This window comes from Xiphophorus maculatus, chromosome 20, assembly GCF_002775205.1.
Source record: "Xiphophorus maculatus strain JP 163 A chromosome 20, X_maculatus-5.0-male, whole genome shotgun sequence".
In the NCBI taxonomy this organism is placed as follows: Eukaryota; Metazoa; Chordata; class Actinopteri; order Cyprinodontiformes; family Poeciliidae; genus Xiphophorus; species Xiphophorus maculatus.
In genome coordinates, this window is record NC_036462.1 from 14,618,193 (window position 1) to 14,904,605 (window position 286,413).

Below are 286,413 nucleotides of genomic sequence, written 5' to 3' on the forward strand. Positions count from 1 at the left end.
GCTGAGCTTCCACAAACTGGTAGCTTCACTCCCTTCAATGGACCACAGCGCCATCCTTTACTTTCAGCTTCCCAGCAGTTCTACTCCGTCTGATTTGAACTTTTAGAGTAACTTGCATTCAAGCATATATCACTAAGCTGTTTAAGTTCTTCTATGTATGACCAGGGTTATCTACTTCCTGCTTCAGGCCTTGTTCTGCTTTGGGGAAATGAACAACAGCATGTCAAGTCGTAAAACGGCTTGTTCCCATTTATCTCTGACGAAACTCTTATCAGGACCCAGAAAAGCTCCCCTTGTCCTCTGTCTCCACTCAGTCCTTCCCCTCATGTCAGCCTGTCTCCCTGTCCTGTTTGTTTATTTGGGATCTTTGCCAGGTATTTCCCCACTCAGAGAGCCTGAACTCACATTTTGCTCCCTCCCATTAAAGTAGGCCACACCTCCCCCCAGCAGAGTCACTCGCATTCCCCCCTCTTCTCTTTTCTCCCTCCCACGAAGGTTGCTAAGCAATCACCCACCATGAGAGCTGGTGCGTTTGGTAGCCATTTAAATCCTTTAATATATTTTCAAACGCTGCTGTGAAAGCAAGGGCGTTTCCTTTATCTTTCTTGGATCAGTCCATCTCTGGATTAAAGGATTCACACTGCCACACACTTTACATTCAGACTTCAGAGACAAAAGGCGGTTCTGGTAATTTATAGTCCGGGTCCATCTTTAGGTAGTTCCACTTTGGACCACAGGGTGGCAGCACTGGCCGTTTCTCTGCCACACAGCCTGCAAGACATTTTCACTGCTGTTGCTAAGCAATCCTTACTATCATGCATTACCTGTGAAACAGTTTTCTGTATTTTTACAGATGTCCCTGACACCATCTTGTTTTTGTCATCACCATTTTGAAAATGCCCCAGTTTCCATTAGGAAAGCTAAACAGAATTATGTAGAATCAGCTATTTATGCAAAAATAAAAAAGCCTCTTCGGGTCCATTGCGAATGATTGTGAGTGAGTCCTGCATGTTTCTGTTGGGTGGATGACTGAAATGCGGTCTGTGGTGGTTAAATATTAGCCATGTGCTGTTTCAGTTGGCTCCATCTCATCATGCAGGAGGCAGGAAATGTGCTCTTGAGTGATTAGGCCTGCAGCCTCTCGGCTTCCACTTTACAAGCAGTTAGAGGGATCTGTGTGCTCTTTGATTTGATACGCCGCTCAGCGTCTTGTTCCGAGATGTTACACTGACCACTTTCCTGTTTTAGGCTTCATCCCTGCTGATCTCTTGCTATTTATTTTAATCACCCAACTGTTTCGTCCTTTTCACTTTCCAAATCCCTGCCCCCCTCCTCAGGTCCCCGCGTGTGTGAGTCCCTCATCTGAGCTTTGGTTGCTGTGCAGATGGCTCTTTGTTGGTTCTTTACAATAGGTCTAAGGTCAGAGTGCCTCCTACCATCCACTCACTTGGACTTCTTCACTCCAGCTGACTCGTGGCTGTATTGTAAAGCTCATTTAAGCAGATATACTGTAGACTGTCATCGCCGCTCGTGTGAAAAACGGTTGAGTTTCTGCACTGAATTAGGAGGAAGTTGTAAAACCGCAGATGTAGTGAAAAGATAGCCCGGTCATCTCAAGCTGTGGACCTGTTTCAGTTTCTAGTTTTACAAGTGTGAGCTACTTTTCAAGTCCTTGTTTTTTGTTTGTTTTTTTTTTAAAAAGAAGCTTGTTTTAATGTGGCAGTGGCAGCGCAGCTTTTTTACAGCGTCTCTGAAAGCGAACAGACTCAGGAAAATCAGCCAGATCAACCGGAGAAATAGAAATGCAAATCTGCCATCTGCTCTGCGATCCCAAACCACCCCTTCTTCATCATTCCGCATCTAATGTAACATTTACACTTTTGCTCAACCTCTGAGATTTATTCAAAGGGCAGCGTGTGGCTTGGTTGTTTAAAATGACAGGCAGGGATCCAGTGTGGCAGATTCAAATGAAAAGCATACATTTTGTCATTCAAATCAAGAAAGCAAAAGTCAAGAAAGCAAAAAGGTAGAACCTTTGAAAGCTTCTACAATATGCATAGTAATGTTCGCAGAAGCATGTAGCCTTAGCGCCAGCCTGCATTTAGTCTTTGAGAGATTAAGAGTTTTCACATGTGCTAAGTAAAAACTTCTGGGCACCAAGAGGCTGAGACTCTTGGAGGCAACTTGCAGCAGGAGAGAGCAGGTAGAGTGAAGGAAAGGCGGGAAACCAGAAGGAGGAGGAGCACTTCTTGCAAAGCTGTAGGAATTACTGGAAATTTCCACTTTCCTCTGGCAAGACAGTTACATGGGTGGAGCTAAGAGGTGAAATAAATAAGGTAGCAGAGCTCAAGTATAGCTCAAGTCGTGTGCTCTCGAAGGAAACCAACCTAGTTACTGCTCACACCCTCAGCCTCTAATGCATCGGTGGATTCATTAAATATTCCTATCCTTATGCTTGTTCTCATAAAATAATATATCCAATCTATTGCTTTTTTTATTGAGGTTCAATTTGGGCAGGTTTTTTGGGAGATGCTCAGAGTCTTAGGCAGAACCTTTGTAATAAATGTAAGCGCTAACCTCATGTGCTTGTTGTTAGAAGTCTTGTTGTTGCTTCATACCTGAATACCTCAAGCAACCCTTTTCCCATCGGCTTCTTCTGGCAACTCCACACCCCTCAGCTAGCTGGGAAATGTAGTCCCTAAGGCACAAACTACAGCTTCTCTTTGTTCAATCAGATGTTCACACTACAACCTCAGAGGGAGCTAATGCCCAGCCTGGTGTTTTCAGTAGCAACGCTGTTTATAATAAAGCTCAAGAAGCAACATTTCACCTTGTGTACTCGCATCCTGTCCACTCTGAAAGAAAAAAGGAGACAGTTGTTTAGTACCTATAAAATGAGTGACTTTGAATTGAACTGATACCAAATAGCCCTCCATAAGAGAGAGTACAGAGATCAAGAGGCAGCTATAGTCTGATGTTTCCTCAGACCAGAGTAAAGAACCCTGAGGGGAAATGTCAAAACCAAAGAGGATAAAGAGACAAAATGTCAGAATCTTTCAGCAATAATATAAACAAACTGCACTGACAGGTAATTTGAATCTGCTATTTTTATCCAAAATGTGTGAAATCGCTGCACAAATATCATGTTATATTTTATCTTTCAAATAGCCAAAACCAAAACATGGTAAAAATATTTATTGTACTGAGTAAAATGTTAGATCACTGTGATATTTATTTGAAAGTGCATCATTCCATTAACAACAGAAATTAAAGTCAATTTTGGGAATTATATGTAAATATGCAATTTAACCGCTATCTAATTGGTTGGAATTTTAAAAAGCTATGAAATTTGCTAATTGTTGTATGCAGTGACAAGGCTTGATGCTGTTAACATAGCAAGGTAATAATATCTCTCTAAACTCGTGTTTAAGACAAAATGATGTGCAGTAATAAGTCTTTTTATCCACTAAAGACAAACCAGTGCAATATATTTTTGCTGCATTTTTCCTACTTTCCATACTACTAATTTAATTTAAAAATATAGAAAGTCTGCGGTACAACTAATTATATGTTAGTGCTACTATTGCTATGTGCCAAATGTGCAGCAGTCATATTTGAATTTGAAGTTGATACTGTTTACCTTAAAGCCAAAACCTGATGTAAGAATAACGTCACACCCAATGCATTTGTGTTCCAGTTTAAAGTAGGAAAATGATTGGGATTAGCTAACTGTAGTGCTTAGCAACTGGGATCATTACTCTTAACAACTTAAGTGGCTTAACAACATACTTCTCTGCATTGTATTCATTCAGACACTGCAGCAACATGTTCACTAAAATATTCTTAAAGTATGCAACGAATCTGATATATATGGAAGCCCATAGATATAGAAACAAACAGAAATGCAAACAAACAATTACTTCTGATGTTTTCACCAAGTATTTCCTTTCATTGTCATGCTGGATTTTGAGGCCAGATATGAGCTAAGATTTATGTTCAGTTGCAAGTAACCAAAGAAAACTGATAGGACATGCTAGTTGTTGTATTCCTTGACCAGAGTACTATTGTTACCAATATGCAGTAACTATGAATTTTTATGTGTTGTAAGTTTAAAGCCCTAGGAACAAGTTTACATACAGATGTTATATTGCACTTTGTATTTGTCTACTTTATTAATGAGAAACAATCAGTTGTGTGCAACAATCGCTAAAAATTAGCTCTAGAAGAATTGTTTTGACTTTTGGCAGCTAATTGAAGTTTTAAAATAAAATAATAATGTGTCTACTCTAAGCAATATCAATTTCATGTATCTAGTGTGAAAGGTCACATGACCAGACCTCTTTACTTCCCGCCTGTAACGCTGGAGGTAAATGTCTGTTACAAACCTGTACAAGAGGAAGTCAGTAAAATATTTAAATAAACAAATATAAATGAAATATTTTGAACATTTTTTCTTTCAAGTGTCTTCTACTGACATGTAAAGGAAATTGTATCCCTTCATTCATCTTTTGATCATAAGAAGAGTGAATGTAAGCATGGCAACAATTGTTGCCGCTAGCATAATACATAGACAGCACTATGCTATGTGCCCATAGCTTTGCTGTTTATTCTGTATGCCTTTCTGTTCCCACACAGCTTAAAACCATCAGATATTTTAGATCTTCTAGACCTGAAGGAACCTCAAAATGATGTCTTCTACATCCCACAGTTGAAACCCTCCCCAATTTTACCCCCCCAAAAGGCGATCCTTTCCACAGAGTGTGGCCTATGCACTGAGTGACTGCTACAAGATGACGCTACGCCTGAAACTAGTTTAGGACCGGACCAAGGTGTAGCGCTTGGTCTGGTGGAATTGGGAGAGTTTCCTCCCCGATGCAGATTTGTTCATACTAACATTTTCACCTGACTTTGCCTCATTGATGAAATGACCAAACGAGGTCAAAGGTCACTCGGCACATTGAGACTTTGACATTGGCTGGATGTGGCATTGAATCTTTATGTATCTAAAACATTTCTGAACACTCTAGTAACCATTCTTTGTTATAACAGGTTATGCATGTCATGGTTTTTCTTATTTTTTATATATATAAATAGGCCATATTTGTGTAATTTAGACTACCCAGTTTCCCACCGGCAACAATTGTTGCAGAGTATAAAACCTACATTTTCACTAACATAACCAACATAAAATGTAGTAATTCATAAATATCATGTGTTAGGGACGTCCAAGGATTGAAATGCATGAACTTATTTTGCAGGAAATAATTTGGGATTAAACGGGTTAAATGCAGATGTGCTTTGTTTTGTTTTTAGGATTGTCGCACCAAGCCAAATTGTTCCAGCAGTGAGTTGGAAAACCAGTGGGATTCTTAAAAGTGTTGCACTTAGTGGCTTAGCTAACCATTGTTAACGATACTATCTAATAATTACCTATTTCTCAGCAGGTTGTGTATTCAAAAGCCAAGATTTTTACCTGCAGGAGTCACATAAAATTTTGAAAATGGAGGTGATAATTAGTCTTTCTCACTCTGAACTCTTATTTCAGAAGGTGTTTTCAGGTTTTCCTTTGTTAAAGTTAAACATTTTGATGTCTGAGTACAATTGCTTTGCACCATACAGCCTGACTTTCAGACTGGAATATTCATCTTAAGGAGGCATTGTAGTTTACTTTTCTGACTTGGAACTTGGAAAATGTGACGTCCAGGAACACATAAGATCATAGGAGGAGTAACATCTCTGCAGGTTCTATTGGTCGATACGGCACACGTAAAGGTCTCTGCTTGCAGTATGTTTCCTTCATCAGTGAAGGGCTCTCTTAATTGTGCTCATTGCAGACGAGCACCGTCACAAACTTTCCTCTTTACTGTATGCATGACTTAAAGTGCCCCATTGTGAAGTTAATATTATGTTGCATGAGCCAGTGAAAGGCAACCAGACCTCTCAGGACACTGCTGTTCAAAACAAAAGAGCTCAGTGTGCCCCTACTAGTTCCTCCAATTATCGGGACCCCTCCCCCGCTTAGTTCTGACCTTTGCTCTTTGTTGGGCCCCATTTTGCTCTTCCCCAGAACACTGAAATTCCACGAGTGAGGTCAGGTCTTTGTGCCCAAGAAAATTAAGGTGAAATTAACCTGCTTGTACTTCACATCTTTTCTCCTAAAGTCCCTGAACCCAGCAGGTAAGGAGCCCTGTGCACTAAAAAGGTTTTTTCTTAGTTGGCTTCAAGTGACTGCTGCTGCACAATATTCCATATTTTTTTTAAAACAGAAGTCACTGGGAACACAAAGGGGCTTTTCTTTAGATGACTATTACTTTCTGTGCTCTTACAGCTTTCAGTAGCTTAAATAAAGTTTTTTTTTTTTATTCCTGGGAGTGGAAAGTGTGGTAAATAGAGTGGCTGGCAGAAATAGAGGGAGGGAGTTAAACTTACCACATCACATCTCTTTTCCACCTTCTTTACCCTGACATTTGCTGCGTCTCCTACCTGCCGAATGGACAAGGTGCTCACACGTTTGTGTTTGTTTTCCTGCAGGTCACTTGAATTTTAGTCAAATGAAGCATAAAAAAATAGACAGGAAATGATCTCACAAACAACCTTCTTCTCTTTGATTGCTCCTATTTTCCATTTGCAGAGAAAGTGAGTAATGCTCTCTGCTAAGCCTGCTGCACTGTTCTGCCAACGGGTTTCCAGCAGGGACTGCTGTTCTTGTGATTTTAACATTGAGGATTTCTGTGGTGTTTTGACTTTCTGGAGCAGTGTTACTTGTGCATGTTGCTGCTCATGAAAATTTTTGTCATTTCAGGTGGACAGTTTTTTGAGGAAGATCATTCATCTCTGTCTTTTTCTGTATTTAATGTGACATTTAGCTTTTACAGGTCAAGCAAAAGCCAAACAAATTTCTCCAGGGAAAAAATATAACAATTTTAAAAATAGATAACATTTGTTCAGCCTACCTTGAAAAGATTTTCCAAATATATCCGTTTGTGAATGTCTGTGGTCCGCATTCCTTTTCAGGTGACCTCAGAGATTTACTTACAGACTTCAACTCTCTGTTTCCAAAATGTTACTTTTCTTTCTTTCTACCAAAGCCATTCCTTTGTGGCTCACTTTGAAGTTGAAAAACAAAATCTCAAATATCTGAAGGTCTGTTAATGATTTCCTCTTTCTTGACAATTTCCATCTGATGAAATTATCCCCAGAGCATGATGCTGCTACCTCCATGTTTCAATGTGAGCGTAGTGTTCATTCTGAAAGTGTAAAGTTCTGTTTCTCTGTCATCTATGGCCCAAAATGTCCAGTTGGATCTATTCAGAACATAAACCATTCTCTTTTAAGGTACTGGGAGGTCTTAGGATGTTTTCTTTCAAAGAAAACGCTTCTTTCTTCCCTCCTTTCTACATCCAGAAACATGGAGAATGCCGCAGATTACTGCCACACACAACCACCACTAGTAAAAACAATATGCTACAGCTTCTTCAGTGCTACTTTCCATCTTGTATGTTCACTAACTTTAGGAAAACACCCGGTGTTGTAGCTGTGCTCTCGTGTTTTTCCCAAGTAGTTTTCAGTTTTCATTGGTGTGTGTCGATATGCGATTGTCTAAAATTATTTTTAGTCTTCCCCCGCCTGATACTTTTGTACAATGAGATTATTTTTGCACTTCACACCACCAACCATGGCTTCTGCTAAATGATGGAAATGTCAGCAAGATCCTGTTAATACAGCTGAACTTCAGGTTCTTTAGATTCTCTATAATTGATGGCAACCTAAGGATAGTAAAACCTTAAATATGTGCACATTTTTACAACCAGATCATTTTTATTTCTTACTTTACCCTATGATAAGTTTGTTTTTCAGTTGAATTATAAATGGATGTTAGTCATGTTAGATGGAAAGATTCTGGAAAATATTTGTCATGCTTTGATTTTTAAAGAGGTGTGGTTACACCTAGAGAGCAACAATATATTTGAATTAAAATCATTAATTGTGTCACCATGGTTCAACAACCAGAGGAACATATTCAACATATGAAATGCCAACATAAAGAAGAAGATAAACAGTCAAAAAAACCAGCTTTTACCCTGAACCCAACCCTTTGATCTCTATGGCTAATTACACTCCTCGTAATTATATTCCAGCTAAATGTGGGGTGAATGACAACACAAGGCCTGGAGGCTTCTTCGGAGTCTGTAACATTTCCAACACAACGAGATTAAAGCTGAAACAGAGAGCATTTGATTTCTCAAAGCTTTAAAAGTGGAGAGCCAAAAAATGGAAAATAGTGTCAACGTAGCCAGCTTGAATGTGCTCAGGCAAGTCCAGGACATTTTTAGGATCTTTTAAAACAAAAAGTTAAACTGTGTCATAGGTGGAGTGCGCTAAATGTTTTAGACGAAGAACCAGAATGGGTGGAGAATAAATTGTTGCAATGATGACTGAGTGGTAAAAGTTACTTAGTCGAAAATGACAGGCGGTTAAGTGGAACAGTAACAGGAATGGCAAATGTTCAAGGTGAAATAATTTTGCTGAAGATGACAAAGGCAACTGAAAAACACTGTCTAGTGCATCAACATCATCAAATGCAGCTCTCCTTTTCTCAAGTTACAACCACAAACTTCAGTTTATTTTCATTAAATAACAAACTAACACAAAGTAGAGCATTACTGTTAAGTGAGAGAAAGATGATCTTTGGATTTCACCAACTTTTTTTTTACTAAGAAATTCTGTACAGTGTAGCGTGCATGTATCTTCGGCTCAATCTGAATTAAAATTTTATGGAAACACTCATAGGTGGACGTGTTGTAAGGTAGATATTTAGTATCTTGGCTCATTGAAATATTTGCCAATTCTTCTTTGTAAAATAGTTTGAGCTCAGTCAGATTGGATCATGATCTACAGACTGTGGCTGGATATTTAGGGTTGTTATTTGCCAAAAATAAATAAATAAAGACACTTCAATCTCAAGTATTTTAAAGCCTCCCAGAGTTTTTTATACCATTTTATTTATGACCACTAGCTTTATTACCTTATTAGAGAAAAGCATTCCCACAACATGATGCTGCCAACTCCATGTTTTAAAGTGGAGATTGTGTGTTTACAAAGCCAGTGTTTGTTTTCAAACAAAGGATTTTTGTGTGAAAGCCTAAAGGTTCACTTGTTCTGACAACAACATATTCTTCCACATCTTTGCCAAGTTCTTTAAACAGAGCTTATTGTGACTTCTTTCAACAATGGCTCTCTTGTTTTATGGCGTGGACAGCCAATAGGTGTCATGTCAACAGATTTCCCTACCTGAGCAGTAAACCTTCGAAGCTTCAAAGGTCTGTCATTTAAAATTGATCCTCATTTCTTGGTAGTTTTGCAGTCGTGTGATACTCTTGGTACATCAAACCTTCATGTTTGTGTTGATTTACCACATGAAATTCTTAGAGCGTGTTTAAATTTGTGGCTGAATTACTATGCAATAGTCCTTAGTGTAAAATCTTCTTGCCAAATAAAGATACTTGCTTTCTGCCTGCTTGCAAATCAGTGGAAAAGTACACAACGTTGAAAGATGAAGTAAAGACTGTCCATAGTAAACTCAAAAATAGGATTGTTCATTAATTATTTCAGCTTGTATTTTATTTTTTAAAAAATCTTACTGATATTTATTGTTATCCAAGTGACATTTATGCAGCAACATGCTTTAGCAGTTTGTAAATACAGATAACAGCAATTTATTGTGCAAGTTAATGGACTAAGGGGATGCTAAATAATGTAACACGTTTTTTTTTTTTAGAAACGGATGTTTATCCCCCAGGTTGTGCAGAAATTGTGTTGCCCATTAATTTGCAGCGTAATAAATTAAAGATGTAGAAATTTTGCTAATTGTTTTGGCAGGAGCAATAATCAGGTCTTGCAAAGAGTATAAGCACACTTAATCTGGTGCACATTTGAAGAGTTAAATATGGAAAGGAGGAGTGGCTGCCTGCTATTTCGTGTGTAATTTGACACCTTATTTCTGCAGAACAGACCGCTTAGACAAAAGATGTTGCCTCTGGCCATGTGGTAGGGATACTTGTAACAATGTATTCACTTAAAACAAACATGTAAAAGATCATTTGAGTATTATAACTTTAATAACTGTTGACTCCAGCCTATTGGTCGCATTTAAACTGGAAAACACTAATCATTTTTATATATTTAGTTAAAGAATATACAACAGCGCTTTAAAAAGAATTGACCAATCAGCGACGTGATAATCGGAAGGCGGACCTCATAGTTGTGATCGACATGAGACTCAGCCAATCGCTGACCGCAGTGGCCGACTTCAACCAATCAGGTGGCAGATCGAGCTGTGGCGTCCAACGAGAGTGGATTTTCAACGAGCCCGAGAGAAGAGCGGAGAAGGGAAGACATCATTTCTCTCTCAGTGTCTTTGGGGCTAAGCACTCGACGGCAACGAGACCGAGGAAAAAAAATATTTCTCAACAGGATTATATTTATATAACATAAATAACAAAAACTAGCCATGGCCGATACAGCTGTTGATACAACCGCCACCACAGAGGTTACAGCCAAGGTGCGTCTTATTCAGTTTCCATCTCTTCTTCGAAGTGTCGTGTATAAAAAAAAAAAAAAAGATTTAGCCAACTTTTTTTTAAGCTCGTAACAGTTTTACTGAATCAGACTGGACAGGTTGTATAAAGCGTGAGTGTTAAAATGACTTGATTTAACTCGAGGAACTACTTAACGAAAGGTGTATTTCATAAATTACTGCCTTAAAATAAATTTTTTTCGACGTCCGTGTTCGATGGAGATCATTTCTTGTCGATGTTCTGTTATGAAAACCTGTTGAGTGTTTAAGATTTAAACAAAAAATGCGCAAATGTGGACCGCTTCGAGGAGACAAAGCGGCTGAAACGGTGCAGCTGGTGAAGCGGAGCTGCTGTGGGCGGGAAGCCGAAGCGCGTTCACATTGCGCGGCATGGGGACCGAAGCGCTTTCTTTTATAAACAGTTATCCACCGTGCGCCGTTTGTGTCCTTCAGACTGTGATTCTCTTTTATTTTCTTCTGGTGGTTGTCGAAAGAAGATTGTGTTTGAACGAGTGGACTTTACGTGAGTGAAGCGCTGACTCGGTGCTCTTATTTTGTAGGAGCTGAAAGAGAAGAAAGAAGCAGAAGCAGCGGAGGAGGAGGAGGAGGAGAAGTCGACCGAGAGCGGGGACGCACCTGCCAATGGCACCGTGAGTCTGAGACACAAACCCCGCCGCATGGCCTTTTGTCTTAGCGCCCCTCGTCGTGCAGGTGTCGCTGCTCGCCCGGCTCCCCCTCCTGCTCAGCTGCTCCCTCCGCTCCAGGCTTTGTTTGGGTTGTGAAATGGCACAGATGTTGCAGCTAGCAACCCCTTTTTTTAGACGTCTCCGTTGGCCTCTCTAGCCTGTGGTTTCTCACTGCTTGGTAGTTGGTCCTCTGGGGAGGTAACAAGACCTCCACTCACTTCCCCTTGTTTTTTTAAGTGACCCCCAAAGGAGATTACATTTACTAGGTTGGGATCTGTTTAATTCCATTTTAAACAAGTTAAAATTGTTTTGTTTTATTTCTTTGCAGAATGGTGCTGAGCACAGTGACAAAAAGGAAGAAATTACAGAGGAGGAGCAGAAGAATGGAGCTGGTATGTTGCGCTTCTTTTTTTTTTTAAAAAAAAAGTAAATGAATCCGATTTGAAATGCTGACATGTTTCCTCTGATCTCTTTTTGCCCCTGATGCATGAATTCCGATTAGGTGTTCACCCCAAGCAAGTGCTTACCTGGATATAGGTCGTAAAGGGTGTAATTTATGATGTGACACCCCTGTCTTTGCAGAAGATGTGGAGGCGGCGCCCCCTGCTGAGGAAACCGATGCACAGCCAGTGAAGCGTGCAGCTGAAGAGGAGGAGGTGAGTTGTCATGAGGCTGAGTTGTAATTGCTTTGAGTAATATGGTGATTCGTGCAGCTTTGCTTATCTCCTAAATCTGTTTTTCTCCTTTCAGGACAAGGCCGAGACAAAAAAGCAGAAGACAGAGGAGAATGGCGACTCAAAAGAAGCAGACGTGGAGGCTTAAGTCTTTACCCTGCTACTTGTTTGCGGCACTGTCCTACCAGTCTGGTCAACATTGCTTCGTAGAGCTTGTGCTTTCTATGTTTTTGATAGATTTTCCTTTTGGTTGCTCCCATATTCTCACATTGCACTGGAGTCTTTGAGATGTAGTGGCCCTGCATACTTCTTTTTTATGAAATGTTATTTATTGGTCTTGAAAATGAGCTTTTTTTTCTACTTGTTCAAGTCGGGCCACGCCATAAGATCAGTTTTTTCATTTCCTGACGTTTCACATCAGTCTTTTAGAAGCACAATCTCTATGCAAGTGTTGACCAGGTGATTCATACATACAGGCAGCTGCTCACCCTCAAGGCTCATGTTGACCTCTCAGATACACTTAAAAGGACCAAAGATAAGTTTTAAGCAGGGGATAATAGACAGTTGTTGGCATTATTAGTCGAGGTGTCAATTTTTGTGTTAAGCTGCTACTTAATTCCTGCCTGCCCTGTTAACATAACAGATGGTGCAAATGAGTAAAGGGGCTGTCTCTTACACCTCCACTGATTGTGTAACCATTTTCTTTCCTGTGGAGGCAGGAGTTTGCAATGTTAATTAACCCCTCTTAAATCTTAAGGCTTTGGTCATTTGTTCTGTATGCATTCCACGCAAGTTTGTACCATTTATACTTTTTTTTTCTTGCATTTTCAACGAGTTTTATGTTATGGTTGAGTAGCCCACTTCTGTGTAGACCGCCTTTTTCATAACCAGAATGGCATTTGGTTACTTCAGCCACTGCTTTGTATATTCTGATTAAGAAATAAATTTGTCTTTTTACTTGCGTGTCTGTCCAATTAGTGTATGCTAGCAGATCAGTTTTCTGAAATTGATTTTTTTTTTTGTAACTGGTGATGTCATTTGACCCACATTTTTTTCTTTTAACATGGAAAATGGCTGTCTTAGAGACAGGAAGCGGCAGGGATAATTTCCCTCTTAGTAATGGAACTAAAAGCAAGCAATCAATAGCTTCCCGTTAAGCTATGCCTCCCCCTGGTGGTGGACTTTAGAACTTCAGCTTCCAGTCAGAACACGCATCCACGATCCTCATCGATTTATCCCTGCTTCAACACATCTGAATCCTTTTACCGACGTTAAGCTCGACAGAAGCCCATAAACGAGCCACTTACTGGATTCAGGTGTGTTGGAGAAGGGACACTTAAGTTTTCTTGGGTACTTTTGAATTGTACCATCATTAACCAGTCAAATAATAGGAAAAAAGGTCCTATTTTGGCCTCATAAAAAGCTGTTTTATGGAAAATTTAAATCAGTTCAATAAAGTAATTTTAAATTCAGAAATTTGGGACTTTTGAAAAGTGAGATGTTTGTCCTTGAATTGGACCAAAATTCTTTGTCATGGTAATCCTTATAGAAATCCAGAAGGAGATTATTTTAAATATCCGAGTTGTTTTTGATCCCATCTTTCTAAAACATCGCATAACTGACAAAGAGCAAACAAGCTAATTTGTTTTAAATCTGTGACGTAAAACTTGTACAAACAAGTGTTGTAGGTTTTAGATCAAAAGCCATTTAAGTTTGAGCTTTAGTTGTTTCTTCTTTTATGTCAAGTTTGTCCTAGAGGTGATTAGTCAAATGATTTAAAAATCTCAGATTTTGAATAGTTTTCCACCAGTAATCAAACAGTTAACTCATTTAGAGCCATTACACCTTAAGTGAAAGAATATCTCAAACAAACTAATACTGCATGTGAACATGGAAACATGTCCACTGCTCTGGACATTTTCTTCATTGAAGTCTTATTTTACTGTTTTAATAAACTAAAGTCTTATTCTATTGTTTAAATATGTTTCTTTGATTAGTTTTAAACGTACTTCTAATAAGCTTCACCAGGAACCAGGGCTTCAAATTTGCCTGTGACTAGAGGGCCTAAGCAAAGAACAAAGGTTTATTTGAAATGTAACATTGTTTTATGTCCCGTCCTGATTAAATAAATTTGAGATAAACATGTTTATATCCTCACAATATAGACTCCAGGCCTTGTGAAATTTCCTGAAAACTGTGGGGTTTTTTTTACAAGACTTCCCTCCCCTAAACTTCCCACTAATGCACTCTGATGTAGCAGTCTGAGCCGTCAGCTTCTGCAGCGATGACCTTTTCTCACATACCCTCCCAATGACTGTGCTGGACAACTGTCAAGTCAGCAGTCCTCCCTGTACTGTGTAGGTCATGACCTAATTCTGGATTAAAGTCTCTTATATTGGTATTATGTAATATTCTGGTATTTTATTCTGGGGTTTCATTAGTAATAATCCTTAATCATAACTTAGCCACTTGAAATATTACTGTAGTGTTTTGTTTTGGAAATGAAGTTTTGGATAATGCTATAGTTTACAATGGCAGGTAGAAAAAGAGGAGTGAATTTAACACAAAAAACTCAGTTTTTGATTAATTTCAGAAATATTTTAGAAGAAAATGTGAAAATTTCTGAGCTTGAAAAGTCAAAAATTTGCAAGAAAAAACTGAAATTTGGAGATTAATCTCAGAAATTTTCTAGAAATTGCCTACCGATCTGCATATTGGTGTGTAAATGTGTGTGTGTTTGTGAGTGCGACTGAGTGAATGTGACTCTAGTGTAAAGCGCTTTGAGTGGTCAAAATGACTGGAAAAGCGCTATATAAGTTCAGTCCATTTACCATTTAGAAAAAACTTGGGAACTCCTGAGGTTGAAATGTCAAAAATTTGCAAGAAAAATGTTCGAAATTTCTAGCAAAATTAATCTGAGAAATTCTGTAGAAAAAAAATCAATCTTCGGAACTCAGGAATTTTCTTGTTTTTTCAAGAAAAGAGATTAATCTCATGGAAATTTTAAACCTTTTTTTCAATCTACGACGGCACTAATATGCCCTCATAATTAGATGCAACTCTAATCATCTATTAAAATTTCACTCAGAGAAAAATAACCAACACAGGAGTCAAAAGTGGCAAAAATGATAATTTTAGTTTGAACTGAGCCCTGAATAAAAGTAGCTTTTACATTGATGCTGACATTGAGCAGTAAGGAGGTACCATATAACACAAAGTGTGTTGTATTTCTTCCTCAAGCAAGCTGCAACAGCGAGATCCAGACAGTTACTGTTTCCTAAGAAACGTCAGCGTGGCGGGGATCAGCTCAGTCCAGGAGGCTTCAATAGTAGGCAATTACTGACATTCTGCAGAGGCGCCTGAAGGTTGAGGTTCTCAGTGGAGCCGTCAAAATAAAAGGCTCTACATTACCATAGTTTCTGCCTTATGGAAAGTTGGCATGGCACAGCAGATGCAACAACAACTTAAATGTGTTTGCTGATGGAGATGAGTTATTCTGGATCTAAAGGGGATGAAGAACTTCCAATGAAGACCTCTGCAGACAACCGAGGGATTGTTTTTATACAGAAATGATGGGCTGAGCCCGGTGGAGCAGAAGCCTACTATTTTAAGCATGCACCCTAACGATGACAAGGAAGGACTCGCTGCTGGCTCTGCAAATCCCCATGGTTGCTTAATTTTTTTTTTAACGCCGTCCGTCCCACAGTCCACATGAGTCTTCTCTCTGTTTGACGTTCCTCTGTTTTGCTTGGTTTCACACCCCAGTTTCAACTTCTCCTCTTCCTGACAATGACAAGAATCACTGTCATTATTACAATGGAATGGCCGGGAGTACGTTGACGGCTCAGAGAGCTGTAACGTGGCTTAGTGAGGACCCACAACACTGTTCTCTGGGTCTGTTAAAGTACTGCGAGTCATCTGATGACTCCATTCTTAGCTGGAATTGACTCAAAATTCAGTGTGAAAGCCTTAATTGTAGACCAGACTAATAGAAATATATGTATTGCTGCTAAAATGCACAGTGCAAAGCCCTCCTAAACTATGGGAAAATACAACCAAGTATTAGGGCCATACGAAGGAAAAATAAAATAACTAGAACAAAGTCATAAAATTATGAGAAATAAGTTGTAATATATCATGAATAAACTTGTACAAGAAAAAGAGTCAATATTTTGAGATAAAGTCATAATATTACAAGAATAAAGCCATAATAGTATGACTTTGTAAAGTCGTAATACTACGGCTTTCTTCTCGTCTTACTTCAACTTTATTCTTGTAGTATTATGACTTTATCTTAAGCTATTATGACTTTATCCTTGTATGAGTCTATTCTTGTAATTTTATGGCTTTATTCTCATAACAGTGTATTCTATTATGACTTTATTTGCAATTTAATTTTTCATATTTTCCTACTGTGGCCCTAATACTCCATCATAGAAACATGTAAAGTTGTGGCCAAAAGTTTTAAGACTGACTCAACCTTTACTGCCTCAGTGTTCGTGGTGGTAATCTGCACGGAGTCTAGGATGTTACCAGGAGCCCTAAATATTTACTTTCCTGAAGAAATTGTTATTAAAGTCATCACTTTGTGATTCTATCTGAATCAGAACAGCAAGATTGTTGTTTTAAAAGAAAATTATTGTTTCACATAAAATCTTTTGTTAATCTTTAAGGAAATATTAAGTGCTTTGGATATAAAGAATTACTTGCAAAAGATATTGCTGCTAGACAAGCCAAACCGACCATTTGTGAAAACACCAATTCACAGCAAATGTGGTCTCAAGGCACTTAAAAAATCGCAACCCCAATCTCAAAATTTAAAGCTGCAGTATGTAACTTTTATATAAAAAAAGTTTAGTTTTTTTTAATATATTTGTTAAAACTGTCGCTATGTCGTAACAGTATGGTTTGAACCAGATATGTGAAAAAAAAAAATCAAGCTCCTCTGCCTTCTCCCTGCTGCCATCTGCACAGCTACACTGTTCCATTAGAAACAACCAATCAGAGCCAGGGGAGGGTCTTAGCGCTGTCAATCATCTTCGACATCCTTCACATCCTCCCCTTTTCTTTCTGCTACGCATGCAGCTAGCCACCAATGTTCAGGCTAGTTAGCATGACTACTGATAATGGTGGATAAACAGTTTTTCTGTAAGTTGTTTCTCCACCATTAGCACATTGAGCAGCGCGTACATGATTGACAGCGCTCTGATTGGTTTTTGCAGAGGTCAATACTAGCACTAGGAGGAGGACCTTTCTCTTTACACAGACTATCTGTCTCATACTATACTGTCACGACATGATGACAGTTTGAACAAATATGTAAAACACATATTTTTGTAAAAGTTACATTCTGTAGCTTTAAGGGACGGGGGTTGCCAACAATGTATATTTTGCTCAGGAATGAATGACAAGCAGGCAAATTTGAGTTTCTCATCCAACTTTCAGTCTTTTGCCTTGCGGCAAGGAGAGTATTGTATTACCACCACTGGAGAGCTCAGTCAGGAATAGCTATGAAAAGGCTTGAGTGTTTTTTGAATGAGAAGTTATAGTATTGGACTCTTGCCGGGTTTCAGACGGACAGCACAGCAGTGACAACTGACATACAAATACAACAAGGACAGGCTGAGATTCTGCACAATATACCGTCTGGACTGCAGGGTTCTGGGCTAAAGTGAAATTCTCAGATAAAGACCCATAAAGATTATTAGGGGCATCTGGAAAAAACACAACTTTTCTAACGGGGAAAAGGTGAACAGTCACATTTTGGTTTAAAAACACTGCCATAAATCTAGCAGAATGGATAACAGTTTTAAGGCAAAAGCAATAAGAAACTGCTGTATGGATCAAAACTCGATGTAAAATATCATAACCCTTTGAAACTTCAGTAAACAACAGGAACATCTGACTAAAGGATCAAACAACATTGAATAAAGTTTGTAGAATAAAGAAACTTCAGTCACAAAACCTTTGGCCACCACTTCACTCAGTATTCTGGTGAATATTAAAAAATTGTTGTCCTGAAAAAGCTCTTAGATTTATGTGAATTTTAACAGTGTGAACAGCCACTGGCAGCACTTTCAGTGAAGAAAATCCTGCTGAAGTGTGTTATTAGTACTCTAACTCAGAGAAACAGGCAGGTAGACATTAGTTAGGCCTCGTGACCAAAAAACAAAAAAAGCTTTGAGAGACCACACTGCAGCAGCTCATGCAGATGTTAGGCAACTGATCAAAGGAAAGAAAAGAGGGAAAAAGCTGTGGTTAGCTTGATTCACACTGTGATCCTAAACACCAAAAAAAAAAAAAAAAAAGAACATGCAGCACCAAAACGATGCAGTACGGAATCAGACAAACAGAGCTCAGCTCAATCACACACACATTCACAGACGACGTCACATTCATTTGCAGAAAGTTCAGGAAAGAAAGCATGGGCACACACACTGTAGGAACACTGGTCATGTTTATGCTTGTTGGAGTTGTGGCCAATGTCTGTCTGTCTGTCTGGCTCTGAGTAGAGCAGTGCGGATTAGTGTAAAATCTGTGAAGCTGTGCTGAAACAGTGTGTGGCAGGATGTGCAGTGTGTCTGTCACTATCATCGCTACGGAGGTAGACGCACTCGCACACCGAGCGACGGTATGGGAGCGCGTGGCGTTCTGTGTGATTTTTTTGTTTTTTTTGTGAGGGTAAAGTGAATGAAGAGGCTTTGCTAAATGTGCGCCAGTAACGGCTGGGTCTCGCTTTCGGGGGGCTCACCCTCAGGGGGGGGCAGCTGGTACACCACGCAGAGGGAGGAGTACAGGCAACCCACGAATGACATCAGACTTGCAAAGTACATCACCCCCTGAGCCCCGCCCACCAGTGAGGTCAGAGGTCCCATCGCCACAGAGACGAGGATCTGTGCCAGGAAATACTGACAGCTGAGCAGAGAGATGTCCACCCCCATCCCGCGTCTGGTCCCCTCTTCGGACGAGCCGCAAAACTGCAAGACAGAATAAAATTTGAATTGAGTTAAATAAACAAAAATAGCGTTGTCTTGCCTGTACACACTATACCCAGCAGTTTTTGTCTTTTATTGTGCAATAAACTATAAATCTGACTAATTGTAGAGCATTTCAGACTTTAGTTTGCAGCCCACCAACAGGTAGGCCTTTATCATAAGACACGTATCCATTTTTACCCTGCAGCATTATGTGTGACTAAGAATGATTGTGATTCAGATCCGGAGTGCATTCATACCAGCCCCATTTAGTCTGTTTTAATCGAACTTTAATTTGTGTGCCAAGAAAGTCCCGTTTATTTGGGGAGATGTGAATTCTGATGCAGACTAAAAACAGCAAACTTTGGTCCACCTAAAAACTTAGGTCTCATTCGGTTGAAATGAATTCTGGTGCGTTTTCAAATGCATATGTGGATGCTAAACGCACCAGAGAATGCTCAAAAAGTAGGAAGCGCACTACAGTGCAGAGCATTCTGGGTAAATACAACCAAAACGAGAGTGTCTAACACCAGAGGGAGAAATAGATTGTGGTCTTTTGCCAAAGATAAAAGAGAAGTTCATCGAGCACGAAACTCTGATGCCACTCCATGTTTTTTTACATTTCATAAAGAAGAAAGTTGTGCATTGGAGAAGTTCTTTCTGTTCCTGTCAAAGGTTTACAAACACACCCCGGTAGCATCAATGTCAATTTAATTCTGTATTTTGGTGCATTCAAACTGTTCTTTTCTCAAGGTGGAATAATATTACAATACAAAACTTTACAATTTTCCAAACAACAGGTGTGGGCACAGGTTTGCCATAAATAATATTAACATGTAAGTGTATTGCACAATAAAAGTCATGGACCTGAACCGTATTACAAATATGTGGATTACATTTAAAAGTGTAAACTGTGCCAAGAAATAAAATAATTAAAATGAGCTCAATCAAATTTGTAGTATGTCAACAAATGTAAAAAGAGCCACAAGAAATAAAAATATGTGCACCAAATGTAATGTAACATTATGCAGACTGAGAGAAAAAAACAATGGTTTAAAAATAAATCTAATTTCTAACTAAACAGTTCTTGATGTTACAGCATTTAAAAACATTCTGCACAACAGAAGATGCTTACCTGAGGGCTCTGGTAGTATTCACACAGCAGAGAGTAAGGCAGCGTACACAGAGAGGAGAAGAGCACCCCATAGGTGACACAGAGCGAAAGCACCACATAGAGGTTGGTGGATAGCGTTGCAAGGCCTGTGCCCAAACCAAATGCCAAGTAGGCAAAAAAATAAAGAGTGCGTAGGGAGAAACGTTCCTCTAGTTTCTCCAATATGGCTGCAAGTTGTAAAAGAGACGTAGAAAAACAGCAAGAGTCAGACGTTACTTTGTATAAATCCCATCAAATTAAGATTTTACTGGCATGAAAAGTGAACTGTTCAGTTCACTGCTTGCCTGAGTAGAAAGCAGCGCTGAATGCATAGATGCACATGCCCCAGCAGCCCATGCTGACGCCAGCATTGTAACGCTGATAAGCTTCAGAGTCGTGCGGCGCTTTGGGGTCTCCCTCAAACACAACCTCGCCCATGAAGTCGGTGTAGAAGAGCAGCATACCTTCAAATGACAACCAGCCTGAAAATAAAAAGAAAAGAAAGAAAAAAACATTCATTTATTCAAGAAACTCAAAATAACAATATTTTTTTTAGTGATTAATGACTCTCACCTAAAAAATGATTAGTGCATAAGCTCCTCAGAGAGGGAGGCATTCTGTAGATGGCTATACACAGCAGCTTCATGGACATCTGGGATTCTCCTGTCTCCACATTTTCACTTAGATCGCTCTCGTATCGCACTCCGTTTAGCAAAATATTTGCCACCTGATCCAGAGAAAAGCAAGAACATGTAGTTTAGAATTAAAACACAATGGTAGCTGTCAGATAAACAGCCTGCGAAAGAGTTCCTGACCTGTTGGCTGAAAGTCACTGTTCTCCTCCGCCCGTTCTCCAGCCCAACAATCTGCGTCGCCATGGGCTCCTCCATCAGCGCCAGACTCTGAGGCCTCTTCAGGATCCCAGCAGAGGATCCCCGGTGCAGCCCGCCCCCTGACTGAGACCTGGCTGTGTCCGCAGGAGCGCCTTGAGTTTGTGCATCTCCCTTGGTCTGAGGCCCCTCTGCCTCCTGAGCCTCTTCACCTGGATGGGACCCCCCATCAGCCTCAGTCTGCCCTGCAGGGGGGTTACCCACCTTCTCAGAGGGAGGGGATTCTCCTGTAGGCAGGGGCATGGCAGTGGAGCCTGAAGGCAGGTTTGGAGGCGTCTGCTGGCCTGTGTAGCAGTCTATAAGCACGCTGTCTATGTAGGAGGTTCCTAACGAAGATGCAAACTCATTGATGCCAGTGAGTGAGCTGTCCCTGCTTATAAAGCTGCCATATTTTGGAGTGAGGGGACTCAGGGGCGATATGGGGCTGGTGAGGCCGGCACACAGGCGTGCACTGGCGCTGCAAGAGTGAGCCAAGGGGTCAGAATTACCTTGATGAGACTTGGGAAAGCTGTAGCTGTAAAGTCCATCCTCGTCCTCCTCGTCCAGCCCCGGACCGGCTCCGGGGGGGACGGGAGGAGACGGAGGCAGAGGGAGGCTGGGGCTTTTCAGATGGTTCTTACTGGAGTTTCTGTTTGGTTGGCTCTTTGGTAACGGCCTCTCGGGAATGCTCATCAGAGTCATGGCGGTGGCGAACACCAAAGTGATGCTGGTGAACAGGTATATGACCCTGAGCTGACCCCCCATGGACCTCCCAAACTGCGTCTGGTCCCAGTTGATGCCGCCTACGATGTAGCCAAATCCTCCTCCCAGTCCTGAGCGCGGGAATGGAGAGGGGAAAGTAAGAAACTCCAGTTAAAACAGTAATTATTGCTTTTAGGTGCTGTTGTTTGTGTCTTATATGTATTTAACAAACTAAACGAGGATCTGACATTTAGTTGCTTCACCAGTTTTGTTTTGTACTCAACTTTATGGGGTACAAATCGCAGCTATGTGAAATTTTTCACCTACCATGTCTAAATTTGCAACCACCTGGCAAACATCTTGAACTTTACACTTCCTATATCAACTGATAAATTTATATAATGGTATATAATTTAGATCATTTATATCTACTCATTGTCTGCTGTACAGAAATGTGGATTTATGTACTATACATGCACTAGCAGACGAAGATAAGTACAGTAGTAAAAAAAAAATTGTACTTAAAACTAGCCTTACTTTAGACTAATTTACTTCAGTAGAAGTAAAAAGCCTTATCATAGAAAGTATTGAGTAATAAAAATATTTTGTGAAAAAACTACTTATGAACTGAGTAACTTTGATCAGAATTTCTGATTTATTTATTCTATGTTTTGACAAAACAGCTAAAATTATGCACAAATTCTAGTAATTTTAAAAACTAAAATAAAAACAGTGCAAAAATAAATAATGTATTTACAAATCAATAAAGTAAGATAAAAAAAAACACTTTTCAGATTTCAATTGTTTTGTAAGATAAAGCTATTTAAATCGATACTCATTCAAAGTTATGCATACCTCTGGATAGATCTTAACAACATGTTTGAATTCACTTCAGCTTGGTTTATTTATACAACACCATTTCATAAAAAAATATTCTTCTGACTGAAACCAGTATTAATGATTTGGAGTGACCCGGTCAGATCCTTTAGAGAATCGAGCTAAAGATTATGGTGATGGAAAGGAGGCCTTTGAGTATCAAAGACTTTTTTCTTTTTTTCAGCTAACCTTTATGTAACCAGAATAAAAAACTTGTTGAGATTAAAAATGTTATTTACAAGAATGTAATGGGCCTGAGAGCAGTAGAAGAAAAATAGATAGATATACAAAGATCTGGCCAGTGTTTACTAGAAGCGTTTGATTGCCAACAAAAAGCTTTTCCACTAGATTATAAATAATAATTGATGCAAGTTTTTGTGAAACCTTAAGTAAAACCCAGAAAAGTTACTTCTCCTTTCACACCAGAAACAAACTTCTTGGAAGAGTAAGAACTACTTTAAATCAGAGTATAAATAATTGTGGCTTTAACTTTACTTTACAAAACATTACATTTAAGGTAGAAAGAGAGTTATTGTTCTGCTTGAGTCTAAAAAGTCAACATATACCACACCAGCAAAATATTTTTTCTTTATTACCTGCTAGTAATGCATGAATGTTGAGCCCCCTGTCCTGATCCTCCGGGCTGCACACGTCCATCATGTAGGCGTGGCTCGGGTTGTCGGCCGAGTCGGCGCTGAAATCCATCAGGACCACGCCGCACACCGTCAGGATGATTCCCCACTTGTGATTTGATGCCGTGTCGGCCAGGACTCCCCCGATGTCTCGTCCGTTCAGAACCAGGGTCAGACCCACTAAAGCCCCTGAATAGAAGGAAAGCAGAAAAAATACAACATTTCTTACATTTTTAGAAACTGGTGTATGTTATCTATACTTAGGTTGGTATGAGATAATATAAAATATATATATTTATTTTAAGACATTATATTTAATGTGTACTCCTCCTGTAGTTAAAATAATCTGGCATAATGAATATTAAAGCTACAGTAATAATTTGCATACAACCTTCTAGAGACATGTTGTCAGTAGTTAATAGAATAAAATAACAATGTTAATTTTACTCAAACATATACCTATAAAAAGTAAAATTAGAGAAACTGATCATTTTAAGTGGTCTCTTAATTTTTTTCCAGAGCTGTATATGTGACTCTTCCATGGCTGACCAGCAGTGTGCAGCAACAGGTGGTGTACTTTTACTCTAAACTCCATAAAGCTGGAAAAATATATAGACTGGCAATGACACAGAAAACTACTTTGTCTTTATAGAAATGTATGTGAGGTTTTTTTTTTGCATTTTCTGCAAAAAAAATTGCCTAAAAGTTTAGATGAATCTCTGGACTGTGGTAGATTTTTATAATTGTTTTTTTTTTCTGCTCTGTTTTTGACCAATATTCAATGTAAAGCAGGATCACTGTATTGTTCTTTGAGCATGTCTCACCTACAGCCAGAGCAAAAATAAAAGGTCTCCTTCTTCCAAACCGGGACGTGCAACGATCACTCCATGCTCCTATAAGAGGCTGAACAAGGAATCCTTCAAGACAAACACAGAAAGCAAGATTTTTAGTCTATTGTGAAAGTGAAAAACCTGTTAACCTGTTACATCCCTGTGATGCACTCACCAAGAATGGGACTAATGAACCACACCAGGCTGTAGAACTGATCCGGGAGGCCCATTTGTAGGAGAACAGGGGTCACGTAGGCCGTTTCCATGGCGTAGCTGAACTCAATTCCGAACAGGATGCAGCCATTGAAGAGCAGCTCCTGGAAGGTGCGTCTGGGGGGAAGCTCGCTGAGGTCCAGCTGGTCCAGGGGACAAGGCGTGTTGGGCGGGGGAGGCGGTGAGGGTCGTATCAGCTTCCTACGTTTCGGCTGTCTTTGGAAGTTGTTGGCTCTGTGACTGAGGTGCCGTGTGGTGGATGTCGGGAAGCTGGCCGTCTTGGGCAGCGTGGTCCTCCAGAGGCCTTCCTGAGCTGAGGATGACCTCCCTCCTGGACTGGCCAAGAGAGGGTCTGTGGGGGTCCCCATGCCTGGAGATGACATCTCTCTCAAGCTGGAGTACACTGCAGCATAAGGACAACATAACATGCAACAGCAAGATGAAACTGAGACGTGATTAACTTGTGTTTTGCTTTAAACCTTCATCTGAGGGGTCAGCCTTGGATCAGAGTGTGTTTTGGTGCTGCTGGTGATTCCAGCTACAGCTGCTGAGAGGACACTGCAGTGATCAGCGGGCGCACTGCATCCAGTGCGCATGTTGTGCGCAGAGCCCATGTGCTCTCCGCGGCTGATACAGCAGTGTACTCTGCGGCAGTGCTTTCATGACGCCTGTTTCCATTTTAATTTTTCATGCAGGAAGACAAAGTCGTACACAATGGAGCCAAAACAGAGACTGTTAGGGGGATAATGCATCACCATCGGTCGCGATTCAACGAATATCTAAAAATATGCGGATTGTTGGTATTCACGTAGCCTTAGGTCGGTTGTCTGCTCGCGACATCTTCGCAAATGATGCTTTGCATTTTCCTCGACTTGGCATTTAAAGGTCTTATAGGTGAACACTACCACACGACCGTGTGTAAGAGGATTTTAAAAAAAAGACGTGCAGAGATGAAAGACGATAATTACCTTCGAGGGGCGGGTCGTCATTTATTGCGGCACACTGTGTAGGTAAACAGTGGAGCCATTATGGTGTGCAAAGAGACGTAGTGTTAATTACAGGAGTCATGATTATTATCATTATCATTATTTTTTGCTTTGTTTTCCTTTGATGCGTCTTCCCCCCGCTCTCCCTCTCTCCTGTGTCCCTTCTCCTCCTTCCCCCTCTTCCTTTCTCCCCATTCGCCTCCTTTCCCGGTCTCTCCTGTGACGTCATGCCCCTCCCTGCAACATCAGCAGCACAAACGCATCTGGCCGTCCACGCAGCGTGCGTCCTTCTGCGTGATTACTACGCCTCAGCATCCGTTTATGACATCTAGAATAAATCTATCTATCTATCTATCTATCTATCTATCTATCTATCTATCTATCTATCTATCTATCTATCTATCTATCTATCTATCTATCTATCTATCTATCTATCTATCTATCTATCTATCTATCTATCTATCTATCTATCTATCTATCTATCTATCTATCTGCATATTTTGCCTATTTAGAGTGGAAAACCCATTTTATGAAATGTTTTATAAAATTATTGATGCAGGAATACTTTTAAAAATGTACATTTATGTGAAATAAATATAACAATGCATTTATTATTTTATAATTTTCTCTTTTCCCATTGATCAGAGGTTTTAGGGAATTCCAATTTAAAAATTATGACATTTTGTTGCCCGATTTCCTTTAGGAACTAGATGAAGACTCTTACTTATTTTGTCAGCATGCAAAGTGAGGAGGACGGTGTGGGCTAGGGGAAACACTCTTTAAACTCAATGTTAGAGGAGCCAATAAGTTTCCATGCAGCGACACCAGACGTCAGAAACTTTTTACATTTTGTCCCTAGCCAGTCATAATATACAAAATGTCAGAGCCACAAAACCTATAGAGCTCTTAAAAAAATCCCAGAGTATCAGTTTTCAATTGATTAACTGAATAATAATTATTATTATTAATTTGGTTTGTGGTGAAAATAAACAATTTCTTTCTTTGAAAGAAATGACAAAAAAAAAATCTTCTATTCAATATTCTATATTTACAGAAAATACAGAAATAATAATTAACTATTTCCAGCCAAAGGACAAAAAAAAGTTCAGCTATAAAGTCAATATACCAATGTATGATCAATCCTTATCTATATTGATCAATTCTTTGCAGATATTAAGTGAAAATGTATTATTACATTTATTTGTTGGAACTGTTCTAGAACAGAACTGCTCAGTTTTACATTATTATTATTATTATTATTATTATTATTATTATTGGCCAGGAATATTAGGAACCACTATGGCTATGCCAGTAATAAAAACATATTTTCTGTCCTACCATCACAAAAACAAGCATGTGAAGTTTGAGCAACAAAACTGATCAATGTCTTTAACTTGAATTTTGTTCTATGCTCACATACATTTGTCACCACTTTGAAAGATTATTTAAAAAGCTGCTTCTTTAGCAGAAAATCTTACAGGATAAACAGAAATAACTCAAATTTCTGAATGTTTTTGTGGCACAAACACAAAACTGAAATTCACAGTACACTATTTTCTTCAGCATGTTCCTCCTCACATTGACTTAAAACGTATGGCTGCAAGGTCTTGTGTGATTAATTGTGACTTTTTGTCAGAGAAAGCAGCAGGAAGTTTTGGTGAACATAGATAAAGCAGTACATATTCTCATTGTGGTTTTGTTCTCATTGTTTTTAGCTCATGATTTATTTGAGGGTCTGTCCTCAATCAGAAACTTTGGACACAAAAAAATCTATTCCTGGGTTCCTTCTGTCATGCTACTGCAGATTGTTCCGCTTGAAAATGTTTGTTTTACATTATTACATGTATATTTTCACATCAAAAAATAGCAACAATAACAGAAACATGTTTAACTATTCCAGAACAAATGTCAAATGAATGCTGAGAGGGTATTTTAAGCTGAAATGGCTGCTTTTTATTCACAGTCTCTGCAGGAACATTGAAGTGGCTTCAGGGCCACTTCTTATAGCCAACTCATTATGTCTAATTGAGTTTTAGTGTAATTATCTAAGCAAGAGGTCGACCACCTCCATGTCGAAGAAGTGGAAACAACCAATAAGGTGGACCAGACGTGTTAATTGATTATTCTTTTAATAAAATCTAAGCTTTTTACTGTAAAGCTTTAATTCACAAACAAAACACTGTATAAGTGTGAAATGCAATAATGAAGCATCACCTGAATTTGAAATGAACCAGATGTTTTATTGTTTTGAAGCGGTTTTAGATGTTAGATTGCTTAGTAAAATTATGTATTATTGGCAATTAGTAATATGTAAAATCTTTTTAACATTTGATTATGAAACTGTGAATATGAACCAGAATTTTGCCTTTTTATCTACACTAAAAAGTTATTGACGTTTAAGTTAAACGATTTATAACATAAAAAGATAGTCCACTCTCTGAACTTCTTTCATAATAATAATAATAATAATAGTAATTAATATTATTGTTGTTGTTTTTGGTTTGAAGTAAATAACATGTATCACAGGTGTTATCTTTATTCTGTTTGAAGAGATTTAAGAAAAGAAAAAGTGCAAACCAAAGTGGCAGCAATATTTAAAGGTGATCTTTTTCCTCCATCTTTGATGATCAAACATGTTTGGCTACCAAAAAATCTCAAGTAGGACAAACATGTCAAGAGGTAATAAAATGTGCATCTTATTTAACTAGAGCATGTAACAAAGGCCAGGCAGTAAAAAACCTATCACCTTTGAGCCCACCTATAGTAAAACCTTATGCAATCTGCGTTATGAAAAGGCAATTTTAAAAAAACAAAAACAATTTGCTCAAGAGTTAAAGTCTAAACTATAATCTATAATCTGCAGTTATGAATAACATCTGTACCGATGAGTATCTTGAGCAAAACGAAAACAACCCCGTAAGGACAGAAACCCCAGCAAAACACGCACATTTAATTGTAAAGAAATCATGTAACGAAATCTGTCGTCACCAAGCCCCGCCTTCGGGTAGTTCGAAACGCTTTCTGATTGGTTGAACGTTCAGAATCAGTTGAGATTCATTGGATGCTAAGATTTAGTAGGCGTTTCAGGAAGAAGGTGTTTTACAACTGCTGTGAGAGTGTAGTGGGCGTAAGACGTGTTTACTACACACTGGTGTCCACTTCTCGTGGATTTTCTCATAAACCGGTTTCGTTGTAAAGTCTGTGCGGGTAAACACATGGAAAAATGGCTAAAATCGACCTAGCTAAAGTTGGGAAGAACTTACTGAAGAGCACTGACAGTGGAGAGGTGAGCTGACGCAGTGGGCTCTGTTTCAAGGTTTTTTCTCTATTATATCTGTCTTCTTAGATGGGATTTTTAAATCAATTCTGTAACTTTTGTTGTTGTTAACTGTTTCCTTGAATTTAACATTTAAAGGAGACGAAACAGTTGTAGATCTATTTTTGCTTTACATAAGGGGAATTTGCTGTGACATAATGATGATTTGATGCAAATGACAATGTTTAAGCCACTGGTTTAACTGAGAACTGAATTCATCAATCAGTTTACCAAATACTCTCACCTGCTTCCCATTCCTTTCATTTTGGGGTTTAATTTTTCCTCCCTGTGTTTCAGAAAGTGGAGCTCCAGTCTCTGTGGCAGAACCAGCCTGTGGTTGTGTTCTTTCTGCGCAGGTTCGGCTGCCAGGTGTGCCGATGGATGGCGTCGGAGATCAGCAAGCTGGAGCCTGACCTCAGGGCCAACGGGGTCTCCCTGGCGGGAGTCGGACCAGAGGAGCTTGGGCTCCAGGAGTTCAAGGAAGGAGGGTTTTTTAAAGGCTGTAAGCACCACGTATTCACATCATGCAAATATGGCCCCAAATGATCAAATTAAATCTGCATGCGAGACCAAATGTGGCCCCATTTAAGCTGAGGTTAGAGTTACTCACATCATTTCCAGGCTGAAGCCATCATTGTAACCTTACTGCACTCTTTTGTAACACAGAAATCCCCATGGGCGCGTCACGGGGGCATACAGGCATTTTTATTGGCTCCATTGTTTTCTACAGCCAGTCCTGTTGTATAAATAGTATAAAACATGATCTGTCACCTTCTATTTCAGCCATTTATGTGGATGAAGAAAAGAAGTGTTACAAGGATTTGGGATTCAAACGGTGAGCACATAAAGTCCATGTTTAGATAAATGAAAATACTGTTTCTATTTCTAAACCTGTGACACTAACTGCAGTATAATCTGGTTGAACTTCTTAGTCTCTTTATCTTAAACTATATAGTTCTATAGCAAATGATTTAATCACATTACAACTTCAAACTTCAACATATTCTGTTTAGGTTTTATGTGTACATTTTCAAAACAACCTGACATAGCAGCTAACACATAATGATAATTGATTTTTGGGGTTTTTTTCACAAGTAAAACATTCTGGAAGATTTTATTTGTATTTGTTTTTATCTGTATCAAGTTAACACTTTATTAAACCACTCGAAGCTGCGATTAAAGTGCAGGCGTTCTGAACTACAATTAGATTCTGCAATTTGCTGATCAACTCTAGTAAAGAGTTTGTACCTGTTTACTCTTCCAGGTACACAGCTTTAAGCGTGCTTCCTGCTGCTTTAGGGAAGAAAGTGAGAGATATATCTTCAAAGGTAGGTCTATTCATATTTATTTTACTGCTACAGAAAAAAAGGAAAATAAAAATTTAGTTATCCGCTATTCTTTGGAGCTCATGTTATTCATATTAGTCATTAGATATAAGATAGTATGCAGTTATATTGACTTTTTCTGACCATGTTTTGCTTCCTCCAGGCCAGCGCTGTAGGAATCCAGGGAAACTTTTCAGGAGATCTGCTGCAGAGTGGTGGCTTGATCATTGTGACAAAAGGTATAATCTTCATGTGTATGTGAAAATAAAGCACAGATTTCACTCAAAAGACCTGATGATCATCTTACAGGTTGACACTGATACAGGAGAAATGTACCTAGTGATTTAAAGTCGGTTTGGTAAAACTTTGGAAATGCACTTTTGCTGTCTGTCCTCTAGAGGGCAGTAGTGTATCATACTTTTTAACCAGTATAACCACTATTCTCTACCCATTAGTGCTCAGTAGGAAGTCTGCCTTCATTTCTTGTTTCTAAATCATTGTTACATCTTGTTCAGTTTTGAAGGAACTCATTTATGATTCCACACAAAGTGCTGATGTTTGTTTGTTAAAATCGCAGGTACAAATAAATAACATCACCTACTTATAAAACTGGTGAACAAAAGCCCTTATAAACAAGAGAAACATATAATTTTGCTGTTTATTCAGATCATTTTCATGGTCAGGATAAACACTAGGGGCCAAAACTAGGTGACTGCTGCACCGCTCCTCTCGGTTAATTTACTGATAAATTTTACGGAGCTGCAGGGCGGCTTGCCCTGACGGAAAGGAGTTTAAATCGCAGGTCATTCTGTCCTGTGCAGCTGCACAATTTTGTCTTTGTTCCACCAAAGCTCCTTTATGGAAACAGTCCAGCTCCTCACCAAATGATGGATCCTACTAGTATATGGTGATATGTTATTACAGAACATAAAAACATACAGAAATAAAGCAGTAGATGTGTCATAAAATATAACAAATGCATTAAGCATGGACCATTTTACATTTGTTGAGAGACAGAACAGCACTAGAGTTACTAAAAGCATCACAAATCATGACTGCAAAATATCATTTTGCAGGAAAACCTTTGGACTTGCCTTCTATTACAGGTTTGGCACCATTACCATCTCATTTTAAGACCATAATTGAAATTAAAATGTTAATTTCAAGGCTTAAGGACTAGCTAATGATGAACCAGAACAATATTTTTTTTTAAATGTTGTAATTGTAGTTTTAAATACATTGGGTTTTTAAAAAATAATTTTATTGTGTTGATGTTAACTTTTCATTTAAATCAACAATTAAATATCCTTTTATAACTGTCCCATAGCAGTGGCTATAAAAACTGTGGTGCAGGCATTAGATGGTCTTGATCTATGGGTCTAGTATCTTTTCCTATCAAACAAGCAATAAAATGAATAGACATGAATAAATTCTAAAATATTAATTTGTTGGGTCATTCATTTCTTAGAAAAGAAAAATCGAAGTTTCTTTTTCTGCTAGCTTTATGCATCTTGGATGGTGATGTCTTTGTGTTTGTTGCTGTGACTACAGTATGTGCTCATATTATTTCTCCCAAATACTCAACATGAAGTCTGTGCTTCTTAATATTTTAATAACCTAAAAACTGCACAATCTTTTCTAATAAAGCAAGGAAGCTATTTAATGGACATTGACTTCTGTTGTTTTTTATGCTGTTAAGGTGGAGAGAAGGTATTGCTCCACTTCATCCAGGATTCACCGGGAGACTTTGTACCTCTGGACGACATCTCCACGGCTCTCGGTATCTCAGCCACAGTGAAAGCCGGGCAGAAGCCAGTGGTAAGGCCTTTTCATCTGTTAAACTAACATAGTATGACTTAACGGTTAAAAAGAAAAGAGGGGAAAGTGTGTGACTCACTTACGTCACCAGATACTGATGCAGCTGAGATGTCTCTTCAATTTCACACCTATTAGTTCATCTTAGTGGTCTGTCAGTATCTGGAAAGCTTTAACACCGAAGTGATGAACTCTGTTCTTAAAAACACAAGAGAAGGTCTCACCAGACCAGCAGAATAACCTAAAAACAGCCACAAAGAGCAAAACAAAACTCATAAAATAAATGTTTTTGTTTAAAGACTCTTTTTGTGGCATCAGCAGCTATATTATAGTGCTAAACAATAACTGGTTTAGTTGATTATATTTATGGTGAACAACTGGAATATTCTGTGAAACTGGAGCCGTGCTTCAGCTACTTTCTGTTATTGTTTGTGCCGCAGTGTGACTTTCTTACATTAAATATGTGTGTGTGGCATAGCAACATGCTGGTGGTCACAGTTGGGTAGTAACTAGTTACATTTACTCAGTTGCATTAACTTGAGTAACTTATTTTTTTAAATTGCTTTTCAGAGTATTTTTACTACGCTGTACTTTTTACTTTTACTTGGTTAATTTTATTATGAAGTATTTCTACTCTTACTTGAGTAAGATTTTTGGATTTTCTACCCACTAAACGAGAAACAAACATGTTTTAACCAAATATTTACCAGATACAGACACACACCTGCAGTTTTTATTAAAGTTTCATAAGTTTTTTTAATGATAGAAACTGATTTTTATTATTTATGACAATTCATCACTGATATGAATTATTGTCATTTTCTCCTTAAAATACCAAAATTTCTACTTACCTTTATATTTTTGTTTCATCTGGTTGTGTAATTTCTAAATATTAAATTATTCATAATTTGATCAGTTTCTCAGTACTTGAGTAGACTTTTTACCAAATACTGTTTTACTTTTACTTGAGTAATTTTATGGACGGTTAACTTTTTACTTTTACTTGTGTAAAAATACGTAGAAGTAGTGCTACTCTTACTTGAGTACAATTTATACTCACCTCTGATGGTGATATTGCAGAAGCATCTGAATTCATATTTACTCTATCAGAAATGCAGACTTGACCGTCCTCTGTTGAGTCATGTACCTGTGAATTGAACTTGTATATCATAGAAGTTATTATAAATTTGCACATTTTGTCTTGGGAGAATTTGGACTTTATTTTTTAAATATATTACTTTAAAACAACATCCGATCACTTTATTTGCTAATAAAATATTTGATTTTGGGAGTTCTTAGTTACTGGTCAGCAAATTTAGGACTCTTCAATAATGCTTTTATGATTAACTTTAATTGTATATCTTGTTATCTTTATAAAAGAAATATAATTATAATGTTCACGTCTGAATGGCTCAAAAAGGAACTAAAGGAAGGTTTTGGAGTGGCCTAATCAAAGTTTGGACTTGAATCTTGTCGAGATGCTGCATCATGGACGTCACTTGTTGAAAAAAGTCTGCAAAGAGGAATTGGTTTTGGATCCTCCGAAGTTATCACACAACTCCAATGGAAGTTTCAGTTTACATTTTACGCTTACATTGCTTTTTTCCTCAACACATGAAATCACACAAAAAAAAACCCATCCAAACGCTTGATGAATGTTTTTCAGTGCATCTTTGTGTTAAATTTCACTTGATGAGTAGAAATGTGACAGAAAAAGCAGAAACAGAAATCTTGGCTCTGCTGCCTGTTTCCAACAAAAGCCCCCATGTCGGCGCTGTTGCAGCGTACCCTCATGACCTGTCTGACGACTAACAGATGTCACTGGGAACAGAATGGACCTTGTTTCCTCTCAGGGGTCATAATCTGTCTGGAACCAGAGCAAGTCACAAGCTACCACTGTTTTGAGTTTTGAAGGAGATTCAGACAGAGCTGAAGATGCTGCCTTTGCTCAGGATGTACCTTCCTCTCACCTTTACAAACACTAAAATAAGTTGTTTAATTTCTTCCTTTAGAAAATAACATTTTATAATATTGAAAAGCTAGGTTATACTCACTCAGTTTTCTTATTTCTAATTAGTTTATAAACATATACTACATATTTGTAACCATCAAAGTCTGTCTACCCAATATTGTACAGTCCAGATCACCACCATTATATTTATATATGTAATAAACTTTATTCTGCAGAATAAAGACAGAAACAAGCTGATGTGGAGTAAACTATGTTTGTCTTTAGCCAAGCAGTTCATCTCATGAAATTACATCCAGATTTGTCCTGAAAGGCACAAAGCTAACTGGTGAAGAAAGCAAGATCCATTACTCATTACATATATTTAAAACTAGTTATTTGAGCAATTAGAGTAAAAGTAAGAAACACAGAATGATTAGATAGCAAGTCCCAAATGTAAATTGTTTAGGCTTATGTAAGTACATCTCTGGCTAAGTTTAGCTTCACAAAGAAACATATTTTCACACATTTTTCAATGAATTTTTAGAAATGTTCAAATATGTAAGTCTCTATTTTTTTTAAAACATATATTTGAATGACACAAAACAAACTAGTAGGTCTTGACTGCTGACAAAACATCAACATTTGTGTGTAAAATTTGTTGCTTTTTAATTTATTTTGGCAAAGAAAAAGGTAAAGGTTGTAAATGCAAAGCTCATTGTTTGTTTGCTTTTTTGTGCCCTCTCTTGTAGTGCAATGATGATGTTTGTACACGATGAAGCAGCAGCAGCAGGGAGCTTCGCCTGAAAGCCTCGAGTCTCCAACATAAAGGAAGAGGAACGATAACACTGACAATATTGCAGTAACTCCAACGCCTTTGTTGTCTTTCCCTTTTGTAAAATCTCAATGTACTTGCAGCTAAAGCTTTACCTGCATCTTCATAGAAACCCTTTTTGATTCTGAATGTGACTAATAATATGTTAATCATGATTTATATTTTAATGCAACTTTGTACACCTTAAACTTTTTATGAAGGACGTCTTATTTTGTATGTCTGGTAATGATTCCACTTGGAAGTCTCTCTCTGACTTCAGTTTTTTTTATGTTGGATCACAAGGCATCTGCTTTCTTACATTTGTTTTAACTGTAAAGAATAATTTTTGCAGTCAATAATAAAATCTTTTGGCGATAAATCATTACATAGAAAGTCTTACATTTTTATGATGTTTGTCTTTCCCTTAAATAATTGAACATAATTCTTGGAGGTTTCATTTGTTCGGCTCTATTCAGTTTGCTTATTCTCCACCAATTCACAACGAATGTCTCTCCTATGCAGTCCTGCCTGATTCTCATCTCCCTTCAGTGCTCAGTCTGGATTTCTCCCATTGAACTCGATTTCTTTGTTTTTGAAATGTCGTTTGACAGTGAACAAAGCCATTCAGTCGGTGTTGGTCATACTTCCAGATATTGAGCAATTCAAGTCAGTTTAAGATATTTTATTTTTCGGTGAAGATGTAATGTCTCCAGAGATTAGGTGCCACGACATTTTAAAAATTATTACCCAGATATTTTGTTTTATCAAAAGCCAATACCTTCTTCAACAAGGTTGTTGGAGATTTTTGAGATAAGGTATTTTTTCTGACATATAGAAAATAAAATCCTTATTCCTGACATATAGAGAGTAAAGGACGTTGTCTCATGTAGAACACAATTAGTATTTGCTAGCTGCCTGCTGCTTCCTCATTGTTGTTGTCAGGCTCTGGTTTGAAAACATCCAGTTTCTTTAAAGTCACTGTTATCCCACATTTTCTTCAGTTATTGATGAGTGCCTTGACTATTTTGTGGATTATGCAGCTGAATTGTGGTTGTTCTCTTCTCCTAAAAAGATAATTTTAATAATTTTTTTATTAACACTGTTTAAACTACGACTTTGGACACAAATGGGCAAATGTCAGAAACATTCTTCTAAAAAAGATGAATTGTTGAATTACACAGGATGTTTCTCATATCAAATGTGAAGGAAGTTTTTAAATTGCAGGTAATTATTGCTAATTACAGTGTTTGGAAGAAGTGGATCCAGAGCCACCAATGAATCAAGCACAAAAAAAATTGAAACCTATTTTGTCTTTTTTTTTTTTTTTTTAATTCTGGTAAGTACTTGTTCAATAAAATGAATGTATAAAGATCAGACGTATAAAGCAGACTCGTGATATTGCACCAGTGGAGACAGTCACTTTAATAGCAATAATTACAGATCTGAGTCACAAAAATAGCCGTCTAGATAATTACATAGCAGCAGGAACATTCATAGAAACATCTTTTACATCTGAAGTCTTGCAAAGCAACAATTTTACTTGATAAATATTTCTTTAGATAAATATTCATCTTTGAAGGGTGTACCGATGAAACAGATTAATACAGTATATAGAAAATAAATGCATTTGTACTTGATTTCAAAGCAACATTTTCACTATTTAAGTAAATGTGAGACAAAAACTTAAAACTATTTTACCTGATTTGGCTCAGGTATTATTCACAATCAACAATATCACATTTTCTTTACTCTGCGTTCAGTTAAGAACATTTGCACTGTTTTTATGGGAAAATATACAAGAATCAAACTCGTTGATCCTCTGCCAGCAATCCAAAGCTGCATCACAACTTCAAATTTAGCCTCCAGCTCCGATTCCTCCGCCCATAACAAGCTTCTCCTTTTAAAGAAACTGCTTGACAGTTTGGGAAATATTTGTAAGAGAAGTTTATCAGAAGGATGCTTGAAGCTGGTGCTAGTTGATGGCTAGCTTAGCTTAGCCTAGCACAAAAAGCTAGCCTTTCTAAAGATTAATGTGTTCAGTTACAAACTATATAAACTCCAGACACAAAGGACTTTCTTTACTTATGGATCACAAAAATAAAGGTTCTCCAACCTGGAGAGTGCAATAAAATATCTTCTTTAATTGAAATTAACAATTGACAATAGCCTAAAAAGTCACAGAATACACCGGAAATATACTTTTTATACTCGTATCAAGGGAATTTGCTTCCCTGGGGTTTAAATATATTGAAGTATATTTCTTTAGCTGCTGGTTTGTAGGCGTTTTAGGTTGCAGGTTTATCTTGATTTTACACCAAATGAGGAGGATAAGAGAAAAATAAAATCTCTGAAGCGATCCATCACAAATTAACATTATAGCAGTTGTATGGATATCATGCCACAAAAATATGTTTTCTGTCCTACTATCACAAACGTAACCATATGGAGTTTGCTAAACACTATGGGTACTTCAATTAAAAATAGGGTCTTTACTAAGATGCTGATGTCCAAAGTAAAGTATGGTGGAGGATCTGTGATGCTGTGGGCCTATTTTTCTTCTGAAGTCCCTACAGAGTAGATGGTATCATAAACTGTTTGACAAATCAGGTCATCCTGAATAATGTCTCATGCACTCTGCAAGTAGGTTTCCACTTTCAACAGGATAATGATTTTTAAAAAATGACCAAAACTAAACAAACTTTTTTTATATATTTCACAACATACAACTTTTCACCAGCTAATTAAATGTAGTTAGATTAAGATTAAAGTGTTTTTTCTCTTTCTTAGTGGAAGGTTATGCAACCAGAAAAACAACTTAAATTCATTGGAAGGATTTTTACATGATGTGGACAATAACTGTGGAAGTTGCTGTATTTTTGGCATTTTGAAAATTTAACAAACAAATGGTAAACAAAAAACATCTGGGTTATTTCCCTTTACACAGTATCATCAGTAAATCCACTGAAGTTATGGTGGTAAGATTTGGGAAAAACAAAACAACTTTCTTTGAAGAGCAACACATTTCTCTCTAGTTGCACCAACCAGCATTAGATAATATATTAATGTTTACATCATACATACATCATACATTATATGAATGTAAACATCCATCCATTTTTAATATTCATTTAAAATTTAATTATATTTTAAGTGGATAATATTTCCCAAATGTCAAATATTAACTTGACAGGTGCATTTCAGCACATTAGAATATCACTGAAAAGTTAATTTTAGCAATTAAATTCAAACTTTGGACAAACTTACACTATTTTATAAGATCAATAACAAAATATTTAACACAATAATTTTATGTTGCGGCCTAAAAAATAATGGAGAAGACACAGACCGCCTTCACATCCAAGGCTTTCACATCCACGCATAGTAGTGGAAAGTTTAGTGGAAGTAAAATTGAGGATTAAAAAAAAGATGCAAAGTAACATGGATAAGAACAATCTTTAAGGTTTGCAATTTCTTTTCTTTATTAACATTTTCAGGCATAAATTATCCTGGATGAGTTCTCTCTGGGTATTTTAGATGCTAAGTGGTCTGAATGGTTTCTGTAATTTACCTTCAGGACAGAGAGTGTGCCTGCGTGCCTCTGTCTCTGCTAAGTGGCTACAGACGATGGGTTAATTGTAATAAACATCAAATTTAACACAAACTCCTGAAATATGTCGTTCTCTGTGCAATTAAAATTTATTAAGGTTCCACTTTATGAACTTAATTACTAAAATAAAGTACCTTTATGATGATAAAACGATTTACTGAGATGCATCTGATATTTAGCTGTACACATCAGCTTTTATGAGGACATCCGTCTGTCATCTGTGTTTCCCTACCCGCTCACGCGTGTCACAACAGTATTTGCCAGGAGGTGAAGACAAAGAGACGGACTATAAATTATCAGCGTTCACATTCAATAATGCAGCCTCTGTCGAGACCTAACAGTCATGTTCAGTTTACCAAGGCATCCTAAATTTAACACCAAGAGCAAATATTCTAACCAGCTGTCTGTTGTCTGCGTTTCAAAGTTCTGCTCAGCCAGCATCTGAAGTATGATGTTGGTTCGGGTTTGATTCTCCTGTCATTACCTATTAATAAGGGTAGAAAATAACAGTCCTGGTCCTGGCCAGTCTCCTTAATGGCAACAATCCTCAGTGATGCTGCCTGTGGCGGCGGCGGCGGACCCTCATTTAGGCACACTTCACTTTTCTTTTCATCTTACAGAGCTGATCAGTGCGAGATCAGAAGGCGAAAGACTTCAACGTCAGGAGTTTCCGTTTCCTTTCATGTAAGCGGCCGAACACCGAGGCTAAAACTCCTGCAATCCTGTTTCCTCTCAGGAGAGAAGCTTCTCAACAAATCAACTGGGATTCTGTAGCCGATATTATACAAGTTAGATGATCTGGCAGCTGAACAGAAGTTTTAATTGTTCAGCCAAGTGTGAGTGAATAAAGCACTGTAAGTGGGAGGTGTCCACCCTCAAGCATCTGGACTTACTTTGATTTAAAGTCCAAACTGGCAGAACCGCTCACTTATAATCTACGACCTTTAGGGGTATTGAACAAGCTTTAAAGCTGCAGGCTGCAAGCATCTTCCAAAAAAGGTGAACTGTGGTTTATTGCTGATTTTTGCAATAAATTTGGGCTAACAATCGTCTGCAGAAACAGAGAAACAGTTAGTGTAAAAAATATGGGAAGCTGCAGCTCTGTATTAATGCTAATTTAAAACTTCAAGCTGCAAAGATTTAACAGTCTTAAAGTCTTTAGATGATTTGTTTTCACGTTACAGTGACCAAAACCCTCTGAGTGTGTTTAATTCACTGTAGCTTTACTTTAGCAAAGCTTCCTTCATTTATTTCATAGCCTTTCAAAAATAAATTTGTTCTATCGGTTTTTTTTTATTCTAAATGTCCTAAGAATCAATATATTAGACCTAACAAAGCCAACTTTGTGCTGAGATGTTTCCAGATAAATCAGAAAGATGTTTATAAAATATACATGTTAATGGTTTGTTCATCAAAAGCTTTAGGCTTTAACCCTCTCAGAAGGGTTTATGTTTTTAAATGTAGACTTTTTATTCATCTACCCACTTGGTTTCATTAGTATTGCACAAGAAAAAGAACAAGTGACCTCGGCTAGCAAGAGACAACTCTTCCTGCTTGAGAGGAGAAACAAGGGTGTAGTCCAGGATATCATACAGGTTTTTTACATCTACACGTCGGAATCTAAGTTTGCGTCATCGCTCTGCATCAGATAAATTCTGAATCATTTGTGTCTTAAAAAGCAAAACTTGTTCTTTTGATTTAAGTTGCCGAAGGTAAAGAGTTTTGGGATTTCTACCAGACGCGGCATTTCTGCTCAGGGTTCATAGGGCTGCCTATCGGGCACTGGAAGGCTTCTGAGAAGGCCTCGAAGTTCTGGAGAGACCCGAGCACTCTGAGGACGAGAGGAACAAACACACAAAGAACGAAAAGAAACGTTAGATGGGTACAAAAAAAAGATTTTTCATCATACAAATTAGCTTGTAAATAAAACAATTTGCGATGTAAATTAGCCAATGATTGAGCACTTTGAGCTTTACCAAAGTATTCAGACTCTTGCAACCTCTGCTCAGTTTGTTACGTCACAACATCAACATATTTAATTTAGATTTTATGTGCATAAAGTGGAAGAAAAAAACACTTTTAAAATGTTTTGTAATGAAAAAATCTGAAATGTGTGGTGTGCATTTTTTTTCATCCTATTGAATCAACAGATTCAGATCAAAAGACTGAAATGCTTGCATTTCTGAAAATTTTCAACTAGATATAAATCTAGACTTTGACTAGGCCATTTTAACACATTAATATGTTTTCATCCAAACCTTTCCACTGGCTGGATGGCACACCTCCTCCCCAGTCTCAAGTCTTTTACAGACTCTAAAATTTTCCCATCCACTCTGACCAGTTTAACTTACCCTGCTAACCCACAGCTTAATGCTGCCATCACCATGTTTTACTGAGGAGATTGTGTTTTCAGATTGCAGCAATTGTGACTTCTTATGAATCTCTTTAAATAATCATTTTCTGTTTCTTCTCATTTGTAATCTGTATTAATTTTTACTTGCTGGATTTGTAATGTTGCAAATTACAACATTCTCAGCTATTTCTAATCTCGCCTAATCTAATCTAATAACATTTTGAAGAATTTTGGTGACTTTTTGGTGAGCCCAAAATGTAGGTGTTGTTTCAGTCTTCTACCCCATACTGTTTTCCACATTGTGGTAATTTAATTTTTGACTTTTTAATTATCACTCCTTTAGATGATGGACTGAAAAGATTTCTGTTAGATATTCAAAGCTAGAAGAATTATAACCTAAATCTGTTTTATACTTCTCTGAACTCTTCGCCCTGATTCTGTTTGATCGCTCAGTTTCTCTAACAAACCTCTGATTACTTCACAGAACGAGCTAGTTGCACTGTATGTTGATTATTTTGAAGTTTGAAAGTAAAATACAATTAATTAAAGTGTGTTTTTGTAACATGGCAACGCATAAAAAAGTACAAGCTGTATAAATAAATACCCAGTGTTTATGTTACCTGTATTCTAGCGGACTGTGTGAGTCCGTCTTAATGGACTGGCTGGCGTACTCAGGCCGATAGGCACCGCACCACACCTGGAAAAATAAAGCTGTATTAGCACAGTTTATTATGCAGACATGTACAGTTCCTATTTCTTAAATAATTTTGAATATGTTTTGAATTAATTACCTATATTTTATCATTTTGATTGAAATAATTTTCAAACTTTACTCAAACTAGACTTGTGTGTCCTATTATCCCAGACAGATCCGTTTCTGCTAGGGCTGGACAATATGGCTGAAAAACCTTTCACCATGGAAACATTTCATATCAGCCCATATTGATGATTATTGATTTGTTTTTTGTTTTAAAATATCTGAAATACTATCAAGCTGGTGGCATGACCTCCAGGTTGTTGTTTTATTATTTTTAAGCAGTTATGAGGCACGATAGTGGAACCTTAAACTGCTGCTGCGGCAGTTACTCAACATTTTGTTGCTACGTAACCAAAGAGTGAGCGAGTTGCTAGGTAACCAAAGAGTGAGTTAGTTGATTCCACCAACCTTGCTCAACCTTGCTGTTAGAGGTTGAGAAGCTAAAGACTTTCCTTTGTCTAAATCTCCCAGAATGCTGTGCGGTTCTGGATCAGGGTTTAGTGAATGTAATATATTGATACCAATGACTTGTCTGTCGCAATATATATTATTGATTTATTGTCCAGCCCTAATTTCTGTCATATTCCTTGTTTTATCTCATGTTTCCTCTGCACTTACTTGAGCGAAGTTTAGAAAAAAAAGTTGTTTATGATCCATGTCTAGACCAGGCAGTCGAGGTTCTTCGCCTTCTGTTTCCACCCACTTTAGATAAGCCTGTAAACACACACCTTCACTTAGAAAACCCATTGCAGGTCAGCAGGCGGCTAATTATGAGATATGTGGGGCTACTTGTTGATGTTCAAGCAGACACATGTGCTTTTTTAGGTGGCTGACATCTACCTTATAGGCTTGACGAACCCCTCCGTTGTCTGCAATGTTCTCCCCCAAAGTACTGATTCCACTAACCTGCAATCAGCCAGACAAACATAAACACCCTCTGGTGGTTACATAATGCGTGATATTACTGTCAAAACAGAAACACTCTGCCAAAAACAGGAGGCTTACATTTTGTCCACCTGCCAGGTTCCAGATGAAGTTGCCATATTGTTGCACCATGCACTGTGACTGCTCCTTAAAGTGGTCAGCAGAGTAATTGCTCCACCAGTTCAGCATATTGCCATCTTTGTCAAAATTACGCCCTGAAAAGAAGACGTCAGTCATAGGTAAGCAAACGTGATGCATGTAAACATGAGAGGCAGCATTTAAATAAATTTGGAGCAACATTTTTAATTATCATTTTATCAGAGGTAAATCATTAGTACTAATCTCACCGTTGTCATCAAATCCATGAGTGATCTCATGTCCGATAACCATTCCTATTCCCCCAAAGTTAAGAGCTTGATGCTGATGTTTACTAAAGAAAGGCGGCTGCAGGATTCCTGCTGGAAACACTGGACACACAGAAAAAAGCAAAGGATGAATGCTCAGTGAAAACTGACTGAGGGGTTTGGAAACCTCTTAAGCTTTTCCACGTTTGGTTTTGTTGCAAAGACAATCTTCAAGTATTTTTATGGTGCAACCTTTTCAGAACTACGTGGAAATAAAGCTGTAGGTGTTTTTAGGATGGGTCGTTCTTCTTTTCAAAATACTGCATGATAAAATTGGATTGAGAGAATCCATTTTAAGGTTTTGTCAAAGATTCTCCATTGGATATACAGCTCTGGAAGAAATTAAGAGACCACTTAAAATGATCAGTTTCTCTGATTTTACTTTTTATAGGTTTATGTTTGAGTAAAATTAACATTGTACTTTTATTCTATGACAACATGTCTCTGACATTCTAAGCAAAAATTTAGTATTTATTTGCAGAAAATGAGAAATGGTCAATTAATGTATTTGAAACATAATCAATTACAAATTTATTGATGGAACCTGACTTAATGTCATGTTTTGATTGTTGATTCTATGTTGCTTTGTGTTTCTGTGTTTGATATGATGTAAAGCACTTTGAAATGCCTTGCAGCTGAAATGTGCTATACAAATAAAATTTGATTTGATTTGAATGGAAAAGATGCTTTCAGACCTTAAATAATGCAAAGAAAACAAGTTTATATTAATTTAGAAACAACAATAATAATGTTTTAACTCAGGAAGAGTTCAGAAATCAATACTTGGTGGAATAACCAGGAGGTTTCCAATGAGGTTCAGTGCAGTGAGCTCTTTATTTTCTCCAGAGCTGAATATCTGGACTTTGACTAGACCCTTCTAGCTCATGAATGTGCTTTGATTGAAGCAGTTTTGGTGTAACTCTGAGGGTTTGATAAGTTGTAAAGCTGGAAGGCACACCTCCACCCAGCTTCTCATGTTTCCATGTCTCAGCTGAGGAATAGCATCCTCACAGCGTAATGCTGCCACTGACGTTCCAAACAGATGATGTGCTTATGGTGATGTTCAGTGTACAGAGCTCTGTGAGAAGCTCAAACCTTTTGATAATATTGTTTTGTAACTTAACAGTGCTTTAAAATGCCCAACAAATGTTGTCCTGTCACTGTGTTTCTTGCTCTGTTGCTTTTTACTTGCCAATGTTCATCAACAAACTTTGGAGGTGTTCCTAGAACAGTGTCCATAATGGATGAGGGTAGTTTGGTGCTCTGGGTTTTATTTAGGGGTAACAGAGGGTTTGAATGCAAATGCACGCTTGTGAAACTGAAACCATCCATGTTTTTCTTCCCTCTTCACAGTCCTGCATCACTTTGTGTTGGTTTGTCACATAAAATTTCCCCAAAATACTTCAAACTTTGCAGGTGAAATGCTGCAAAATGTGGAAAAGTTCACGGTGTATGAATGTTGCTTCAAAGCGCAGTGGAAGCCTTGTATCTCCACTGAAGTAGCCCCTGTTATCGCAGTGAACCTCTCACCTATCTGGTTTCTGTTTGGTGAGTAAAATGCATTCACCACAGCAGCACCGATGATCCACCTGAGGAGAGATGTGAAGAGGATTATTTTTAAAAATGCATTTTGTACATTTTCTCTTGACAATAAAGATATTATTCTGTGAAACCATTAAAGGAAGCTGACCAAAACGACTCCTTTTAATGCTCAGCTCAGTGACACCGACTATAAAAGCATCAGCAGCATATTCTTTCAACTAAGTGCATCCTTTTTTATTATACATGCAACAGAGAGGCCAAGGTTTGCATTATCTGTATGCTTAAGATGTTCTCCAGCTAAAAGCACTAAAGCATCGCAGTGACCATCAGCCCCCACATTTTTGGGTTTTTGAGGAATCTGCCACTTACAGATCAGGATCCACTGGCTCTCTGAGCTTCTTCAGACTCTTCTGTGCTTCAGATTTAAGGTTCTCCAAGATGTTCTCAAAGTAGTGTTCCTCACTGTAGTTTAGCTAAAAAAAGAAATCAGGGATAAGTAAATATTTCAAACAGAATAGACTGGAAATCAACCTCAGGTTCTACTTACATGAGCGTACTCCTCATCTAACTTCTGGTTGCTTTCCTGCAGAATATGGTCTGGATAGCCAATATGCTCCTTTATAGCCATTGCCTGCACAGATTCAAAGCAGCTAGTGTGATTTTCTGAAGCAATTTTTAAAAATTCACCCCATCTCTCTCCTCATTTTGTACCTTTTCTCTTGCTTTTTCTTTGGATGGTGCGTCCATCCAGCTCAGCTCCTCCAGGGTTTCTACATAAGCCGTCTGGATCTTACTGATGAGGTCACTGACCTGTGAAAACAAGAAATAAAAATATAAAACAGATTGCATTCCTTGTTGCACATAGGAATACTAAATTCATTTAAACGCATAGATTAGTGTTTCCATAATCAGCTTAGTATAAATGGTTCATGCCTTGGTTTGATGAATACAATTTTAACGCCACACTTATCCAGCAAACACTTGATTTTGACATATTTAAAACTCTATTATGTTTTAATTTATTTATTTATTGGTTTATTAGTGGGATTTAATTTGTGAGAGTTCAGTATACTATATTTAATACAGAGCAGATGGGCTGAATAATCAGGGAGAATTATCAAGTGCAAGCAGAGCAAAACTCAAAACTTCTCATAGAATATTTTGATCTTTATTTGTTTCAACTTCTTATTTTATTACTAAAACAAGTGATAAAGACAGTGAGACTTTCCAGAAAAAGCAAAGAGATGTCCAATTAAACTTTATTTAATTGGACATCATTTATAATGCACTGTACATGTAAATCTCAACATGATAAAAGCATTCACCAATGTAAAAGCAATAAAAACTCAAGAGCCAGATTAAGCAGAGAGAGAGGCACATTCATCTTCCAAACATTCTCACATTTTGGTAGCAGGCAGGCAGAGAATTTAAACAGATTCTGTTCAGTTCACAAAATATAAAAAATTAAACAAAAAATTTAATTTGTGTGAAATTTGATTTGTTTTGGAGGAAAATCTGCCTATAAATGTTGAACACTGACTGCTGCAGGTTAGATACTCCATACAACCCTTCTTCACTAAACACAAACTATTAGTCACAAATATATCATTTAAATTCATTTTCATAAAACCAGAAGACGGGAAACAAATCAAGTCAGTTGGATGAATTAAACAGAATTTAATTTAACACTTTTAAATAAACTGGAAATGCAGGGGATGTAGATGAAGTGTAAGCATTTTAAATCCTCTATTTTGTACATTTACTGAATCTCAAAGTCCAAAGTAAACATATTATACACCCAGTCCATTAAAAGGATTGAAGACCTGCCCTTTTCACATTTCAGCATCTATGCCCATGCATTTATTTTGTGGATCTGGGCTCATCGTTCACAAGGAGTGGACATAAAAATGGCCTCAATTCATCATTTGCACATAAAAAACAGACTGCACCCAAAGTTATGATCATAGCATCAATAAATACTAAAAAGAAGAAACCCAATTTCACTTTGGTGCCTTCCTTCATGATTTAGGACACAGATAATGAGACAATTAAAAAGGCTGTTTGTAATGCTGAGGACTCAGTGGTCAGATTATGAATGCAGCTCCAAGGGTCCTTTCTCACACACATTCTTATTACAGTTGTGTTGATACAGTTGTGTTGTCCTTGTGACAATGACAATAAAGATTTATCTTTATCTTATCTTATCTTAAATGTGTGAATCTGGCTGTGGTGAATTGTCTTTAGTACATTTTTACTTTTAATTTAAACTTTTTATAAAATGATACAAAGGGAAAATTTGTGCATGGTTTGTGTTTTCTTCCAAAAAGTGTGGAGTCAAAACATTGAGCTTTAAGGAACCCTAAAAACAAGTCAAATACCTCACAAAGTTTTTAGTAATTATTTGACATAATTAACTCTTCTGCAATGAAATAACTCATTTGAAACTTATTAACATGTTCCTGAAAAGTAAATGGATTGCAGCAAGTTGAAGTAAGACACTCAGCCTCTCTCATGTCTCAGGAGTTTGGTTATCCTGAGCCATTTTACCTCTGTAGTTATGCTGCTATCAGTTTAGATATGCATGTTAATTCTCTGGGCTCCAGCTGCCTTTAGATATGGTTTTGTGTGTGCATGGTTGTTTAACAGAAACTTAAAAAGCTCCTGCTTATCAAAGATTAGACAACATCCTTCTATGGTTTTGCTTCCTATGTCTTTGTTACATTTTGTTCCACAGATGGCAACGTTTATTGGTGATTTCTCCAAGAATATTATTGAAATGTACTTAACTCAGATTGAATATGTCGCACTCCTACAATCACTGCATTGTAAATTATTTAAAATCAAGCCGACTGAATGATTGCAGGCTTATTTTTTTTACCTTTTGGGTTTATTTCGGGGCTTTAGCATTGACACCAACTAATGCAGCTGCAGACGGAAGCCTGACAGACTCACCATTCGCTTACTTTCTCCTGCAAACGTTTCACGCACGTACAGCGCTCCGACCGCGTTCTCCATGCTGCTCTGGACATAACGGACGCATTCTCTCCAGGAAGCATCCTCCACAGTGGTCCCGTATAAAGCCTGACCAAACATGCACACAGTTAGCTGACGTTGGAGCAGGCTCGCGTTATCTGGCGGAGTTGACGGTCGGCTGTTTGGACCTTTCTGTAGCGGGCCCTGGCGTCTTTGAAGCGGCGGCTCAAGCTATTAACTCTGTCTGTGATGAGCTGCCATGTGAGGTAGTTCTGCATAGTCCTGCAACAGGAACAAAAGATTTATCTGTGGTTGATTTGATGCAATGTTTCTTGATTATTTCCCCTTCAAGGTTTTTCTGTGGACTAACTGGATGCTGTATCTGGAGAGGACGTCGTTCATCTTTTCCAGGTAGGGAGAGCTGTACACCACAACCTCTTCATCCAACTGGATATCAATGGAAACAGTCGACAGGACGCCTTTTATGAACCGTGTCCAGTTAAAACCCTGAAAAGAAAAAATGATCACATGTTTACAATATTTTTACTCTTATTCAACAAAGAAGTGATTCTAGATTTCTCTAGTGTTAATATTACAGCAAAACATTTTCTACCCTCATAGATAACCACCAGATATCCAGTTAATATTCCAGTCAAGAACTTCCTGTATGAAGTGAGAACAAATTTTAGAAGTAGAGAGAAAATAAGAACATATTCTTTTGAACTGCTTGGTGCGTAATGCAAAGTACTTGAGAGGTACACCAGTTCTTCCTGTTGGAAAACACCCCCAAACATGATGCTGCCGCCGCCATACTTCCTAGTTGGGATCATGTTCTCAGGAATGCAAGCTTCCCCCCTTTTTCAACAAAACATAACGAGAGTCATTGTGTCCCAACACTTCAACTTTGCCTTCACCAGCGTACAGAGCATGTCTCTAAATCTTAAGGTATTCATCCCTGAGGACATTTTCAAGCTCTATGTCGGCTTTTTATGCTGCTTTTGGAATTCATGTCAGTACAGGACATGTTTTGCTGCAAGAAAAGCTTCAACCAGCATTTTCACAGGGTGTCTTACTTTTGTTCGAAGGATGGCCCAGTCTCTTGGAGGTGCAAATTACTTTTCCTAATATTATGGATGATTTCCCCATAATGCAAAAGCAGTGTTTGGAGATATTACCTTGAAATGCATTTTGATTTTTCTAAATTATTTAAAGAGAGTATTTTCAATGTATGAAAACACCTGACTCCAAACTACTACAGCACTACTCTGCCAATAGAAACTATTTTAGCAGTCCTCATTGACCTAAAACTTAAAAAAATGGTGTTTTTTTTTTTATGGCGTATGAAAAATGTTTGGCTTAGATTTATGAATGACATCAGACAGGCGCACCAAGCAGCAGACCAAAGAGAACGGCGACTCACGTTAAAGCTATACGTGCTCTGCAGCTCCGCCAGCGTCATTTTGTTGTACAGAACTGTGACATCCTGGCGTTCCTCTGCTGGTGATGTTGCCTGTCCAGAAACAGGAGGGAAACTGTAAAAAATCTCTTTGTGTTTACATTTTGATTCATTTTCACCTTACTTTAGTTTGTTGGAGTTTCTTATTTCAAAAAAGAATCACATCGAACTAGTTAAAGATTGCAATTTTAAACATGGTGGACCTGAAGTGAGAAAAGCATAATTAACAGCACTGGATCAGCTCCTACACTACTTCAATTTTCAACTGAACAGAAAATTAATGTAGCTTTACAAACATTTCTTTTGTTTTACAGTACAATACATACTTCAGCTTCCATAGAGATTTTTGAAATATTGTCCTCTGCTTTGGGTTTTTCCATTTGGAGTCTCATAATGTGGTTGGACTGCTTAACTTTCTGGCTTAACCTTACATCAGACTACCATTGTTTATGGTTGTATCTGCAAAACTTTCACTAAAGCATACTGAGGTAGTGTCACATGTACCACAGCCTGAAAAACTCTGTTTCCAAACAAAATAATAGTTGGAAGTTTCTTTTTTCAGAGACTCGATGTTAGTTTTCTTCTTCGCCATGTTACTTTCGTGAGTCGACATCTTCACTCACATTAGCGATGTCCGTCTCCAGCTTCAGGACCTGCATCATTTCCTCCAAGACTCTTTCGTCATCCTGAGTCAAGTTTTTGTCGTCTCGGGTTATTTTCGCAATAGACACCATGAAATGTAGGTAGGCCTCTCGAACCTGTGACACAAACCTAGAAGTTATTGGTTTGTATTTGCGCTTCAGTATGAACTGCATGTTCTTCACAAAAACCCAAACTTTTGTTTATTTTAAGTGTTGTTGGAAGATTTCAGCAAAATGTCACCTTTTTGTAGTTCCCGTCATTAAAATAGTAGTCTCTAGAAGGCATTCCAAGTCCTGGCTGATCGATCTAAAGAAAAACACAAGAACAAATAATATCTATTAACGAATAGGACTAGAAGCTATGAGAATATTTTTTTCAGTTTTCACAGTTAAAATTTTAAAGCTGCTGCTAAAGGAAAGGAGATGAAAGTTTTACATTTTTAATGTATAAACCTTCCATATGAAGAGCAAATTCAATGCATTAAAATAGTACCAAACACATGTTTTTGGTTTTGGAAACATTCCTTGCATCCACCAGAAGCCAAACAATTATCCAGAATGAATAAAAGTGTTAATTTGCTTTATCAAATAACAATGATTAAATTCAATAACTCCATACCCTTCGACTTTAACGTTTCTGTGAGCCAGCTGTTGTTTTCTAGAAAGAAGCCACAGTTTGAGTTGTTTACTATTTCATTCAAATGTATTTAAACCCTCCATCTTTTCTTCTTTCTTCATTTTGTCTGGATTTATCTCATGCTGCTGTTTTACTGCAAATACTGTAACACGTGTGATTGTGTAGTTTGTGTTACTCTTCTGCCTTTTGACACCTCTCTCTATAAATATTCACTTTTTAAATTGTGACACAGTTCTGTTTTTGAAAATTAAGTTTTTTCACTTGTCCAACCTATTGTTTAAGATTTTTTTTGTAAACAAATATCTATAATATAGAACAAATTTAGAGAAAAGAAAGAATTTGTGGATTTTGTTACATCATTTTGTGCATATTTTACTTAAATCCTAGGAGTAGATGGTTCAACAAAACAAAATCTTCTTATAACGTGCTTTGTTGTTCCTTTTGGTTTACATTTACAATTCCAAGAGGAAAAAAACCCAGCCTTAATACTTGCTGTTAGTTGTTAATGCTGTCGCAAGCTGTTGTCTTACATAAATGATGTGGCGCTGAGAGTCCCGGTCGTCCGTCCACACATACAGGTCCAGCACCACCTTCTTGTGGAAACGAGCCGTAAGCATCGCCAGCGTGTCCTCCAGGCTCCAGGCTTCCCCTGAAGTAAAAACCAGAATAAAAAGTTTTGAACCACGTGGGCAGCTGTGAGGAAATGATTATATTAAGGGGGCAGAAACCTAGCTGTCTCCGCTGTAAATTGACGAGGCTTTCTGAGTAAATCCTTGTGCGCAGATGCAGCTATGCATGCCTAATTCTGTTTGAGCCACCATCCATGATTACATTTAATTAAAGTGGCAAGAGCCTGGAGCACGAGGATGAGCAGCACAGCCTATTTAAAGCCTGCTTCAGAGTCCTGATTGAGGACTTGCTTCTCTGCCGACGCACCACCCTCCAGAAACCCACACCTGACTGCTCGTCGGAAAAAAAACTATCCTCGGCGGGCCTCTTGATCCCACCAACAAAGCATGTACTCAGCAGTCCGCTGGGCGCAAATATAGCAAGCTGAGCTCTGACTGAATGCGTGTATTTGAGGAGGAATGATGTGTGGATGTGCTGCACAGATGCCAGCTGGTGTAGGAGACATCAGTCGGAGTGTTTAGGAGAGACATTTCTACCTGTTGTGGTGTTCCAGTCCTCTGATGCCACAGGCCAGTCTCCAATGCTGTCGATGAGCTTCAGGAGGGGCTGAGCGTCCCGCTGCTCTATGAGGCCTGCACAGGGCAGCAGTCAAATGTTCAAGATCTGACAGGAAAACGCTGAAAAAAAAAACCTCAAGAGAAACATTTCATTCTGTGAAATGTCATTATGTGCAGGCGCCAGCTTGGTCCCGTCAGCAGCACCAGACACGTTCACTAATGACAGGCAGAGTTCAGTGTTTACCTTTTGTTTTACTTTAAGTAGAGATGTCCCAATCAGGACGTTTTTTTGCATGTGATTGGATTTATGAAAAAATAGGCATTTGCCGATGCAAAGTCCACTAAAATCAATGCAAAACTGCCCCTGACCTGTTCAGATTTCTTCTCTTTTTGCTGTTTTATGGTTTCAAACAAACTTTAACATCAGACATACAAAACAGCACTACGTATTTACATACATAGTGCTATTTTCAAATTATTTAATCTATTAAGAAAAAAAAGGTTCCCCAACCAACCTCATTTTATGTGAGAAATATCGCCTACGCTATAATAACTGCAATAGTTTACTTCTTTTCTTTTGGTTCATTTTCACCAGCCACCTAGAACCTGTCTGACAACATGAAGTAGGCAGAAAAAACTTTTTAAAAAACCCATCAACACATTATGCCACAATTTTTAACAGAAACAAATGAGAAACAGAGTCACTGATACGTCAGTGAAATCTGCTCTCAAACAGAAAATCTTGAATGAGAACGTCTGGCCATCAGTTTGTCTCTAAACTCATGGAATATTTGTCTCAAAGTAGCTCCAGAAATTTAGAAATGCTGTATTTGAAAGGAATACTCTGATTAAAAATGTAAAACGATCTGTGATTGGCTGTTGGCTGTTAGTGTGGTTCTCTTACGTAACACAGACGTAGGTTAGAGAAGGACAGCATACATCACAAATTGTTGTATGTGCAAAAACAGTCTTTTGAGCTCATGTTGCTGGCATAAATATAACGGCATAACGCCATGTCAAAGTGTGGTCTTGCATCCCATTATTTTCTCTGGAGGAACCTTAAACAGGTTACTAATGCTCCAAAATCCATCGGTACTGAGTGAGTCTTTGCAGTTAAAACAATTCTGCAAAGAAAAGTTGGTCATAGTGATGTAAAGTCTCATTCCCAGTCATTTCAAACGCTTGTTGCCACAGGATGGAGGAACCAGTTGTCAATTTTAAGGAACAATTACATTTTCACATGTGGCCCAGTTAGGTTGGATTGGTTGATTTTCTTTTAAACCCCCATTTTGTGTTCACTCAGGTTATCTTTACTTGATAATAAAATGTGTTTGATGACCTGAAACACTTAAATGTGACGAAAAAGCAAAAGCAGAAGAAATATGTAAACGAGCAAAAGCTTTACAACCAAAATTATACTCAAGTAAGAGTAGCACTTCTTCAACTTATTTTTACTCAAGTAAAAGTTAAAGTATGTGAGAGTAAAAAAGTATACTCAAGTAACTGATGAAAAATTATTAATCATTTGATATTTAAAAATTACATCACTAGATGGACCAAAAAGAAGAATTTTAAGAAAGAAAATTACAACAATTTATATAAATAACAAAAAAATAGCAAAATCAGGCAAAAGGTCATATTTTCAAATCAGTTTCTTTCAATAAAAAAACTTATGAAACTTAAAAACTGCAGGTGTGTCTGTGTCTGGTGATTTGTCTTGTTAAAACATGTTTGTTCTTCATTCAGTGGGTAGAAAATGCAGAAATTTTACTCAAGTAAGAATAGAAATACGTCATAATAAAATTACTCAAGTAAAAGTAAAAAGTACAGCAAATTTCTAAAAGTCTTTTTTTATATAAAAAGTAAAGTAAATGTAACTAGTTTCATCGAATAAGAACATTTTGAATTATAATTCTCCAATCAAAGCTGAATTTAACCTGCAGAATATTGCTGATCTAAATAGCACCAAAGTTTCCTCTTAAGTCCTTTTAAAGAAAATCTTACTGTCATTCATGCAGGAGCTGTAAAGGATTTTAGCCTTCTTGATGGCGTCTCTGTCCTGCTCACTCTCTGTCTCAAGAACACCTGCAACAACAAAACAAACACTTCCTGCGTTATCAAAGTTTTCCAAATGCTGCGGCCCACTCTGCACCAAAGGTTAAGCCCCGCAGACCTTTGAGGACAATCTCCAGCTTGTCCCTCAGAATGTCAAAGACGCTGTGGCGGGAACTCGTCTCCGGTATGACATGCCGTTCCAGCCAGCCCCCACAGGCGTACTGGTAGAAATTATCACAAGGCTTCACAGAGTTATCGATGTTCTGCAAGAGCCGAGCAGCTGCACAGAGAGAGAAGCAAGAGTGATAAAAAGAGACAGAAGTAAGGATTCACACGTGTCTTTGCATGTGGTTTTCACAGGGGATAAGAGATTACTTTATTTTCAAAATAAAATAGCGGTCAGGGTGAAGAGGGCGCTCATCTCACCTGCAGTGACACAGTCTGGAGTCGTGCACACATTGTTGAGGTTGGAGCAAAACATCTGGCCTGGGAAACAAACAGTGTCAGCAATTATGAAAGAGTGGAGCGGACTCTTTGTTACAGCCCAGCTGAGACAGAGAAGATGCTGTTGTGTAACTGCTGATGCTTGGAAGGCTAGCTCTGCAGCCAAGAAAGCTCTCCCAGGCAGTGGCGTGCACAGACATTTTTAGGGACAGGTGCTCAAGCGCAAAAAGGCACCTTGTCTTGATCTCACTGCCAATTTGCACACATGCACAAGAACATCTGTCATTTTAAAAAACAGATTGTCCAAATAAAACAGATGAGAACAATTTGACTAATCGTTATTTTGACCATTTCTCATTTTCCGCAAAAAAATACAAAATTTTTTTCTTGAAATTTCAGAGACATGTTGTCAGTAGTTCATAGAATAAAAGAACAATGTTCGTTTTACTCAAACATTTACCTATAAAAAATAAAATCTGAGAAATTTATCATTTTAAGTGTTCTCTTATTTTTTTCCAGAGCTGTCTCTACACCTATTTAAAAAACAACTACAAAGGGGTTCAGGAACATGAAAAAAAAAATCAACTCAAAACCAGAAGGCATTTTAAGTGCATTTTATAAAATACTTATTAATAAATTGGCAAAATTACTACAGATTAATTGATTGATCAGGCAAAATTACAAAAATGTGGGGCACTGGTAACATAGATTTTTAAATCCGGAAATGTTAACTTGTGCCACACAAAATACACTGTAAAAATGTTGGGTTTTTTTATTTCAAAAGGGCATTTTTTTTCTTCAGAGGGAAAAAGTGCAGGTGCTTTAGCACCACCTAGTGTCCAGCGTTGTATGTGCCTGCTTTCAGGCAATATGAGAACATGTCTGTTCAAGGTTTAATTTCCAACATTAGACTCACCTTCACCTGTTGAACTCCTGGAAACATTCGGCCTGTTTGATTGTTCTGAGGAGGGATAAAAGCAACTTTATTCTCAGCATTGAATTGTTCAGATTTTCAACAGTTAAAGACAATATTTCTACATCAAACATCTACTGATGCCAGGACAACTATTATTGTTTTTTGGTTTAGAAACTAGTTTCAATCCGGTTTGTGATTTCATGAAAACAAGATGTAAACTAGTTGATTATTACTTCTTCATCTGGACATTTCCAGTGTGATTGTGACAGAGCTTTTACCTTTCATAGCTGATGTGTAGAGGACGACCAGCCCTGCCAAAGCACAGCTCACCAGCAGCAGCAGAACCGACAGACTTATTTCTGCAACAGTCCAGCGGCGCTTCGCAGCTTTACTTGATTTCTCCATGATATCCATTTGGCTTTCCGATTTGCCCATATTCCTCCAAACTGCCGGCTCTGGCGGGAGAGACACCGTGAAAGTGTGGGATGATCCACGCACAGAGCTACCGCTATGCATGTGTTTGCATCTGTGTGTGTGTGTGTGCATGTGTAGGCAGTGATCCATCGGTAAACCGTGCCAGCTGACCTGGAGCGAGTGAGCTTCAGCTGCACACAACTGAACACCTACAACAACTTCAAGAGTTCATCCTGTTGCACAAACACAGACTGATGCTCCTTTCTAGAGAGATCCAGATTATTTCTGCCTCACTCATCGCTGGTTTTGAGCCTGCTGAATGCACAATGAGTGGAGGCTGTAAAAGTTTCAGCTCTCCTCATTTCTGTCAAACTTTGTAAAAGCATCAGAGAGAATCAAAACATGCCCATCGAGTGTCTGTATCAAAATCCTACTTAGTAGGAGTAGCTGAAAATGTATGTAATATAACTATTTAAAAGAAAAAGTGACATAAGTTGCATTAAAATCCTGTTTAGCAAAACACATGGATGTGACACAACTCAAAAGCGAATAGATATGATTATGAAACTGAACCTCCACACGTACACACACTTATTATATTAAGTGTGTGTAATTGTTTTTGTAATAAATGCATTTTTTATGGTGTGGACCCAAGGAGGAGTAGCCATTTTTATAGAACTGGCTAATGGGGATCCAAATGACCAAACCTCTGAGGCATTTGGCTCAAAGCAACCATAATATAAAAGGTCACAATATGGACGCTGCATCAAGAAGTGAAATGAGCACTAAGATTATAAAAACATCCTGTCATTTGCATCCAGAAAGGTTTTTCTAGCATTTATTTGCATTTCCTCTCAAACCCCTGGTCTGTGTTTGGCTCATATCCATCAACTTCTCAATAATGAGGCTGAAGTTGGAATGTGGGATGACTTCAGAGCTCCTGGGTCAACATTTTGAAATGTTTAGTCTTTAGTGTTCTTAGTAATGGGCCTTACCAAGCTCCGCCCACAACCGACGCACGTGGCCGCAAGTCTCACAAACAAAGCCTCTGTTTCTATGTAAACATGACTCTATCAGTGCATCATTTCTACCGGATTTTCACAATATATCAGCTACTACAATGGACAGAGGAACTAACAAGTTCATGTCATCATCTGGGAGGAGGTTACTGGTTTCTCAGTCACAAGCTGGTTGCAAACCTGAGGCCAGCAGGTGTCAGTCAGTTATGGTAGATCTGAAATTTGGTTTGATGACCTCAATATGAGAAGCTACAGACTGATAGGAGGAACCAAAGAGCTCTGTAAAGGTAAAGGCAAATCTTCTGAAGTTGGGATATAATTAATTTAATTTCACATAATTACCTCGGTAGAAGCCATTTGTTTGTTAAAATTTTATTAAATATATTTGTTGTATTTGATGTTTGTTGTGAATGACGTAAACTCACAAACGAACGAGGTAATTAGTCCAACGTTTAGAAACTACAGCGGCTGTAACACGCCACAGCAAAGGTAAACAAAGGTAAAATAACCCGAACAGGTGATCAACTCAAAACCACTCCTACCTTTTTACTCTCTCTCTCTCTTTGTAGTTTAAGCACACCTGTTACCGTGGCAACCGCCTGCGCCCCGCAAGACGAGCAAAGATTACGTTAAAAACATAACATTCAGTCCGTTACGATATCAAGTTTCCAGGCTTGATATTTATTTCTCGATTATTAATCAGCGCTTCCCTGAACACAGATGGTTGATTGATTAGCTGTACTTGGTGCTAACGTGGCTAACACGAGTAACAGTTTAGTCCAAAGCTTTTTCTGCTAAAATAAAATGTTCAGTGTATGTCAGATACAGATACATTGCATATTGATCTGTTTAGCTAATGTAAGACTGTGTAGCAGACAGGCTTCATGGTGTAGAAGTTGTATCAGTTCTGCCATTATGCTGTACTTAGCTAACGGGAAGCTAAGTGTGTTTGTGAGACGGCCACGCACGTGACCACGTAGAATGGGCATCAGCCAATGAAAAGCGGCTCCTCGGGTAAGGTCCATTACTACAAGGGCAGCAGCTGATTTAGAAACTTCTGGTTTTGTCGCTCAGCATGTGCTTCTCTTTCTGAGAGAGCCGACTGATTGTCTTCTGAATGTGGCATTCATGCTGGAAACACCTTGGCACAAAGAAAATGTGAGCTTACTTTCTCTGACCATTTCTAAAGTATTTGGCCCCATTTTGGCCCTCAAACAGAAGCATAAACAGATAAAACCATAATTCTGCTTCAAGCAAGCTAATTTCTGTGCATAATAATTACATATGTGTGAGCACAATATTGCAAATGAGCGCTTGTGCAAAGGACAAAACAACAATCACCAGTCGCTGCAGTCGCTGAGTGTTTCTCTTTATCTATTCACTCAGCAGCACCTGTTTCCTCCATAACCATCAGTGTTGCCCTATCATTAGGTCTGCCAGTGGACAGGCGGTAAATCAGAGGTTCACACTGCTGCGCCCCATTAGTCCCTGCTGATGAATACTCATGGGCTCAGAAATGGCATTACACGGCGGCATCGAGTCTGTCGAGGATCCGCCGCCATCCGCAGACTGGAGCAGTCTGCATGAGGGCCTCAATCCTGCTGCACCCAAAACATTAAAGACAGGAAAACAACGTTTGTTGCAATGATGTATTTACATTTATAAACATACTAAGGACGCTTCTGAAACATCATCCAAACTTGATTGATTTGTCTTTATAAGCCAATAAATTTAAATATGATATTCAGAAAGTCAAAGCTAGTTATGGCACTCCATAATCCATCTAAAACAGAGGTCAAACATCTCCAAACTTTGCCAATGAGAGATCAAAACACTCATTAAAAAGACTCCAAACAGCTCAGTGCCATTACTGGTCTAAACAAAGTTAATCTGTTCATCCTGTAAATTCAGCATCCAAAACACAAACAGTAAGAAGCCTTAAAAAAAAGAATAGAATGACAACTTTTTGTGTTTGATTTTATATTTAAGCTGCTTACAGAGTGACCCTGAAGCTTAGGAAAGTCAGACAGATACACATATGAATCCATACTCAAACTTTTCTGAAAATTACAGCAAAAGTACACAAACTTGTACTTTTGTGAATTATAACTACACAAACTGTGCTAGACTTTATTTGAAAGTTTAACATAATCTACTATAGTATGGTAAAATGGATAGAAATTTAGATTTGGTTTCCTAAACATTTTATGAAGAAAAATATGAAATCACAACTGACTTTCAGTCACTTAATCAGAAACAGAATGGCACAACTAACAAACTGAATACACAAACCCCACTGTGAAACATGGTGGTGGCTGTGTCATGCTGTGTGGAGGTTTTTCTTGAGCAGGGACAGTGAAATTATTTGGAAGTTGTGGGGAGATAGATGGAGGTAAATGCTAGAGGAAAACCTGAAAAGGGCCGGAAGTTTACCTTACAACCCTAAAGTCTTAGAATGGCCCAGTCAAAGTCTAGACTTGGATTCAATTGAGATCAATGGCAAAAACTGACTCCTGACTGAGCTACTGTAAGCGGTGAGGAATATTAATCAAAACCTTCAGGCTCAACATACAGAAAGCTGGTAGAGACATAAAAAAAATGAAGATGAAATTAAACAAAACACAGGATAGATCTACAAAAAAAACCCCACAAAAACATAGGACTTTGTTTTTTAAATTTCAAATCAGTGAGTACTTTATCAATAACTTCTCAATTGTGAACCACCTAGTTTAGACGTTTACTGCTGTAAAGTAACGAAATGCTGAAAAGTCGATGGGGTGCGAATATAGTAAAACACAATGTGCCCAAAACTGTGAAAACAATCCAAACATTTTTCATTGCAAAATCCTAAGAATAAGTTTAAAATGCTTTAAGTGTTAGTTGTCAGACAACTGAATTCACAGTATAAAATATCGTTAGGATTTAATGTTTGAGCCGAATTAATTAAATCAGAAAATTATTCATTAACTTTGGACTCTTCACTTTCTGATTATGAGTCTGATTTGCTACTTGTTATGTTTTTCAGCGCCAAAATTTCCTGACTGTGTAAAATTATCACGACGACACACAATGTTGGCGCTCAGTTCAGATGTCTAAGCCCATTTAAGCTGAGTTGTAGGGGCTGACGGTGAGGATAATCCACCAAACGCCGTCAGGATTGTCAAATCATCAATGTTTTCGTGTTTCTGAGTCTGTCGGGGATTTTGGAGCGGAAGATAGTATTAGTCACAAAAGAGCTGACATTTTCATTCTGTCCATCTTTGTTTCACTAGATAAAAGACTTGTTGGGAGTATCCTACTCAGGAGAGAGAGGAGAGGGTGGAACAAAATGTTAAAACGCAAAAACTGCAACTGATACCACAGAGTAAAGAGTACTTCAGATGCTCAGTTGATTGAAAAAGATGCTTCTTAACTTTTAAATGTAATAAGGGTGAAACATTAAATAAAAAAATGTTAAACAAACCACATTTCATTGCACTCATGCCATCCTTCAGAACAACATTTTTCACATGCAGGAAGTGTTTTCAAAAACAAAACATATTAAGTATGAATGTGCATTTTCAGGAGTTAAAACGTTCAGATGTTGTCAAGTAATTCTGTGTAAAAAGAGCAGAAATGGACGACATGTCCAAGCAACAAGGTGTTGGGGTGCAAATCTAACAGGTTTGAGATTAACAGGGTCAGAAATGAGATCATTTCCCTGTTAGTTAGATTAATCTGTGCTTAACGTTTCACACAGGGATCAGTGGCTGGTACCGTTTCCCCATAAAACAAACAAAATGCAGGATTAACTCAGGTCAGGCTGTTCCAGCAATCTACAAACTCCTTATTCACCGACCACAAGCTGCTTGTAAACACGACATCTCTATCTTACACTTTGACACGAAAAAGAAAAGATGTGAGAACAGCTTAAAATAGAAATGCAATGAAAGTTTTTTTTAATCATTTCTTTTTGGACTGCTGCGATCCTGACATGAGTGTGATCCCTAAAGGCAGCAACTTTAACCTCTCTCACTTTGGGAGCCGACAGGTATTTTGGACCGACGATCTTACCTTTGTAGGTCGGTTGGAAGAGGTTCCTGAGCCGTTTCCCCCCACAGCGCGCTAATATCTCAACCACCCCTGCTGAGGATTCACTCAGAGCTGGTGTGTGGAGAAATGAGACTGTGCTGCCGGCTGAAGGAGACGTTATCCAGTTCAGCGTGCTGCTGCTGCTGCTGCTGCTCAGGGAAGAAGTGAGGCAGCATATAGGCAGGGAGGGAGGGAGAGAGGAAGATGGGAGGTGATAGGACTGGATTGGTTGTGATTACATGACTGTGATAAGGACAAACATAAAGGAGGTGCAAGTTAGGCGGTTATGATATGCGAGGGGTCAACAGGATGCTGTGAGCGTCAGTTCCTCTTCTTGCTGTGGAGTGTCTGCAGCTGCAGAGCAGAAAGAGAGCAGAAAAATCTTCCAGAGAGAAAAGACAAACATGCTCATAAACTGAACACAGAGGAGCGAGAGTGTTTTATTTTGGGTGGCGTTCTCATCCAGCTGTAACGCTGGTGTTCGAGGAGATCGGGTCTGAACTCTGGCCTTGACTTATTGATTCAAAAGCCCCATTTTAAGGCTGATTAACCAAACTAATTAGATGCTAACGTAGAAAAACTGACAGATGCTTTATACATGGTTGCTCTCTCAGGTGCTTTAAAGACCAGAGACTGGGAGAAATTGATCTTGATCAAACAGAGCATACAGCAGAGAGGAATCTCTCTGAGATGTTCGACGTGAAGAAGCTGCAGTCATTTAACAAAGCTGATGGACCGGAACCCACCGGGGAGTCAGGATTTGCCGCTGAGTTAATAATTTATTCATGGATTCCATGAAGCAGAGAGAATGCTTCCTGTCATGTATTTATTGTGTCTACAGTGGCGTTTAATTATTTCAACATTTCAACTTGAATTCGCAGAAAGGGCGACATACATTGAGGAGTTAATGTTTTCAGAAATAGGAATTGTATTAAACTATGAAGAAAATTACTTTTGCATAGTTCACAGAATGTACAGATGCGACCCTTAACCTCATTTAAGACGAGGTTAACCTCATTTAACCTCACATTACCTTTAATAAGCATTTTGAGCATCTGTTTTGTGCGATAAAATAGTTACTTTGTTTATAAGGCACTTTAAAACACCCACAGCTGAAACAAAGTGCTGCACAAAGCTTCAAGTTACAAATATAAAAACACAACACAAAATAACAACATTTATTTATTCTTGTTTGTTTTTATTATTAATATTATTACTTTATTTTTTATTCATTTACTTATTTTAATTTTTATTGTGCGCTATGCAGCGCTGGGACAAACAGCACAGCACAGATCCCCCAAAGGGCTCAATAAAGTATTTTCTTTTCTTTTCTTAAAATAGTAAACAATACAAAACCAAACGAACAAAACTAGGTCAAACTAAATCTCACTGGAGATAAAAGCCAAAGAATAATGCAGCTTCAGCCAGGAAGCGGCATTATATTTTTGGTCTCTAGTAAATAATGTGGTTGGACAAAATAATGGAATTAATTTATGTTATGTAATACATCTGTAGTGTTATCCCATGCCTTCTTCTGATTGGTTGACCAGCACCTCTTGATGACTCTTTTCCCTAAAATTTGCTGAGTTCTTCAAATCCAAAGTGAAGAACCAAACATTGATGTTCTGCCCAGATTTACTTATCTGAGAAACAGGACTGTGGGAGCTAATATGGGCAGAAGCCAGAGTTGGTTCCATAAACCAGCCAAAAAAACCAATCTGGACCTCAATAATTTTTTACTGAATCTGCTCAATAGATTTCCTCCCTTAGACAAATTTATTCTGCATTATATACAGTTTAATTTAGAACTGCAACTTTAAAGGCTAATTAGCGTTTCATCGTGTTCTATAGTGTATATAAAACAAGTTGGGTTCTTTACAAAGCAGCTATTTTACCTTAAAAACTGTGTTTTAACATGGTCTTCACCCAAGACGATTTTCATTTCACAAAGTATCACATTTCAACACTTACCAGCGTTGACTAAAATGCCAGAGTCACATCTTTATGTCATTTCCTGGAGTGAAGAGGTAAGAAATGACTCTACTTACAAAGATCACAAAAGGTCAAGACAAAAACATGTAATCAAGCATAAAAATTGGTTAAGTCATCTCTGTCTTCTCCCTCCTGAACTATGAAGTCATCCCACAGGCACTGAGGTAATGAAACACAGCATCTGCTTATTGTTGTATTACCTACCTAAATTGCTCTCAAATTAATTTTGGGGGGCTTTGAAACCATTATTTATTTAATATTTTATTTATTTTGTTTGTTTGTTTTTGAATATAAAGATTTAAAATGAAACTTTTTCCATATTTTCAGTTTTTTACAGCAATAAATGCACCGTTTTTTAATCCAGTCCTACTTATTAAAGCTTTAACTTTAATACAAATAAATTTAGTTTCTCTTGCTCCCTCTTCTCCTTTTTGCCATCTTGTTTTGTGCTTCCAGCTTCATAATGTTTCCGCTGCACCATTTTGTCCTGATCTTTTTCTAACTTCCAACATGTTGCTTTGCTGCCATCCAATCCTTCATGTGCTGCAGTTTCCCATCTAGATATTACTTGAGAGCAGCCAATATACTCCGTTTTAAGGGAGTCTAATTACCTTTAAGTAGAGAACCTCAACTTCAATTGTCAGAGATTTATTTGCTGTTGGGCCGTCTCTGTTCACACAGGCTATTAACGACTACGGGACTGTCTCGGTGATTAGTGGATTCGAAAAACAGGCTTGAAAGCTTTTTAATTAGGCTACTGTTGATGAATGCTACTGTATGTATTTGATGGAGAAGGCTGTGCAACTTTGCTAAAAGCAGGAGGCAGAAAACGTGAATGTCAGCTCAGAAAATGTCAGAGTAGAAAGAGAAAGGTCTGGAAGTTGTTAATGAAGGATCAAAGCTTATGAGTTTGCCCAGAAAGCAAGTCATAAAAATTATACCAAGACGTAAAATGAGGCTTAAAGGACCAAATTGTGACTGTGGTTATTTTCTTATATGAGAAATTTGCACTACCAAAGTATAACTACCTACACAATTATGTTAGATGTGTATGAAAGCTGTGCATAGTGTAGAGATAAAGACAGTATATTTACACCACAACCTTGTTTTTCAAAATTAATCAATTAAATTATTACTCTTATGGTGAAAATGCTAAATTATTTAATTTCACTGTTTTATTATAGCTGTTCCTTTAATTATGAACATCAGAACTGATTTAGCCTTTGTGTCACATTAAGACAAAGTTCAGATTTGTCTTAATTTAAAAAAAGATTATTTTTCAAAATTTCTCGGATTCTCTAATGAAATTGAAACATAAAGCTTAGATTGAAAAACAAAGCTTCTTTTTTAGTATTATTTGCTTTTTAACATTGAAGTAATGCTACAAAAACAAAAGAAAAACTATTTTAAAGTGCCACTTAGTGCCAACTATGTTAACTATGCACTATAACAACTAGTTATGTTATAACAACTAGTTATGTTATAACTAGTTGTTATAAAAATGCTGTAAATATCAAACATGACATTGAAATGTGATGCCTTGAAATTGGGCCTCTGTCTCTTTAAGAAGCTTCTACTCTTTCCAACACTCTGCCTTCAGCCCATCATCATAACAATTAGCCTCCCCCAAAATGGCTGCCATGGGAAATCCAGAGATTTTTCAAATATGAAAGAATCAAATGTTTTTGAGGATGGAATACATTATAACATAACGTAAACTCAAAAAAGTAGATTTTACATAATACCACCCCTTTAACAGAGGTGGGACGAGTATCTTAAAATTATACTCAAGTAAGAGTAGTGCTACTTCAACATATTTTTACTCACGTAAAAGTAAAACGTAACCATTCATGAAATTACGCAGGTAAGAGTAAAAAAGTATTTGAAAAAAAGTCAAATTATCAAGCATTTAATATTTTAAATTTATATCATCAGACCAAAATATAAAGTTAAGGGGAAGTTTTGGTATTTTAAAGACAAAAATGACAATAATTTATACAAACAACAAAAAATAATAAAATCAGACAAAAGAACATTTTTCCAAATCAGTTTATTTAACTTTTGAAATATAAACAAAACTGCAGGTGTGTGTCTGTGTCCGGTGAATTCTTTGGTTGAAACATGTTTGTTCTTCATTCAGTGGAGAATCCTGAAGTTTTACTCATGTAAGAGTGGAAATACTTCAAAATAAAATTACTCAAGTAAAAATAAAAAGTACAGTGTAGTAAAAATACTGAAGTAAATATAATTGAGTGAATGTATTACCCAACTCCTCCCTTTAATAAACAAAATCAGCCTTTACTCAGTGTGCTATTGACTTATATAAACTCTTCTTTGATGATCTGAAAGATTTAAATATGCCATGAAAAGGTTTTAGCAGCTCTGTGGAGCAGAAAAAGAGAGTTTGTAATATTCAGCAGAGCCTTGAGGTTTCTTCCATCTGATTTGGGTGAGAGGCGTTTTCCCCTGCATGTTGAGCAATATTGTTGTTTGTGTTAACCTGATTTCTTTTTTATTTATGGAGGGTATCTGAAGTTGAAGTCAGCAACAGCGGAAAAACACAACACTGCAGTGTCACAGGTGAACCTGGACACTGCAGACTGGAGACTGGGACGGTGAAATAAACTCCCATGTATACAGTGAGCGCGGTAATGGACTCACAGTTTACACATCCCTCTGGGGTCCAAGCGTATGGGTTTATGTGTTTAATGCTTAGGAACGATGAAGCTGCTTACAGAAGGGAAATCTCAACGGGTTCATGAAACTGAAACCAACCAGGAATTGAACTTTCTGCAGGAGCAAAGAGGCTTACTGTACCCTGGTGATGAAAAAAAGTTCAAAAACACAACTTTTCTTCTATTTAGGGGAAAGAATTATGTTGATTCTGTTTCATTTTGCTGTATGAGCCAATTTAGCATTATTAGTAACTAATAATCAGATTTTCAAAAGTTCTTCATAACCTATATGCTCCATTTGAACTGAATCTGCACCTCATATTGAGTGAATATTTACCTAATAATTTCTTATTTTACAAAAATAAGATGTATATTTTAATATAAAATAATATTATATAGTTTTTTGGTTCAAAAGAAGTTTTTTTAATACTGTGACCACTCACACCAAGTCAAACTGCGTTTATGAGGATTCAGTCTAACAATTTCATGCTGTTCCCTCATATGCAATCACATGCTCTTCTGCTTGCTGAGCTGCCAAAGACCTCAAAGCTGACCAAATAATGACTTTGCTCTTTTATTCACCCAGCCTAAATCCAACTAGGCACTTGTGGGCTCTTCTCAAACGTGGGATTTACAGTTTGGGAAGACAATGCACCTGTATGGGTCGTATTTAAGAGGCTGCGGCTGCTGCTTCAGCAAAACCTGACAGTGAGCCTGCGACAACCATTGAAAGGAAAAGTGACAATATTTGCCACAGTTGGTCCTCAAAACAATGTATTTTATTTATTTGAGTAGAACTAAATATCAAACAATTCAAATTCTGTTGCAGAAAAAAAAGAGAAAAATTAGAAAAACGACTTACATAAAAGCATGCACAGCGCTATTAAAATACAAAAACCTTTATCAGAAAACTGAAGTAAACAATATTGTTTTATGTCCAGATTTAAAGGAGGCAACAATCTCTGTAAATCTCAGGTTCTCAGGAAGTTGGTTCTAGAGCTGCATGAACGCAGGAGTTCGAGATGGTTTGCACCTGATAATTAATTTTGAGCCTGATCAAGTAAATAATCAATGAAAAATAGACCAATCAAACCAACTTTATAACAAAACACTTTTCATAAAATCAGGTGTAACAAAGGTTAAAAACAGACATTCAACGACTAGACACACTATTAAAAGATCCAAATGTAACCAATAAACATTACAGACTAACAAAAAGCAAAAAGGAGTATTGATATACAAAATTAATAGAGCAAATAACAGCAACAAAAATAAAATAAATAAACAAGGAGGCAAACATTAAAATGGATACATTCAAACCAAAGACAAAACATAATTAAATAGTGTCACAACAAAAACAATGAAATCAGAATATACATTTTTCTTTTAATCTTGCAGTTATTTTCTAATTTGAATTATTATTTTCCTATTCTCTAACATTGCTCAATTAACTTAGCGTCACTGATATTTTGGGCAAAGTGGGAGAGGGGAAGAAAGAATAAAAAGATAAATAAATAAATAAAAGCATATGCCAGAACAAAGAATAAAAAATAATAAAATAAATAAAGGATAACTAAAAAATAAATACAAATTAAAAATGATCAAATAAGGTAAACAGAAAGATAAAAAAATAGTCATTGGTAATAAAACAACTAATAACTAAAAATAATAACTTCTCTCTTCTCTAAATCAAGTTGTACATATTAAATAGCAATGGCTCGTGAGTAGAGCCTTGAGGAACCTCACATGAGATTTTTTTTCTATTCAGATCTATAATAAACACAAATTTGTCAAATAAAGTTTAAATCAATTTATCATAAACTCTTTTTTCCAGTCAACATAATGACCAGCTATCCCAGCACTGAACCACAGGTTGAACCACACAGTCCCAGAAGCCGATTGGTTTCGTTCTGTAATGTTCCTCCATAGCTTTATATCTTACTTAGTTCAGTTTTCTAATGACATCAAGAGGCTCAGCATTTGGAAGTAGCAGCAGTGATTCTGATTAAGCGCAGGTGGCTGCTGAGGCCGTCCATCTGTGTGACGTGACAGTGTTAGTTGTCCTTACACACTTTATGTCAGCTTGGTGGCGTTTAGTGAGATTCATTGTTCTCCCTCAGCCTGAAACAAAGGCACTGATTAATTGGTGTGTACCTTCTCAGCTGATTCACTGCTTGTGTGTAACAGGCCTCAGAGCAGGCACAAAGGCTATTAAGCACCCTGCCGGCATAAAAGCCCCCCAAAATGAGGTCCAAGCTAACATCGGCAAGCCTCATGCAAGGAATCCTTCCTGGTGTCCGTCTCCATGTTGGAATTCAGCTTGTGTTAGATAAATCTCGGCTGGAGCAACATGTTGAAATACAGCTGACCAGAGCGTGACCAGGACCTTCACTCTGCAGACATAACACAAGCATGGCAGTGCATGATTCCTGTGGGGATGAATTATTTGAAAAAGACATGTAAACAGCCAGTTTGAAAAGAAGGAATAAATCACTTCGGAGGCTGTGGGGATGCAAACCATTTAGAGTTTATTAGTATTTTTTTGTCTCAGTTTGCTTGGAGTGCGATGAAATAAATACTTAGCTTCACTTGATCTTTTATTTACAAAGCCTACTATTGATTTTAGCATCCAAGACACAATATTGGCAAATGTTTGTGTTGTTAAACAGAGAAAAGACCCTCCACTTGTAGAAGTCCTTAAAATAAATAAATACATCTTTTATTGCAGTGCCATAATTTCAAATCTAAAATCCAACTTTTCATTCAATTAAATTAATTTTTTGAGGTCTGGGTATTTTTACAATGTGGATGGGTGTCAACACAGATGCTTAAAAATGGAAATTATACACAAAAGCTTGATAATAATAATAATAATAATAATAATAATAATAATAATAATAATAATAATAATAATAATAGTAATAATAATAATAATAAAAAACAGGACAATAGTCATAAAACATTTATTCATAAAAACTTATGTTGTGACAAAAAGCGATACTGAAACTAAGATCAGACTTTTAGTAAACTAGCATTTTCGTTTCATTTCTGTCTGACTTGGTCCTATTTTGATTTGTGTACTAAATTAATTCATAAAATACATTCATGTACTTACTAATGGGTTTATTGTTGATTAAATGAGTGAAAATGCCAATAAGATCATTCAATTTCAAGTGAAACTTTAAAATTGTGATTTAAAAACACATCTTTATGATATATGAATCTGTTTTTCTTCCTGTACGTATAGCAGGTGTGCCAAACTCCAATCCTTTAGAGAAACCTTTAGATGCTTCCCTTCTCCAAGACAGAAAGTCCGAATATCAAGCTGATGAAGGGATTCAACCATTTGATTGTTGAATGTCTCTAAAAATTGCTTGATGGACTGATTAAGTGAAAGAATTTAGTCCTTCAAATTGATCCTGGAAAACATGAGGCAGATGAGAACATAATTAAACAGCCTCATCAATTCGTAAGAAGTTCAATCATCCCAAACTTTACAATGAATCAGTTTCTCATTGAAAGCTGGAATGATAGCACCCCCACTACACACTGGGGTCTTTTACTCTCCTCCTGTCCTTCAGGTGGTGGCAGCTATAGGACGCCACTGTGTCGGGTCTAATCCTCCTTATCTTAATGACTTCCAGCGCTATCGCCAAAGCTGCAGGAACAATCGACCTTCTCCCTCTTTTATCAGCAAAAAACACTTCCCTCTCCAGTCCTGTCATCCACCCCCTCAAGTCAGATCCCTTTCCTTTTCCCTTCGCCCTCTGATTATCTTCATGTACTCAGTCAAAATCTTGGTGTTATTTATGTAGAGTCTCCTGCTTCCAGGAAAGTCTGGAAACCTTGTGAGGATATGGTGCTGTTGGCAAGCTTTTAAAAAGAGAGAGACAACCACACACATACCAAATACATAACCTAAATATATGCTTTACTTTGTCTTCTCATTGATAACAGCCAGTCGGTAACGGGGGAGTTTGAGCAGAGATAGCCGGAAGAAAAGGACCAAAAGTTTATATGAAGTTTTCTTCTCTAAAGGCCGCACACGGAGAGAGTTGGACCAACAAACTCCCTGGACGGCTGTTCATGACACGAAAAGAGCAAAAGTTATGTTTTAACAAGCACACACTGAAGTCAAGTCAAACTGCTGAAACCCAGAGAGCTTTGAAGTGAAATACCACCATATTTAATAAAATAAACATCAAAACTTTATTTAGTTTGTGCTTTGTCTTAGTGTAACCTAGTAGAAGAATAATTTTAATATTTTTATTTTCCTACTTTAAAGTTGAATTGTGGTTTTGTGCTTTTCAGGAAACAGCAATTTCACACATTCAGCTTAATATTTCATCTATTTTGAATAAGGTATTTTTTAAGTGACTTCTACATCATATGTATTTATTATTATTTTCACACTTTATATAAACACATTGTCTCTAGAGCTGTGCATTGTAAATGCACATTGCTATATATTGAGCAATATACTGAACAATATGTGTTAGTTGTCATTTACTGAAGTATGTTTATTTATTTATTTAAAATTTTATTGTGTGCTTTGCTGGGACAAACAAATCCCCCACGCCCCAATTGGGGATCAATAAAGTATTATCAGCTATTATTATTATTTTTAAATGTTCTTTGCTTTATCTTTATGGGCATTTGGGAAAATGTTAATAGGATCAACACTTCACTTTTGCATTTCAGGAGCTCAGGATCGCTGTGATACATAAAGCAAACAGAAGAGTGAGCCGTCTGTGTTTTTTCTGAAAGATTTCTATCAACCAATACATCATATAAAATATTATTTGGTTTTTTTTGGCCTCATTTCATTGCTCAGAAGCTAACCTGAAGTGAGGTTTTGTTTCAGAATCACATCATGTCTTTGATTGTTGGACTTTAAGCGTTAAAGGTTGCTGCTACTGAAAGGTTTGAGTGAAACTGAGAATTTTATTTAACTGCTTTCATCTTCACAAGGTTGTCATGCAATAGGATTCACTGGAGCTTTCTAAGCTTGTTTTATTTCATCCTATTACATACAGGTTTTCTCATTAGTGCCTGTTTATTGACCATACTATTTCCAATCTAACACATACCTTGTCGATGCAGAGGCCATTTTTATGTATTGTAAGCTCATTTCTAGCAAATATCTTATGCAGACTTTGAATAACTGTTTGTCATATTTGTTTGTAATCGGGCTATGTTGGTTTTTGCTACGCTTTTCTAAAATATCCTCAATGATCATGGCTGTGCCTCTCTCATTTAATGTCCTTTGTTGTGTTTTCTTGCTTCTCTATTGCATTATTCTCCTGGTTTTACCCTCATCAGCTCAGAGTGATAATAAACTGGAACCAAAATCCTCCTCTGTATTCTTAGAGATTGTGAGCAGCTCCTCTCCATATGCTTCAGGTCTACAGCCTGTTTTTGCTAAATTGACCATCAGTCAACACCTCGCTCTGCCTGCCTTCCTGTCACTTCGACTCTCACTCTCCAGCAATCGTGATCTCCAGGACTTGACTACACGCCACTCCAGGTTTGCACATCATATGTCCTGTGAGGTCAGCCTGATTGACTATTGCAGCCATCTTCTGACCACTCATTGAGTATTTATTTTCTGTAATTTTTTTTTACTTTGCCATACACAAGTCAAAAAAATAAAAAATGAAAACAGAACAAGACCCACTGCACTGAACCCCATTGAAAACCTCCTGGTTATTCCACCGTTATTGATTTCTAAACTCTTTCTGGGTTAAAACATTAGTATTGTTGTTTCTAAATGAATATGAATTTGTTTTCTTTGCATTATTTGAGGTATGAAAGCACTGCATCTTTTTGGTTATTTTGACCATTTCCCATTTTCTGCAAAAATAAAATAAACTAAATTTTTTATTGTAATTTTGTAGACATGTTGTCAGTAGTTCATAGAATAAAAAAAACAATGTTAATTTTACTCAAACATACACCTAGAAAAAGTCAACCCCGAGTAGTGTATGTACTGGGGGTATGTATAATTTTGTATATAGACAAAATTATATAGCGATAATAAAATATATAGAGAAATAAAGTCTTATCTTACCTTATTCATATATAATTTTAAGAGTGAACAACACAGTTTTAACTCCTCACAACAATTATTCCTGACCTGATTACCTCTATCTGAAGTACAATTGTTTTCAATATTCATCCTGGCTCTATTAAATCATAAATATTTTTAAACTATAGAATATTTCATTAGTTGGATGAAAATAATCAGACGTAGTTATAATTTGGATAGCTTTCTTCTAGAGCATGGAGGCAGGTTTTGTGTTTGTTTCGTAGACTTATAACAGCTTAACATTTCTTATTAATCCTGGATGAATTCATGTAATCTTTTAGAAAGTCACTTCAACTAGGCCTTTTGTCCTCAAGTGATGGCAATCTGCTTCATAGTTATACAAAATAAGACTTAAACTGAACGGAAATGAGCAGTGGACCTGACAACAGGTCAGATAATCTTTTCCTTCTGGACATAAGGAATAATATAAGCATAAATAATGAGAGTAATTTTCCCATTTTACACCATTGCATAGTAAACTGGTATTTCTTGAGCACAAAATGAGTAACTCAATGTTTTTGTTGTTGATGTGTCTGTTATCTGTGCTTAATGAACAATGAAGCGACCTGGTGTAATTGCTTGGAGCCCAGCAGTGGGGGTGTAATTAGAGAGGCAGGGAGGAGAGTATGGCTTCACGGCTGGCACCGTTTAATGATAATGGGGAGCAACGCCACAGTACCGTGGTCAGCTAATCATAGCAGACCGGTCAGGACAGATCTGCGTGCGTCCGAGTCGTGACCAGAATGCAGAGCAGCAGCTCGATGTCTCTGTCCTACACCATTCACTCTGCGGGGGATCAGGCCTCAAATTATGGCTGCAACACAGCATCACCCACATCACTGTCATTAGAGCCGTCATGGATGGACGGGTTTTGTTGTAAATAAATAAAAGCCACCCACAAGATGGGATACTACTGTCAACAGTTCAACAAGCACTCCCTGTCCTGTAAGAGTGAGAAACATAAAGTGTTGATCCACCAACGCTGCAAATATTACAGAGTGGAAGAGCTTTACTGTCAGCATAGTACACTTTACCCACTTTATTTTCTCCAGCCACTCTCCATTAACTATAAGTTATGTTGTTTTCCGTCTTTTTCTGTCCTTTTCATTGAAAGTAGCTAGTATCCCTTTCCTAGATGAAAGTGCAACTCAGCGTTAAAAACACAAGGAAAAAATGAATAGATGTTGATTTAATTTCTTCTACAATGAGATTAAAAAGTATAAATAGATTTCATGTCTTATTCGACAATAAGAGTTGAAAAGTAATAAAGTTAAAAGCAAGTTAATAAATATGTTAATAAATACAGATAAAATCTTTAAAAACTGTGAAACATGCCTTTAGTGATTTCTTTTAGTGACGGGTTAAACAACCAATAGCTGGCACTGTCTGATTTCACATCAGCCAATAAGGTTGATTGTCCCGCCCCTTTAACTGTGGCGCTGAGATTTTGCTCAGATTGCGTTAGATACGCTTGAGAACTCAGAGCTGACGGTAGCTTCTGCTAATAGCCTGGAAGATCTTGTCAGATTCGATGAAGAATCTTGGAAATCGGTAAGAAAGACAATGTTAAAATAGTTTCGCAAAATATATAATTCAAAATAGTAAATCCGTTTTTTATTAAATCTCAGAAAGCTTCCCTTATGAGTATTCAGAAGCCCGGGAAAATCCCCCTGTAGCGTCGTGTGACATCGGAGCATCGGTGAGCGATCGCACGCGCTCGGCAGTTGGCTCAGTAAATTCGCTGAAAATTGGCTAAAATACCTAGTAACTGATCAAACTTAATAAAAATAAAATTGTATTGTAAGATTTTGTATTACTATTATTTTTTATGATGTATTTTTCTATGTAATTGCACTTATTTTTCTATTAGCACATGTTCTAATATTTCAACGGTGCTAATTCATGGTTCATGGTGCTGTAATGTTCTTTTCTGTTAGCATTACTCAGGAACTTTCTGTTCTGAGTGGGTCAGAGCTAATGTGAGCTTCTAATCCACATTCTGATGTTAAATATAGTGTTATAGATGTACTTCATTGGCACTTTTAGATTGAAATATATATATATATATATATATATATATATATATATATATATATATATATATATATATATATGTATGTGTATATATATATATTTATTTATTTATTTTACCACATATAAGCTAATTTCTTTAGTCTTACTGATGTGTTGGTAATATTGAACTCTGATAACTGGAATATGTGTATGTTGTACATCCATGTGTCCATGTTGTATGTTGTACATGGAAAAACTTGAGAAATGATGAAAGATTTCTTTGAATTGTAGCTTGAGCTTTATTGATATTAGTATCCTGTATTTTAAGATGCTTTACTTTTGCCTTGTTCCAGGTCAGGGTTTTTTTCTTTTGGTTATGGTGCACTTTTGGCTTGCAGTGCCCAGAGACCCCAAGATCAGAACTTGGTTGGCGAGCCCCAGCCCAGGGGACCAAGTGAACCGGTATATGGTGACCCTACTGGTCACTACCCGTGAGACATTGAATGAACATTTGATAGACACATTGAAAAGACTGGGTTATTTATTTTATTTTTTTAAATTGTACAATTTTGGTTTATTTGTTAATGTGGATCCACAATATTCTTTATATTAAGTTCTACTCTTTCTTACAGACATCGTGTGCTCTACTCTGTTGTTGCTTACACCTATGGCTCCCGTGAATTTAGAATCTTCTGATCAGGCCCAACTTTCTTTATCCTTGTGAAGTGTTGGTATTAGTCATTGAAGTAAATTAACTTACCTGCCATCTACTATCATTAAGGGTATTTGAAGTAACCTTTCTTGTGGGTTACAAAAGCACTGATGGTGCTACTTGTTGGGCATTCTCCTGTTTTTATTTTCAATAGAAACTAAAAGGTTCTCCAAACTTCCTTGTTAAGTTGTGGTTGTTTTCCCTAGCAAACCTTGATAGAGCTACTTCTGGCATGTGAATTACTTTTACTATTCCATGGGAAATGCACCTTGCTCTATTTAGCTGTTTTTCTTCCTGGTGTGGGACAGTTGACAGAAATATTGGAGCTATTGACTCTGTATACTCTCTCTTTATATTTCTGTCATAGGAAGTATAACTTGTTTGGTGCTTTGCTGTGTTTCTTTCCCAGAATAAAACATTACACTGTCTTTATATACTCTCTTTGTATTTCTTTCCTCTATAAAGTTCTCCCAGTTTAGTACATTTCTTTTAAATTGTGACTTCTTAGTAGAATGAATTACTTACAGAGCTTATTTTCCAAAGAAAGTGGTCCTGGCTCAGTGCTTTTGTGTTTAACAGTCTTTTCTACACAGAAGTATTGACAGAGGTATTGATGTGGTTGAATGTGGGGGCCTTCTTTATTTTCCTTTCTATAAAAACACATGTGGGTCAGTATTTTTGCGATAAGTTATTTCCTTTTCCCTTCTACTGCGGCCATTAACTTTCTGTACTCTCTTTGTTTTTTCTTTCCAACGTGAAATAACTCCTTGCGCAATACGTTTGTTTAACTGTGTCTCTTTCCCAGATGAAACCATTGATAGAGATTTTGCTTCCCTTTTTTTTTTACTACGAAAGCATAGTTTACTGGGTTTAGCAGTACCTCGTTCCTAAATTCCTGGAGCTATTACTGCTTTTCTTCATTTTATTTCTCATGAAATGTAATCTTGGACTGGTGCTGCTACTTTTCTGTCCTCTGAATCCCTGTATCATGTTGAGCTTTGCTTTACATTAAAAGGCAGTTGATGCTCTCCTCTGCTCTCGCATGCTTACTCCGGATGAGGAATTGCTGGAAATTGAACAACTTGGCCCAATTAGTTTGGCAATTGACAGATAACATATCAATTGGTTTCACATGATCACCTGGATCATAGTTTGGATTAAACTGGACTTTATGTATTTGGGTCTGAATCAGTTCATGCATTTGGTGTGAAATGTATAAAATGAAGTTATTGAACGCTCAATCATAGAGATTCTGTGTGATTTGAACTGAAATTTGATCTCCTTGCACTATAAACTGCCTTTAAATCACGTGTGGGATTAATTGGAGCTCTATTTATACAAAAATGTTATAATTTATCTCTTCTTTGCGCATTAGTTTTTACTTTATGTCCCACAACCTCACATTTTAGTTCCCTAAATTCAAGGACATCACTCTTGTCCAAGATGTTTTAGTTCTGAACTCAAACATCTTGTATTAACTGTAGGTCTGACTCACAGACAGACAGGCTTACATATATTTATGTATTCATGTGTGCACATGATAAGATGTTTCAGATTTATGTAAAACTATGACACACAGAAAATGAAAGTCCAAAGTAGTGGATACACAATGAAACTGAAAATGTCTCTGTTTGCATCAATGGAAACTAGATGAGTGTGTGAATGAACTCTTTCTCCTGACTTGTGACTTCCCTGTTGGGGGGGGAAAAAAGAGTATCAAACCCTGAAGTGGATTATTAGTGGTTTTCTAAGAATGTTATTGTGAAACTGTGTTTGCTGTCTGATGGGAGGCAGAGTCATAGCTGAATTTTGTTTTTCTATGTTGTAAATCTGCTTACAGTAAATCTCTAAAAATGAACAGCAGATAGATTTTTTTTTGTTTATCATGATCAACAAAAATTTTAACCATAACATGAGGGACAGAATGAACTCTAAATGTTCTTGCATGCAAGAAGAGTTGTTGATATTATTATTAAATAGACCGCTGGTCCTTCTGGTTTTATCATTGAACCCTCTCATCCCTATATTATGGTTTCCTTGGGAGTATTTTGAGGCTTCTTCCTTTGAAGGTCCTTTGACTATCTTTTCTCAGTTACTCTGAATTCTAGCATTTTTGTTACCTTATTTAGTTTTTTGTTGCCTATGATTTGTTTTGTTCTGTGAAACAAACTGATTCTAAAAAAACGAATTTAAGTTGGCAATAAATCACTTCCATTTTTCATTATTGAAAGGAGGCCTTCTGATTTGATGTTTTTTTAAGTACTTAAAATTTCTCACACACTGATTTTAAATTTAAAAATGAATGTGTGTAAGTATCTGGTTTCAGCTGTATATATAAATCTAGTTTTTGGTGAATGTTTACAGCTTTCAATAATACATTAAACAATGTGCACTGTTCTTAGATCTATTTGTATGAAATAGAAAACAGTTCTTTTAACTGACATTTGTAATTATTATTTAGGTTCTGACATAAATTAATAACCTTAATGTGTAAAATCAGAACAGTGTTTGAGGATTTATATCTAATGTCACTAGAAAGTTATTCAAATAAGCAAAATAAATTCCTGAAGAATAAGTATTTTGTAAACCTAACTCCAATCACTGATCATAGTTTGAATATGTTGCAGTGACTTTGCGGCGCCCTCTGTTGTTCACCAACTTCTAGTGCAGTTTCACCGAAATGTGCGCCTGTCGCTTTAAAAAAAAAAAAAAAAAAAGCTTTTTGGCGGTTACAAAGATGTTGTGTCTCAGCCAATCAAATTGCTGTTGTCAAAGCGTTGCTATGGACGTGGTGGAGTCTGCGCGTTCAAAACACAACAACGTTGTTCAGCCGTAGTTGGTTGTGTGCTTTACAAACAGCTAAAGGTGATTGTGATTTGCAGATTTTTTTTTTCTAGAAAATGTCAACAGATCTAACAGACGTTCTGCGAGAGCGTAACAAATATTTGTTGGAGCAGCTAAGGGAGCAAAGAGAGAAACTAGAGCGGGTGAGCGGCTGCAGTATGAGCCGCAAGAGGGGGAGAGAGGCCGAGGAAGAGGAGGAGGAGGAGGAGGAATGGAGGCAATCCGAAGTTATGGTAACTCTGACGGAGGGACATCGAGGTCCTGCAAGGGCAGCCCTGGCCAAACCTTCAGTCAGATTTACTGGTAAATATCCCGTTAATATGGCCCTATTGATGCTGACTATTAGCTAAAGTTGGAATTCAGAATTACAGCCATAATTTGTTTTCCTTATTCTAAATCATTTGTATTAGCTGAACACAGAATGACTTTTTATAGAAGATGGAAACAAACAAGCGTATGGAGACCGATTTTCTAAAGATCTGCATGCTTATGTAGCTGTTCTTGAGGTTTGAAGATTATAACGCGAAAGGCAAAATCACTAAGTTAATATAATTTAGTTAAACTCACACATTATATGGATTCATTACAAACAATTAAATATTAAACAAAACTTTGTGTTCACTTTATTATGGATAGTAAATGAAAATGCCAAATTCGGGTTGTCAAAAAATTACACGAGAGAAAGTTAAAGAAGGATATTTCAGTGCATAATGAAGAGGAAGACACCTGGACTGAAAGCTGCCCAGCAGATTTTCTCCAACACCTTTCACAAGGAAGGTAGCCTACAGCATTCTTGTTCCAAATCTGAAAGCTGCATGAAAAGTTTAGTGGAAGGAAAACAGTAGTTGGAGAAAAGGTGCAAAAGCAGGGGAGATAACTGCAGCGTTTAGATGATTGTGAAGCAGAGTTCATTGTGACGTACTGTTGAGTGATGTTCCAGTCAACTCTTTGAATTAGGATTCAGATATTAAAATAGTGTTGTCCTGTGACATTTGTGTAGCTAAAGTAGACAAATCAGCTGGTATGTTGATGACGATTAAATATTCCTGAAGTTTTACTTCATGTCTTTTTTTCAGATACTCAAAAGACACACAAAGACTCCCACTGGAAGTCCTCCAGTTCTTTTGGGACCCCCAAACACAGCGTACCTGCTGAACCTACAACACTGTCAGACAGCCACCAAAACCCTCAGGACTATTCCACACTGCCAGACCCCTGGTCACTGAGAATGCAGTTTTCCCAAATTAGGCCCAATAGAGTCAAGGTAAGCACATAAACAACAGTTCTTCCTAAATCCCAGTTGCTGCCTCACAATAGATAAATCGTTGCCACGTCCAACACGTCTCATTATTCTATGTGCTGAGTGATCTGATCATGTCTGGATATCGCTACATAAAGGTGTACAAGTACAATTTTTTAAATTTCCTGTTTAAAAGTTGTACTTGCTGGATTTTTTTCTCAGCAAAGAAAAGCAATAAAATATTGATCTGCTAATATCCACATTCTGTACATTTTATTGATTTTTTTTTCTCTGATATGTTGTTTATTATTAGTTGTGTTTTTTTAGCTGCTGTGGTCACTGGATTATAAAATGTCTCATACAAAGCACAAACACTGTTGTATCTATTTACTTTGATGCATCGATGTTCCTGTAGACTAAAAGCTGTGTGAGCAACCCATCACTTGTTTTTCAGCATTAATGCTTAGTCACACATTATTTTTATTTTCCTCTGTGCTACACAGTAAAACTCAGAGATACTTAAAAACATCATGAATGAAATGAAATGACAAACTATTACAAATAAAGAAACCCGTCGTCGTTTCACTGCTCTCCAAATAATTTATTATTAGTTTATTTAAGGTGGACAGTTGCATGTTTGTTTCTTAGTTAATTCAGCAACTAGCACAAAATATAAGAATTGAAGAGAAAACCTAAAAAATTGTGAAAGATGTATATTTTAATGCCAAAAATTAAACTTATTTTTGTTGCAGTCTTTCAGTTTCCTTAAATAGATTATTTACTGTTACTGTACAATTTACTGATCTGACTGTTCTGAATGGTATTTTAATGTTTTAGACTGTTGAGTAAACTGCTAGGAGATGACTTATGTTGCTACATATAAATAAAAAGTTTGAAATTTGACCACCATCCACCAGTTTGCAGTATACTAATGATTCTTACCTTGTATTTTTTCATTCAGAGAGTTTTGTATATATATTTTCTTTTTTTTCATTTTTGGTAAGTTACCTGTCATTTAAAATGTGGAAGTCATTGTTGATAAATCTCACTGGAGTTCCCAACTTGGGAATTTTACTTGTTGGATTTTTTTAAAAATTCAGATTTCAGTCATTCCTTGGAATTTCCAGTCTCATTGTGGTTATTGAAAATAGTTTCTATGAATTGACTGATACTTGCATTTGCCGCTGCAGTAAAAACCTTTTCATATTCATTCAAAAAAAGATCCTAAAAGTATTCATAAATATGTCATCTTACATGTTCATTGTATTGAAAAAATACAAATTCCTTTGTTTTGTTTAGCTGCTGAGTAAATACCCACCTACTAATGTACTGTACTTTACTGAAGAGGCAAATAAAATTTTGAATAATTGAATTGAAAGATGATGATGCCAAGCAATCAGCCATGTGTTTTCTTTTTACAGAAGGGGATACACAGTCGAGTCAGGTTTCAGTCAGAAGAATCTGAAAGCAAACCTGCGTCAGACAGACGTCATGTGCAGCCTTTGCTTGGATATGACTGGATAGCAGGTGTGGGCCTCATTTATTCAGTTGACATGAACACAGCACGATGTTGAAGTCTTTATTCTTCACTTGTTTATTTGCTATTTGCTTCCAAAGAGCCAGAGTCTTGGGTGATAGGTCTGCAATATTTCTGAATGTCTTTTAAATGTTGTTCTTTGTGTATTTTTCAATTAAACTGACTGCATTTATCTCAGAAGTTAAACTTGGATCTGGGAACGACCTCACATCTGAGTTCAATCTAGTCTGGTTTCTTCAGTTTCGCTGAACATGCTGCAACATGTTCACAAATAGAGGTTGTACGGTACCAAGTGTTCCTCTGGTTCAAAGAGATTCAGACTGTGACAAGTGAAGACAAACTCTTGCGACATTCCTTACGTTTTAGAAACACAGCAGCCATATTAAATCTTTATTCTCTGTTTTTCTCGGATAAAATTCAAACTTTTACATTTTAATTTTCCCAGATGAATCTTTGAAATTTTGGCTTCTGAGTACAAATACAGCACACCATAAGTCTGAAGTTTATATCTGACGCTCTGTCTGTTGAGCCACTTCTCTCTGATTTATTTATATGTCCAAAACCTCCTAAACTGAAACAGATTAACTAGTGTTTTGTCTATGACAAACCCACTATTTTGTCAAGAATTCATTTATTTAGATCTTCCGACCTGTTCAAAAACACCATTTCTTTTATTTCCTTTGGATTTCTTTTGAATTGAATGTGACGAAGCAGCCATGTGATTCCCAAGCTGCTTTCAGCTGAAGTCTTTGCTGAAATTAGAACTGAAAGATGATGCTTTTCTCAGGTCCTGTTTTAGGTCTTTGTAGGATTTTTTTCTCCTGTTTGTTAAAGAGATTGCTTCTAGATCCTTTCCTCCCTCTGTAGATAGTTTTATGCTTCATATTTCTGTAGTTTTTTCCTACTTGTTTAATATACCTAAATTGTAAAACGCATACAATACGCTGTCATGGTTTGGTAAAAATGCTGGACTGAAAATGAAACCGTGGCTCTTTGGAAATCAGATGAGAGAAAAATATTAAGGGTGATCAGACACGTTTGCCTTTCATTCCTGAGTAGACGACTGACGGCTGTCTTCTTTTTCTCACAAGGAGTTTTAGATACCGAGGACTCCTTCTTAGAACGCTCTGATGAGTACTTCAATAATCTCAGCATGTTTCGATCGGTCAATGAAGACGAGTGTGTTCACTCTGGACCAGCAAAGTGAGTCTCCTCACCGCGTTGCTCACGTTAGACTTTTCAAAGGATCTTTGTTGAACAGCAGCTTCTTCATTTGACACTTTCTTGGCTTATTTTAGGACTTTAGAGGGAAGCCATCTTTTCCGACCACTCCTGACAGGTGACGGCAAAGAAGCACACATAGATACTCATCAGTGTAAGATGGATTATTTATTAGATTGGCCTCATTGTTTTGATTATCTCAATTTGTCCAACACTTCCCCCTCTTTGTGTTTTCCTTTTCTTTAGGTACATTCTCCTACCGGATCAACAGCAGGCTGTTTCCTGTCCCAATTCACTCTCAGGAATGCTGCCCAGTGTGCAAAAGACACAAATTTTCCCACCCTCACACTGTGGCTGAACCGGCTCTGATCAGGTACTGAGGATGTGACCCTTGACCCTTTCATGCAGGAATGATAATAACATTCGCTTACTCCTTGTTCTTTTATTCTGCGAACTACAGACAGCATGTGTCTGAAATTCCAAGCAAAGATTTAGTATTTATTTGCAGGAAATGAGAAACGGTCAAAATAATGAAAAAGATGCAGTGCTTTCAGACCTCACATAATGCAAAGAAAACAAGTTCATATTCATCTAGAAACATTAATGTTAATGTTTTGACTCAGGAAGAGTTCAGGAATTAATATTTGGTGCAATAACCAGGAGGTTCATCTTTAGTTTTTTTTATCTAGAAAGTCTGGTTTGTTAGGAGAGCTGAGAATATGCAGTCGAACTCTGATTCTCCTACAAAGCTAGATCTAGGTTTGGTTGAAGTGAATTCCGTTGCGGTTCGAATCCATATGTAAATGTTAAGCAGACCGGAGACCTCTCAATAGCAGGAAGTGGACTAAAGCCCAGGGCATTCTGGGTAAATACAACCAAGGCAAACAATGACTCATAGTTTATTTTACCACCGAAAACAGAGAAATCCTACCACCACTAAAATCTGACACCACTCCATTTTTATTTACATTTTGTAAAGAAGGAAGTTGTGCTAATGTCTTCTTCAGAGGTTTTCATGTTGTTTCCTTCAGTGATTCTTGGTGCAGCGCCACCACAGGCGAGGAGGGGAACAGGTTTTCAAAGGGTTTGACACAGTGAAATGTGAAAATGAACAGCAGCAGCTGAAAATGTAACAAAGGTTGCAATTTTGGTCACAAATCAAACCGAGTCTACTGGGCTACGAGGTGTGAAAACACCATAGGTTTAAAACTTTTTAGCTCTCCATCCCAGTTCTCCCCCATTCTGTGCTTTGCTCTCATTCCTTCAGATCCTTCCTACTGTTCCCTACTGAACTGTAGGTTTTACCAACATTTCCACCACAAAAATATTATCGATGACTCTAAAAAGCTCAAGTGAAAGCCGACAGTGAACTCTGTGTTATACGTGCTTCATTCCAATAATTTGATAGTATAACTAACTGTTGAGCCTCTAGATAGTTGAGATTTTGCTTTCTTTTATCTTTGAGCTCTGTCAGGTGATAAATCCTTGACTTCTCCAGAGTCCTGAGCTACTTGATCATCCTAATCTCTGTCTATCCTGGACTTCCCTGATTTTCAGAGAGACTTTCATAGACACTGTCTATGAAAGTGTCACCGTACTTTGATATCACCGTACTCATCTGAACTTCAATATCAGCCTCTGTTCCCCACCTGAGCATCAGGTGTTCCTGTCATCTACTGCATGTCAGTCTTACAAAATATAAAGAAACAAACTCCAACACAAACAATTGAATTAATTTGTAAAATAAATATTGTCTTTATAAAAAATTGTAAGTCACAGTATAATAATAATGACGTCCGGTGAAGTGTTTTCAAAAGCAATTTAGTACCTGGAAAGGTAAAACGATTAATCAAATTGTCCTCTCAACGTAAAATAAGGTCTTACAAAATCAGAAAAATCTTTTTTTTTTTTAGTTTTTAATCAGTATTACTAGTAATACCTACAGTAGGTGTGTGTCAAGACTGTAGAAGGACATGTGAAATATTGTTCAGATCTTAAATGTTTGTGTCTGATTTTTTTGCACTGTGTGATCTAAGAAATTATTTGGAGATCTTACAATGGTTGATCAGCAGGTGGCAGCTTATGGGGGCGACAAACCGGAGTCCAATGAAATGTCTTATAAACACATACTGTACCAACACATACTGTACCAGTAGCACCCACCGAAAATGAAATTGTAGTTTTCTTTTGTGACAGCTATGCATACAAGGGTTGATTCTGAAACCGCCCACAGACTGCCAAACATTTGGTACTTGCTGGAAAACATTTTCAGATGTTTGAAATATTCGGCTGCCTGGAAAGAAAACCAGACTCAGTGTTATTTTTTCATTTTTCACTGCGCTTTTTTAGACCGTTCTGCTTCAAAAACCATGTTTTCATTTCCCTGAACTGTATATGTTGTTGTAAAATTTGCGGCTTTGGTAAAGTTGAAGTCTGTAATCTAAAACTGTACAATAAAAATTTTATTTTAGCTTAAATAGTCTTGCCTTACATTTAATTTTGCTTTCAAAGTACCGATGGTACAGATTGATTATAGTACAATTTTGTATTGTTTGAAATAGAACTGAAAATTCTGAATCCTTCTGAGTCAGTCCCATTTTTATTCTCAGCTGGTTTCCCACTTGGTCAATGTATTCTCCTGTATTTTCTGATAGTTTTTATTAAAAGTCGTTTATATTAAGAAGATTTGGCAGCAGTAGAACAGATTTATTTCAGGACTTTTTATGTTGGGGGAAATTTCTCTTAGTTTCATAATCATATGTCATTTGTTACTGCATTGCTCAACGTCATAAAGTGGACAGCATTATGGCCTGGAATCTAGATAAAAGTATTTTCAAGATCTGGATATGAATGCAAAATTTAGACAGGGCATGGAGGATTTTTAAAAAATATTTTCAGACTTTATTCCCATTCCTTATCTGTCCGTCTTTCTCCCTCTTGGTTTGTGGATTTAAATTGACCTCTGTTTAACACTTTGCAGTAAACTTATTTCAACCTTTTTTGTATTTACATGTTAAAAAGAAATTTAGAACACTTATAAGTTTTGGAAAAGTATTTTATTTTTACATGAAAACCGGAAAACATTTTTTTACATCTCTGTATTATCAGACTGGGTTTTTTTTCACCTAAAAATCTTGAGTTTCTACTATAATTGAAGCCATTTCATGCTGTTATTTTGGATCATATGTTTTTATGCTGTGTCAGTGTGTTTGTGTGCTTTTCAGTGTATGTATTTCTGTCGCCTGGAGATAAATCTTTACTTCCTTGTATTCTGTTTTTGTTTTTTTAAAGGGTCAGCCTTCCTCGCGCCAACATCCTGCCATCTTACAAGTACAAAGCTCATCGGCGAAGCAGCTTCGATCCTTCAGACAGTTTGGGACTCCCATCAGTGAGTTGGAAACAAATAATGCTGCTTCTGTCTGAGTCTGACCTTTTTGTTTTATTCTCAATGGATCCTTCATTTGTAGTTTTCTTCAGTTTCTACTCTGCATCTGTCTCAAAATTGTTGCTTTAACCATTCAAACTTTGAATTTTTTACATTCCTTCTTAGGGCTGGACAATAAGTCAATTTACATTTTATACAGCAATACACGTGATCAATATCAGTAGTTAATACATTCAGAATATTCACTGAACTCCAATCTATAACCGCACAGCATTCTAGGAGATGTAGGCAGAGGAAAGGCATTATCCTCTCAAACTCTCACGGCCAACTAAACTAGGGTTGGTGGCATTAACTCACTCACTCTTTGGTTACCTAGCAACAACAGCATGGAGTGAAAACGGCACCAGTTTAACAGCATTTCAAATATTTAAAACAAAAAACTAATCAGTAATTATTTTTTTATCTACTTCTCCTTCTTCTCAGGTTTGAACTGAGAACAGATTTATCTTCCAGTTTGAGATCATCTTAAATATTCACATTTTAAAACATTTTTAAAGTTGTTAATTAACATAAAAAAAACTCACGGAATCGGTTTATATTTGTGCCGATATTTAATTTGAAAATTTTTTTTCTTCTTTGTTTTTGTATTAAACAACCTGAACGTTCCTCATTGCCATCATTGTTCAATTTAGGCTGTTGTTCATGTTGTGCTGCAGTAAAACTTTATATCCATCAACTACAGAGAGTTGAGAGGTTTCTTGTTTGTCCTGTTGACTTCTGCAGGGTATATTTACAGTAGATATCAAGACTGTTTGTGTGAATTAATTGTAATATAAATGGCAAATTCAGATTTAATCATTGAAAATATGTAGCACACTTGTCATGTTGAAAAAAATTATTTTTGGTGGGTAGCGTGTTGCATAGTAGTAGAGGAGGCGACCGATATACAGAGGCTATATGTCAGAAAGTGTGTAGGTTTTCCTCTTTGCTAATTATTGTTAATAAACACCTCTAATGTCACATAAAATACTATTTTTAAAACTGTATAAAATGCTTTTGTGTTCCTGTAGTGATTAGCTGAATAGCTATCTTATTCCTTTCTTCAAGGATGACCAATTGCTTGCTGTTCTCAACATAAAAGATGTCTCATAAGCCTTTACATAACTCATCCAGCTTCTGCTGAGGATGCAAAATAAGAGATCACTTTAAGTAAAGTAAAGAGGCCATTTGAATGTGCCTCCTTGGTCCTGCTGCCATTAATCTACTTGTCCTTGTGCAGCACTGCCTCTCAGGATGGTCAAATGCAGGTCAGAACATCCTGCCTTCGGCCAGAAGCCTTGACCTGCGGAGCAGCATTAAGACGAAGAACGCTGATGGCCCCCTGAGCCAGCAACTGGAGGTAAGACTGAGAAAGCCTGCTATTGTATTCAGCCAACAGGAAAACACCAGATCATCAGTTTGATAGTGATTAACTTCTGTCAGACCACCAGTAACTGTAGAGTCTGAGCAACATTCGTCTGCAACCTTGCGAAAGACTGAGAAAAATAAACTCATCTTTTATTTCAGTAGCTTGACTGCACACTATAATCTGTCATTAGAGTACAACTATTCAGTGGGGAAGGAAATCTAATGTTGAGGAATAATTAACATAAATCACCAGTAGCAGAATTACATATGTTTGTCAACAACCTTTTCAAAGTGAATATATCAGAAGGATCTGTTTAATTTATTCTGTTTTTCTTGAACTTCTTGGAACTTTTAAACTAATAAATAATCTGTGGCTTCCTGTTTCACTGGGATATAAATACACTGTGACACAGAGGCCCATTTCTTTTGGCCACTGCCCACCAGGCTACACGAGGAGTCATATTTATCTTGGCATCTCACACAGTGAGCAGCATGTTAAGGGAGGTGAAAATCATGCTTCTAGAGAACTCAGCAAATAGTAGCTTCTTTGATCACCGAGTCACCTTAACAACCATCAGACACTTTGCTTTATAAAGTATGAAAACAGTTACTTCTCTCCTACCACCACAAATGTAAACATGTGGAGCTTGATTACCTGCAGTGCACTTTTATCAGATGAGGTTAATATTAGCTTTTCAGCAACTGGCACTGAGGCTGGTTTGACTTTAACAGTGGATGTCGTGTGTTGGGCATGGTGGAGGACCTGTAATGCTGTGGCTCTTGTTCTCTGAGCCCATTGCTACGTTGCAGGACATCTTGAACTCTGAAATACCAGGTGATTTTCAACAAAAACAGGAAAACTGATCCAAAACCTGTAACGTAGAAATTAGTGGTGCACCAATTTATCAGCCAGACGATTTCCTTAATTTTGGGAGACCGGTGATTGGCCGATACTTAAATGTGAAGCCGATCTTATCCCCTGATATTATCTACAGCAACAAATGTCTAAAAATCAACCACTGTCCTCTTTTGCTTCCTCCTGTGAGAGAGGTTTGACTGATAGACCGGCCCACCAGTTAACATTAGTCACCCCACTGTTACCAACTCAGCGTCTTTCTTGCTATATTTAGCAACATTTCAGACAAAAAATAAAATTGGTGTCAGCAAAAGTTGGAAAACAGCAGGTCAGGCTTTTTAAAGATTGATAATCAGCGATCAACCAGAAAACTGCAATTGGTGCACCTTTGATAGAAATCTTTCACCAGACAAAATCTAAACAAAATCTATGTAGACACTTCTGATTTGGCCCAAAGCAAAACATAAATTGCATATTCTTCCAGTTTTAGGTCATGCAATGTGAAAGGAACAAGATTTATTCTTAGACTTTTAATTCATATTCAGTCATTGGGGTGCAAATGTGTCTCACACTATGTTTTCCCTTTTTTCCAGAAACTATCTTCATCTAGAAGAAACCAAAACCTTGAGGAGACCCCTGATGTGTATCGCTTGGCTAATTTCAACTTTCAACATTTCTCTCCAAAAAGAAATCCAAGAGCCTCTTTTTTTCCTGGCTGAAGTATCATTTCTGGATTTTAAAGGGATCAAAATCTGAGAGGCAAAACTGGCTACATTTACATTTCTAGAGCAACATTGTCTGTCTCTGCCAGACGTCCTCCATGTACTTTTGTTTGTTTGTTGTTGTTTTCAAACAGGGAACTAAACATAAAGTGCATCAGGTGTTGTAAATGCACTGGAGTATGAGTTAGCTCCAAACTTTGAGAGATAAATCCTGTCTTGCCTCACAGTTCCCCTTTTCTTTGTTCATGTGAATTAAAGCTGGAGGACATGTGACCTCTGCTTTTGTGGAAGTGAAGCAAGAGTTGCAGCACTGTGGAGACGCGCAGTATTTAACACCAGTTTTAGAACAACATAAGGAACGTTTAGCATATGTTCACGCCGTGTTTTGCAAAACTAAGGAAATCACATTGACTCACTTCCAGCCTCTTAGTGTTTGTTGCCCTCTCCAGCTGTGTCATTTGGCTGCTATGTCTTTGCAAACTTCTGCTTTTAACTTCCTTACTGTGGGACTAGAAGCCCTGAAGCTCAGCGGGGTCTATATGTATAATACAGGAGCTGCCCTTCACAGGAAACCACAACCACCTATACTTGCTGACACTTGTGTGTTTTTGAGATCCCACCTCGCACGCTGTAGTTTTGTGTCTAAAAGGCCAAGGTTGTTGAACATGTTTGCGATGATGGATTGATTCACAGCGTATTTTTTGAGCGCTCTGTTTCTGATTTTAAGTGACGGAGTTTCGCTTTATAAGTCCTTGCAGCCGAACTGTAATCGTCCCATCACTGGGGGCTGAACTTCTGAGAAACAAAAGGGGAAAATTTTCAGAAAGACGCCAGAGAAATGAACTAGAATCTCATCAGTGCTAGTTGAGAGCTCCGCTGTGCTGCTGCTACTGCTGATGAAAAGGCATTTTACTCCTTTAGGAAATCTTCAGCTGCCTTCCACATGAGCAGGATCTGAACGTAGTTTCAGAATAATAAATCTTCTCTGCAATCATCTTCCCTCATTATGTATATGGAGTAATAGAAACACAGAATCACATTTTGGTATTTAAGGTTTTTACCGCTGCAGCCTAATAAGATGGCTGGAAAACAAAAGCTGCATTTTCATCCCTGAGTAACATGAGGTTTGAGTGTGTCATTTAAAAACTATCACACCCTAGTGTTAAGAATTACTCATGCATTGTAACTAAATCAGTGCACTAATATGTGAAGACCATATTAAGACAACGTTTTTGCTTCTTTGGGTCATATTTTGAATCTCGATGTTGGTAAAAGTGACTCAAAGTAAACAAAATAACTCTCACATTGGCAAACAAGGGCTGCTTCTGTGTTACTTCACAGCCAGAGTACATCTGAACATGTGGGAGGGGGAAGTTTATTCTGAAATGTCAGCATCACAGGAACAAGCCGCTAGTCACAGGGGCAAGAAGCTACTGGGCATGACATGTGCTCAAACCCACTCTGTGGCTGCACACATTTTAAACTGGAAAGTAGTGGTGATGTTAAGTTGAACCTTAAACCTTTTCACTTTTTGTCATCTCACAACCACAAAGTTTTATGTAATTTATTGGGACCTGAGGTCTGTGTTCACAATCAGTGAACACCCTGAAAATGACTTGATTCTTCTGGACTTTTTCACTGTTGCAGCTTTTACATGCAACCAAACTCATATCATTTTATCCCTCAGTGAATTGTTTTTATAAAATCTAATATTTCCGCTACATATTTAAAAAATAATAATATTGTACACACAGGACCGGTTTCAGAAGTTTTAATCGATATGCACCTACACAAATCCGTCCACTCCGCCCCATAGGGGGCAGTGTAGCGCAAACCTAAAACCTGTCAGCCAATCAGATTGTGTCAAAACGAAGACGACCTTCTAAGAATTAAACATGGTGGCATGAGATTAATTTGTTTGGACAGATTCAACCATTTTTGAGTAGCTTATCGGAATATAAAAATAGTAAAACACAAGAAGAGGTCCATTGATGTCAAAGCAATTATGTGGCTATATCGGCGCATCATGTGTAGCAGACTGAAAATGTCAGTGTTCACATGTAGACAGTGTTCACATGTAGACACACACATACGAAAGTTTCTCATCTCTTTGGTGGAGTTTGTTTTTCTTTATAATTAATCGTTTTACCGCAGCTTCTTTTGGCTGAAATGTCGCTAATTATAGCAAGAAAGTGGCTGAGTTGGCAACAGGGGTTGACTATTTTTAACTGTTTACGTCCAGTCATGACCTGGTGAACCAGTCTGTCAGTCAAACCTTTCTAAAGGCAGAGCAGAAGAGGACAGTCGTGGATTTTCAGAGTTTTGCCAAGGTAGTTAAGATTGGCTTCATATGTAAGTATCGGTCGATCACCGATCTCCCAAAATTAAGGAAATCAGCGCCGACAAATTGGTTTTTAGAGATTTAAGAGGCCAAAACGAATTAAAACCTATTTACTCTCCCAGATATCAAGCTAACTGTGAACAGACCTCAAACTTCACAAACTCAAACATAATCTGAATGTAGAACTATGATTTGCTACCATTTTCATCTATAGACTGATATTTTTTAACCTATTCTTCTCTACAAAAATAGCAAAAGCTCAGTCAGACTGTACATAGAAAATCTGTGAGCATCAGTTTTCAAGTTTTACCATAAATTCCTATTTAGGTCTGAGCTTTGACTGGGTCATCCTAACACATGAATATGGTTTATACTTTACCTCCCCATTGTGTGTGTCAAATATTTGTCATGCTGGAAAGTGAACCTCGGCATAGCATCTCTGCTTTTCATCCACTATTGATGTGTATTTAACTCCATCCTTATTCCCGAGTTTCTCTGTGGGGATGATGTATTTAGGGTCATGTATTTTCTGACACACATAGCATTTTTCATGCAGGCAAAAAAGTTCAAATCTGATCTCATGTCCTCAGAGCAACGTCCTGCACATGTTGTGTCCTTTACAGTGGACTCATCGTGGCTTTTCTCCTCGCATCATTCCATAAAGGCAACATTTGTAAAGTTCATGACGAAGACATATCATGTCAACAGATTTTCTCACCTCTGCTGTGAATCTCTGCGGCTCCTCTGGAGTTACCTTGAACTACAGACTGTTTCTGCGATTAGTTCTCTACTTATCCAGTCTGTAAGTTTAGGGTTTGGCTTTGCAGCTGTGATATAATCTTTCCATTTTATAGCCTAAGAGGTAACAGGGTTAAATCCAAATGCAAGCCACACTTTCCAATTTTTTATTTAAAAAACAATAAAATAAAATCCATTATTTCTGTCCTTATTCACAATTACGATCTGGTTCATGTTGATCATGTCTATTATCCAACAAAATATCCTGAGATTTCCAATTTTATAGTAACAAAGGCCCAACAGTGTTGTTTGAGAGCCATTGTATTATAAAAAATAATGTCTTCATGGAGATAATTTTCCAGGTGTTAATTTTCCAGGAGTGATATAAGTGTGTTTATATATTTTTTTTTATTTAATTAATTTTATACATTTATTTATTTGTTGGGTTTCACATTTATGTCTTGATTGCAGAAAATAACTCTGTATGTCTTAATGTGATCTGGTGACCTGAACATGATTCATGGGGGAGTGGCTGACATTTTTCAAGAGGGGTCGCTACTGGTTCCATGCTTAAAATGCATGCACTTTGATATTGAAATCCAAATAATTCATAATTTCTTCAGGCTGAGGAATCTAGTGATACACAGTGCAGTGTATGTTTTCCTCTTGCCAATACAAAAAGCGAGTATTAACTTGTCTCTGCTTGCGGAGACAAGTTAAATGACTTTAACTGATTTTATTCCCTGAAGCTGAACTTTGGACTTTTTTTGATGTCTTGACACAGTTGGCGAACACTTAGCTATTGAGGTATTTATCAATGCAGTCTGTTCTAGCCAAACATTTTTAAGAAACGTTTTTCTGATCAGAATCAAATTCAGAAGCTTTAATTTCCAGGAAAAGACTCGGATGCTGCAGTTTTCCTGTAACCAGCTGCAGATTGCTGAGAGCACAATTTACTTCAAGGTGCCACACGTTTTCACCAGACCAAAACTTAGAAAAGCACACACATACAGTTGCCACTGTACTCTCGCTAACCTCATTATAGTTATTCGCATCAGTTCAGTGAATGTGGGTTAGTCTGTCTGCTCGTTTCCTCCCTCCACATTCATCTTAGTGCAAGGAAATGCCTTGATGGTTTGAGCTCAGATGACCCGCCCTCGTGAGCAGCACACACACGCTGCCTGCTGCAAGCTCCGCTCCGCTCTGTAATTCACTCTGGAGAAGCGATGAAGGACATACTGGTACTGCTGCTTCTGCTGACTCTCCGAACTATCAAGGTAAGCCCCATCGAACTTTATAATGAGGGGATAAATGCAGGCTGTGCTGCCACAAGTTATTGAGCAAAAAAAGTTGGGTCAATGTCATTGGAAGTCCAGCGTCAAAATAAAAGCTCAGATGTTTATGTTACACGTGTTTCTATAATCTAACCTAATCAATTGTCATAAAGATTTTATTTTTTCTTATTCTAAGTGTGACAAATTATTGTGGGAATATGTAAGCAGTAACTCAAGTAACTATTTAGTTTCGGTTACTTGGAATGATGCTGTCTCAGACATCTAAAATGAAGCTGTTACTTTGTTTTAGTTTTTGTAGGCATGCAGCCATGAGGAAATAACTTTATTTTCTCTGATAAGCTATCAGTGTTTATTTATGCAGATGATGTTTCTCGTCAGTCCGTGGTCAAACAGTACAATTCCCTGTACTTACCAAAGAAAACCCGGGGCTTGTAGACTGACGCCTCTTGTTTCCTGTAATACCAGAAACTGCTGCTGCTGCTGCTGTCAGCATAATTCTGTCTTTTGCTTGTCATTGGCGCTGTGGTGAGACAGCTCTGTGTCAGGTGTGTGAAGAGTTACAGTGCCACGCTCCCTCTCACCTCGCCAAATAACGTTTTAGCTTATGCATCCGTGCAATTCCCGCAGAGCCTCCCCACAGAAAGGAATGCGCCTCAGAAATTGAGACAATGGCTCCTTTTTTCTTGAGTTTGCAGCTCAGGCTTTCACTAGGACAGAAAAAGGTGGGCGCAGGTGTGGGTGCTCTGGTGCATCACGCTTCTATATTTAAAATATCAGAGCTACTCGGGGGCCACTTGATCCATTCCCCTAATTAGCAAATGACTAAATTCAGGCTGTTTTGACCAAGCAGTTGGCCAGGTTTACGGTTTACTGTGTCCTGATGAAGAATACACAGCTTCTTAAAATATATTTTGGGGGTTTTTGTGATGCACTACACAAAGTAAGGCATAGATTTTTGTGGTATCTTGAATACCACACAAAGTAAGGCATTCAAGATAAATATCTTGAACGTGTAGGCGCTCAGCCCCCTTTATTTCGAACCCTATAAATAAAAAACAGTGCAGTCTATTGCATTCATAAGGCATATAATTAGCAAACAGGAAAGTCTCAATATAAATATAGCTCTTATTCAAGAACTATAGACTCTTGGTTTTTCTGGAGGAGTTGCAGAGATCCACAGCTCAAGTGCGAGAATCGGTTGGCAGGAAAACTATTAGATGTGTGATCTGGCCTTTATAAAAGTGGCAGAAAGTAATAATGGAAAAAATACATTACAGTTACTGTAGGAGAGACAGAATACGTTGGAAGAATACTCTGAACAGATAAAAACAGAGGCTTTTGGCCTGTATGCAGAATGCTCTGCACAGGGAAATGAACGTGGCACATCACCCAAAAAATTAAATCAGGGAAATATGGGAGGTTTATTTTTAGTTAGTTTTTTTTTCTTCTTTTTAGTAAAAAGGGATGGAGAAGCTGATCATTTTTTATAGATGGAGCTGGATGCAGGAAAAATCCCAAAAGTAAACAGAAGCTTCAAAAGACCCAAGGTTCATTTTACATCATTTCTTCAGCCAGAACTACCATGTAAGGGCTTAGTGGTGGTAGTATCATGCTGTGGGGACGCTCTTTTGTTCTGCAAGAACATGAAAACTGCTCAGAGCTGATGGGAAGAATAATATAGCGAAACATGGCAATCCTCGTAAAAGACGTCATGCTAAATGCTAACCATCAACACAACAGGCAGAGCTACAATCGGATGGTTTAAATCAAAGCATATTCTTATGTAAGAAAGGCCTAGTCAAAGTACAAAACTAAATCCAATTGAAAGTCTGTGGCAGACATTCTCATTTACTAACAATCTGAGTGAACCAAGAAGTGTTTTTCAAAGGACTTACACAGGATACAAATGCACCTCACGTTTGATTTTGTGAGATTTCTATTGAAAATAATTTTTTAAAAATATGTAATATTTTTCATCCACTTCACAAATATGTACTACTATGTGTCGGGCTATCAAAAAAGAACACTGGAGTCAGTGTTTTTAGCAGAAAAAATGTGATTTGAATTCTTCTAAGCATTGTAAGTCTGCTTCAAAGTGAACAAATGTTCTAAGATATAAAAAGAGTTTATTTGTTAAATAATAAGTTACACATTTTTATGTTTTCTTCCCACAGGTTTCCTCACTCCCATATCAGCCTGACTCCAATGGAAATTGTCGCAACCTGACAACAGAATACTTGCATGATGGTATTAACTTGTGCTGCAAGAAATGCCCCCCTGGTAAGTACTTTGCTTTTCACACAAAATAAAATACAGATGCAATCTGTGAAGTTCAGACAACTCACATAACTGTTAAAAAAAAAGTTACGGTGTAACAGGCTGCGTGATGATGCACCTCTTGAAACCCAGTGGTGAAGGTTTGGGCGTGGAGGTGTGAGAGAAAATTAAAAAAAAAAAAAAAATGCACCCACTGAATTTCAGAACAAGACCTACTAAGCAAAAGTGCTAAATTGAAGTTTTAAGCATATCTGGAAAAATTTTCAAATTTTGTATAAATTATATGGTATAACGTAAAAAGCACCTCATTATCTGCAGAAGTGACATTTTCAAAAATCAATCAGATAAAATAAAACTAAAAAAAATTTTCAGACAGAAATATTTATTCTTCCAGTTAACTTTAAGCAAATCATTTCTACAAGGTGCTTTCGCTTTCTAATGTTAAAATTCTATTTTTAGTGTTAAGTGCTATTAAAAATCCTGCATTGTGGTTTTATAGTAGCACAGCGGCTTTATGCATGATTGCTGATTGTTACCAGCAAACTGAAAGGTTTCATATCGTTATGAAAAACTATCGCTCAGATGGAAACGACTTCATCACTTAATTTATTATCTGTAAATCTGAATTAAAGTCCTGTTGAAAAAAGGAGTAATCTTTGTAATGCAGATTTGGGTGTTGTGAAATTTCTTCTCCTATAAAGTTGTTTTTTGAGTGAACTGTTTCTCTTGGTCATTTTTACAGCCAACCTGCAGATCCAAATTCTTTGAATGGGTTAATTGCAATTAATGATGAGTCACAGAACGAAGTGTTCGCTGTTTATTGTAGTTTTTTTTCTCTATTCTAAAGAAACTACCAGGCACAGTGATGATCTCACAGTTTCCACTTCTGTTGGTTTTGAGAGCATTCAGTTTCAGAGCTGGAAGCATGAAGACAAACAGTAGCTGTAAAATTATCATTGTTATTGGAAATGGGGAGCCGTTTCATCTAAATGCATCTTTATCTTGAGGAAATGCAGAAAACCGACGTTAATTTCCAGGGGATTTTTGATTTCTTTCTTTTTTACAAATTCTTTTGCAACCCAGAAATGAATGGCTTGTGAACAGCACTGCCTTTGATCTCTCTGGGAAAGGGCTTGTAGGTATGTAAATTTGATATTTAACAAAGATTGTTCACAATTGAGCTGCCTGTGAGATCACAGCCACACACTTCACTTCCTTCCACACTTTCGATGGGGATTCCACACACTGAAAGTTTTTTTTTTCCCTCTTTATATTTTTAATTTATTTGTTCTTTAGAGTATTCGCCTGAAGGAACAGCAGTAGAGTTTGTGTGAAGTTTATCTTTGCTAACGACAAAACGGCGGTGTTAGCAATGTTTTGGGTTGTGAGGAAGAAGAATCCAGTTTGACTTGGAGGCTTTTGCAACCACTGCGCCTGTTCAAGCTCTAACTCGATCCGTTGTTTCTTTTAATCTTATCTTTGCACCACAGAGTGAAGCTCACATCCTGATTCATTGTTCAGTGAGTTCGACTAACACGCAGCTTTTCCTGGACCGGTTTAGCTGATGTCTTATCATTTTGTTTTGGTAAATCAAGACTCTGCCCACATTTACATGACGAATGACTCACATTTTAAGCGTCTAATCATTGTGGTGATTTAAAACGTAGACTGTTTCATGTGTGAGTACAATATTGTGACAAGAATTTTTAATGTTGCAGCATTTATTTGCACGCAGCGTTGCTAAGATTCTGCCTTTATTACTGGCGAGTCAGGCCGTTACAAAGACTCTTCTCTGGCTCATGCCAATGGATTTCCGTGGAGTAAAGTCCAACTGAAGTAACTTTTAATCCATCTAATAAAACCAAGGTTGTAAAATAAAGGCAATTGATCCTTAGAGGATCAATAAAAGGTATTGATGCCATCAATGGCTGGGATCTTTTGATTTTGTTGAGAAGCAACAAAATCAAAATTCAAGAGCAGATGAGCAACATATTTATTGAAAGAGTCTAGAAAAGGTTACAAAGCCACTCTTAAGGCTTTGGGTCTCAAGCACAGCACAGTGAAAACTGTTAAGTCACAAATAGAGAAAACATGAAAAATTGTTGAAGCTTCTCGGAAGTGGGCGGCCGACCAAAATTACTCCAAGATCGCACCAACAACTCATCCAGAAGGTCAATAAAGAACCAAGAGCAACATGTAAAATACTGCAGGCTTGATTAAGGGATAGAGATTCAGCAGTAATGATTTATAGACCAAATCCACTGCTGACCAAAAGATCTTAAAGGACCGCCTCACATCGACAAAAGACACTATGGCTGAAAATGTTCTCTAGCTGCTTGCTAGTCTTCAATCTTCTTAAAGTTCCTTAATGTTAGGTTTTAGTAAGTGACTGAGGACTAAAATCTGCTAAGCATAGAACCGATGCAGTGCGGCAACAAAATGAAACAATGACCTTGTTAATTAAATGAACCTATCAGACCTCGTTTACAAGTACTAGGAAGAGATAATGAGCAGCATTTAAGACAAGCTTCAAGAGATATAATGAATCAAAATCATAGAAGAATTTAAAAAAGGAGGAAAGTCTGAGTTGAAGCAAACTTGGCTATGTATAAATGAGCTCAGCTACCTGTTCAGTTTAAAATGACAGATTTATCTTTTATTCAGGATCATAACTTTTAGTTTGCTGATTTAAGTACAGTAGTTCCCATCGTTCTTTTCTACAGGCATCTACACGATCATAAAAAAGTAGAACAGTTTTGTTTTAAGATAGATTGAAGGAGCAGAACGTCGAGTGCAGAAAGAACAAACCCCAGTACTGAACCCTGGGGAACTCCAGCAGTCGATGGCAGTGAAATTAAGGTGTCACTGAGGCTGACTCTAAATCCAGGCTACAAACGAGGTCACGGTTGTCTTTTGTTTAAAATAATACCCTATTACTCTGAAATTGCTCCATCAAACATCCAAATGTTTTTGCGTCTTAGCGATGCTAAGCTATAATTTTCTGTTTAAATCTGTTAGTAGTTATTTCTAAAGTTTATCCAACAGCTCTAGTAACTAAAGTTCTCTTTGCTTTTTGTGCTGTTAAGCCCATCTCTAACTCCTCTTTGATTATTGTTTTTCAAAGTCAGTCAGACTCATTCAATGTTTTTAATTATGTTTTTACTTTGAAGATGGTGCCACATAATTTCGAAGTGTTAAAATGAATACATTGGGAGGTATTAATCCCACTTTAGTGTGTTTGGTAATCTCATTTGTTGTTTTGTTTGCTTAATCCCTGCTGCCCTCCATAACGGAGTACATCTTTTCCACATCAGGTTTCTGACACCACTCTGTTTCTAGTTGCCATTATAAATCTATTTATAGGAGCCAAATTCAACCTGCTGACTTTGTTCATTCAAGCAAAATTTCTTTCCTATATATGTTGTTTAATTGTCTGTTCAGTAACTAAATGAATGTTTTCACAGGGCAACGACTGAGGCAAGAGTGCTCTAGAAACTCCGACTCTGAATGTGAACCATGTGGATCAGACCAGTACATCGAGACCTGGAACTACACCCCAAACTGCTTGTCCTGCACCAAGTGCAAAGAGAGTCAGTAGATGTGTTGTGAATCTATGTTGCAATAATACCTGATTCACTCATCCGTTCCATAGTTTTACTTTCTGCTAATGGTTTATGTTTACTCTCTTTCATGCTGAACCAGAAAAAGGTCTTGTGAATCACCAGGACTGCACCTCAACCAGAAACGCCAAGTGTGTTTGCAAATCTGGGATGTTCTGTGAGATGGGGTTTAATAATCCATTCTGCACAGACTGTAGGGAGTATAGAGTTTGCAGACCTGGATTAAGAGTTTCTGTGCCAGGTAAATTTAATCTCTTAAAAAACACTTAATAAACATCTATAGATTTAATAAATAATTACGCTGAAGTAGGTAATTATTTTTATTTTCTATGAGAGGCTCTGATCTTGTGAAATGTTTGTGTGTTCATGTCAGGCACGCTGAACTCTGATGTGAAGTGTGAGAAATGCCCCACCAATCCCTGTCCGCTTCGTACAACAGTACAAACGGTAACGACTACAGTTACAGTAAACGCCACAACGCCACGAGGCCCGCGGCAGATGACGCAGCCTGTCAGGTCTCACCTAACCCTGGAACCCAAAGGCCCTAAACCAGAACAACCCATCAGTGAAATGGGTACAAGTTTCATAAGCTCACTGTACTGCCTGATCAGTGTTTCAGTTTGCCTGTTTCTCATGTCTGATCTTAACTTGCATCTGTGTCCCACTTTCTGCTTAGTTGCGGTCATTGCTGGTGCCTCTGGATTCCTTTTGTTTCTTATCATCGTCTTCCTCCTGCTGATACTTTGCAAACGAAAGAAAACTAGAGGTAACATCACCCATACCAGTCTTGATGATAGACGGTAGACTTTAACCCAAATTACTGAATAAAAATAGTCACTATTATTTAATTCTTTAACTGAATCTGTTGTGGTCATAATCACACTTGAGTCCGTGCCTCATTGAATGTCTTTTCTTTCCTGTTTTTCCAGATTCTGGACACTTGTCACCTAAGGTAGATGCAAATGGAAACTGTGAGGCAGCAGAACAGGTGAGTTTTGTCTCTGTACATTCCCAGCATGCCTTTCTTTCGATATAAAGAAAGGCATGCTGGGAATGCACGCTGCAACCTGCGGATCTTTGGACCTTCAACAATGGCTCTTAATAACTTTGTCTGAAGATGATGAAAAAACAACTAATACTTTTAAATATGCAGCTTTTTCTTTGAATAATGTAATTGAATTTCCACAACAGAATGACACTAAAAGTATCAATTCTTATATCTAATGATCTTGTCATTAAGTTGAAAACATGTGCTTTTCTATTCCAGTATCAACATCCCGTGTAAAATTTACATTCCTCTCTTTAAAACCTCTGAATAAAAATAAAACAGTGGTTCTTTAAAAATAATAAATTTCCTATAGTACAGGGGTCTGCAACCTTTACCATTCCAGCTAAATAAAACTCATTTAGAGCCACAAATGTTACATTTTTAAATTTTTGGTATAAATCTTCTTTAGGAAATATATTATTTTAAAGAACCACAATTTTATTTTTATTTTTGTAGGTTTAAAAATACAGAAAAACAAAACCTGTAAAAAAAAAAAATAGCAAAAGAAAAACATTTTGTTTTCATGACAAGATAATTAAATATAAGAATGCTGTTGATACTTTTAGTGTCATTTTAGTGTAATTCAATTAAATTATATTAAAAAAAAAAACTAAAAGCTGCATTTATTGTTATATCTATATTTAAAAGGTTTTTTTTGGCTATGCGTGTGAGTGGTGACTAAACAGACTTAGTTCCTCCTTCACCCTTGTGGTCAGTGGCTTACATAAATGAGACTATGTGTCACATAAAATTTATAACATAAGACTCATTGTTTCTTAATTAAATGTTTTCTAGACAATCTGATGAACATAATGTTATCATTTCTTAAGAATTCAACATGTGATTGTTCTTTTTTCACCAATGAGTAAATGATTGGATTGGATAAATTATTCAAGTGTGAGGTTATATTACTGTAAAAGTAACACTTTTTAGACATATTTATCAGAAGGGAAAAGATTTGAAAGGAGAAGAATTGTTTTTTTTTTGTTCAAACTGTAGAAGATAGAAAAGCTAGACTTCATGTATGTTTTTAATCTAACTCAAAAATCAAATTAGCCTCAAGTGAGCTGCATGCGTCATGCTTGTGACGATATAAAAACACTGACTCTTGATTTGTTTCGTCACTAGAATGGTCACAGCAACTTCTCTCAGATGATTTCATACAAACTTACCTCACCGGAGCAAATGTGTCTGCTGGAGAAAGGGGAAGTCACCAGTGACCAAAGTGTGAGCAGCAGCGATACCGAAACTTCAACCAGGGCAGATGGTTCCAGCAGCCATGAGTCCCTCAGGCCTCTACAACCAACTTTAGGCCTTGACAATGCAGCGTCTCTCCTGTCGGAGCCCATGACCTTACAGTCCTTCACGGACCCCGCCGCTCCTCAACGCAGCATCAGCACACAGAGCTCCTCTCAGCCCACCAGCCCGCAGATTGTCAGCCCCGTAACGAACAGTCCCCACGTCAACGTCAACATCACTTTGCATATAGGAAATGGTTCCTGTGGGACGCCATCTTTTCAGCCGACAGACTTTAACCAAGTGGAGCATCAACTTCCCTTTGGACAGGAAGAGGAGTCCGTCAGCTCTCCTCAGCAAGAGGCAGGCAAACTGTCGTTTATGTCAGTCGAGGAGAGCCCCAGCTATTGCACATGAAAACTCCTGTCCCTTCTGAACATTTTTTTAATATTACTTTAAAAAGCTTTGACTGAAAGAATGTGCAGCAAAAACCCAGTGCTTTGTTTTGTCGTCAGCTGTTACTTTATGGGTATGTGTATATATTGTTTGTTGTTGTACATAAATGTTCTAAATATAGATTTATTAAACTTTTTTTTTTTTTTTTTTACATATATTTCTGATTTGTACAGTGGACATAAAATAAAAGGGCATTCAAGTGAGCTTTCAGAGTTCTTACGTATTTCTCGCCTAGCATATTTTTAGTTTATTTATTTATTTATGACCCGGCATAAAAGAATGAAGCCAGAAAGAAGAGTTTGTGATGAAACATGGTTGAAATCTTTCCAGCTCTTTATATTTTTCAGTATTTTAGGCTAGAAGATGCCAAACAGAAAACAGAGCAGAAGAAATAACGTTTATGCTGATTCTCACTTTATCCCTTGTAAAACTCAGCATTAAGATTGCCAAGTTAATGTTCAGATTTACAGTAATTTGAAAATCAATGCTCCATCCAATCTCACTGAGCTTCAACTTCAGTTATGCAAAGAAGTAGCGATACTTTCCAGTCTCTACATGTGCAAATGCTTGTAGAAACACACCTAAAAGCATCCAAAAAAACATACATATTTTTCTGCGTCTTGAGAGTTATGCACATTTGTGTTGGTTTTATCAGATTTAATCCCAATAAAATATATTGAAGTTTGTAGTTGTAACATGAAGCGATGTGAAAATTTGCAAATGGTATGAATAATTTTGCCAAGTGCAATACTTTGAATACATTTTCACACAAATAGCATAATATATGTAAAGAATGTTTGAATATCATCACACCTAAGTTGAGCAATTTTAGAACAATTATATTTCAAACAGTATAATTTTCAATAACATATTTTGTAAAAGATTTTTTAAATATTTGAACTTAATATGGTATTCTTCTTTCCTTAAACAGTGTTTCCCACTGTTATTAGGCACACTGGTCCTCAAGCCACACTGCGCTGCATGTTTTAGGTATTTCCTTGATCAGTCCAGCTGATTTCAATTGATGACTGATTAACAGGCGTTTGTTGAACCGCAATCAGTTGAATCAGGCACATTAAAGCAGAGAAACCTCTAAAATATCTCGGACAGTGTGCCTTGAGGACCAGGGTTGGGAAACACTGCCTTAAAACATAAATTATCTTCAACTATGTGTCTAAAAGCGCCCCATAATTAAAGGCATAATAAAAACTATTTGAAAATTAATAATTACAAATTGAAATCAATTAAGTAAATTAATGTAGCTGTAATTATTTGTTTAGGACTTAAAATAGCTCAAATAATATGACATATGTTTAGTTTCCACTTAAAGTGCTATGTGTATTAACCAATTAAGTGTTGCGATTTTGATGAAAATTAGTTCATGAAAGCAGTTTATAGTTAAATAGAAAATATTTATAAATAACATAAGTCTTTTTTTAAACTTAATTATTAATTTGGGTATTTATTTATAGAAATATTATTTTTTCAAAAATTGTTAAATGTATTTATGACAGTTTCCTATAAAAAATACTTAATATCGACTCTAATCTCTTCCAGCCATATTTAAAGCGTCTTAACTGAATTGACTGTGATTTCTACGGACACTGCCGACACCTGCTGGTGGAAGAGGAGCACTGCAGCCACTGACCAAGTATTCCTCATTCGATTCATGAAAACGCTTTTACGGAGCCGTGACAATCTCTTTAATTATGTCGACTAAAATGTAATTCAGACCATTTAATGAACTGTTTCGGTTTTTCTTTGTGTGTTTTGCTGTTTCTTCTCATAAAGGTAAACTGCTAACAGCGGGTGAACAGGAGAAAGGAATTGTGGGTCACTTCATTTTAGAAATCGGGGGTCAACGGTTAAATTTGAACCGCTCTATCAAACGGTCTAAATGATTTTGATTCCTTTAAAATGACGGTGGTCATCTGAATATTTCGGGTTGTTTTATTGTAGCTTGAATGGCGTTAACAGTGGAAACATAATAATGTTTAATCCCCTCTGAACACCCCTCTGTGTGTGGGGCAGTTGGTTTCGTCTGTTGCCGTTGTGTGTCGGTGTTCTTCCTGAAAAGACACTCGCATTGAAGCCGCTGCTGTCGCCGCAGAGAGGTCGGTAGGTTAAGGTTCGTTTCCTCCGCTTTTATTCATTTTTTGTTGTGGAAAATGTCACATTGAGATAAGTTCCCTCCGTTTATGTATAAGTGATATTATTTACTGTTAATAAGCAGGTTAAATTAATTAATGCTTCGCCTTTTATTGTGTCATTCATCCTCCTGTTGTGGCTTTTTTTTTTTTTTGTGCCTTGTCTGTTGTGTTTACAAATCCAGCTAGGTGTCGAGTCAAGCTAGTTAAATAAAGCATGTGCCACGACTTTACAGCATGTGTCAAACTCGGTGTAGTTTTTAAATGATTGTCAGAATGAAAGAGCCTGCTCCAGGCTGTTTAAAACTCTCCTGATTTGGGGGAAAATAAAATGAAAGCTCCTCAACACCGGGGAAGGAGGTCGACAGCAAACAGAGGACAGGGCTGCAGGTGTTTGCCTGTTGGTCGCCTGGGAGGCTGTTTGTTGAGGTTAGGGATAAAAGAGACGTGGGGAAATACCCGAATCTGGCAAGTGATTTAGCAAAATGAAAAGGCATTTCCTTGGAAGCTTCAACATTTCCAGGTGTTCACGCAGGTAAAGGGGGAAGCTGTCAAAGTGAAACCAACTGCGGTTTTATGTTATAAGCGCTGACTACATGGTATCCACCTGGATTATGTGCATTGTTGAGCCATAAATAATGCTGCAACATTTACAGTAACAGTTGTCAGTCAGAAAAGACCAATAGCTTCTTTAAACTATTGGTGTATTTGTATTCAGCTCCTTTTATTATGGCAGCCCTAAATAAAGTCAACCAGCTGCCTCCACTAATCAGCCAACTGGTGATTGGAGTCAACCTGTGTGCAAAATCATCTGTTTTCCAATCAAGCAAGTTCATTTGTGCAGCAAAAACATTAATTTAGATCATCTAGTGAATAGTTGTGAAAACCAATAACAGATATTATATTTTTGTCAAGAGCCATCGTCAACAAACGTCAAATATGTTGGTCAATGTGCCATTTATTTTGGTTCAAAAGCAACTCTGAAAAAGGAAAATAAAACATTACTGAACAAGCAGCAACACAAGTCGTTCTCTGGTCTGAGTTCATATGAAGGAAGCTTGATAAAATACTAAATAATCCTGGACAAAATCCTGTTGAAGGCTGCAAGAGACTTTAAAATAAGGTGGATGCTCACATGCCAACAGGACAGTGACTTAAAACATACATTCACTACTACAGTAACATCAATACTTTGATGACTTCAAAGTATATCCGTGTGTTAGACTGGTCTAGTTAAAGTTTGTGGCAAGGCTTGAAAATTGATGTTCACAGATGCTCTGCCAATAAATATGGCTGAGCTTGAGATATTTTGCAAAGAAAAAAATGACAAAATGTTTAACACGGGCTGATGGCTGTATATACTTTTAAAAATGTGAAATTGAATGTATTAATTTATTGACTCAGGAGAACAGAAACGCATGCTGCAGTTCTCTGTAAAATATTGCTAAAACCATGAATATTTTTACTTTCATAAATCATGTCAACACTACACATTGTCTGTGGTTGTGATATGAAAAAGTTCAAAGGTTAAGAATACTTATCAAAGCATCAAGAATGAAAACGAGGTATTGACTCTGAGAAGCTGGAAGATTTTTATTTTTTATTTTTACTTTTATAGTTAATGTTAGACTAATTGCTGTTGGTTCAACTGATACTTAATGTTTAATGAGTTCTTATCAAAGTCCATTTAGTTAATATGCTACTACTAAATATTACTTACTCTTTTTGAAAACAAGACCAATCTGGCCTCTGATTAAAGACTCGATGCATCATTTTCTCTTTTCCTCTCTCTGCTAGTGTCACAAACATCCATTTTGACAGCTCTGGTAGATCTTCTCAGTCTGCACTCGCATGGCCGTGAACCGTCCGCTCTCAGATTAAACCCAGTGTGCTTCGCTTCAGAACTTCGTCCTTTTAGATGCCGCTCAGCCTTTGCAAATGGCTTGCTGTCTGAAGGACGAGCTCCTCTGTTCCATCTGCCTCAGCATCTATCAGGACCCCGTCAGCTTCGGCTGCGAGCATTACTTCTGCAGGAAGTGCATCACCGAGCACTGGAGCAGGCAGGAGCCACACGGTGCGCGGGACTGCCCCGAGTGCCGCCGGACCTTCGCCGATCCGCTGCTGTCGCCGAGCCTCAAGCTGTCCAACATTGTGGAGCGCTACTCGGCCTTCCCGCTCGACGCGATCCTGAACGCGCAGAGGAGCTCCTACCCCTGCAAGGACCACGAGAAGGTCAAGCTCTTCTGCCTGACGGACAAAAGCCTGGTGTGCTTCTTCTGTGACGAGCCGGCGCTTCACGAGCAGCACCAGGTGACCACCATTGACGAGGCGTTCGAGGAGATTCAGGTCAGCGGGCGCAAACACACTTCAGCTGCTTATTTATAGTGATAACTTTGTTTTGTTTTCAAGTAGGGCTGAAATAATTAGATTATTTAAATAATTGCCAACTAATTTAGTAATCGATTGGAGTATAAGGTCTCAAAAAAAGACCTTATACTCTTATACTTCAGCTCTGACTAGCTGAAAGAACTAGTCCGAGGAGTAATTAAGCCAAACGTGGACCAAATTAATGTATAAATTCTGCATTTAAGATGTAAAAAGAACATTGTCTATAAGTATGTTTAATCCAAAACTCCTCAAGTGCCATAGTTTTAGCTTCACCTAGTTCAAATGAAAAAAATAATCAAGACTTTAGCCCCACACTTTATTGATAAGTGAGCAGATAGGGCTGAGCTTTTCACATGTTGATGATAAAAGTATTTTTTTAACTGCAGATGCATCCTTTGCTACAAGTTATTAACTAAAAGCAGTGCTATGTTCCTGAATTTTAGGCAATCAAATGTTTATTTTCTCATTCTTTTAGCAAAAGAATTGCATATTGTAATGTAGGTCTAGTATTGTATAAAAAGGTCTTAAATAAAAAATCAGCAGAATGTGCCATTTTTTATCTGATTAATCAGTACAGTAATCAAGAACTAAAATGTGAATTACATTTTTATATTTAACTACTACTATTTTACAAATTAGTTTATCTAATTTTGCTTTTATTTGCAAAGCCCTGGATGATTACACTGACCTTAGTTAGTGTTTTGAACTCATTGTTTCTACAGTAAAAATGCACCATAAATGAAGCTCATTCTGCAAGCTGTGGAAACCTTTTCCAGGAAGCAGGGTGGTTTTCTGGGGCCAAACTTCTCAACTGTTTCCACTGTGGCGATAAATCAGGGTACCAAGTCTGGAGTCTAGAAAACGGCTACGATAAGGGGGAAGCACTTCTGGTAATCCTCTTGAATCATGAGTATAGAGGATGCAGAATTTACTGTTTGAATATTTTCTGGTTTCAATTTCAGTCATCTCCCAGTTTAAACTCTATAAAGTTTTCACTTCCTGTTGGCTTCAAGTTATACAACAGGAGTTGGTGTTTTCTTTGCAAACAGATTTTAAATTCTGTTGGGGGAAAAAAAATCTATGTTGAAAATTTGTCTTTTGTTTTGCGTAGATTTGAAATAAAATCAGCTAACCTTAGTATAAATATTAATCATATTTAATGATTATATCAGATCACTTAAATGAATTCTGGACTTTGGCATTTAGCATCTGGGAAATTACAAAGCGAAACAATCTTATCTAAGTTAATTTTTAAGAGATTTAAGGTGGTAAAAACTGTGGGGAGAAGAAAAGAGGGGCTTTAATTTAAACAAACATTGAGTTGTAATCGTTTGCTTTGCCTTTTGCTCTAATAGCAAATATTAATAGCCTGGTATGAAATTCTCACTACATGCTAACTTTTAGAGAAACAATCCACAGAAATGCAACAATATTAAATTAATTTCTTTTATTCAAGACCTTTAGGCAATAACTATTACAGACTACTGCAGATGAAAAATATGGAGGGCTATAAATAGTGATTTTTATTTTATTTTAATACATTAGAAAAATTAAGAATAAACAAAATCTTGATACACTCTTAAAGTAAAGCTGCTTCATTCTTAGAATATTGTTTTTTTGTTTTGCTATTTAAAGAGCAATTCATGTAGAATAAGTTGATAATAGCTGGTTAATTAATCAGGCAATCTGCTTCTGAGTGACTAAGATTTTACCAAACTGGAAATATTTCTAATATATTACTTTTATTTCTTGATTAATTTCTTATAATCGAGGGGAAATTATGTTATTTTTCATTCAGTATTACTCATCACTGCATACAGATGCAAATAAAATCTTTTAAAAAGGACTTTAAAGTGAAACAATGCATTAAGAAACCAACATTTTAATTAACTGTACAAATACAAAAAAATTCTGCTGGAAATTTTTATCATAGAATATCTAAATAATACATAAATCTAATGAGGAAATGTACCAAGAATATACAATATCGTGGTCATTGTTGCACATCAGCGCTTTTCCTTTCCCGCCTTCATTTCCTGCCATGTCCGCGCACCAGGAGTGTTTAAAAATTAAAAGAAATTTGGTTTGTTTCAGTTCAGAGATCTTGACTCAACTCCATGTTAAACTTGAATGTGCTGGCGGATTTGAAGTGTTTGTGAAGTAAAAGGAGTGAAAAGCATTGGCTCCTCAATGATTCATTCTCTTCACATCCAGGATCATTGACAGTAGCTGGCAGCAGCTGTGACGATATGAAGCTCCTCTAAAAAGCTCAAATGTGTTGTATGTTTGCATGCTGGGTCGAGTTTCTTTCCACATATGCAAGAATGGTTCTGTTTTTGTTTGGTTTTTTTCTTTCCCCTCTGTATTTGAATAATTCCTGTCCTGCTGAGCCAAAATCCAATAACTGTGAAACAAAGCTCCTAATCCAGTTCCTATGGTGCTTTAGTTTGCATAGAAACACATTCCAGCTTCCCCCCTCACCTCAGTGCTTACAAATTTTCATGCTTCTCTTACCTATGGAGCAGAAGTTTACATACACTCTTCATGGGTGTGACTCTCGTATCAATTTTAGGGTTTGTCTTTTGTGTTTTTATTTATTTTTTTCTGGATGAAATGAAACAACAAACCGCTTCAGTGATTTTTAAAGAAGACTTTCTCCTATTCACATTGAGTCAAAAACGAGAACAGGCTCAAATGAGAACATCAGCCTTTCTAATGTTTGGTTGAACTTTCTGTAGCAAGTTGTACTAATGTTATTATTTATCAATGAATTCAAGGTTATGGTATAATTCAGTCCACTCCTCTAGTCAGAATCGGAAGAGTTGGACTTGATTAAATGTGTTCGTTTCTGGGGACGGACCCGGCTTTTCAGCATATTCCAGAAATTTTAAATAGGATTTAGTTCGGGGCTTTACTAAGACTATTCCAGGAGCCTGATATGTCCTGATTTATCCGTTCCAAAACCCATTTTGATTTGTTTCTTGTCATAGTTCTATTGGAACAACAAATTGTGTCCCATGTTCGACCATGTAACCAAACTGTAGGCTTTGAATTAAAGGAAACTGTTAAAACAGAGAAAAAGCTGGATTTATTCAGCCATGACACCCTGCAGTACATTTGGAGTTGTTGAGAAACCACAGAACACAATATCAAATGGGGATGAGCATTTATTGTGAAAGAATCATGAAAGATTTCTTATAAGAATTGACTATTGTGTCCAGAAGAGTTACAATATGTTCAGAAATATAATAAAATACAGACACACTGTGCAATAAAATCGCATTTCTTTACGTAACTGTTGTCCTGAAGTGCCCAGTTCTTTAAGAGCATTCTTTGTGAGGCTATGATTGTTGTGACATGCAGTCGAAGTCTCCAAAAATGTTGCAAGATTTCTTTCTATGTCAGTTTTATTATTCTACTAAATATCACAAATAATGTAGCGAAAAGATTTAAAGTCCGCATTGCCTACCCTTAATATGAATTGCAAAGCATGGTGCGCTGAGCACAAGGTGAAGGGAATAATTAACCAAGAGAAATGCCTCTAAATTATTTGATTTTCTTAAAATTGGGAAAACCTTTTTGAGTTTGGACACTTAAGTCTTCCAGCAGGACATTGATTTGAAAGATGCATCAAAACTGTTTCTTATGAAGGCACTAACATCAGTATTGGCCACTATTAACCCATTGTTGTCAGTCTAATAAATAAAACTGTGCAACCAATATTTAACATCCGATACTTGCTTCCGTCTTGTTTCCATTTGTTTCTGGAAGTCATTTGAGAGACTCATAATATCAGTCATTAGCAATAATAGCAATATGGCCGATTTTCATACCGGTGCATCCCTACTGGATATCATTTCAGACCATTCTGAAATTTGGGGATTATGACTAAAAGCCAAATCAGGGATAAGAGACCAACTAGTTTCAGTGAACTTTATAAATAGAATGATTCCATATCTGTCTTAATGGCTATAGCAAATATTGGCAAAACATGCCAGTATTTGGTTTAAATGATCAATATTCTGGATGTATATGCAAATTTCTCAGTCTTTATGTATATTTTGACTCTGTAGATTGTAGAAAACTCATTAAATTTAATTGGGCCAGGCGGACCCAACTCGTATGGTCAACATTGTTACTTCATCGGTGCTCAGACTGCATCTCTGAGATTACTGCAGCCTTTGACTATTCATGATGCAGACTCATCTAAAAATACTTCCTCGACATGGAGAGGCTCGTTCTGCTCTGGCGCTCCGAATCAGAGATCAGACTATGACTGAATTATGAACTCTGTCCGATGGGGGAACTGAATTGCTGAATAATAGTCGTCATGTCATTTAGAGGTCTACCAGGCTCAGCTGAGCGCAGAGCAGTGCTGACTAGGGGGGGGGATTACGTTTCCCAGCTGGCCTGGGATCACCCACGAGGAGCAGTGGAGGTTGATGGAGGTTGGAGGCCTGGTTGTCTCTGCGTGGTTCCTGGGAACCAGTGAATTAGAGCGTGGTGCATTCACTGATCCGAAAGGTTTTGGAAATAACCAATGAAGCTGAAAATCATCCGACTTCCATCATAAGCCAATTTATTTGTCTCTTGTAATTTCACTTTATGTATTTTACACAGATCCAATATCGTGAAGTGTTATCAGTTTGTCACCTTGCTAAAATAATGGCCCAAGTCATTTATTTGCCAAAAGGGATTTTTTAAAAATTACATAAATCATCTTTTGGCAAAAATAGAGGCCATAATTTTTAATGTTTTTTTCCAAGGTCATTGTTTTGGAAAGTGATGAGTTATTGAGGTCCTTTTAAGCTTTTTCAAAGTTATTTTTTGACTACCTTTATACCCATTAATGGAACAGATGACTAAAGTTGTAGAGGAAGGATTCTTAAATACAACTTACAGCATAGGAAACCTAAAAGTTACTTTCTTTAAATAGTACATAAATATCCACGTAAGACCTAAAGCAGCTCAAATTCTTCTTGAATCAATTACCCTAAAAAATTAAGATTTCCGGATTTTCCAACCCAAGTCATTTCATTTTCAGAAATTAAATAAAGAAAACATTACTTAAATTATAACCCACATTTTCCTTCAATACGAGATGCAATATTTTTGTTCAATGATCTATGTGGAAAACCAAAAGAATCTCTCTTATGTTAAGTTATGTTTAGCTAAGCTTTAGCTACAAAGTTAAATGTAGTTTGACAGTTAATCAGTAACTTTACATCTGTAGTCCTAAGTCTTAATTTAATTTGCTGAAACTTCCAGACATGTTTCTAGAAATTGTTGATAAAGATAAAGATAATTTAATAGTCTTGCCCCAATTCATGTTGGCTGGGGGGGAGCATTTGCTTGTAATTTAGAACTGGACAATAAATCAATAACAATATATATCGAGATGGACACATGATCAATAACACTTGATAATATGTCTATATTCTGGGGGATGTATGCAGGGAGGAAAGGCTTTAGCTGTACAGCTAAGTATAGTTGGTGGCATCAACTCACTCACTCTGTGGTTACCTAGCAACAACCTGTTGAGTAACTGGCGTAGCAGCAGCTTCAGGTTTTTCCATGGTGCCTCATAACTGCCTAAAAATAAAAATCAACGGAACAAAATGAAAACTGGATAAAAAAGGAGGTCATGCCATCAATTTGGAAGTATTTCAAATATTTAAAACGAAGAACTGATCAATAATTATCTATCGACTGATATGAAATACTTGTATCATAAGTTTTTAATCCAAACCGTCCAGCTCTACTTGTAGTATGATCTGTTTACACATTTTTTTGAGAGTTAACTAAAGGATTTATGCACACTAACAAGTAAACAAATTGGTAAGTAAGAAGCATAACCTCTCCTGGGGAAAATGGAGCTCCAGCTCTTCCTTAATGCATAACTATAACCAGGTTCTGTGAATATCATTGCAGTCATCTTCAGTTTTATATAAGCCTCTGTACGGTAGACTTGAGAAAGGTCAAAACTGTGAAATCGTTGAACAGAAGTAATTAGGCCCAACACAAGATGCTGCGCTCCTCTTGGACAGCAGCTTCTCCCTTGGCTTGGACTTGTTTTCAAGGCGGCTTTTTGGCATTTTGTATTCTGCCAAGAGCTCTGGATGCTTACCCAGCTCCACAATGCTGAAAGAGCATGAGCGCTCGGGCTCCGTCGGAAACAGCCCTGACCCTTGATAAGCTTGGCATCTTCTCGACTTCTTTTGGATGGTTTGTTATGTAACGTCTAATTCTTAATCGACAAACCAGCATGAGATAGAAGCAGCTCATAGTTGGCGTGTTTCTTCCGCATTTGATCCGCAATACGATGTGTGTGTATAGTGGCTGTGCCTACATAATTTTCTTTCTTTTCTGTTTCCAGTAAACAGACGAGAGCTTTGTGTCAAATAGAAACGAATGTGTGTGAGCTCTGCCTGCAGGCTCAAACTTCACTTAACATGAGGCTTAACAGAGCTTAGCTAAATGCCAAAACAATATGATGAGGATGTGCTAAAGAGCAGCAGCAATCAGGTCTCTTTGCAGCATTAATGTGGCCAGAGGGGCACATGCCAAACCAGCTTGGTGGCCTGTTATGAAATAAACCTTAAGAGCTTCTGTAGTGTGGGAAAGTTCACTGATGAGCAAAATAGGATTTGATAGGTAGAGAGCCAGAACTTTGCCCCTATTTGTTGAGCTGTTTTGTATTCAAGTCTAGTTCAGCTGTGTCTCCTTCTCCTCCCTATGCTTACTAAATTTCCCTTTGTTTGGGAGACAAAACTTGTCTTTGAAATGTTTTCAGTAAAAGAAATTACTTATTGGTAACTTAAATCATTTTAAGGGTAGTCTGAATAAACCAAAAAGAAAAGAGCACTCCCAGGTTTTCTGATATTGCACCAAAAAATTGCATAGTTCATCTTTCCAGCAGGATATCATTTACTGTTGTTCATCGTCTCACTTCATTACCCGTTTTGTGTTTTTTCTGCCGCCAGTTTATATGTTCCATTTTTCTGCAGAGGTGATTCATAGTCAATCAGGTTTTGCTGCTCCCTGCTGTTAGTGACAGCAGCCAGCAGTTGCATTGGGAGCACCACGCAGCTGCTCATGGAGGAATCAATTCAACAAATCTAATGTGCCTTCTTGTTTTGCATATAAGGAACTGGCTGGTAGATATAATAGATGGTTATATTGCTGGGGGGGAAGAACCATCAAACTTCTGCTACACTTCAGTTCATTAACTGAATACATGACTACAGCTGTCACAATAACACATTTTACTGGACAATAAATTGTCCAGGGAATTATTGCGATAAACAATAATGTTGTTTTTGGAGACTATTTTCAAGTAATTTATTGATAATGCCATTATAGTGCAAGTTCACCCTCTTAAAGATCAATAAACACTCTACACTGGAACTGGAAGACATTTTAAATATCCCAAATAAAACACGACGACCAAAAACAATAAATAAAAGGGAAATAAAACCCACTCAACCAAAACCAGAAGTAAAATGAATTATGTTTTTGTCAAGAAAATTGCCCTTAATTTTCATTTATCATGTGATTAATTGATTTCTTGCTTTTTAATTAATTAATCACATGATAATTCTTTTCTTGTCTAACTGATGAATGGCTACATTAATAAGGAAATATATAAAAGCCAGTTTTTATTATTTTGACGTTTCATTAAAGATGGGTGTGTGGTTTAAAATAAAATTTGGCAAAGATCATTTTTATGTCGTCTAAATGCCAAAAAAATCATATGCTGCCTTTTTTTTTTCTTTTTTACAAAAAATCACTTCAGAAATACTCTGTTAATCCCAGAAAAAAAATAAATGATAGAACTCAATTCTTAACAATTGTTATTGTTGTTGATGGCTGTAAGCAGGAAGGATCTCCTGTAGCAGTCTGTGTTGCTGTAACTCTGAATACGCTCTGTTGTATACTAGCTTCATGAAGAGGATGTTCAGGGTTGTCTGTAATTTTCTTGATTTTTATGAAGAATCTTTCTTTGCACAATAAAATCCAGAGGTTTTGTAGTTGTTCCAAAACAGAACCAGCCTTCTTTATCAAGTTGTTTAGCTTTTTTAAGTCCTTTACACTATCTGTTTATGAAACGACAACTATTTATTTGTCATAAAGTGAGGTATTATCCAGCCAATTTGAACAACTTTTAAGTATCTGAGACTTGAATTCACATTTTCTGCCCTGATTCCCTAAAACTGTGAAATAACACTTTAATGTGTGAGCAACGTGTACACCGGCATGATTAGCAGTGTCAAGACATTCCTCCTGGCTCTGATTGGTTGTTTCTGACTGAGTGGTGCATTTCTGCAGATGATCGTAGAACCACACAAGTGAAGCACATGAACTTCTTTTTTTTTTCACTATCTGTCTCAAATTCTACTGTTAGGGCTTACTGATAGCTTTAACAAATATATAAAAACATTTTTATAAAAGTTTCCCATTGAGCTTTAGAAATGGCCTTTTGTCGTTTTTGAAGAAACATTAAACTAGTCTGCATTATAAGATGTTAACAGTCCTTGTTGGACTGGTATCCTGTGCAAATATCATCATGTTAAATCAGCTGTGTAAAGGTATAAGTTATTATTTACTCAGCAGCTAACAGAGGGAAATATTGTCTTATTGTCAAAAGTGGAAAAACAAAGTATAATGAAACACTAGAAACGGATGTCTTTCTCAATGCACTCTCATTATAGACATGCAGAAGACTATAGATTTATTTGTTATTACTTCCAACACTGATCCAGGTTAGAGTTAAAGAGCAGAATGGTGCTGACATGCACTAACGTGCTCACATTCTTTTAACAGCTACAATTTAATTTCCACATCCGGAGTAGACAACGCTTTCAATATGCTGGCAAGATTAACAATCTGAATGAACTTCACTATTCTTGTTTCTGCAAAATTGGTTGCTCTCATGCCAAATAGTTCTGCATAAGAACCGTTTTATTATGAAACTCTTAAAATCCGACATGACGAGGCTTTCTAGTCCTTTAGTTATGTCACCCATCTGTTACGTCAGGCCGTCTCCGCCGTTTCTCTGTCTTGACGGGTTTTTGGCTGACCAGCAGCACGTGCTTTTGGTGTGTGTGTGGAGGATGTAATCTCCTAAGCCTGCCATGTCACTATGTTGACCTCAGGCCGTAAGCCTCGTCATGTTGAGAGCTTTACCTCCTGCCGATTTGCGGCCTTTTCCACCCGGTAAGTGCCTACGAGGCCGACGCTTTAAACCAACAAACTCACGCCACCACTGATTGTGACATGGTGATGTGTGCACACCTGGCCAGTCGGCACATAATTGCCTGCTTGCACATGAAGGATGTTGCAGACGGATCGAGGATGGATTTGTCTCCTGTTTGGATCATTGCACAGAGATTTCCCTTGCAGCTAATGTATTTTGATTGGGATCCAATTTAATCTGAAAATCATCTGGGATGGCACGGAATACTATTTGTATGTAGAGTACCAAAACAAAAAATGCACCTTCAACTAGAATTGGATCCAATTTTGCTGCTATTAAATCACTCTCAAATAATAAACTGATGGAACATATTACTAGAATTGTTTGTATTTTAATGTTTAATTTAATGGACTCTACTAGATGTTTAACCTTTATTTTGTAATGCTCAACATAATTTTGGCAATAAATTACTAAAAATATAGGTGAAAAAATCACTAAAGCAGGTTTTTTTTAAATGTTACATAATGATTTGCCACATGAAATATTGTTTAATGATTGTTAAAAATAAACTAAAGAGTACAGATTTGCCCTAAGAGGTAACACAACGTTGAGTTGTAGCTGGAATAGAAGGTGTTAGCTTTCCACCATAACGGTCATATTTTTAGCGCTCCATTCTAACCAGTAAGCTCTGCTTCTGCACTTTTTTCCATGGCGTGCTCTGCCAAACTTCTTTTTTTTTTCCTCTCATCTGAAGTTTTGGTTTTGGTTTTTGCATCTTTTTGATATCATTAAGTCTTCCTTAAATAATAATCTTTAATTAAAAAAAGAAAACTTGTAATGCTGTGTTTTTTCCCATGTGTAATTATGGGGTATTTTAATGTCGTTTGAGAAATTAAAACGTATAATATTGTCTATTATGTGTGTTTAATAGGACAGATGGATCACTGAAAAAAGCAAAATAAACACAGATAACCAGTAATATGTTGAGCAAAATTGTTTCTAACTTTAAATAATTGCCATGTCGTATATGAAGGTTTTTACTAAAAATACCCAGAAGGCTGGACACAAACCTTCGGGGGTGTTTTTTTGAGAGAGAAAGTCCTTGTCAGTATCCTCCTGTTTTATGCCCTGCCACTTTCCCACATTTTTATTACCTCCTTTTAATGAGACTTTGCTTTATGCGATGGTTAATATCTGTTTATTAAATTTTCTTCAATATAAAAACATTATTGGAATATTACACATCTTTTTACTGCTTGTAATTTTATGCCATTTCACACGTCCTCTACTAGATTTCTAACCTAACACCACATGTAGAAAAGAATAGCTTTTTAAGTAATCATATCGTGGAACAAAGTCGTTTTTTATTGATTAGATATGTGAGGATGAAGGTTTAATATGGCGTGCAAAAAGGGTTTTAGCCTTACGCGAATAGATCTGAGGGTTTATTTGCCCAATCAGACGTTTCTGAATTTAACACAATGCGGTTTCATGTTTGGATCAAAGAGGAAGAATTTTTTCTCATTTGTGGATCACTGTATCACAGCATGACACTCTGATGGTAGTTATTTTAAAATTCTTGACTTGTATCATGGAAACTGCCCAGACTGCTGTAATGGTAACTGGGTTTGGAAAAAACAAGGCTCTTTTCTTTTCTTTTTTTTTAACTAAACAGCTGTGGCCTAAAGTTGACAGTGAGATCCTGCAGAGGACATAATGGAAGCCACAGCATCCTCTGAGCTTTAATTGGGATGATGGGGACTGCCAGTGAGCTGTGTGCGTCCTCCGTGTTGCAGGGCTGGACAGTCTCTTCCCTGCCGTCGGCTCACCCTCGGGATACGTTTCCGCTCTACCTAGCAGCAGTAAAGGAGCAGATAATGGAGGAAATGGACTGCAGCCTGCTGTCATCCATGCATATTTGCGGATTCGACTTCTATACTGCACTATAGGTGCTTGGAGAATGGATTGACTGTGCAGTCATGCTGATTTTTAGTTTGGGTAAAGCCCAGACTGCAGCTGGCATGTCAGTCAATGTTTTTTTTTTCTTATCAGATAACGAATAGGGGGTTAATGTTAAAAACACTAAAGCAGTGCTTTTCATCTGCCTCTCTACGTGTTCATGATTTGAAAATGGAGGTTGAGCTTTGCAGCCTCTGAAGTCTTCACCTGGTGGAATAAAAAAAAAAGACACGCTGTCATTCACTCTCCGCCTGACCGTGAGCTCTCCCTGCGCCTGCCATCACCACACATGGCAGTGCTGCTGCTGCTGTAATGAGTCAGGCAATTTCAAGGGCACCCATGGCTGCCATTCCCCGTGGCAATCTGCTCCTCTTTCTTTCAGCTGATGCTTTTCTCTCTATAACTTCCTGTGAAAGGAAGCCTCTTTTTAAAAGTCTGTGGATAAATGTTATTTGTAAAGCAGCTAGACTTCAGCTCCCACCCAACCAATCCCAAAACAAATGAGTTTTTTCCAGCTTGGCAGAGTGTCAGCATGTCATGTCAGAGAGGCTTCTTTCATCCACAACGTGAAGCCATTGGGAAAGGCAGATCAGTCACGTTTCATTAGAAGACTCCTGGCAGAATATTCCCTTCCAGGAAGAAGCTGCGGCATGTACCGCACTTATTACTGATAACGCTGATGATGCTCGAGGCGGGAGAGAACCAGGCAGCTTGTTTACTTCAGCCCACACTGTTGATAGGATAACAGATAAACAGCTGCACCGATTGGAGGAAAGACGGAGCTGATGCCACATCCGTTGCATTGAGCACTTGGTCTTATTTGTATGATTACTCGGTTTGCACTTCACATAAGTGAGTCAGATGTCTGTGCATCTGTTGTGCATTACATTTATTTGTGTTCAATCTGTAAAGGGGAATAGATATCGCAATTCGTCTTGTTTCATGTCAAATGAACATTTAAATGCAGGACTGAAAAGATGACAGTAAAAGCTACTGAAAAAATATAAGTCCCTTTATTGGGTTGCACGATATTGGAAAATATTGCAATTATGCCATCAGGTGGGAAATACATGTATTTTTATTTCCTTTCTTTCTCATCTGTGCTTCCATCACTCTGTGACCTTTAGGATTTTGGACAATGCCATTTTTTTGACCCATGTGGTCATTTTCTGCTACGAGACTTTTTCCAACTGGCTAAATATTACGTTAGCATGAAAAATGCACATTTATAACACCTGGAATATATTAACCAACAATTATTGTGCTCCATATAGTCAGTTTCTATACGAATATTGCACACACTGATGTTACAGTGAGTTTGATGTTTGCAATATATTGTGCAATCTCACCCCTGAACTTTAATTGTGAAAATTATGTTTAACACATCTGCTATCATATGATCAATGACTTTGAATGGATGGATGATATGCTGCAAAATAGGTAAGAATAATTGGTCTTTTTAATCCTTCAATATATTAGTTTTAGTTCTCTAAAGACAAATGGAAAGTTGGACAGCTATGGCAAGACCCGGTTGGGTGGTCTCACTCAAAGAAAATGAGTCCCTGTTTTGTTTTTTGTTCGTTTTGGGAGCTGCAGGTTTTTTGACAGAGGTACAAACAGAAGATTTTGATTCCCATATAACTTTAAGGAATTACAAGGCTTATGGATGATTGTTACATTACTAAAGTGTTTAAATTGTATAAACCCATTGCAAATGTAGCAGCATACCAAGTAATGCATCTTTGCAGTCCTCTAAAAACTGTATTTTGCACACAGCGATACTGCAAGTCAACTTACTAGGATGTGGCTAAATTAACTTTATTCTTGTGTTTAAAAAAAAAAAAAGAGTACAAAAGACAAAAATATTAAATAAAGCAAACATGCAAGGTGAAATTAAATCTTGTCATTTGAAGTCTTGTGTCTTTCTTTCAACTCAATGGTTCAAAATAGTGAAAATTTTTCATGGTTGTAGCGATTTGCTAAGGACTCTTTGGTTTTGATGAAACTGCTGTCCAGATGAATCATTGTAGCTCAAGCTACTGTAGTGCTGTATAGGATTTAAATGGAACATGGCTTCCTGGATCACAATATTTGTTGGCACTAAATTTTCAGGCTTGAGAAATCTTCTGGCATGTTGGGATGTGAAAGATGTCCTGTCCATTATTAACTTAATGCAGACTCATGCTCCTTATCTGAGGCAAATGATGTTGAAGAGTGATATCTTTGTTTTTGTTTGTTTGTTTTGATGTTTGGGTGGATGTGAGCTGGTGCTCCCTCCCTCTGCAGCCAGGAGACTGTGAGCCCTGGATTGATTAGCTGGGGAATTAAGACAGATTACAGGCCATTGTTCTCAGGAGGTCTGGACTAGGCTGGACGGGCTGTAATCTCTTGTAATTCCCAGTGTTCGTGATTTGCTGTTGATTTAATTAGACTAGCTGCTGATAGTAGACCTCGTTTTAAGCTCCCCATCAGTCAGATGCATGTCTCTGACCTGCTGGTTCACTGGGAGAAAGTCTTGAATCCTGGAGATTTTCACCCGTCACAATGCAACCAGAGTTTGTTTACCAACAAACCTGAAGCTCTTGCAAAAGCCTAAAAATTACTGGGCATGGTTTTACAAAATATGTACTACTTTGTGTACTGTACTGTAAAGCAGTACATACTGATCATTCAAATCCCAATGGGAAAATGTACAGCTTTACTTTCAGAGCACATTTTAACTTAGTCTGTGTTAATATTTTATTTCTGGGTATACTTTTAATTTTTTTCTAGTTTTATTTGAGAAAAAGAGATTGTTGAAGGAATATAAGATTGAAATAAATTTTACTCAACGAAAATAGTTTTGACCTTGTATTCATTCAGTGATGTGTAGAAGGTCTATTGCTCCGTTTCTGTGTTCACACATGGGAAACTTTAATGCAGCTGATGAAAAATGTGGTATTATTCCCGCAGCACCAAGTTTCCGGTTAGACCCTTCCCACTTGGAAATCTTGTTTTGAGTTTTGTTTAGTGGAATTAGGTAAATTATGTAAAATTAAACAGTTATTTGTTAACATCAGATTACTAAGATTGTGAAAACAAAAGGCAGCTTTTGTTAATCTCTGCTGAACTGAAAACACTTGGTAACACTCCCACAACTCTGGTGCCATACAGAGTTTTCAGCTCCAGGTTGTAATGCAGATTTCTTTTTACTGCTTGTTCATTGAAAAACTATTTTTTCTATTCCAGCTGTGGTCAGCTGCATTTATTATACAATACTTTTTTTACATACAAAAAGTGACCTAAAGTTGACCGCTAGGAATTCACATGCTTTGCAAATAAAATAAAATAAAAACGCTTAGAACTGCATATTCAGTTTTGACATACAATAAAAAAAGAATACATAAGTAAAATATAATAAGGTAGCTAAAAACCATAAGAACTGTGACTAGATTATGTTTGTTGGTTATTTTTCATTGTTTGATCCATGAGAACATTAGCAAATATCAGTAGATGGGAAAATATTATTAAATGCAATCATTGGCAGCACTTTATGTAACAGGGACTGCAAAGTAACCTGTTTGATAATGAGGTTAGCTTTATTTTTAGAGCATTGTTTATCTGTCTGGGGCTCAGACTCTTTGTATTGGCCACAAAATGTGAAATAAATTATCTTTACTATCATATTTATCATTATTATTGTGATTAAAACTTTCTGTTCCATTTAGGTAGCCCTAATACAATATATGTATTTTTATGTTTTGTTGCATTTGATGGTCTTTTCACAGCTTGAGTAAAATTAGCTCTTAAAGGTAGAGATTCAACATACTTAGTTGAAGAGCTGTGCTGATTGAATCTTCTGATTTCTGTTTGTTGGGCCAACATCTAAAAAAAGAATAACACATATGCATTATTAGAAATCATCAGGGATCTACAAACTTGCCGAGCTGACTGGAAACCAGAATTAAAATGGATCCAGCAGGACTGGCTTGGTCTGTAATGTCACAGAGGGACGTGACAAAAGAGGCACAGGTTGTAAATATTTATGTGAAGTCAGAGTGGAAAAGAAACAGGCACGCGCTTTATTTGGCCGGATGGAGCTGGCGACGAGCTGCAGTCTGCAGCGAGCCGCACACCAGATACAACAACGGGCTCCAGCTGCTAAGATGAAATGAAGGCAAATAAACCAGTTATCTGTTCTGTTTGGGCTTTTGTTGGCCTGCAATAACATCATGTTTTTAACACGGGGATATTTTTCTCTTGGGCACACATTACGTGAATGTACATTGACGACATGAGGTCTTTGCTAATCCTGAAGCTTTTTCTGGAGGTTGATCTCAGTGAAGTTGGTTGCAATTAAAAGGAGTTAACCGTGAACATATCGAGGGTTACTAAATACTGTCGTCACATTGTGGTAGGAAAAAAGGATTTGTTGTTTGAGTTGTGATTGGGCCTTATCCAGGAAAAGGTAAGATTGGAAAAACACTGAGCCACACAGATTTCTGTGTTTATGGTTGTTATTGATTGATTGGGAATTCTTTAGAGCTGCCAGTTTATCTAGGTATGTCATCTCTTAACTGTTGAACTCAGAGTTTGAAATTATCCAGAGTTTCTCCAGTCTAAACAAATCATGCATATTTATAATCAATTTTGTTTGAGAACTTAAATAAAGGTTTTAAATATCTACCCAAGTTTTCTAAAGACTGACCTGATTTTTAACATTTCTTGGACGATATGGCTGAAAAACATACAAGTGATACAAGTGTTTCAGTTTATAATTTGATAATTGTTACTTTTTTGTTTTAAAAATCTGAAATACTACCAAACAGGTGGTGAGATCTTTCCTGTTTTACCCAGACTTTTTACACCACACTGTTTATTTTTAAGCAGTTATTAGGCAAGGTGGCGTAACCTGAAACTGCTGCTGTGCCAGTTACTCAGCAGGTTGTTGCTAGGTATCCATAAGTTACTCAGCAGGTTGTTGCTAGGTAACCAAAGAGAGAGTTACTTGATGCCACTAACCTTGCTTAGCTGGCCATGAGAGGTCGAGCAGCTAAAGTCTTTACTTTACCTACATCTCCCATAGTGCTTTGCAGTTCTGGTTTACTACCCAAGTTACATTTACATGTCTTAAGACGATTGAAGCAAATCCATTTTTTAAAATCTAGATTTCAGTCATAAATTTCTCCAACTTCAAAGTGTTTAACTTGCTGCATATTTGCAGAGACTCTGATACACTAAATAGTCTCAATCAGTCTAGTTTTCTTAACTTTTTCCTCAATAGTAACTGATTATTTAATGTAATTTTTCTATATCTTATTCATAATCTCAAACAGAATTACCGTGGTGAACCAAACCAAACAGTTGTAACTAAACACGGCAATACAACAGACATTCATCTGCACCTAAAACTTAATCATCTCATGCAGTTTTCTCAACTTGGAAAGAAAATAAGAAACTACAACCAATATTCTGCCTCTGTCTTACTGACAATCTGCAATTGAGGTGTTTTATCAACAAACTACAAAAAGGTCATACAAAGATGATTTTTATAATCACTAAAGAGATTTTGCCCTATAACACTTTTATTTTCTAATACGTTTTACTGGCAGTATTGCCTTTTCTTTCCATCTGAGCCTAATTAATATATATTTGAAGGGCAAGTTTGTTTACAGAGGCTTCATAATCCATTTTATTTGATTTGTTTGTTTATTTAGAATAATTAAAGGATAATTAAAATGTCTTCGAATGTGTTAAATGTTCTTTAAAATGAGTTTATTGATCTTTAAGAGAGTGTACTTGCATTATTATGCTTTTGTCATTATATCAGTGGAAAATGGTCTCAAAATGCCATTGATCAGTCATTTCTGGGACAATTTATCTACATTTGTTATCGAGACAGGGCTATTATTATATAGTATTTAACACTTTTTCCATTCTTTTTTTCATGCATAATATTGCTAAACATTCTTGGTGATATTTGATAATGAGTCCAGTTAAGGAGTTTCAGTAACTTTTGTGAATCTATCACCATAGTAATTTATGCTGGGAGCCTTACCTGCAGTGGGTTAGGTTTCCAGATAAGAAAACTTTGCCTCTCAACCAGTCAATCCCCTGAGAAAATGGAAGAAAAGTGAAGAAGTCTCCTCTGTCTCAGTTACGGTTGTTTGACTTTCACTTCATGAGAAAAATCGCTGCAGAATGATTCAAACATTGACCAGAACAGGGACGGCTTATTATAAAGTTTGATCCTGCCAAGAAATTGAGAGCCAAAGGCAATTTCTTTTCCTTGACCACAAAAGGTTTTTGCCCCCTTACTGATATTGCTTGTTTTTCCTCTCTTTGTCTCAGTTGGATGTTCCAGATTGTCAAGAAAACATTTTTATCCAAAGATAACCTGAGTAAATGCAAAAAGAAAGTTTGAATAATTTATTTAAAGGGAAGAAAAATCTGTGAAAAAGTAAAACTCTAACTCCCTCTTTAGATCAAACCAGTAATCACAAACACTAGGTGTTTCTGCCAATGGAAAAAACAACAACTTTTGCGTGGTTTAGTAAGTTATTACTTAAAACCAAACCAGACGTGATTGATCATAGTTAAATCAGGATTTAACTGTGAGAGTTACAGTTGTGTCGGTTTGGATATTCTGATATCGACATTTGTTTATCTGCAAAACATTTAACAGGGACATAAAAGCCAAAACAAAAATTTGTAAGGGGGTTAAATACTTCCTCACAGCTTTGTACATTTGAGCTGCTGAAGGTTCTCTCTTGATTTATCCATATCAAATGACAGTATATGGGCTCAGAGATGGTTTTAGTGGTTTGGCAAGAATGATGCACCAAGTGTTCATTTGTCAACCATAAGACATTAATCTCCCAGGCTGTAAAATATTTAATCAAACTCCTTAAATCTTTACTTTCACCTTGTTTCCTGGACTGTACCGTGCTAAGGTTAGAGGAAGAATAAAACAGTCCCCCTTTAAGCTTTAAGCTTCCTTTTATGCCTCATTGATCAGGAGCACATGCTGCTTATTAACGTAATGAAAGAGGTCTACACAATGAGAAATCCATTTGTGCTTTAATGGCATCGCATTAATATTGGGAAGCTTAAGCTTGTAATTGGCTGCTTGTTTTTGCCTGCTTACTTTTTTCAATTATAATTAATCCTCTGATTCCAGCTCCAACCAGTTTAGGTAAACATGTGGACATCCAGTCAGAAAACCTGGGTTCACCCACGGTGCTGATAGCCAAGTGTTTCATTACTTAGTGTAATTTTAAGGCAGATCTGCTTATCTTTGTGTGAATCGATGGGAGAATTTTATTATTATTATTATTATGTGGCAGTCTACGCACTTAATTACTTGTCATAACAACAATAAATCAGAAAACACCTACAGTGGTCCCCTGTATTCACCACCAACTAATATCTGACATCTGAGAAAACTTAGAAATGTTATTTTAATAGTTCAAACACCAAACATACCTTTACATTCACCAAGATATTGGAAATCTTCTTGGCACTATTGCCAGAATTAATATTCACCGCCTTCCTCATGTCTCCCCTTTGGTGAACAGCCAATCAGCTGTTGGGGAAGTGAATGGTGTCTCTTGATTGGCTGCTTTGCAAACACCAGCCAATAGCATGTCAAGTAGCATTTTGTCTATGTATTTCATCTTTCTGAGATGTATTTTCTTTCAAATACTTTGCATATACTCCACAAAAAATAGTTTGGAATCACTTTCCACAGAAAAATAATTAAATACTGATCCATGAATAGCCGCTGGATCTTGGTTTTACTGAATAAGATTGCCACATTGGTAAAGTTGATTATAATATCCTGATTGACAGATTAAAAGAAGTTTATAGTATTGTCTGGTTCAGATCTTCTTTCACAGACAGGAAATACTTTGTAAATTTGTAATTATAAATCCAAGCTAACAAGGCTTCGTTCTTAGGCTGTGTATATTCAGCATCTACATGGTTACATCTGTATCAGATTATATCAGATTATATCTCCCATTTTGCACTACATTCACGGAGTCAAAAATCAACATCTTATCCATAAAAGTTAGATGTTTCTATCAGTTCTTCATTTGCTTAAATATGTAAATAGTTTATTTTATAATATAGTGTATTGTTTTAGTATATTTTGTGTGTGCCCTATATTTTCAACATTTCATCTCTTTTTTTTTTTTTGTTTTCCTGTACATTATGATTAAACCTGTGTATAATTGATTCGATACAAATAAACCTGCCAATAGAGACTGAATAAAAACTTACTGAAATCTACCTTTTTATTTTAAATGACCAACAATTTACCAATGTTGTTGTATGATGATACAGTTTATAGGTTTGGATTATAAAGTTTAATCTAGCAGTAAAACTCTAATTAAGGGCTGCTGTTGGTTTAATTTGCTGCAGCTTAGTTTGTTTTAGGTATCAGTGTGTTCCAGTCCACACAGGAGGAGGCTTTTTAATGAGTTGCCTGTTGAGGTGATGTATAACCCTTTCTGAGATTAGCCCTTCACTCCTGACAGGGTTGACTGATGGCTTGTTAGAAACGAGCTGGAACTGGTTGCTGCACTCTGAATATTTCTGAAATTTTATAATAAGCTTGTAACAAATTGAAATGTCCACCTGTCAGTTGCTCTACTTCAGCCGTTAAAAATATATGCACATCTTGGGAACTTATTCTGGAATACCAATGTAGAAACGGCTCAGCAGGCAGCAGAGGCTGAGCTGTAAAAGCCTCCAGGCTGAAGGTGAAGCCCAGGGAGTGAGGGACGAGCAGCCGGCTCGCTCTTATCAGGAAACGCCTCAGATTTCCACTCCACAACCAACAACAGTCCCTCTGTTCCTCTTTAATGGCTCTTCATTCTCTGTGTTGATTATCCAACACAACACTCACTGCTCTGAGATCTGCTTGTCTTAAACCCGTCACACACCACCCTACTTTGCTGCACTGTGATGTCTGATACCTGACTCAACTTGTTGTCCCGACTCTGCAGACCTTGGTCAGCAGTTCAGATGTTATAAATCTAGTATAAATATAGCTCAACTGATTTGCAGTTTTTATTTTAGCTGCTCGCGGTTCGGATAAAACCGTTGCATACAGCGTGTCCTTTCTTCCTTCAGGAAGTGGAGCAGCAGCCTCTGAGCATTTATCATTTACATGACGTGCCCCATATTCAGGGGACGTGTGAAGGCCGCCAGCATTAGGCCTTCCACTCAACTTGCAGCTTTTTACAAATCTTCTTAATGGTGTTTTACCACTAAGTGAGTGTGTTGGCTTTATAATCTGTAAACTGAGCTCTTCACTGCAATATTTTAACTGTTTTCTGCTCTAACCTTTCTAACCTTGAAAGTTGACCTTCATGAATTTAATTAAATCAACTTTTTTTTAGCTTTATATAATATTATAATGTTATTCCCTCTTCAAAAACATTCCTGGAGTGTTGCTTTGAATCTTTTATGCATGTTTGAGAAAATCCTTGAATCTCCTGTAGCAACCATTCAGGTTGCCTAAACGCTTGTTCTGTATCTCCAGCTGAGCTTTCTCCTCACAAAATCCCCTTCCTCCCACTCAGCTCCTCCAGACTAGCAGCAGCAGCTATTAACAAACACCTGGTGGAACTGCGAGTCTGATGAGCTCTGTATCAACTACTTAGACGCGCCTAAGAACAGCTGTAAACGGCATAATTAGAAGTACTGTTGTGATGGCATGGAAAGAGCAATAGCTTCTTAAAGAGACAGGCCAATTTTAAGGCATCAAACTGTGAAGTCATATTTCTTGCAAGTTGAGCTGCCTTATGGCATTTTCATCGCAACGCAAATAACATAGGTACCTGAGTGTGCATAGAATGGCTCTATGTGGCTGGAAAATACACAATACAGTCCTTTAAATACCTTGTTTATTTGGTTTGTTGTTATTTTCATCCAACTATTTCATCTAACTATAGGTGAGTAGTCATCACTTTTAACTCCAGTGGAGTCTGATCATTCAGGTCATGGACAGAAAACATCTACGGTGTCTCCACAAAAACGATTTTGGCTGCAGATACTTTGGGTTCTGTTGGTTTTGATATAAACTCTTTAAAATTGCCATTTTTCCACATTCTTTTTACAATTTATTTATGTTTTAACTCAGGCTCATTATCAGCAGGGATACTTGCTCCAAATTTCAATAGTCAAACCATTATGCTGAATTATTTTTGCTATTTTTCTGCATTTCTAAACATCTATTTTTAAAAACTGTGGAAGTTTGGTGTGTTTATGTTTTTATTTTTTATATCTGCAGATTGTCAGCTCAACAAAACAATGTGTTCAGTTTTGAATGCCTTTCGTTTTTAAACACTTTCATCTAAACTGTGTCATAACAGTTGATGCTTGTTATTTGACATTTCTTGGACGTGTTGTGCTCCAGCGCCCAAAGACAGAACAACATCTTTAATAGTTTTCCAAAGAACATGAACGTTTTTGAATTGAACAGTTACCTGGGCCACCGATCAGAGCTGCTGGTGTGGACAGTTTAGAGAAAAAGGGACCCATTTTTGACTCCTGTCATTTGCTGCTGGTATGAGTTTCCCTTTTTATACAGAATCTGAAACTGTAATTACGCTGCACATGGATGGAGTACTGTGTGAACATCTTGTGTAACCTTTTGTGTTAATATTGAGCTTACGGGTAATTGTTGTTGCAAAGAAATTCTGCAGAAACGGAGAGAGATGTTCTGCAATGTAGCGAAACAGGAAACCTGACTTGGAGTATAGTTTTTCCTGGATTCAATGAACATCTGATTTCTCTTAGGCTCTTAGAAAATGGAAGTAACTTTCACAACTACCGCTTCAGGCTTTATGAAGGATATTTTTTTAGGTTAGTGTCTGATTTTGGTTCTTTTATACTTTGTTTTTGTTGTAATAGGATCCCAAACTAACTGGATTTTTAAAAATTGTTGTCGGACTCTTAAAATACTGTTTTATTGTTCAGCTGTTGCTCAGTATTGTTTTAGTTTTGCTTGAAAGGAATGCCCATAATTGAGGTGCGATCACAGGGATCCTAATCAAGGAGATTAAAATATTGTCATATTGTAAATGGGGCTGAAACAATTAATCGGGTAAATCCAGATGAATCGATTATTTAAATAATTGTCAACTAATTAAGTAATTTATCAATTAACTGAAGCATACAAACTCAAAAAAAGTTCATCTGCTGAAAGAACACACTCAGAGCAGTAATTATGCCAAAACTGTACAAAAAGATTTACATTTTGCATCTAAGATTAGAAAAAATTACTTTGTAAATATGTTCTACCCAGAACTGAACTTGCATATTCTTAGTTTCAATTGGGTCAGATTTTGTTTAAAAAATCTCCTAGTAAGCACCTTTTCTATCAGATTATTTATTGGAAAAATAGTTAACAGATTTGGCCCACACTATACTGAATCAGTCAGAAAAAGCTGATGTTCTCACATGTTGATGTTGGAAGTATATTTTAGCTGCAGATGCATCACTTGCTACAAATGATGCAGCTGTTATTGCAATTTGGGCAATAAAATGGTTTTTATTGAAAAATGAACTGAATTATTAGTTGTATTTTTTGCATATTTAATGTATTTCTAACATTGTACAAAAAAGGTTTTAATAGTTAAATGAAAAATCAGTTCCAATTACCTGATTAATCTTTGTGAGAATAATAGACTACTAAAATAATCGCTAGTTGGAGCCCTAATTTTAATTAATATTCTTTGCATTCAACTAGACCTGGCTGTTCAGAAATGTTGCCGTGGTTTCAAAATTGGTATGGAGTATTTTTTAATATCCAGTTGAGATTTAGATTGACTTCTACTTTAGGTTTTTTTTATATTCAGTTCCAAATATTTCCATCTTAACGTCATTTGTCTCGGGTGTAGCAGCCGTGTTCAATGTGCTCTGGTACCAGTCTGCCTGTGTTTTGTTGGGACAGATGTTAAAGGGGAACAGTGTAACTTTCCTCCAGACCTCTGAGCGCAGCCTGCTTAGTCAGCTCAGCTGTCACCGGCCGGCTGTGATGGCTGAGCTCAGGCTGAGCTCAGGCTGCGTGGACACAATGGTTCCCCCCCGGAGAGACTGCAGGCTCTGCTGATGCTAGAAGAAGTGACGCCCTGGAATGTAAAGCACAGCTTGAACCTATTCATATTCACCAGAAACACACGAGCTTAGAGTCTGACACTGCATTATTTTTGTTGCCCTGATTTTTTGTATTTTTCTAACTTTTTATTTTGGATGATACAGAGAAGTGTTGATGAAAAGGTTCAGTCTTGGTTTATTGTCTGTATACAAATAACCACTGCTTGCATGCTTACTGTAGCTAAAAAAAACTCGCAAATTTCTTTCCTTGGAATCAGCAGCTGAATTTAAAGATGTATGTCTTTTTTTTTTATGACCCGAACTGGAGAAGAGGGGATACTAAGGTTGCAGCATAAACTCTAGTAGTGAGTTCAAGGGTCAAAAAGCTGTGGAGAGTAGAAATTTTTGACTTAACTTTATTTGCACAGTCTGATCTGTTTGTTTTGCCAATAACATAAATCATGCTGCACTTGCATCCAACCAGTATCATACGTAAATTAAAACCCAAAACCAGGCTGCTGCTGGACCGTCCCTACGCTCTGACACGACTGCAGAACAGAGCAAACACAACTACACTGGCTACTCAAGGTGTAGTAGAATTATATTGTGCTACTTTGTGGTACTATTGTGATACTGATTAGAAATAAATTTTACTTCTATGATTAAAAAAAAACATTTTACTACTCTTTTGGGTAACTATATGGCGGTGGCTTAGTGGCACAGCATTCATATCGCCACAAGCACAAATATTCTTAAAAAACATTCCCATCTGAAATGGTATTTTTCGGTTCGCCACTTATTTAAAAAAGTGTGATTGATATCACTAAACTGCACAGTAACTGCATTTAATCATATTTTTAAATTTACCGACACTTATTGACACCCTAATGGAACAAACAGCAGAGAAAATATCAAAAATGACGTTTCACATCAAACTATAAGTTGTTTTTTATTTACCATCGGTAACTTAAATTTTCCATGATAAATCAATATTCTTAGATATTTTTCACCAGAACTGAAGCGATATAAATGCCCACCCCTACTAGGTAGGTGATACTTTTGAATGACATACCGGTAAGTCATGTCTTTGGATTCACACCTTAGTTTTACACATTGAGATAAACTGTTTAGCTAACCAATATCCCTGATTAAAATGACTCGAAAATAATAATCAGTGCTGAATTTTCAACTGTTATTGGTTAATCTTTAACCCTTCTTGCTAATAAAAGAAAGCCAAGCTTCAGGTAACAATGCACAGCTTATATATACGTGAAAGTTTGTTAGCGTTGCTATTTACCGATCGAGGTCTGTTGCTAGTTCTTTGACTACAGTCTGTCCTCAGGCTTCACTTAGTGCGGCGTTGAGCGATGTGAAAGGTCCGTGAACTGTGCAGACAGGAACACACGCGAGTTTGTCACTTTTCATCGGGTCATCGTCAAGACAGCCGGCCACTGAGATAAGCAAAATGGCTGCTTGTTTTTTAAACTGTTCAACATTTAGGACTTTGTTTCCCCCTCTTTTTACATCAGTTTTTTTCTGCTAATATTTTACTTTTGCCAAATTGTATTTTCCTGTTCTGATGTTTAATGAAGATTATTCATTTTAGTTTCAAGTCATGACAACGTTTGGGAGTTTATTCAATATCTTACTAATTTAGTATTCCGATTACTAAATAGTTTGCACCCACACATCAAGTAATCATGTCTTTATTTCTCTTGGCACTCTTTTTACAAGCAAACTGATTACTTATTGTGAAAACTAAAGACTTTTTCTCGCATTTCATTAAGTAATCCCTGGGCATGACCTCGTGTCCCTTCATTTTGGAAGATCGGTAATTGGCAAATACTTAAGTGAAGCCGATCTCCTCAGTCCCTAAAAATCAGTCACTGCCTTTATTGCTGTGCTGTGAGAGAGATTTGACTGACGGACCCAACCAACAGATCATGTCTGCATGTTCACCCCGCTGTTGCCAAATCAGCAACTTTCTTGCTGTATTTAGCAACATTTCAGACGAAATATTGGTATCGCCCAAAATTGAGATCGGTAGTCCATACTAAAAGATTGATCATTCAGAAAACTATAATTGGTGTGACCTTAAAAATTACAAGTATGATTTCTAACTAAACCTTTTGCTTTAACGCTTATTTGATGGTATTTTCTTCATGTAAAATATGTCCTAGAGATTACTTGTACCGCAATAATAAAGGTTTTCTTGCTGTTATTTGCAGATCTTCTATTTACCTTTGTATCTGCAACAGAATTGGATGTTGTCAAATTGATTTAATGATGCCCCATTAAATCGCTGTGATTTCTGCTGGTTATTTCTGTGGTTTCCTACCAATGAACAGACATGAAAGGTTCCCCAATCATTAGAGGATGGATTTGTTCTGTATTACTGGTCCAGTAAGTGGCTCTATAGTGAGGTTTCATTACTTCTGTTTGCTTTTAATGATGCAGGCTGTGGCACATGTAGTTTTATTTAGCTCTTAGCGGAGGCTGGCTGTGAGGCTGGTGGATGTAATAAAGCTCAGAGCTGCCTTGTGCAGTTTTATTAAGGAACCTGTGGGGGGGAAAAAACGCTGCTATTTTATTCATGTCTTCTATGTATATCTACCTAGGAGCAGCTGACATGACAGGAGGAAGGAAATGACAGAAGGATGAAATGAGTTTTAGATTTATAATCCTTCAGACGTGACCCCCATTTCCTGCAGCTTGACGTCCTGAGGGAATGTCATGTCAGACTCGTGTTGGTCAGATTGGATGGACAGGAGGGAGACGCACGCGCACACACCCACACACACACGCACACACACACACGCACACACACACACACACACAGAGACTCTGCTATGAGTGTTGCTTATTATTGTTACCTTACCTGTGTTTTTAGATTTTATGTTATTATATACACCAATTCTTTCCGTTTCATCACCTCTCCTAGCCATACAGCCCATCTCTCTGTATTTTCAAGATATTTTCTTGTGTATTCTGACTAAAAGTGTGCACTTTTTACTTTGCTAGAAATGTCATTCCAGTAAAATCTCCATGTGAAGGATGCGTTTTACTTCCAGGAAGATTACAGGATTATGTAATTGCGTGTTATACATGAGATTTAGGGCCATAGAGGGGATAATAGCACCACCAAGGTTGATTTTTACTCCTTATAAAAGCTTCCTTTGCCTTTTTAAATCCAGACACACGCTACCATTAAAAGTTTCTTTTTAAGTGCTATTTTTCATTAGCATAATGGAGAGAAATGTTCAAACTGTACTTATATAATATTTTGGAGGAGAGGGCTAAAATAGAGTTGAGCATTTGTCATGTTTATCGTTTACCATGATTTCTTAAATTCAAAGTAATGATTTAAAAAAAACAGTTTATATTATCGTAGGGCTGGACGATATGGCTGAAACTTATATGTAATGTAAGTATTTCATATCAGTTTATTGATAGCTATTGATTTCTGGTAGTTTTTTGTTTTAAATATATGAAACTGATGGATTGATCTTTCTTGTTTTATCTACAGTTTTCACTGCACAGTTTATTTTTTTAGCACTTTGAGGCAGCAGTGGTGACCTTAAACTGCTGCAAAAAGTTACTCTATAGGCTGTTGCTAGGTAACCAAAGAATGAGCGAGTTGCTAGGTAACCAAAGAGGAGTGAGTTAGTTGATTCCACCAACCTAGTTTAGATCGCTGTGAGAGGTTGATAAGCTAAAGCCTTTCCTACATCTCCCAGAATGCTGTGCGGTTCTGGATTGCAGTTCAGTGAATATTCTTTATTTTTAATACTGGATATTCTATTACAAGTATTAGCTATTGATATTAATTACATGTCTATTGCGATATATATTTTATTGGTTCATTGTCCAGCCCTATATTTTCTGTATTGTTAATTTTTAACTTTTGTTTTTCTCCACTGTTTTATCAATACATTTACAAATACAATTAAATATAGTTAATACATAATTTTGGTGATGCAAATAACCTTAAATAAGTGCATTATAAATGAAAATGTTTTTCAAGAGCAGTATTTACGTTTGTGGGGGTTATTGTTTCTGTCATGCAGTCACATTCATACATTTACCTAAAAAAAAGGTAGCAAATAGTTCTTATCGTCACCTTTATCGTTAACCACAAAATATTGTGATGAAATAGTAAATCCATATTTAATTTAAAAGCCGGTTCTTGTTGCTGCGTCTGTCTGACCTCAGTTGTGGTTAAAGTTGCCCTTCCCTGATCAGTCAGTCAGCCAGGAGTGGAGCAGCATGTTTTCTCTGCCAGTCTGTCGCTCCCGCTCTACCTCAGCAGCCGACGAACGGCTGCAGACAAATGTGCAGCGATGAGACGGAGAGCCCACTGAGCCTGCCGCACTCCTGTCATTAACATGGAGAGTCACGCTCCTTCCTCTCTGCACCAACAGACGGTTTCCTCGTTTCTGTTCTGAAAGAAACCTGGATTCATTTCCACAAATCTACAGTTGCACCTTTTTAAATTTTGTAGGGATTTAATCAAAAATCCTATTTTGATGCGTCTTCCAATAAAGATCTTTTCTTGCATTTATTCCAGTTTTTCACTTGGTTCTTCAACTGGATTGTTTTTGTTTTTATGCTTCTGTTCAGAAGTGTCTCTTAGGTCAAATCTCATTTCACTTTATGACCCTCACCTTAGAGTGGCAAGAATGGCATCCAAAGCAATCCTCGTCTTCTGCCTCCAACCATCCAGTTATACCAGCGCCCCAAACAGAACGAAACAAACTCAATTTACAAACTCATCAAAACGATACAGAAGAAAAAATATCTTCCATATCTGTGCTTTTCACACAGCAATGCGACCCAAATTCTATTTTAATTTATTTTTTGCTTATATGTGACCTACATCCAACTTTGTCACATTAAGTTTTGCCCACCTAAATCAAATTAAATGATCAACACAAATTAGTTTATAATGGATTTGTAAAAATTTAAATCAGATGTTGGAAGTTTTTCTATCTACTTCTGGTTTGTGGATTTTACTCATGTCTTATCTTCTGTCTTGAAGTTTTTGCTTCCTAAACACCAGCTTTGTTTCACTGAAAACCTTGAACTTCATTCATAAAAAATAAATGTGGTGAAAATTATTTTTAAAACCCTGCAGTTTCAAAAGCAGCCTGTTTTGATATTTCTTTGTACGGCTTTCTTCATATTTCTATCCAGGACTTAAACCATGTTTTCTTTATAATTCTGCAAAATATTTCATTATCAAGTAATTATGAATGCTTGACTTGTTCATAATTAAATTTCATGAATTTTTTTGCAAGTGATTTTTAGGTTGTGCTCTATAATCTCTTTTTGTAGCCGTTGTTTATTAGCGGCAGTGCATGCAGTTCGTAGACATTTTGTGGTCTAGTCTCTGTTAAACTCTTTAATCTCGGCACCTGTTTCTTGCCTCAGGCAGACTTGGAGGTGGAGTTCGCTGAAGCTTTTGCCTGCTGATTTGGGATGAGACCCAGTTTTCTCTGACGCAGCCTGAAATCTCCAGAGATTTCATATTCTCTTTCATATCTCACTCTCCATCTGGCTTATTTGTTTGGGAGTTGAGGATTAAATCTCTGCCGCCTCATATCCGATCAGACGGAGCTGTAACAAGTAATATAATTTTATCTTAACAGGATTTGGGAGGAAATGTATTCCCGCTGTTATTTCAGAGTAGCTATAATATTTCAGCTCAAAGTAAAAGTTGAGTGTTTTAAAATTGTCACAAAACATGTTTGGGATCTGCTGCTCTGACACATTTCTGTTCATGTATCGATGATTTGTTTGTGCTGCAGAGGGAGATGAAGGAGCAGCTGGCTTCGCTGCAGGACAGCGAGAAGGGACACTCCGAGGCCCTCCATCTCCTGCGGAGACAACTCACGGAGACCAAGGTACTGGGAGCATTTCCCTTTAAACACAAATGTCATTTCTCACACAGAGACTTCAGCTGTTGAGATCACTGCCACTTTCTCTGCAGTGTGTAAACTCAGCAGCTCCAAATTACTGACATCTGAAGGTCCAGAGAAGCTGCATAACCTATTTATTGTCAATATGGGGTTGTTATATTTTTGTGTTTTCATTAAAAAGGCCCTTGATTCTGGACTTTTAGGTGCGGCGGTTTATTTTCCTACTTGAAGGGCCAGATCTTATGTCATATTAAGATGCTCAGAAACGCTTGCTATGTTTAAAGTTAATGTTTTATGTAATTATTTAGACATTACTTGCCCACTATAGGTTTTGTTGGGTCAAGTGAGTCAAATCTGTTAATAACTTTATAATTAGAAGGCTTGAGATTTACTGGATCCAAACAAACAATTACCAGAATGCACCCTTTTAAAATAAGAGAGTCCAGGTCAGATTAAATCCTCCTCCTGCAGGTGAAACAGAAATATCCAGTTTTCAATCTGCTCATATGTAGGAAATGGATCGTTTATTAAGTAGGTGTGGTGTGTTTGGTTACTGACTCTCACTTCCACAATGCTTTGGGTTGCCAGGTGATTTCTAACATGACCTGAGTAGCTTTTTAATCTCGAGTCATTGTGTTAATAAGTTCATATTTGCTCACCACCTCACACATCTTTACACTCATATTCTCTCCTGTCACAACAAACCCTTCAGTTGGATTCACTGGAAGCTCATGTCTGATTTCCAAGAGGACCTTAGAGTTTTTATTTCCCCAAATATTTTTGTTAAAGCCTCTCCATGACGTTTCTGCATCACTCGCCTTCTTGCCCTGGTCTTTTCTGTTTTATCGACTTTCTCCGACTGCCTGATATAGGTCGTTTAGCTCACTGGAAATGAGCTGATCTCATTAGCTTTACATCCATTTGCAGAGAGTGCAGTTCCTGGAAGTGGGCCACACTGACAGCATTGATCTTTGATGCATTTAGGTAGCTGACAATGAAATGACTTTCGGCTTTTGCTCTTCATTTAGTTCAGAGTTGAAGGGACGAGTTCTCGCGCCAGAAGCAATTCAGACTTTACATCTGCCGTCCTCCTGCTCTTCTTTAGGTCTGTGAATTTAGCTGCAAATCGTTACCTTTACTTCACAACTCTTTTGCCGTTTTGTGCTGTAAATTGAGATTTTCTATAACCTCACCAGAGGTTTGCTGGATGAAAAATACTCAGCCTGACGTCTCTGAAGGCTGCAGCCACCCACTCAGTGCCATCACAACCTGCTGGGCCAAAACAACAAACATGTCGGTGTGACTGATAACTGCTCCGCTGCAGTCATCCTCCCCTTTCTCCACACGATCAGTTAAACTCTTAACTAGGTAGGAAATCTTTGACTCGCCGAGGAATCGTCATTCTAACGAGCTCACACAGGAAGTGAGAGATTACCTGTCTGCACTAGCCAGCAGGATCACGTCTGCTGCTTGAAAGGAGGAAATTGTGGGTGTGAGGAATTAAAAGTTCAGAGATACAGCTGCTGTTTTTAAAAAAGTTAGAGTAGAAGTTGTAAAATAAGAGTTGGGCTGTTCTATTGAGATGTGGTTGTGTGAAGGCAAGTCGATAAAAGGTCACATTGTTATTTTGAGACCATTTTCCACTGAAAATGCAAGTCTCAAAAATCAACAAACTAATTTCTGAAGAAGATTTAACACTGGAAATGGAAGTCATTTTGATAATCCAAAATAAATAAAATGGATTATGAAGTCTCTGTAAACAAACTTGGCCTTCAAAATACACAATAGAATATACTTTATTGATCCCCAAGGGGAAATTGATTAGTTGACAATCAACTAATCATCCAAGGTCTTAAATATTAATAAAACAAATATAACCACAAGATATAAAGTTTATAATATATATAAATGTATACCTAAGAGTAATGTAATAAATAATATATTAATCATACTGCCAGTTGGGACTTTTGTGGAGTAAAAAGTGTAAACTTATCATTTAAACTTACCCCTGTGTACTGGTATCAAATGTTTGCAGCATTTTTCTTTTTTTTTCACATCTCTTGTGTGATTAAGCGAACCGTCTTGCTGTGCACCATTTTGCGCCTTTTTGTAGTTTGTCGATTAAACGCCTCAGTGATTGTGAACGGTCAGTAAGACGGAGACAGCCCATTGGTTGTAGTTTTGTTTTCCAGTGTGGGAAAACTGTATTGGATGATTACATTTTAGATGCAGATGTATTTTTAGTTGCTTCCGTTTTACAACAAATGCCACATACCGTCTCTCACAGGTAAAGTGGTTCACTTCAGCTTTCTTGTAGCAACAAGCTCAAAATTTCACATGCTCACATTTTATTGGTCGCTTGATTGGAGGAGCGTAGGCGACTGTCGCCTCATTGGTCAGGTTCCATAGGAAACGAATGGACAGGGACAACGTCACCTCCTGTGTGTGTTGAGACCTGAAAAGAAAAGGTCTGAAATGAAGCTTTTCATCCTCCAATCTCTTTGGTTGAAAGAAATTTGATGGAAACAAACAAGCATGCAGCTCATTTTAATTTGTAATGGGATTATTTGATGTATTCCTTGTAGCGACAGGCCTACCTGCATGTATGCCGTTTTGTTTGTTTTTAATCAGGCCTTCTGTTCTATGCAAACACGCATTTCTTTAAATGCACATCTTATTTTTTTAAAATCGTTTCTCCTCTGGATTCTTCGTTGTTACTTGAACCTGCTGAGATTTTTAATGGATTTATCTCCTCTGTCTGCCCACCTGTCCTCCCACTCATTTTCTCTTTAGTGACTGTTCATGTTTGCCTTTTATTTTTTGTTTCTTTTCTTCTGCTTCTGTACAGGCGTCTGAAATGCTCCTTATTTTCAGGTTAGATAGCTGTGTACACATATTACTCCCGAGAGCTTCATAAAATCAATACATCTACATGCTGAATCAATGAATTACTGTTTATGTAATATTAACAGAGTTTAGAGTACTGTGCAAACCCTTGATTTATTGATTTTTGTGTAATTAAAGTTCAGCCATTGTGACCTCAACTCTACAAACAAGCTAACAGCGGTCAGGAAATCTGCACTGAAGCTCTTTGACCTGCATTTATCCATTCACCATCTTACATGGGTTCAGCTTTTATAACCAGGACACTTTTTTCTTCTTCTTTTTTTTCTTTTCAGTCTTCAGCCAAGAGTCTTCGTGCAACCATCGGCGACGCGTTCGAGCGGCTTCACCGCTTCCTCCGAGAGCGCCAGAAGAGCATGCTGGAGGAGCTGGAGATGGACACGGCCCGCAAGCTGGCCGACATCGAGCAGAAGATCCAGTGCTACAGCCAGCAGCTGCGCGACGTCAAGGAGGGCATCCAGATCCTGCAGGAGCGCCTCAGCGAGACGGGCCACCACGACTTCCTGGAGGGCGTGGCCATCACATCCGAGAGGTAGGTGTGATCTGCTCAGAGCCTCAAGTGTGAATGAATGTGCTCTAAAGCAGTGTTTCTCAAACTGTGGTCCCTGGACCACCGGTGGTCCACAGGCACCCCCTATTGGTCCGCGAGGTACTGCATGTAAACGACCATTTATTTGCTGTGATGTGAGCTCAAAGTGCAACGCTACAATTGGCTTAGTAAAGGTTTGTGTTAATAAAAGCTTAAGACATTAGTGGAAAGAAAACAACGCCAGGATGATATAATTGGAGGAAGCCAAGTCGTACCTGCTGAGAGTTTTGATGTAAAGTTCAGTAGCGATTTGATTCTTTTGAACGGTCTCCCGCAAAACGAGAACTGTTCTTTGTTTTTTACAACTTTACTTGCTTATAATGCTTTGCTCACACATCAACAAGTATTATTTTTATTTAATTAAAAATGATTAAATTAATTAAATACAATAAATACAACTGATAGAAACTGGTTGATCATTTTATCTTTAATGGTGCAAAAAAGGATTTTTGTTTGTCACAGCAACTAAAGTCCTTTTTTTTTTTTTTTATTTTGCTTCTAAATTACAAATGGCCCTAAAATGGTATTCAAGCACACAACATCTGGTAGTAAAAACAACTTCTTGTTTTCTATGTGTTTGACATCATTGGGAAGCTTCCAGACTTTCAGAATATGTAAGTAACTCAAAATGCCCCAAACAGATTGTTCATTTGGGGCAATTTTGAGTTAGGTGGTTTGTGAGTGTTTGTTAAATGGATTAAATAGTCCTCAGCCTGAAAAAGTTGCTCTAAAGTATTGGATATGTTAAAATAGTTCAAAATATGTTGAGTAGATTAGGATATTTGCAGTATAAAAACCAAAAGACGGATAAAAAGAAGCTGTGGAGGAGAGGAGAAGAATCAGTGAATGAAAGTCGCATACAACACAAGTTCATAAGAAGTAAACAAAATCACCAACCATTTGAAATTTAATTAATTTTAAACGTTTTCTAAAAGGATGAATGAATTAGTGGATTGAAGAGCTGGTGACAGGTTATTCCAAACTTAAGCGTATTTTGCTTACAAGCTGTTCTGCACAACAGTAAGTAAAAGTCACAGACAGAAGAAATGCGAATACTTGGTAAAAATCTTTGGAAAAGCTACTGGCAAATCACTAGCTTCACACTAAATATGGTCAAGATCTTGCAATTTATTTTATTTTTTTTTAAGAAGTTCATAAGAAGGCAGTCAGTTTGAAAAATTCATCATTTTTAAAACTAATGCTCATATAAATGTGTGGAATGTGTGGGCAGAGTTGTGCAAAGGCTGCTGACCGGTTGGAGAAAGTAGAGATTTGAGCAACGGCTCCAGCTGATCCCTGAACAGATGGAGCTTTTGGGCCGAATTAAACCAGCTGTAATGTCTAATCAGGAGGTGGATGATGAGGATTTATTGGAACAGTTTGATATCTTAAAGCATTAAATAGTGTAAGAGCAAAAAACGGCCGTTGAATGGCACATTTCTTCAAATAAAATAAATTGTCATTACAATTTAGTAATATCTGGCTAACATGATTTAAGATAATTCATTTAAACTAGTTTGGGGAATTTAAAAAGCTCCTTGTAGACAAGCGGGTATAATTTAGTAGTTTTAACTTTTCTGATATAGCTAAAATGGTCAACAATATTATCTTCTGTATTTACTCTAGAATTATAGTTATGATCCATATTATATTCTTAGCTTTAATTATAACTTTTTTACTTGCACAGAAGCACAGGAAAGTGACTAGACATGAAATGCAGTTTAAAGAAAGGAAGAAGTTGATTGTCTTAGTGCTTTATGCAAACAAAAGTTGGGTGATTATGTCTGAAAAACGTGTTGTGATATCTGAAAATACTGCCAAGCTGGTGATGTGACCGTTCCTGTTTTATCCACAAATTCCTCTCAACATGTTGTCCTCATTTTCTCCTTTCCAGTTTTTTTTAAAATTATTATTATTATTTGAATTTGTGACACATGGTGGCAAAATCTTAAACTGCTGCTGTGCAATTTAAGATTGCACAGCAGCAACAACTCATCAGGTTGTTGCTAGGTAACCACAAGTTACTCAGGAGGTTGTTGCTCGGTAACCAAAAAGCAAGTGAGTTAGTTAATGCCACCAACTTTTCTTAACTAGCTGTGAGAGGTTTAGCTGCTAGTCTTTTTTCTGCCTACATCTCCCAGAATGCTGTGCGGTTCTGCATCTGAATTCAGTGAAATTATTGAATATTCTATCAGACGTATTATCTACGTCTGATCGACTTGTGTCGATATTGATCATGTATATATCACGATGTATTTTGACTTATTGTGAAGCCATACTTCAATCACAGTGCATCTTCATGTCTTTGTCAGACATCTTGGAGGAAACCAATTAATGATAAGAAAAGGATAAATTGTAGTTTAATAGAAAACACAGAGCAAAGAAAAAAGCGAGTTAAGTCGAATTTCCATCTTGAGTTTGTGGTTTTTAAAAAATATATCCTAGAGAAGAACCTGGCAAATCAACTCTGATGTTGTAGGAGTGGCTTTTTTGTTTTGTTTTGTTTTGTTTTTTAGAAGTGTTCCCCAGTCTGTAAAAATACAGTAAAGTATGGATTATTTTAATTATATTATATTTCTATTCAGTTGTGTAAATATTGTCAGTCTGTTGTAATATTTGCCTGAAATTCTCAAACATTCGTATTTGTAACATAAAAATGCACCAAGTACTTCCCTGACGTTGAGTAAAGTTAAGAGTTTTAAGTCAAATTATTTCAGGATTCTAGGAGTCCTGAAATTACGATCAGAGTTAGGAAATCTCAAAATAAGCTCTTACTGCGCAGCGCCTCCATCTGTGTTTCTCATTTGCATTGCTGAGATAGAAAGTGATGACATGTTTGACTACAAATATGCTTCTTATGGTTCTGTCTGACGTCCAGCCGAGTGTCTCAGATAAAATTAAGTTCCCTGTGTGCCGGCGGAGAGCGTTAACGCCGTGTGGGGTTCATTCATTTCTCAGAAAAGTAAAATGGAGAGACGTCAGATATTCATTACCGACTGGGGAAAAATCTCGGCACATATGACGAATACGAAAGTACTACAAGAACCAGAACTGTTAACAGTAGATAACAGTTCTGGTAGAGTGTGATTTTGTTATGTTCCAGTTCTGGAAAAAACTGGATAAAATTTTTTTTATTGTGGTTTGGAAAAAAACTTGAATTTCCAGACATTTTCTTCTTACATTATCTAAAAGATAAAAAAACAGAATTTCTGGAAAACAAATATGCTTTTTATAATTCAGTTTCAGTTTAACACATTAGAATTTGATTTTCCTCGATCATTTATTTATTTTAGATTTTGACTAAAACGCTTCTAAAAGAACAAAGGGACTTTTTACTCTTTTTGTTTTTTAGATCATTTTAATTGTATGTTTGATACCAAATCCAAGGTTCTTAGTCTGCTTTGGCTACGTTTTCAGAGTTTAGATAAATTTATTACTGGTTTCAAAGTGTGATTTTCAAGGAACTGCGTTCAGCTCATGTTCAGCTTTTACAGTTTTTTTGTTGTTGTTTTTTTAGTGTTATTTGACCTTATTATAAGTTTATCCAGAAGACAAAATGCCTTTTGGGACCAGCTTAAACAATTTGTTTCATTATTTGCGGAAGAAAAAAACAACAAACCCAAATAAAGTGTAATGAAATACAGCTGAAAACGATCTCTGAAACTGAGTTTGGAAAAATGTTGAGCTTTTAAGTGGAAATATTGTAGGAACAATGCATCTGTTAAAATGTAAGCCTTAAAATTAACACGGGTATGTTTAGTTTAGTTATTGCATCATTGTGTGGACACAGCAGGACCGTTGACCTTTACTTGTGTTGTTTGCTTTCGCTGTTTAAACTGGTTTCAATTCTCCAGGTTATTCTAAGCAGTTTTGAGGTTTTGCTGCTTTTTGGCTCCATTTTCAGAGATTAGACTGTTTCTATTTCTGTCACTCTGCAAGACAACACCAGCTCCTGCAGGAGGATTAATGCAGAACAGGACGGCTGCAGGTTAAGATGCACATTTTGGTAAGGGAGAAGCCGGAGTAAGCGGCGTTATTAATTATTTACAGCCTGTGTCTTAGACTAGGATGTGTCCCAGGTGAACGGAAATGTGTCAGCATGTAGAGTAGCTTTCTCTCCTTCACATGAAGGTTCATATAAAAGGTTTTTTTGGGGGGTTTTTTTGCAAAGCGTGACCCCGTGCCCATTCTGCCAGCTTCATCCTTTCAGCTCGTGATTAATGATGCCGTTTACCAGCTAATGGAAGATTTCAAAAAGCATAAATAAAAAGAAATTCATCAAGCATTGAAAGTTGGAGCTGCACAACACGAGTCGATATTAAATTACAAATGACGACGTCAGCTCAGACTGTTGTTGATCTGTTTTTCAGGGTTAAAGGGAAGATACATGAGACCAATCTGACTTATGAGGACTTCCCAACGTCCAAGTACATGGGGCCCCTGCAGTACACAATCTGGAAATCACTCTTCCAAGACATTTCACCAGGTAAGGGAGCGCTACACAAACTATAGCCGTCAGGCTTAAAGGTTGTCTGACTGTGTTTGTTGCTTCGGAGACAAACAGATCAATATTATATCCTTCAATAAATATGTGGAAAATTGCTCTGATTTAAATGTTTAGCTGTTTGTTTTTAAAGCTAAAGCAGCTTTACTGGGGGTCGCGCACGTGTTGGCGATCCCATTTTGCTAGTTAAGCTTTGAGATTAAACAAACAAGATGCTGCTTGTTAATAAATTATGAGTTTCCTGTTGCATCTAATCATCCTTGAGCAACCAAGAGGGAAATTTCCATCTGTTACTGAGGAAAATTACCTTTTAGTTTTATGTTTTTGTTGTTAGCATTATAAAAAAAAATGTGATTTATTAAAATATGTTCTCAATATTTCTGTATTCTGTGCACAAAATATGAAAAATTAATATTCGTTGTAACTACAGAGGTGGCTGCACTCAGAATCGACCATTTTACTTCTACCAGCAATAAGGGGAAATTTTCTTGCTAGTGAAGCAGCAGCTGTGGTTTTTACCAGAACATTTTTACAAAGACTGATATAAAAGAAACTGAAGAAAACTGTACAGGAGGACAGCCAAGATTCTTGTGGTCGTATAAATAGCAATACAAAAAATGCTAAGTGGAAACATCTTTTCCCAGAATGTGATGCATTTTTATTTTTCTGCTCGTGTTTCTGGGCCACTGAGACTTTCAGCTAACAATTTAACTTTTAATTAAAGCTACTATTTCCAAAAATATATATCCAGTGTACAATAATGACTTAGAAACATTTGCAGTTGTCTGATGCAACCACGTTTTATTTTTCAGGTTATAATTCTGTAAACTATTTGGAGCAGAAAAACAACACTGCACAGATGTTGTGGTAATAAGATAATGGATGCCATGTTGCTTGGGGCTGCATTTTGAAGCTGCAGATGAAGACAGATTTTGCCTTTTGCCTTTCAGCTCAACAAGCCGCAGCGTACGTCCAAATGAAAAATTGAAGGGCCTCGGCGGCAGATCGGCGCTCTAAATGCCTCACCCTGAGCCCAGACCCGTTTCTAATTGAAAAGCTACAGGGAGAGCTGCAGCTGGAGAGGATTTAAATAAATTTGCAGAGTGAAATAAATTTGTGAAGTCAAAATCCGCTAGACTTCTATACATCCACTCAAAATAGAGCAGAGTGCTTTGATAAAAATCAAAACGTGTTTTGCACAGCCTCCGGCTCCTTCTCAGGTGAGAAATTGTGATGCCTTTCAGTGTTTGAAGGTCCTGAGTGGAGCAGGACTTCTTGCAGCCGTCTCTCATTCGCAACACATAACTCAACAAACACACTGAGGATTTTATAATGTTGTTTTGCTCTCTCAATCAGTTCTCAGCCCGCGGGGAGGCCAGACAGTTTCTTGGCCTCTCTTGACTGGCTGCTAAATGGAACAATTGGTTGCGATCCATCAGCAGCAGTTGCCAGAGCGTCAACAAAGACATTCCTCCCATCGGCCCCGAAATTCACTGTTCGGAAAGCAGGAGCAGGCCGGGAACTGGTTTTAAACCCCACTTATGTTTAGCAGGACAGTTCGAATCTCCTGTTTCTTCATCTGACCCAAGCAGGCGCTCAGGCTATGAATCTTTAATGAGGTGATTGCAACAAACACTTGAGTTGTCATTGACCAGTGAACAAGCTGTCCTGTCCGCTGGCAGTTCGCCACAAAATTCACCTCCATCTATCCTTTCCGACGTAATTGCAGAACAGTTTAAAAGAAATGCATCGCCACCCCTGAAGATGATTAATGTCCATCCATTGATTTTACTCTGAACTGAACTGTTCTATACATATGGAGTTTTTGGAAAAAAATTTGTGATTTGTGAAAGCTTTTGCTTTAACTGAAGAAGCTAATTTCATCTTGTGTCGCATCGTATGTTAAGCTGGATGTATTGTTACAGCCCTGGCGGAGCTCTGAGCTGATCTACATCTGGGAAGCCACGCTTGCCAGAAGCTCCACTGGGTGCAAACCCTCCTAAAACGCATAACTGCACAGAGAATTAGACATTCTACGGAGCTGTGAACTGAAACTGCTCCTCCTTTCCCTATAATTACTGTCTCTGTGTGTTGTTTACACTCCCAGCGTGGGTTGATGTATCTGAGACTGAGCTGTCCTGCAGGACACTTTTCTTTGAAGGCCAGTGGCTAAAGATAAAACAGATGTGTGGTGTTGGTCACATGGATGCAGCTGTTGTGAAACTCTGGTCTGTTTCTCATTCCTGATCATTTTAATCAGCAGGAATATTTTGGGCTGTTGCCACACCTGATTTGTAAAGTTTCTCAGCAGCTCTACCAGTCGGCTCTGAATTGGCATGACTTCAAATAACATTGGAGCCTTTATCTAAGTCATAAAGTTAATGCTAACACAACACGAGTTGTAAACTGACCACAGAGCAGCTGAGAATGCAGCCAGAGTGAAGGAGTTACATCTGGAACACCAAACTTGGGCGTAAGAAAATGGTCTTCATCTTTAAATTGTTTTTATTAAATTAAGTTTCCTTTTATCTATTGAAAAGGAGCTGAAACTGTGTGAGACCTAACAAACCGTCACCCTACACAGGCATTTTAAAAACTCTGAGCTTTGTCTGCCTGGAATTAATCACAGTAACAAACCACCAAGTCACCAAAATACTTCATGTTAGGAAACATTGCAGTGATTGTTCAAGCCTCACTTTCCTCCACATGTTTTAATCACAAGAGTTTAGCTGCACCAGTAGTTAAATGTTAAACCTTAGTTCAATTAAAACTTAAATGTTCTCTCCGTTTTCAGCTCAGAAAAGCAGAATAAGTTGGTCCTCTTTATTCGTACTCTAGTTTGTTTGCTTAGAAGGTCCGGTTCGATTGGGGAGGTGTGAATGCACAATCAAACTTCGATAAGGACCAAGAAAAGCGAACACTGGTTCGCCTAAAAACCTAGGTCTTGGTTTGGTTGAAGTGAACTCTGGTGTGGTTTGAATGCATATGTGGATGCAAACAGAACGGAGATTGCTCCAAAAGCGGACTATAGCGCAGGGCATTCTGGGTAAATTCAACCAAGAATGTAAAAGTCTTAATGCTCGTGGTGTTTTGCCAAAGACAAAAGAGAAAACCTGCAACCACTAAAATCTGATACTACTTCATTTTTGTTAAAAATTTGTGAGGAAAGAAGTTGTGTCTTCTTCAGAGGTTTTGTGTCATTTCCTTCAGTGGTTCTTGGTGCAGCGCCACCACAGGCAAGTGGGGGAACAGCTCTTTGAAAGGGTTTGATTCATTTGACAGTGCAATGTGAAAACATACCAAATGTCGCAATTTTGGTTGCCAATCGAACCAAATTTACTGAACTATCAGATGTAAAAACACCCCTAGAAAATTCCATTTTAAAATATTTAACCATGCTTTGAAAATCAATGGAAAGGCTGATCTTCATGTCTGTTGATCACTTTTTTTCTGTCTCTAAAATCTGATAGGTAACCTGTAATCTCTCTTACCAACAGTGCCAGGAGCCCTGACCCTTGACCCCATCACAGCCCACCAAAGACTGATCCTGTCAGACGATTCCACCATCGTGGCGTATGGGAATCTCCACCCGCAGCCTCTGCAGGACTCCCCGAGGCGCTTCGACGTGGAGGTCTCCGTCCTGGGCGCCGAGGGCTTCGTATCGGGCGTCCACTACTGGGAGGTGATGGTGTCGGAGAAGACGCAGTGGATGATCGGCGTGGCCAACGAGACGGTGAGCCGCAAGGGCAGCATCCAGATCCAGCCCAGCCGCGGCTTCTACTGCATCGTGATGCACGACGGCAACCAGTACAGCGCCTGCACCGAGCCCTGGACGCGCCTCAACGTCAAGAGCAAGCTGGAGAAGGTGGGGGTGTTCCTGGACTACCCGAAAGGCCTGCTCATCTTCTACAACGCAGACGACATGTCCTGGCTCTACACGTACCGGGAGAAATTCACCTCAAAGGTCTTCCCTTATTTCAGCCCCGGCCAGAGCCACGCCAACGGCAAGAACGTGCAGCCGCTGCGCATCAACACCGTGCGGCTTTAAGGGGAAACGATGACCAAACAGATGATTAAATCATAGGTGACAGAAATGTTTAAAAATGTATATTGGGGGTTGTTAAAGTTTTTTGTTTTTTTTCTTAGTTCTGTCAAGAATCATGCTTTCCGAAATGTTTATTTTTTAAGAACCTTAAAGTCGTCGTTTGCACTTGGACCTCATTGAGCATCCTGTTGGGAACAAAGATGACACTAAGTGGAGAAACTAAGTGGGCTTTGACAGACGGAGATGAAGAACAGGCCCAACTCACACTCCCAGGCGAATCGCTCTCACTATAAACTCTCGCCTGTCAGGCTCGATGTCGCCTGTCTGTTTCCAAACAAGTGCACCAGTGAAAAACAGCCTCTTGTCTTCTTCTATACTGCTGGTTTCCGGTGCTGGATGTGATTGACGGGACTCCTGTTTGTTTTCTCTGTTTTTCAGATTGTGACTCACTCGTGTCAAGTGTTCTGGTATCTTGGAGTTGTTGCTGTTTTGTTTTTTAATAAGTTAATTTGTGGATTTTGGCTTCAGAAGAGCCTTAAATAAGAGAGTATCATTTTTGTTTTGGACTATTATGTTTCTCTGTGTAATCCGTCATTGTGAAGAAAACCTGCGTGTGTGTGTGTGTTCTGTCTGTTTTATTTCTAAACACTTAAGAGCAGAAGAGCACTACTTGCAGTGTCTTGCAAAAGTATTCACACTTCTTGAATTTTTTCTCACATTACAACCATAAGTTCAATGTATTTTATGTGCCTGATCGAGACAAAGTGAGTTTGAGCTTGTTAAGTAAAGTCTCTGAAAAGTGTGGCATGCATTTGTAGTCGGCCCCTTTCCTTTGCAAAACAGGTCAAGCTCAGACTGGATAGAGAACTGGATGAAGTTTTAACATAGATTGTCCACTAGATTTAAGTCTGAACTTTGACTAGGCCATTTTAACACAGGCATCTATTTTAATCTAAACTGTTATTCTTCTTTGTTTTTGTTTTTTTGTATGTTGGTCAAAACGTTGCTTGGTTCTGGTTTTCTTCTTGCCAGTCTTCCATAAAAGCCACATTTGAGAAGAATTTAAGTGACAGATTCTTCCACCTGAGCTATGAATCTCCACAGACCCTCCAGAGTTGCCTTTTCATCATTTCTGAGGGTAAATAGTTGCACTGGTTTAATTTGTAAAGTGTTTAAGAGGGGTGAAAACAAATGCTTCCCCCACTTTTGTGTGTAAAAACCATAGAAACTCTTCATCATTCTACTTGTACATCATAATTATGCACTGCTCTCTCTTGCTTTCACATCATAACATAAAATGTTGGCTGTAACTTCATACAACATGGCTGCATCGGGGGTGTGAATACTTTTCTAATGCATTGTGCTCAGTAGGTAATTTTAAAAAGGCAGGACATTGCTTAGGCAAATGCTGCTATTGGTGAAGCAAGGACCTTCTAGTTTGTACATAAAGTAAAAAGGAGGAAGTCTCCAGTGGATTTGTTCATATTTAAGTTCCTGTCCTCTTCCTGAGACGTCCACATGTTTCTTCCCTCATCTTGTCTTAATATTAAATGGATATTAAATTAAGTAAATATTGATTCTTGTTGTCGAGGGAGGTGTGAGGAGAGTGCCACAGAGAACCAGTGTCCTCTTCTATTAATTCACCTCATTTGTTAGATGAAATTGAGCTGAATGTTTGGAGAAGAGGCAGTGGGCGGGTGAGTTATGTGCTGGTGTTGCATGATAATAAAAATCACAGATCATTCCTTTTGAGGCTCGGTCATGTTCATTTCTGTCCCATGTGCCTCACGTGCTCTTGTTTCATCGTCAGTCACCCACAAGTCCTGCTGTCTGGGGTCGCAAATCCAACTTTGGCTGTCGCTAATGAAGCTGAACGCCCAAGCAATGGAAAAAAAATAGTAATAATTGCACAATTCTTCAAGATCAAGTTGATCTCAACCAACAAATAATGAAACAAAAGCAGCAGCCTTCCTTTGCTACTGTATTTTTTTATTTTTGCATTTGTGCGCGTGTCGTCTTTGTTGGTTTATAAAGTAAAAATTGGGGCAGTGCCCTCACTTCGGTAGGAAATGATTCTGGTATGTGCCGTAGAATGTGAGTCGAGCTGCGAGTCGGTGGCTGTTTTAACATGCACAGATCTGCAGGAGTCTCTGATGATCCTTAAATTATGAGTCATTTTTGCAGAGCAACACCTGGATCTGCTTGTTACCCACAAAAAGCCTGCTGTTCGGTTTATTTTAAGGTTTTAGGCTGAAGTTCCAGACACTATGGAGAGCTTTCTGATGTTTTGGTCTAAAGTGGATCTTGACATGCAGGATTAAAGAGAATTTGACTCCAGATTGTTTTGCTGCATTCAGTGGAAATATTACAACTAATAGGAGTTGTGTTGGGTCAATGTTGAATCTATTGGTAAAATATATATATATTATGCTCATAACTATGACACTTTATATGGATATAATGATGACTGTGTCTTTTGATGATGGCCTATTCGCACCTGTTGTGTTTAAAAAAAAAACACTTCAGTGGGCTTTTGCTGCTGGAGGATTGTGGGAAATGTTTTAATGTACAATAAACCACTATAAAAACCTGACTGTGTCTTTTAGTTTGTCTTGAAATTAATATTCTTGCTGCAGGATAAAAACATATCTGTGGGTAAATCTCACCATCAGGTGATTAAAAACAGGTCTGTCAACTCATCACAGAAAATACATTTTGCATTTTTGTAGCGATTTTATTTCTTAAACATTAATTGTTGAGATTTTCACAAATATTTGGATTTGTGGTCATTCATAAAGAATAATTAATAGTAACTGAACCACCTGGTGTCAGTCTCGTGTGTAGAATGAACTTTTCCTGTTTTTAAGCTTTTCTTTCCTCAAAGTTATTTTTTTTTATTCCCAAAGGCACAAACACCGACTGCCGTGGCTACAAAACAAGCACAACCCTTCTTTTTAAATTTTAAAACATGGTCAAGATATTGATTATAGCACAAATAAAAAATGTATTGCAATAAATTATATATAATAGTTCCATAAACAAGTCAATATTAATGAATATTAAATGTTAATTGCAATTTTAATTGAGTCCTGCTTTTAAAATAGATAAAATAATTAAATTATTCATCAACTGAGGGTTTTTTTTTCTTTCTTAGCGGTGCAAAGACAGGGACACAAGCTGAAGAAGACGCACTAAAATTGCAATATCATCTAAATGCACTGCAGTCCTAAATTAAAAAGAACAGTGGGCAAAAACTTGAGTAGCAAAGCTTAACCAAACAAAACACATGGATCTGTTCAGCATGTGAAAACTACGAAGCATATTGTTTGTTACAGCGGCATAAAACAAAGGCTAATATTTCTAGTCACACGCTTAGCCTGTTTAGCTTAGCATAGCTTAACTTTTAGCATACAGGAGCTAAAAAATATAGTCTTATTTGTAGTGCCCTTATGCTAACTCTCTGCAACTTATCAACTTAAAGTGAAAATTATTGAGTCATTATAGACTACAAATTTCAAGCTTGTGGAAAAATTATCCCTTTTTCTCCTTTTGTGTGTGTGTGTGTGTGTGTGTGTGCGCGCGCGCGCAGTAGACTGGAGCCGTTTTCTCTTATTTCACAACATGAACTTGCCAATGGGGTGGAAACCAGCTACTTGGTTACTATCTCGTGTATTTTTCGTGTAAATGTTCAACTTGCAGAAATATTAATGGCGGTTTAAAAAACAAAACAAAACAGGAGCATTTTTGTAAAAAATGGACAAGAAGTGTGGACAAAATGCAACCCAGCTAGCATGACTGAACGCTCAGACAGCGTCACATGAACGTTCCCAAGCACGTTCGGCGGAAGTAGTAACGGCTGATAACGGAACCGACCCGTGTGAGACGGACAATGAAAACACGCTGCGTCCGATCTCCTACATGGTTCACTACTTGGTGAACACGAAGAAGCGTGTAAACCACGGAGGAGCTTCGTGGCCCGAACGGAAAGCCGCCTTCTCAAATGAAACATATGAGGAGCAGATGAGTCCCGTTCAACGGCCTTGTAGAGAACGTTCAAGCTCTTCACGTGAACGACACGGTTCTGGTCACTGGCAAAGTAAGTACTAACACGTAGGCCATGTTTGTCTTAGCTTGCAGATAAAAGCTACATTAGTTTAAAAAAACTGTGACTGAGTAGTACTTGTAATGTGCTTATATTGTTAAGTTTGATAGGAACAAGAAGAGAGCTAGTTCTAAACTTGTACTTTGTTTATTGTTGTCATAACATCTACATAACAATTTCCTACCAAGATGGCTGTCAGTTACAAAGTTCCCGGAAGTGACGATACATTTTAACTATTTTCATTTTGATGCCCATCAAAATCTTTACATACAACATTTGCCAAAAAGGTTAAAATGACCTGTTTCAGTGACATTAAAGACAATAAAGGCAAAAATAATGATAAAAAACACTTTATTCTACTATGCTGTATGTAAATAAGTGGCATTATCAGTAATACTTTAATTAGAAAAATGTATCTTGTACAGCGTATCAATTTTAATGCGATGGGATTTGGAAACATTCAAAAATAATAAGGTAATATGATATGATAAGGTTGAGAGCTCTGGAGGCGGTGGTCAGGTAGGGTGGCCTAGCAGATTTCAAAGATTTCTGTAAATATAAGACAGTTTTTGTAAACTGAGAAGCCAAAAATGAAACATATGAGAAGCAGATGAGTCCCCATTGAAACACAGGAATGCTTTGCCTCTGCTTGTTAACACTTGATCCCTCCCTGTCAGAGCTTCATGGCACATATTTCAGTGGATCGTTGCCAAACTTCCAGCTGGGAGGCGGGAAGCTGTGCAATCTTTTTCATCGCTCTGCCTCGTGTTTTTGGCAACTGCGCAAGGCTCAGGGCGTGCGACATGCGGCATGAAAGAGATGTCTCCTGGAGTTCGGTGTTTTTCTCGCTGCGAGTGAGCCACAGCCGCCAACAAGTCCCCCTGCGTTTGCCATCTGTGGTGCATCCAAGTGCGCGGTTGTTGAAATGCAAAATAAATGGTTTGATGTTTCAAAAATCGTGACAAAACGTTGATGGCTGAGTCACGCTCTGTGTAGAAGTGCCTTAGAAAAGTGGGCAGGCATGCCTTTTTGCTTCATTACTTCACACTTGAAAGCAGTTGAGTCTTGTTGCATCATGATTGCAGCCACTTCTCAACAAAGAGCACACAGTTTGAGACAACAGGCCATACTCATCATGCTGCCTCTGAATGTGGGTACGTCTCTCAGCTCAACGCAGTGATTTTTATCAGAGGACAGAACGCCTGTCCTGTCATGGACACGTTGTTCCTGGGGGGACGTGTCCATTAAACAGCCACTGAAGTCTCCTTAGAGAGATTTGATTCCTGTGTGCTGCGGCTCTCCTGAGGCAGGAGTGTGAGGTTTCTAATCTCGCAAGCAATCTGGGGACGAAAAGCAGAAATGACGCCTCCATTTTCATTCTGGTTACCAACGAGACTTTCAGCTATGATGCTGGTGGCATGAACAGACTCCTCATCGGTGTTATTGAATGTTCTGGGATTACTTACAGTGCTCGGTGACATAGGACTGGAGGCCTGTTATTAAGCTCTCAATGTGAAACAATGAGACAAAAGATGCCCTCATTTTCTGCGTTTCCATTACAAATGTCCAAAAAAACTTTGTCTATATTCCACTAATGTAAAAAAAAAAAACACAATTTTGCAATTGCAGTGTTTCCATTTAGGGGCTGTATTATGTGTTTTTCAGGCACATAGTGCTATTTATAACATAATCAAGTAACTATATTACCTTCAGTTTTTATAAACATAGTCTGTATATTAAACACAACTTAAAAGAAATACCATATTTTTGGACTATAAGCCGCTAATGTTTTCCTACACTTTGAATCATGCAGCTTGTAGCCCGGTGCGGCTTTTCTGTGGATTTTTCTTCTCTCTTTAGCAGGAAGTGAATCATTGGAAGTCAAAATTGGAAATCAACGAAGAAAGCGCTAATTTCCATCTAGAACAAGCACATGCTAGCAGCAGGCATGACGGAGAAATGTTTTCAAACTCATATGATGCAGCTTGTAAGTTGAAGGCTATCGATCTGTACTGCCAGATCGAGAGCCGCTGCTCTTAAGCTCGGCGTGAACGAATCCATGGTTCGGCGTTGGAGACGGAGGCCTGCGTCCTTAATAGCAGATTTATTAAGTGAAAAACCGAGAGCGGCGGAGATACCAGCGGTTTATAGGCCGGTGCGGCTTACACATGTACGTTTCCAGTTTGTTTTTTGTTTTTTTAAACTTTGTAGGTGCGGCTTATAATGAGGCGCGCTCTATAGTCCGGAAAGTATGGTAATTGTGCCTCTGTCTCTTTCAAGGAGCCGAGCGGGGGAGTCGTGGGGAACGGCCACTCAGTCAGGCGGAAACTTGGAAGCTTTTAAACTGCAGCTCCAAGGAGAAGGAAGAGATTATAATATTTAGTAAAACTCAAAAAAGTCAATTTTTACAAAATACTGCTCCTTTAGATAAGAAATATAATTAAAATCACGCATGAATAAGTTTGTTCTCATCATAAGTCATTAGAAAAACATGCTGCACTGTCATTCTCCTACAACTTCCTGTCTGGTTGTTGATCCCATGTGATGTGAAAAAAGCTTTTCCATTGCAAGTTTGCGAAATAGTCTAATTTCAATATGGCTGAAAAACCACTTGATCCTAACCTAACACTTGTTTTGGAAAAATGTGAGGTTTTTTTTATTGACATGTCTCTATTATGCAAATGTATTTTTATTTAAGTCCATATATGGACAATGGAAACACAGCTACAGTCACATCGCCCCACTGGCTCCCAGGATGTTTCAGAGTTGATTTTGAACATTTGTTTGTTTTTAAAGATGTTAAAGGCATTGCAGCTTCTTATTTATGTGGCACCTGGCCCAGTCAGGGCTTTTTGTTCTGCTGACCAACATCTTTTGGAAGTCCTCAGTTTAAAGTCCAAACCGTGGGGTGACCATTCATTTGATGGAGGTGGTCCAAAACTCTGGAATTCATTACCTTTTTAACTGTGGCTCATCAATGATCTATTTTTGTTTAAGTCTAAACTAAAACCACATTTGTTTAGAGCCGTGTTAGCACACTGTGACTCTTATGTTTCTACCAATGTTGTCACCGTGTTTTTATTCTAGTCTGTTTAATCCTGCATGAATGGAAAGCAGTTTGGTTCAGTAAATGTTGTAAAGTGACATACAAACTAATTTTATTATCTGACTTAAATTAGTCTGCAATCCTTTAAAAGGTACACACATGCTCTTATGCGACTCTGCATATTTTTGAGCTGCAGTATAGGAAGAATGGAGAGAGAGAGAGTGGACTTGGACTCAACCCCAGGACCTTCTTGCTGTGAGCAGCTGAACCGTCCCAGTGCCAAATATAATTCTCAGTGTTTTGCTCCCAGTGTAAAAAACCCTGAACTGAATCTCAGATGACTTGAAGAAGCTGTTTGTGTTAATGTCTGCTTCCCTTTCAAATAAAATCAGAGGATAACTTTACAATTAGTCAACAACCTGATTGCTAACATTCCTTTCCCTTCATTCCTCTCGTATTAGAGGTCTAACAATGAACAACATGAGTTGTCCCTTTTCTGGGACAGGGCGCCATCTGGTGGTGAGTTGTGTCCTCAACTCACCAGAGCAGGTCAAGTTACTTTTGACCTGCTGTTTCTCATTAGTGGGTTGACAGGACCAAGCTGAGGAATTTGGTTAATGCATTGGATCAGATTCTTGTGTTATTTCTGAATTATGACGTAATACAACTTCGTAATAAAATAGAGAAATTATTCCTTGACTAGTTCCTGGACTCTCAGAGTGGATCCACCAGCTCCTAAAATAAATCCAGGGTAAAACAGATTCTCACTCAGTTTGTTTTTTTGTTTTTTTTATTGATTTTCATAACTTTATGTAAACATCAACAAAAGTACACAAAAAATCAACCCACCCCAAATCAACAAGGAGCACTGCAGTGTCCATCTCACTCAGTTTTAATGTTAATCTACAACATAAACTTTTGTGTCGATACACTCCTGAAAAGTGAAGATAAAGGAAACTGTGGGTTGAGTGTTTACTAGTTTGTGTCCTCAGAGCACATAATATTCCTGATCTATAAGGATGAGTCGCTACCAAGCTGCTGCAGAACCTGATGGAGTTATTAATTCCTTTATTCAGTGTGCTAATAGTGTGTAAAGGCAGAAAACGTGCAGGACCGCGTTCCTCGATGAGCAATATTGGGAAGGACTGAATTGAAGCACAAAAGGGAAACAAAGTGTTGCAAACATGGATTTTCCTTCCGGTTTTGTTGTTTTCATGTTGAAAGTCTGTTTGTTTTTGAATGTGCTTACTGAAATCTCATACTATTATGTCTTATTCTTGTCCTTAATTTCCAACTTTTAAAAAAAGCAAATTGCATTTTTTTAATTAGCCTGAGTGGTTTGGAGCAGAATGCTGCACCGACTTGTCTGATTTGGCATGGGAGTAAAAGGCAGGATCAGAACGTGTTCCTTGAAATGAGAGGCTAAAACTCACAGCAACACGTCTCAAATCTGCAGACAGATGTTTAAATCAAGTGGATTGAGTGAGGTTGACCTTTACGGTGAGGTCAGAGGTTGGAGAAGGGTTAATGTTGGTAAATACAATATTGAACTAAGACACAAAGGATGCCGGGAACAAAGATACCACCTTGTCTGGGCTGGAAAAAATCTGCTGATTCTTGCAGACACAACATCTTGTTTGCTTAACTAATCCACACTTAAGCCAGCACCATTTTAAAAGGATCAAGTTCTTCTTGACCTTTATTTTGTTTCATGTTGTCATTTGGACACAAGTAATGAAAAAAAAACAGCAAGTCAAAAAGAAGGGCTTTACAGTGATGAAAATTGAGGAAATTCAATTATTTGTCCTTTAATGTCTAAAAAGAAAAGTCATATATTTATTATTAAGCAACATACTTACCCTTGATTTCGTCATTTAACAAACAATATTACCAAAATAAACCCCAAACAAACAAACGACCCACAGCAATAGCCCGCTGTAGGTCAGTTGATGACATTGTAGGTTTTTTGCCGACTTCTTTTAAAATCTTGCGGTCTGCTTTCTAGATAAACTTGTTGGCCGTTGTTGTAAGTGAGCACCTCCTATATGGACGCAGCTTCTGAATACATTTTCAAACTTTAATCTATTTGTTATATTGCTTTTGGATGAATATCCTCTTCCTGGTTTAGTGGCCTATTTGCCGATGATGGTAAAGGACATAATTAACTGGATAATGACACAGCAACTGTGTTTCCAATACAAATGTGCACAAAACATTGTCAATGTTCCACTGCTGTCAAAAAAACACAATTTTGCAATTGTTGTGTTTCCATTAAATAGGCAACAAAGCATCAATACGCACCAAAATCGCACATGGATAAGTTTGTTCATGTGATAAGTGATTAAAAAACATTCCATGTTGTCATCCTCCAACTACTTCCTGTCATCTTCTTCTTCATCCCGCGCCATTGGCAACATCCCGTTGTTGATCATGTGACTTGTGTTTCCATTGCAGTTTTGCGAAATACACTAATTTCAAACACTTCATCCTAGCAGCAAAACATTTTATTGAAAAACATTCTTTTTTAGAAATTGGTGTTTCTGTGAAGCAAATTTCAAAAATATCAAATTATACGGGAAATGGAAACATAGCTTTTCTCCTCAGCTTCAGCCAGAATCTTTATGCGATATTTTCCTTTTGTTCTTGATTTTCACATTTCGCTCCAAATCACGTTTCCATGGCGTTTTCCCGTGTTTATAACTGTTTGAACAGACGAACGTGTCACTTTCAGACGTCTTGAAATGTTTGTCTTTTTGACATCGTCCCTGAATTCATCTGATTTTTCATGAGGTCACACAGGAGGACATTTGTTTGAGGTTGTTGCTTTAAAATACAACCAGAAGCATAAAAACTCAGATATTGTGAATCAGCCTATCAGGAGCTATTGCATCATCATTCAAGATTTCCCAAATTTCATAAAGGTAAAAATATTAGTGTGGGTAAACCTATGTACTTCAAAAGTTGCAACTGATCTATATGGGGAATGTTTACTTTAACTTCATGCCAGTGAAGTGATATCTGTCTTGCTTGGAGTGTCTGTAGAGTTGTAGAGAGTTTGAATTACTCCATGGCTGAAATAAGTAGCAACTTTGCTTAGACTTAAATCTTACAAAAGCCTGTTCCAAGTCATTGCATATAAAAATATGTTTAGCCATCATATTTCTTATAACCACGTGATATTTTTCTAACTTTGCACCTGGTTGTTCTTGTAGAGTGTCCTGTCTGCAGGGAAAGCAAATTGAATAAGAAAAAAAAAACAAATTTCTGCTTATGCAAAACAGCTTCTTCACCACCTCCAGCAGATGAACAGAATATTAAAGTTATAAGTTTCAGAAGAATCTGAAACAGGAACTGAATGATGCTTTTTTCTTTAGGATGACAAGTTTAGCTTTAACCCTAAGTTGCTTATTGATCAGCATATTAACATGAACGTGTGTGGTTGGGTTAATTTGGTCAGCACGACACCTGAGTGAAGTTGGCCCAACTCCTTCAAATTAAACAACATTCGTGTCAAATTTGTTCGCAGATATCGTTTTAAATGTATTAATAAATGTTTTGTTAACGTATTAAGATAACCGGTTGACTATCCCTGGTCAAAATCAAATTCCCATAAATATGTTGTCAATCAATTGTACTACATTTGTGCAGCAAAAATTTCCCTTTGTCATTATAATTTTTAAGATAAAAAAAAAAACTACAAAAAACATCTCCAGAGGTCACCAGAGATTGACCTCTGCCCTCATCCCCCACGTTAACAAAATAAAATAAACTTGACCTGAAATATTTGTGCTGTATTTGTGCAGCTAAAACATTTGCAGCACAGTCTGTTTACACCAAAGTTTTGTTTGGTTGATTCTTGGCAATCTGTGGAAACATTTATTAATATTTTCTAAATGATAGCAATAAAACATTTGATGCCAATAATAGTAACTGTGGAAAATACCACAGCTTCGCTGGGCTTCGCCTTGTAGGCTTGTCTGAACCGTGATTGGCTGGTCTGCCTGTCAATCATGGTCGACAACAACCTATCAGAGCCTTAATGGGTGGGAATGTTCTAGAATGGGGCAGAACATGTTTTTGATATAGTTTTTGCAGTAGTTCAGTAGTTGTAGCAACTGTATTATCAGAAAGGAGTTCTAAGTTTGATATTTTCTGTTTACTGGTTTGTTTTGCTGCATCAAGAATTGTAAGTTGAATGATAATAAAGGGACGCCACATCTTTGATCGGATGCCTGCAGTTTTTTTCAGATACACCAAGCCCTTCAGTTCAGTAACATTTACTTCTCAGTTTCACCGGATTTTATTTAAGGGTATCAGAGTAAAGGAGCAGAATACAAATGCATGCCACACTTCTAAGATTTTTCTTGGTGAAAACTTCTCCTTTTTTTATTTCACTTCATACAGTTACACAACTTTGTGCTGGTCTCTCCTTTAACATCCCACTCAAATATCATTGAGGCAAAATGTAAAAAAAACCCAACATGGATGATTTTCAAGGCACAGACAGTCTGATGACCCCATAATAGCAGGAAAAACTCCATCTGTTTGCCCTCGAGTCCCTCGGTTTTCATTACATATATCTTCATGTCAGGCAGCATCAGCAGACTTTATGTTACACATTGCAAGATGCTGTTTGCCCCTGGATCAATCTCACATAAACCGTGGCTTTGTGTAAAGACAAACATCTGAGGAAACTGATGCCCCGAGGAATTTTAAAAGTACTTGGTGTTGCTCTGCAAGCACGCCTTGACCTGCCTCCTCAGCACCTCTCTGCACTCTACAAATACTATCCCCAACATGTGAAAAGCTGCCTGGGAAGGTGTGTTTACTCTCCTGTCAGAGCAGCGTCAACAGGTAAAACAGCCGCCTGCACACTGGGACCACTCTTCATGGTTCTGCTGCAAATACTCATCAGCTGGACTCTGGCTTTGTTTCTTAAACCTGTGAGACTCTGAGAGAGGACGCTGTGTCTCTGCTGTTGGACACAGACGAAAGTAAGGACTTGATGCATCCATTCAGCAGAGAGTCTATTGTCCTGATTAGACAAGTGTTCACACTGAGGTAGAAGGGAAGCATGAACATGCAAAGCACGCTAACAAACGCTATTACTGTATTCTCCTCCAGGCTTGGAAAACCCCACTGTTCCCGTCTGCTCAGGTGGGTTTGATTTGAATCCAAGCTCTGCCCTCTGACTAAATCCAGGTAAACGTGTTTCTGAGTCCTCTTGACCTCCTGTCTTCCCATCTTTTCAGACAAGCAGCCATGGGAGATGAGGGGAATGTCTCCATCAACACACTTTGGGGTAAACATTTCTGGATGAAGCGGCTTGAAGGTTGCAGGCGCCGCTCCATCCTGTGTTCTCTTTGGTTCTGCAGAAGTCTGGTTTCTCCTCTGCAGGCCCGTGCTGACGGTCAGCAGCAGCCCGAGGAGAACCAGGAAGGCCACGCTCCAGTAGTGATCCATGACTCTGTGCATGGGACTGAAGAGGTTAGGAAGACATCTGATGAGAGAGTCGGTTTTGTCCAGACAAGCAGCCGTCCACCCTTCCTCCAGCTTCCAGTGCCACCGGACACTGAACGCCACGGCGATCCACACCGACAGGCAGCAGAAGAAACCCACCACCTGTGGCAAGCTTTCGCCTTCATCCGAGACGCTGCCGTCCTCTTCCTCCTCATCATTACAGAAAATTGTCCGGGAATCAGCTGCAGCGTGTGGCCACAGCAACCTGATCAGGGTCTCCGTAGCGATCAGAAACGTGGTGAGGAGCAGCACGGCTCTGTAGGTGTGGCTGAGGAAGAGCAGGAAACGCAGGGCGATGACATCACCTGGTGGGTTCAGCTCAGTCAGCCAGGACTTCAAGACGCAAAGGAAACTCAGGAAAGCTGTGGGATCACAAGAGAGTCAGCAGAAGCCCAACTACCAGCAAAAACACAGGTTGTTTGTTTTAACAAAGCATTAACTCTAACGGAAACATTTCATATTGCAGTAAGCTTAGAGAAAAGTAAAATCCTCAAAGTAGTGGAAGACTGTTACTTTATCTGAATGAAGCTGCATTATGAAACCTTTATAAAAAAATTTAAAAAAGCTCTTTACTGTTGGTGACATTTGTTGAATATCAATGACGTTCAAGTCGGATGAATGCGACCTGGCCGTACAGACACAGCTCACAATTTAAAATACGTTCCAGTTTTACGACCACATATCCAAGTGGCTTTGGTCACATTTGTAAAACTACCACCTGTGTTGTTTTGTACCACATAAGGGCAAAAAAAAAAAATCTAATTTGGTCACTTCAGGCTGTAGTTTTTATCGTCTCAGGTCTTTAATGACGGTAACAAAAAAAGGTGAATCTCGGTTCTTCGTGAATCTCGGTTCTTCAGCAGGTATGATATCATGTAGTAATTCTGAAGCCTTGGCAATCAGTGTTTGCAAAATTTGAGCTGTAATCATCAAAACTAACTCCCACCCAGCCTTTAAAAGCTTCCCACATGATAATGTCGAGCAAAGAGGAGTGGATAGAGGACATCTCCTTGGTGCACACCTGCCTTCACTGAAACTCTTGATAAAGGTTGAGTCGGTTCAATCTGAGTGCAGAACCTCGACTGGCTTTGTTGCATGTTCAGTAAGAGAGCTAATACTGATACCAGCTGCACACAGCTTCACTTCAGTAAGCTACATTAAATTCTCATCTTTAAGCGGCAGAAAGAACCAAGTGAAAGCAGAGAAAATGATCAGTGAAGCAGCGCTGACCCTGGACAGGCAGGAACTTTCAGATAAGAAGCTTCTGCTTTTCTGGCCAAGAACCTAATCAGTGGCTGAGGTGCAGACAGAGAGAAGCAGGGCATGTGCATTACACATTCAAATTCAAGATGTACTAGATAGTACTTCAAGTAAGGAGTTCAGAATTTAAATGTGTGCACTTTCTCAAATCCTTTTGATCAAGCCCCTTTTTTTGCTGAAAACCTTTTAATCATTAGATACACACATCATGTTGATCCACCTGCTTCCAGACAGCACGAAAAGCACAAAGTAATGCAGAATTATGTAGAGTAAGAACAAAGATCCATGTTTTTTTATATATTCTTCTCTTAAGTTTGGTGTAATTGTATTCAGAGGTGAAACGTCTATAAGAAGTCCAGTTCTTTTGACTGCAACATTTAGGCACTTTGATAATCACAGCCTCTGTCAAAGATAAAAGTAGATCCAAATTCATTGAGAGAATCTATGAAAAACACCAAAGATAGCACAGTTTGACAAAATGTTTCTGCAGATCATGTTGTTTTATTGTTTGTGGATTGATACGTTTGACATCAAAGTTAAAAAATGAAAATCTGCACTGCAAAAACAAAATCTTACCAAGTATTTCTGGTGTAGTTTCTAGTGCAAATATCTTAGTTGTACACTTGAAATAAGACACAAATAACTTAGTAACTTTTCAGCTAAATTTAGGAGTTTAAGTCAGTAATTCCTTCATATTGATGGAAAAGTTCTGTCATCGGCAGATAAGTTCACTTATAATAAGACATTTTTCCCGTGTTACAAGTAAAATAATCTGTTAATGGAACTAGTGCTTTTTCAGCAATATGAAGAAAGTATTGACTTAAAACAATTTCCTGTATCTTTCTGAAAAGTTACTTATAAGTTAGTTTTGTCTTATTTCAAGTGTACGAAGATATTTTGCACTAGAAACTAGACCAAAAATACTTGGTAAGATTTTGAGTTTTTGCAGTGTGTTGCAGACTTTTGACATGTAAAAATAAAAGTAATGCAGAGCATTACACAATAGCATTGCACAGTAATAGAAAATCTTCAGATAGTGCTAATTATAGTGAGGCATCAGATGACGATATCAGTTGTAATATGTTTTTATTTTCTCTCTTTTTGTCACTTTTGTTTTCGTCACTTTATTAGTTTTAGCATTTGTGAAACATCATTTTTGTCTGGTGTGAACATCTGTAGCTGTGATACTGGCTGAATATTACATTAGTGTGAAAAAGACAAGTTCACAACACTTGGAATATATTAGGCAACAATTATTGCACTCCAGGCAGCCCTTTGAGGTATAAATATGGTATTTGATATTTCAATGGCGACATACCTGCCAATCATTGTGCAGTTTTAGTAATACGCCTTGACACAAAGTTTAAACAAATGATAGAAGGTTTTTATAGAGCATAATATTTACAAATATTATATGGTTAAAATGTAGCCGAGATTCCTGTCCAAAAATATTAAAAAGTACCTTAGATCAATAAAGTTCTTTGTCGCTTTATACCAACTTCACTAAAGCTCACAAAATACTAACTGAACATGCCTCAGCTTCAATGTATTCTTAGATTTTGATTTTTCAGGTGAAGCTTAAATTTGGAAGATTTAAACCACGTCACTATGAGTAAGTTTATTTCATGGACAGATCACAATGTTCGTCACTTTCTCATCGATCGCGGCCATCTGAGTAAAATTCAGAGTTTTTTTTATATTACTTGCAGGCAGCGAATGCAATATTTAAAGAGCCAAACATTGTCTGGATATGATTACATAACTGGATTAATTTGAATGTATTTGGAATTGAATTGGATTAAAAGTAGCTTGATGTGATTTGAGATTCACGATCGTTGTTGTGAATTGTTGCCACATAAATGAAGCGCATCATTTCAAACCTGCAGAAAGCTTTGAGTCGCCAGGATCAAAAGGTAAATTAGTGTCTAAAAACTTCACACAGGTTTAATGTTTGATCACGCCCTGCACCATCTTTGGGTGGGGTGAAGGATAAATGCTCTGCAGCACCTGCGACCACATCTGAACTCTACTGGCATCACTTCAGCAAAATGAAAGCTAGAACCACTGGAGGTCAGCAAAACGCCGACCTTCAGGGCATCAGGACTGCAAATCTAAAACAGCACGAAGGAGCAGTTTGCTGACAGTGGTGTTAAAAACAAAAGCTTCTTTACTGGGGCTTAGGGAGCGCTTCATGGACAAAAATTAACTACAAACATGTTTAATAAGAGGTGCAGGTTAAGTGGTGCACCTGATTTTGTCCTTACCTGTGACCAGGAAGTCTGTGAAAATCAAGAGGGAGCAGCAACAGAAGCTGACAGGACTGTGGGACGCAGCCAGAGACGGCAGGACGAGAAAATTGCAGACCAGTTTACACGCAGACAACACCACCGCTCCTTCCAACACACCATCCATGTCTGCAAGGAAACAACAAACATGGACCAACAGGTTTTTCTTTCTGCCCCAGGGAGGAGGAGCTCAGGAATGTCAGGAACGCTGCAGGTAATAATCCAGCTACACAAGAGGAATATCTTCTGTGAGATTTTGCTAAAAATGATTTAAAAAAAAAAAGACTTGTCAGTGAGTGCTCCAAGAGTTTTGGATCAATATTTGCTTGCGTCCATTGGTCATGAACCCTGGACCAGACAGAGCTCAGGGACGAGTTCGGCTCTGTCCCTGAGTCAACAAGAATGATACAAATAATTCAGATAAACCAAACCACAAAACCTCACAATCACACTGGTTCAAACTGGAGGATAAATATTTCTATAATCTTTAAGAGATTAAAAAATGTCTTACTGAAGCAAATAAATCTCTAGAGAGAAAGAGAACAGCTGCCATGAGGTTATTAGTTCTTACCTGCTCTCAAAAAAGCCTGACGAGCGGCATGTCAAAATAAGCTTCAAGTGCTTCATCCGCTTTCCTCACCTCCCCCTTTTGCTCCACCCTCACGGGGATAACGAGCCCTCCCTACCCCCCGCCGCCACCGCCCCTGCCCTTCCTGCACCTGGCCTCTGGAGGTGACAGCGCTTGTGCACTTCTGGAGGGTGTGGCTGTGTTTGTGCAAGCTACAAAACCAGTGGAACAACTAGCTAGCCATGCTGCAAACAGATGCAACGTGTTTGTTTATGTGTGTGCCTTTAAAGGGAGACCTGCTGATGTAGGCCAAGGGCGTGAAAACAACTCCTCTGCATCCAGTTTGTTCAGGTTAAATGTTGAATACACACCATGCAGGACTTTGTATACAGCCAGGTCAAATGGTGCATTTCAATGCTGTGGTAAGGTCCATTATTACAAAACGGTGAAGTGAAACATATTTAGTGCAAAGCATTTGAAAAGAGGAAGTTATTTTTATTTTGAAGAATGCTTTATTTATTTTTTTGAACAAAGTGAAGCTAAGGGTTCAGTTTAGCAGCCACCATGACGGACGCATTGGTGCGGTTAAAAGAGGAAACAGCCGACCAACCGTAACGCATCGACAAGGACAGTCCAGGTTTCGATTGTATGTGATCTCCAATGTGAACTACAACCGCAATAATGTCACACTTAGATGTGACTTGTCTTGCCAACTGCCATAAAAAAGAAGCATTCAGTGTTTGCGGAAGTAAGCATGAATGCTAATGGTGGAGCATATCTTATGATTTTGAAGTTGTTGTCCAACCACAGCCAGCACTTTAACAACTTCATCCTCATAATAGTTCGCCATGGTTGTTTTTCTTCTCGCTTGCGCGTATCAGAACGTAGAGTGGTGACATTTGAAGAAGGGATTCCCCAGCAGGGAAATTATTTTGCAGTTACAGCAAGAATTTTTTATACACAGATTAACACACACACACGATGGGAGCTGCGTCTGCAGGCAGCCAGCGCCATTTTTGAAGGAGGACATGCGGCAAAGGTCGTCGGGACTGGGAGTCGACCGGGAGTCGAACCGCGGACCCACGACGTCCGCGGGTCTAAGGCCTCCAAATGTGGGGCGTGCTAACCCCCTGCGCCACCACAGCACGCCCCCATGACATTCGAGTTGGTTGAATGTGACCTAGCCGTTCAGATTCAGGTCACATTTGGAAAGATCAGATACGTATCGGATATCCAAGTGGCCGCAAAAGTCTGGCTTGTGTTGTTCAGACTATCAGAAAAAGATCAAATGCAGGTCGCATTAAGGCAAAAAAAATTGGATTTGGGTCTCCTCAGGCTGCAGTGTGAACGCAGCCAAAGACCAGCTTCTGGACATCTTTAGGGAAGCAAAGCAACGTTTCGAGAGCTTAACAAGCTTCGAGAGAAAGAAAGCTCCCCAAGCTTTCTTGCTTTCTTGCCATTGTTGCTGTTCTTGCCAGATACAGCAATGTAACAGAGGACTACATGCAAAACAGTATCTGGAAGGAGGTGGCAGATGACAAACCAGAGGAAGCAAGCCAAGAGACGTGAAATACTACATGCTCCATCATGCTGTGGTAAAAGAGGACAAAGCCACAACTAAATTCAGAGAGGTATTTTATGTATCCTCACATGATGATAACAGTCTATCCCTCAATGAGTGTCTGACTCTGCACACTGGACCTAAACTGAACCCAAAGGGAGGGTTAGGTCCACATTTAGCTTAATATGTGGACCTAACTCATCTAGTTTAAATGAGGTGTCCTGAGAATGAACAGATTTGGTTTTGGAGTGTCTCCCTGTCCGTTCCTGCTTGCTGCCACCATTAGAAAACATCTGAAACACTGGAATGGAAAAGCCAAGGGCAGTAAAGGCTCTCAAAGATTTAGCATTTAGTTGACTTTATTTCAAGCGCACCTACTGTACAGGAAGCTCTATATGTGACAACTGCAGCACAAGGACATTCAGGAAGGTATGAACCTCTGCAAATGAGTTACCAACTCATCTGATCTAAAAGCATGTGGAAAGAGAATGGAGTAGAGTTGTGAGTGATACATAGTCCTGTGGAAATGTGCTTACAGTACTGGACCTGGTTTGGAGACCGGAACACAATGATTTTGTGTTTAATCAAAAGGCGCTAATGGACATTTTGAAGGACAGAGAAAATGCAAAGAGAAGTGTAGCTCGTATATTTGACCCTATTGAGTTTCCTGTCAGAGTGAAGTGCCTTTTCCAAGAAATGTGGGAGAGAGGGTTCAGCTGGGATGAACCATTACCCACTGATTTGACAGAGAAATGGGAGCAGTGGTGTACAGGAGCTACCACTGTTGTACCTGGTGGCCATTCCCAGGTGGTACCACAACGTAAAGTTACACGTCTACTGTGATGCAAGCAAACTAAACCACTGTTAAATTTAGAAATTTACAACAAGCTTACGACTGTATTAAGAATCACTGAAAATGGTTTGTTACCAACACAAGGACTTGTCAGAAGGTTCAGGGAGAGTTAACTGCAGAAGAGCTTAGTGCAATGAAATGTACCGGATAAAGGCCACACAAGAGAGTTGTTTTAGGTCTGAAATATCCAAGGTCAAAACAGAATGTGAAAGCAGATTCTGAAATCAAAAATTTGAAAACATTTTCGATGAAAATGGTCTATTAAGTGTTGGGGGAAGACTGCAGAACTCAGATCTTAGTTTCAGAGAACAACACCCCTGGATACTACCAACAAGTCACAATATTCTGAACTACTAGTTCAGTCATGTCATGAAAGGGTGAGGAACAAATTTAGCTTTGGATAGGGAGACAGCTTGTTATAGATTTTGTTTCAAGTTGTTACATTTGCAGAAAACTCAAGGTCAAGGCAGCACAGCAGATTACTGCTCCTTTACCTCGATACAGAGTAACCAAATCACCTCCTTTTGAAGCTGCTGCTGTAGATTTTTCTGAACCTTTTTATGTGGGGGATGAAAATTGGCAAACTCAAGGAATGAAACAAATTATCACATGGACTTGTATTTCTCACTGCTGTAATCAGGCCGACCTGGAGATTTATTTCTGCCTACACATTACAAACTCAATAGTTACTCCTACTTTGTAATGGTTCCAAGACCTTTTACAGGATTTCATATATATTGTATTTCGGAAGTTTCGACCAATAGCATCATTTCCTCGGACGTGCGTAGTTTTTCTTGGTTCACTTCATAGCGAAGGATAATTCCAGTAATCCCACAGCTACAGTTATTGTCGAGTTGTCATTTCCTCATCTATCCGAACTTCCTTCTGACTTCTTGGATCCAAACTACCTTTACTGAAGCGCAACGATTCTTTTCATGTCAAAGTGACCTGGAACACTTCATAACCCATTTCCTGACTAAAGCTGCACAAACAACATAATCCTTCTACAAAGACTCATACATTTAAAGTCATAAATGTACGTTTACAAGATATATTGGAGGCCCAGGATTAGTGACACCATGAAGGGTTCGGTTTCTTTGTTAAACATAAACAGAACGACAAAAGAGTTTTCAATTGAAAGAATGAACATTTTTCTTTGAGTTGAACAATCGATCTCAAGTTGAGACGGGAGGTTCAAAACCTCCAAGTCATCAATAAGCAAACTAGACATCTAAACAATCATTTCTTTTATATTTAATTCATGTAATTATGAGTTGCTATCCAGTGCCACCAGGTACATTATTCAGCTTATGCATATAGAAATAAAGTCTTTTATATTGGAAACATTTTGCAAAGGCTCATGAAAAGCTCTCTTATAATCGAGTGAGAATCTGCAAACTGTGGAAGAACTTTCAAATAAACAAGTCAAATATTTTCAGATGAGTTTATCTCATCCTTGAACTCAACCTTTGACTCAACCTTTGAGATGAGTTGCACTCTCAAGGGTTTTATTAGACTGGACGTTCTGGTTTTAAACAGAAGTTGTTCTGTATCTTTTGTGTGTGTTTTGAATAAACACTCTCCAGTCAATGTTTTCCTCACCAAAACATCGATGTCTGCTCAGCTGCCACTGAACGTCTTACAGAAACAGTCACATTACTTTGGCTATGTTTGGCTCATGTAGTTTGTACTTTTTTATTTTTGCATCTTTAGTTTCCTGGTCTAATTCTATAGGAATGTGTTCAGTGATACATTCTTTAAAGTAATCCTTTCAGCAAAATTTTGTTATAAAGTTAATTTATTTGAACTTCATTTCTTCTACATTAACAAACTCTTCACTGCAGAAAGTGAAAAAGTGAATAAAAAATATAAATCACATTATTTTCAAGTGGATTCACTTGAATATTGTTCAATCTGGTTTCATCAAGGCCATATTAATATTTGGAACTATAACTCTGCCATTGGTATGAAGCCGAGGAAATAACCCATGTTGGTCAAGGCCATAGTAGTTATTATGAAAAATGTCATTTTCACTGTTATTTATGACACTGTGTGCCACATCTTCAACTTGAATTTGACCACCTTGAGTGAAGAAACCACAATTGTTCCAGTGAATAATAAACTCTGGGGCACTTGAAGCTGTGTTATTTATTATACAGTGGCTCTTTGATGATTTTTTTTTACAATGACTATTAAAAACTTGGATTAAAATGATAAAGAGCTAATGATTTTGATTTTTAGGTGTTTCTCCAGCAATTAATTTCCATGAAGAATAACTCTAAAGATATCAATAATATGTTTTATGATCTGTTTTTATTATTAGGTTGGAGTATGTGTGTTTTCTTTACATCATTTTCCATCACATAGGAAAAATATCAATCCTTTTTATGCAAAACTTTGTTTATCTTTACTTTAATCTGTAAAAGAAGAAATAAAATGGTGGTTCATTTAAAGTTTTCCACCATATTTTCTTTATCTAAACTTAAAAGTTGTCTTTTTTTTTGACTGTTTTATCAGCTTGTTATGGATAAATGACCCAGTGTCCTTCCTCAGTCTCTTTTATCTGCTCACATACACACTGCTGACATAAGCACAACATTTAAGACTGGCGACAGTCGTCTATCTTACTCGTAACAAAAAGTGATTAAGGCAGGCCAGCACCCCTTGGAGACGGTGCAGAATGAGAAGATAAAAGCAGAACTCACAATCTTTGCTTCACTTGGTTGCATCCCTACAGTGAGCTGAGAGGAGCCCAGCGCTGGACGCTGAACGTCACTCTGTGTCTGTTCCACTTGGGTGACATTTGATCCTTTTCGGCGTTAAAGCCTGTTTTATATTTAACCAAATGTCATTATTTCTCAAGGTAATAACACTGAGGGGTTTTGGTCGAGTCCCTGAACTGGTAAACGGACCTGGGTGTTGCACAGAAGCATTACAAGCTCTAGCAGCCTTCATTTGAGAGTGACTTGATGTAAGATGGGGGGGAGACATGCAGCAAAGGTCATCAGGTCGGGACCTGAACCCATTATGGCCCGTCAAGGACTAAGGTCTGCGAATGGGTCGCGGCTCCTAATCTGCAGCACAGACAACATACAAGTTGTCTGTTTTGCAAGAAGTCAGGTGACAGCTGCGGCTGTAAAGTGGCTGTAAAAGTTGCAGACCCCTGAACTATCCGCTGTAGTTAATCAATTAAACTGGGACTCTCAGCAACTGGATTTAAATTGCTTTAAATACTTAATGGAGCAGTGATGAATGGGAGTTGCGACACAGAAAATACTCCCGTTTAGAAAAAAAAGAGTTTCTCAGACAATGTTTCTGCTCTGTGCACCATTTTCTAACGTTGCTTTGTTGTTTCACCGCTGACGTTGCTCCTCCCATTAACCGTGAAACACCTGTTGGGTGGAGTTGGGTCAGGGCAATTCATTCGGAGGCTAAAGATTGAAATTGTGTCCAGCAGGAGGCCAGTTTTAGCAGTGCATAAATCACTCTGTTATGCTTCTCCCCATATCTCCAACTTCATTTAAATGTATTTGTTTCCTGCAGGTCCCATATTTCATTTCATGCCAGTTTGAGTTTTGCATTTTCCATGAATGTAAATAGAGGCGCTGAGCACTGACAATAGCAGGTGCATGATAACGATTTACTTTGTTATTTGAGTTTGTCGTAGTGGCCCAACTAGAGTCCTGACTGAAATCTGTGCAGGGAGTTAATGATTAGGGTGATGGGAAGGAGGCCATCCAACTTCTCTTACCAGGAACTCATCGCCAAAAATAAACCGTAAAAACTGCCGGTGGAAACATGCAAAAAATAAACAAATAAATGGTCAGCAATTATAAACAAGATTACTATGTGATGCTAACAAAGTGGTATCTCATAGTCAGTTAATTACTGAGGGTGGTATAAATCATTTTTGACATTTTATTTTTAAATGAAATGTAAAGAAATACCACTACAAAAAAACAAGTATTATTTTAGAAAGTTGATTGTTTTAATATCTTTTGAAAGAGGTTTGTCCTATTTTATATCAATAATGACTTGAAATTCCAGCAAAGCTCAATAAAATAAAAACTAAAACCAAAGTTCTTCTACGGATTTTGGTCTTTTTTTGGTAAATATTTTAAAAGAGACATTTTCTACATCATGTTTTCTTAAATCTAGTGAAATATTATTAAATCAGAGTTTTAAATTGGATTTTTCAATATTTCCTACTTGTATTTATTTATTGCTTTTGATTTATGATAAATATTTAGTGCTTGTTTTATTTGTTATTATTATTACTATTATTATAATAATAATAACTATTATTATTATTATTTACTATAATAGGTCACCATATATTTCCAATATTACAATTTATAATCCCAAACCAAAACAAAGCTCCAGTGCAATTTACACTTTTATAAACCAGCAAACACTCAATAGGAGTTGTACAATAAAACAATTTGAAAGCTGAAACAATAACAGTCCCCTCTGAGTATCATTCGTGTTCTGGGTCCCGTGGACCGCCAGCTGCGGCTCTGTGGCTTGCAGCGTGGCAGCAGTGCCCTCTCCTGCTGAGCTAAGCACAGAGCACATTAGCATCCTGTCATGCTGCTCCTGCAGCTCACAGGATTACTCATATTTAATGCACATTATCTCCGACAGACACGCAGCAATGATACAGTGCACGGAAAATATAACAGGCGCATCCCTTTTCAGTCTCCAACTCCAAATAATCTGACTGTAATGACTACTTGCGAGGTTTATATTAAACATGGGGTGAGGAAAAGTGAGAGACGTTCATATTATAATTCATTATTCCCACAATAGTCTCCTACAGGAAGGTCTTGTAAAAAGTCGAACCCCCCTTTTTATTCATGCGCTCATTTTTTACTATAGCGCCGCGGCGCCAAACGCGCACATCTGCGGCATCTGCACGGATCGGGTGAAAATTATGAGCCAGAAAATGGGTTAAAAATCGGTCTGAACGGGTTTTTCTCTCTGTACTGTGAGCAGCCTCTCGCCTGTAGCACCCAGAAGTGAACAGCAGGCGACCCGGAAGGCTTGAAGTCTGGCTGAAAGCAGGCAGAAAAAGGGGAGTCCTGCTCCGTTATAAATTTCTGTTTCTTCTCCTCTCGCTGGCGCAGGTATGTTGGTCTCTCCGTGCAAATTATCCGCCTCTTTATGCTGTTTTGCTCTCGCTCAAAGCCGCCGCGCTGCACCGCCGCTTCTCTTAAAAGTCGTGCAGAACTTGGAATAATAAAATAAGCATTTGCGATGCTTAAATGTTAATAGATGACGTCTTAAGCTGCCGTGCAAATACAAGCCCTCCTGATGATCGGATTTCTGGCTCAGCTCGGCGCTGTGTAAGAGCCACGCTGATGGCTGTAGGAAGTGTCAGTGTGTGGTGTTTTTTTTTTTTCCTCGCCAAGCCGGGCTATTCAAACCTGCAAATCAAAGTAAACAATCATCCCTACGATTTATGCAAATTTGCCGCATGCATTCGCGTCGCAGTGGCCTTTAATGACACCCGGAGGGTTATCTGCTTGTAATAGTCCTTTCTGCAGAATATGGCGTCCGCTGGTTATAAAAATAAGACAGGGCTGCCATTTTTGTTTTCCTTTTGTCTGATTTTTTTAATAAACTGTCTGAGAATGTGGGAGAGGCGGCGGACAGACCGAGGCGCTGCAGGATTGCTGCTCTGTAGGGGAAAACTCACTCTTAGAGCTGGTTTAAAGCTAGGAACAATCCAAATCTGGAAATCAGCTCCATTCTGTTTCTTTCTAAGCAATAACTGGCTTAAGTTGCTCCTAACTTTTTTTTTTTATCACCATTTAAAAAACAACAACAACAACCTCACTGTAGGCCACTTCTCATGAACCCAGTGTATGAAGCTTTCACAGCAGCTACAGTGGATATAAATCTGTGTTAAAATACTATTTTCCTTTACTATAATAAATACATGCAGTCGTTTTTGCAACATTTTTGCTGTCCGGTCCAGTTTAATAAGAAAGCTTTTGAGGTAAACGATAAATTAAAATAGGTAGACCTATCTCCTTTCAGACCCTTGTATTTATGTTTTGTTGATGAACGAATCCTACGCTTTAGTCCAGATATATGACGTGTAGAACAGATTGATGTCACATATAGGACACAATTAGCTGCTGAATCTCATTCCGTGTTACTTTAGACTCTTTGCAGCATCACAGACCAGTTTCTAATTGGTCTTTTACCAGTTTTGAAGACATATTCAGCTTCCATTTGTGACTATTTTTCCAGATTTTCTCCAGTTACAAATGACTGACCTCACTATGCTATGATGTTTAGACCAAATTAGCTGTTTTTGTCCTTGTGCCCTTCTCCTGACCGATACCTTTGTTTAATAAGCTGAATTGTGTACCCTCTCTGTAAATAATAACATCAGGTAAAACATGGAGATGAGCAAATGTTTAGGAAATCCTACTAGAACAACTGAACTTTATTTTTTGATGATCAGATTCTGGACTGAACCAAATAAGACTGAAAACTGGGACTGAAATGTGCTTCAACAAAGTATTCATTTAAGGACACTTATGCAAACCAGATTATTTCTGCTTTTTAATTTCTGCTAACTGATTTGGGATTAAAGTTGTGAAAACATTTGTACCCAGGTTCATTTATTTACATCACAAAACCTGCCATTTTTATAGTGATGTCATGACATTTTATAACCACTGCACTTGAAATACCTTTCACTTTTTCTATAACAACTTACACTACTGGATTTTAAGGGTTTATTTTAAATATATATGTGGCACTTTTCATATGTATTAAACTAGTCAGTCAATATTATTGATATTTTTGCACATTTCCGTCAGTAAGACAAGGTGCAGATTTATTTTTACCCATATAGAGTCCAATTGAGACAGCATAGTGGACGCTCATATTTAATTTATTAAAGCTGAATACTTGGTCTCCACTGAACAGATGTGAAAATGTGGCTGTGCCCATAACATAATATACTGATTATTAAGTTCTGATACTCAGGTGGTAAATAGGCAAATTTAATCTAACTTTAATCTGAAAACAGTTGAAAATATGCAACAGAACGAGTTGCATATATTCAATATATGTAATTCTAATACGAAAACTTTTAAATTGAATGAGTTTAGTGAAACTGTCTGTGTTTTCTTGGATGTTGGATGTTCAGGCTCTTCTGTTTCAACTAAGTCACATAAAATGTAAAAACATCTATTCTTTTTAAACACAAAAAGCTTCAAAGATCATATTGTTTCCTAAGTAATCATTGTACATTTAACATTATTGTTGAGGAACATAGAAATAAATACAAATATTAGCAGTTTAAACCTCCCATAATCCTTTGCTTCAGAGGTTTTGCTTTGTGATTGGTTTATTGATTGTTTTCCATTTTGGCACATTAGTTTTCAATACTGGTGTTTCTGAGGGCTTTGCTTCAGTATTTGTAGTTAACGTCCAGTGTTCACGACATCTCAGCACTTTAATCACATCTTTTGGCTTTTAACACAATTTATGGAGCTCATATTATGAGGAGACCTGTGGCTGAACAGTTGTGAGTTCGATTCCAGCTCACAGGAAAATTTAAAAATTGCACGCATATTCAAGAATTCATACACCTTGAAGTTTTCCACCTATTTTCATGTTACATTCTTGTTGAGATTTTATATAGCTGGCCAAAACAAAGTGGTTCATAATTGTGAAGTGGATGGAAAATGAAAATTTGTTTTTAAAAGTTTTTAAGAATCACAATTCTAGTTCAAGCTCAGTCAGATTGGATTTAGAGAATCTGTGAACACTCTTTTAAGTTTTTGTACAAATTCTTCTGTTGGATTAAGCTCTTTCCTTTGATTGGTCCGTTCCGACACAAATATGCTTTTGATCTAAACCCAATGCCTTGCATCTCTGCTGGGGTGTTTAAAAGGGCAGTATTATGTAAAATTGACTTTTTTGAGCTTTACATCATGTTATAATTTTATTCCTTCATCAAAAACATGCCTGGAGTGTTGCTTTGATTCTTTCCTTCATGTTTGAGAAACATTTTAATCTCCATGGCAACCAGTCAGTTGTGCAAAACGCCTCGTTGGACGTAGCCCCGCCTTCGAGATCCAGCTCCTTTTCGGAGCTGCAGTTTCCAAGCCTCACAGAGCAACCTTCTCCCACTCAGCTCCTTCAAACTAGCCAGCAGCAATTAGCAAACACCTGGTGGAGCTGAGCATCTGCTGAGCTCATTAGACGAGCTGCTTCTCAGTGAAATGCTGGTAAAAACATTACTAAAGGCTTAATAGAGGAGAGATGTTGTGATGACTTCCTGAAGGTGTTGGAAAGAGCAAGAGTTTCTTAAAGAGACAGAGGCCCAATTTCAAGGCGTTAATTTCAAGTCAATTTTTTTAAAGCCATGTTTGACGTATTCAGCATTTTTTACAACAACTGAATGTAACATAGTTACTTGAACAGCTGGATTTATATGTAGATTAAGTTACATAGAGGTGGACTCTGTTTACAAATTAGTTGACTTCTGTAGGAACTTGGTTGTATTTGGTTTTATTTAAGAGTGCTAAAGTAAAGGGGTTAAATACAAGAACATGATGATTTAGTTTTTTTTATTTCATATGTAAAAAAGTAGATTTTACTTCCATATGAGATAATTATTACTTGCTAGATCATATAATTATATGATCTAGATCATATAATTATATGAGATCATATAATTATATGATCTAGCATAGATCATATGCTAGATCATATGCTATATGCTAGATCATATAATTATATGATCTAGCATATAAAACCCTAATAAAAGTCAGCAAAGTTTGTGGTTGTAATGTGAAAGGAAGGGGAAAAAGTTAAAGGGATATGAACACTGTGATAAATAATGATTTCAGACGGTGGTACAATTAGGTAGCATGTCTGAGTATAAGAGAAAATATCAGAAATGCTAAAGATTAAGTTGTTCATGTAAAATTATCTAAGTCTTTGATAGCCTGGATTGGATGCTGTTTGGCATTTCTATATAGTATGACAAACTGATTAAGAAATTAAACTTCTGATGAACTGAACATAAAAAATGAAAACATATGTATATCATGTGAAGTTCATTTTCAGAATTACAATTAATGGATATAGAACAACGGCAAACAAGAAGAAAATTATTCAGGACAGCCTAAAAAACTGTAATTAAGCACAAACAGAAAATACAATTTCCTATTTGACTTAAACCCTCACTACAATCACGTTGCAGCTCAAAAAGCAACGCAAAGATGCATAAAAGCAGAAAAACTCCCCTGGGGCAGAAAGCCCCCATCGTTATAGAAATTTTCTGGGAGGTGCATTGTGCGGCTGTACCTCTAGATGTATCGGTTTTGTTTCTCTTGGCTTGCAGATGTGGGCTGTGTTATGCTTCTGCTAAGCCAAACAGACTTAGGAATGGCTCTGTGTGCCAAAGCATGCAAGGCAAAATGTTTTAAAAAGATCTTCAAGAGGGTCGGAAAAGAGAGGCTATGGAAAGAAAGGCCTTCAGAGCAAGCCTTAAACTGCATGTGTTTCGCTTTGCCTTTAAAAAAGAAAGATTTTCAGCCGTCCGGTTAAACTTGATTAATGTAACAGAAGCCTTATCAATCATTATGCTTCGCACTCGCAATCAGAGCTAAATTGTAGGTATTTTACAGCTGTTTCCATGAAGGTTTGAGATGAAAGAAAAACGGGTTTGCACTTGGGACTAAACGCTGCATGTTGTCAATTTAGATATTCCTTATTTACAAGTTTCTGCAATTTCTTATTCTGGAGATACTTTAGAAAACACTCCACCAAATTTACCCTGGTTTTCTCCTCACCCTTAACCCCCTAGTTTGAAGGAGGAGACAAAAAGCAACAGATTAGCATCTACATCAAACTAGTGGGCTCTGTTATTTTCTGATAACTGTTGAACAACTAACAGTTGAAATCACATGCAGCCTATCTCAAAGTCTGCATGCCTGCAAAAGTGTGTCTGAGAATCCTCAGAAAAAGCAGCGAGTTTAATTTAGATTTACAAATCCTGCAGAATTAACTCACCCTGCTGGCTCATAAACATCCTCCCTGCTATCATTATAACATGTTGGACTGAAAATAGTGCAAGGATGCAAAGCTGGGTCAAACAGGAGCCTTTGTACACAATATTCTTGGAAATACGCTATCACAAGACTGATTATTGCACCAAACAGTCAGATGTTGTTTAGTTGTAGGGCTACCGACGTGGCTTTTAACCACATTAACAACAGAAACACACAGAAGTGTACTGAGCTATGAAAAAATCTGAACAAACAGGAGTCATCAAGCAAGAAAAAATACACTGTGACAAGAGTTGGTTCAATATTTGCATATTTCCTGCCGTTTAGTATAACTGACATTTTTATTATGTGTGCATTTCTTCCAGGATGGCTGAACCGCGCTTTAACAATCCCTACTTTTGGCCTCCTCCTCCTTCTATGCCTGGCCAGGTAAGAACCACCTTTCACAACTAAAAACAATCTTAAAGTGAATCTTTTAGACTTCAATGAAAAAATACAGTTCTGTATGACTTAACTATATTATTATAAATAATAGGTTTTCTGATCCTAAGCTCTGATAAAGAAGGAATATTGTAAATATTTATTTGTTTGAGCTGTCGACAGATCATTTTGACCAAAATGTAGTTAAATAGCACACTGGGAAGCTTGATATCTATGCCCCTGGTTTTTACCAATAAATGATCTTATAAGCTGGATTTCAATTGAAAACTACGGGCTCCTCTGAGTCCAAAAGTCTGAAAAATATATTTATTCTAATTGAAAGATTAATTAATAAACACAAAACATCTTTCAGCTATCTTGAGCTGTAAACTCCTGAAAGAAGTTCAGGGAAGGACACTGCTGCTGTCAGCTAAAACTCCCAAGAGTCAGCAGTTTTTCAACAAAAATACAGTTATATTCAATAATTTAAAATATTATTGAAAGTTAATTTATTTTACTAACTCAGATCACTAAGGGAAAAACATTTATGATGATTTTCCACTTACAGCAAATGAAAACACAACATAAGATTAGAATAGCAATTTTAATACAAAAATGTGTCCTTTACAAAAAAACATGTTAAGGTTGATTTCAAAAGTCACTTTTAATCTCACATTTATTGAATATGACGGTAAGCAGTATTCATAATAACAATAAACCTGCTTAAAATGATTGAAAATATTAAAGTAATGTGACAGTTGGTTTAGTTTTTTTTGTTTGTTTTTGAGTTTTGTTAAGCTGAACAAGCTAGCATTAGCTAGCCAGCATCAGTTAGCTGTTTAGCTAACTGACAGTTATGGTAGCCTCTTTAACTCACAGTACCTAAACAGCTCAACTGACCAGGTGTCGGTTTGGTAGCAGAAAATACGCCAAAAGCCTCATTAAGTTATTTGTAATTAGTTAAAAAGTTTCTTTCTTTGACCATCAGAAGCGGCTAACTGGCAGCTAGCAGCAGCAAGCAAGAGAAGATGAGCATAACTGCATGCTGCTACTGTGTTTCCACCATAAAGAGAGTTTAAAGGAATAGTTTACATACCTGTAGCAGGGGGATTTCTTATTTAAGTGTGTTTGTAAAAAAAAATAAGAAGTCTACTGAGCTACTGTAGGCTAATAGCTTTTCAGATGGATTGCACCTCTTTGATTTAGCTGTAATTTGAAACAATTTAATCTGAAAATTTACGCATCAGCAGGACACACCGTGGATGTTAATTTGTCCAATTTGTACATTAGACATTTGTTTGAATTCATCTGGAAAAGCAGACCTGGAGAAGCACAGAACTATAATGTCTTTATAATGAACTTTAATGCCAATTGACAGCTTATTGAAAGAATTGAAAGGTTTAGTCATATCTTGGCAGATTTAGGTTTAATACAAACTGTCTAATTCACTCCATAGTCCACTCAACTATGTGATGTAAAGTTATCTGTAGCTTACCCATTAAGGTCCGCAAAGTCGGTCAGGACCCCACTAATAAACAACTGTGTGGTCTTGAGAACCTCTTAAAACAATTTAACTGGATTAGCTCAGAATAATTTAATATTTATTTATTTTTTATGTATTTTTTTACTTTTCATACACAGGTCAAAAAAGAAAAAAAACACAATGCTGAAAAAAGAAACACAAGACAAACAAGTACAGAAATAGATAATATTTTAATTTAACCAGTCAATGGCAAGAGCTCAAAGTGAAAAAAGTGTAAGTCAAAGTACAAGCTTATTATGCCTTCACTTTGTTTTACATAAGGCTTGATCAAAATCAAAGCAGCAGAATCTTTCATGCATATTTTATATCTCCAAGGAGCCCCAGTGAAGTCTGTAGACAAACTCAATAACATAATAGCTATATTAATTAGGAAGCATTTAACGCTATAAAAAAACATGATAAAATCCTAATAAAAGTCTTGAAACCACCAAAAAAAAAAAAACTACAGGTATTACAACTTAGACTGGAGAAAGTATTTTCTTTCACGTTTCACACTTTCATAAATACAAAGCAGTTCATAATGACTGTCTCAATCCTGCCTCACTTGTGGACAGAAAGCATTTTTACTTTTGTAAAGTGTGAATATTTAACATGAAATAACATGGAAGCCAGATGGTCTCAAACTTTAGATTAATTTTAGAGTTTTAGATCAAATTTCAATGAGTTCCCTATACTACTCCTACTTTTTTTACATTTGAACCTCACCTCATAACTTATCTGATATTCACCAGCACAAAAGCCAATGCTTGATAAGAAGAGTGTTTGCATTTTATTTTTTAATTTCATTTAATCCCCGGATTTCATCCCAAAACCACAGCAAAGCATTTTTCACTGCCCCAAATGTAGTAACCAGTGACTGAAACGGCAGATTTATTGGATTACATTTGTCTTCTGCAATAACATAATAAAAGTTTGTCTTACAGAGACGATAGGTTAGACTTCGGTTGAAAAATGAGAAACATTAAAATGTATTTCTCAAAATCTTTGAAGCATCAATTCAACAAAACCATAAAAGTAAGAAGAAAAATAGGCACTTTTATATCCTCTATGTTCTGAAAGTCTTTAAAAGTACATAAATATCTAACTCAATTTCAAAAGTAGCTATTTATTTGCTTAAAGAGGTTTCAAACTCAAATAAAAACTAAACAGGCATTCCTTCAAAGCCTCAAAGCTTTGGCTGCAATGTTTGGTGTCAACCAATAGAGGGCACCATTGCCCTGAGAAGTGTCACTGATTGAACTGATGATGGCTGTTCTTCTGTCACTGATGGTGGTTTCTGGCTGTCAGCTGGATAACCTAGTCTTGATCAATAAAATCAAGGAGCAGCTGATGGCGGAGAAGATCCGGCCGCCACACCTGCCCGCCGTTTCGGCCGCCTCCCAGCAGCCTCTGATGTCTCCGTCGGGCCAGGCCGAAGGCAGCCAGCACGGGATGTCCAAAGCTCAGCAGGGGTCCGGGCTGCACAGTCCAAGCCCGTCGCAGCCTGACATCGCCCTGCATGCCCGCCCTGCCTCCAGCTCTGTCACAGGTACTCCAACTATGTCCACACATACAATTAGTCTAAATAATTCTTTAAAAACTAACGCTGTCCATCCATAAAAAAATTTAATCAGATTAATCACGCTCTGTGATTAATCATAATTAATCAATTTACTTAACTTTTTAACTTGACATGCAAATATGCAAGTTTACAAAAAATGTTTGAGAATCTTCAGACAATAAAACATTTTCTTACTTCTCCAGGTTTTTATATTACGAAAGATTTAAAAGAAATCTTTTTGTTTTAGACTTTTAATTTAATAATAGTTTAGGGTTTTGTGTTTTTCATCATAATTTTGTTTTACCTTATTGTGACTTCTTGTTTGTTTAATTTCTTTAGTTTTAATTAGTATTTAGAGTGTGTTTGCTAGTTTTTCTTAGTTAAATATTGCTTAGTATTTTCATACTTTGTTTAATTATTAGATGGAGAATTCAAAAAGGTCAAAGTATTGTATTGTGTTTATGTATACACCGATTGGGTAATGAATACTGAGCAGAATGTACAATAAAAAAAAAGGTATAGTTTTCCCCCAACTTTTGCTGTCGTCATTTTGCAGACTAGCATATTTTTACTCAACTAAAAGCAAAAAATAGCCATATAAGAAATTACTCAAGTAAAAAATTATTTGGTAAAAAGTCTACTCAGGCACCAACTGATCAAAATATCAATCATTTTAAAAATGACATAATCAGAGAGACCAAAATATAAAGTTAAGTGGAAATTTTTGGTATTTTAAGGATGAAAATGATAATTTGTTTAAGTAACAAAAAATAACAAAAGAAATTTTTTTCAAATTTGTTTCATTCAATAAAAATAAGTATTAAACGTTAACAAAAACTGCAGGTGTGTGTCTTCGCTTGGTTAATTTTTGGTTAAAACATGTTTGTCTTCCATTCAGTGAAGTTACTCACAGTGGGTAGAAAATCCAGAAATTATACCCAAGAGTAGCGATACTTCATGATAAAATGACTCAAATACAGGGTAGTAAAATAACTCCTAAAAGTACTTTATTAATTGAATAAAAGCAACTAGTTACTATCTAACTCTGACTAAGAGATATATTTTTCTTCTTAATTAGGTCGTATCCTTGGAGATGTGAACTTGAATTTGGACGACAAGGCGGCTCTGAAAGCCCGGGGTCTGTGGGAGGACTGGCACCTGCGCCAGCTCATAGACCATCCCTCCAGAACAAACCACGTCTCAGGTGAGCAAACACGTCCCAGCGGACCACTGTGCAAACTGAGACAAACCCTTCCTCAGTGGGTTCACGTCACCTGTTCGCTTTTCTTTGTTCTTTGCTTTTTTGTTCTCCTTCAATGCTCCAGGTGATGCAGAAAAATAAAGATTCATTCATTAATCAGCTGGAGATTAAACCGACACTAGAGGCGCCTCAGAAAGCTGGAGGGAAGATGTGAAAATAAAAGAAGGATTTTTTAAAATAAATTTTAATTATTCATTTTTTTTATACTTTTAATATGTTTTTTTATTATTATTATAAAATATTAATTAAAATAACTTATGGAATGTGGAGATAGAAGACAGAAATAGTCAACAGAGGGAGCAATACACTGTAAAACACGTGAGCGCATTTAGTTGTATCTACTATCTTTTACTCTTTAAGTCAAGTAAATTTAGTGAGTTTTAGATTTTGAACCTAAATGTGACTTTGTGAAAGATAAAAACTTACAGTAGTAAGTTGTGTTAACTTTTTATTAATTCTGTCAAACCTCCAAGAGTTTAATAAACTAGAGTTTTTAGGTTGGTTTTTAATGTTTAATTAAACAAATGTTGTTTTCTAAACACAACAATGCTGTTTAGAATGTTTAGAAAATATTGTTTTCTAAACATTTTTATAAAACAATGTTTAGAAAACTTGTCTCTTGTTGATAAATCAACTTCATGAACTTTAATGTCCGAGTTAAAACCAAAACAATTTTCTGTTTAACTTAAATTTCATTTTCAAGTTAAACCACCTTCAAATGTTTTACAATGTAAATTTATGAAACAAGGAAGTTAAAATATATAATATAAAAGATGTATTTAGTATACAGAATATTCACTGAACTCCAAAAACCAACCAGCATTCTGGGGGATGTAGGCAAAGGAAAGGCTAGGTTACCTAGCAACACCCTATTAAGTAAGTTGTGGTTACTTAGCAACAACCTGATGAGTAACTTGCAGCAGTTTAAGGTTTTGCCACCGTGCCTCATAGATGCTTAAAAGTAAAAAACAACAAAGTGAAATGAAAACTAGATAAAACAGGAAAGGTCATGCTGCCACTTTGCCATTATTTCAAATATTTAAAACAAAAAACTAATCAATAATAATCAATATCGAGTGATATGAAATACTTACATCGGGATAAATTTTTCAGCCATATTGTTCAGCCCTAATAACAGCTATAATAATGTTCAGTAATGTTCTCATCTTCACTGTTGTTCCTGTCAGGTGTGGCACTGGCATCCAGAACTGGGAACCTCAGCACTTCGGAGATAATAACCCCAACAACACCCACCTCAAGCAGCCACAGCCGACTGGGTGGAGCCCCCACCCCTCACCTCATCTCAGGGTTAGCCGGCAGCCACGGGATTGAGCCGGGGAAGACCAACGGGGGCTTTGTGGGTCTCCTCGGCCCGCCTCCGAAGCAGGAACGGGGGCGCAAGAAGATCAAGGCCGAGAACGGCTCGTCGCTTTTGGTGGTTCCGTACCCGATCCTGGCCTCGGGCAACGACCAGTCCTGCGTCACCATCACCACTAAAGAGGGTAAAACCTACAGGTGAGAAAAAACTGCTGTATTCTGTTTAGAGCTGGACAATAAATCAGTACTAATATATATATATCACGATAGAGGTATGATCAATATCAATAGATAATACATCTGATAGAGTATTCAGTATTCAGTATATAGAATATTCACTGAACTCTGATCCAGAACTGCACAGCATTCTGGGAGACATAGGCAGAGGAAAGGCTCAGACTCTCATGGCCAGATAAGTGAGATTGGTAGAACCAACTAGCTCATTCACTCTTTGGTTACCTAGCAACTCACTCACTCTTTGGTTACCTAGCAACAACCAGTTGAGTAACTGCCGCAGCAGCAGCTTAATAAAGGTTAAGCATGTTAAGGTTTCGCCAGTGTGCCTCATAACAGCTTAAAAATAAAAAAAAAACAACAATGTGAAGAGAAAACTGTGGATAAAACAGGAAAGGTCACACCACCAGTTTGGAAGTATTTCAGATATTTAAAGCAAAAAAAAATTAGATGTAATGCTAAAATAATTTTCAGCCATATTGTCCAGCCCTATTTTGGGTGAAAATGTATTGCTGCCAACACAACAAAAAGCTCAGAGTAAAGTTGAATCTGCTATGAATCTATCATCTTATAATGCCTGGCAACAGAATAGCACAAAAAATCTACAAATCAATAAAACAAATAAAATATTTAGAGAAAACTATGATTGTCAGGATATTTATACCATAAAGCACACAAATACTCATTAGAATATCAATGCAATGAATGCGATTTCAGTGATTAAATGAATCAATCCAGATTTTATTAAACTTTATTGTGAAGTTCAGTTTGACATCAACAAGCTATTTACCTCAAGAACAAATAAAACCAGACTGCAGGGATTATCGAGGATCTTGTTGTTGAGGTCAGGATGTGTTTTTTAGAGTGTTTTATCGCTTCTAAAGAAAATAAAGCAAACTAGAAGGAGTAAAAACACAAACAGTAACAAAGAAAGATAAAAAAAGGTAAATCATACCACTACACCATGATTAAAACAGCCTGAAATCCCAAAATTTAAATTCTTGTTAAAAAAGCAGGATGTGAGAGTAACTGATATGTAGAATACTTTAATTTCACAATTTGTCTGCAAAATAATGGTTTATTATTGCAGAGTTGTTTTTGTGACAAGACTTAGAAAATGAAGAGGAAGCTGTTCAAGTTTTGCTTGCTGCAAAGCAGAAGCAAGAAGAGGCTAAATGTGCTGAGCAGTAAAGTACAGAAACACACCTTTGATACACACCGTCGACCTTACCTCAGCGGCTTCACATTCTTCAGAGATATATTTACACATCATTTGTAGTTTAAGATATCAGGAATGACGGTAATGATGATAACAATCTAAACTGTTGGCGCTGGAAATGGTTCTCTATGAAGAAAACCAAAATAAATGCAAATACAGAACAGCGCATCCGTAAATACTAACGGATTCACCGTTGGGCAAAGAGGAAGTACAGACTAATACAATGAGAGCACACAGAAATGTAACAGTTAAGGAAATACTCAAAATGTCTAATATACATTAGACATTTTGAATGTACTTTTTGATCCCAGAAGGAAATTCACATATTAAGAGTTTGATGCAGCTTGGGTTACATTTCTGTTTCCTGTTGTTTTTTTTAAGTGGAGAGGAAAAAACAAATAGCTTCATGATCAAGAAACAGACCTTAACTGAGAAAAACCGAACAGAATGTCCACTAAAAAAATAAACATATCAACACTTACTAGTCAAAAAATTAACAGCAAACCTAAACAGCAAAAATTACATTAATGATGACTAAGAAAACTGATGCAAGAACAAAATGTCTAATATATATTAGACATTTTGTCTGGGTTTTGTGTTAAAAGAACAGCTTGTAACAGTTAAAGTCATATTAACTCATTTTAAATGTTATTGTTATTTTTAATTTGTTTCTTTGGGTTCATTTTGAAAACTCAAAGTTCTGTTTCTAACATAATTAGAATATTACATTGGAAATATATATATATACAAAAGATCATTTTTAATCCATAAATTTCAGGGTACTGAAAGCAGGTCGACATGCTGAATAATTTGTCGGGGCTCCTGTTGTCATGATGCTCAGATGTTGTGGGTTTTGGTTTGTGGTTTTGTTTTGGGTTATTTCTAGATCAAAGTTTTGCATCTGTTTTTGTAAGTTTTTCTCTCTCTTCTTGAATAGTGTGTTTAGTTTATTCTAATTTATGTTTTTTTCATATTCTGTCAGTTTATTTTACTCCTTGCTCATTAAGTTTGGTATTGCCACGTCATAGTTTATTTTTTAGCCCTGATTTTTAGTTTTTTCCATTTGGATTATTCCTGCCAGGTTCTTGCATCAGTTTTCTTAGTCATCATTAATGTAATTTTTGCTGTTTAGGTTTGCTGTTAATTTTTTGTCTAGTAAGTGTTGATATGTTTATTTTTTTAGTGGACATTCTGTTCGGTTTTTCTCAGTTAAGGTCTGTTTCTTGATCATGAAGCTATTTGTTTTTTCCTCTCCACTTAAAAAAAACAACAGGAAACAGAAATGTAACCCAAGCTGCATCAAACTCTTAATATGTGAATTTCCTTCTGGGATCAAAAAAGTACATTCATTCATTCATTCATTCATTTTCCACTAGTCTCTGAATGTCCATATTCTTTAGTATCTGATTTTATTTTGGGTATTTTATTAGCAATAAGTCATAATCATCAAAATGAAGAGAAACAGACTCTTGAAACACATCATCCTGGTTTTCTCTATTGAATCTAAACAGTATTTGTTTAAATTTCAGAATTTATTTATTATATAAATATATTTTAATTTGAGATGTACCTCTATGTTTTCCAAATACTATTAAATAAATACTAAATATCTTAATGTTGTAAATTCATCACTAAATGCTTACTATTCAAATATTGTTGTCCCACTTTTTTAATTTAAAAATCTGCACTATAAGAAGTTTTATTAATGATTTATTGATTTCTGTTTTCTTCCTCATGCATGTCTCCTGTTTTCCTGTTTCCAGGTGTAAAGTTTGTCCCCTGACCTTCTTCTCCAAGTCCGACATGCAAATTCACTCCAAAACGCACACAGAGGCGAAAGCCCACAAGTGTCCTCACTGCACCAAGACGTTTGCGAACGCCTCGTACCTGGCCCAGCATCTGCGCATCCACCTGGGCCTCAAGCCGTACCGCTGCTCCTACTGTGAAAGATGCTTCCGCCAGCTCTCCCACCTGCAGCAGCACACCAGGTCTGACCTCCGACAAACACACAGCTCATCTGCAACAGTTCAGGCTAGAGCTGCACAAAATAGCAAATATTAATACCTGCAATGTTGCAATTACAAAGGACTGCTTTTATGCAGTATTTGCTAGTATGTTATATGCCATAGCTTTATACTTTTAATATCAGAGTGTTACACGTCTCAGCTGGGTCGAAACAATTGTAACAAATGATGTTAGGATGTCCCTGCTTCTCCTTTCTTCTGAGTGGAAAGCCTGAAAACATGAATAGCTTCAGTGAATGAAGGAATGACAGCCATCTTCTTCCCCCAAACTCTTCTGAGGAGAGGGGGCGGTGCTCCTCACTCTAGGCCTCCTGGTGAAACACTGTCTACATTTTGGTTCCTTTTTTTTCCTTTTGGATTTGACGTGGTATTTCGGTCAATTTCAGTCTAAAAAAACACATATATAATACATTGCAATACTAATAATTTATGTGGTGGCTTATACTCTTAAACAAATTTTCTTGACTATATAAACAAGTGATGATTAAAATCTCCCACTCTATGGTGTATCACAAGAGCAACACCTAAAGAAACTCAGGGCGAGGAAAACTTAAACCAGGTGTGTCAAACTCCAGTCCTGCAACTTTTAGATGTGCCTCTGCTGCATCACACCTGAATACAATAATTAGGTCATTAGCAAGACTCTGGAGAACTGATCTACACAAGCAGGAGGTAATTAAACCATTTCATTCCAGTGTTTTGTACCTGTGGCACATCTAAAAACTGCAGGACAGCGGGCCCTTGAGGACTGGAGTTTCACACCTGTGACTTAAACCATTTAACAAACAGCCACATACCACCTAACCTGAAGTTAATATTTTTTAATTAAATGAAAATGACAATTGCTGTTGGCCTAAAAGCTGAAAATCATTCATTACCAAGCAAAGTCATACACAACAAAGAACGATTAATACTGCTAACCAAAGGAATCCAAGCGCTAGTGAAGGACACAGCAACACTCAGCAGCTATGACGTTGCTTCCTCTGGTAATATAAGTAGTCCTGGGCTTGTTTTCTTTCCACCAGCTTTTCTTTTTAGTAACCATCACTATTTTTTTTTACCCCCCTGGAGGAGGGAAGACATGCGGCAAATGTCGTCGGTCCGGGAGTCGAACCCGCGACGGCCGCGTCGAGGACTGAAGGGTCGCGCTAATCGCTACGCCACCACGGCACGCCCATCACAATTTTTTTTTAACACAGTCCGGTAGTAAGCTAGCTGTAGCGTCGGATTTTGAGCTGACGTCACGGCAAATAAACGGTCGTTTACATGCAGTACCTCGCTGACCATTAGGGGCGCTCGCGGACCACCAGTACAAATCTAGAACTCAACCCAGAACAACTGGAACTAACATTTAGCTTTTTTACCTCAATAATCCCTATCAAACTTAAGATCCAGAGAAACACCCATTAGTTTATAAATGATGGAATACTTATTCTTACTAAACACGAGGAACCAATATGTAGTTTTATATTTTTACCTTTTTGTCTTTCTTTTGATTTAGGTTTTTTGTGTGTACTTCCACCTAATTCATGTAAAGTACTTTGAACTGAAGAAGTTTATTAGTTAATAATTTTAGAGGGGTTGTAGTTTTTGAATATACTGAGTTGGTGTTGATGCAACGTTCAAGAGCCAAAAAGTCATTTTAGATGTAAAAAGGGTTAGGGTTATGTAGTTTTGTATTTTTCCAAACTGAAAATATAAAAAGCCTTTTCTGGGTCACCTTATTACTTCATATTTGATTTAGGTTGCTTTCATCTTCCTGTTCTACCTGTTTTTGTGTCTTTTGTGTTTTAGAATCCACACAGGTGACCGACCCTATAAATGCCTCCATCCAGGATGTGAGAAAGCTTTTACGCAACTCTCTAATTTGCAGGTAAACATGAGCTGTTTTCTGACTCTCTGCTGCACTACAACAAAGGTTAATGGTTTAGAAATTGACGTGTAATGTGATCTTTGTGACCTTTTTGCCAAAGATCACAAAGAAGCCTCCTGTTTCACCTGATCTCATCAGAAACATCATCTGAACCTCATTTTTTTACATTGTTTATTATATATAGACATATTATAAAGTATTGATAGCAAAAGACTTCATCTCCAATTTGAGCTCATGAAGTGAAGATTTATATGCCATTGATCCTGTGAGGGACAGGAAGTCAGGAATTATACACCTAGCAAACCGGTCCCCTACAGAGAGCTGTAAAAGCTGTGAGTGGCAGGTCTGGTCCACCTATAATTCACCACAGTGACAACGTACCTTGTAATTTAAACTCCCATTCTGACCAACATCTTTCACCTAACAACTACGTCACTATAATGACCTACTTTAAATTTGTTGAAGTCCAGAAGTCCAATCGTTGTTCATTTTCCCCCAACATCATGTGGCCCATATCTGAAAATACACTGAAAAATACATGCCAAACTTTTAATTTTCCTCCCATAAAGTCCTTTTTTGTTTATTCTGGCTTACTGTGATGATTAAAAGTAAAATCTTTCTTCAACTTTAACTTAAAACTGAAGCTTTGGGGCCGAAACCAACTAGTATCTGCAATTATTTGGAACAAAGATGTACCTGCTTTTAAAAACTCTGATATGTATGTTAAATTAGTATGAATATGGTTATATTTTCATGTGTGTCATGATATTCTTCTGTTTTCTGTTGTATGATGTTGTGTTTTCTGAACAGGTCGTTGTTGAAAATTAGATTTTGTTCTCAACTTACCCAGTTACATAAAAGTTGAAATAAAGTAAATTGTGAAGAAAGTATCCCCACAAGCTGATGACTAAAAAAAAAGTCAGGCATCTCTTTAAGCTTCTACAGTGGGAAAAAATGACCAGAAATCATTAAAATAAATGCTATAAAAAAGTCTAATTTTAGCAGTTTTTCTATGCATCTTTATGCAGTATCTGGATGACACAAATGGTACAAGAAATGTGTTTTTGTTCACTCAAGACTCAAAATACCAACAAGTTGTTTTTACTTCAAAATGTCTTGCAGCTTCTTCAACTTTTATCAGATGGTATTTAGCTGAACTGAGGTCAAAATGGCTCTCGTGGTTCTAAAAGTTGCTTCCTAATCAGTGGGGAAGTTAATATTATGTCGTTTTTTTATAGGTTTGTTGAACAAACTGACTCAGAAAACCCTTCTGTCTCCAGCTTGTCCTGAGGCATGTAGGCACACAGATTAACCTGGTGTGTTTGCTTTCTTTCTTAAAGTCTCACCAGAGGCAGCACAACAAGGACAAGCCCTTCAAATGCTCCAACTGTTTCCGTGCCTACTCAGACTCGGCCTCGCTGCAGATCCACCTCTCTGTACACGCCATCAAGAACGCCAAGGCCTACTGCTGCAGCATGTGCGGCCGGGCGTACACCTCAGTGAGTTCACAGAAACCAAGTTTTCAAAATTTAAGTTTGCAGAAGTTGATTATTATCAGGAAGTTGTAATGATATAATAGTACATGTGTGTTCGGCAAAACCTAATTAGTTCTCCTTAGTTGGAAACTCAAAATCTTGTAGTTTACATAAAATTAACTGATTGAGCAACTTTGTGCAATTTTATTTAAGTTAACATAATAAATCTGAGTATGTTTTAAGTACCTAAATGACACCCAGTGTTTATTTTTTTAATTAGAAACTACATATAAAAAAAGAAAACAACATGATCAAAATGGTTCCTGCTTCTTTGTTTCTCCAACTTTGACAGAAAATATTGAAAGCAGTTATGTTTTTTTGTTTCAAGATGATTTATTAATACTCAGACATTGAAAAACATAAAGAAATTGTCTTTTACATGATCACTTTTTTTACAATATTTGACTGACGATATTGGAAGCAGTGTTAGTTTCCTCAAATCTTTTCAGTAAAACAAACAATACCATGTTACGCTACACTTTAAGGCAGAGGAGGTTGGTCATGGTGCTGTTTCATGTATGCAAATGTAAATACCAAAAAAATAACTAGTACGACCTGCACTGCTCATTATGGGGAACTGACTGCATACATGAAGCTTTGGAGTCGCCTTAAACATCTTAAAACAAATTTGTTTTGTGACAAATAAAAGTGGTTTAGCTACTTTGGTGGCACAATGCATTGTGGGATACCCTGCTGGCCTATGAAATATTTAACCTTTTGTCATTTACTCAACTTTTGTAGATTAACTTATCAAATATTTTATGTCCAAGTTATGTTCACTTGAAATGGTTTATTAAATAACGATATTTGTATCGTATTTGATACTTTTTTGGCCTGTTTTGTGTTTAATTTGAGACTTGTATTCTGCCACCTATTGGATAATCATTGCACTGCAGGCGGTGAAACCCCCTCATTTCAACATGTCCGCTCGCATAAGATTGGTCACTCGATTTTTCCAGGGAAGGTTTTGCAAATTTTAGACAATTTTGGGTAAAAATAAATGTATATTGTTTTTTTGTTTTTTTTTAATTAATGCTTTATATTTTGAAACAATGCACAATAACTTAGAAATTTATTTTATTATATTCTATTTAAATAGTGTTAAAATCTGTGTATCAAATTTGGTACTGCAGGTATTTAAGGTGCTTCATGTAATATTTTTATAAAGTAATCTATCTGGGTGCTTTCACAATAATAGTTGCTCTAAAACCACTGTGTTTTGCAGTGTAAAGTTGTTTTTCCTCTTCTCTCCAGGAGACGTACCTCATGAAGCACATGCCGAAACACGCGATGGTGGAGCACGTCATGTCCCATCATTCCCCTCAGAATAGGACAGGTTCTCCCAATATTCCCATTCGGATCTCCCTCATCTGAGCTCCACTGCCGTCGTCTTTCCTCCCATCACAGACTCCTACTGCCTGACGGACCGCTCGGCTCCAAACGGAGGCAGGAATCATTTGGAGAAGAGGTTCTCGTCTGACGAGTTTTTCCCTCTTCTCTTTGTTGCTAAAGAGAAAGTATTAACGGGATCATCCAAAGATGATTTCAGCACTTTCAGGCCTGACACTGACCGGCCGGATATTTTTTTTTTTTATGGGACTTAAACAAGTATTGCTCCAGGCAGCTACATAGAGAATCTTTTTAAGTTTTGTGTTATACATATAACTCTGTGTTTTTTATAAACTGCTTTAATTAACTCCCCTTATGTCATATATTAGTCTTCCATTATCTACAGATGCAGGCAATCTTGCTGACAACCCTGGTGTGTAAAAAACGTCTCTAATTTACCGCATTTATACAGTAAAATCCGTATTTATACAGACTTTTAATACGGATTTTACCGTTTTTATACGGTAAATTCCTGGCAACCACAGCTGCCGGTACTTTACTGTAAATTATAAACTTTTTACAGTGTGGTGTGTAAAATGGCTTAAATTAAATTAATCTTTTATTACAGTGCCACAATTTAACTTAAATTTAAAGGAAAATCCAATAATTAAATGAGTATAACAAAAATAAATTTACGTTAAGAAGGCATAAAATCATACCAAAAAAAATGCCAAAAGTGATTTTTTTCCTCTTGGCAAAAATAAGTTAGGCTTTTATTTTAGGAAGGTGATGATATTTAAAATGATCTAAATTGAAACATATAGGATGCTTTTTAAGTAAATCAAAACTTGAAACACAGATTTATTATTAAGTTATGATTTTCTGGCTTCTTTGGCGATGCAGCTCTGGAAGAAAAGACCACTTAACATGATCAGTTTCTCTGATTTTACTTTTTGTAGGTATATATTTCAGTAAAATGAACATTGTTCTTTTATTCTATGAACTGCTGACAACATGCCTCTGAAATTCAAAACACAAATTTAGGATTTATTTGCAGAAAATCAGAAATGGTCAAAATAACAAAAGGTTCTGTTAGACCTCAAATAATGCAAAGAAAACAAATTGATATTCATTTAGGAACAACAACACTAATAATTTAACTCAGGAAGAGTTCAGAAATCAATATTTGGTGGAATAACCAGAAGGTTTTCAGTGGGGTTCAGTGCAGTGGGCTCTTTGTTTTTTCCAGAGCTGTAAATGTGATTTTATGCGAGAGAAAAGCCTCATCAGACCTACCATCACAAACACTACTGGGACTTTAACTGGAAATATCTGCTTTGGTCAGATGAGAGTAAAATTAAGGAAGGAAAAAAAGGATAAACATTTGGAAATTCTCCTCATCCCCAAAGTTAAGCATAGTGGTGGATGTGTGATCCTGTGGGACAAACTTGGAGTCTGTAGGATTTAGATGCCATAAATGGAAAACAAGATTATTTTCCTTATTGGTAAATTTACATTATTGCATTTTCAAAAGAAAAAGATTAATTTAAGGGTTATTTTACACATCTCTTAGGTGGTTTGTCAACATATTTGTCTGTAAGTTAACATAAACGTGTAGGTTTGTGTATTCATGTGTTTTAACACTAAGGCATTCGATGTGTCAGCATCTTCAGTTCCAGTGATGTCTTCGCCTTCTTGCCAAACTCAGAGTCAGATGGAGAGGTTTGATTAAACTTCACCGACAGTCACCTGAAAAAAATCTAGGTTGAGGAAACTGTTGAGTTTTTCACATCACTGCAAAACAGAGCAGAAAAAGCTGAAGCATTCAGAGGGTAAAGGCAGAACTCCTCAATCTGTTTCCCTTTGACAAAAATATGATTTTTTTGTTGTTTTGAAAAATAGATGTTATTCACTTAAAGAAATCACGTTATTTAGCGTTTTTAGTTGACGTTCTCTTAATAATATCCTTGTGCTCTCTTGATGCAGATACTATAAAAAGTTATCAAAAATCAAATCAGATTTTATTTGTGTATCATATTTCAGCAGCAAGGCATTTCAAAGTGTTTTACATGATAAAAACACAAAAATCAACAACTGAAACATTACATTTTTCCAGGTGCCATCATTACTCATCAAATATATTTGGGAGCAAAAGGCAACTGGGTGTTTAGATTTAAAGTAACTCAGTGTTTCAGCTGTTTTTCAGTTTTCTGGAAGTTTGTTCCAGATTTGTGGTGCATAGAAGCTGAATGCTGCTTTTCCATGCTTGGTTCTGGTTTTGGTTTTACAGAGCAGAGCAGAACCAGAAGACCTGAGAGGTCTGGAAGGTTTATACAACTACAGCACAATAATGTATTGTGACATGTTGACATGAAGCTATTTAAATTTTTCCGCCTTTTCTTTGTACTTGTCTTAACTGTGAAAGGCCTGTGTGACACGGCTGCTCATCTTTATCTCATTTTAGGATCATTTCAAACACCGTGTTTTCACCTGCTGCAGAAATATAACTCTGATTAAACAAGTTAAAGGAACAAAACCCTTACTAATTCATTTTCAATTATTACATTTCATTTTCTCAGACACAATGTCTTGTTCTCTGAACTCATGTTGGACACACAAACATGTTTGGATTCAGTTTTAGTTATTTCCGTCGGCTGTGATCAAAGCTGCATTTTATGTGCTGTGAATAACTTTTACTGATTAATTTTACACGCAGCTAATGCAAAGCATATACATGTATTTATGTGTATGCTTTGCATGCATAAATGTCTTTCCATTTTATTTTGTAAGACTTTGGTAAAGAAGCGTTATCTAGACACAAGCTGCAGAAAAATACTTTTATTAGCCTAATATTCTAAAAAAAATATAACGGTTTACATCAAGGTGAGGCTTTGTAAAAGAATGAGACAAAGTCGGGTTTATAACTTTACCCCCCTTGTTTGTTGTTCTTGGACAGAAAATAAAGATGTCCCTCGAATGCAAAGTGACGTTTTGATGTTTTTTGAGATTAAAGATTAAAGATGCCCATCGATGCAAATAGCTGTCCTGGTTTAATGAACGCTGCTGGGACATTTAGACATTCCCTCTTTTCAATGAAACATTCCAGGGTTAGAAAAATTGGAGGTTGTTGGAAGTTTTTATTGCAACTTGATGACCCTTTTGGGGATGAACTTGTCCTTTTTGCTATAGCCACATTTATTTATTTATTGATGAGCTACTTTGTTTTATGTCATGCAATTTTTTATGTATTGTGTTTAGATGCATGGGCTCTATCCATAAATCATGTTTTAGTTTGTTAAAGTTGTTTAAAAAGTCTACAGTTTCCAGGAAGTGGGCTTTTTTTCAGTGACTGGTTTTGCAGTATTATTAACTAGGCTGCGTTGTGAGCCAAGTTAAAAGACCAAATAATCTCTAATCTCTTCTGAACCTGAAATTATGACCAAGAATTATGACAAAGAGATCAAAAACATGTTTTCTTCTCCACAAGTTAGTTTATCTGTTTAAATGTAAGCATTAGTGACTAATGTGGAAACAAAAAGAACATAAAAGAATCCATGGATTCATTTTATAGATAAGCTAAACATCATAACCATGATCTTCGTCAAGGTTGATGAGACATTACAGTTTACAGCTGCAGTCTGAGGTGAACACATCAAACATGAAGTTTTCCATTTACTTATAAAAGTATGCGTTATTTTACAAGTGTTTAAGGCCTTAACTTTGTGTACAACACCTGAGTTAATTTGTAACCTACTTAACATTTGTCTTTTATGTCGGAGCATGATAAACTCTGTAAATAAACTACTAACTGTCAAAGCAATTGTAATAAAAGTGTTTTTGCTGATTTGATGTTATTCTATCGTCAGATAAACGATGTTTAGATCATTCTGTGCCAACCAGAAGTTTATATACACTCAGGAAGTGTTTTGATTGCGCAGCAAAGGACGTCTGTAAATTTTAGACACAATAATTGAAATCTGTGTTAAAATTATACATGGAGGATAAAAGAAATGTGCACGCACACTAATGTTTGGTTATATTTCATAGCTGTCACAAAGCTGCTGCTGTTTTTCTTGTTGAACACTCTTCATAACAGAGTTGGAAGAACTTGTTCAAATTGATTCGTTTTCCTTTTCAGTCCAAAAATATTCAGCAAGTTTGAAGTCGGATCCACTCTAGAAGCTTAACATTATCCTGCTTTATTCGGGCCAAAACCAGTTTGGATTTGGGATTGGGACAAGTATCCAGCGAAACGCTCAAACTGCGTCAGAGTATCAGATATCTAACTGACTGTTTTTCTGATGTGAGGAAATTGTCTGGGATGTTAAAAAGTAACCCAGGAACTAGTCAAACGTGAACTTATCGTAAATCTAAAAAAGAACAATGAAGAGTGAACTGATGACTTTTGGAGAAATGTTTTCAGCTGGACAAAGACTGAGATGTTTTGTTTAAAACAAACCCTTTATGGCCAGCTGTAAGGCATGGTGGTGGCAGTATCATGGTCTGACTTGCTGCCAATGCTACAGAGGCAATGCGCTAACTTCACTTTGAATCAACATCTAGATATTTGGAACTTGGAAACAACAGAATAAAGATCCCAAATGCACATTAAAACTGTTTATGGATGGAATAAATCTGATTTGACCTCAAACTTATAAAAAAAATGTACAGAGCTCGTCTAAAACGCAGGATCATACCAGAAAACCAACCACTTCTAATGAACTATTTCAGTAAGAGGAGAGGTCAAACAACCAGCCAGAGATAAGGCTGGGCCTTTTTAATGCTGGTTTATTAGCAATTTGCTGAGAGTCAAAAAAAAATAAATAAACGTAAGTGGGGATCTAAATGTATATATTTGAGCCTCTATTTAAAACCTGAAAGAATTAGAAAAATACACCAATCAAGATGTAAATTAGATCTTGTATTCTAAATAATTGTTTTCAAATTCATTAACTGTACAATCATTCCACCTCAGGAAAAGAAAGGATCAAATCAACCTGACAAAATGTAGAGTTCATACAACAGTCATGTTGATAAGGATCAAAACCTTCCTGTAATAAACATAAGCCTCTCCCCCCAGTCCTCCCAGTTCAGGTTAACCAGTGATTTATCTCCTGAGACCCAGAGAAAAAAAAGTTTTTGAATTTCGTTTTTTTTTACACTACATGACTCTTTGGTGTGAAAAAACATCACTACAATTGAAACATCCCTGAAACATGTTCTTATTTATTTTTTAGAGTATGTCCTTTGGAGAGGACATCGGGACTCTCTTGTGGCAAATATGAACACATTTCGAGGCCCAGGATGTCCTCTCTAAGGACCAACAGGATTTAACACAGTGGCATGTATGGTTTCAGAGTTATGAACAAAAAACCTATGTCCTCCACAGAGGACAAAAATGTATTGCTGGGTCTCAGGAGGATGTTTTCGCTTCTTTTCTCGTCAGACATCTGCTCAGGATGGGGAAGGTGTGAGAATTGGACCCACCAGTGGTGTTGGGTTACCGGTATCCATGTTCGTCACCTTTCTGTTAAACAGATGGAGGATAACGTTTCAGTCTCCTAATCCCTTAACCGTCACCCTCAAAACACTTTCATGTACGTCAAGTGGAAGCGATCTGAATTAGTGTCTGAAGTAGAAATCCAACAGATTTAGCTTCACAAGTGGAGAGTTACAGCTTGATGATGAGTGATGAAGATTATACTCTGGAAGTCTACTTCCAGAACCGAGAAACCACAGCTTCTATCACCATATCCATAACAAAATCATCATCACTTAAAACTACACAGAACTAGTTTTTATTAGCTGAGAGGTGAGTGGCTGTACATTTGCTTCTGCTTATATCTGTGGTTCAAATTGAATTGTTCTCTTAGAAACCGTAAAAAGCGTCACATCAGACAAAACACATGCTGTGTTAGACGACTTGAATTCAGTTGATATAATCGGCACTTTGGTGAAAACATCCTTTCACCAACGTGCCACTTTTCCGCTCTACGAACTGAAGAACAATTTAAATTTTTCAATCATAAAATTACAATTTTTTAAGTTACAAAACAACATAGAGATGAAACAAAATATCACAATATTACCAAACAGACAAAAAAACCAAACATATAAAAGAATCAAAGCCAACACGTGCAACTGGACTTTGGTGTCATAAACTTAGTTTAAATGTGATTAAAAAAAAGTATTATATAAAAGCTTAAGTTATCCCAACTAACCAAACTGTGTGATGATTTAGCTCAGCGCTTTTTAAGGTGCCTTACCTGCAAAGTTTATCAGTGTTAGTAGATAAAATGAGTCCTACTCAGTTTTAAACACAGTACACATTAAACATTTCTGATATTTGGTTATTCATCACTTTTCAGGCAGGATTTTGGAGACCAAATGTTAGGACTCAGCTTTTCAGGGCAGAGTGATTTGCTTTGCCACTCAAAGACATTCTTACCAGGTTGGGGTGACCTGCAGTGTGTTGTGTGTCAGGATGACCTGAAACGTTTCACAGCTGAAAAAGCAACCAACGTAATTAATGACAAATGACTTAATTTTATCCCGACACACTCAGCTTGGAGAATGAAATACAGCTCTGGAAAAAATTAACAGATCACTTAAAATGATCAGTTTCTCTGATTTTACTCTCTATGGATATATGTTTAAGTAAAATGAACATTGTTCTTTTATTCTATGAACTACTGACATGTCTCCTAAATGCCAAGCAAAAATTTACTATTTATTAGCAGAAAATGAGAAATGGTCAAAATAATGAAAAAGATGCAGAGGTTTCAGACCTCAAATAATGCAAAGAAAACAAGTTCGTATTCATTTTGAAGCAACAATAATAATGTTTTAACTCAGGAAGAGTTCATCTAATCAGATAGACCATTTATTTAAAAAAGACATTTGTGGATCGAGACATCAGGGGAGTCTCAAAATTCACACATAAATGCACTTAACTCACAGGCCAGAAACAGCTTATAAATCAAGATATATTTGTGTTTGCAACAAAAATACAAGTGTGGATCTCATCCTGTGCATTTGTGAATTTTTTGCATTTGTGAGTCTTGCTCTGTGCATTTGTGAATTATGAGACAGTTTTAGCTCCATATCTCCGATCTTTTCAAAAGTGACCTGAATCCTACCGGCCAGGTCCTGAGCGTCACTGATACTCGACAAACGTCACTATTCTGCACATCTTGATACGCGCAAGAGGAATAAAAACAACAATCATGGCGGACAGTAGTGATGATTAAGCTGTTAAAGTGCTGCTCTGGTCGGACAACATCTTCAAAATCGCAAGCTCTGCTCCACCGTTAACGTCCACGTTTACTTCCGCAAACACTGACCACTATTTCTTCATGGTGGTTTGCAAAACACTGAGCACGCTCTGACGTCATTGCGCCCTTTACTGAACATGCGGGACACTTTCAGGTTGTTTGCAGTTTACGCTTGAGATCACATACAAGTCAGCCTAATAGCATAATTGCCTAAATTATTAGGCTGAGGATTGGAAGTGTGAACGACCACCAACAAAATATCCGATCAGAGACCTCAAGGCTCACCGCGCTGCATGTTTTAGGTATTTCCTTGCTTCAGTCCAGCTGATTTCAATTGATGACTGATTGACAGGCGTTTGTTGAACTGCACTCAGTTGAATCAGGCACATTAAAGCAGGGAAACCTCTACAACATGTAGGACAGTGTTGGGAAACAGTGTTGTGAAACACTGGATTAGACAAAACACCGGAATTGGGTCATTCGGGCTGCAGTGTGAACAAGCCTAAACGTCACTCAAATTAACCATCCTGAAATGGCAACGTTATGGATTTAAGGAAAAACATCGGTAACATTTTTATTTGAATGCATAAGACTGACATGACGCTGGTATAAACATGAAGGAGTCTGAATGACTGTCATTCAGAAAATAACGACACTTTTAGCGCAAAATTGACACTTTTAATGGCTTTTTAATGCAACCTTTAGTACGGCTTTGAATTAAAAGTGCCATTACCGAACAGTCATAAACATGTTCATAACAGATGTTTTGTCATGTCAGACTTATGCACACTCTTTCAAATAAAGTGCTACCAAGACATCCATCTTTTCCTTATTATTCGGATATTCCGCAATTATAAATAATTTGAGGTAATCTAACAGTTTTACATCGACCTGTTTACAGTATACAAGTCAAAGTGTCGATGTCAATAATAATAATAATAAAAATCCTGTATAAAGATATAAAAAAGTTATGATGAAGTAAGTATGAGTGGAGAAATGTTGCTTTAGTTAAGTTTCTGACACAGAGATGAAACACGAAGCGTCGCTCCAACGACGGAAGAGAAGCGATGATAAAGACGAGGCTGAAAACAGAAACCTGCTTTGTTCACGTTAAAATGTTAACACGTTTAATAATTTTCTGTCAGCATGCAGGTTGTTGGTCATTCTCTGATTCTTACAGGATGTGGTAATAATACCACATCCTGTTTTCCTGTTTCAGTTCTCTTTTTTAAGGCTAGAGAAAACAAAGTCTGCTATAAAACCTTTGTCTGGAATTGGCCATCAGTGCGTCGACAAAAACATACAGAAAATATTGCACCACTAGTAAATTTACATTTATTATTATTAATATATTATCCATCCATCCATATTAAATTATATATATCAAATTATTATATAGTATTATAATAATAATACATTCATAATTTTATTATTATTATCATTATAATTACTTTTGAAAATAAAGAGGACAATGCATATTAACCAACATGAATTGCGTAAATATGCCAGATTTAGCCAGAGAGACTGATTAATCTGTATTATTCCCATAATAACCATTGGTATTAGTGGGAATCACTGCATTTGAGCTGGGACCAGTAGGGCGCTGGTTTCATGTCTGAAGCCAACTCCCCTTTTCAAAGTAATGGGTTTCTTGAAAAGGGAGTGACATGCAAATTAGGATATTGTACAGACAACCTGCTCCTACTGTGGAGCTTTATGCGCCGTGGCGTTTAACATGTGAAGCGTTTTGGATTAACAAAAGAAACCTACAGGTAGGCAAAAAAAAAAAAAACATTTTAAAATGTTGTGTAGGACTAAATCTTTAAGGATTGTTTTTTTATGAGCCTAATCGGTCTGTCCATCATCTGCCTAAACCTTAGCGCAAAATTAAGTATTAATCAGAAAAATCGATCAATAGAAAACAAACTTGGCGGGACATACTTTTAATTATTTCCCTATGTGTGTTAGGAAAAGTTTCAGTCTCACGTCAAAACGCGTAAAAATAAAGCGTGCAGCATCTGCATCGCAAAATACCCGACTGATTTTTCTTAATTTACAATTTCGTCACACTTTGATGTTGTTTATTGGGGTTTTTACGAAACAAAATGGTGCATATGTGATATATAGTTTAAAATACATTTCACGGGAATCTGACAATTGTTGCATACTGAATAAATTATTAAGATTTATTAAGAATATGAGTCGAAATCGGCATTTTGACATTTTGAAAAATGGAGCAGCCTTGAGCAATCGCTCTGAAGTTTTATTGTCAGATTCCCAATTTGTCTGGACATGACTTGTTCTGACATGTAAATATGCTTTAGTCCAGATTGCATCACAGACTACCTTTTAATGTTCGTTTATTCCTACTTCCTGCCCAACAAAGATACAGTCACACTTATGATAGACTGGTTGAGATTAAGATAATAAAAAAATATACTGCAAAATAGCAAGAAAGCAGCAAAATAGAAAAACCAACATATTTAAAGAAAAAAAAAACTGTTTTGAAAGTGACTGATGTTTTTTCTCTGGTTGAGTAGCTTTTGTAACATCCTCATAAAAAAGAAATATAAATAGATTAACAACAATGACTTGTGCTACTAGGATTTTGCAGAAAAGTATGGCAAGTTATTTTAATTCTGCACACAAAATTTAAATATGCTGCTTTTATTTTGGAAATGTTGGTTTGTCCAGCCTTTTGAATGTCTTATTTTGCACTTTATAACATTTAAAGCTGCTTTTATAAACTGTCTGCTATGCAAATGTGTGCCGTGAGAAACTTTCAAAGACGTAAAAATACTCAAAGTCTGCAGAACATCTTCACATTACGTTGCGTATTACTTTAGATTTCTGCACAGAGTAAATCCTTCTTGAAGCAGGACAGATGCAACAGGCTACATGCATTGATTTCTCACGTCTTTGCATCTTTTGTTATTATTTCTCATGATTTTCATTTGAACCTGAATTTTTAAGGCAGCTTGGTGCTGTTGAGTGCCAGACTGTTTCACCGACATCAAACCTGTTTTACTGTTCCACTTTTCACAATCAAATCCAAAACGAGCTGTGGCCTCATCATGACTAAAAGCGGTGCTGTAAAGTCGTATGTGGTTTTGTGGAAACCGGACACACTTTCAGATCAGACATGAACTTGACTCTTCGCTCAGACTGGTGCTGTTTTAAAACAGCAACTTCATCTACAGGCAACTCTATAGGGGATGTTGTGGAAAATGAACCATTTCATTTTTCATCTTGTTTCATTTTCATTTCTCATCCTGCTCATAAAAATAGATATCACAAATTAAATACAATCAAATATTTGAAACTTTTTTTTAGGTCAAATCAACAATTCTTCCTATGGACACAACAGGCCTGAAGGGACGTTTAGTATCGAATTGGTCTATATCAGGGCTCACCAACACGGTGCCCGCGGGCACCTGGTCGCCCGCAAGGACCACATGAGTCGCCCGCAAGCCCGTTCTAAAAATAGGACAACTCACTAGTGAGCTGTGTCTAAAATTTTTTTTATTCTGTCTTCAAATTAGACAAAATTGGTGTCAATCAACTCGGCTACGTTTGTGCTGGTTTGTGCAGCAAAAATTTTCGTTTGTGCCGCTATCATTTTAAAGATATAAAGAAATGTTTTTAGAGGTCATCAAAGATCAACCAGCCCCCCACCTTCTTCAAATCAGACGAAATGGGTGTCAATCAACTTGGCTACGTTTGTGCTGGTTTGTGCAGCAAAGATTTTTGTTTGTGCTGCTTCAGTTTTGAAGATATTAAGAAATGTTTTAGAGGTCATCAAAGGTCAACCAGCCCTCTTAATATCTTTAAAATGACAGCTGCACAAACAAAAATCTTTGCTGCACAAACCAGCACAAATGTAGCCGAGTTGATTGACACCCATTTCGTCTGATTTGAAGAAGGTGGGGGGGCTGGTTGACCTTTTGACCTTTACCCTTTCCTTAATATCTTCAAAACCGAAGCAGCACAAACAAAAATCTTTGCTGCACAAACCAGCACAAACGTAGCCGAGTTGATTGACACCCATTTCGTCTGATTTGAAGAAGGTGGGGGGCTGGTTGACCTTTGATGACCTCTAAAAACATTTCTTTATATCTTTAAAATGATAACGGCACAAACGAAAATTTTTGCTGCACAAACCAGCACAAACGTAGCCGAGTTGATTGACACCCATTTCGTCTGATTTGAAGAAGGTGGGGGGGCTGGTTGACCTTTTGACCTTTACCCTTTCCTTAATATCTTCGAAACCGAAGCAGCACAAACAAAAATCTTTGCTGCACAAACCAGCACAAACGTAGCCGAGTTGATTGACACCCATTTCGTCTGATTTGAAGAAGGTGGGGGGCTGGTTGACCTTTGATGACCTCTAAAAACATTTCTTTATATCTTTAAAATGATAACGGCACAAACGAAAATTTTTGCTGCACAAACCAGCACAAACGTAGCCGAGTTGATTGACACCCATTTCGTCTGATTTGAAGAAGGTGGGGGGCTGGTTGACCTTTGATGACCTCTAAAAACATTTCTTTATATCTTTAAAATGATAACGGCACAAACGAAAATTTTTGCTGCACAAACCAGCACAAACGTAGCCGAGTTGATTGACACCCATTTCGTCTGATTTGAAGAAGGTGGGGGGGCTGGTTGACCTTTTGACCTTTACCCTTTCCTTAATATCTTCAAAACCGAAGCAGCACAAACAAAAATCTTTGCTGCACAAACCAGCACAAACGTAGCCGAGTTGATTGACACCCATTTCGTCTGATTTGAAGAAGGTGGGGGGCTGGTTGACCTTTGATGACCTCTAAAAACATTTCTTTATATCTTTAAAATGATAACGGCACAAACGAAAATTTTTGCTGCACAAACCAGCACAAACGTAGCCGAGTTGATTGACACCCATTTCGTCTGATTTGAAGAAGGTGGGGGGCTGGTTGACCTTTGATGACCTCTAAAAACATTTCTTTATATCTTTAAAATGATAACGGCACAAACGAAAATTTTTGCTGCACAAACCAGCACAAACGTAGCCGAGTTGATTGACACCCATTTCGTCTGATTTGAAGAAGGTGGGGGGGCTGGTTGACCTTTTGACCTTTACCCTTTCCTTAATATCTTCAAAACCGAAGCAGCACAAACAAAAATCTTTGCTGCACAAACCAGCACAAACGTAGCCGAGTTGATTGACACCCATTTCGTCTGATTTGAAGAAGGTGGGGGGCTGGTTGACCTTTGATGACCTCTAAAAACATTTCTTTATATCTTTAAAATGATAACGGCACAAACGAAAATTTTTGCTGCACAAACCAGCACAAACGTAGCCGAGTTGATTGACACCAATTTTGTCTAATTTGAAGAAGGTGGGGGGGGCCAACTTCACTCAGGTCAAAACCAGTGCCAATGGAACGTAGGCTAGCGGACACAGCGAAGATGGGTGCTGAATGCATTTTCTTTCCCCAAAAATATGGCTGAAAAAAGAAAGAAAACTTATCACTTTAACGAGGAGTGAAAGAAACCTGCGTGTGTCTCATTTGTGGGGCGACCGTAGCGACGGCAAAGCGGCACAATATTGAGAGACATTTCACTACGTGTCACAAAAATCACCATGCTAACTACCCACCGGGAAGCGCAGTACGTGCAGAAAAAGCCAGTGAGCTAAAGGCAGCTTTGGGTAAGCAACAATCTTTTTTCACGAGGGCGGGAAAAAAAGTCACTAAAAACAACCGAAGCCTCGTTCAGAGCTACACATTTTCTGATCAAGAAGAAGAAGGCATTTTCAGATGGAGCAGTTGTCAAAGAAGCAATGATGATAATAGCTAACACTGTACTTAAAGATGACAAAAATGGAACCGATCTAATCTGTACTCTCTCCGACGTCCAACTGGGGGCATCTACGATGGCTAGACGAGTGTCAGCTATGTCTGGTAACCTGGGCGATCAGCTGGACCGGGATCTGGCAAAGTGCAGGTGGTTTAGCATCCAGTGCGACGAGTCCGTGGACAGCAGCAGTACAGCTCAGCTGTTGGTCTTCATCCGGATGGTGTTTGAAGATTTCTCCACAAGAGAAGAACTCCTGACACTACTGCCCTTAAAGACAACTACGAGGGGAGTTGACATTTATAACACGCTGAAGGAGTTTTTCGTGCAGAAGAAGGTAGCGTTGGAAAAACTGGTGGCGGTGACAACAGACGGGGCTCCTGCTATGATCGGCCGACATACAGGTTTCGTCGCTCACTGTAAAGGTGACCCAGACTTCCCAACATTTCTGCATTATCACTGTGTCATTCACCAGCAGGCGTTATGTGCAAAAGTGATCGGCTTTGAGCACGTGATGACTCCCGTTGTAAAAATCATTAACAACATCCGCTCCAAAGCTAAACAGCACAGGATTTTCAAGGTGCTATTGGAGGAGATGTCAGCTGAATATGGTGAACTGCTGCTACACACAGAAATCCGATGGCTCAGCAGAGGACGAGTTTTATTTCGTTTTTTGTCACTTTTGGGTGAAATCAAAGAGTTCATGCAGTCCAAAGGCGAAGACGTCTCACTGCTAGAAGACACAGAGTGGACCCTTGACCTTGCATTTTTGACGGACATTACTGGGAAACTAAACGTCTTGAACTGCGAGCTGCAAGGCAAAGGTAAAACTGTTGTTGATATGATAAGTGCTTTAAATGCATTTAAAGCCAAGATGAACATTTTCTCTGTGGATTTACAGAGAGAAAAAGTGCTGCACTTTCCCTCTGTGCAGTTGGTGCTGAAAAACAATGCTTCTGCATCTGAGACATTTGACAAAGTTGCAGAAAAGTACTGTGAAGTCATAAACAGACTTGGGCAAGAGTTTGAGAATAGGTTTTGTGATCTTGATCAGCTTGAGCCATGTGTGTCATTCATTTCCAATCCTTTCATGAATGTGGACACAACATACTTTGCTGAGAAACTAAGTGCAACATTCAACTTGGATGCTGGACAGGTGGAGATGGAAATCATAACATTGCAAAATGACCTACACCTCAAAGTTTACCAGACTGCACCAAACTTTTGGTCCCTTGTTGACACAGAGAAGTACAGTGGTGTATGCACAGCAGCTATGAAGGTTGCCAGCCTGTTTGGTTCAACCTATCTCTGTGAATCAGCGTTTTCTGACATGAACTTCATTAAGAACAAACACAGAACATGCCTCACTGATGCACATCTGAAAGATGCACTCACAGTTGCAGTTTCAAGTTACACACCAGATTACAGTGCACTGGTGAACAGCATGCAATGCCAGTCTTCTCACTAATAAAGAAACCAATGCCAGATGTTAGTGGCAACATGGCAGTGTCATGGCAAAGTTTAATTAAAATATTGAGGAATTGTGTTCAATTTAAAAGTGTGTTCATGACATATAAGTTATAATTTTGTTAAAAATGCAGCAGATTTGGTCATGAGTTCAAAATGTGACAAGATTTATTTAAAAATATGTAAGTTGATTTTTCTTTAACATTACATAATTGATAACTTTTTGAAACATGGTGCAACATAGTTCATGATTTGCTAAAAAAAATGTTTGTGAGTGGCTAGTGAAAATTGGACATTTTTCCTATGAAATGTAGTGATGTAAGTGATTATCTAAAAATGTGACAATTACTGAGATTAAAAGAGATAAAGTGCTGAATATTGATATCTGTTTCCCACCTTGTTTTCATTGCTAATTATTGGGAGAAACCATTAACATGATCAGTGTCTTCTCATAGATGAGTATCATTAATCATTATTGATAATGTATAACTAAAGGCAAACTGAGTAAATTTGTTATTTCAGAACCTTAACTCAACGCTGCCATTTTTATCTTTCCATGAATTGAGGAATTCGTTTTGAATTAAATCCCTTTAAAGCCAACAATACACAGCACAGAGTCAACCAGCCAAACCACTCAAACCGGTCTGAATGTAGACATTGGGTTTATTTTTCACAATGGCTACGATTTCACAGTTTCTTTTCTTGGTGTTGCAACCTGAAAATATCCTAACAGTTTAAATGGGATTTTTGCCCTCTCTTAAACCATGTCAGATACTTATAAATTGGAAACTTAAATTGATAAAATGTGTTGGTATTATTATTCATTATTAATATTACAGTAATCATCTTTGTAAATCCAGGATAAATGTATTTGTTACCTTTTTTGTTAGAAATATTGAATAAACTTCAGCTCTCATAACATTTTTCTCTTCCAGCGTTTTTGTGCCATAATCCACGGTTGCCATCATCCTCAGCCTACAGTCTTTTTTCTTTACTGAAGTCAACAAACAACCAACAATGTGGGTAAATGTCTCTCTGTCATTATTTACCTTATAACAAAAGCCTACTGATCCCAGTTAAAGTGCCACTGCAACACAATCAGACAATCTGAGATGTTGACAAAATCAGTCGAGTTCAACCTGATATATTTGCAGATGTTTTGCAAATACCATTAAATCCAGACTCCCAGTTAAGAGCCATGATTTAACAACGTATCCTAATTTAACCAGCTGAGTTTCTGCAGCATTTATTTTGTTTTTCCCTCAAACAGATGAATTTTAAAATTGGAAAAAGTAATTTTTAATAGTAATTTGTTTGAAATCACAAAAGCCTGGCACATCAACAGAGGCGTGTAAACTTTTTATATCCACTGTTCGTTTGTTTTTGGGATTTTTGACACTGTCTGGGGCTTTAACACCTTTTCTCACCACAGGAACATTCAGAGGTCAAAGACAATTGTGAAATTCCTGTTTTTATTTCCGTTTGCAACGTCCGTCATGTTCTTTGCACCTCCATCAGTTCGGTGAGTTATTAAATAATTAAAATGGTGTTAAGAGACTTGACTCATTTGTCAGGTCTGTACTGGAAACTAACAATATTACTCATGTGGAGGTAAACGTGGTTTCATTGTTTTGCATCACATAATAAAGGTCAAAATAAAATCCTAGACTAGATTTTCACCAGTCAAGCCACAGAGATCAGATTCAGACTAAGTGAAAACTAAGAACTCCCATGTTTTTCTGCCTATAAGCACGTCAGCTAACAACATGTAATCTCGTACAAGTTTTTAGAGTCTATAATGCATCAGTATTAGTTCAAAATTTAAAGTAAAAAACACATTTTTGTTTGATTTCAGATTCTTAATTGGACTCATTCCAATGGACAAATGCTCTTTGGAAAGTGTAGAGATGCTGACTTCAGGGAACAGTGCAGACGCAAGCCTCGACCTTTGGTAAGACGTCTAAACCTCAAGTTCTGCTTGGAACAGACATTTCTCATTAAGTCTTAATCTGCAGTATCAACCACCACGTTTATCTGCAGTTCATACTTGCTGCTACCTAAATGACTTGTACAAGAGTAATTTTAGGTGGTTTTCCTTGTGTTGCTTTAAATGTGTTCATGTTGTGAGTAGTGCAAGACTGGCATTTAGATTAACAAAATTCGATCAACATAAACATTCAATTGAAATTGAAGATCAGATCTTGTAAAACTTATTTTAAGAAATGTAATTAGTAGGCAATCTGTGTGTAGAATACCAATTAAAGAAGCTAAACTAGGCATAGAACATTAAATACATATGTTGAGAAAATCATAATTTTTAAATATATTTGGCCTTTTTAGACATTTAGTTTAACTGCTCAGGTGGCAGTGAACACCAAAAAGTTATCTTGAGGCCTTCAGAAAAACATCTCAACACTTTATGAGCTTGGCAAGTTATCTAACGACGTTAACAGCAGCTCCACCGTACAGAAAGTAGTCTAAAGATGAGAAACATTCAAAATATTGAGTCCAACGAAATTCAACCCAACAGCCGATAGCAAAAGACTAGAAGCAGTTTGCAAAGAGCCCTAAATGTCCCTACAGGACCTGTGAACTTGAGCTGATTTTACTTATAAATTGCATTCCTATTAAAAGAGGAGGAAACTCTCCATGCACTATTTTTTTTGTATAAACTTCAAGGTTCTCCTTTGTTTCAGGTCTCGAAATGACGTGCAAACATGCACTTCCTGGAAGGCTCCCATCATCTGGGAGGGAATGTTTAATCCCAGCCACTACGACCAGATACACAGGAACAAAGGATCTTCTGTCGCCTTGACTGTGTTTGCTGTCGGCAGGTTGGTTTTCAAATGAATGTCAGACAAGGCCAAACAAAACACAATGTAAAAGTTTCATATCAGTCAATATTGACAATTATTGATTAGGTTTTTTTTTGTTCTAAATATTTGAAATACTTCCACACTAGTTGAATAACCTTTTCCCATTTGATCCATAGTTTCCTCTCCAGCTGTTGCACTTTTTTTCTCCTTTCACTCCACGCCGTCGTTTTTCATTTTTAAGCAGTTAGGAGACATTGTGACAAAACCTTAAACTACTGCTGCGCAAGTTACTCCACAGGTTGTTGCTAGGTAACCAAAGAGTGAGTGAGTTGCTAGGCAACTAAAGAGCAAGCGAGTGCAGGGCTTCCCAAAGAGCATTGAACTCTGGCTGGGGACGTACTTTGCAAACCCACAGAAAATGCTACAAAATAATAATTAATTAAACCAATAATTACCACATTTATTCATACAACGTTGCCTCATGCTAATTTTAGATGGTGAAAATTTTCATTGTCAGATAATATGACTTTATTACCAGACGCTACAAATTTAGTCAAAATCCCCTCTTTTGATTATAAGTAAAGATGTAATATTTTATATTTATCACATCAAATTTAATTTTATTCCCCCAGTTCTTCTGTGTTTTGCAGCAGCGTTCTCCACAGCTGGACAGTTCCTTTGCTCTTTTTCTTGTCAGTAACTTTCATCAGAAAATTAAATAACATTTAAATAAATTATTTTAGCTTTTGTTTTATTTAGAAACTGACTGAATAACAAAAAACAAAAATTATGATGAAAAATTAAGATTTAAAAATGTATGGGGTTTATTTATTGTAGTTTTTTTCCCCTCGTCTTCCCTCTAACTTTTTACGCCCCCTTGTCGTCCCCCACTTTGAAAAACACTGTACTCAGAAAAGTGTTTTTCAACGTGAACTCAGCAGATTGATGCTACCAAACTAGCTTGTCTTTCCATGAGAGGTGGAGTGGGTGAAACCTTTTCTCCCACAATGCTGTGCTGTTCTGGATCCGATTGAATATTCCAACAGTCTGAACAAGCACCGATCCGCTTCAATGAAATTCTTTACTGCTTTTTTTCTTGACAAATAAATCAAACAATCAACATGCAATATTCTGAGAAAAACATTGTCAAAATATTGCTCATGCTTTAAGTTTCTCTTTCTCATATCTCGTTTAACTTTGCAGTCCGGTTTGTCTTGTTTTGGACGGGTCGATATTCTTGCATTTTTCTTGACTTACTCTGAACTTTCTGGTTTGTCTGTTTGTTTAAATAAGTCACTGAAGTAGCAGGTCTCAACATGTGCAGGTGTGAAACGATGCGACGTTGAAGAAAAACAGACAGAGCTTAAAATACAGTATAATAATGATTACAAACATGCAAACAGACAAAATACTAAATGTAATTTAATCATCAGGCTCCTAAACACATTAATAATGAATTTCTACCAACACATTTTTGCACACAGTTCACCAGTGGGAAACTTATCTGACTGTTCAGTCTCAGTCTGTCTGACAAAATGGAGCAAAATCATAATTATTCATAACAAAACCGCAGCTGACAGAGACAGAGAATGTGGCTTGTTTACATTGTTGTCATAGCAACTCCATAGCAACTGTCGTCACAGTTGCGGATACCTTCCAAGATGGCTGTCAGCTGCAAAATTCCCAGGATCACATCCTGGTTTCCACCACAGGAAGATAAAGGCTGACATCTTTGTTTCTGCAGGTACCTGGATGCCTACCTGGAGGATTTCCTGAGCTCATCAGAGCAACACTTCATGTCGAGTTTGCCCGTGTCATACTACGTGTTCACGGACACGCCTGAGAAAGTGCCGAACATCAAGCTCGCCCCCAATCGGCACCTGAAACTAATCAGAGTGGAGAGACACACGCGGTGGCAGGACATCTCCATGATGAGGATGAAGGCGATATCAGACGTCATCGAGTCGGATATCCGCCACCACGCCACGCACGTCTTCTGCTTTGACGTCGATCAAGTGTTCACCGGCAGATTTGGCCCCGAAGCTCTGGGAGACTCGGTGGCTCTGCTTCACGCCCACTACTATCACCTCCCAAAGATGCTGTTCACCTACGACCGCAACCTGAAATCCAAGGCGTTCATGAAAACCGGGGATTTCTACTACCACGCTGCTGTCTTCGGAGGCTCCTGGAGGAACGTGAAGGCGCTGACGGAGGCCTGCTACCGCAGCATCTTGGCGGACAAGGAGAACGAAGTGGAGGCCTTGTGGCACGACGAGAGTCATCTGAACAGGTACTTTTGGCTTCACAAGCCCAGCAGGGTTCTCTCTCCAGAGTACTGCTGGGACACCAGCATCGGCTACCGGAGAGACATACAGGTGTACCGGCTGCTGTGGGCACCCAAAGACTACTACAACCTGAGGACGTCATAGATAACTCTCTAATTTATTTTATTTAGATCCCCATTGGTAGCAGTTGACTGTAATTATAAAGTCAGAAAAGGAGCTTGTTTTCACCAAAAAAACTCGAATTATGAGAATAATCTCAAGACATGTTCTAGAATAAACATAGCAATTAATGAGCGTGAAAAGTCAAAGATTTGTTAGAAAAAAATTGTATTCTGGGAACAAGCTCAGAAATTTTCTCATAAAAATTCTGAAATTCTCAAAAGTTGAACACTTGCACGAAAAAAACTGCAATTTTGAGATTTTCTAGAACAGAAGTTGACAGTTTTTTATCTTTGAAACTCAGAAAATTGCCAATAGGTAAAAATGTTAAACTTTTCAAACTCAGAAATGTTAAATTTTACTGTAGTAAATTTTGGGGATCTCAAAATTTCTGAGATTTTTAGTGGAAATTTATTCCTCCTTTTTTCCCCTGTGGGATTGTCCTATTACAGCGTCGTTTCCTACATCACCTTCTTAAACTTTTAACCAGGATCAGACTCACTGAGAAAGATCTCAGTGAGTAACCTTGTTACAGTTGTTTGTTTTTTTCCACACAAGGCAGTTTGTATTTGACAGTTTTTTTCTCATCTATTATACTGAAGTTGTTTCTGCTTTTGCTGCAGTTTTAGTTTGCAAGACTGAATAAATCTGTCAGGGGGTAAAAACTTTTTGTAGTAAAACTCTTGATAGATTATGGAGGAACGTGTGACAATGGATTTTATCAAATTAATCAATTTCATGGTATATTAATTTATTGTTGTGATCATTTACTGGAAGTGAAATTGTGTTTTTGGTGCTGCAGCTCAACTCAGGCAGCTAATTTTGAATATAGTTGGTCTGTTTTGACTAGATTACTTTACTTGTATTTTCTTAAATAGTGCATAAATTATGCATATTAAGATTGCAGGTACTTGAACCACAGATCATATTTTAGATATTTAACATGTTTTGTCTTGAAATCCTACTTAAAACTCTGATTTGTTGATTTTGTATTTACTGTTCTGTGAACCAGATTTTAGCTGGTTACGTTTTTACACGTTTTATTTTTTAGTTTAACTTACATTTTTAAACCAAATGAAATTCTTAAACGATGCCGTTTGAATGCTGTTTTTTTTTTTTTTGCACAATGAGCTAACCTTGGAAAATATGTTTTTGCAAGTGGGCATTTCTACCGGTACTTTTTATTGTTTTTTTTTTAATTGAAAGCACATTTTTATTTGAATGTTCCATTATTTCCTTCATGTTTTAAAACTCTCTCCTATTCAGAGATGTTCTATCATGTTGACAGTGAAATCATTTTTTTATATCACTTTGCACTGAAACCTCAAATACTGCACTCCAGTCAGCATCATATTTTGGTATTTATGGAACTTTTGAACTTTATCAATTTTCTGTGTAAGAGCTTGAATTATATGAATGTAAAACCTTTGAAGCAAATAAAATATGGCAATGATTTCATCTTTTCTTTGCCGTTTTTGAAAAAGCATAAACGTAGTAGTGCAGGAAGTGTTCAAAGAAAAAGAGGCCGCAACCACAGTGGAGCTCATTTAGTTTTTTTCGCCTGTGGTTTTAACAAAAAAAGCCGAGTGGAAATTTTACTTTTCCTGCTGTCACATATAGTTCATCATTAATATCCGGTGGTGGCGGTAAGTTTTTCAGCTCAGTTTTTCTTTCTCGTTTAAGCCTAAGCAAAAATAAAGTCCAAATGATTTCCCTATGACTACTCCTCACAAACTGGGGTGGAAAAACGCAGGACAAATAACTTAAATTAAAAGGCGAACACAATAGTTTCAGCGCAGTTTTATCATATTTTAGATAGAAAAGCTCAGGGAGCTGTATTTTCAGAGGTAACGAGACCAGAATCTGGATTTGACTTGTCTGAGAGACTCTGGAGTGAAGTCAGGTTGAGGTAGCCGAGCTCTGTGGTTCGATTCAAGGCCACGGAGGCTAAACCATCAGGGGAGAAAGTCAGATCTGTCTGCTTGCCGTCGCACTCTGGAGGAACCTCCGAAAGGTCCTGAATCTCAGACAGCATCATCCTTTAAAAACAGAAAGCACACAAACATTATATTTATTTTACCAATCAGACGTTTGACCAGCTAGTTTGGACTCGGAGTCAGGCTCACCTCGCTGTCTGAACAGAGACAGGCGAAAGTTTCTGTGGGAGAGTTGACATTTTCTGAAGTTCCTAATGGAGTCAAACCAAAACATCAGATTTGTTATTAATTATTAATTTGGCTAACAACGTAATTTGTGACACTTTGGATAAATATTTTATGCCTTTATGTTTCTGTTTAATAACGGTAAGCAAACAAAACACCATCTAGCACTGATGGCTATCTAGAACATATCTGATCAGAATCCACAGCACAGAACCAAGCAAAAAAACAAAAGCTCAAATAAAACAAAACTTGATGTTGGGCAAGACAGTACCACAGCTTCAAATGTCAATGAAAGGAAAAATGATTGGTTAAAATTCAAAAGTTAGTTTATTCCTTATTTAGTCTTATGTATTGCATAATTTGTAAAACATTAGATATTATTCACTTTTTATATCTTCATCATACTATGAAATAAAATAACTTTTTACTCTGGAAAATTCAGATTCGTTTAAATAATCCTTATAAAAACTAATCAGCTTTTGTGGCTTTCACTGAACAGAATCATAGTCAGTATTTTTGATAAGAATTTGCCCTAAAAAAACAAAAGCAGTAGTTTTGCAATATAAATTAGTTTTAAACTAATTTTCTACCTCTCCAAGAAACTAAAAACAGTATGCTTGAGTTTACTTTCACTCTGTAGTTGAGTGATCGTTTTGATGAGAGGCCAATTAGAGGTTTAATTTCCTCTGTTCAATAGTTTTACCTCCTTTAAACTTTTCATTCTGTGACTGTAGCACAGTTTTTCTTTAATGCATCTGCCAAGAGTTGAGGAACTTTTTTTTCAATGTATTTTAATAAAACTTTAATAATAAAACACATTTAACTTTGTCTTGTTAAATATAATGTGTAATGGTCAATGTTGCATAAATTAGGCTTCTTAAGCTCTTAAACTAATATTGATAAAATCCCATCTTACTAATATTGTTCTAAACTGAGTTTGTTATTGAGTTGAGGATTTTTAACGGTGACATTTACCTCAGCAAAATGCATAAACTGCATGTTCTGCAACTTGCGTTCCATGGTGGAAATCTGGTTGGACAGATGCAGAACTTTGTTCCCCAGATTCTTGTTCTCCGTCTCCAAATACTGCACCCTTGAGATGGAAACAAACACACATCAGAACATGGCTTCTGGGCCGGAAGAATCCGTCACGAAGAACGACTGGCAGTGTAAATTTAAAATCCTCAAGTAAATGTGATGCATTTCCTAATCACGACCTTAGAAACGACATAATTACTTTAATTATTCTTCTTTATAGCACTGAAAATCAAAGTCAGAAAGTACACATGCGTCACTTTCACATCTTATGACTTTGAGCATTATCTAGCGCTGCTGTAGGAGATGTCCTCTGATCACAACTTAAAATATAATGTTCCATTTCAGTGGATTTCAGCACCTGTTTTTAGACACGCAGGCTGTTAATTTGATGTTTTTCATGTTGTCATCCTCCTCACTGAGCTGCTGTAACAGCTTCCTCCTCTCGCCAAGCAGACGCTCGTTTTCCACTCTTATGCACTCAACGATTTCTTTCTCCTGGTACAAAAACGATAACGGTAAAGTTCAGCTTTCTTGTCTTTACAAGAGGTACATGACTAATGACTCAGACAATCCAACCGCAAGGTGACTCAATGCACAACTGCCCTCAATACAAGTTATTTTTCACTGGAAGCTGACTTAGAAATCACATTAGGGTTGGTACAGTTTTAAGAAAGACAAATGAAGATGAGAGAGGAAGAAAAAAAACTTTTATCCTCACGAAGGTTTAGTTAAATCACTGTTTCCAGTTTACCGGGTGCTTATGAAAAGTCCTTTTAGAAAAAACAGGGTTTAAAAATACTAAACCAGGGATGTTCAAAGTGTGGGCCGGGGGCCAGTTATGCTCCCTAGACTGATTTTGTGCGGCCCGCTGGCTGACATTCAAGAGCAACACAGAACACATCACAGGTGGCTGACGCAGACGGAAAATTTATATTTAATTATTACTGACAAATTGAAATCATCTTAAAATCTTCTTATAGTATTCATCTTTAAATAACCACATTATTTGTCATCTTTGCAAGAACAAGTTCCATCCAGTTCCAAAGGCAGAGTTTGAATTCACTTTTTTTTATTATTTCTTTCATTGGGTGCCTGATAAATATTTCTTCCAATAGGGCAAACCTCCAAAGAGGTGCCTAAGCTCTACAATAGTTTACGCATCACTTTCCAACAAAAAACACATCTAATTTATTTGTTTAATTCAACCTTTACATTACCGAATAAGTAAACAAAAAGTCACAGTATGAGCTTTTATTAAAAATATAATTTTTTTGGGCCTGTGGGTGCTTTTGACTTGACAGTTTCGGCTCACGTTACAAAAAGGTTGGACATCCCTGTACCAAATAATTAGTGCTAATCAAAATCCTTCATTAATGCATGTTTCATAAACAGCGACAGATCTGCAGACTCACCTTTTTCAATGAGTGGTAGCACAAGGACAACTCCCTCTCCAAATTGTTTATCTTCTTGTCCCGCCACATGGTTTCTTCATCCAGTTTCTGTTTGGCTCGGGAGAGTTTTTCCAATAGTCTCTCCTTCATATTGTGGTATTTGCTAGACACAGTCGATGGACACAACAAACAGGTGTGATGTGAAAACAGATAAAACAGATTCTAATCATACAAACTTTTAAAAATGGCCGAGAAGTTAATTTAGAATGAATTTCACGCAAAAAGGACTTTCAAGCCCATGTGGTTTCACTGACTCCAGTCCAAAATATTTGTTTACATTTTAACAGTAGATTGGACAGTAATTGAGTCAAAGAAGCTGATTATAAATCAAAGTTTTTTGTGGCATAATTAAAAGCAACTTCCCAGCTTTACTGAAAAAAGCAAGTTATATTTATAAACAAAACACTAATAAAGGCGTGTTACCTTCGCTCCTCATCAATACAGTTAAGGGCTTTACAGATCTGCTCCTTGTATGTCTCACGCTCTTCTTCATCAAACATCGGAGCCTGCCTCCCTTCGGGACATTCAGAACTCTCCTTCATTGCAGAACATAAACAAAAACAGGAAGAGGAACTGTCGGGATCTCACTTGTTGTATGTCATGAATAACAAAACGGACTAAAAACTGATCTGGCCGGGTAACACGGATTACCTCGAGTGTGGAGCTGTCCTGTGAGGGAAACTCTTCTGTCCTGCTGGATTGTTCCAGCTGTGAGCAGATGTCTCTAACAGTTATAAAGTCGTTAATGTTGCTTTGGTAATTCTGTAAAACCTGAAGACACTCGTCCTGCAAGAGCAAGAAGCTATATTTAAATACAAACCACATTATATTTGTTTTGCATGTGCCTGGTCACTCACTGCTGGCTGCTTCTCCATGAGGCACTTTGTTTGAAAACCGAGCTCATCTTGCTCATCCTTGCTGGTTTCATCGACCAGAGTTTCGTCTGTTGTCGTGAACTGAAAATAAATAAAAATCTAGTCATGCAACAACAGTTTTGGACTTTCACTCAAAAATATTTATAGTGTTTATAATAAATAAAGATGGCAACAGAGCAACACAAAGAGCTGCAAAACAGTATTTGCCCCTTCCAGATTTATTCTTATTCTTTTTTTGTCTCTCTTTAGATTAAATTTATAGAGGGGAAAAAGATATTTAAACCAAACAAAAACAATAACTGCCCATCTTGTTAATTAACAATAAGCATTGATTTAAGACATTGCTTTGTTAGGATACAAAAACACTAAAATAAAATGAGAAAGTAGGTTATAATATCTTTAATAAAGCCCACCATTGTGGTTATTATTGAATAATAAATGTATTTTCTCAGCATGGGATACTGCTATTCTGTTAAAAGTGAATAAATAAATCACAGCTGCATTTAGAGACACTGGGAAAAACTAAAATCTTTGCTAAGATGGTTAGAGTTTGTGTGCACCATTAGATTTGATGTTGGTACTTTTTCCCATGTGGTTCAGCCAAGCATTGTTATTAATTAAGACAGTAAAAAACTAAAACTCAGTTTTTGATTGGCTCAGCCTGTTGCTGATGGTCAATAAATCAACAGGCCAATTTTGGGTGAAAACACTCCAACGTGGTCGAATTAAAACAATTCTAAAGCATTCTTCAAATCCTGACTAGCAGTTATTGATGGTAGAAGTGCTAATACCAGTTAGAAGATTGTTTATTCATGTTCGTTTGATATCAAATTCTGCTTGATGCTATAAAACATCAGACAAAAAGTAAAAATAGAAGAAATCTGCAAGAGGAAAAGACTTTTTCCAATGAAGTGTACAAGATGAAAGACAGAAGTAAGCCTCAAAACTAAAGGTGTTTCTGCCTGGACATACATTCGTTAAATCACTAGCTTGGCCTATCGGAAGCGTGTAAGAACCCTGAAGGTTCCTTACGGCCAACTCCAACTGCTTCACTACCTCCTGCAGAGATTCAACCTACGACAACAACATCACACAGATCAGCAGCGGCAAAATAATACCTGGTAGTTTGCATGGAAGTTTCAATGGTTTAGAGTTTGTAAAAAGAAATAAAGTTTTCAAATCAATTCAAGAAGGTACACAGACAAAAACATCGAGCACTGAAACTTTCACCGTTACAACAAATAAAGACGATTTCATAAACAGGAAATATTTTTTCTGTATGAAGAAGCCGATTCAAATGTCCGTCTTTCACCAGTAACTGTGTCTACTTACACCTCCCTCCTTTTTCTCCATGGCTTGTTGTGTCTGTGCAGTTAAGTATTCTTGCAAAATGATGTGTGATTTATCGTCCGTCGTCAGTTCAGCTCCTTGCATCTGCAGGAAAAACCACAGCAAATCTCTTTCAGTTCGTTAGGTGAATATTTTGAATTATGTCAATAACAGCACAGGTGGTTTCCAAGGAGATGCAACAGATTGTTTCAAAAGAAAACACCTCAACCGGTCCATCAAGTGCTCAGATTAATGCTTTTTGTTGTTGTTTGTTACCAAGTAATTTGAAATCATGCCAATATTTTCTTATTCAAGATGCATTCAGTCTCATCACCTTGTAGTTAGTCTTTAAGATGACAACATCACATAAAAGTTCACATTTACAAACTGCTCTTACAAAGTCACGGGCCTGAAATGTTTCGCATAACAGCTGAACCCAACTCCTGCTGGTGGTCAGCTAAGAAGTGAAAACAGTTATTTTGGATATCTACTATACATTTTACCATTAAATAAAATGGTTTTAGACACTGTGAACTTGTCCTCACACTACCTTTTTCTGTCTCTTTAAAGAGGAAATCAACATGTGGATCTTGAATGGCTTTAAAAATAGAATAAAAATATTAATCTCTTTGGGACTTTCCCTCGGGGAAATTGCAGTTCCTGTCTCCCATACAGCACCCAAACATTAAATTAATGTTTTTGATTGATTATTTTTTTATATATACACATTAACAGGCCAATCCCATAGTCCCTCTTTTTCTGTTACTCTCCTGTTAGCCCAAACCAACAACTTTTGTGCAATGATCAACTTGTTGGAATGGTCCAAAAATAGACACAACTGCCATCAGAATGATGAATGGGAGATTTTCTCTCCTATGTTTGCATCTTTTCATCGTTTCTGAAGCTGGCGGCACTAGTTTCATGGTGCAACCTGCTGGTTTACTTAACAAAAGGAATCAAGTCATCAGATGTTTCACCGCAGTCCTGGTTTATGGGTTAAGACGCAGAGCTTTGAAATGTTCAACATAATTTACTCTCCTATATTGCATAATGAAGCTTCCAGAGTTTGTAGCTGTAACATCTCCAGAAAACGCAGCTCAGACAGATCAAAACTGTGTTAAAGTCTCAATAATGCACACCTGAATCAGCCAGGATCACAATCTAGCTAATGAAAAGCTCTGGATGTATTGGATCATGTTCTGTATTACCGGTTCAAATGAAGAGACTTACTTTATCTTCTTCTCTGTCCTGGTCAGCTTGTACCTCTATCATTAATATCCGCTGCTGCCCCTGCAGGGCTGATTCCAACCTCTCAACGTCCTCCTGCTGACACGCCATCTAAAACAAACAGATTCAGAACCGCTCAGATGCAACTCATCTGTTATTAGTTGTTATTTTTTCAACTAGTAACAACTTGCAGTATTTTTTAAATAAAAACATTCAAATGTGCCGTTTGATTTAGCCGTTAGACTGAAGCTCAGGATCAAACTGATTTTCACACTGAATTGTAACATTTTAAAAGTCAGTTGTAAAATGCTGTAGCAGTTTATAAATTATGATTCAATAATTTTTGCTAAAGTTCATTCACAAAAAAAAAAATTCTTTAAAACAGGATTAATGAATTAAACCAGGATGTTTCTCAAGGATGACGACAAATACTGTGATTTACTATTTCCCTGCACTGCAGTCCTTTTACAGTCAGACAGAAACCATCAGAAGGATGATCAAACATTTACTGAAATGTCTATAAATAGACAACCAGAGTGGTTTCTGTTTCTTCACTTCTACATGAGAATTTAACAGTTTTGTTTGGAAAAAACAGCAAAGCATTCTCTCATTGCAAAACTAGGTTGGCCCTAGTTTTCTTAAAACAGATCTTTAAATTTATTATTTACTTTTTTCTAATTTTCTTTTCCAATTAAGGAAGATTTTTTTCCCCAAATAGATAAAGCATGTTATTATTTCAACCAAAACCCATTTGAAAATGCATAGTCTTTAAAAGACAGGAAACCAAGATATTTAAATAAACTCTTCCAATTCTGTCAGAATTAAGTGTGAACATTTATGTTTGCTCCAAAATAATACTTTATCTGCTCATTTTTATTGACATTTATCCAAATATCAATGGGGAAACACATTTGTACCCACTTTGATTCAATGTGGATCATAAAATATCCAGAATAAATTAAAGTGCACATTGTGATTTCATGTTCACTCCTGACTAGAAGAATTTAAAATTCTTCTCTTTTATCTTCCAGCTGTAATCTCCAACATACAGGACATAAGTTTGGTTTGGGTGGTTCATATCTGCCCTTCATGAAAACTATTTTGTGTCAGAAAGTTTCTTACCGTCTTCTCCAGAGACTTTTTCTCTGCATCCAGGGAGCGGACTCTGTTTCTCAAGGCTCTGATCTCAAGGTCCAGACGGTCATTAAGCTCTTTGGCCTTCCGCAGCTCAACCATTTCTTTATATAAAATAAGAATTTTAAGTTATTGACTCGTATGAATATTAGTAATAAATATTCACAAATTATGTTGTTTTATTTTAGTGAAGCAGTAGTTGTTTTCATAATGTCCCATATATTCAAATAACCATCTAAATATAATACAGCTTCCTATCAATGCACTAGAAAATTATAAAAGTACATTTTTCTCATTTATGTTGTTAAAAATCTGAGACACATAGGATTTAGTTTAGACTTTTAAGCCATTATGTCTGTTGATTTTGTCACAATCCTGGGTAGTTTGGGTTTTAGTTTTCTGTTTGTATCTTGATAAAGTTTGTTTATGTCCATATATGTTTTGCCGTACTCAGTTCATTCCTCTTTATTTTTGTCATCTTATGTTCTGATATTTATGCAGTTGGATTTTTAAACGGTGTTATTATTTTATCCCACTGAGTCTTGATTCAGCTCCCCTGTGTTGGTCTCCTTCCCTCAGTCTACCTGTTTGTGGTCTCTCATAGATGCACACGGTTTGTAATCCACCACCTGAATCTTGTCAGAAATCACACTCCTCAGTCAGTTTAAGTGTCAGTTTCGCTCTCTCTGCAGGTTTTCTAGCAGACAAACACTTTTTTTAAACCCCTCCAGGGGGTCTTTTTTAGCTCTAGAGTCCCTTTTTATGAAATAAAATGGGTTTTATTTGCTTGTAAGCCTAACTGGCGCTGGTCTTACTTTTATATAACCTTTTTATTAAAATACAAGGCCTCCAGGGAAACAGTTACATTGTGACACTATGTGCTGTCCAAAAATTGTTAAACTAAAGCTGAATGAAGTAATGGTACAACAAAGGCCATTCAAGAGTAATGGGGAGATTTTTAAGATAAGAAATTCCACCGTTGGTAATGATTTGGGGAGTCAAGTCATCTGCTAATGTTGGTTTTATCACAATTAAAGTCGGCACAGATCTCTGCCAGGAAATACTGGAGCAAATTATGCTTCCTTCAGATCACTGATGTTATTAAGCTGGTCAGTTTTTGTACATGTTGTGGTATGTTTGTTTTTTTTTTTTTAGTTCATGTTTAACTGTGCAAATAACATTGTTAGTTAAAACACAACCGGGAATAATGGCTTACCATATTCTTTTAGTTTTCCTACTTCCTTCCTGAGCTGCTTCACCTCCTCCTGTGCTGACTGCAGCTCAGGCTCTGAAACACAGAAAGCAGAAATATTACATTTAAATGTAATATTACACTTACAGCCACTGTTTTCTTCTTAAAACAGTGGCTGGCAAAAAAGAGCCGTGAAAACAATCGTTTCAATTCATAGTCTTAGGATCAGCTATGAGAAATCTTAAGATTTCCTCTGTTCTTTTTTTTCACAGATTTTCAGAACATGAAAGTTTTACTTCAGACAATAATCTAATTAAATACAAAACAGTAGTTTTCAGGAAACAAAGCTACTCAAACCAACTTGGGCTTTTGTGAAAACGTAATTTCTTCCCAGTTAAATCATGGATTAACACTAATTTTGGGACACCTAATGTTAATTAAAAAAAACGAAAAACAATCTAAAGAAATTCTAGTAAAACAGTTTTTGCCTGGGAAGGGTAACAAAGCCACTTGTACAGCTTACCAAAAATACTCTGAGTGCATCAACAACTCATCCAGGAAGTCACAAAACACCCAGAGACTATTGTGCAGCAACAAATATATATACATATATACACTGCTCAAAAAAATAAAGGGAACACTTAAACAACACAATATAACTCGAAGTAAATCAAACTTCTGTGAAATAAAACTGTCCACTTAGGAAGCAACACTGATTGACAATCAATTTCACCTGCTGTTGTGCAAATGGAATAAATTATTGGCAATTAGCAAGACACACTCAATAAAGGAGTGGTTCTGCAGTTGGGAGCACAGACCACGTCTCAGTACCTGTGCTGTCTGGCTGATGTTTTGGTCAGTTTTGAATGTTGGTGGTGCTTTCACACTCGTGGTAGCATGAGACGGACTCCACAACCCACACAAGTGGCTCAGGTAGTGCAGCTCATCCAGGATGGCACATCAATGCGAGCTGTGGCAAGAAGGTTTGCTGTGTCTGTCAGCGTAGTGTCCAGAGGCTGGAGGCGCTACCAGGAGACGTGGAGGAGGCCGTAGGAGGGCAACAACCCAGCAGCAGGACCGCTACCTCCGCCTTTGTGCAAGAAGGAACAGGAGGAGCACTGCCAGAGCCCTGCAAAATGACCTCCAGCAGGCCACAAATGTGCATGTGTCTGCACAAACGGTTAGAAACCGACTCCATGAGGATGGTATGAGGGCCCGATGTCCACAGATGGGGGTTGTGCTCACAGCCCAACACCGTGCAGGACGCTTGGCATTTGCCAGAGAACACCAGGATTGGCAAATTCGCCACTGGCGCCTTGAGCTCTTCACATATGAAAGCAGGTTCACACTGAGCACGTGTGACAGAGTCTGGAGACGCCGTGGAGAGCGGTCTGCTGCCTGCAACATCCTTCAGTGGCAGTGGGTCAGTAATGGTGTGGGGTGGCATTTCTTTGGAGGGCCCACCAGAGGTGCTCACCAGAGGTAGCCTGACTGCCATTAGGTACCGAGATGAGATCCTCAGACCCCTTGTGAGACCATATGCTGGTGCGGTTGGCCCTGGGTTCCTCCTAATGCAGGACAATGCTAGACCTCATGTGGCTGGAGTGTGTCAGCAGTTCCTGCAAGGTGAAGGCATTGAAGCTATGGACTGGCCAGCCCGTTCCCCAGACCTGAATCCGATTGAGCACATCTGGGACATCATGTCTCGCTCCATCCACCAACGTCACGTTGCACCACAGACTGTCCAGGAGTTGGCGGATGCTTTAGTCCAGGTCTGGGAGGAGATCCCTCAGGAGACCATCCGCCACCTCATCAGGAGCATGCCCAGGCGTTGTAGGGAGGTCATACAGGCACGTGGAGGCCACACACAATACTGAGCCTCATTTTGACTTGTTTTAAGGACATTACATTAAAGTTGGATCAGCGTGTAGTGTTATTTCACTTTAATTTTGTGTGTGGCTCCAAATCCAGGCCTCCATTGGTTAATAAATTTGATTTTCATTGATGATTTTTGTGTGATTTTGTTGTCAGCACATTCAACTTTGTACAGAACAAAGTATTCAATGAGAATATTTCTTTCATTCAGATCTAGGATGTGTTATTTGAGTGTTCCCTTTATGTTCTCTATACTTCCTATTCTGAGAGGGGAGATGTGCTACCAGCTCTCCGTCTAATGCAGGGATGTCAAACTTTAGTCCTCGAGGGCCGCTGTCCTGCAACTTTTAGATGTGCCTCTGCTGCATCACACCTGAATAGAATAATTAGGTCATTAGCAAGGCCCTGGAGAACTGATCTACACAAGGAGGAGGCAATTAAGCCATTTTATTCCAGTGTTTTGTACCTGTGGCACATCTAAAAACTGCAGGACACCGGCCCTTGAGGACTGGAGTTTGACACCTGTGGTCTAACGGGTGAAATGAGTTTCCTAAATCTGCTGGGATTTACCCTGTCCAGAACTGAAGTAAAGTCTGTTTAAAGCTGGTTTCTGACAACCTCCATTAAGATGCCCCACCCTTCTTCCCCCTGTGAATTAGCCAGACTGAGCAGCCTGCAGCCAACTAGTTTTACAGAGCACACCTGTTAACGGTCGCTCTTTCTCTTTATTACAACTTGCACTTGTTACTGAACCAGGTTGGTTTTAGTGACTCGGGTCGAGTCCCAAGGATGTTGTTTGACATATAGTTTTGGGCTAAAAGCAACCTATAAAATATTTTCCACCTTTTCCTCCCCAGAATCAAACATCATAGCTATTTTACAACCATCGAAGAACTCTGAGGTGACTCATTAATTGAATGTCCACAACATCTTTTAGATTTTCTTTATGCTAAATATCTTATTAGTAAGGCAATTTTGCAAGGGTCAGTACAGCTTAATTAATCAGCAGAAATAATCAAATAAGTAAAATCAATCATTTAGCCTATCTTTCCCTAATGCTGACACTGAGAACTAAAAAGGAAACCTTTGAGAGACGGATGGAGTTTGGCGTTTCGAACCCCAGAACTGGCCTGATGATGAAGAAGGTGTTGCAGCAGGAGGAGGTTGATCGTCGAAGGTCTCTGTAGGTCTGATGAGCTTTCGTCTCTGCATGGATGGTGACTTGGGCGTCTCTGGACTTGGGTGCTGGCAGAAAGAGTACCGAATTAGAGCAGTAGGTCTCGGGTCTTAGGGTGACTTCCTCATATGTGTAGAGTTCCTCAGCTTCTTGTGCGGCTCTGAAGCTCAGTTCATCTTGTCTCACGATCTTTCTGGTCCGTTGAGATGTAGGCGAGCTGACCTCATGGAAGGAAGGCACCAGTTCTTCGTCTTTGCCTTGGTCTTCATCTTTGTCTTTGGGGTCTGAACCCAGCTGATGAGAGATGTGCGATTTGAAGCCACAGGTTGTGGGGCTGGCGGGTTGGTCCCCATGTGCAGGACAGTTTTCGGCTCTGTGGCCCCAGCTCTTCTTCAGCTGCAGAGTTTTTTTTTGTCCATCTCGATCTTGGCTCGAAGCTGCCTGGAGGCAGCCAAAGGTTCCTCTTTTGCACCCACCTTTTATAGGGTTTATCCACCCTTTTGGTGCGTTTGCATTGGCTAGCAATGTTACTGTGTCTGTTTCATTGGCTGTCCACTTGGATAGATCTCATATCCATCTTTGTCTTAGAGACATTATGTCCTGATGTCTGTGCTAATGTCTCAGGGTTGCTCAGCGGTCCTCCTACGTCCGTTGCCTGCACAACCTTTTCTTTGAAAAGTTTAAGTTGTTCAACAATCTGTTTCCAAGTAAGGCGTTGGTCATCTCTGCTCTCCTGTTAGTTCCCCTTTTTCCCCTAACCTTTTATCTACCATCTACCTCCAACATATCAGTGATCTTTAATTGCATTTACACGTTTTACACCATTTCAAGTTCAATGTCAAAATCACATTTATTACTTCTTTAGCTTCTCTGATTTAGCATTCATTTATAATTTTATGATAACCATTACTTATTAGTTACTCTAATTATAATCTTAATGTGAGTTATTACAGATGGCCTTCTGAAAAGAAACCAAGAATAATCTATTATTGTAATTATTTGATACCAAAGTTACAGTTACTTGTTTTACTTGTAAGTGTTCCCACAAGTGTAAGTATTATTATTATAAGTAAACCAATATTAATATAAGTATTTTACTTTGGGTCTTTATTTATTGTTACTGTTAAACTAAAATCTCCAGCATGGGGAAGTGGGATGATCTTGTTTTTTTTATACCATTTATTATATATATATTTGTCTAACATTATATTTATATAATTGATTTGATTGGAAACATTTGGGTGTTACCAAAAAACACAGACAAGTAATTTGTAACAGACTATTTTTACCACTCTGTAAGTGACTGACTAATATGTTTTACCATATGTTTTCTGGGTAAAGTGAGCAGACTCCAGTTCATCTTTCAAATGCCGGATCTCGTTGTGGGCCATGGCCAACCTGCGGGAACCTTCTTCCACATCCCGCTCCAGTCGGGAACACTCCTTCTCCAAACGTCTTGGTTCACCGGCCAAAGGTGTCTCCCCACCCTGGAAGGGGATGAAGACACATGCTACCAAAATGGACAAATCTGAAGCAATTTAAATGTTTGCAAATAACAAAGAAAGACTTGAGTAAAAATATCCAGAAAAACAAGCTGAGACAGAGACAACACCTTGAGATACGATCTGGAGAAAGATGCATGAGTGGTGTTGGACCTTGAACTTCTGTCATGCAAAGTTTATCTGCTGCTGGCAAAATTAGTATCACTGGAAAAGGCAAAACAAAGAGTGACGTTAGAGAATAAAAAAACTGGCATGCAGAAGATGCCCACAAAGTCAGTTTCATGATCATCCAAATGACGAAAAAGCAGTTTCATAGTTTGTTAGTCCATGCAGAATACACTGTTGCTTGGTATGACAGTGCTGTTACAAGATCAATAAAGATATTTTACAGATTTTCTCAGTCGCTTCGGTGCATTTCTCGAATCATTCTCAACATTTGCAAAACGGTAAACACATTTCTCAAAACAGTTTGTACAAACAGAACACCATGGATTACCTGCAAAAACCAATGTCTTTCTCAAAATCCTTAGCTCATTTCTCAAAATTAAATATCTGTGTCAGTGAACACGTCAAAGCCTCAATAAGACAAGTCTTTATTTCATCGAGTACAAATAAGACAGTCAAACTGATTAGTAATGTTGTCAATACAAGAGTATCCTGTCCAGTCCCTTGTCTTTTCATTGTCAGAAACGTAACATCATCTTGTGCTCCAGCTATACAGTATAATCTATATACCGGACAGTTGATGGTTTATGAGATGCAACTTTGAGCTACTTCAGAAAATTGCTTTATCTTTGGTTGTGCTGATGCCTCACACATTTAGAGAACGTCAGGATTCACCTGGGAGCAATGTACCAACTCAGGACAGACTTAGTAAGAAAAGACTAATGAAAATGTATAGAAATATGCCCAACATATTATTACAACTTTGCATGTTAAGACTTTTGCTTAAATGTTGTTTAGGTTGAGATGATTCAAGAGATAACTACACATTTTAGTCAACATGACATAAGCAACAGAAAAGGTAGGAAAAAGTAGAGAACTGTACATAATCACTTTCATGGATATATCAAAGCATTTCAACTGGTTGAAAGAAATGAGAAACTGCTTTTCTTGATGTGCATGAGAGACACAATAATACGAAGGTTGGGCAAGTAGCTTTGAGAATTACAGTTCTGTTCTGAGAAATGCACCAAAGTAATTGAGAAAAACTGTAATACTGGACAAATGTTCTGAGAAAAGAAAGTTATCCAAACCAACCGAGCTCTATGTTAAAAATCCCCCAAACACTCATGAAATCCTGGTACTAGCTTTAGTGAGCTATTAGTTTTTAATATTGAGCTGACTTGGCTTGGATAGTTTTGTTTCCCATTCATAAATTAAATCAGAATTTGAAAACTGTATTTTGTATTTACACAAGTTTTCTTTATGTGATATTTTTTTCTCGCATTTTAAAGCAAAAACAGAAGAAGTCTGTAAGAGGGCTAAACATGTTTCCTTAGCACTGCAGTTAGAAGCTCGTATACATACAGGTACGAAGGTGTGCTTGCTCTGCAAAGTCTTATGGAGTCCAAATATTTTCTTCCAGGAGCTTTGTAAAGGTCGTGGGGACCTCTTGTGGGTGGGCTGCAAAATTACAATTAATACCAGAAATTATTCATATAATAATCAAGAAAAAGGAAAACATATCAACTTTACCGCTGCAACCTATCATTCAATCAATCAAATGCAATGTGCTTTAATGGGGTTAACAGCTTAAGATTAATTATGCAAACAAAATGTTCAGTCTACTACAGATAAAGTAAAATAACTACTAAGCAAATCCAACTAAATAATATATAAATTGTAAAATTGAGGAAACAGAGTATGTAATATGTATGTATTGTGAAGAGGAAATAATTTAGAAATATTACAATTCTAAATTAGTAAGATTTTACTTCATTGTAAGAAAAACAAATATTACCGGTAACTGAACAAAATATCTTTGTTTTATAAAATTGTAAAGACTCAAAAATAAAAAAAGGACTTAGATCATATTAAAAATGCAACAAAACCAAACAAAAATAAAGCTTCAAAAAAATTATAAATGTTCTAAAGATGAATATCATAGTCAGCATATCTAATTCAACATTTAGTTTAGGTTTTTACATGAAAGAGTCACAAAAATCCTTCTCATGTGACCTGAATCATCATAGTCATAGCATTTTGACTATGACTAATTAATACTTTCAAAAAGTAATTAAAGCACCTTAAAATTGGTTCAAAAATGCACCTGTCAGTCCCGCAGAGACTTTAGAATCAGTGTGGTGTGAACTCACTTTTTGGTCTTAATCAGCATTATAGACAAATGTTTATAATGGTCAGGTTGCAGACCAGTGCAGCAGAATTCATTAGAGTCTCAGCACTGGACTGGACTGAGACAGAAAAAACATTCTACTCCAATAAATCTCACTTTTTTACCTTGACAGTTTTTATCTGTGAAGACTTTAAAAATTAAACCCACACACCACGAAAATAATAGTTTTGGTACTACTGTTTCACCTACCGCACATATGACGGGGTTCAGTGATTCTGCGTGGGTCCTCAGTCGACTCTCTGGGTCTCCATCACCAGGATCCTGATTCATCTCAAGCAGGGAAGCCCTCTCCACCAGGAGATACGCCACCTGCTCACTGGGAGAGCTGTGAATCAGCTCAGTGAGACCCTGCTGGTACAACATTTTAGCAACTTCATTTATCTGGGAATCTGGAAGAAAGGAGTAGGAGATGTGGATGTAATTTAACTCATAATCATTACATTTCTGGGGTTAAAAGTGTTTTGGTGATTTGGTGTTACATGAAGACAGATACTGATAGCAAAAGCAGCACATGTTGCATCAATAAAGTGCTACATTTAATTAATTAAGAACAGAAAATAGATAAGAGAAAAGGGAGAAGGTGGCTCATTCCTATGTAATATCATACTGCAGTCACAAATAAGCACCGAAAATGTGCCAGAGGTTTCGTCAACTGTCTATAATTACTCAAACTTTTACACAATGTGCAAGTAAAAGTCCTACCTTGCAGTGAAACGAGGTGCAGCAGCTGCTTTCTGAGTTGTTCGTTCTCATCTTGTATCTCCTGAGCCAAAACGTCTTTCTGCTCTGTGAAGATTTTGATCTGCTCCAAGGACTTGCGTACCTTGCAGACAAAAAGATCGCCTTGCTCATCATTACAATCCCAGACAGCGCTGATTAACTGAGCAGTGATAATCTACCTCTGCCATCTCCGCAAAATGTTGCAAGCGTTTTGTTCCCAGATCCTTAGTCACACTGTCCAGACAGCTTCGTGTGTGAAGGAAGGTACGCCACAGAAAAGCCAGCTGAGCCTCTTTGGAGGCCTCAGGTGCAAAACCTTCCTCAGTCAGCCATGTCAAGATCTGCTCCAGCTCCTGGAAGAAGAAGCATAGACAGGATTATGTGAAGCAATAGACAGCACTTTTATGCCTGTAAAGCTTGTATTTATTTTTTTTGCTTCTTGAAATGAATTAGAATCCACAAAGGAAATAAACATCTTCCAATACTTTTAATCAAATACAATGATAAAAGCACCATTCAGTTTTTATACTTCACTAATCTGGAACACACTTATAGAAAACTGCAAAACTGATTAAACACAGTTTTTTAAATCAAGGCTAAATCCATTTTGCTTAGAGATGCCTTTGATTAATAATACCTGGAACATCATAAAGCATACTTTATGATGTTCACTTTATGATGTTCATCATTGTTTATCCTTGCATTTTGTCATTGCATTGTGATTTTATTGTTGTTTTATTTTTCCTTCTAGTCATGTAAAGCGTTTTAGAAAATATGTTGTTATAGGGTCTTGCCTTGTCAATCTTCTTTATGTTTTCAGGCACAAATTTAAAAATCTCTCAGGCCTTTTTGGGGTAATTTTTAAAATATAAAAACAAAATTCACTTTGAGCTAACAGCAGAAATTTGATAGATAATTGGATAGATGGATGATCGTGGACAAACAGATGGATATACCTTTTAGACAATGTGACAGTCAATGAAATGCAAAAGAAAAATTCAAACTTCTCCAGAAATCCTATAAATATTACAGCAAGTCATCTTGCAGCAAAGTCGCATAATTGGGTAAATAACTATTTAACGTGCTGAATCTAAACTACACAAATATACATGTTTAAAGTTCTTAATGTGTTCATTAAAAGATAAAACATACGTTTGTTTTTAATATATCCGGACTATAACATAAACACTGCATTTACACTTCGTCTTAAGTTTCTGCTTAAAAAAAAAAGATTAGATAATTTCACTTTTACAAGAAGTTTGTGTTGTTGTTGTTTTTTTTTAAATGAACGTAGATGATTTTTGTTTTTCAAAGCAACCATGACACAAACGTTTCTGAAAACGGTGTTATTCTGATTGTCCTATTAAGGTCTGCAGTGAGAACTGCGTCCTCTGTTAGCTGGAGGAGTCGCTGTTTACTTTAGCTGCTGAGATTGTCTGCAAAGTTCAGCTTCGGATCCATCCGAAAACACCATGTGAAGTTTCTACGCTTGTTTTTGCGGAGAACCGTGTTTTCAGAAGAGCTGCTGCGTCTTAAAAGTTTCACGCTTCGGCTCTTCCAGCCATTAAGAAAAAATATATATATGTTCACTACCTCTGCTTGAGCCATCAGTCCTGAATCGAGAAACAACTTTGAGTGGTGATGTGTGAACAAAGACGCCCTTTACTTGGAGTTGTCTATTCGTCCAGGTTACTACAAAATGCTAACACCGAGATTCAGAACCATAAACGTAGGAGAAGTTTTTTCTCTTTCCGTCGGTCAACAGTTATAAACTCGGACCGAGAGATGCGTTCAATGTACTCCCTAACGTAGGATTTAGTAACCAGAGCCCTGAAAGTGCCATGTGATGACAAGACAACTTGAAATGTGAACTAAAATGCAGGATGGCATGAGGTGAATATTTAAAGTATATATAATCACGTTCTGTGGTAGTAATGACAGCAAGAGAGCGATATTAAGTTTGAACCGCAGTGATTTGTCCGGTGGTCCCTGAAGGCGTCACAGGTGACCAAACTGTTCGGTACGTCACGTTGTTTGGGTGACGTGTTGATCATTTCTCCTACCTTTTTTTTCTTCCACAACTTAACTAAAGACAAAACAAGAATCCAAAAGGGGTGGATGATAATTCTTAACATATTTTAAAACTCTCTTCTGAACTGAGTTTAATCAAATTCGGCTTTGCACATCAAGAGACTGTTATGTTTTTTTATTATTTCCACATTCTTCCATGCAAAAAGACTCAGTTAGATGGAAGCTCATGTATAAATATAAATGTCCAGGTCCAACCATAGTCTTTTATATTTAGTTCTGAACACCGATATGTCATTGTTCTATTTCATTGTTGAAGGAAAGCGAGCATCTGCATCAGTCCAGGTTTCTCTTCCATCTGTTTAACCATCAGCTCTGACCAGCTTTTCTGTCTTTGCTAAGCAGGCCCACAGAATAAAGCTGCCACCAGGGTGGGGATGATGTGCACAGGGCTATGTGTTGCCAGTTTAAATAATATGGCACACAAAATCCAAATATATATTTTCAGTTTATTACTCCTGTAAAGTTAAAAGAAATAGCCGTAACACCTATATGATGTAAGCCAATTACAAAAAATGTAAGTATTTTACACACATAGCATAGGAATGATTAAGCATCTGGTGATGACATGTTGGTAACAGGGTCCCTATCATATACAGAACTCTTACTTTATGTTGCTGTTATTTTGTTACTCTAACTGTGGTTATTGCAGAAGACTCTTGGATGCACAAGCGCTGTGTGTGAGGTTTGGGGTGAATACCATTAGAGCTACCGTCTGTTAGACTAGTGTGTTTTTCAACAGTCAATAAAGCTGACTTATAAAAGATAAAACTAAAGCTCGTCCATTCCACAGTCCCCATTTAAAAATCTGCTCAGGGCTAAATAAAGGCTTGGCTCCAATTTTCCCATTTAAAGACAAACTCCAAGGATTTTCTGCTTTATTCATTTTTATTTTAAAAGACTGAGAACATCCCTGGAAAGAAATCAAAATGGTCAGCAAGGAATTCCCAGGAATGAAAGGGAACCAGGATGGGTGGATGAAAGGAGGGAACCAGGTTGGACGGATGAAGGGAACCAGGGATGGATGAGTTCATCTGGGTCAGAAGGCAGCTTCTTATCAGGACGGTATAGTTAAATCCTCATTTTCTTCTCTCGGATCTGCCCAGCAGGAGAAGCTCGCTGTGTCTCCTCTCTTCCAGCGTCCATCGGCTCAGTGTGACGTAGCGACTCAAACTCAACAGGTGAGGCCGTTTTCAGGCTGTTTGATCTCAAATCTCCCCCACCAGTGGCGCCTCAGATGAGCGAGTCGTAGCGACACACCGCCGACCCATTCGGCTCATTACTGACGGTACCACAGCCCGATTCTATCAAGCTGCTGTGGGACACCTGATGAAACTCTCCCTGCTCAGACCCAAATAAAAAAGAGAAACAGGAACTCAGACATTAATTATTTTCATCAACATTTGTAAGGTTGTTGTGATGGAAAATAAAAATCCAACTGAGAAAAAAGAAGCTGCTGAGTGGAGGACCGAAGGGAAAGAGTCCTCTTCTTCTGGTCCTAACAGGAAGAAGACATTTAAATTTATTTTGGACACTTAAAATGTCTTCCGGTTCTAGTACTAAATGTTCATTAGAATTTAAAGTTTATTGATATTTGAGAATGTGTTTTTGCATCATTGTGCCATAGCGACTATATTAGTTGACAATAGTATTAAAACAATATTATCGTTTATGGCAATAACTTCTGGGACAATTTATTGTCCAGCAAAATTTATGTTGACAACCGTCACAATAAGTTTTGCTGGATGATAAATTGTCCAAGAAGTTATTGCCATAAACAATAAAACAGTAATGAGACCATTTTCAACCAATACAATGGCTAAAGCATAACAATGCAAGAACACAGTCTCAAAGATAAAACTTTAAAAACCAAACTGAGAAGAAAGAAGCTTCTGAGTGGAAGACTGAAGGGAAAAAGTCCTCTTCATCTCAAACTTTAAATTCTAATGAACATTTAACACTGGAACTGGAAGACATTTAGAATATCCTAAATACATAAACAGAATCTACAAAATAACAGGAATTATAAAGTGCATGGTCTCAATTAAACCTTGTTTTAAAAGAACAGTTTTGTTAACAAAACACCAGATTGAAGACTTTATTCATCCAGTTTTTGGTAGAAACAGAGAAACAAATCAAGCAAATGGAAATTGAGGACAGGAAGGCGACAACAGGACAGGTGCAGGTTCTAGGTCAAGCCCTTTAACGACTAAGAATATAATCACCACTTTTCAAAAACTAACTTCTAAATATTACTTAAATAAACAGCAGAATACCTGCAGCATTCCTTAAGAAAGATTGCCAAGAAAGTTTCAAGTCAACAATCAGGAAGCGTCACCTGGGAAAACTTTCAGGGTTTCCTACAGAAAACCTGCTGAGTCCAGTGGAAGAGCTGCTCTTACATCAGCGGTCTGCTGCGTGTTTCGGTTATAAAATGTCAAGTTACAGAAAGTCTGAGGTGCAGGATCAGGAATCAAAACTCAGAAATAACAGCATGTGAAGCCAACGGAAAACTGATGGGACGGCACAACTGGTTCACAACTCCTCAGTCAGTTCAATGTCTTAACTATAAACCTTTACTTTAATCTGTCTTTACCATCACTGGTGGAGAAAATCCCCATCTAAAATAACAACGCAAAGCTTGGTGAGGGGGGAAAAAAATAAAGCCTGGTGGGGGGAGAAAAAAAAAAGCCTGGTGGACCCACCAGGGTGATAAAACACTTAGAGAAACTGACTTCAGTCTATAGCATAGCTCTGGTGGTAAGCGGGAACCCTGTCTATATCATCATCTCTAAATAGGAACACTGTATCTATATTTCTAAGCAATCTTTGGGCTGCTCTTGGTCCGATCCCTCACCTAGGACCGTTTGCCCCGGCAGACCCAACCCAAATAGATGCATGAAGCCTCCGACAGCCCTAGGATCACTGGGACACTCAAACCCCTCCACCACGATAAGGTGGCAGCCCACGGAGGGGAAAAACAAAGACAGAAACAGTTCCATTCTCTGACCTGAACTGATCTGTAGAGAGGCCAGAAGGTGGCGCTCTTGTGTTTCTAACTAAACAACAAGTTTAGTTAGAAACTAAACTTTTTCTAACTAAAAAGCTTAGTTAGAAACTTAGCTTTTTGTTTTCTCAGTTATTTTTCTCTCCACAGAAGCTACACCTGGTCTCCTGTTCTGACTAGCTGTGGTTGCTTCCTGGAAAAGGTCATTGGCTGACATGATGCTGCCAACATCTTACATTTCTCCCTCCCCTTTTCATTTCTACAAACATGGAAAGTTCTCCTGATCAGTTGACCTGTTGTTGTGTCTCTGCTCTGTCTTCTCTCACCTCCAGTCAGTCATAGCAGGTGGCTGCTGGTACTGAGCCCTGTTCTGGTTCTGCTGAAGATTTCTTCCTGGTAGAGCGGAGTTCTTCTGCTGCACTGTCGCTACATGCATGCTCTGTGTTAGGGACTGCTGTAAAGTCAACAACTCAACACAAGCGATTTGCTGTCGCCCCCTGCTGGTCAGATGGAGTGAATGCTGTAAGTAACGAATCCATACAATCTGTCTGGTTTACTTTGGTACAAACTTTTTAAACTACTTTATAATTAAGTGAACCTAATGAATTGATAACTTGGATCAATAGTAATCTGACTAAATTGAAATGACTTTTTATAAAATGCCTCGACAACAACATCGTTGTGAATTAGCGTTATAACTAAGCTTTTAATGTTTTGGTATCTATTTTTGGGGTTTTGAATGTTTTGGTATCTATTTTGGTGTTTTGAATGTTTTGGTATCTATTTTGGGGGTTTTGAACTTTCTTGTATTGGTTGTTGGGGTTTTTGTTTTTTTATATTGTTTATTTTTGGGGCTCATTTATTAGTTTGAAAGTTCAATTTTATATATTGCTAATTCACAACAAATGTCATCTCAATGCACTTTGAAGTAATTTTACTTCAATCACATGTATTCATATTGCTAATGCTATAAGCTCAGTTGATTATTAAAGTAGTCTAAAAAGTTTGTACCAAACTAAACTCAGCAAATTGTATGGAGTTGTTACTTACAGCATTCACTCCATCTGACCAGCAGGGGGCGACAGCAAATCGCTTGTGTTGAGTTGTTGACTTTACAGCAGTCCCTAACACAGAGCATGCATGTAGAGACAGTGCAGCAGAATAACTCCCCTCCAACAGGAAGAAATCTTCAACAGAACCAGAACCGAGCTCAGTATCAGCAACCATCTGCCATGACCAACTGGAGCTGAGAGAAGACAGAGCAGAGACACAACAGGTCAACTGATCAGGAGAACTTTCCATGTTCGTGGAAATGAAAAGGAGAGGGAGAAATGTTAGGTGATGGCAGCATCATGTCAGCCAATGACCTTTTCCAGGAAGCAACCACAGCTAATCAGAACAGGAGACCAGGTGTAGCTCCTATGGAAAGAAAAATAACTGAGAAAACAAAAGCAGTTGAAATAAATTATATAAAAGAAAATGACAAAAAGCATAAATACAGACAGATCACAATAAACCAGTCTAAGCCTACTCATAATAAATGCCATAACCATGGTAACTCTAAAATGATGCAAAAACACACCCTCAAACATCAATATACATTAAATTCTAACATTTAACATATCTAAAATAAATAAAACTAAACAAAATTGTTCATAAAAAAAAGAATGGGTAGAGAAGGCCAAAGTACCAGACCGAAGACTTATCCAGTTTTTGGAAGAAAAAAATAAATAAACTGAAGTCGTTTTGATAAGTGTTTCAAGTTCAGTTATTTCTTCTGTCTGTCGATGGTGGGGGCAATGAAGTACAAAATCCAAGAGAAAAAAAAAAGAGACGATTCAGGTGGATTCCTGAACGACAACAGGACAACAACAGGACAGGTGCAGGCTTAACTCTTTAGCAACTCAATGAATAGTCACTTTTCAAAACTCACACTTGTAAATATCAAACAGCAAAACACCTGCAGTATTTCTTGAGGAAGACTACAGACACTGATGATAGGGTAATTAATGTTCCATCAGCAGGGGGTGGGAGGAGGAGACGAAAGCCTTTTCTGTTGGATGATGGGGATTCGATGAAGGGCGAATCTGAGACGAAAAAACTAGATGATCCAGGAGAATTCCTGAAGGACAACAGGACAAAAGGACAACAAGACAGGTGCAAGTTTAAGGTCAAACCCGTTCTCTGAAGTAATCATTTACAAATGCTCAAAATACCTCTCTAATAACAGCAAAATACCTGCAGCATTTCTTGAGGAAGACATCTGAGCCCGATGGCAGGGTCACTGAGGTCATCCATCAGCCGGGTGGCATTAAGGTTCTTTTCCGTTGTTGTTGGGGCAATGATTCAGGAGGGTTGCTGAAGGACAACCGGACAGGTACAGGTTTAACTCTTCAGCAACTCAATGAACAGTCACTTTTCAAAACTCACACTTGTAAATATCAAACAGCAAAATACCTGCAGTATTTCTTGAGGAAGACTACTGAGACTGATGATAGGGTAATTAATGTCATCCATCAGCAGGGGGTTGGAGGAGGAGACGAAAGCCTTATCTGTTGGATGATGGGGATCCGATGAAGGGCGAATCCGAGACGAAAAACTAGATGATCCAGGAGAATTCCTGAAGGACAACAAGACAGGTGCAAGTTTAAGGTCAAACCCGTTCTCTGAAGTCATCATTTTTCAAATACTCAAAATACCTCTCTAATAACAGCAAAATACCTGCAGCATTTCTTGAAGAAGATATCTGAGCCCGATGGCAGGGTCACTGAGGTCATCCATCAGCGGTTGGGGAGACGAAGGCCTTTTCCGTCGGCCATTGTTGGGAGCAGTCGGGGAGTGGATGGGTCACTTGAGGACTTTTCTCCCCCATCAGTCGCTGGGATTTTTGTTGTCACTGCAATAGTTTTCAAGCATTTACCTGTCGGCCGGGTTCGTTTTCACACAAACCCGACCGAAAGGTAACCAACCCTTTACCCGTCGGCCGGGTTCGTTTTCACACAAACCCGACCGAAAGGTAACCAACCCTTTACCCGTCGGCCGGGTTCGTTTTCACACAAACCCGACCGAAAGGTAACCAACCCTTTACCCGTCGGCCGGGTTCGTTTTCACACAAACCCGACCGAAAGGTAACCAACCCTTTACCCGTCGGGAGAGTTCGTTTTCACACAAACCCGACCGAAAGGTAACCAACCCTTTACCCGTCGGGAGAGTTCGTTTTCACACAAACCCGACCGAAAGGTAACCAACCCTTTACCCGTCGGGAGAGTTCGTTTTCACACAAACCCGACCGAAGGGCAACTGACTCCTTACCCGTCGAGAGAGTTCGTTTTCACACAAACCCGACCGAAGGGCAACTGACTCCTTACCCGTCGAGAGAGTTCGTTTTCACACAAACCCGCCCGAAAGGCAACTAACGCTTTACCCGTCTGTAGGGTTTGTTTTCACACACTCGACCGAACTGTATGTGAAAAACACCGAACACACAACCTTTTGTTACCAAGGGTAACCCCTTTTGTAACCAAGATCAAAAGTTAACATAGCCTACCGTGTTTTTCATGAGTGGAGCATTGTGCCTGGAATAGATCAACCCCTTCGTTGTACTCATTTGTAACTAAATACCTTAAACTCATCCGATGACTTCATAGCCTTGAGTATCAAACCACATTTCCTGGCATTGTATTCACACTCCTACCTACCTTTCAGTCCGAGGCCTTCTGGCGTCTTGAGTCGTCGTTCCATCTCAACAAAAACTGTTGATTGGCTTCCATATCTTCCCGGTCCATATACCATAGCTTCCAGGTCCACATACCATAGCTTCCCGGTTCACATACAATACCTTCCCGGTCCACATACCATACCTTCCCGGTCCACATACCGTGTGGTGCTGAGAAGGCCTTAAATTCTCAACCATGACCTCAAAACTATCATTCACCACCATAGATACTGCGGATGCATGTGGTGACAGGGGAGAAAAAAATCTTCCCTTTAACAGGAAGACTACACCAAAAAGAAAAACTTCCCTTTAACAGGAAGATTTACCAAAAAAACAAACTGCTGTTATCAACCATTGATTAAAAGTTATGTAAGCTGAAACAGAAACTCATACTGAAGATGTATGCTGTAAGAGTGGATAGGAAAAACTTCCCTTTAACAGGAAGACTTTCCAAAATAAAGTAAATACTGCACCAATAATGTAAATTTGTTAAAAGTTAAGCTAAAGCAATGACTTGTACTGAATATCCAACTGGTGACAGTGGAGAGGAAAGACTCCCCTTGACCAGGAAGATTTTCAAAAAGAAAGACTTCCCTTTAACAGGAGGACTTTCCAAAAATAAAAACTTCCCTTTAACAGGAAGTCTTCCAGAAACACTAACACTGCACCAATTACGTAAATTAATTATAAATAAGCTTAAACAATGCCTCCTACTGAGAATCCACGTGGTAACAAGAATGGAAAAATTTCCCTATAACAGGAAGATTTTCAAAAACAAAGACTTCCCTTTAACAGGAAGACTTTCCAAAATAAGGTTAAAGCTAGAACAATTATTTAAATTGGTTAATAGTTAAGCTAAAGCAATGACTTGTACTGACTATCCAAGTGGTGACGGTGGAGAGGAAAAATTCCCTTTACCAGGAAGATTTCCAAAAAGAAAGATTTCCCTTTAACATAAAGACTTTTCCAAAATAATAATAATAATTAAACACCGCACCAATTATTTAAATTCATTAAAAGTAAAGTAAGCTTAAGCAAGGCCTCCTACTGAGGATCCAAGTTGTGACTGGAGAGGAAAAGCTTCCCTTTACCAGGAAGACTTTCCAAAAAGAAGAACTTCCCTTTAACAGAAAGACTTTCCAAAATGAGGCCAGCACTGCACCAATTATTTAAATTGGTTAACAGTTAAGTAAGCCAAATCAATGCCTCATATTTAGAATGCATGAAGTGACAGTGGAGAGGATAAACTTCCCTTTAACAGGAAGAACCCTCCAGCAGAACCAGAAGTTGGCTCTTTACGAAAGCCATCTGTCACTACCCCCGGGGGATTTGAAAGAACAGAATAAAGAGAGAGACAGAAAAAAAGAGCTGCTTCAGGAGTGTTTCTATAGGAGAAAAGGGAGTTAGTTATAGTAGAAGCTGCTGTGGTGGCTTTATCTGAGAAGAAAAAAAAAGAAAGTTATTTGCAACAAAAAGTCCACCAGTTGCTTAGTCTAGGAGGGAAAATGGGTTAAAAACAAATTTAAACACTGAACAGGTCCCAGTCGATCCTCTCCAGATGGAAAACAAGGAGCTGAAAACCTGTAAATAAGAAATGGTGGATTACAGTGTGAACATTACCTCTGTATCCTCCGGCCTGCAGCTCCAGGAGATCTCGCCCTTGTCCGCTGTCGTCCAGAAGAAATGAAGTCCCATGATGAAATTAAAAGCGGCCACGCGTTGTTTCGGCGCAAAAACTAATCAGTTTTCACGTTTAAATTTAACGTAAATTGAATTTGTTTGAATTAAGTTATGAAAGTATGGACCCTAAATTTCAAATACCGGTAGGTACAAAAAATAAATGTATGTTGAAATGTAAAGACCTCATCTTCACTCAAAAACTGTATTCATTGGAAAGATAACCATCCTAATGCAGCTATACTACTGTGAACATAGCCACAGTATATTAGTACTAAGTAGGTAATCAAGGTTTATTATAGTGATATTTACAAAGCCTAAGATGAATCCCTTTCTACAGCCTCTAAACTGTATTTGCCAAGTCTTTGGCAGCCATTCTAGATATCAGATTCTAGTTGCACAGGTCACAAGACCACAGCAACTAATTCAAACACTAAAACCCAAAGACAGAAGGATTTAAAACAGCAGAATCCTTCTCAGCTCATTGACTCTCAGCAGAGAATCAAACCAAACCAGCACAGCAAGAGGCCTAGCGTTGGCCTTCAACAAGCGATAGTATCAGCGGTGTAGCACAGCAAAACCCGCAACAGCTCCTACCCTGAGATGTCTTCTGGACCCGCCATTGGAACAGTTCTTTGACTTAACAAACCTTTGATGGGTTGGGCGGATCCGCCAGGCACCTTGTAGCGATTCCTCAGCTTGACGGAAGCGATCCTCAACTTGATTGAAGGGAATCCTCAGCTTGATTGTAGTACGTCCATAATCGATCAACTGCTAGTTCCAGATGCCATTATATCTCCTCAGATGTTTCAGGGACGCCAGCATCCAAACAAACCGCCGCTGAGAGGCCATGGTCCGGTCTCTCCTTGTATGCTGCTCTGTTTGGACACAAAAAATTACTTCACTAACAGCGGCAGAATCAGCTGTGTGCCCCCCCCAAACTGGAAGCCATTTGTTGTTTTCACTTTAAAGTGGCTAACTCTCTGTTATTCTTATATTGATTTGATACAACAACTGCACTTCCCATAACTGTGGCTTCTGTCACTTTATTCAGCAATTAAAACGGTTTAACCCATTGTTAACACGTTGTAACCTGCTTTTCCAAGCCGCCTTTAAACGTAACATGATCGTCAAGATGCTCGCGCTGGCTCTACACCTGTGCAAAGGAGACCTGCTGCTGCTGTGCAGAGCTGCACACGTGTGTTAGAATCATGGCAGCAAACCAGCAAAATGCAAAGACCTTTGCACGGTTTTCCCCTCAAACTAACCGACTAAGTTGAGTAATGCTGTTGGATGCAGGTAATGTTAGCTAAGAGATGACAAGCTAATACCAACACAGCACCTTAAGCTTGTTAACAAGCAGCCTGTAGGCTACTGGTGTTTATGTTCAAAAGTGGGAAGTACTTGTTACATTCGAGTAGCTTTTTTTTTGGGGGGGGGGGGTACTTAGAGCAGTTTTATTGCACTGTACCTTTTTCTTTCACTTGAGTGATATTATTGCTACATAGATTCATTTTACAGCCACAGAATAAGCCGATGATATATGGCAAGCCGTTTTAACATAAATTCGGTTTCTTCTGACTATCCGTAATTACGTTCTAGATATCTAAAAATGTATTTTGACTAGACAAAACTACATTTTGACTATCTGGAGCGGTAACTTAAGATATCTGCATTTACATTCTGACTAGTAAGAATAATAATTCGAGATATCTTCAATTACATTTTGACGAGTCAAAATTCCTTTCAAGATATCTCAAATTACGACACTGGTTCCATCATTAATTACAATTTAAGATATCTTTAACTTAATTATGATTAGTCAAAATTACAATTTTAGATATCTGAATTAAGAATTGCATGGAAGCCCCTTTGTGCTGTCCAAACAGTTGCCTGCAGAATTTTATGTTTCCTGCACAAAATTGTCGATAAATGCCACAACATAGAAAGAGCTTGGCCATGTTGGATATGCAGAGAACTCAAAACTTCATCAACTATAAGACTTCTTCTCAAATCTGCAAAGAATTTCCTGTTTATTCATTTCCGACAAACCGAATGCACTTAAAAACTGCTTTGAAAAGCTAAAATTGCTATTGTCAAAGCATTTTCAACATATGAAATGTTTTTTCTATTTTCTTTTCTTCTATTTGTCATTGTTTTATTAAACTTTCAAATTGCCACGTAAGTCAGGGTCGTTTTGACTACACATAATACATATTCAAGATATCAGTAATGTCATTCTGACTAGTCAGAATGTTAATTTAAGATATCTTAAATAGAAAAGCTGTGTAATTCAAGATATCTCCAAATCATTCAGAGATATCTTAAAAAGAATTTTGACTATTCAAAATTACAATTCAAGATATCTTTAATTTAGTTTTGTCTAGTAATTATTTGCTTTTAAGATACCTATAATTTAGTTTTCACTAGTCAAAACTACATATCTCCTATCCAAAAATAAATGTAAGATATCTCGAATGATGTTGTCATTCGAGATATCTTTAATTAGAATTATGACTAGTCAAAACTAAATTCGAGATATCTCGAATTTACTTTATGATTAGTCATAATTTGATTGTAGATATCTGAAATGTGCATTTCAGATAGTTAGTAATTCATTGTAGATATCTTGAATTGAAGTCTCCATACAACTCTATGATAAATCTGACGTTATTTCGACTAGTCAGAATGTAATTAGAGATATATCAAATAGGTATTTTATTAAGTCAAAATATAATTAGAGATGTCTTAAATCGCTAAAACGTCTAGTCATAAAACAATTTGAGATATCTGGAATGTAAGGGCGGTAAAACCGAATTTAAGTTGAAACGGCTTGCCATAGATTATCCCCCCTGTTAAACTCGTCTGGAGCCGAGGCTGTCGTCGATGGAAAAAGACAAAAACTAAAAGTAAGGTTTCCGAAATATAACTTACCGAATAACCAACGCAGCGATTTCAAACATGGCACTCCAGCGGCCTACTTGCCGTCACTGCAGCCTCCTCGTAGGTCAAGTAGGCCTCGATGTCCATAATCGATCAGCTGGCAGCTCCAGCTGCCATTTTATCTCCTCAGATGTTTCAGGGACGCCAGCAACCAAACAAACCGCCGCTGAGAGGCCGCGGTCGGGTCTCTCCTTGTGTGCTGCTCTGTTTGGACACAAAAAATGGCTTCACCAACGTCTTCGGTGGAAAAAGACAAAAACTTAGAATAAGGTTTCCGAAAAATAACTTACCGAAACTTGGCGTCACTGCGGCCTGCTTGGCGTCACTGCGGCCTGCTCGTTGGCCTACTTTCAAGTACAAGACGCCAAACTAGGCCTCGTCGAACACCGACACGATTTCAGTCGGATCCACAAACATTTCAGTCTTTAGGCTGGCGTCCACTCGGATTCCGCGTGTTGGGAGATCAGAGAACATCGTGTTAAATCCACGTCCCCAAATTCATGAATGTCAGACTGACAGTTCCGTGTCCGTGGAGTCAAGTGCTAGCAGGATCTTTTTTTTTTTTTTTTTTTTTTTTTTAAAACGCTCATGTAGAAACTGCGTCATCTTTATATCCTATATGGCGCATGCGCGTCACGCTCATTGATAACAAAAAATGGCGCCATTCGCCACTGTTGCCAGATTTGAAATTTTCCAGCGCAAACACAAGGTAAAACTAAACCTATAAAACCTGCCCAACTGCAAAGGAACAGTGCAAATTTAAACCTCTAATAAAACTCATGTTAATAGCACTTTATGTTTTACTCATAATCTATCGCTAATATATTTGTAGAATAATTTAGAGAAACAGAACAATGTAACATTTATTTTTCATAATGTAGGACTGAGTTTTTTTTAAGTTTTCAAAATGTACATTTTTCTAAGAACTAATACATTTTTAGAAAAAATTAGAGAAACCCTAAAACTATAAGAGGGATAAATGTGCTTTTTATATTTTCAAAGCTAAATACCAAACTGCTGCTCCAGTATGTCCTGACTCTTATGGAGAGTGAAGAGTGTCAAATGATAATAAATAACTTATGTAATAATTATTTAAGTGTGCCATTAATTCATTAAAACTCTTCACTGTTCATAGATCTGTCTTTTGATCCATCTTTAAATAATATAAGTTTATTCACAAATTGCTTATTTAAAAAATGTAAGTAATGTTTTGTAAAATAAATTCTTTATCTTTGATTATTTTTTGCAAATATAACTCAACAGATCTTAATTAAATGTTCAGCTTGGATTTAATTTAAATGTAAATTATGAACTTTTTGTCATCTTGATATTTCTGAACTAAATAAACTTTATTAAAAGTTTATTTTAATAAAGTCAGAATCCAGAGCTGTGCAGATTACTACCAACTTCAACTGCGATCTCTACAGAAACAGAGACGCTTGGCCTTCAGTGAAACCACCTGTCAGATCAACTTTTCTGTCGAAAAATCGTTTAGTTTCAACCATATTTATTATCTTTCAAGTCCCGTACTTAACTATTAACCATTTATTTAAGGAAAGTTGTGAAACTGCAAAATAAAAACAGAATTTTCCTCCACTTGTCAATTTTCTCTAATGTGTTTTGAAAAAAACATTCAACTTAAAGTAGCAGTAAAGCTGAACTGATAATATGCAGAGGTTGCATAAAACAACATAGCGATCAAATTGTGTATTAACAGGTAAGACAACAGTTCAGTGTGGCTACACCGCCTAAGAACTTTCTGTCATGGCAGCACAGTGCTTCCCGTACATGGAGGAGAAAAATCATAGCAGTCTCTCAGTTCATTGAGCAATACAGAATATAAGCTTTCAAATATTTTTATACTGCCATAAACCATAAATAGAGTTAAAATGTAAATTTTCTGTGTGTAACTGATATATTTTCTACATTATGCTAAAACAATATCTATGGTTGGGTTAAATTCTCTTTCATGCTCAGTCTTTAGTGTAAGACAGTTTAGGACGCCCCCTTGTGGATTGAAGTAATCCCTTCACTCCTTCCAGAGCCTGAGATTTATTGCTGGTGTGTTTTTCAGAGAAGAAAAGCAACACATGGAAAACATTTAACATTAATTCCTGAAGGTGGGGTCTCTGTGTGCAGGTGAGGTTTTCTGAATCAGTGGGACTGACCACCTGTCTGAGCTCGGGGACGTGGGAGGGGCTCACGGCAGGCTCTGTCCTAGGATGCCCTCTTGACTTGGTGGTGGGAGACAGTAGGACTCTGGCTGCTGTAACATCACTGTCTCCCACTCCCAAGTAAGAAGCTGCTGCTGAACTGCAGAGCTCCTTCAGTGACAGATTGCTGCAATGGGAGCCCAAAGGAGCATTATTGCAGCTCCAGCAGCTGTTAGACTTTGTAACATCACTGCTTCCTTCTGGTATTTGCACATTCCAGCTGATATTTGCAAAGTTTTTCTGAGTTTTGTGAATAGTCTGTAACTTTTTTCTATCTAGACATATGCACATTTTGTGCATTTTTTAAAATTATTCAACTCAGTTGCACATTTTTACTAATCTGAGTATGCTATTTATAATAACTATACTGTATTATTTTCCTTATGTTGTAAATTTGCCGTTAGTGTACTACAACTGTCCTTTATCATTCCTCAGTTACGCTATGTGTGTAACATACCTGCTATAATTAGCATAATTTGTAATTAGCTTACATCATACCGATATTATTATGACTATTTATATTAACCTTACAGGAGTAGCAAGCTAAAAAAATATATATTTGATTTAAAATGCAGAGGAGTATTTAAATGTGCCATATCATTTAAACTACACACAATCTCCACTAAACTTTATATTTTGGTCTGTCTGATGATGTAATTTTAAAATATTAAATGATTAATAATTTAATCAGTTACTCAGTACTTGAGCAGATTTTTTTACCAAATACTGTCATGTTCTGTGTTTTTCTGTGTCCCTGAGTCTCCTTGCTGTCCTGTCTTCCTCTTGATTGTTTGCCAGGTGTGTCTCATACTGTTTTACTTGAGTAATTTCTTGACTGGCTACTTTTTACTTTGAGTAAAAGTATGTTGAAGTCGTGCTACTCTTACTTGAGTACAGTTTTAGATACTTTGGATACTCTGTCTGTATCACCGGTGTAGTTTGGAAATATTTTCTTTACAGCTTGAGATACATCATATATTATTGGTTAATTTTATACGTCAATCATGTCAACACAACCAAATGTAAGTCAATGTCACTTAAATAAAAAAAAAGACTGTTTTAGATTAGATGAAAGAAGGAGTGAAACTTAATAAAAAGTGAAACCTTTTATTTGATTTAAGTCAGAATTTCTTCAGAAGTTAACAGACTGTTGTTTTGTGCTCTGGGTGGTCTGAGACTTCCTGCTCATTAGCGACCAAAAGTAATCTGCTTTTTCCTGTCTCTTTCCCAGCTGCCACATGTAGGAAGTTGTAGCTTTTATGAACAGCTGGACTGACACCAAGAAGACATTTGCAGAAATGTAGCATAACTTGCACATGTAGTGCATTTTTGCAATTCTTGTGTTTCCAGTTCCCAATGGAAAATCAAACAGTGAGTATTTTCATTTGTGTCTGTGTTGGATACAGTTTTGGTGATTAATTTGTGTGTTTATTCATTACCAGGGAAACACTATATCTGGTGCAGTTGCCCAACACGGTACCAGAAATCTGTTGACCACAGCTCTTAGGGGGAGGGCAGGGAAACGTTTTTGAGGAAATGGGTGTAGAGAACCCCTCCTATGCCCAACTCTGCATTCCTCCTCTGCACTCTTTTCTTCAAGTTAATTTTTCCAAACGCCTCTGCAGAAGAAAGACAAGAGGAAAACAGCAGAGCAGCAGCTGAACCATCAGAGGACGCAGGAGTTTATATCCTGTTGCTCTGAACATAACGGTAAGTTTTTTCTTTGCAGCAGCCTGACGCATATTAGATTACACCAAAATAGGTCATTGCATGTTTTTATGAAGATGCTAACCAGAGAGCTTGCAGATGTAATTAGATGTCCTAAAATAGCTTTGGTCTGAATGTTTTACACAAGTAGAATGATGGTTTTATGTATTTATGATTGGTTTGCATTTGTAAGATTCCAAAGTTACATCTGCATATAGTCAAAGAGTCGTACAAACACATTTCTCTCTGACCACTTCCTGACAATAACAGAGCAGGGAAGGATATTAAACCTCCCTCTCTACAGTTTTACTGTAGACATATTACGTTACACTGACAATGGCAACGCACTATGTTGCTTATCAGTTAGAACAATTTGTTCTAACTGGAATGTAAAAGTGAAGTTTAGCAAGAAGAAGAAGAAACAATGAACTGATACTTATGTTCAAATTTAATCCTAAACAAAACACTGAATGTCGGGATTTATTGGAAAGTAATTCCAGAGATCAGGGTAAAAATGGGAGGAAAAAGCTATGAAGCCAGATGTATTTTTCATCAACTAAAGGTTTTGCTAACAGTCCCAATATTAGGCTGTACTCTTGCAACATGGTGTATTTATTTCAGATAAGTAAAGTGGAGCCAGATTTAAATCTAAATGTGATTACTTTCACTTTCATCATAGTCGGACGACGGCTGGCTAGATAATCAAAAATGTTCTTTTTTACTGCCTGTAACTTTTTGGACAAACTGCAGCTGAAGGGAGAACTAAATCTATCACAACTAAAACATCTAGGTAAACATACAGCTCTGGAAAAAAATTAAGAAGCCACTTAAAATGATCAGTTTCTCTGATTTTATTCTTTGTAGGTATATGTTTGAGTAGAAAGAACATTGTTCTTTTGTTCTATAAAACTACTGACAACATGTCTCTGAAATTCCAAGCAAAAAATTTTGTATTTATTTAAATGAGAAATGGTCAAAATAACAAAATAGACCTCAAATGATGAAAAGAAAACTAACAAGTTCATATTCATTTAGAAATAACAACACTAATGTTTTAACTCAGTTCAGAAATCAACATTTTTTAATAACCAGGAGGTTTTCAAAGTGCAGTGGGCTCTTTATATTTTTCCAGAGCTGTATACAGAGGGTAAATAAGTACTGAACTCATCACAATATCTCATTGTAAACATATTTCTAAAGGTGCTATAGACATGAAATTTTCACCAGGTGTTGCCTAGCTTTACCTGTAACTGTTCCTCTGTGTTTTGAAGCTGTTCGTTACCAACAGAGGCTCTTGTACACAGTATTTAATGAAAATCAATAAGTATTCAATACTTTTTTCTTGTGTCATTTCATATTGTTACACATAACTTAATTTCAGATTTTTATTTATTTTGGTTTCTTTTCATGCATGGATTACTTGGCTTGGCATCAACACCAGTAATGTGTCAATAGCATATTTAGAAATATGTTTAAAATGAAAAGTTGTGATATGTTCAATACTTATTTTACTCGCTTTGCTTATTTTACTTGTAATATAAATGAACATGTCATTTATATTACAAAGTGATTATTTAAGAATGTTATTTCCCCTTCGCAACAGGAAAGCAGAACTGAGTGAATACAGCCTTTTCTACTCCTGCAGGGAATTTTAAATATATGTGACATTAATTAACTTAATTTTCATAAATCAAACTCCTGATTTAATTAGAGGTTTTTAATGAATTAGTCTTAGCAGCATGATTTAAGTCTTTAAAACATTTCCTGTGCCTTCTGGTTGTTAAATATAGCAGAAGATTACCAACCTTCTAACAGAATCACTTCATCCAACATCCTTGGTGAAAAACTTTTATGTTTGTTTGTTTGTTTGTTTGTTTGTTTGTTTGTTTGTTTGCATGATTTAAGGAGTTTCAAAGTTTCCTTCAGAAAGTGGACGGAGGATGAAGTGGCCCCACCTTCACTTCTCTCTTTCTTGTGCTTTGATTAATAAGATCCTTATCACAGATGAAAAGCTGAATGATGAAAGAGCCGAGTTTCCTCAGGAGCCACAAATTAACTCCACTTTTATGTGTCATTTTAGAACATGCAGAGGGAAAAATAAAATGTTTATCACTGGTAAAGCAAAATTGTCAGTGTCTATTGGAAATTATTTAAATGGTTAAACAATAATTTCTTCTGTTTTAACACCACAGGTTGCTTGGCTGTAGGACATACTTTGCTGCAAACAGCCATGGTGCGTCTGCTGGTATCCGTCACTGTCCTGCATTTGGTCAGCTTGGCCATGCTTTTCATCGCCACTCTGGAAAAGGTTGGACGAAGAATTAGTTTGAATGTGCTCTATCCTTGTTTAAACACTAGAGGGCAGCACCATCATACCTTCTGCTTTTACAAAAGGAAAGTGTCCAGAGCTTTTAAATAATTTTGGTTTCATCGTTGCAGTCCTGGTGGGTTTGGACAGAGACAGAAATCACTGACCTTTGGCACAACTGCTTCTACATGAACTCCACGCAAACCTGGGTTTGTGCAGCAGCCACTGAAAGCGGTAACTCATCAACAAATTCCTCAACTTATCCAAATTAGATTCTTCTTTTGAGGTTGGATGTTTGTTGTTCTATCTTACACTCCTTTTCCCCCCACTTTTCCCAGACTGGCTTCAGTCCGTTCAGGCCCTCATGATCCTGTCTGTGGTTTTCTCATCCGTCTCTCTCCTGGTTTTTCTGGGTCAGCTCATCTTCTTGTCCAGGGGACGTCTCTTCTACTTTACAGGCCTCTGCCAGGCATTTGCAGGTAATTTTATGACTTTATCTTAGTAAATATTAAAGATATAAAGTGGATCTCAAACATGTATACTATAAAAAAAATGTCACAAATGATTTTAAAACCTTTTTGACATCAACCTGTGCAATTAAACTTAATACAAACAAATCTGAGATGAATTTTAAGGACTAAAATTTAACTTTAAATAAAGTTCAGACTTCTGAGTCAGATTTTCTTGGATTTTGGAAAAGATCAAATGGATAAAAAAAAAAAATTACTCTACAAATGTATCAGTCAGGACAAAGAAACGCTGCTTCCAACAAAATCAATAAGTATTTACATACATGATGGCGTTTGTTCGATCACCTGCTCAGTTCTTACTCATTTTTAAATAACATTTCCACTGTTATTCCACACTTTTTCTCTGTAAATAGTTTCTTTTATCAATATTTAACACACATGCACAATATGTAAATTTTTGTAAAAGTGATCCGCCTCAGTTGCACATCCCTTCGATCGCGAGTTTTTCTAAGAACTGCAGAGTAGTTTTGTACAGTATATTATCATCACTGTTATTGTTGTTAATCTTGTCTTTTATGCATTGTTTTTAACACTTCAGTAACTCTTTTTTGTGTGAGAGCCTTTATACCTGATGCTTCTGTTACACCTGAATGTCCCCTTTGTGTTTCTATTCAGTTTTATTTATTAACACAAATATTTACTCAAGCTTCCAAATAATTAAATTAAGGTTTTAACTGTGCAAAAAGTCCAGTCTTGAGTTTTCTTGCTACTAAGCTGACAGTAGGCTGTTAGAGTTATAACAAAGAAGAAGGGATTAATGTCGAAAACTAAGCCTTAAAGTACGTGTAAAGTGCTAGAGTTAGTAAATCCTGCAGCACACAGAGTTCAGAGGTCACCAACCTTCTTGAGAGCGAGTGGCTGCAGACAAACTCCATGTGAAATGAGTTCTGGACGAGCAGCTGCATCCAAAACTTACGTCACCAAGTGGGAATGTAGATCAGCCTCCGGAGCAGAGGAGAAGGCTCTTTAGAGGGACAAATCATGCTTTCCTGTCTGGCTAAAGGCCCTGTTCATCTTCCCATATCTGAATTTTTCAGGGAACAAAGTGACCAGATCAGACATTTTAGAATAATTATGAATGCTTTAGATAAGGCCCATATTAGATTTTTGTATTTTCTGTGCACATAGGGCCTTTTATAGCACAATCAAGTAACTGTGTTAGCTACAGTTGTTGTAAAAATGCTGTATATACCAAACATGACTTAATTTGATGCCTTGAAATTGGGCTTCTATCTTTTTAAGACCGTGGTGTCAAACTTCTGTCCTGCAGCTTTTAGGTGTCTCCCTGCTTCACCACGCCTGGCTCCTATATTATATTAATATTTTGATATAAAGCTCAAAAAAGTTTTTTACTTTTAAACTGGCACTCGGAGAAATATTCATATCCCTTGCAAGCACCCAGACTCCTCTCTCAATGTTTTCATTGCACACTTAGGCATTTTAATCAATCCCATTGTTCCAACTTTGTAGGGACAATTTGCCTTCTATTGTTTCAAAATGACAGCCCACTAGTTTATAAAGAAATGTCTATAAAGACATGCATGAGTGATATCAGTGTGGAAGAATATGGGGGAATTTTACTGCCACAAGTCGAAAGCAGGATTTCAGACTGAAGGAAACAAACGCACCCAGTACAACACTTTTATTCTATTGGCTGAGAGGTTGCCAGGCAACGGTACTTTTTCTTCCAAGAGAGCAGAAAAGAATTTGCATGTGAGCAGAGAGGTTTGATCCGAACAGAGACCAATTCTGAGCGCGAGGAGAAAGGTTTGAGAGAGCGCAGTGAATATTTGAAAGAGAGCAGAAGTTTGGAGTACAAGCACTACAAGTTTTGAGAAGCAAGTCATGAAGTCCTGCTTTAAAATGAAAATATAAGCGCAAGTTTTAAAAGTTTTGAGAACAAAGACATGAAATCCTGCTTTCAAATTGAAAATGTGTGCTGTCAATTAATCTATTTCCCCATAGAAGAACTTGACTGACCTGTTACATTAGGTGAGAGCCAGGAGAGTTTCTTCTAAAGATAAGCTACAAGCTTAGCTGTCTGATGAACTCAAACTTCAGCTTTTTGGTCATTATTTCAGAAAGTGTGTTAGGCAAGAAATAACAATGCCATGGATAAGAATAGGAACACCAAACTGGCAGTAAAAAATGAGCTCACAAAGAGAAAAATGTCTATTTAAAAAAAAAAAAGACTCAAGAGAACTAAAACTCAAACCTCTGTGGGACACCTGAAGACGGTTTTGGACACAAGATGTCCTCTCAGTCTGATATGTGGAGAAACTTTGAAGCAGAATTGGCAAATATTACCAAGTCAACATATGTGACGCCGTTCAAAGAAGACCGAATGAATCAACACATTATTAGTTTAAGGGCGTACACACTTATGCAATCAGGTTGTTACACCTTTATCCCAAAGATTTATTGGTTTAGCAAATAATTTACATCACATTAAAGCTGGGAAAACTACCCGAAATCATTTATTATACATGTCATGTTTAAAGACTTTAACATTTGGGCCACATTACCTTTTTAACATTATCTTTATAATCTTAAGTTTTGTCAAATACTGAATTAAATAACCATTGGTGCAGCTAGATTGTTTTTGGTCCAGTTCTGGAGGTGAAAAGCACCGGTGTTGGATTCAGGCTCTGTGGTAGATTCTGCAACGTGTCAGTAAATATGACATGTTTTTGTTATTCTTGCAGGTTTTACAGACTTTGCCGCTTGCCTCATCTTCACCTTCCACAGAAAGGAGATTCTAAGCCACTCCAGAGATCCAAGCAATGGACGCTTTGGCTTCTGCGTCATCCTGGCATGGCTGTGCGTCCCTCTGCTTCTCGTCAGTGGAGTCCTGTACATCCATCTGCGAAAGAAGCAGTGAAGCAAGAAGAAATAAATGCATAAAGGGAGCTGTTTTCAGAGAATCTTTAAATAGAATGAGGTTAAATGTCCAGGAGCGACACACTTTATTTTCTTTTATTCTCTTGTGTGGTGAAATAATCTTGATAGCATCTCAGAAATGCTTTGAGATCTAATCTCATTGTGTAATATGAAGCATTATGAAAGAGAAAAATAAACTCATAACTTGTTTTTAATCATTGTTTGGGATCATTTTGAAGCACTCACGTTGCTTATTTTAATATTTTCAAAGAAACACGCTGTGAGATCTCTCCTTTACTGGAGACGGTTTCTGTGTTAATGGGACTAAAATATGCATTTGGATTTGTTTTGTGCGTTACACAAAGGCACTCCAAGAATATGGCACTGCCAGCTGTATGAGTCTTTCTCTTTCTCTTTGTGTTTTAATCTGTAGCTCATTTGTGGCATTCAGTGTTTATCTTGTCAAACTATGACCTCACCATTTTTCTGCAGAACTGAATGGGGACAAATAAGGAAGCAACTTGTGCAACTTGATACTTCATAATATCTAGAAGTATTTCCTACTAAATCAAAAAGAAAGCGCCGTGATTGCACCTGTTGCCTGCAGAAAGGAAGGCTGCCTCGCCACAGTAACAAGGTAAAATGTTTCCTATTAACCCATCCATCAGGCCGAACCAGTCTGTAAGGATAACTGTGAGGTGAACGTCAGATACCTGGAAATACTGTTCAAAGCTCACACACCTCTAGGAGAGATGGAGGGACAAATTAGCAGAAACCAAACATTCGAGGCAATATTGTCTGAATAAAGTGTCTAGCAAAAATATTGCATTTTTGTGATACAAGCAGCACAAACCTAAATGTGCTTCAAAGGCTTTTGAGTGAGAAATCAACACAAAGCGCATCAATGAAACGGAAGGAAAATTACACGTCATGCATTTGTATTAAGCTCTCGTCTTTCACTGTAATTACACTTGCAAGTCTGTACATCTTTACCAGCTTTGCACATCTTGGGACTGAATCTTTTATTTAATCTTCTTTACAAAACAGTTCAAGCTCAGTCAGATTTGAAGGAGCGCCTCTTTGAACATCAAGTTCTAAGTCCGATTGATTTACGTCTCAGCTTTGAGCCAATCTAATACTTATGTTTTTTATTAGTTCTCTGGTCGTGTGTTTACTGGCGACCTCTTGGTGGAAAGTCAACCTCCTCCCAGCGAAGTCTTGTGCAGCTTCAGTTTAGTGCCCTGCATTAAACTCAATCCATCTTCCCATTAGTGCTGACCAGATTGTCTGTCACTACTGTTTGCTGTGTTTCCTACTTGGCTCCAGGGAAAACTCTAAATGGAAGATCTCACAATTTGTAGAGTGCAGGACAAACCCCTTTCGGATAAAAGTTGAAAATTCTCATCAAACTGGTTCTGATTCAATTTGTTAGATGTAAATCACAGACGCTAACAGAACCTTATGTTTCCTTTTCCGAGGATCCCAATAGGAGTTTTGTCACCACCTAGTGGCTGGAATGTGAACTAGTTAACAGTTGTGCACTTTTTCCCTTGATGAATATAGGCGATATCTGTACCCGGGAGTGTGCAGCCAAGTGATTTTTCACTATTTAGTTGTTTCTGAAAGACTGATGATAAATACAAAATTATTCAAAAACAATTTCTATCCGTTTTTTTTTTTTATTGCGATGGAATAGCAGCCTCTGTGACTGTGCAGGAAAGGGATTTTGTTGAAGAAGGTTGTGCCTGGGGTCTTTCTGCGTGGAGTTTGCATGTTCTCCTGCATATGTGACATACTCCATAGGTAAAACAAAACACATTAATTAATCACTCTAAACTGCCTTAAGAAGTGACTGTGCATGGCTGCGTTTTCTGTGTGTCTCTATGTAGCTTTCTGATGGATTTGCAGTGTCCAAAACGACCCCTGAAGATATAGTCAATCCCTCCATGCAGCCCTGCATCGCTAGACATGAATACACACAATGAATGGATGAATGTTTACAGTATGTTCCTAATGTGGCTAATTTGCATCATACCTAATGATGCAAATTAGGTGCATCCTTCTGTAGGTGCATAATTCAAAGGAACAATAAATATCTATTGTTAATATAAATGTATAATAATTCAGGCACTAAGGAGCAAAAGATTATCCTATCAACAGATTCTCCCACCTGTGAATCTCGACACATATGAGGCTGAAAAAAGTTAAATACAAAAGGAATTCCAAACTTTTCAGAATCTTATGTGCAAGAAAAAAACATATTAAAAACCTTCTTCCAATTCACAATTATGTGGCAATTTGCGCTGAGCTACTCCATAAACACCCCCATGAACTCCACTGAAGAGTTGTGCAAAAATGTGGAAAAAGTCTGAATGATATGAAAACATATTTGCATTGCTGTGAGGACTGAAGGGATTGGGCGACGACAGGGTGTCTCACAGCCCGACGCCATGTGTCAGCTGCACTGAATGTCTGGAATCTGAGAACAATGTCAGCAGGAAGGAGTGGAGGAGTTTCAGGAGAGCGATCAGACTCACCCAAGGGGAGGGACTTGTGACCAAACACAAGCTCACCGGCAGCGCAGCAGGTGAGGAGGAATGCTGTGTGTCTTTTTTTACTTGTCATTTGGACTCGCGGATGTTTTTGCTCCTCCGTTTATGGAGACGGAGATGCTGGAGATTGTAAAATGTGGTTAATGTTTTTCCTTAATCTGGAGAGGAACCGTGGAGACTGAGATATCTGACGCCGTCTGGACAGATTGTAAAATTTACTCAAGTGAAGACATCAATACCGGATGACTGAACCTGGACATTTATTGGCAGCCTGGACGTAGAATGACCTGTTGTGAACAGGAAGACCAGATTTGCTCTACAAGGTGGAAATGATTTGAAGGGACAGTGCAGGCATCACCTGGAATCATGTCGAACTCCCAGGAGCAGAGTCTGGATGAGAATGTGGTTTTCCTGCCGGTGGACGAGTCCTCGCCTCACTTCCTCCACTCTGAGCGAGAGCGCGAAGCCGTGGAGAGGCTCCTCAGCAGCGGACCCGAGGCCTTCTACGGCTCCATCGGCCCGGAGCTTTCAAGCTACTTCTTATCTCCTCAAGAGGTGAGTCGGATAAGCAGCTGGGCTCAGAACTATCACTTCCACGAGCCGCTGGTGGGAGAGCAGGACGGAGCCGAGAGGAGCGTCGACTCGGAGAAGATCTGTTCCACCTACAACCCCTACCAATGGGACGTCCCGGTCCCCAACCTGGAGCTCGGCTGGCCGGAGAAACCCGCCGGGGTTCTGAAGAGCAGCGTCACGGTCCACTCCAGCCACCCTGCTGAGGAAGACCTGCAAATCAGAGAGGTCATCAGGCGACACTTACAAGCAGCCAAAACGGTACGTGAATGTTATTCTGAAAACAAAGCATCATGGGAATAAATACGGTTTAGTTTGGGTTCATATTGTACTGTTTAACCCCTAAACTGTCATAATGACTCTGGTGTCAACATGTAAGTGTTTTGAGGGCGACAGTTAAAGCTGCAAACTTTTAGAAAATGTTTTTTTTTTTTACATATTTGTTAAAACTGTCGCTATGTTTTTACAGCATATTATGAGACAGCTAATCTGTGAAAATACCAAACTCCTCCACCTCCTCCATGAGCTACTATTGCTCTCTGAAGGAAGTACTGATGTCAGTCAAAAACAACCAATCAGAACCAGGAGGAGGGTCTCAGCGCTTTCAATCAACTTTGTGTACACGCTGCTAAATGATCTAATAGTGGAGAAACAACTTACTGTTACAGAAAAAACGTTGTTATGCTAACTAGCCTGAACATAGTGGTGAACTAGCTTGTAGCATAGCAGAGGCAAAGAGGGAGGGTGTGAGCAGTGCGCACACGAGTGTGATTAACAGCACTAAGACACTTCTCCTTGTTCTGATTTCTGCAGATGGCAGTAAGACCACATGGGGAAGAAGGCAGAGGAGCTCAGTGTTCCCACAGATTATCTCTCATTTTATGCTGCATACAAATAGTTTTAACAAATATGTAAAAAATACTGCAGCTTTAAAGATGAGAGGAAACTTTAAAATAAAACTTTCCAAACTGATTTTACCAAAAATTTATTTTTGCATGATGAAAGTTGAAGTTTACATTTTTAGATACGTTTTAACTCAACCAAAGTGCGTTTGCATGAATTCACGGAGCTTAAATTGAAGTTATACTTGCATGGTGCATGAAAATTAGACAAAATAAATGCAGCAAAAAGACAGAAGGCAAAAGGTAAAGTAGCTCTAAATCCAAAGATTGCAAAAAAAGAGGAAGTTTTACATCTTCTAACCTCTCACCCCAAAACAGAAAGGAAACAAACATCCCTTTAGAGAAGCATCACTTTAAATTATTAGCTAAACTCTCTACACAATCAAGCATCTGACATTTAAAACCAACAGTGACAGAAAGAGAGGGAGTGTGTCGTGGTTTCTGAAACCCTGCTGTGTGTTTTGCAGGTAATCGCCGTGGTGACGGACCAGTTGACAGACAACGCGATCATTTTTGACTTGCACACGGCCGCCTCCCGAGGTGTGCCCGTCTACATCATCCTGAACCAAAGGTCTCTGCAGCAGAACTTCACCCTGAACAGGCTCAGGCATCCCGTGAGTCAACACCGAACACATGGCCATTGTTGTTCGATACGTGAACTTCACGGCCCAATGAAAGCCAAGCCGGACACGTCCCATATATTGCATGTGGGACTTGTTGCGTAGGCACGCTTATAATGGGAATGTAAAATGTTGATTTAACCGCGTGTGGTTTAGCTGGTTGCACTGCATTCATGTCTGTCTCTGTTTCTTTGGAGGGATGAAAATATGGTCTGTTAAAATTAAAAGGAAAATCGTCACTGCTGATAGTGACCGGATCTGCAGTCTGAGATGATCAGTGTTTTCCAACCTACGCAAAGTGACGTGTCTGTACGTGATTTTTAGAGTACACAAATACTAAAACAGCTGTACACATACAGCGCTTTGCAAAAGTTTAACTTCACCACATTTTCTGCAAAGTATTTAATTTAAATTTTATATGAAAAGTCAGCAAAGTTGTTTGTTTGTTTGTTTGTTTTTAAAGGCGATTCAAGGTTTACAAATAATAATCTGAAAATTGTGACATTAATTCGTATTCAGCCATCTTTACGCTGATACTTTAAAATAATATCTGGGGTAGCCAGTTTCCCCAACTGGATTTAGGCCTTTGACTTTGACTAGGCCATTCTAAGGCATGAAAACACTTTGTTCTAAGCCTTTCTCCTGTAGCTTTTGCTTTATGTTGTTTTCCTGCTGGAAGGTGATCCTCCACCCTGCGTTCAGTTTTTTCAGCTTTTCAACACAACGGTTTCCAAGCGGTTACCACCTAGGACAGAATCAGCAAGTTGAAACACTGTTGGGTCACAAAAATGGTTCTGATCGGCTTACTGAAAATACAGAAATAATTGTATTGTTAAACTCTTAACTGCTCCTGCTCCCGACAAATAAACTAAACATGTAACATTTAAATATAATATTGTTAAGATTTTGGTCACTTTTTCATATAAAAGTGACCAAAACCAAAATTTTCATTTTATACGTTTGACATATTAGATATAAAATCTTATTCTGGTTTTCCAAATGAAGCTTACTAAAGTCATTTACACATTCTTAGTTTTAGTCTGGAATTCCTAATGACTAACTTCTATTGATGCATTAAGTTTCTCTTTCTCATTTCTTGTTAACTTTACAGTCTGGTTCCTGCATTTGTCTCGTTTTGGACCGGTTTATATTCTTTCATTTTTCTTGACTTACTCTGAACTTTCTGGTTTGTCTGTTTGTTTAAATAAGTCACTGAAGTAGCAGGTCTAAACACGTGCAGGTGTGAAACGATGTGACGTTGAAGAAAAATAGACAGAATTAAAAGTCCAGTAAAAATAAAATTTAAATACAAACATGTAAAACAAACAAAATACAAAATTTTATTTAATCATCAGGCTCCTAAACACATTAATAATAAATTTTTACTAACACATTTTTGCACACAGTGGTTTAAATGCACTTTTCAATCTCAGTCTGTCTGACTAAATGGAGTTAGGCCATAAGTATTCATACCCCTGGCAGATTTAGATGTAAACAATTTATTTTACTAACATGTTTCTTCTGCATATTAGATAATAATATTAATATTTTGTAGAATCTGTCCAGGGCTTTATTATGCTTCCGTAGATTTTCTTTTCTTGTCTTGAATTAGTTTGTAATTATTTTGTTTATGCAATATAATTAATTTATTGGCTCTTTAGCACATTAACAGGGTTTTAATTACACATTTTTGATAATTAATGCGTTGGTAAGTAATATATTTCATTAAATTGAGATAAGGGGTAGGATTAAAGAAGTGTAAGCTAATTGTTTTGTTCTTGGTTAAGCACATTTCCTCTGGTTGCTTGTTTTCTTGTCTTTAAAAACCTGTTTGAAATAAATAAGTAAATTAAAGATTAGCGTGATGGTAAAGAGGCCGTCCAGCCTCACAGCTCATCACTAGAGATAAATAATCAAAATGCCAGTTTAAACATGAACAAAACTGTTCATCAATTACTAAAAAAGGTTAGATTTTTCTTTTTTAGTTTTGAGAAGAGCTGAAATATTTTTTGACATTAACATTTTATAATAAAACAGGTCATTTCTTAGTGTTTTCCTCATTTGAATATTTAATTATGTTTAGAGAGACTTCCTTCATATTTACCAGCATACCTAAACTGATTGATCCACATTTTTCCGTCTGCTTTTAGCCAGAAATGTTCTGTGCTACGTGCCTTTTTTTCATTTACGTTTTCTGTTTGCTCTTCTTCAGAAACGTTTCAGCCGAGTGCTGCGGATTGTTTTCACGCTTTGAACTTCCTCTTCTGTTCTGACAGGAATTTAATCCTTATTGTCGGCTCGTAATGTTTTATCATCGAAAACAATCAGGTTCAGAGAGACGAATATAATCCATTTCAGCTTCAAGTCAGTTTATTTATACAACGTCAGTTTGCATCACATCATTTGATCATTTAGTAACAGAAATATGTTGAAATAACATAAATTTAGAAATGTGTTGTGGTCACTCATTTCTATCAGTTTATGAACTGATAGAATTTTTTTTAAATTAATAACTCAATAGTTTTAAGTGCAGCATAGGCAATATATAAATAATGACAAATAATTCAAATTTATTCCATGAACTCATTTTTGTTTAAGTTAACTTTATATCTACACTGATCATGGACTGTTTATTGATAATTGTTTGTATATTATGGTCTTTACTTTTTATAAATCAGAATGTGGTGAACAAGTAAAATTAAAAATACCAGCCAAATATTTTTTTAATGTTTTCTACAGAAAACGATTTGTTGTAGCAGAAAAAGCACCAATAGGCTATTCTAAGCTGTGAATTTGTTCCAATGATATATAAAATCTAATTGATTCTAATGATCAAATATTGCAGTCAAGTTCAGCTTATTATTCAAATTGGCTAAAGAAACATTAGACGATTGCTTACGTCGTGTTGTTGACTTTCTAGAAATCTCTCATACTGAGCATGCATGTGGTGACAGTGGAGAGGAAAAACTCTCCATTAGCAGGAAGAACCAGGACACCAGACCTTCTATTAAAATGATAGAGCAACACTCAGTTTCTTTCAGCTTCAGTTTGACTTTATTTGGGGGTTTTTTTGTCTCTGTCAGTACATGCGGGTTCGGGTTCTTGGCGGGAAAACGTTTTGCTCCAGGACTGGAAAGATGGTGGTTGGCGAAATGAAAGACAATTTCATCCTGGTGGATTTAGAGGCAGTGATTCATGGCAACTACAGGTGAACAAAAATGTCATTATCAAAGCATTTTACACATTTTTTGTAAGTCAACTAACCGGATATTTCTTCTGTTTTCCTTCAGCCTCACCTGGACAGACACTCATCTTCACCGGCAGCTTGTCACAGTCCTGAGGGGCCCGGTTATCGACTCGTTTGACCGAGAGTTCAGGATCCTTTTTGCTGATTCGGTCCCTGTTCCCGACACTCGGGGAGTCACAGACAGCCCTCAAGTTTACAACCACTACCAGACCAAAGACTTCTCACGCCTCCGGCAGCAGCTCTCTGCTGAGTCTGAGATCACAAACCCTCCTCCTCCGCCTGCTGACGTCTTTCTGGACTGGGAAGCGATGGGCGTTCTTCAGAGAGACAGCAGCCGGCCTGCGTCTCTGCTGGGTCTACATAAGGAAAACATAGTTGAAAAAACGTCACAGCTGGAAATAGATAAGGACAGCCCCACTGAGGACAGATTTACCCACAATGAGCACCTGGTGTGGAACAGGAGAAGGTACGGTAGCTGGATTATCTCTCTTTCTCCTTGAAGACAAGAGAATACAGGTCAACGTCGATATAACTTACATTTTCATAAGTGTTGCACCGATAAATCAGTCCTGATTTCCTTCATTTTGGAAGACCTGTGACCAGCCAATACTTACGTGTGAAGCCGATGTTATCCACCAGTCTTATCTTCTTCAGTAAAAGTCTAAAAATCTTCTCTTTTTCTCTGCCGTGAGAGAAATTTGACCCACCAGGTCATGTCTGGAGGTTTCCAGTTAACAATAGTCATCCCACTGTTACCAAATGAGCAACTTTCTAGCAACATTTCAGACAAAAGTATCAGTATTGATCCAAATCGGAGTCAGCTGGTCATGCTTGTTAAAGATTGGCCAGAAAACGCCACCCCTAATTTTTATGCATATTTTAAACACAAACCAAGCTAAGATATCTTTTGACTTTCTTATTCATGTAATCCACAACAGCAGATGCATTTTTTTGTTCCTGGTCATGTTCTCTTTCTGAAATCTTCTTACATTCAATCAACAGGGTGAATGAAAATACATCCCCGCTCACAACCAGAGTGACAGATAATTCAAAAACTATCAAGTGAGTTTTTTATTGGCATTCACAGATGTGGAAAAATAGGTTGGCACCTCCGATTAAGCCTTCAAATTAATGCTGAAACCATTCATCTCCACTGCATTTTTCTATATTCTGTCACTTTAAAGGGACAAACTTTATTAGGACTTTGCATGATAGATCAATGCAAAGAATAATGTACAGTTGTGAAAGGACAATATTAAAAACGCCACATGGCCTGGCATTTTAAAGATTTGCACTCTAAGAATGTTCCCAGGCGTTTGGGAAAAGAAACAGATCGACATTTTTACATGAATCCTGCTGGAGTATTTGTGTGGAACATTTCATGTTGTTTTCCTCTTCCAGTTCAGCAAATTTCACATGCTTAATTTTTTAATGGTAGGACAGAAAAAGCTTTGTTTCAGCATGATTTTCCTACAGCTTATTGACATTAGTGCACAAATGGTTCCCACGGAGACCTGGTGATGCCAAAATGCATCTATTTGCAGCAGTTTTCTACAGGGGTGCCAACTCATATTTCGATGTCTGTATTTGTCATTATACTAATCAAGAACTTTAGCACTTGTTTCATCCAAAAACTTGCCTGAGAATTGTTTTATCTCTGCAGCAGCAACGCAGAAGTACTGTCAACAAACCCACCAGCTGCCGAGGGAATAATAAGGTAAAATCATTAATATACCAAACTCCTCACACAATAAAACGTAGGTAAACTAAATAAAAATCTGTTTTCCCTGCAGGCCTGAGCGTCTGATAGAGAGGAACATCTCCAGGGAGGTTTCTGCAGAGAAAAAGCCAAATAAACCTGAGCGGACAGTAACTAGAATCGATGTTCCTCCAGAAACAACAAATAAGTTTTATTCCAAGAGACGATCAGTTGCTCTGATGGAGAGTTTTGAAGAAGAGGATAACAAAACAGACGATGTTAGTCTGAGAGAGCGCAGCTCGTCTTCCACAGTGAGTATCTGATCCTTTAATACTAACTTGAAAGCAGAGATGAACAGAGCACCCAAAAAATGTACTCAAGTAAGAGCAAAAAAGTATTTGGTAAAACTGATCAAATTATCAATCATTTCATATTTAAAAGTTACATAATCAGATGGACGAAAAGAGGAAATTTTGGTATTTTAAGGTCAACAATGACAATAATTAATGTAAATAACAAAAAAATAACAAATTTAGGCAAAAGAAAATTATTCCAAATCAGTTTCTTTCAATAAAAAAAAACTTATGAAACTTTAACAAAAATCAAATATGTGTCTGGTGAATTTTTGCTTAAAACACGTTTGTTCTTCATTCAGTGGGTAGAAAATTTAAATTACTCAAGTACAGCGTAGTAAAAATACTCCTAAAAGTACATTTTTCCAAAAAAGTTACTCAAGTAAATGTAACTGAGTAAATGTAACTAGTTACTACCCAACTCTGCTTGAATGCTGATTCTGTTCTCTGCTTTTCCCAGGAGAAAAAACCTTTAATCCTGAAGGTGCCACACCGGGGCAACTTCAGCTCTGTGAGCGACATCATGAGGAAGCTCAAGCAGGGAACGTCGGCGATGCGGAGGAACGAAACGAGCTCCACCATGTCGGACCGGACCCAGTCCATGATGGACCTGAGCGAGAACAATCACAGCGACAGGAAGGCCCCAGTGCCTCGCTTTCTGACCAACGTGAGCGTTCACAGTATCTACTGATACGACCATGTTTACTGCCCCATGTTTACTGCATGGGGCAGAAAACCTGGGGCGTTTCTGCAGCTGATGGAGAGAACAGAACAGAACAGAACAGACAAGAATAATCTGTTATTTGTTGCTGTATGAGCAGAATTGATTTGTGCTTTCATTACTGTCAAATACTTTTCAAGCCTAAACATAAACAGCCACATAATAATAAGTTAGGCTCTAAAAACAAACAGTCTTATGAAAAAAGTTGATTACTAAGCTATGAGATGTTGGTTAGTTGTGACAAAAATAATTTCTTGTTTTGAGCGCAATAGAAATGATCATTTTAAAACTGATAATCCATCAGATAATTTATATTTGTATATTTTTTAAGTTTTTCACATTTGTTGTCCCAAAACGCCGCTTTTGTTTGGAGAACATGAAGAATATTAATGTAATGTTACTTTGGGTCTGATCTTAAAACATTCAAAATAAGGAGCGCTAAATTGCACGTGCAATTTGTGAACGTGTGCACACTGCGGATTTTGTGCGGGCTTAGAACAATCAATTTGAGAGCAGAGAAAACAGAAAGATAAAGTCGAAAGCCTTAAAGTTACAATAATAACAATAATACATGTCATTAAAATAAGTTTTTTAAAGTGTTACAGTACAGCAAAACATTTCAAATGAATCATAATAAAAACAGGCATCGCCTGGTGATATTTCCCATCTATTTTTTATTATCTTATTGTATATCTTTTTAATGCTCCATATATTCTGACAAGCAATGTCTTCATTGTCTTCATGCTTTTCAACATCTCTAAATATAGACGCAAAAACATCTATATTTTTTTATAGATGTTCTATACCTGCAATCTTTATAGGTATAGAACCAGATTGCAGGTTCTATACCTGAACTTGCAATCTGGTTCAGGTTCACTAAACCTAATTTCTTCTGCATACTAATGAAGGCAGACGTGCTAAGTTGCATGTTTGCTCTACAATCCTGGTTTGCAGACATTATCAAGTTTGCACCAATTTTAATACCCACAAGCCTTTTAAAGATCAGGCCCTAAACTTCGCTGCTTTAAAAAGTGAAAATATTGAAGCACAATTGAAGCAGAGCAGCAAGACTGAAGCATGAAAACGATCCAAAGTACTTTAGAAGAGAAAACTGAAAAGGTACCTAAAAAAAATGGGGTTGTCTGACTTTATTTCAGCAGAGCAACGTTGTGTTGATGAGACGAAACTAAAAATGACACGTAGTTTACCAGTATAATATATCCGCCAACTAGAATGTTCATGTTTAGAAATGAGAGAAGCATCGCTAAAGATAATGATAATGGTACTTTACCTGTTTTTATTTGTGGTTTTATTATAACATTTGCATTTCAAAAAATATTTAAGACCTTCCCAATAATCAACGTTACACAATCAAACCTTTTTTTTATAATTGCTGACCAGCTTTTTTCATGTTTCTGCTGATTTTTATTTATTTATCTTTAGTGATTAGCTTTGAGGTTGGAAGGCCTCTTTACCATAACACTAATATTTAAAGCCCTCTACAGTTTCCTTTGACTACACAAATATGTGAACTAACAGATTTATCACTTTGAGAAGTAACTAATAATTTATTTCTTTTTCTGTTTGCTCGTTTTCCAGCACAACTCGGATCAAATGACGCCCGCGTTGGCGCTGATGCAGAGGAGGAACGATGGAGTGAAAACTGCTCTAAATCGACATCCAGCAAACTTTATGCCCACTGAGCGACCGCGCAGCTCCACCTTAAACTCCACCTTTAGCTCCAGCTTTTTCCTGAGAAAGCTGAAGTCAGACAAAGAAGAACCTGCACTATGATGAAGGACAAGAAGAGAGACTTTACAGCGTTATTAGCTCCTGAAGCTGTGACTCACAGAAGGCTTCACCATGCAAAATAAACACTCAGATGCTTTATTTGTTTGAATGTCACTAAAAATAAATTAAATACTATTGTTGCTCAGGACAGTGTGTAGTTTTATTTGTATTATTTGAGAAGATCCAATGTCTTGCATTTATTTATTTTTACTGTATTTAATAGCTAACTGAGTGACTTTAATGTGTCTAATGGGGATTTTATGTGATAGATTCACAAATTATTGTATCGTTGTGAAGTGGAAAATAAATGAGAGATGAGTCTAGTGTTTTCAACTTACAATACATGAAAATTTGGGATTTGAACATGACGAATATGCAAATATGCTGAATTAAATACACTGTATTGCCTCATCTGGCTTCACACTGAGGTGAGAATGAGTTACAGTCTTGATCCATTTTTCATATGAAGAAGTTAATAGGTGAATCTATTAACTTCTCTGAAAATGTGGTTAAGGGATCTCTATTTTGAGATTTTTCACTGTACCTCCAAAAGAATACATTTATAAGGTCAGACACTAATGTTGGACAAAAAGGTCTGGCTCACAGTTTTATTCTTAATTCTTCCCAAAGGTTTCAAATCAGGTGTAGGACAAACCATAAACCCCTCCACACCAAACTTTACACTTCACACAATGCAGTCAGAAACGTACACTCGCATTAAACTGGGGAGTAATTAGTAGGGAAAACATTTCCTAACTGGACTTACTGCACAGGTGGAAACCTATACTAGAAATTCATGAGATTCTGAAGTTGTACCATTCTTCCACAAACATTTATAAAAGCAGTCTGTTTGATTAGGTGCAGGCTTTTATAGACCGGGTGGTTAAAACATCGGAATTTGAAAATTTGAAAGTGGAGATAAATGGATAAGAAAACAAATCCGATTTAAATCTGCAGGCAAAAATATATACTACCTCTGTTAAGAACCACTTAACCACACCCCACAAGAAATACGGGTTTGGAAATGTTCAGATTTTTTCAAACTGGCACAAATCTTTGAAGACAAAACTTTAAAATGTTTTTTAAGGGCAGTCGAAAGACAATTTTGTTCATAAAGACTTCATAATTTATTTTATTTGTTATTTCTATTGTTCTGTTTATTCATTTATTTATTTATTCCTATTTAACATGTTTAAAACTTTAAATGTTTTTCAAGTTTGGGATATATTGTTTATCACGTAGAGAAAAAGATGCAATCAAGGAAAGAAGTGTTATTCCCTTCACTTGGGAGCAGCCAGATCAGTTCTTTTCACTCAAATTGTCTTTAAGTTTTATTTTGTTTTCTTCTTCTTCTTCTTGGATTTTTAGTGGATATTCTGTCTCTACGCAATAAACTCAAACTAACGTAGAAAACAGATTAATTTATTTGAGGAATCTTTAGCTGTAATACCAGGCCAGTCCAGCAGGTGGCGGTGTTTTCCGATGCAAACCAAAGAATAAGACAAACACGGAAACACATGGTATCCAGCGTTGGGGATCAAACCTCTGGAGCTCTACTGGATACTTGAGCCTATTTTCTTTTAATACCAGAAATATTAAATCTGTTTGATCGAAAAACACACCGGCTTGTTGTTTTTTAAATTTTTATTTAAGTTCAGCCCGGATCGCTGACATCATGGTTCGAGCAATACGGTGAGTTTTTTCCTCAGTTGTCTTTCATTAATGTCGTTTTCTGCGTTTCACGAGAAGTTTTAGTGTTTTTTTTTCTGACCAAACAAGCAATACAGTCTGACTACTGGGAGGAAACTGGACGAAATCGAGCAGGAGAGCTGTGGTTTGTGACTGCAGGAGGTCTGAGCTTTAACATCTCTGTGTTTTTGCTGTGCAGAGCCAAAAAACAGAAGAGGCCCCGAAATGTGGAGCAGTTTGATGAAGATGACCCCAAAGCCTACAGAAACATGCCAGCTCCTGATAAGGTAGGAGATGCGTCGTTAAGCTGGAATGATCGATTTTGAGGCGCAAAATTATGAATATTTGCCTTATTTATTTACAGAGGTGGACGGAGTATCCAAAAATTGTGCTCAAGTAGAAGTAGCGCTGCTTCAACATATTTTTACTCAAGCAAAAGTAAAAAGTAGCCATCCAAGAAATTACTCAAGAGTAAAAAAAGTATTTGGTAAAACTGATCAAATTATCAGTCACTTAATATTTAAAAATTTCATAATGAGATGAAAGGAAAAACTATGAAATTAATAGGAATTTTTTGGTATTTTAAGGACGTAAATGACAATAATTCATATAAGTAACAAAATATAACAAAATTACGCAAAAGAAAATTTTTCCAAATCGTTTTATTTCAATAGGAAACTTTTGAAACTTTAATAAAAACTGCAGGTGTGTGTCTGTGGTGAATTGTTGAGGTAAAACATTTGTTTGTCTTTCTTTCACTGGGTAGAAAATCCAGAAATTTTACTCAAGGATAGCGATACTTTATAATAAAAATACTCAAGTGAAAGTAAAAAGTACGGGATAGTGAAAATATTCCTAAAAGTAAATTTTTTCAAAAATGTTACTCAAGTTAATGTAATTGAGTACAAGCAACTACTGTGTTTATTAATCTCCACACTGCAACCGGAAGACATTTTAAATTTCCGAAAGTGAAACACAACAACCAGAAACAATAAATAAAAAGGAAATAAAAACGAGACAAACCGAAACATGAATAAAATTTACTATGAAGTCTATCAAAAATATTAATCATCAGAATAGTTCATTTAAATTTCTCATTCGATTAATTGATTTAATGACTTAATTCAGCAGCCTTACTGACTAAAGATTTTCCCTCAAGTGATTAAATTCTTGACGGCAGCAGAGGAAAATCTTTATTTTCACCGTTTTCTTTATTTTACAGAAGTCATCAGAGTTTTATAAGGACAAGATCGATGAGTTTCATGATGAGAAGATCGCTGTAAGCTCACTCACTCTAGTGATTTTACCTGTTGGAGTTTGTTTTTTTTCTTACCGCATCTTTTGTTGCGCTGCAGAAACTTCTCGCTCATGGAGTTCAGATGGAGAGCGACGTGGAGGAGCTGGACGATGAGGTTTTGATTTATGAGTTTGTTCTGGGTTTTAAATTTCGATGATAAATGCTCCCCAAACTAAAACTTTCCCGAACGTCCCAGGAGGAGGTGATGGCTCTGGACGAGTCGGAGTCAGAAGAAGAGGAGGAAGAAGAGGAGGAGGGGACAGATATGGAGAGTGATCTGGAGGAGAAAAAGGAAGAAGGTAAAGATTGAAGGAAGGTGTTTAAAGTTAACATTTTTTTTATTTACCGTTCTTTCTAAGCTGTTTTTATTATCCTCAGATCTTCCGAATGAGATGGCGTGGGGCACCAAGAAGAAAATGTTCTACAACACGGATTATGTCGCCTCTAGTAAATTGTTTTGTTATTTCCAGTGACATTGATGGGCAGATTTGTGATGTTTCGGTGCCGATTTGTGATTTTGATCGTGTTATTGCAGAGGGGAGATCACAGGAAGAGTTGGATGCTGAGGAGCAGGAGGAGGAAGAAGAAGCAAAAAATGTCCAGAAACGTTTAGCCGAAAATCTGAGCGAGGAGGATTATGATTTAAACTTTCTCCAGGTACAAATTATCCCCCCTCATAAACAGTCGATCCCATTCAAGATTAGGTTTCTTAATGAGACTTTATCCTCAAAGGAGTTTGCAGTGGAGGAGAAGGATGAAGACAAAACTGTGGAGAAACGGGAGAAAATTGTGAAGGACTTGAAGCAGATGTCTAAGAAGGAAAAGATGAAACTTTTAAAGAAAGAATCACCAGAGCTGCTTGAGCTCATCCAGGACTTCAAGGCAAAGGTACGACTTATAACCCCTTACATAAAACCTCATGAGCCTTTTATAAGCCGACACCATCTGATGTGTGGTTGACATCTTTTTGTTTGCAGCTCACTGAACTGAAGGATGAGCTGGAGCCGATGATGCAGATGGTCAAAAATGGGAAGATCCCTGCAGGACAGGTCAGAACCTGCCTCCAAACGTCACCAGAATCTGTTTTACAACTTGTTGAAATCAAAAGTTTAAATCCAGTGAGATCAGGGCCCAAACTTTTCCATGCCACCTCCACCAAACAGCGTTCGCTTCTGTGCCAGGACTCACTTTACAAACTTGTGATGCTGCAACATATTTAAAGAAACAACAACTTTTAGATTCTTTTTTTCTCACACTTTTATTCACTTTTCAATAATCACTATATTTATTTAACATAAATTCTGTCTCATACCCTCTGATTTTAGTGAACCAGCAGTTCATCCTCCACAGCAGAGCTGCTGCACGGTTCCTTCGCTCCTTGTCTTGACAGAAGCTTTTAAATGTTGCGCTGCTATTCTAGTTTCAGGAGCAAAACAGCCTGATAAATCTGACTGTGAAAAGTAGATTAGATTTTATGCTAAAAACAATTATTAAAAATTTATCATTTATTTTTTTTCTTAATCTTTCCTCAACCTTTCTGAGCTTCCCCTGAGTCAGATCACTTTTTCAGTGAATATAGCTCTGAAATCCAACTTATTCTCATGTGTACTTATTTTTCTGTAAGTGGGGGTTTTGCTGTCAGAGATGTATTCCTGCACAATGTGTTTCAAGTTGGTTGTAGATTAAAAGCTCAGTTTGTGTGAAACTGATGAGTTTTTAACTTGTTTCCCCAAAGTGGGCGGACTACCTGGAGACAAAACAGCAACTTTACCTCAAGTGAGTCCTGATTATACTGTCTCCACGTGTTAAGAGGAGACGCTCTGTGGTTAATGCGTATTTTCTGCTACAGCTACTGCACCAACATCAGCTTCTACTTGGTGCTGAAAGCAAAACGGATCCCTGCACACAACCACCCTGTGATCGAACGGCTGCTCGCCTACAGAAACGTAAGTCAACATGCTGACGGTGACGCATCAGGCAGCAAACATTACATTTTGTCAAGTGCCATCATCAAGAAAACATACGTAAAATATATTATTGATCAATATTGATAGCACTTACTACCAATCTGAAGCAACTCCAAACAGGTGTACCTTTAGTCTACATCTCAGTGTTTCAGCATTTTGCAGTTTTCTGGAAGTTTGTTCCAGATTTATGGTGCATAGAAGCTGAATGCTGGTTCTCCATGTGTGGTTCTGGTAAAGCAGAGCAGACCAGAACCAGAAGACCTGAGTGGTTAATCCATTGATAACAAAAATGTCAGAAAAATTCACTTTTTAAAAAAAAAATCCAAACTTTGGGCGTAAAAGCGTTTGAGTAAACATTAATTCTGGAGGGTTTTCTGTCAGCCTACTTCATGCTGTTGAACAGGTTCTATTCAAGTATTTTATTTACTTCTTATTATTGCAGCTCATCAATGAACTGAGTGCAGTAGATGCTCGTCTGGCTCCAGAGTTTCGCAAACATCTTGCTGGAGATGAGAAAGATGAACGCTCAAAGAGAAAAACAGAGGGCAAGAAGTCCAAAGTACCAAAACAAAAGGTGTCATATTTCTGCTTTTTCAGATTAATCAGATTTTAAAACTGTCGTCGATGTTAAACGTCAGCATGTGGTCAGATGCAGGACTCTGGAGAAACTCCACCTGAGAACAGCGACTCAGACTTGGACGAAGATGCAGCTCTGCGTTTCTACAAAGAAGTGGAGGAACGGGTGAAACTGAAGAGGAAGAACAAAAACCCAGAACCGTGAGTGTGGTGTGAACCTTTAGTCTGCTGATTATTATGCGACGGAAATGTAAGAAAACTTGCATTTGATGCAGGGTGGAGGAAAATGATGATGAGGGGGATGAAGAGCTGGATCAAGATGCCAAAAGAGGAATCACTTATCAGGTACTGAGCATGACCCACATTTCTATACATTAGATGAGAAAAGCAGTAATTATTCCCAGTGGACAGATTTCACCTCAAACATCTGGATGATGATAAGCAGAAAAGAAGAATACGTTGGTCTGCATTTCACTTTAAAAGCCAGGAGATACCAAACATAGAAACCTTAAAAACTTCCAACAATTTTGTTTAGTGTCTCATAATCTAGTCCAGATTTAATACATTCGAAATAAAGTTAATCCGTAGGCTGAAATAAAAAAAAGCAGAGGTAGTAATTTAATGTAGTGCAGCGTTTGTGAACATTTAACTTCTCTCTAAATGTTTTGTATTTACAATACATTATTAAAACTAGTGGATAAATCTAGAAACTTGAGTCTGGAAAAGTGAAATTTACCCCCAACTAGATGATCCTTGAACAGGCTCATGAATATTATGACACATTTTTAATAAGTAGCGAGTCTGCAGGTAATACATTTCATTAAATTGAGATAAGGTGTAGGATTAAATAAGTGTTCACTTCTACTTACTCCTTTTCTAAAAGAAAGGTAGTGGGGAACTAGTTATTTTGCTCTTGGTTATGTATGCACATGTTTTCTCTACCCTACTGATTGCTTTTCTCGTTTTTAAAAACCTGTTTGAAATAAATAAATCAAATCAATCCCTAGAATGTGTTCAGGTTCTGTAGTTTCTTTAGACCTGACACTTCTTTATTTCACAACTTTCCCACTTTTGTTTTAAGCCCCCCATGTTGTTGCTGTAAAATCCACTCATAGAAAAAAGGTAACAAAAATCCAAAGAACATATTAGGAAGCCTGATTAAAACTCAAATATTGTTTTATAGTAGAAATCAGTTTATTTCAAAATGAAACTTTAACTAAAACTACAAGTGTGTGTCTGGTGAAGTTTTGGTTAAAACCTGTTTGTTCTTCTTTTATAGTAGTTAATTATAGTGGATAAAGAATCCAGAAATTTACTTGTACTATTTCTTTTACTATTACTCCAAGAAAGATTAGAAAAAAAAACTACTTAAGTAAAAAGTACAGCACAGTAAAAATACTCCTAAAAGTACATATTTTTGAAAATTTACTCAAGAAAATTTTACTATTTATTGCGCACGTCTGCTTAGAAAGATTTTAGATAAATATTTTTAAAATCTTCTGGCTCTTGCGACTCACTAAGAAATGATTACAAAGTTGAAACAACAACGTTTTTTTAATGCTGCGGTTTTATTTGCGAATCGTCTCAAGTGTCACTGACAACACAGCAGATCAAATATCTCTCATGCATCTTCATGTTTCTGCCCTAATCCCGGATCAGTTCTCAGTGTTTTCTGCTCTGGTGCCTCCACAGATGGCCAAGAACAAGGGGCTGACGCCCAAGAGGAAGAAGATCGACCGGAATCCCAGAGTCAAGCACAGAGAAAAGTTCAGACGGGCCAAAATCCGCAGGAGGGGACAGGTTTGTGTCGCATGCAGCGTTGAAGGAATCATGTCAGATTATCATCCGTACCGTATTCTTAACCTGCTTTTGTTCTCACCAGGTGCAAAGTGTCCGTAAGGAAGAGACGCGGTACGGAGGCGAGGCGTCTGGGATTCGGGCCGGTGTCAAAAAGAGCACCAAGCTCAAGTAGCCAGCAGCGAGTCCAGAGAGTTGAGTTGTTATTGGTCAGTTATCCTGAAATCACGTTTATTCTGATGACATTAATAAACATTCAAACAACGTTAACGATAATCAGCTTGATTTGTTCGTAGAGGAAACTCCTCATGAATTAAACCCGAACCGCAGACTGGGTCAGGGTCATTTCCGTCCAGCGGCTTGCTGAGTTATAAACTCATTGTGCGCCGTCGTCAGGTTGCTCACTATCCGCTCCTCGATCTCCACGCCCTTCTCCACGTCGCCCTCGGTGACGACCAGCTCATCCCGGGACTCCGGGGTCACGACCACCACGTAACCCCGTCGTGAGTCCAGCACGTTGGCCACCACCGCCTGGTGCCTGTAGGTGTCCAGAGCCCGCCGGGCCCTGTCCAGCAGGATGGTCGGGTCCGTCTCCAGCTTGAAGGAAGTGACGAACGCCTGAGGCGCCCAGTCCTTAACGAGGGGTGACAGGATCTTAGGAACCATCTTCATGCTGAGCTGAAGGAAAACCAAAATGATTGTATAAATAATGACAGAGATGGATTTAGTCCTGCGTGTTAGAAATTTATGCCAGGACAATATCAGTAGCAATAAAAGCCTTTTTAAGACTCTATTCCTACTGGCTAAATATTACATTAGCATGTAAAATTTAAGTCAATAACACTTGCAATATATTAGCAAACACTACTATTGCGATAAAGATATATTGTGTAGCTTTAGACGGACTACATTTTTAGTACATATCTTGATAAGTCTAATGGTGCTTTCACACTAAACGCGTTTTGCGCGTCTGGTTTACATTCAAAGTCTGTGGAGGCGCATCAGGCAGGTCAAAATCGATGAAGCTGTTTTCAGCTGCCAGCCTATTTGTGTCAAACGCTTCAAATCGCACAGCACTAGACAGGCGAAACACAAATTTTTTTTCTGCATGTTTGAGAAATCCTTTAATCTCCATGGCAACCATTCAGCCGTGCAAAACTCTGGGGGGAGACCTAGCGTCACCTTCAAGGACACGGCTCTTCCTCGGAGATGCACTCTTCAGCAGAGCTCCCGCCTCACAGAGCAGCCCTCTCCCACTCAGGTAAACGTAAAGATAATTTCATTTATGTAGCACATTTTCAGCAACAAGGCAATACAAAGTGCTTTACAGGAATCCAAGGCAACACGGGAAAGCCAATTCGGACACAGAATGTCTTAGGTCGGGTAGATTATAAATTTCAATCTCCCCTAAAGTCTCTCCGATGCATCTCAGTTCCCAATTATCCAAATTAGCGTGGCCGTTCCACTGAACCAGGGTGAAACCCGCCGGGTGTGTCCCCGCAGGACCAGAGGCCTCTCTGCCCAGTCTTCTCGTCGAGAAAATTTGATCAATTGCATTGAGAGACCGGTTGACCAGATCCATAATTTGTAGATGTGGAGGATGTGCAAAGAAAGGCTCTAAAAATAGAGAAAAAGACGGGACAAAAACAGAGCAGGGAGGGAGCAGAGGAAAAAAGCGTCCGCCTTCACCGAGAGCAAGAGAAAAAGTCAGCTCCTTCAGACTAGCCAGCAGCAATTAGCAAACACCTGGTGGAACTGCGCATCTGCTGAGCTCATTATACGAGCTACTTTTCTATTAACGTTAAAGGGGTAATAGAGGATCAAAGTGATAACTTGCTGAAGTCGAAGTTTTAGAAAGAGCAGGAGCTTAAAGAGACAGACGCAATTTGGAGGCATTAAATTAAGCAGTCAAATTTCTTTTAAGTCATATTTGACAGCATTTCTATAACAAATGAAGCTATATGGTTACTTCATTGTTCTGTAAAATTATTGGAAAACACATATTACTAGCCTCTTTACTAAAGACCTTTTGTTGTTTAGCCTGACTATGGAGAGCTAAGCAACTTGTTCTTCATGTAACAAACTTTTTGTGATTTCCTGAATCAAATCCACACTGCAGCATGTCCAGAGACATAACTGGGAACAGCTACTTTAATTTATTCTTTTTAATTTCCCGTACCTGAAGAGGTCCGTTAGAAGACTGGATTTTGTGTTCAGGCATTTCTGACGCCGGGATGTAGAAGTCAGAGACAGCTGCAGCCAAGTAGAACATGGCCTTTGACCCTGATTGAAGATGAAACATTTGTAAACAAGTTTTAAACACATGCAAACAGAACCAATAGCTTCGATCGGTGACACTTTATTTGACGGGTTTGACACCGTCATAAACATGACATAACACCTGTCATAAACAAGAGTAAGTCTTCATGAATATTTATGACTGTTTTAATACAAAGTTGACATTATTCAAAATGCCTTCACTATGACAACTTGACATTAACCAGGAAATCATGATCTGACATAAATTTGTTATAAAAGTATTACTGATTAAACTTTAGCTTTAATAACATGTCATGACAGTCTTATTCACAATCCGTCAAATAAAGTGTTACCTTAATCTGTAAAATGCACGGCTCTTAAAGAAAGGCACATGAAATCATCTTTTATTGCAGCATTATAGTGATGCTGTGTAAATGTAAAAAAAATCCAACCTTTAATTTGAACTTTTTAATTTGGAAAATCTCAATAAGGACACATTTTGTAAAAGCCTTAGAATACGAATAAAGAGAATAAAACTTTTTATTTATTAAAATTTGTAATTCTTAAAAAATGATTTAAAAAATGAAAATTTTATCTTTTCGGTAAAAATATACTACTACAAAGACTAATTTCTCTTAGAAGCGCTTTATAAAAGGCATAACTTACAATAGTAGTTTGTATGCCATTTAAGTCAGACAGCAGAGTTTTGGCAGAAGGGCTGCCAAGGTAATCCTTAGTTTGGTGTTTAATCTTAGGAATTGACAGGAAATTTGAAAAGATGACTCAGTATTTATGTGTTATTGGAAGACATTATTGACAATACCTAGAGAGCAACTATAGCCATAAAAAGGCTAACCCAGTAAAATACAATTAAAATAATTATCCTGTAGTTTTTAATCCTAATTAATTAATTAGCCATGGATCTTAAAACAACCATTGTAAAAGTTTAATAAATCAAAAGAAATGTAACCTAAATTGGAAGATAAGTCAGCATATTTATATGATGAAAAAATATTCTTAGGATACAAAATTCAAGAATTTGTAGTTTTAGGGTTTTTTGAAATTTCCTTAATCCAAAATTTTGTGGATTTTTTTTTTGTGTGTTGCTAGTTGTGATCTGCTATTTATCTAAATTAATGCAGTATATACAAAAAAAATGATTGGATGAAAAAGACCGGTCTGTGTTTGACTAATTCATCTATTGTATATCGTCTGTTTTTTAATGTATAAATATTTATATTTTGTTCCTTATTCTAATTATTCATTTGGAGTAAAAGATGAGGGCTGGATTGTTGTGCTCACCCTTGAGCCCAGTTCAATGGGTCAGCTATTATCATAGCTTGCTGGTGGTTTATATAGAAAAGAAACATTTAAAATGCATAAGCATAATTTTTGTGAGATTACACTAAGGCTTTCTTCTCCACATCTTCAGCAGACTAAAGCTGCAGTATATAATTTTTTTTATAAAGAATATGTTTCTCCATAATTGTTGTGACAGTGTAAAATAATCTGTGAAAAAATCAATACCCTCCACCTTTTCCCTGAGCTGTTATTGCTGCCTGGATAAATGCGCCACTCTGGACCAAAAACAGCCAATCAGAGCCAGGAGGAGGGTCTTAACGCTGTCAATCAACATTATGTAATTGTTGCTTAATGTGCTAACCCAGAGAAACAACTCACTGTTACAGGAAAACTGTTTATCCGCTGTCATCAGTGGCTACTCTAAAATGTCTCTGATGGCGGGGAGAAGCTGCTACATGAGATTGTGATTGGCAGCACTAAGACCCGCCTCCTGGCTCTGATTGGTTGTTTCTAGGTAGAACTGGGAGAAGGCAGAGGAGCTCAGTTTTTTCACAGATACCATAATGTCACGACATAGTGACAGTTTCAACAAATATGTACAAGAATATTTTTATAAAATTCTGCAGCTTTAAGGTTCAGGATGGTGTAAGTAATTTAGTACCTATAGAGCTGAGCGCCTGTGCCGATGCTTTCAGTAAGTGCAGATACTCTGAAAGAGTGTTGAACTCGATGGGTAGAAGAAGTCCTCCGTCTTTCACTTCGTTGTACCTCTTCAGCACTCTGGCGATGTTTGGAAGCACCTGCTGGTCGACCACCACCTCCCCCGCTCCCTCACTGTCTCCCGCCCTGAGCTGCAGGGCATCCAGCATGTTGATGGTGGAGAACAGGCGTGTGTAGGGGTAGAGAGAGCGGTGCCTGTGCAGGAAAATGACGGCGTAGCCCGAGTCGATGAAGTATTCCGCCGAGGAGGCTCCTCGCCTGCCGCTGCTGAAGTTATCCAGGAAGCGGACGGTGCGCGACTCCAGGGGGACTTTGGTGCCGCCTGACGTGATGAGGACCACTCTGCGGCCCACTTCGGCGTGACAGGCGGCGAAAGCAGCCATCTTCTCCTTGACCTCCTGGACGTGGGAGGGAACAGCAAATTCTTCAGCCAGCTTTCCATCAATGGACGACATTCTGGGTTCGGCCATTATCTGATGAGAGAGAAGAAGCATCAAGAGAGAAGACTGGCTGCTTGTGTCACAGCAGCAGATTAGCTTTAATGCTAAACCATCTTTTTATTACGGATTTGACCTGGGACAACTGAAATTAAACATAATTAGGCCGGCACAGCATTATGAAGTTGTGATAGTTAAATATGATCTCAATCTTAGAATTTTGACTTTGTTTTTTTTTTTAGAATTCTACTATTTTCATTAAAGCTCAGATTTTAATCTCAGTATTCAACATTTTTCCTCAGAATTGATTTTTTTTAACAAATGTGATTTTTTTTTTTGCTAAAGATTTGGACTTTCATTTTATAATTAACTTTTTTTATTCTCATAATTCTTTTTAGTCTTCTTAACATTCTTAACTTAATCTCAGAATTCTGACTTTTTCTTCAGAATTTACTTTTTTTTTTTAATTTTGCCATTAGATTTTTTTGCTAAGAATTCTGACTTTAATTTTAAGATTTACTTTTTTTTTCTCAAAATTACTTTTGTTTTCTTGGCATACTTATTTTAATCTCAGAATTTTTAATTTTACTTCAGAATTAACTTTTATTTAATTAATTTTTTTAATTTATTTTACCAATGTGGGGTTTTTTGCTCAAAAATCTGACTTTAATTTTAGAAGTTTACTCCTTCTTTGGTCAGAATTCTGACTTTTGTTTCCTTAAGTTACTTATTTTAATCAAATTTTTTTCTAATTCAGAATTGACTTTTATTTATTTTTTGAAACTAGAATTTTTGTATTCTGACTTTAATTTTAGAATGTACTTTTTCCCCTCAGAATTCTTATTTTTCCTTTATCAAAATTCACTGATTCAGACCAAAAATTACAATATAGGGTCTGGCATCTTTGAATCTATGCACACATTACTGTCCGAGCCCTGTCTACGGATTAAAATCAAAATCATTGCAGCAAATAAGTCAGGAATCTTTGAAGAAACACACATTTGCATCATAAATATAAAAACAACTGCGAGTTTCATATGTAAATCAGAACTCAAAGATGGACGACGCAAAATATGGAGCTCAGAGGGTCACACGGTCAAAGTTAGATTAATATACCGATGAGTAGAGAATAATTCTCTTGCAGCTAAAATCAAATATTAACTGTTTCTACCCATCTTAACTGGTAAACTCTTTACATTGGACTGTCAACGACGAGACGCCAGAAATTACTAAATTTTTCTCTGATTTTTACGTAACTTCGACACAATGAAACAACTACAGCAAATTAGAAATGAAATATGTCTCACACACACCGACGAAGATGTTTCTCCTGTCACTTCAGTTATGTTTTCGTTCCTCCACAGTAAACTTGACCACTTTACTTCCTGAAATCAACTCAGCTTTGAGATTCTATGGTTTCTAGAAATACAAAGGGGAGCCGCCAGCGCCCCGCAGTGGCAGGGCACGGTACTGCAACGCTGGCGCATTGCAAATTAGTCATGGCTGTAAATGTTAATGTACAAACATGTTAATTGTTCATAATTGTTCCTATCAAATAATTAATTAAATAAAATAATATTAAAATAAGAGTAGAAAAATATTCAGTAAAAACTCCAGTGATGTACTGAGAAATAATTTGATTATATCTGATTTAATTTGTGAAAATGGCGAGGAGTCAAATCCAGGACCCATGAGGCAATCAGGCAGACAAAAAAAAATCTTGTTATATTATGTAATTCTACTATAGTAAAGAAACAAATAGCATCATTACAACTTAAAAAAAATTCAGACAAAAGAAGGACAGCAAAAAATCTAAATAAATAGACAAAAGATTTACAACAATTCGTGACTATGCTAAATGTTTTTCAAACGTTTCATGTGAAATCTTGCCAAAAACAAAGTGGTTGCTTCAAGAAGCACACGGTTCCATTCTAAACAGTACCTGACAAGAATTAATCAAAAGTTTAGCCTTTGCACAGAATTTGTAACAGTAAAATAGATTTTTTGCTGCTGAATTTATTGCCGATTGGAACATGACATGATGCATTTTTAAATCCGTCTAATAATTCACCTGCTTAAATAGTCAACAAGGTTTGATATTTAGACCAGAAAAAGTCTGTAGCTGTCACTGGAAAATTCAACTGCTCATAAATAACATCAGTTCAAATATAAAATAGTAAACCTGTTTCATTTTCTATCATTCCACAACACTACTTCAAGTTTTTCCAGGGATCACCCTTTGTGGAGTCTCACCTGAAACATCTTTAATTTCTCAGGAAAATGTGTCAGAAAATGATGGTCTAACATTTAGATTTTTTTAATTTTTAAATTCACATTTGTTAGCACAGTTACTGCACTTGTATTCTTTGTATCTTTCCCTTTTTACAGAACATGAATAATCAGAAAACAACACAAAAGATACACGAGGGACAGGCTGTGCTCAAGATAATATTTTGTTCAACTGTATCAGTGAATAAGTTAAATAGTTTTTAATCATAATTATGAAAGTAGTGAATAAAATCAACAGTTAACCCAGCCGGATGTCAGATCAGTGTGAGAATTGCTGCTTATAATCTATACAGTAAGGGATGGAGAATGTTCTCCCTATTCTTAAAACTTTCGTCTTTATAAAAGCTCCTGTGAGGATCCTTTCACACAACTCACATTGTTCCTTCTTGGAAAACTTTTTGTAACAATGTTGAATACAATTGTGCACAAGCAACAAAAAAAACAGATTCATGGTTTTATATTAAAACCTCACAATGCAGCATTTTCTGCTGGGCCTGTGTGTAGGTGTACCAAGCTGCGTTTTACAACAGAATCGTTGATAAACTGCACTTTATTCTGTTTTTGTTTTCGAAATTGCATAAAGACTTTCTCTCACTTTCCACACAGTAAGAGTTTTTAAGGTGTGATATAAACTGTAAATGCAGTTTGAAGTAATTTTGGTGCAAAAGCCAAAAGTAAATATCACATCAATTTACTGTTGCAAAGTCTTCATACAATAAATATTATTAAGAACTTAGCTCTTAATAATATGATCATGAGTTGTACACATTAATTAAATAATGATAACTTTATTATGGAAGTTATTAAATAATAATGCACTATTCATGATTCACCAACAAGTGGCGCTGTTGTACAGTAAAATAGCCAATATTAGAAGGTAATGTGGTTTTCATCTTTCTGAGACGACAGTAATTGACCAGGTTGGTTTTGTTTAAATTATTTTCAAACTTAATATTAATTTTTGCGCTTCCCTTTATAAGCTGTGCTTGATTCACCACTGACAGAGGCCCCAATATTACGGTGGTGAGTGACATAGCATTGCACTAAATACAAAGAACCACTAAAATTGCAAAAGCTGCCCAAGCATTAAAATATTCAGGTTAGGAGACCTGTAGCTGGATTTAAAATATTATTAATAATAAAAAAATTCAAGTAAAATATGGACATAAAACTGTTAAAGAAATGAAAAATTGTGAAAATAAAAAATAAATCTCTATACAAAATGTATGAAAAGAACATTTGATTATACATTGACAAAACATGAAAATGTGCTCACATTATCACATGTTGTACATTTGCAGAGAAAGGTTACAACACCAACTCACATAATAAAACACATTAATATAAGTTTTTAAAGCTTTCAGTTTCCTCTTGATGAAAACAAAGTTGTGACCAACTCCAGCTTGTATCTGGTAACTTGGCCACTTAAAGCAATCTCAACAGGTTTGGATGGAAATCTGCAGATGACCTAGGAGATAAATAACTAGAAACAATCTAACGTCCATATTGTCTGAGCTCTTTTATAAGGTTTTTCTGTATGGGTACAAATTAAATTGCATGCTGAGGTTAGATGAAAAGAGAAACTCATTAGTGAAGCAGACATATTCAGAGTTTATAAAATCCTACATAATGTAAACTAAGCAGATAACGTTTATTTTTGGAAAACTATGCGTGACATTGCCCAGCAATAAAAAAAATAACTCCCACTGTTATGTCATAACAGTGTTGAATCAAGGACAATGTGATAAGGAACTTTGATCCTACCAGTACAGGCCAGACTCTTGGTGACATAGAGATTGTATTCACATGAATTTCACCCTCAACACTTACTGAGGTTGAGGTTTTCACTGAATAAAGAAACAGTTTTCCTCTTAATTTCATGTTTAAAGTAAACAAAGATTATAATACAATGTAATATTTCAAAAACAAAATATGTAAACCCAAACAGATACTCATTATCAGACAAAATGTTGACAATATCTTTATATCTAGCAGCACTGACGATGGTTAAAAAACATTTATAAGAATTAATGAGATTGAAGGTTTGGGCTTTGCAGGTGGTGAAAAAAATATGGATGCTATATGGACAAATGGATGTTATGTTATTTTTTAATATAAAGTTTTGTGGAAGAAAAAAATGTGCTGGATAAACATGTGCAAGCTTCAAGAACATATCTTGAATTTCCATTAAAAATCCACAGTTTGTGAGAAGAGTCTTGGATCACTAACCACAGCCTGAGAGCCAGGGTGAATTTTCCATAGAGTGAAAATTTGGGGAGGCATGTCATCTACTGGTGTTAGTCCGTGGGGTTTTATCAAAAATAGAATCAGAACAGTTGTTTTCCAGGAAGAAAGTTTTAGTGCACATCATACTGACAAGCTTCACAGACCAGGAAGACTTGACATTTGTCCAAAATGTCAAGTCTTCACCATTGATGAAACTGTGCTCATCAATGGTGGTTTTTGATCTGGGCAACATGACATATTGGTCAAGGCCGCAGCCTGGGGGCGTCCCAAGTAAGTCTTTTTATTGTTTATGTACACATGCTGTCAGTGAGGGAATGACGTCACCTACAGTGTAGACACAATTTACTTTAAGAATGTCTGATCAGACACCAACAGCTGATCAAAGTTTGGTTCAAAGCTTCAATAAAGGGCTCTTTACTGGTTTTATTAATGAATTAAGATTGCATTTGCTGAACAACCAAATTGATCGATTATAATTCCTCTTCATCTTATGAAGGATTAAGTCTTTTTATTTATAAAAACAAACATACAAAATTGATTTTTTAAAAATATAATTACAAAATAATGTTTGTTTGGCATTGTAGTATCTTAAACATAACTGGACTAGGGGTGAACCCAGGTGACCATTTTTATTACTATTCTTGATGCTTCTTTAACACCTCAGCAGAGCTACAGGCTGATGGCTCCATGACACACCACACTGATGTGGTTATTTAATCCAAAACAGATACTCTCACCAAGTATCTATGCTGTGCATACAATTGGGACATTCCTTTTAGGTAGGTTATTGTGCTAAAAGCCATGCACTGACATTATCTGTAAGCTACAGTCATCCAAATTACCATATGTAAAGGAGTTTCAGTGCTTTTTTGAAATGAGTTACTGAAATAAATTCACTTTTTCATGATATTCTAATTTTAGACGTAGCTGTAATGTCTCAGTTTTCTATTTTTACATTGCTTTATTTAGTAAACCTGTTGTTTCACGTAAATTTGACTAGGTTTTAAGCTATACCATACAGTTCATTTGAGGATACAGTACAGTATATTCGCTTAATATAAATCCCGAATGCAGCTGTTGCATTGATTGGTTTATTGATCGAGGTCTAACCATGTATGGATGCCTTTTTCTTTTGCGGGCGTGAGCATTCAACCGCGCTAGTTTCTGTGGCGGCAGGGGTGGTGAAAACAGAGAGGTGGGAGAAAAAAAAAAAAAACCTTCATCTGCGTCGTCATATGTGAAAGTAGTTCCGGGCACCGAACTAAGGGGGGAGAGTCCCGGATGTTGGCTCGGCTGCCGAGAGAAAGGCGAACGGGAGAAGGCGGAGAAGCCGAGTAGAGGGACGGCGCGGCACTGTAGGCACACCGGGCGAAGATCTCTGCACAGAGGACAACAACTGTCAGGAGCACTGGGCTCTCCTGAGCTGGCGGGGAAGGACACTCTGTGTGTACAAGAGGTGGTGGACGGAGCGGGGAGACAGCTGCTGATAAACTACCGTGAGGATTACCAGAGAGAGCTGCCGTCTCTGCTGCTTTCATCCTGAGTAAGTGAGCTACACGGGAATGGAAGTTGAACTAAAGGCCCACGAAATGGACGACTTTGACGGGGAAGTGAGCTGCAGAGAAGTTCTTGGGGGTTGGGCCCTTGCCCTAAGCTTGCTGCTCAACGTGTCTGGCTGTCCTTGTGGAGATAAATTAGTGTATTATGCCTCCGATACGGCCAGCGAGTGTTTCCCTGCGGTCAGTGAACGTTCACTCCGGAGCCGTTGCTCTAACTCTCCGGAGTTGACAGCTCCTGCGTTAGCCTGCTAGCTCCACCATGCAACCGGTGACAACTGGCGGGGCAACTTTGACAGCTAAACTAGCCAGCCTCTGTAGGCAGCTAACTCATCCTGAGGGTTGTCGGAGCTTTTCATAGCTAATAGGTGTGCTTTTCTCTTTTTCGTTTGCATTTGGGAGAATTTGGTGACCTATCCCCAAACCCCCCAGCAGCAGCAGCAGCCATGGTTAGCTAGCTGTTTGGTATGTGAGACGCTGTGGGTCCAGCATGGAGTGGGTGAGCCCAGTGTCATTTGGCTTGCCTGCGTGCTCTGGCGCTGTTTGATTCACAGCTGTTGCGGCGCGTTTTCTCCTCTGTCAATCGTCTGTTTTACGGGGCGGCCAGTAAATTCCTCCAGGAAAAAATAAAAATAAAAAAATTGACGAGCCTCTCCTGTAAAAACTGCTCTGCTTTCATGATCCGGTTGCAGGCTGGGCTGCACAATCAACAAGTGTAAAACATGTTTCAGATGAATTTCATACTACTCACCTGGAGCTTGACTGTGGTCTGCTTTTACAAATTGTCTTGATTATGTATTTATTTTAAGATGACAACAAAGGATAATTATTTTTGTTAATTTAAAAAAAATGTGTTCTGTTCAAACAGAGCTATTTACTCATACTTTATGTCAAAATAAACAATTTAATCAAACTTAAAATTAACTTAATATTCACTTGCTGGTAATATTGTGTTTGTAGGTAAAAAAAATTGTATTTTAAAAGCTGGGATTATTTATTTTTCTCTCAATTAATTAAAGCCTGCCATAAGTTGTGACTTTTATTCAAAAAATGTCTTGGATGTTGCCAAAAAGCACTCTTAATTGTCTGATAAATGTTTTTTTCCTTGTTATGGGTTATTATAAATGTTAAAACAAATTATTCTGCTTGAAAGATTACAAAAAACTTTAGTTGATATCATAAACAGGTATGCAGGTAAAAAAAGATAGTTGCAGCATTCTGAAGTAACTTAGTCTCTCCACTACTTTATGTAAAAAGTTGCGACTCAAACAAGATATTTAGCACAAAAATTACACACTTCCTGATTTGTTCCAGATATTGCAATTGAATTAGGTTTTAGTATATATTTTAGAAATATTTTCAGGAGTTGTAAAATACACAATAAAATCTGAGGCCCCATCAAAGTAATTTTTCAGTGATGCCAAGATCATACACGTTGATTAAGCATTAGGATTGTTAGGGCAGAATTTATTTTCTGAAATTTGCAATTTATCTTGGAAAGTTGTGAAGTAGAATCACAAAACTTCCGTTTGTTTCAACAAATCTGTACAATACTATCAATAAATGTTCAGCAAATGATTTATAATCCCTATCCTGCCTACAGTAAATGTCAAAATAAGTTACATTATCTGTAAATGCGGCAGAAGAACCTTCAAATGATACCAAGATTATGTAAACAATTTCATCACATAGAGACTTTGAAAGCTGAAATTGTGGGATCATTAATTTCCTCAGTTTACATTAAACGCTCTGAAAAGTTGTGAGCCAAATCACAAAAAGTGCTTTATGTCAAATTTTCTCCTAGGTATTGCCATTAAAAAAAAAATCAAGCAATTCTTTGGGACGTTTTGGCCTTTTGGGGTGTAGAATAACCTTAACAGTCTTTACTAAAAGATCAATCCAGGAGCGTTTGCAGAATGTTTTGTAATCGGTGGCCAGATGGGGCCCACTAATAATCTTCGGGGAGCCCCTGAAAACCAAAAGCCGTTGATAATGGAAAACATTACCTCTCTCCTCGTTGTGTTTTCACTGGATGGATGACTCGGCTTTTAATTTCTCCACCTTTTGCTGTTTAAAATAAATCAGCATGGACATGATACTCTCATGATATGGTGAGGTTTCACGATATTGATATTGACACAATAATTATTAGTTCTATACTTAAAACGGAATGGAAATCGCTTAATAGGGAATAGTAAATTAAAACAATAAATTTATATCTTAAGGTAATTTTAAAATATTGTAGTACTTTTCATAAACGTATTTATTTTACAGGATTTGATCAGTTTATACTGTTCTGCTCTTGATAGACTAAAGCAAGCTGATATTAGTTTAGTAGTCCAGCTGCAGTAGCTTTCTTTTAGCCAGCTGACTGGCAGTCTGCAGCCTGTAGATATGCTGATCTATTAGATAAATAAAGTGCAGATTGTAATCTAATCATTATCCCCTTATATGATTACCTTCTTTTACCTGAAAGCGAACCTAAAATGACATGAATTTCTGCCTGAAATCAAACAGTTCCCCTTCAACAAACCCAACCCTGACAGGCCTTCAGCTTCAACTAAAAATGCCCACAGCGTTAGGCAGCAGCAACAATCAAAGGTCAGACCTGGTTTGCTTCTTAATCACCCATCCTTTAAATAGCAGGCCTACAGTGCTGTCTGGATCCAGGCTATTTGTGCGTGCAGCTGTAGAGGACACATGGTGTTTACGTTATGATGGTCCTCCATCCAGGTACACGCAGCCAAAAGTAGCTGCACTTAGCTTCCCCCCTGAAAATTAGCCCCACTCATGTGTCACTGCCTTTATAATATGTATCTGCTACTGCAGGTTCTCTTGATCACATTTGAAGGAGTAATACCGGGAGGTTTCACGAAAAAGCTTTTAGTTGCCACATAAAATGGGATTGCAGCTTTGAAAGACTCACTTTCTTCATGCTTTGGGCCTTTGATGTTGGTCTCGAATCAGAGTTGAAGAGCAAATTCTTTTTTTATTTTTTTATTTTAGCTTAGAATCTGATAGCGAAAGTCTGTTAAAACATACACCATAATCTTTTAATACATTTTTCAGATTTGATTTAAATGATCTCGGTAAATATTTTTGCTTTAGGGGAAGTATATTTACTAGCAATGCATCAATTTCATTTTTCAGTAGTTTGGTTTTCCAATACAGGCTTTGACTAATTTTTGTCCTTTTATAGACCAAAAATGGCTGAAATTAATAGATCTAATAATTCAGTATTTAATCTGTGGAATATCGATCAAGAAAGTTTCTGGCCAATTAATAGTGTAAATCTGTAGTTTACCCAAATGAATGGAAATACACCAAGCCTCCAACTGGTAATCGGCTGGTCATATACGGACAAATTTTAATTAATCAAAAAACCCCACAACATGTATTTTGATGTATTTTTTTTTTTTTAGATTATTTGAAAGATCAGATGGCGTTTATGCTTTGATGCAAAAGTGAGGATGACCTTGTTCATTAATTTTCTGTTTGATTCAAAAGCATCAAAGAACCATCAGCATATTTTTGGTAATTTTTCTGACCCTGTCTTCACCAGCTTGACCCTTATACCAGTCAAAGACGGGTCTTGAATCCGGCTCAATTGTGGATCGAATAAGTCCGGTAACTTTTTGTTTATAGAGGTCAGATGACCTTTGTATTACCTTTACAATGGCTTTCCATTGGCAGATAATGTTCGGCTTTAGGGGTTACGCTCTTCAACAGATCAGCGGTTTGTGTATAAGTTGATGTTTTCTACGGTTTTTACTATCAGAAGCAGCTCATTTTAATTCTGCATGTGGCCCCGTGCCGAGCCGGTCTCACCGAGACGGTTTTTAATTTCTCCCCTTGTTGAAGTGATTATTCAAATGGCCATCCATGAGGTGTAGTTATCAGACTCCTGGTGGTCCTCTAGCCCCTGGCAACTAGAGCGGCCATCAAAGCCCCCCCCCTCATCTCCACGCTGTGTAGTTGGACGGCACCCAACAGGCAATCTCTGTTGCAACCTCTATTAGACTGTCACATCTCCCCCTCCCTGAGGCGGGAAACCTTTTGTGCTACACGATTGGCAGATGGCGATTTATTCTCAAGGAGTTCTGATGCTCTCGGTCAAAGGTCTCCGTCTGGTATGTCTTTACAATGACTTATCTTTTGGCTAACCTCACAGTGCTTTTGGAGCCTATCCTATATTCTTCTTGTAAAGAGATAAAAAAAAGAAACAGGATCTTACTCATTGTTTCATGGCTGGGTTTAAGACTTTCTCAGTGCTCAGACTCACTGTGGAGTTTCCGTCTCGCAGAAGGTGAGAAGGGAATTGCTCAGTCTTCATTAGTGATGCTCTCCATCACTGGAATGCAGATGAGCTATGAAGCCAATTCATCTCCTGGAAATGCCTCCCTGATTCCAATTTGAATCTTGTTTGCGGTGGCATTGTGTGAGCCCACTTCTCCATGTTAAAGAAGTCTCTTTATCTGAGAGATCAGAGGGGGATAATTGCACTTAAGTGAACCTCATTTAGCTCTGGCCAGAGCAATTACTGTAACTGCAGTTCTTCCCACTTTTTTTTATCCTATTTTTTCAGAAGGCAAAGAGTAGCTGTCATTGAGTGTCTGTAGCTGAATAGCATGGGATTGGCATGGCATCATGGGAATGACATGTCCTTCGATGGGTTTTAATTAGTTTTTTTCAGATTTTCTTCCCTGTCTGAAGAAAAGTGTAATTAAAAATGACAATTAGAAATGCATTATTTTTATTATATAAGGGTGAAAATAAATTACTTTCAAGGTAGTGTAAGGTGGAAACAACGAGAAATATTTCTTCAGACAAAGCCCCCCTGGGCTTTTTTTTTATTTTTATTTTTTGGTGGGGTGGGGTGGGGGGAGATGTTTTATCATTAATGTTATTCAGGAGCCAAATTTTGAGTTTTGCTCAGCTGGGTGCTTTAATCTATTTTTGCTGTCAATTAATGAATTTTTAAAGAGGCGTTCGCTGGATTCGGTTGGATGTGGGAATGCGGCGCGGGTTCGCTCTTTCAAACGATGCCTCCACTCCGCCGCACGCCCTCCTCACGGGATGGAGAGCGCGAATTTGCTGAAGCTCTAGACTTTCATTTTTTATTCATCCAGCAACGCACTGTCTGAGCTCTCCTCATCTGACCTCCTCCCAATCTATCGAGCCGAGTTTTGTCAGTGAACGAGTCCAATACGCTCCGATTCATGTCTTGGCTTGGAGTGCGGTGTCGACATAAAATCAGGGAAGCTTGTGATATTTAATTCAGCTGGCCCATTGCCGAACGTTATTGGAACATTTGCACAGATATATGTTTCATCTGAAAGCGTATCTGTTTATTTCCCCAGTCTGACTAATCAGGGTCCATCTCTGTTGCAGGGGAACTACTGTAGCAACCCACAGCAAGCAGGGCTTGCTGGGGATGTTTAGCCAGGATGGGCTGGGGGAGATGGAGGCCTCTGTACTGAAGCAAATGGTGGTTTTTCTGACTCATTTCACATTAGTGAACAGAGAAAATTATTGATAATTGTTCTGACTATTCAAACTAACGCTTATCATTATTGTACATTTATGTTGGAAGAAAAACCGACATAAAAAACCGACCGTTGCTGAATTGAACTAATTATCTCAATTCGGGTCAGTTTCATTATGCATCTTAATTCTATTTATTCATTTGTATCTTCTGAGATTTAATTTACTGTGCAACTTATGAATAGAAGAAGCATTGGATGAGTTTTGAATGCTGTGAAGAAAGGTTTTATTCGCTTTTTTTTAAAAAAAACACTTTTTTTATACTTTGTCCTTGAGTTTTGATGGGTCCTCTGAGTTTTACCGCTAGTAGAGGGATTTCATGTTCTTGGAGGATTCACACTCTTGGGAGACCTTTGTGCTGCGTGCAGAAAGGAGAGCGCACTAAGCTGACACAGCTTAAGTAATGTGGAGCTTTCATTTTAGTATTTTGCATAAGTGCTCATTCATTGCAGTCACAGCTCTGGCAGGTTTAAGATAACGCTAAAAAAACCCAACACGTTAAAAACGGACGTAAGTAAAGAAATCTGGAGTGTAGAAGAAAACGATACATTTGCAGTCAAATTCATGTTGG

The 286,413-nt window shown here is 37.6% G+C and overlaps 15 protein-coding genes and 1 long non-coding RNA gene across 32 annotated transcripts; 10 read left to right on the plus strand and 6 right to left on the minus strand.

The window, feature by feature from the left end:
* The first annotated feature begins 10,343 nt into the window (after positions 1-10,343).
* LOC102227408 (prothymosin alpha-A-like) lies at positions 10,344-12,893 on the plus strand. 2 transcript variants are annotated; one of them, XM_005796948.2, is made up of 5 exons: positions 10,344-10,561; positions 11,137-11,226; positions 11,591-11,654; positions 11,845-11,918; positions 12,013-12,893. In XM_005796948.2, exons 1-5 carry the CDS (start codon positions 10,511-10,513, stop codon positions 12,082-12,084), a joined length of 351 nt encoding a protein of 116 aa, XP_005797005.1. In that variant the 5' UTR covers positions 10,344-10,510; the 3' UTR covers positions 12,085-12,893. The 2 variants fall into 2 exon arrangements, with proteins under 2 accessions (XP_005797005.1, XP_023209276.1); XM_023353508.1 differs by having other exon boundaries at positions 11,848-11,918.
* A 2,166-nt stretch (positions 12,894-15,059) lies between these two features.
* Positions 15,060-25,338, minus strand: slc45a1 (solute carrier family 45 member 1). Of its 2 annotated transcripts, XM_023353441.1 has the most exons (10): positions 25,154-25,338; positions 24,148-24,588; positions 23,967-24,059; positions 23,107-23,331; positions 20,879-21,765; positions 20,637-20,790; positions 20,369-20,545; positions 20,046-20,251; positions 18,688-18,913; positions 15,060-15,719 (listed from the first exon to the last, which is right to left on the minus strand). In XM_023353441.1, the coding sequence occupies exons 2-10, from the start codon at positions 24,566-24,568 to the stop codon at positions 15,691-15,693; spliced, it is 2,418 nt and encodes an 805-aa protein (XP_023209209.1). In that variant the 5' UTR covers positions 24,569-24,588; positions 25,154-25,338; the 3' UTR covers positions 15,060-15,690. The 2 variants fall into 2 exon arrangements, with proteins under 2 accessions (XP_023209209.1, XP_005797004.1); XM_005796947.2 differs by having other exon boundaries at positions 15,060-18,913.
* A 2,921-nt stretch (positions 25,339-28,259) lies between these two features.
* Positions 28,260-34,771, plus strand: fam213b (family with sequence similarity 213 member B). Its single transcript, XM_005796946.3, has 7 exons — positions 28,260-28,457; positions 28,785-28,989; positions 29,271-29,322; positions 29,752-29,815; positions 29,976-30,051; positions 31,512-31,630; positions 34,328-34,771. Exons 1-7 carry the CDS (start codon positions 28,395-28,397, stop codon positions 34,352-34,354), a joined length of 606 nt encoding a protein of 201 aa, XP_005797003.1. The 5' UTR covers positions 28,260-28,394; the 3' UTR covers positions 34,355-34,771.
* A 1,012-nt stretch (positions 34,772-35,783) lies between these two features.
* Positions 35,784-59,954, minus strand: mmel1 (membrane metalloendopeptidase like 1). Its single transcript, XM_005796945.2, has 24 exons — positions 59,772-59,954; positions 54,564-54,740; positions 54,286-54,330; positions 53,352-53,411; positions 53,044-53,205; positions 52,875-52,955; positions 50,850-50,945; positions 50,214-50,332; positions 49,288-49,353; positions 49,029-49,163; positions 48,370-48,459; positions 47,320-47,456; positions 47,138-47,231; positions 46,929-47,057; positions 44,688-44,786; positions 44,524-44,607; positions 44,346-44,449; positions 43,965-44,023; positions 42,378-42,497; positions 42,112-42,245; positions 41,947-42,012; positions 41,725-41,820; positions 40,970-41,046; positions 35,784-39,827 (listed from the first exon to the last, which is right to left on the minus strand). Exons 2-24 carry the CDS (start codon positions 54,718-54,720, stop codon positions 39,728-39,730), a joined length of 2,310 nt encoding a protein of 769 aa, XP_005797002.1. The 5' UTR covers positions 54,721-54,740; positions 59,772-59,954; the 3' UTR covers positions 35,784-39,727.
* Positions 59,955-76,074: 16,120 nt separating this feature from the next.
* Positions 76,075-89,759, plus strand: miip (migration and invasion inhibitory protein). The gene is made up of 9 exons (XM_023324466.1): positions 76,075-76,416; positions 77,190-77,377; positions 78,775-78,880; positions 79,982-80,093; positions 80,189-80,265; positions 80,358-80,484; positions 83,403-83,499; positions 84,776-84,895; positions 86,353-89,759. The coding sequence occupies exons 1-9, from the start codon at positions 76,170-76,172 to the stop codon at positions 86,476-86,478; spliced, it is 1,200 nt and encodes a 399-aa protein (XP_023180234.1). The 5' UTR covers positions 76,075-76,169; the 3' UTR covers positions 86,479-89,759.
* A 929-nt stretch (positions 89,760-90,688) lies between these two features.
* LOC102226468 (tumor necrosis factor receptor superfamily member 1B) lies at positions 90,689-99,662 on the plus strand. Its single transcript, XM_014475911.2, has 8 exons — positions 90,689-90,837; positions 93,030-93,135; positions 96,597-96,722; positions 96,835-96,993; positions 97,126-97,326; positions 97,429-97,518; positions 97,682-97,740; positions 98,929-99,662. The coding sequence occupies exons 1-8, from the start codon at positions 90,787-90,789 to the stop codon at positions 99,451-99,453; spliced, it is 1,317 nt and encodes a 438-aa protein (XP_014331397.1). The 5' UTR covers positions 90,689-90,786; the 3' UTR covers positions 99,454-99,662.
* Positions 99,663-101,559: 1,897 nt separating this feature from the next.
* On the plus strand, positions 101,560-147,822 carry LOC102226374 (E3 ubiquitin-protein ligase TRIM62). Of its 3 annotated transcripts, none has more exons than XM_023325144.1 (6): positions 101,560-101,606; positions 103,437-103,985; positions 133,077-133,172; positions 136,367-136,623; positions 141,051-141,166; positions 144,682-147,822. In XM_023325144.1, exons 2-6 carry the CDS (start codon positions 103,578-103,580, stop codon positions 145,230-145,232), a joined length of 1,428 nt encoding a protein of 475 aa, XP_023180912.1. In that variant the 5' UTR covers positions 101,560-101,606; positions 103,437-103,577; the 3' UTR covers positions 145,233-147,822. The 3 variants fall into 3 exon arrangements, with proteins under 3 accessions (XP_023180912.1, XP_005797001.1, XP_023180911.1); XM_005796944.2 differs by having other exon boundaries at positions 101,572-101,620; XM_023325143.1 differs by having other exon boundaries at positions 101,573-101,610.
* Positions 147,823-156,676: 8,854 nt separating this feature from the next.
* LOC111605797 lies at positions 156,677-162,093 on the minus strand. Of its 3 annotated transcripts, none has more exons than XM_023324556.1 (3): positions 162,014-162,093; positions 161,422-161,571; positions 156,677-158,259 (listed from the first exon to the last, which is right to left on the minus strand). In XM_023324556.1, exons 2-3 carry the CDS (start codon positions 161,567-161,569, stop codon positions 157,313-157,315), a joined length of 1,095 nt encoding a protein of 364 aa, XP_023180324.1. In that variant the 5' UTR covers positions 161,570-161,571; positions 162,014-162,093; the 3' UTR covers positions 156,677-157,312. The 3 variants fall into 3 exon arrangements, with proteins under 3 accessions (XP_023180324.1, XP_023180327.1, XP_023180325.1); XM_023324559.1 differs by lacking the exon at positions 162,014-162,093 and adding an exon at positions 161,954-161,971; XM_023324557.1 differs by lacking the exon at positions 162,014-162,093 and having other exon boundaries at positions 161,422-161,927.
* A 7,119-nt stretch (positions 162,094-169,212) lies between these two features.
* On the plus strand, positions 169,213-189,763 carry LOC102226122 (zinc finger protein 362-like). Of its 2 annotated transcripts, none has more exons than XM_023324450.1 (9): positions 169,213-169,550; positions 174,833-174,896; positions 177,718-177,958; positions 179,049-179,174; positions 180,419-180,746; positions 183,765-183,989; positions 185,820-185,898; positions 187,239-187,397; positions 188,688-189,763. In XM_023324450.1, exons 2-9 carry the CDS (start codon positions 174,834-174,836, stop codon positions 188,805-188,807), a joined length of 1,341 nt encoding a protein of 446 aa, XP_023180218.1. In that variant the 5' UTR covers positions 169,213-169,550; position 174,833; the 3' UTR covers positions 188,808-189,763. The 2 variants fall into 2 exon arrangements, with proteins under 2 accessions (XP_023180218.1, XP_023180219.1); XM_023324451.1 differs by having other exon boundaries at positions 169,214-169,550; positions 177,751-177,958.
* A 4,345-nt stretch (positions 189,764-194,108) lies between these two features.
* On the minus strand, positions 194,109-196,085 carry LOC111605889. Its single transcript, XR_002751888.1, has 3 exons — positions 195,902-196,085; positions 195,211-195,267; positions 194,109-194,289 (listed from the first exon to the last, which is right to left on the minus strand). It is a non-coding gene; the product is annotated as an uncharacterized LOC111605889 (long non-coding RNA).
* Positions 196,086-197,724: 1,639 nt separating this feature from the next.
* a3galt2 (alpha 1,3-galactosyltransferase 2) lies at positions 197,725-210,054 on the plus strand. 3 transcript variants are annotated; one of them, XM_023325711.1, is made up of 6 exons: positions 197,725-197,808; positions 204,277-204,364; positions 204,774-204,863; positions 205,197-205,292; positions 206,038-206,175; positions 207,902-210,054. In XM_023325711.1, the coding sequence occupies exons 3-6, from the start codon at positions 204,838-204,840 to the stop codon at positions 208,584-208,586; spliced, it is 945 nt and encodes a 314-aa protein (XP_023181479.1). In that variant the 5' UTR covers positions 197,725-197,808; positions 204,277-204,364; positions 204,774-204,837; the 3' UTR covers positions 208,587-210,054. The 3 variants fall into 3 exon arrangements, with proteins under 3 accessions (XP_023181479.1, XP_023181477.1, XP_023181480.1); XM_023325709.1 differs by having other exon boundaries at positions 204,277-204,360; XM_023325712.1 differs by lacking the exons at positions 204,277-204,364; positions 204,774-204,863 and having other exon boundaries at positions 197,754-197,808.
* A 332-nt stretch (positions 210,055-210,386) lies between these two features.
* LOC102226214 (coiled-coil domain-containing protein 30) lies at positions 210,387-228,392 on the minus strand. Of its 3 annotated transcripts, XM_023325706.1 has the most exons (19): positions 228,233-228,392; positions 226,819-226,992; positions 226,622-226,742; positions 226,109-226,308; positions 225,094-225,189; positions 223,383-223,548; positions 219,034-219,105; positions 217,806-217,921; positions 216,687-216,794; positions 215,460-215,561; positions 215,100-215,201; positions 214,110-214,208; positions 213,904-214,038; positions 213,676-213,788; positions 213,214-213,355; positions 212,160-212,296; positions 211,739-211,856; positions 210,728-210,789; positions 210,387-210,640 (listed from the first exon to the last, which is right to left on the minus strand). In XM_023325706.1, the coding sequence occupies exons 1-19, from the start codon at positions 228,245-228,247 to the stop codon at positions 210,427-210,429; spliced, it is 2,292 nt and encodes a 763-aa protein (XP_023181474.1). In that variant the 5' UTR covers positions 228,248-228,392; the 3' UTR covers positions 210,387-210,426. The 3 variants fall into 3 exon arrangements, with proteins under 3 accessions (XP_023181474.1, XP_023181475.1, XP_023181476.1); XM_023325707.1 differs by lacking the exon at positions 215,100-215,201; XM_023325708.1 differs by lacking the exon at positions 228,233-228,392 and having other exon boundaries at positions 226,109-226,267; positions 226,819-226,910.
* Positions 228,393-243,561: 15,169 nt separating this feature from the next.
* On the plus strand, positions 243,562-249,922 carry LOC102225602 (epithelial membrane protein 3-like). The gene is made up of 6 exons (XM_014475930.2): positions 243,562-243,653; positions 243,725-243,992; positions 246,182-246,297; positions 246,429-246,531; positions 246,636-246,776; positions 249,533-249,922. Exons 3-6 carry the CDS (start codon positions 246,220-246,222, stop codon positions 249,706-249,708), a joined length of 498 nt encoding a protein of 165 aa, XP_014331416.1. The 5' UTR covers positions 243,562-243,653; positions 243,725-243,992; positions 246,182-246,219; the 3' UTR covers positions 249,709-249,922.
* A 1,578-nt stretch (positions 249,923-251,500) lies between these two features.
* On the plus strand, positions 251,501-262,459 carry LOC102225342. The gene is made up of 9 exons (XM_005796940.3): positions 251,501-253,090; positions 254,199-254,345; positions 257,435-257,559; positions 257,642-258,064; positions 258,601-258,660; positions 259,262-259,315; positions 259,392-259,608; positions 260,111-260,317; positions 261,971-262,459. The coding sequence occupies exons 1-9, from the start codon at positions 252,626-252,628 to the stop codon at positions 262,163-262,165; spliced, it is 1,893 nt and encodes a 630-aa protein (XP_005796997.2). The 5' UTR covers positions 251,501-252,625; the 3' UTR covers positions 262,166-262,459.
* Positions 262,460-263,659: 1,200 nt separating this feature from the next.
* Positions 263,660-269,758, plus strand: utp3 (UTP3, small subunit processome component). Of its 4 annotated transcripts, none has more exons than XM_005796939.3 (16): positions 263,660-263,854; positions 264,051-264,138; positions 265,074-265,130; positions 265,207-265,263; positions 265,345-265,447; positions 265,527-265,595; positions 265,684-265,805; positions 265,881-266,036; positions 266,126-266,197; positions 266,884-266,924; positions 266,998-267,094; positions 267,558-267,689; positions 267,765-267,892; positions 267,967-268,036; positions 269,384-269,491; positions 269,574-269,758. In XM_005796939.3, the coding sequence occupies exons 1-16, from the start codon at positions 263,838-263,840 to the stop codon at positions 269,661-269,663; spliced, it is 1,407 nt and encodes a 468-aa protein (XP_005796996.1). In that variant the 5' UTR covers positions 263,660-263,837; the 3' UTR covers positions 269,664-269,758. The 4 variants fall into 4 exon arrangements, with proteins under 4 accessions (XP_005796996.1, XP_023181454.1, XP_023181452.1 ...); XM_023325686.1 differs by having other exon boundaries at positions 267,771-267,892; XM_023325684.1 differs by having other exon boundaries at positions 269,384-269,758.
* ppcs (phosphopantothenoylcysteine synthetase) lies at positions 269,241-275,604 on the minus strand. Of its 3 annotated transcripts, none has more exons than XM_023325687.1 (4): positions 275,520-275,604; positions 273,711-274,242; positions 271,668-271,771; positions 269,241-270,166 (listed from the first exon to the last, which is right to left on the minus strand). In XM_023325687.1, exons 2-4 carry the CDS (start codon positions 274,237-274,239, stop codon positions 269,831-269,833), a joined length of 969 nt encoding a protein of 322 aa, XP_023181455.1. In that variant the 5' UTR covers positions 274,240-274,242; positions 275,520-275,604; the 3' UTR covers positions 269,241-269,830. The 3 variants fall into 3 exon arrangements, with proteins under 3 accessions (XP_023181455.1, XP_023181456.1, XP_014331414.1); XM_023325688.1 differs by having other exon boundaries at positions 275,514-275,604; XM_014475928.2 differs by lacking the exon at positions 275,520-275,604 and having other exon boundaries at positions 273,711-274,278.
* Positions 275,605-286,413: the final 10,809 nt, after the last annotated feature.

What these genes read in the sequence shown, in the direction of transcription:
- LOC102226122 (XM_023324450.1), top strand. Translation starts at nt 174,834, where the DNA reads ATGGCTGAACCGCGCTTTAACAATCCCTACTTTTGGCCTCCTCCTCCT. An exon ending in CTCCTTCTATGCCTGGCCAG is followed by an intron (nt 174,897 to 177,717) that starts GTAAGAACCACC and finishes TCTGGCTGTCAG; the next exon opens with CTGGATAACCTAGTCTTGAT. An exon ending in TGCCTCCAGCTCTGTCACAG is followed by an intron (nt 177,959 to 179,048) that starts GTACTCCAACTA and finishes CTTCTTAATTAG; the next exon opens with GTCGTATCCTTGGAGATGTG.
- a3galt2 (XM_023325709.1), top strand. An exon ending in TTTGCACCTCCATCAGTTCG is followed by an intron (nt 204,864 to 205,196) that starts GTGAGTTATTAA and finishes GTTTGATTTCAG; the next exon opens with ATTCTTAATTGGACTCATTC. An exon ending in GACGCAAGCCTCGACCTTTG is followed by an intron (nt 205,293 to 206,037) that starts GTAAGACGTCTA and finishes CCTTTGTTTCAG; the next exon opens with GTCTCGAAATGACGTGCAAA.
- utp3 (XM_023325684.1), top strand. An exon ending in TCCAGGACTTCAAGGCAAAG is followed by an intron (nt 266,037 to 266,125) that starts GTACGACTTATA and finishes TTTTGTTTGCAG; the next exon opens with CTCACTGAACTGAAGGATGA. An exon ending in AAGAACAAAAACCCAGAACC is followed by an intron (nt 267,893 to 267,966) that starts GTGAGTGTGGTG and finishes CATTTGATGCAG; the next exon opens with GGTGGAGGAAAATGATGATG.
- fam213b (XM_005796946.3), top strand. Translation starts at nt 28,395, where the DNA reads ATGGCTAAAATCGACCTAGCTAAAGTTGGGAAGAACTTACTGAAGAGC. An exon ending in AAGGATTTGGGATTCAAACG is followed by an intron (nt 29,323 to 29,751) that starts GTGAGCACATAA and finishes TTACTCTTCCAG; the next exon opens with GTACACAGCTTTAAGCGTGC. An exon ending in AAGCCGGGCAGAAGCCAGTG is followed by an intron (nt 31,631 to 34,327) that starts GTAAGGCCTTTT and finishes CCTCTCTTGTAG; the next exon opens with TGCAATGATGATGTTTGTAC.
- slc45a1 (XM_005796947.2), bottom strand. Translation starts at nt 24,568, where the DNA reads ATGTCATCTCCAGGCATGGGGACCCCCACAGACCCTCTCTTGGCCAGT. An exon ending in GTTCATTAGTCCCATTCTTG is followed by an intron (nt 24,060 to 24,147) that starts GTGAGTGCATCA and finishes TTTGTCTTGAAG; the next exon opens with GATTCCTTGTTCAGCCTCTT. An exon ending in CATTCATGCATTACTAGCAG is followed by an intron (nt 21,766 to 23,106) that starts GTAATAAAGAAA and finishes TCCCGCGCTCAG; the next exon opens with GACTGGGAGGAGGATTTGGC.
- LOC102226374 (XM_023325144.1), top strand. Translation starts at nt 103,578, where the DNA reads ATGGCTTGCTGTCTGAAGGACGAGCTCCTCTGTTCCATCTGCCTCAGC. An exon ending in AGGCGTTCGAGGAGATTCAG is followed by an intron (nt 103,986 to 133,076) that starts GTCAGCGGGCGC and finishes TTTGTGCTGCAG; the next exon opens with AGGGAGATGAAGGAGCAGCT. An exon ending in GACAACTCACGGAGACCAAG is followed by an intron (nt 133,173 to 136,366) that starts GTACTGGGAGCA and finishes TTTTCTTTTCAG; the next exon opens with TCTTCAGCCAAGAGTCTTCG.
- miip (XM_023324466.1), top strand. Translation starts at nt 76,170, where the DNA reads ATGTCAACAGATCTAACAGACGTTCTGCGAGAGCGTAACAAATATTTG. An exon ending in ACAGTTTGGGACTCCCATCA is followed by an intron (nt 83,500 to 84,775) that starts GTGAGTTGGAAA and finishes GTCCTTGTGCAG; the next exon opens with CACTGCCTCTCAGGATGGTC. An exon ending in CCCTGAGCCAGCAACTGGAG is followed by an intron (nt 84,896 to 86,352) that starts GTAAGACTGAGA and finishes CCTTTTTTCCAG; the next exon opens with AAACTATCTTCATCTAGAAG.
- LOC111605797 (XM_023324556.1), bottom strand. Translation starts at nt 161,569, where the DNA reads ATGGATGGTGTGTTGGAAGGAGCGGTGGTGTTGTCTGCGTGTAAACTG. An exon ending in CACAGACTTCCTGGTCACAG is followed by an intron (nt 158,260 to 161,421) that starts GTAAGGACAAAA and finishes GTGATCCCACAG; the next exon opens with CTTTCCTGAGTTTCCTTTGC.
- LOC102225602 (XM_014475930.2), top strand. Translation starts at nt 246,220, where the DNA reads ATGGTGCGTCTGCTGGTATCCGTCACTGTCCTGCATTTGGTCAGCTTG. An exon ending in TCATCGCCACTCTGGAAAAG is followed by an intron (nt 246,298 to 246,428) that starts GTTGGACGAAGA and finishes TCATCGTTGCAG; the next exon opens with TCCTGGTGGGTTTGGACAGA. An exon ending in TGCAGCAGCCACTGAAAGCG is followed by an intron (nt 246,532 to 246,635) that starts GTAACTCATCAA and finishes CACTTTTCCCAG; the next exon opens with ACTGGCTTCAGTCCGTTCAG.
- LOC102226468 (XM_014475911.2), top strand. Translation starts at nt 90,787, where the DNA reads ATGAAGGACATACTGGTACTGCTGCTTCTGCTGACTCTCCGAACTATC. An exon ending in CTGCACCAAGTGCAAAGAGA is followed by an intron (nt 96,723 to 96,834) that starts GTCAGTAGATGT and finishes ATGCTGAACCAG; the next exon opens with AAAAAGGTCTTGTGAATCAC. An exon ending in CAAACGAAAGAAAACTAGAG is followed by an intron (nt 97,519 to 97,681) that starts GTAACATCACCC and finishes CTGTTTTTCCAG; the next exon opens with ATTCTGGACACTTGTCACCT.
- LOC102225342 (XM_005796940.3), top strand. Translation starts at nt 252,626, where the DNA reads ATGTCGAACTCCCAGGAGCAGAGTCTGGATGAGAATGTGGTTTTCCTG. An exon ending in ACTTACAAGCAGCCAAAACG is followed by an intron (nt 253,091 to 254,198) that starts GTACGTGAATGT and finishes TGTGTTTTGCAG; the next exon opens with GTAATCGCCGTGGTGACGGA. An exon ending in GTGATTCATGGCAACTACAG is followed by an intron (nt 257,560 to 257,641) that starts GTGAACAAAAAT and finishes GTTTTCCTTCAG; the next exon opens with CCTCACCTGGACAGACACTC.
- LOC102227408 (XM_005796948.2), top strand. Translation starts at nt 10,511, where the DNA reads ATGGCCGATACAGCTGTTGATACAACCGCCACCACAGAGGTTACAGCC. An exon ending in CCACAGAGGTTACAGCCAAG is followed by an intron (nt 10,562 to 11,136) that starts GTGCGTCTTATT and finishes CTTATTTTGTAG; the next exon opens with GAGCTGAAAGAGAAGAAAGA. An exon ending in GGAGCAGAAGAATGGAGCTG is followed by an intron (nt 11,655 to 11,844) that starts GTATGTTGCGCT and finishes CTGTCTTTGCAG; the next exon opens with AAGATGTGGAGGCGGCGCCC.
- ppcs (XM_014475928.2), bottom strand. Translation starts at nt 274,263, where the DNA reads ATGCTTCTTCTCTCTCATCAGATAATGGCCGAACCCAGAATGTCGTCC. An exon ending in ACAGGCGCTCAGCTCTATAG is followed by an intron (nt 271,772 to 273,710) that starts GTACTAAATTAC and finishes ATCTTCAATCAG; the next exon opens with GGTCAAAGGCCATGTTCTAC. An exon ending in CTTCTAACGGACCTCTTCAG is followed by an intron (nt 270,167 to 271,667) that starts GTACGGGAAATT and finishes GTTTTCCTTCAG; the next exon opens with CTCAGCATGAAGATGGTTCC.
- LOC102226214 (XM_023325706.1), bottom strand. An exon ending in AGGAAAACTAAAAGAATATG is followed by an intron (nt 217,922 to 219,033) that starts GTAAGCCATTAT and finishes TTTTATATAAAG; the next exon opens with AAATGGTTGAGCTGCGGAAG. An exon ending in TCATGGAGAAGCAGCCAGCA is followed by an intron (nt 214,039 to 214,109) that starts GTGAGTGACCAG and finishes TTGCTCTTGCAG; the next exon opens with GACGAGTGTCTTCAGGTTTT.
- mmel1 (XM_005796945.2), bottom strand. Translation starts at nt 54,720, where the DNA reads ATGGGCAAATCGGAAAGCCAAATGGATATCATGGAGAAATCAAGTAAA. An exon ending in CTACACATCAGCTATGAAAG is followed by an intron (nt 54,331 to 54,563) that starts GTAAAAGCTCTG and finishes ATCCCTCCTCAG; the next exon opens with AACAATCAAACAGGCCGAAT. An exon ending in TTTTTCTAAACTTCGCTCAA is followed by an intron (nt 41,047 to 41,724) that starts GTAAGTGCAGAG and finishes TTATTTTTCCAG; the next exon opens with GTGTGGTGCGGTGCCTATCG.